General features: G+C 49.8%; 4 protein-coding genes, 1 long non-coding RNA gene and 1 other non-coding gene across 14 annotated transcripts; 4 read left to right on the forward strand and 2 right to left on the reverse strand.

Annotated features, from left to right (window-relative positions):
* The first annotated feature begins 6,989 nt into the window (after nucleotides 1-6,989).
* RNF34 (ring finger protein 34) lies at nucleotides 6,990-29,340 on the forward strand. 6 transcript variants are annotated; one of them, XM_054443918.2, is made up of 8 exons: nucleotides 7,027-7,718; nucleotides 8,948-8,992; nucleotides 9,648-9,713; nucleotides 21,186-21,404; nucleotides 22,534-22,941; nucleotides 25,260-25,352; nucleotides 25,595-25,796; nucleotides 28,379-29,340. In XM_054443918.2, the coding sequence occupies exons 3-8, from the start codon at nucleotides 9,705-9,707 to the stop codon at nucleotides 28,567-28,569; spliced, it is 1,122 nt and encodes a 373-aa protein (XP_054299893.1). In that variant the 5' UTR covers nucleotides 7,027-7,718; nucleotides 8,948-8,992; nucleotides 9,648-9,704; the 3' UTR covers nucleotides 28,570-29,340. The 6 variants fall into 6 exon arrangements, with proteins under 6 accessions (XP_054299899.1, XP_054299895.1, XP_054299893.1 ...); XM_054443919.2 differs by having other exon boundaries at nucleotides 7,030-7,144; XM_054443920.2 differs by lacking the exon at nucleotides 8,948-8,992 and having other exon boundaries at nucleotides 7,005-7,144.
* A 5,372-nt stretch (nucleotides 29,341-34,712) lies between these two features.
* Nucleotides 34,713-187,962, reverse strand: KDM2B (lysine demethylase 2B). Its single transcript, XM_054443917.2, is given in 24 exon segments — nucleotides 34,713-35,405; nucleotides 44,765-44,983; nucleotides 45,704-45,865; nucleotides 45,958-46,121; nucleotides 47,069-47,748; nucleotides 47,904-47,942; nucleotides 48,597-48,710; nucleotides 48,926-49,186; nucleotides 49,365-49,451; nucleotides 50,194-50,337; nucleotides 58,037-58,261; nucleotides 99,300-99,386; nucleotides 114,565-115,037; nucleotides 118,252-118,378; nucleotides 128,131-128,246; nucleotides 139,946-140,099; nucleotides 141,644-141,737; nucleotides 156,192-156,298; nucleotides 156,780-156,958; nucleotides 181,581-181,627; nucleotides 182,833-182,911; nucleotides 185,858-186,002; nucleotides 187,836-187,889; nucleotides 187,891-187,962. Coding segments are annotated over 24 exon segments (4,011 nt in total). The 3' UTR covers nucleotides 34,713-35,223.
* A 227-nt stretch (nucleotides 187,963-188,189) lies between these two features.
* On the forward strand, nucleotides 188,190-204,740 carry LOC129010111 (uncharacterized). Of its 2 annotated transcripts, none has more exons than XR_008492927.2 (4): nucleotides 188,190-188,313; nucleotides 199,793-199,915; nucleotides 200,396-200,510; nucleotides 202,861-204,740. It is a non-coding gene; the product is annotated as an uncharacterized LOC129010111 (long non-coding RNA). The 2 variants fall into 2 exon arrangements; XR_010122743.1 differs by having other exon boundaries at nucleotides 199,769-199,915; nucleotides 202,861-203,123.
* A 7,060-nt stretch (nucleotides 204,741-211,800) lies between these two features.
* On the forward strand, nucleotides 211,801-211,911 carry LOC129011028 (U6 spliceosomal RNA). Its single transcript, XR_008493164.1, has one exon. It is a non-coding gene; the product is annotated as a U6 spliceosomal RNA (small nuclear RNA).
* A 21,736-nt stretch (nucleotides 211,912-233,647) lies between these two features.
* Nucleotides 233,648-250,178, forward strand: LOC129010110 (calcium release-activated calcium channel protein 1). Its single transcript, XM_054443927.2, has 2 exons — nucleotides 233,648-234,203; nucleotides 249,184-250,178. Exons 1-2 carry the CDS (start codon nucleotides 233,904-233,906, stop codon nucleotides 249,784-249,786), a joined length of 903 nt encoding a protein of 300 aa, XP_054299902.1. The 5' UTR covers nucleotides 233,648-233,903; the 3' UTR covers nucleotides 249,787-250,178.
* Nucleotides 250,179-259,850: 9,672 nt separating this feature from the next.
* On the reverse strand, nucleotides 259,851-280,551 carry MORN3 (MORN repeat containing 3). 3 transcript variants are annotated; one of them, XM_063647133.1, is made up of 7 exons: nucleotides 280,486-280,551; nucleotides 277,234-277,407; nucleotides 267,361-267,518; nucleotides 262,417-262,576; nucleotides 261,221-261,405; nucleotides 260,875-260,955; nucleotides 259,851-260,108 (listed from the first exon to the last, which is right to left on the reverse strand). In XM_063647133.1, exons 2-6 carry the CDS (start codon nucleotides 277,376-277,378, stop codon nucleotides 260,881-260,883), a joined length of 723 nt encoding a protein of 240 aa, XP_063503203.1. In that variant the 5' UTR covers nucleotides 277,379-277,407; nucleotides 280,486-280,551; the 3' UTR covers nucleotides 259,851-260,108; nucleotides 260,875-260,880. The 3 variants fall into 3 exon arrangements, with proteins under 3 accessions (XP_063503203.1, XP_063503202.1, XP_063503201.1); XM_063647132.1 differs by having other exon boundaries at nucleotides 280,476-280,545; XM_063647131.1 differs by lacking the exon at nucleotides 280,486-280,551 and adding an exon at nucleotides 277,554-277,599.
* Between the last annotated feature and the right edge of the window lie 4,889 nt (nucleotides 280,552-285,440).

The raw sequence follows: 285,440 nt of genomic DNA on the forward strand, positions 1-285,440 counted from the left end.
TCATTGGGTGATTCCATTGTTAGGATAATAATAAAGCCTTCTACCCTATTGTCTTTTTTTTTGAGACGGAGTCTCCCTCTTGCCCAGGCTGGAGTGCAGTGGCGCGATCTCAGCTCACGCAAGCTCCACCTCCTGGGTTCACGCCATTCTCCTGCCTCAGCCTCCCGAGTAGCTGGGACTACAGGCGCCCACCACCATCCCCGGCTAATTTTTTTGTATTTTTAGTAGAGACGGGGTTTCACCGTGTTAGCCAGGATGGTCTTGATCTCCTGACCTCGTGACCCGCCAGTCTCGGCCTCCCAAAGTGCTGGGATTACAGACGTGAGCCACCGCGCCCCGCCAAAGACTCTAACATTTTTTTTTTTTTTTTTTTTTGAGAAGGAGTCTTGCTCTGTCGCCCAGGCTGGGGTGCAGTGGCGCGATCTCGGCTTACTGCAAGCTCTGCCTCCCGGGTTCACGCCATTCTCCTGCCTCAGCCTCCCGAGTAGCTGGGACTACAGGCGCCTGTCACCACACCCGGCTAATTTCTTTTTCGATTTTTAGTAGAGATGGGATTTCACCGTGCTGGCCAGGATGGTCTCAATCTCCTGACCTCGTGATCCACTCGCCTTGGCCTCCCAAAGTGCTAGGATTACAGGCGTGAGCCACTGCGCCTGGCCTACTGTCTTTTAAGTACACATAATGTTGAAAAAGATTATTCAGTAACTTACAAAAATTTAATTATTATTATTTTTTGAAACGGTCTCACTTTCTCACTCAGGTGGGAATGCAGTGGTGCAAACAGGGTTAACTGCAGTCTTAACCTACAGAGCTCAGGTGATCCTCCAACCTGAGTCTCTGGAGTAGCTGGGACTACAGGCTCCTGTCACCACGCCCAGTTAATTTTTTGTGTTTTTTGTAGAGCCCAGGCTGATCTTGAACTCCTCGGCCCAAGTTACCTGCCTGCCTTGGCCTCTCAAGTCATGAGTTACAGTCATGAGCCACTGCACCTGGACTTATTAGTTTTTTTTTGAGACAAGGTCTTGTTTTGTCGTCCAGGTTGGAGTGCAGTGACACAATCACGACTCACTGCAGCCTCACATTCCTGGGCTCAAGTAATCCTCCTGTCTCAGCCTCCTGAGTAGCTGGGACCAGAGCTGTGCACCACCACACCTGGATAATTTTTTATTTTTTGTAGAGACAGGGTTTCACTATGTTGCCCAGGCTGGTGTCCAACTCCTGGGCTCAAGCTGTTACCGAATGGAAAGTCTTGATTGCGAGTTGTCCAGGTTCTTGGCATGTTGAACAAAGAATTGAACAAAATGCACAAACAAAGCAACATAAGAATGAAGCAACAAAAGCACAGATTTATTGAAGTGAAAGTACACTCCACAGAGTGGGAGCGGACTCAAGCAAGCGGCTCAAGAGCCCCAGTTGCAATGTTGTTTAGGGTTTTTATTAAATTAAAAGAATTTCACAAAACCCCTAGGTACCCTTTAGAGGCTTCCAATTGGTTACACCCTATGCAAATGAAGGATTTGCCCACAACCAATCAAAGGCTGAAGTGAAGGCTTGGCCCTCTACCAATTAGAGGCATAACTGTTTGTGACCTAAGGGAGAGGGGATTTTGTAGAGGGAGGAGCCTCTGGCCCCTTATCACTTGGACATGGAGAGGTGGGGTTTTCCTTTTCGTCCAATTCCAAGAAGTTTGCTGCGGGTTGGCCTTAGGCTCCCTGTCTCCAGACCCTGTTGTCCTGCCTCAAAGTGGTCCTCCCACTTTGGCCTCCCAAAGTGCTGGGATTATAGATGTGAGCGACCATGCCCAACCTATTTATGTATTTGAGATAGGGTCTTACTCTGTCACCTAGGCTGGAGTGCAGTGATACGATCATGGCTCACTATAGCCTTGACCTCCCAGGCCCACATGATCCTCCCACCTCAGCCTCCCAAGTAGCTGGGACCACAGGTGCGTGCCACCATGCCCAGCTAATTTTTGTGTGTGTTTTTTGTAGAGATGGGGTCTCCCTATGTTGCCTAGGCTGGTCTCAGACTCCCAGGCTCAGCAAACCCCCTACTGGGCCTCTCAAGGTGTTGGGATTACAGGAATGAGCTGCCATGCCAGGCCTCAAAAATTTAGATAATGAAACTTTTGCTGCTTCTTGACATTGAGAGAGGTTTGAAATTATTTAATTGACTTTCAGCACATTGTGAATTCAATAAAATAATTTTTTGAGGTGTTAAACCACGCAGAAAATGGCCCCACTACATCCTAAGGATCCAATGCATCCTCAATTGCATTGAGTTGCAATAAATTATCCCATGTGTCTTGGCATTCCTACTTTTCGTCTCTGAAATACAGAGTATTTGGTTGTTATGATCATAACTTAACAGACAAAAATTTCCCGAACCACAATTGGTACAATTAGAACACAACTGAAAGAAGAGGGTCATTGGCTGGGCATGGTGGCTCACGCCTGTAATCCCAGGACTCTGGGAGGCTGAGACTGGCGGATCACGAGGTCAGGAGATCAAGACCATCCTGGCTAACACAGTGAAACCCTGTCTCTACTAAAAATACAAAAAATTAGCCCGGCGAGGTAGCGGGCACCTGTAGTTCCAGCTACCCAGGAGGCTGAGGCAGGAGAATGGCGTGAACCCGGGAGGTGGAGCTTGCAGTGAGCCAAGATCACGCCACTGCACTCCAGCCTGGGTGACAGAGGGAGACTCCATCTCAAAAAAAAAAAAAAAAAAAAAGAAGGGGGTCATTATATAAAATTTGAAACAAAGAAAAAACTATGATCACAAAATTCATCTCTTTCATTGAAAACAGAGTGATATTTAAGCACAAGTCTCTCTCAACTTCAGAAGGTCCCAACTTCAAGTAGTTAGGCATTGTAAACTCATGTGTAACCTATTTACTCCCTTATGATTTAAAAAAAAAAAAATCAGTTTCCTTCTCCACCTTCCAGAAAAAAAAGTATTCACTCAAACATTTATTGATGGGTGGGTGTGGTGGCTCACGCCTGTAATCCCAACATTTTGGGAGGCCAGAGTGGGCAGATCACTTGAGGTCAGGAGTTCGAGACCAGCCTGGCCAACATGGTGAAACCTCATCTCTTCTAAAAATACAAAAGTTACCCGGGTGTGTGGCACACGCCTGTCGTCCCAGATACTCGGGAGGCTGAGGCAGAAGAATCATTTGAACCTGGGAGGCAGAGCTTGCAGTGAGCAGAGATTGCACCACCACACTCCAGCCTGGGTGACAGAGGGAGACTCTCTCAAATACAACAACAACAACAACAACAACAAACCAAACACAATTTATTGGGAGCTTGCTTATGCTAGGTACAGATCTGTGTGCTGGGGACAAAATAAGACAAGTCTTCCCAAGTATTGCACTGTTTTAAATGTTCCCCTGATACTTAAGTTTCTCCCTACCCTTGGTTGTTTTCATTGTCCTTCTGTGGCCACTTTCCAGCTGCATTAACTCTTCTTTTTGTGTTGTTCCTCAATATTAACAGCTTTATTGAGACATAATTCACATACCATACAATACACCCGTTTAAATTATACAATTCAGTAGTTTTTAGTATACTCACAGAGCTCTACAACCATTCACATAGCTAATTTTAGAATATTTTCTTTTCCTTTTTTTTTGAGCAGGGTCTCGCTTTGTCACCCAGGCTAGAGTACAGTGGCTCACTGCAGCCTTGACCTCCTGGGCACAAGTGATCCTTCTACCTCAGCCTCCCGAGTAGCCGGGACTACAGGTGTGCACCACCATACCCAGTTAATTTTTGTTTTTATGTTTTGTAGAGATGGGATCGCCTTATGTTGGCCAGGCTGGTCTCAAACTCCCGGGTTCAGGTGATCCTCCCATCTCAGCCTCCCAAAGTGCTTAGATTACAGCCATGAGCCATCACACTCGGCCTAGAATGTTTTCTTTTTTTTTTTTTTTTGAGACGGAGTCTCGCTCTGTCGCCCAGGCTGGAGTGCAGTGGCGCGATTTCGGCTCACTGCAAGCTCCGCCTCCCGGGTTCACGCCATTCTCCTGCCTCAGCCTCCCGAGTAGCTGGGACTACAGGCGCCCGCCACCGCGCCCGGCTAATTTTTTGTAGTTTTTAGTAGAGATGGGGTTTCACCGTGGTCTGGATCTCCTGACCTGGTGATCCGCCCGCCTTGGCCTCCCAAAGTCCTGGGATTATAGGCGTGAGCCACCGCGCCCAGCCTCCTAGAATGTTTTCATTACCCCAAAAGAAACCTGTGTCTAGTAGCAGTCACTCCATTTCCCCCCTGCTCCTTCAGAGACCTTAATCACTACTCTACTTTCTATCTCTATGGATTGGCTTATTTTGGACATTTCCTGTAAATGGAATCATACAATATGTAATCTTTTTGTGTCTAGCTTTTTTCACTTAGCATGATTATTCTTTTCTTTTTTTTTTTTTTTTTTTTTTGAGACAGGGCCTTGCTCTGTCGCTCAGGCTGGAGTGCAGTAGTGCAATTTTGGCTCATCGCAGCCTCAACCTCCTGGGTTCGAGATTCTCCCACCTCTGGCTCCCGAGTAGCTGGGATTACAGGCGTGTGTCGCCACATCCGGCTATTTTTTTGTGTGTTTTTAGTAGAGACAGGGTTTCACCACGTTGGCCAGGCTGGTCTCAAACACCTGACCTCATGTGATCCACCTGCCTCGGCCTCCTGAAGTCTTGGGATTACAGGAGTGAGTCACTGCACCCAGCCAGCCGCATGATGTTTTCAAGGTTCATCCATGTTGCAATATGTATCAGTACTTCATTCCTTTTTTGGTCTAATAATATCCCACTGCATAGAGAGGCCATATTTCCTTTAACCATTTCTCAGATAATGGACATTTGGGTTGTTTTTACTTTTTGACTATTATGAGTAATGCTGCTAAGAACCATTAGCATGTACGTTTTTCTGTGGACCTAGGTTTTCATTTCTCTCGGGTATACACGTAGGAGTGGAATTGCTGGGTCTTATGGTAACTCTGTATGTTTTAACATTTTTGGGCCAGGCGCGGTGGCTCTCACGCCTGTAATCCCAGCACTGTGGGAGGCCGAGGCAGACGGATCACGAGGTGAGGAAATCGAGACCATCCTGGCTAACACGGTGAAACCTGTCTCTACTAAAAATACAAAAAATTAGCCGGGCGTGGTGGTGGGCGCCTGTAGTCCCAGCTACTCGGGAGGCTGAGGCAGAAGAATGGCGTGAACCCGGGAGATGGAGCTTGCAGTGAGCCGAAATCGCGCCACTGCACTCCAGCCTGGGCGACAGAGCGAGATTCCGTCTCAAAAAAAAAAAATTTTTTTTTGAAGAATTGTCAGACATTTTCATTACAGCTGCATCATTTTACATTCCCACCATTCACGTATGAAGATTCCAAATTCTCCACATCCTTACCATCTATTTTCCTTCTTTTTAACATTACCCATCCTTGTAGGCGCACAGCGGTATCCGTGGATTTGATTTGCATTTCCTTGATAGTTAATGATGTTGAGCATCTTTTCATGTGCTTATTAACTCTGGAGGTAGACCTGCCAGGCCTTTTCTAATGAGAGACAACCATGGCTTTGTACCCCAAGAACACTTTTATTGAGTTTCTTTGTGTCTAGATCATTAGGAGAATTAATTAATACTTTCTCTTCCAATGAAGCTCAGCTGCGTCCTGCATCGTGAATGAAAGGCTTTCTGTACATTTTTTCCAAAAAAGAAAACCTAGGACTATTCTGGATAAGAAGTGACATTATCTGAGCAGCACTTGAAGCAAGAGAAATACATACTCTGATGCATTATTTCAGTCTAAGGAAGTGGCCTGGCACGCACTCTCTCTCTCTCCGTGTGTTTTAATCTAATATAGCACAACTTGTCGAAGCAAATCTATAATGTATATAAACAACAGAACAGTCTTAGGGCCTCATGAAGAGCGAATTGACTTTTTTATGTTTAAAATCTTAAATATTGGTTAAGTTAGAGGTGAGATTAAAAAGTGTAGGAAAATCGGCTGGGCCCGGTGGCTAATCTCAGCACTCTGGAAGGCCGAGGTGGGCGGCTCACCTGAGGCCAGGAGTTCTAGACCAGCCTGGCCAACACAGTGAAAACCAGTCTCTACTAAAAACAGAAAAAATTAGCCGGGCGTGGGGGCGGGCGCCCGAAGTCCCAGCTACTAGGGAGGCTGAGGCAGGAGAATCCTTTGAACCCGGGAGACGGAGGTTGCAGTGAGCCGAGATCACACCATTGCACTCCAGCCTGGGCAAGAGCAAAACCTTGTCAAAAAAAAAAAAAAAAAAAGGTGTAGGAAAATAAACTGTCATCCAGTACAGCTGAAGAAATCGATACCTTAATTTACAACCTCAGTTTCTCTGTCCAAAGGCAATTCCAAGGCTCGAGCAAATTCTTTTATTGTGCTACGATTTTGGTTATTTTGAATACAGCTTTTCAAAGAGCACTGGGATTTGAGAGCCCTTGGTTTTCTAAGTGTTTTCAATAAGCCTTGTTTTTAAAGGCCGCGTCCTAGCGAGTGCAGCTGCCGCTCCTTACCGGACCCACGAGTGAGGAGCCCCGAGGTCATCACCGAGCGTGAACGCGGGAACGTCTGGGAAGGAAATCTGAGGCCCTGCTCTGACGGTCATAACAAAAGCCTTCGAGCCAACCGGCGTGTTCAAATTCACCACGGCCCTTCCCGCGCTCCCCTCCCCGGAAACTTGACCACCTAGCCCAGAAAGCCGCAGCAGCTTCCTCAGGGGACGCTGTCTCCCATTTCAAACACCCAACCGAGAAGACAGCACCGCAGCGCCCTGCCGCCACGCCCAGGTCCGCAGGTCTTCGCTAGGGGCGGAAAAAAATCCTCCCCCGCACTCCCAGCCAGGAGGAACGCCAGAGGCCCCGCCCCATCCCTGTCGCTTCATTGGCTCTGGTGACCGGCCCCCCGAAAGTCGGCTTCCTGTTGGTCGTCTTGGCCGCCGCTCTGCGCTTTCACCGGGGCACGAGGCGAGCGTGACCACGCCCCTTACGTCCGGACGCTCGGTCGCCTCCCGGGGCGCCGTAATCGCCGCCCAGAGGGAAAGAGGTCGGCAGGGCGAGGAGCTGCTATGGTGCTGAGTTTCCTGGTAGAGCCGGCCGAGCCGAGGCGGTCGCGGCCATGAAGGTGAGGGGCCGGTGGAGCCGGACAGACCCTCCTCGCCAATCCTATCCAGCCAGGGCACCTGAAGCGCCTCCTTTCTTTCCGCCTTAGCGGTTACCTAGTCGGCATCTCGGAGAGCTGCGCTGAGGGGGGTCGCTTGCCCGGCTTCAGGCGCCTCAACCGAGCCAGGGCAGGCTCTCGGACCCTCTCGAGCTCCTCCAGTGCCACCCCCGTCAGCGACCCGAGCGGTGGGGAGAAGCCGGACGCCCCTAGCGTTCGCGCCGGGTAGGCCCCTCTCTGCTCCAGGCCCTGTGCGCCTCCCCGGGGGCCTGAGGCAGAGCCGCCAGGGCTCGCCTCAGCCTCGGTCCCTTGGCGCGCGGCGTGCCCTCTCCCGCCCCGAGTCCTTGAACTAACCCAAGTGTTGGGGACATCGTGGGACCGAGGAGAACAGGAGGGGTGCAGGAGGTGGTGAGGCCGGGGCCAGGCTAACGGGTTAAAGAACTCTCAGGGTGGGGATGCCACGCGGAAGGGGTGCTTCGTAGGCTGCACGTCGGGGCCGCGACGTAGAGAAGGCTGGATGTGCCTCCATCGCCACTAGGTAAACGCAGCAAGGAATTTGGCAGCTTGAGTTCTCCAAGGTGGGAGTGAGAGCGTGGGAGCGTTACTGATGAGAAGTTGAAGAAAAGGGGGAAGGGGAGCGGGGTTTCCGGCCTACTTCTGAGAGATGATTCTCAGCCCGATCACTGAGAGTTCTAAAGAGCTCTGTGAACAGCAGTCAGTTCAGGGTATTGATTCATTTGCCGAACTCAAACCAAGTGGGATGAGTCATAAGGTAATGATAACTTTCAGACCCAGACGATTTCGTTAATCCCAGTGCAGAGGTGTGCTGGGGGTGGATAATCTAGCAGGTGAGCTGCTAGATTAACGCTGTCTCCATAAAGCGTCAAAGATTTACTATGGAAGATTGAAAAAGAGTGTCAGCTGGTCACAGAAATTCAGCACGTTTTGTTGAACGTTTTCTGTGCGTTAGTCAAGAGGGAGACATGGTGAAGAGAAGTAATTCAAAATACAGTCTCACCCCTTAGGAAGGAGTTTACCATTCAAAAGAAGAGTTATTTGCAAGTAACCATATTACAAGGCAGAAGGCTATAGGTATCAAAAAAAAAAAAAGAAAAAAAGCGGGGACAAAACAGGAGCAAGAAAGGATACTTCTGGCTACAGAAAGCAAGGAATATTTTTGGAATAGGTAACTTTGGAACTGTGCCTTGAAGTATGAGGATATTGTAAAAGCTTATTTTTAACTTTCCAGTTTATCTTATTCCAGCTTGAAATATCTATTAAAGTATCTAGAAGAAGCTATATTTCCTGAAAACCACTCTCTGCTGTGTTAAGATCCAAAAACAAAGCAGGGATCTTTATATATAATGCCTCTAAGAATCAGTATCTTTATTAATATTAAATATGTGGCCCATTAAGGAACTAGCTATCGAAGGAAAGAATTAGAGACAGGTCCAGTGTTGAAATTTTTAAACAAGTTATTTGAAAACAGACGTGTGCTTTGAATTGAAGTGGAAGGTACTACTTTCCAAGATGAAATTTTAGAAACAAAGTTTGGTGGCAATTGAAATTATAGAAAAGATATGTATTTTCAGAAGCAAAGTATGGACCTGAATAGACATCAGCCTGTGCAAGATGACAGTTATAAATGATGCTTTTGTTTTTGTGAAACTGGGTTTACACCATTTAGGATTTGGGCTGTTAAATGTTTATTTAACTTAATGTTGATTTATATTGAAATTGTTTAATTGTGGGTATGCTCATCTGTAGATTTCTGGGCAGAGACTGATTCCTGATGTCATGGAATACTAACATGTGAGTGTTCATGTAAGGAAATACTTCTTTCTGTGGAATTAAAATTACATTAAAAGCTAAGCAAGCATACCTGGCTGGGCGCAGTGGCTCACGCCTATAATCCCAGCACTTTGGGAGGCCAAGGCGGATGGATCACTTGAGGTCAGGAGTTCGAGACCAGCTTGGCCAACATAGCAAAACCCTGTCTCGATTAAAAATTATTTTAAAAAGAAAAAAAGGAAAAAAAAAAAGTTAAGCAGTTAAAAATAAACAAAAAAAGCTAAGCAATTATATGGATAAGTACATGGTCACTCAAACCTGGAACAGCTGGTTTTAGTATATGTACGGAATGGGTATTTACTTTTTCCCTTTGGTGGTTTGGTTTGGTTTGGTTTGGTTTAGAAACTGATGTTTTGAAATAGGTCTTACCTCTCAGACTCAAGTAACTTTTTAACCTTACAGTAACATCCAATCAACTTCCCATAAGGGATTAAAAAAAAAAATCCAAATTGGTGCCCTGTGTTAATTTGATTTAATCCTCTTTCCCATTTTTCCTTATTTATATTGATCTCACCATTAATTGTGCTAATCTGGGTTCTTCCAAGCTCAAAATGAGATATCAAGGAGAAAGTAATCTACTGAATGTAATTCCTTTTCCTTTTTTTTTCTCTGAAAGGTGGGGGAGTGGTGCTAAGGATCAAGTATACTGTTAAAAGAAAACAAAAACCCAAGCATGAGGAAGGTAACATTTATATCTATAGCACACGTTATTGTAATAATCTATCAGTTTGGCCAATGTCTTGTCTAAAAGTATTACATTTTAGAGTTCATCATCTGTTTTTGCAACCTGCTTAATGTCCAAATGGTATGACAGAAATAATTTAGGATGTAGAATTCCTTCCTTTGTGGTATATGGTCAGATATTTGGTCACTAAGAAAGAGTTAGGTCCCTGCATATTGTATTTCAGTTGAAGCAGCAGTTTTGATAAGAAATCCTTTCACATTCTAAGGAGCATATCTTTCTCAAATGGCTCTAAATAGGATAAAGAGGCTGGGCGTGGTGGCTCACGCCTGTAATCCCAGCACTTTGGGAGGCCGAGGTGGTCAGATCACAAAGTCAGGAGATTGAGACCATCCTGGCAAACACAGTGAAACCCTGTCTCTACTAAAAGTACAAAAAATTAGCCGGGTGTGGTGGTGGGTGCCTGTAGTCCCAGCTACTCTGGAGGCTGAGGCAGGAGAATGGCATGAACCCGGAGGCAGAGTTTGCAGTGAGCCGAGATTGCGCCACTGCACTCCAGCCTGGGCGACAGAGCGAGACTCCGTCTCAAAAAAAAAAAATAAAGATTTTGCTTTTTTATCAACTGTTTTTTCTGCTTTGCTTTTAGTTATGTAGGAAAGTTGAACCTAACCAAGATTAAACTGTAAAACTGATTATTTTATATTACCGTTGCTAAGATTTAATACATCTTTTTCCTGTCGTTTAACACAGGACATTGAGTTTTAGCAAATTGAAGGTTGTCCAGAGTTTAAAACAAACCCTGGACATATAGTGGGTGAGTTCTCTGAGGAAGCTTTCATTGATGGAAGAATAGTATCCCTCCTTGGTCCTTGTAGATTCATGTAGCATCCGAGACAATTATTTTTGAATTTAAAACTTCTAGGTTCATCCTTAAAATAACTGTGTAAATAATATATTTAACTTAGAGTTATGGCAAGCAAGGTAGACTCTTATGAGAAGAGTCTATGGCATTATTATTACCTTGCTATTTACCTAGTTTAATAAAAAGTGAATGACTTAGATCATTTAGTTTTCTGTTTCTTTTTTTTTTTTGAGACGGAGTCTCAGTCTGTCGCCAGGCTGGAGTGCAGTGGCACGATCTCAGCTCGCTGCAACCTCCGCCTCTCGGGTTCAAACAGTTCTCCTGCCTCAGCTTCCCAAGTAGCTGCCATGCCTGGCTAATTTTTTTTTTTTTTTTTCTATATTTAGTAGAGACGGAGTTTCACCATGTTGCCCAGGCTGGTCTCAAACTCCTGAGCTCAGGCAGTCTACCTGCCTCGGCCTCCCAAACTGCTAGGATTACAGGCTTGAGCCACCGCACCTGGCCTAGTTGTCTGTTTTCATACTCATAAACTTTCTTTTCGTTCTCTCCCCCTATACTTCTCTTGTCTCTGGCTGTCATTTAATCTTTTTTTTTTTTTTTTGAGATGGAGTCTCTCTCTGTTGCCCAGGCTGGAGTGCGGTGGCACCATCTCAGCTTACTGCAGTCTCCGCCTCAAGTGATTCTCCTGCCTCAGCCTCCTGTGTAGCTGGTACTACAGGTGTGCACCACCATGCCCAGCTAATTTTTTTGGTATTTTTAGTAGAGACCAGGTTTCACCATCTTGGTCTCGAACTCCTGACCTCAAGTGATTCTGGCCTCCTAAAAGTGCTGGGATTAGAGGTGTGAGCTACTGCGCCCAGCCTGTCATTTAATCTTCATGGAAACCACCATAGCTTTTCTGATTCTTCGTTCCAGTCTGGCTGGTTGATAATATATTTAATGGAATCATTAAAAGGGATCACATCCTGATGTAGTTTAGGGTTGAAAATTTGTGGTAAATTTGTGAATTCTTTAAATTGAGCATTTTGAAGTATTTTCTCCCCACAGGGATTCTGAAAGCATATTAGATTATATACACACAGAAGCAAAGACAGCTGAACCTTGAGGCCATTTGAAAATCCTGGCACTGTGCCAGAAAGAGAGCTGGGCTGCTGCTCTTGCAAAGAAACAGAACACCTTTTCTCTTGCTTTTGTTGACTGTAATGATGTTTCATGGGCTTATGTTGTTTGAACCTGACTGAGGAAACTGAGAGAGTCCTTATAACCTTATTGGCCAGAAACTGTCATTCCTACTCTTTTGCAGATTATTTAGGTTTGTATTCTTTCCCCTCCCATTTGCTTCCTCTCCTTTGCTCCTACAGAGGGGAGGGGGCTTCTAATTCATTTTTGGGGAGGGAACAGTATGGGAGAAACACTGTCAGTCTCTGCTACGGGAGGAAAAAGAGGGACTTGAATATTTAGGAGTTTCAGTGAAGGAACTGACGTGCTTGGCTCAGTACTTTCTGGGACCTTCTCATATTTGTCTTCCTGTAGTAAAGATGGAGTTCTGGTCTCCACTCAACTAGCTGGTAAGCTGCTCTTGATCAGCTGTATATTATCCAGACTTGTTGGCTGCAGAGCCAAGGTCCTGTTCTCCAGTTGATGCTATCAGTAAAAACAAACATTTTAATTTCCATTTGTCTTATTTCTTTTTTTTTTCTTTTTGAGACAGGGTCTTGCTCTGTCACCTAGGCTGGAGTGCAGTGGTGCAATCTCTGATTACCGCAACCTCCGCCTCCCAGGTTCAAGCAATTCTGCCTCACCCTTCTGAGTAGCTAGGATTACAGGCATCCACCACCATGCCTGGCTAATTTTTGTATTTTTAGTAGAGACGGGGTTTCACCATGTTGACCAGGCTGGTCTGGAACTCCTGACCTCAGATAATCCTCCTGCCTCGGCCTCCCAAAATGCTGGGTTCACAGGCATGAGCCACTGCACCCGGCCTCTTTTTTTTTTTTTTTTTTTCTTGAGACGGTGTCTTGCTCTGTCGCCCAGGCTGGAGTGCAGTGGCGCAATCTCGGCTCACTGCAAGCTCCGCCTCCCGGGTTCACGCCATTCTCCTGCCTCAGCCTCCAGAGTAGCTGGGACTACAGGCACCCGCCACCACGCTCAGCTAATTTTTTGTGTTTTTAGTAGAGACAGGGTTTCACCATGTTAGCCAGGATGGTCTCGATCTTCTGACCTTGTGATCTGCCCGCCTTGGCCTCCCAAAGTACTGGGATTACATGAGCCACCGCGCCCGGCCTGTCTTATTTCTTAATTAACTCCAAATTGGATGTGGAAAAAAGGTACTATTAACTGGCTCCCTAAAATCTTGGTGCACTGTCTTTGAAGAAAAGAGGAGAACTGGCATTGGATACCAGAATGACATGAGGCTATCTAGGTGTCTGAGGCAGTCCAGGCAGGTTTTAGAATTTAATTTCTTATTATGGAATGTGTTAAGTTTTTGTTGTTGTTGTTGTTTTCGAGACGGACTCTTGATCTGTCGCCCAGGCTGGAGTGCAGTGGCGTGATCTCAGCTCACTGCATCCTCCGCCTCCCAGTTCAAGTGATTCTTGTGCCTCAACCTCCCGAGTGGCTGGGACTACAGGCACCCGCCACCACGCCCAACTAATTTTTTGTATTTCAGTAGAGATGGGGTTTCACCATGTTGCCCACACTGGTCTCGAACTCCTGAGCTCAAGCAATCTGCCCACTTCAGCCTCCCAAAGTGCTAGGATTACAGGCATGAGCCACTGTGCCAGGCTAGGTGTTAAGTTTTTAAATATGATACCTGGTTTTTAACTGATATAAGCCAGGCAGACCATGGTCCTATGGTGGCTCTACTGAGAGCAGCTTTGGCTTAAGAGAGTGGGTAGGAAAGGGATTAGACTATCAAGAATAAGTCATTTATTTTTAGTAATCACTGATGGCTAGAAAATAAACTCCAAACACAGGTAAATTCTCTGAGCTTGGAGTTTTGTGCCAGGCATAGGCAGATAGTTGCCTCATTCTCTTATTCTCTATGTTGTTTTAAACTACATTCGTGGTCAAGAGAGGAAATTTAGCTGTCTTCACGATTATCGTTCTTTTTTTAAAATATAATTTCAACTTTTAGATTTGGGGGTACATGTACAGGTTTGTTATATGGGTATATTGAGTGATGCTAAAGTTTGGGGTACAGTTGGTCCCGTCAGCAGGTAGTGAACACAGTACCTGACAGTTAGTTTTTCACCCCTTGTTCCTTTCCTCCCTCCTTCCCCCTCCCTCCAGATTATTGTTCTTTCTAAACTGTTAGAAAAAGCGTTATACTTCTTAGATACCACTTGGATTCATGTGGTATAACCCATGGAGTTTTGCTGCCAACTAAGGTCCCCAAGTAGGTCATGAAAGCCCAGATCATGGCTTGCATTTTCAAAGTTCCAGGCTTTTCAGAGATCTGGCTTTGGGCTTTCTTCACGGAGGAGTAACTGTAGGGTTTTTTCCCCCAATGAACAAATAATGGATGGTGACCTTTCCATAAGGAAGGCACCACTTTGGAATTGAGGCCAGTGAATCGACTGCAAATTCAGAAGCCAAAGGGGTATGCCTAGTATACAACAACTCAATGAATTGACTGCAAATGCAGAAGCCAAAGGCGTATGTCTAGTATACAACAACTCAGTGAACTGACTGCAAATTCGGAAGCCCAAGGGCTACGCCTAGTATGCTGTCTTTCCAGGAATTGGGTTTTCTCAAAATCTAAGAAGAAATGGAGTGGTTTGTAGAAGATGCTTCAATCTTACTATCAGTATGGAAGCAATGAATGAATAAAAGAAAAAGGAATACAGGCTAATTTAACTGGAGGAAGATCTTAAAGTATAGGGAAGACAGAAATGGAACAGGAAAGAACATGAACTTAGGTCTCTAAAGCTTTTAAAAGGAGGGTGCAGAAGAGGGATCCTTGTTGGTTATGACCCTACTGGATATGGTAACTGGGTTCCAAGGAAATATAACAGAGGCAGAGTGTGAAGAGCTCAGAAAATAGATTGGCATATGTTCCCCCCATCCCTTGTCCCCCTCTCCACTGTAAGAGCTCAGATTCAATAAACCCTTGGGGAAATTGTCTTTTAAATAGTTCTCCAATTGCTTTTATAGGTTCTGTCAAGTCATAAGAGAAAATGTGGGCCAAGAGTGGTAGCTCATGCCTGTAATCCCAGTGATTCGGGAGGCTGAAGCAGAAGGATCCCTTGAGCCCTGGAGTTTGAGATCAGCTTGGGCAGCATATCGAGACCCCGTCTCTAAAAAAATAAAAATAAGTGGCCAGGTGCGGTGGCTCACGCCTGTAATCCCAACACTTTGGGAGGCTGAGGCAGGCAGATCACCTGACGTCAGGAGTTCGAGACCAGCCTGACCAACATGGAGAAACCCCGCCTCTACTAAAAATACAAAATTAGCCGGGCATGGTGGCACATGCCTGTAATCCCAGCTACTAGGGAGGCTGAGGCAGGAGAATTGCTTGAACCTGGGAGGTAGAGGTTGCGGTGAGCCAAGATCGTGCCATCGCACTCTAGCCTGGGCAACAAGAGCGAAACTCTGTCTCAAAAAAAAAAAAGAAAAGAAATTATGTTCATTTCAGCACTGGGATGCCAGGAAACACGGGGCTTAAAGGGGAGATGGAAATTAAAGTTTTCAAATATGCTGGATGGGGCTGGTGCGGTGGCTTATGCCTGTAATCCCAGCTCTTTGGGAGGCTGAGGCAGGCGGATCACGAGGTCAGGAGTTCGAGACCAGCCTGGACAACATGGTGAAACCCCGTCTCTACTAAAAATACAAAAATTAGCTGGGTGTGGTGGTGGGTGCCTGTAATCCCGGCTACTCGGGAGGCTGAAGCAGGAGAATTGCTTGAACCCGGGAGGCAGAGGTTGCAGTGAGCCGAGATTGCACCACTGCATTCCAGGCTGGGCAACAGAGCAAGATTCCGTCTCAAAACCACCAAAAAAAAAAAAAAAAAAAAAAGCTGGATGGGAAAGAAAAATACTTTAAATATACTAGTGACAGGGGCTTCCCCTGCTTCAAATTTCTGAACTTTCCAGAAGGCTGAAGTGTTGCAAATGCTCCTCTCAGAGATGATAACTATAAGTGGATTTGCCCTTCAATATGATGCTAAGGTTATTTTCTCATAGGGAGATAATGTTCTTATTGGAAGATTTTGCCCAAATTTAAGTTCAGAGATTCTAATGAGGCTGCAACCTGAATTTTTCAGGATTGCTTCTTTACCTTCTATTCCTGTAGTATTTGGCTGACAATAGCTAATATGTGTCTGAGTTGTACTGAATATTGGGTTATAGCAATATTTTTGCCTGGGACACTTTGGAGGTTGGCTTGGGCTTTTTTGTTTGTTTGTTTTTGAGAAAGGGTCTCACTCCGTCACTCAGGCTGGAATGCGGTGGCGTAAGCATAGCTCACCATAGTCTCGACCTCCCAGGCTCAAGAGATCCTTTTGCCTCAGCCTCTGAGTAGCTGGGAGCACAGGCACATGCCACCACACCTGGCTGATTTTATTTTTTGTAGGGATAGAGTCTCCCTATGTTGCCCAGGCTGGTCTTGACCTGGCCTCAAACAGTCCTCCCACCTTGGTCACCTAAAGTGCTGGGATTACAGGTGTGAGCCACCATTCCTGGCCTGTTTTTAGTTTTTTATTTTATAATGAGGGCTAAATTAAGTGTTTTTCCTCATTTTCTTTCTGGGGAACAAAGAGGAAATTCCCTTCCTTGTATAGAAACGTGAGGAATGGGACAAAATTGTCCCCCTCCAAAATTGGTATCTACACAGAGAATCCATCTGTTTTCCCAAAATAAGTCCTTCTATTCCCTTTACCAGAGCTGTGTAGTTGAAAAAAAATTTTTCAGCCTAGAATTTTAATGCTCATACTCATTAACATGGTTTGAAAAATTGTATCCTTCCCTAATTCATTGTAAAACTATCCCTGATACAAAGGTCATAATCTCTGACAGTGCTGCTTTTAAAAGGGAGTGTCATTTGAGATTTTTGGTTTTCTTTACCAAGAAAACATATTTTGAACTTTCTAAATAGCATGTAAAATTTTATATGTTACATTGCCTGTGAAGAGATAATAGGAATTTTTTACGCAGTTACTTGTCAGTCATACCATGGTGGAAAGAGGAGCAGGAGAAAAAGAAGCTTTTGTTCGTGAGGAACTTTCACTGTAGTCCAGAGGCAACATCAGACATGAATTAGAAGGGGGATAAAAGCTAAGAGAGCTGTTGGTTTAGTAGCTACATTAGTAGGAAGCTAAACTTTGTAAAACTGCACTTCTGTTAACCCTGGAATGAAGAGAAGTTTATCCTGGGAGTACTTTCTGCAGTTGAGGTATTTTTCCCCCAAAAAATGTAACATGCAAACTGAATTTTTTAGAACAAAGTTTTTCCAGTTTTAAGAGTGCATACTCTAAAGAACTGCGGATGAATCCTTTACTTAAAAGAACATTAACTTTATTATTATTAATTTTTTTGAGGTGGAGTCTTGCTCTGTCACCCAGGCTGGAGTGCAGTGGCGCAATCTTGGCTCACTGCAAACTCCGCCTCCTGGGTTCAAGCGATTCTCCTGCCTCAGCCTCCCGACTAGCTGGGACTACGGGCACGTGCCACCATGCCCAACTAATCTTTTTTTTTTTTTTTTTTGAGATGGAGTCCCGCTCTGTTGCCCAGGCTGGAGTACAGTAGCGCAATCTCGGCTCACTGCAAGCTCTGCCTCCCGGGTTCATGCCATTCTCCCACCTTAGCCTCCCGAGTAGCTGGGACTACAGGTGTCCGCCACCACGCCAGGCTAATTTTGTTTTTGTTTTTTTAGTAGAGATGGCGTTTCACCGTGTCAGCCAGGATGGTCTTGATCTCCTGACCTCATGATCTGCCCGCCTTGGCCTCCCAAACTGCTAGGATTACAGGCGTGAGCCACCACGCCTGGCCTAATTTTTGTGTTTTTAGTAGAGATGGGGTTTTGCCATGTTGGTCAGTCCAGTCTCGAACTCCTGACTTCATGTGATCCACCCGCCTTGGCCTCCCAAAGTGCTGAGATTACAGATGTGAGCCATTGTGCCTGGCTGAACACTAACTTTAAATTAACTCTTAGTAAATCTAGATTTTCCTGCCTTTTTTTTTTTTTTTTTTCTGAGACGGAGTCTTGCTGTGTCACCCAGGCTGGAGTGCAGTGGCGTGATCTTGGCTCACTGCAACCTCTGCCTCCTGGGTTCAAGTAATTCTCCTGCCTCAGCCTCCCGAGTAGCTGGGATTACAGGTGCCTGGGCACCGCGCCAGCTATTTTTGTATTTTTAGTAGAGACAGGGTTTCACTATGTTGGCCAGGCTGGTCTTGAACTCTTGACCTCATGATCTGCTCCCCCACCTCTGCCTCCCAAAGTGCTGGGATTACAGGCATGAGCCATCATGCTGAGCCTTTTTTTTTTTTTTTTTTTTTTCTCTTTTTTCGAGGCAGAGTCTCACTCTGTCACCCAAGCTGGAGTGCAATGGTGCGATCTAGGCTCAATGCAAGCTCCGCCTCCCAGGTTCAAGCGATTCTCCTGCCTCAGCCTTCCAAGTAGCTGGGATTACAGGCATCTGCCAATACGCCCAGCTAATTTTTTGTATTTTTAGTAGAGACGGCGTTTCGCCATGTTGTCCAGGCTGTTCTTGAACTCCTGACCTCAGGAGATCCACCTTCCTTGGCCTCCCAAAGTGCTGGGATTACAGGCATAAGCCACTGAGCCTGGCCAGATTTTCATGCTTTTAAGCACACCATGGCTGTAGAGTTTGAGGTATATAATCACTTAAAGGTATGGACTATTATAATTTTACCTGTCTTTTTTTTTTTTTTTTTTTTGAGACGGAGTTTTGCTCTTTTGCCCAAGCTGGAGTGCGGTGGCACAATCTCGGTTCACTGCAACCTCCGCCTCCTGGGTTCAAGCGATTCTCCTGCCTCAGCCACCTGAGTAGCTGGGATTACAGAAGCCTGCCACCATGCCCAGCTTTTGTTTTTTTTGAGATGGAGTCTCGCTCTGTTGCCCAGGCTGGAGTGCAGTGGTGCCATCTGGGCTCACTGCACGCTCCGCCTCCCGGGTTCACGCCATTCTCCTGCCTCAGGCTCCAGAGTAGCTGGGACTACAGGCACCCGCCAGCACGCCCAGCTAATTTTTTGTATTTTTAGTAGAGACAGGTTTCACCGTGTTGGCCAGGCTGGTCTTGAACTCCTGATCTCGTGATCCACCCGCCTCAGCCTCCCAAAGTGCTGGGATTACAGCTGTGAGCCACCGCGCCCGGCTTTACCTGACTTTTAAAGGCATCACTATTTCTTGAGAATTATAGGGTGTGAAGACTTATAATATTGAAATCCTTGGCTTTGATACTTCAGACTGTTTGAACCTCGTGTTGTGGTTTCTTCTTTACCTTCTCCTTTCTTTATAATACAGCCTTACTTTTGGGTAATAGCAGAAACAGCCATTATCCTTCTGTTGCATTCCAAATTGCCTTTTGCCTTTTAAGGTTGAGGGCTTTTTACTTGCTTTTTGTTTTAAGAGCTTGCTGGACAAACAGTAAATGTTTGACAGAATCAGATAATAAAATAAATGGAACTGTATTATTATGTGCTGCGATTTTAACTAATACCTCAGCTATCTCGACTTCCATTACCTATCACATTATCTAGATTCTAGAATATGCTTAAGAATTAGGACAAGGGCAAAAGCCTATTCGTTCTAAACACTATAGCTTTTATTTTAAGCATGGGAAAATGCCTTTGGCCCTCGCTGAAAATTTATTCTTTTATGTATACTTGTGACAAGCATGGTTATCAGGTTTCTGAGGCTGCAGTAAAAAAGGAGACAGGTTACTCTGGGCAGGTATAGTGATAGCCCTGGTGGCTCAAAGAGAGGGAAGAGACAAGAAAAAAACTGTAGAAAGCAATACATTAGTTCTGGGCCATTTAGTGGAGTAGCAAATAGCCCTTTATGCCTTGGAAGGTCATGATGGTTATCAAGTCATTAAAAATTATGTTTAGTATCTTCAGTTTGAAAAGGTAGAATAAAAAAATACTTTCCTGTTGTTGTTGTTGTTGTTTTTTTTTTTTTTTTTTTTGAGACGGACTCTCACTCTGTCGCCCAGCCTGGAGTGCAGTGGCGTGATCTCGGATCACGACAATCTCCGCCTCCCGAATTCAAGCGATTCTCGTGCCTTTGGCCCTCGCTGAAAGCTAGGAGGCTGGGCACGGTGGCTCATGCCTGTAATCCCAGCACTTTGGGAGGCCGAGGTGGGTGGATCACCTGAGGTCAGGAGTTCGAGACCAGCCATGGTCAACATGGTGAAACCCTGTGTCTACCAAAACTACAAAAAATTAGCTGGACATGGTGGCGGGTGCCTGTAATCCCAGCTGCTGGGGAGGCTGAGGCAGGAGAATTGCTTGAGCCCAGGAAGCGGAGGTTGCAGTGAGCCGAGATCACGCCATTGCACTCCAGCCTGGGCAACAAGAGCGAAGTTCCGTCTCAAGAAAAAAAAGAATTTGGAAAGTAGAGAAAATTTCAGAGAAAATAAATTACACATAATACATTAAAATCTATTCTGGTTTGTCTACAACTTTAGGTAAAAAAAAAATCTAGAGAGAGTTTCAGTTGGTGTTTTGATGTTTTCCAAGTCATTTAAAAAAATTATTTACATATGCTATAGTATATTATACCCAGTTACAAATGCAAAAACAGAGGTTTAAGGAAATGAAGTAATTTAAATTTATGGGCCTGGCATAGTGGCTCACACCTGTAATCTGAGCACTTCGGGAGGCCAAGGTGGGCAGATCACTTGAGGCCACGCGTTTGAGATCAGCCTGGACAACATGGTGAAACCCAATCTCTACTAAAAATAAATTAGCCGAGTGTGTGGCATGTGCTTGTAATCCTAGTTACTCGGGAGGCTGAGGCAGGAGAATCGCTTGAACCCAGGAGGTGGAGGTTGCAGTGAGCCGAGATTGCGCCACTGTACTCTAGCCTGGGTGACAGTGAGACCCTGTTTTTAAATAAATAAATTGATGTTATTTCTGTTAAATAATAGCTGAGAAAATCTGCCTTAAGACTGTAGAACTGTGATGTCTAGTGCAATGGCCACCAGCCTAATGTTGCCAGGTAAAATACAGGGTGCCTGAAAATTTGAATTTCAGATGAAAAACAAAGAATTTTTAGTATATGCATATCCCAAATATAGCACAGAACAGACTTTTGTCCGGTCCTTTTTTTTTTTTTTTTTTTTTTTTAAACATGCCTGTGTACATGTATCTGTTTTGGGTGGGTATGGAGGTTTTTTGTTTTGTAAAATTAGGATCATATTCTCTTTTCCTTAGTTTAACAAGAGATCATGGGTATTGGCAATGCCAGATATTCTTTGGAAATAGCAGAAAATTCTTTCCAAATGGCTGGAAATTTCAGTGCCCAGAGGAATATAGTAATCTCAAAGTTATTGAGGGCAAACTTACCTCTCCAGAATAGCATTCCCGGAGGATCCCAGAGAGCCCAGATTCCACTTAGCTTTCAACTGTGGGATTTGTGTTCCTTTTTAGGCGGGTGCCACGTCTATGTGGGCTTCGTGCTGTGGGCTGCTGAATGAAGTCATGGGAACTGGAGCTGTCAGGGGCCAGCAGTCAGGATTTGCAGGAGCCACCGGTCCATTCAGATTTACACCAAACCCTGAGTTTTCCACCTACCCACCAGCAGCTACGGAAGGGCCCAACATAGTTTGTAAAGCCTGTGGACTTTCGTTTTCAGTCTTTAGAAAGAAGGTGAGTTGGATGAAATGTTACATAACAAGACACATGGGTCAGAATTCTTGATTGTAGGTTATTTTGAATAGCTAGTGAATTTTCATGTCTGTTTATAAAAATATCAAAAGCTTAGTTCCATTAGCCATTTTCCATCTAGAAAAATACTTAATTCGAGGGATTATATTACTGCTCAAGTTGTATAGACATTGTTTCTTATGTTCAGACATCCTTTCTCCTGAACTTTGACCTGTTTGTATCATTTTATTTTCCATGATGATGTTTATTTCCTAAAGCAAGAAATGTATTAGTCTGTAGTTTTGTTCACAAATAATTTACTGTAACTATGATTCAGATTCAAGTTTCAAAAAAGTATCCCGTACCTTAACTTTCAAATGAATAAATGAATGCAATAAATTAACTACTCTTTAGAGATTCAACATAAAATACTTAGCTAACAGTTATTTTCACTAAGATAGAAAGTCATTCAGAGACCCATCATATTGGTAGGCCTCCTTGCTCTCTTTGATCATTAGTTTAGTCTTTTGAAATACTTAAGGAAAAAAAATGTTAGCTTGTGGGAACAATGCAGCGAGCAGAAACGACCACATCTTAGTGCCCTCTTTAAGCTTCTCTAGTGGCAAGGCTTTGATTGTGATTAGGCTGTGTAGTTTACAGATTACTGTATTAGTGGGTCCTGTATTTTCTTGGATTGACCTTGAGAGATCAGTTGCCTTTCTTTTTCCCCCTCAGTCTGTTATGCTTTTTGTCTTCTGCTCTTTAAATGGGGGAAATTGTTCATGTAGGAAAAGACCAGGAAGTGTGATTCTGCTTTCTGCTCTATGTGGTTCAAGCTCTGTTTTGTTAATTACATGTTTATACCAAGGGGTGGAAAGGTTTTAATTCATTAACACAAGAGTGCGTTTTTCTTAAAGTCCTATATTAGAACTTCTGCGAATCCAGACTGCCTTGGCAATGAATATTTTGATTTTCATGGCTTTTGAAACATGAAAATACCTCTGGAAATAGTCTGGTGCCTCTGGGGACTTCGCTAAGAACTAAAATTAAATTTTAATAGAAGGCAGAAAGAAAACTCATGTTTTCATAATGGTTTATATCTTGCTGTCATCAAATGCTTTTCTTTCTTCAGCATGTTTGCTGTGACTGCAAGAAGGATTTTTGCTCCGTTTGTTCAGTCTTACAAGAAAATCTCCGTAGATGTTCTACTTGTCACTTATTACAAGAGACAGCATTTCAGCGCCCTCAGTTAATGCGACTGAAGGTGAAGGACCTGCGGCAGTATCTCATTCTGAGAAATATACCCACAGATACTTGTCGTGAGAAAGAAGACTTGGTGGATCTAGTACTGTGCCATCATGGACTAGGCTCTGAGGATGACATGGACACAAGCAGTCTGAATTCTTCAAGGTCCCAGACTTCTAGCTTTTTTACACGTTCGTTTTTTTCAAACTATACAGCCCCCTCTGCTACTATGTCTTCGTTTCAGGGAGAGCTTATGGATGGAGACCAGACATCCAGATCTGGAGTGCCGGCACAGGTACGAGGGGTAACTAATTACACCCAGGGCCCAGCATGCTTACTCTTGGCCGTATATGGCGGGGCCTTTAGTGCTTGACGACTTCTGATAAACTTCAAGTCATGTGCTGGAGTGGAGCTTCCACACCCAGCTGAACTCTGCACTTAAAGGCTGTCCTGATGTATAGTGTCTGCTGAGGTACTAGGTGGCTCCAAAGTCTGCTGTCTGAAGGGTCCCAAAATAGCTCATCAGTCTCTTGGCCTTAGTTAATTTCTCTGTCTTATACAGTTAGACACTAACTGTTGAAGAAATGGCTGTGAAAAAGTAGCACATACACATTTGTAGTGTTATGTGTTAGTACAAGTGTTTCAGTGACCACAGAAAACAATCAGTAGTGTAAGTTAGCCTAATGCCCATTTGTCTTGCTACAGTGAAATTGTTCTAATTTAATGAAAGCGCCATCTGAATTAGTGAAAAACTGTAGTTATTTACTAATTGTAATTAATAATATTGTCCCAATGAGGTCCTTGGGCATCCTGATTGAATAACGTGTAAGGGCTTGTAATTAATATTTACTTGTACGTGAGTGATTCTAAACTGCTGAAAGAAATGTTTTGAACAAATTTTTTCACACTTAATTTTCTTCTCTGAAGAAGGGGATTATTAAAAGTAGAGGAAAGCTGCATGCGGTGGTGTGAGCCTTCAGTCTGATACTTGGGAGGCTGAGGCAGGAGGATTGCTTTAGTTCAGGAGTACAAGGCTGCAGGTGTACCATGATTGCAACTGTGAATAGCCACTATGTACCCCCAGCCTGGGCAACATAGCAAGACTTTTTTTTTTTTTTTTTTTTTTGGAGGCAGAGTCTCACTCTGTTGCCCAGGCTGGAGTGAAGTGGCGAGATCTTAGTTCACTGCAACCTCCGCCCCGCTGGGTTCAAGCAATTCTCCTGCCTCAGCCTTCCGAGTAGCTAGGATTACACCCAGTTAATTTTTGTATTTTTAGTAGAGATGGGGTTTCACCATGTTGGTCAGGCTGGTCTCGAATACCTGACCTCAGGTTATCTGCTTGCCTTGGCCTAAGTGCTAAGATTACAGGCATGAGCCAACCGCACCTGGCCGAGTGTCTTTTAATTAGTAAATGAATAAGTGCAGAGGGAAATTTTATCTAATTGCCTTCTAGATATAGTCCTGTGTCCTCTAATAATGTTTTGGTCAGTGATAGACCACATACACGGCAGTGGTTCTGTAAGATTATAATACCATATTTTTGTTGTACCTTTTTTATGTTTAGATACGTTTAGATACACAAATACTTATTACTGTGTTATAGCTGCCTACAGTATTCAGTACACTAATGTGATGTACGGCTTTGTAGCCAGCCATGCCCTATAGCCTAGGTGTGTAGCAGGCTGTGCCATCTAGGTTTGTGGAAGTACACTGTGATGTTCGCACAATGACAAAATCGCCTAAGGACACATTACTCAGAGTGTCTCCTAGTCGTCAAGCAACACATACTGTAGTCGTAAATTAGATAAGTCCAAGCCAGGAGTTTTATTATTCTCCCAAATGAGAATTGGCATATTTATGCTGCAAACATAAGGCACACCTGACTTACATACCCCTTTTGGGTATACACCACCATTTGGGTGGTGTGGATTGTTGGATGCTACAGTATGGTGCCTGGGAATCAGTAGGGTGGAATATTTGAAATTGGGAACTGACCTATTGTCAAATATAGTAAAAAGAAAATATGTGAAAGAAGGTACATAACCCAAACTGAAGAGATTTGTTTTTTCTAAAGTGTTCTGATTGAGAAATTTTAAAAACTAGAATTAGCCTCAGCCATCAGTGAAGTCTAGAAAGCCTTCGTTGGAATTAGATTGTCTAAGTAGCTGTGGTAGGACTGAGATCTTTCAAATCAGATGCCCCTGATGCTTGGGCTGACCCATCAGAGCTTTAGCTTTTTTCTGTCTGCATCTTACAGGCTCCAGTTAAACTAGCCATTTGCAGGTACTTTGATAATGACACAGTGCCGTCCCATATCCTTAATGGCTTTGGCATTCCATTATGGGACCTTCCTGAGAGAGTTAATACTCTGGTTAGATTTTATAACTTTACACACACACAGCAATTTGTGTTTGGAGCTAACTTTATGGAATGTAGGTTCTTCATGCAATTTGGTAGGGCCCAACTTTTTGGAAGGGTCAGCAGCATTCTGAATCCAAAGATGTGCATTATGCTGGCCTTCTGGTCATCATGGGGAGCATCGGTGACAAGGTTTTCTCTAGTGATAAATACGGATTGATTCCTGACCTAATCAGATACATTGTATAAGTGTAGGTACAAAGTGAAATCACTTCAGCAAACACAGAAGATGATGACGACGACGATGATGAAGATGATGATGATGAAGAAGAAAACGCGGAGGATCAGGTGAGGCCACCTATAAAATTTGGTTTCCCTGACATGTCAACCTGACAGGAAGGGACAGTGCCCTGCAGACTTTCTCTAGATTAGTATAGGATGTTTCTTCTGGTTTGAATGTAGGACAGTATACTGAAACACTTCTAGGACTGCTGAGATGGCTGGGAGAATATTCAGGGCCAGTGATGAGTTTAGAGTGAGGAGGGTCTGGACTTGTGGGACCAGGGCTAATGGATGCTCTGTGGTTTCAGAACCCCGGGCTCTCCAAGGAGAGAGTGAGAGCTTCGCTGTCTGACTTGTCAAGCCTTGATGATGTGGAAGGGATGAGCGTGCGCCAGCTGAAGGAAATTCTGGCTCGGAATTTTGTCAACTATTCTGGCTGTTGTGAAAAATGGGAACTGGTAGAGAAAGTAAACCGGTTATACAAAGAGAATGAAGAAAACCAAAAGTCCTGTAGGTTTATCTTTTCATTTTTTCCCTATAGTATTTTTCCTTAGGCTTTTAAAAACTGGGTTGTTTCTGTTACAATTAAGTCAAATTTATTTTTGAGAAAGCTGTGTACCATTTTACTGAGTATCAGTTAGTTACATGAACCTGTTTATAGATCTGGAAAGTAGTAACTTCATTATGTGATGTTCATTATGGCTGCGAGACCACCACTGCCAAGTGAGTTAGAAAATTATTCAGTTTGGTTTTTCTTACTATAATTATTTGTTACAACCCTAATTAAATGCCTCATCTCTGTAAAAATGCTTATTTTCTCACTAATGCCTTTGGCCGGCCAGTACCTTGGTTCTCTCAACTTTTAAATCTAACAGTAGGGGGAAAATTCCCTATAGCCCAGATGTTACATAGTTCTTAGCATCAACTATTTGTAGATTTCTGTGTAAGTCACAAAAAGCTGAGGTTAAGAACTTCTGAACTAGGCTGGGCGTGGTGGCTCACACCTGTAATTCTAGGACTTTGGGAGACTGAGGCGGGAAGATCACTTGAGCCCAGGAGTTTGAGACCAGCCTGGGCAACATAGAGAGATCCCATCTCTACAAAAAAAAAAAATCAAACCAAAAAAACCTGGTGTGGTGGCACCAACCTGGGGTCCCAGCTACTTGGGAGGCTGAGTGGGGAGGATTGCTTGAGCCTGTAGGAAGCCATGGTCATACCACTGCACTCCAGCCTAGGTGACTGAGCAAGACTGTCTCAAAAAAAAACCAAACAGAACAAAAACTTCTGAACTATACATTGATGAAATTTGGCACAGAAATTCTTCCTCAGTTGGTAACACGATCAAGCCACGGAACATTTATGGACAAGAAAAAATAATTCAGTTGTATTTATTTTTTTCTTTTTAATTGTAAAAAAAATATGTACTTAATATTTTTAAATTGAGACAGGGTCTCTCTATGTTGCCCAGACTAGTGCTGAACTAGGCATGGGCCACCATGCCTGGCCCTCTGGTGTTCAGACTAACAAATCTTATGTTCCTATCTAGCTTAAAGAGCCCTCCCATCATTAACTTTTATCATCTTGAGTTTTCTCCTTTAAAGCTGGTTATAATACAGCATTTGTTGATAACAGGTTTATGCCCAGAATATGCACAAAATATTTTGGCAATCCTACTTCAAAAATGATGTCACAATGGTAGATGCAGGAATCTTCGTCCTCAGAGCTTTCAGAGGTCGTAGGTTGCTGGCTGGGAAATGGTTTTCTGGCAGTGAGGGGAGAAGTCAGTTGACTTCATAAATGTAAATAGCAACTATGTATAGTGCACAACGATAATGCCACTCCCACCCTTAAGTACTTTGTGGTGTAGGATATAACATGGTTGTTATTATGACAGCATGGTTTCCAGTGTCTTTCTCCATTAACTCACTGCATAATCTAACCCTAGTTCAATCTCTGGCTTGGGTGGAACACACATTTTGTTTTGAGCACAGCTGGCATCTTTCCTAGCTTGACTGGCTCCAAGTCACTACCAAGATTGTTCCCATATCCCTGACAAGACACTGGCTCCTCTGCTTTCCTAAGTTCTAAAGAGTGGGAAGGAACCCTCCACACAGAAGGGGAGACCAAGGCCCACTCTGATTTCATCTTGAGTTGCCTAGTGCCTTCTCCATTGGCATATCTGCCGTCTCATCCCATAGATCCTTTCTCCCCAGGTCCACACCAGTAGTCGTGGGCCATGAACTAAGACCCCAGATCACAAGACTCTCTTCCCATGAATGGCAGTAAAACATTTCTCTTAAATCTAGAGACTACTGACCTTTCAAGCTTGAATTCCTGTTCTGTTCCAACTATTCATGATTCCCTTTGATCTCCTCTGACCTGTAGAAAGGGAAGCACCCAAATCCATAGCCCTATGGCCAAATCTCAGGCTGGGGTTAACTTTTTTAACTTATTCATCGTCTTTCTTATTCACAGACTGGATTTTCTCAGATGTAAAGGTGGGCCAAGAGCCAGGACGGCCCATCTCTTTCAAGTTAGACTTCAGCAGGGCCAGGAACACAGATGGCTTGAGTTGATTCTAAGGCTAGGGAAGGAAGGATGCACAATTATTCCTAACTTTCCTAAGAGGGGAGCTAAGGCTTCTTTTCCTACTGAGATGAGGCTCCAGAGACTGTGATGTTCCCAGGGATACAAAGCTGGGGCAACTGAGTTAAATTCCAATAGCATCCTGACTCCAAAGCCCATCTGCAGAAGACCAGCTGAGGGTTTCTTTTTCTAGTTACAGAAGTAATATATCCCTATCACAGATGTCTTGAATTAGACAAAGATATAAAATAGAAATACATAGCTAACATTTGTTGGGTACTTCAAGCATTTTATTCTTTACAAAACCCTGAGGTATAGCTTTTATCATTGCCATTTCTAGTGGAGAGAACCAAAGTGCAGAGAAGTTGGGATTATTTCTTGTACAACACTGGGGTGGCATTGGGTCTGCAGTGGTCATTCAGCAGGTGGCTGCTCAGCTTCGGACCGGGAGGGTGGCTGGCTGGCCATGCCCGAAGCCGAGGCCTTAGCTCTCTGTTGCCTTTCAGATGGCGAGCGGCTGCAGCTGCAGGATGAGGAAGACGACAGCCTGTGTCGCATTTGCATGGATGCCGTCATTGACTGTGTCCTACTGGAGTGTGGGCACATGGTTACCTGCACCAAGTGCGGCAAGCGCATGAGTGAGTGTCCCATCTGCCGGCAGTATGTGGTGCGAGCCGTGCACGTGTTCAAGTCTTGAAACAGGCTCCCCTCACCAGGACAGTCACCCCCAAACTTGACCCCAAACATTTCAATGCACAGAAGGGACTGGAAAGTTACTGTTCAAAGGCTGAAGCTATTTTTAAACATTATTTTCACTACTAAGTGGGGACAGAAAGATCCATCCTGAGTTGTGGAAACATTGGTCCATGCCGTGAGCCTGTCTGCCTGTGGACACGTGAGCTTCCCGGGCTCAGCTGGGCTTTATCACACATCCCATGAACACTCATTGAAGTCAGCCTGTTTGCGCCATGTGGGCATCAGCCACTGCTGTCTTGGGAGGACACTTATCCTGTTCTCTTATTTCCCCTTCATCCTATTTTTAACTTAAACTGCTCAGATGTTTGAAACTTCTGTCCTCTTTGGATGAGATCAGTGTCCACAAGTGGCCGACATGGAACATGCTGAGCAGTGGCTCCTCTGAATGTTCACTTTATTAGTCATGTATATTTTAAATGCTAACATTTGATGAATGTAAGTTTCCACATTGTTGCTGTTTCTGCATTTAAACATAATTGGGAACAACTGACATTCTCTAGTCGACTGCCAGGGCCTTAGACTCCACATGTCCATTTTTGTTCAGGTATAGCTTTTTATAGCAAGGGCTGCATCTAGCTTCTTTTATTAGAAGTGTGTGTGCTAAATTCCTTATTAATGTGTAATCAGTTTACACTGTTTTGTATAGTGAAGGTGTATTTTCAGTGCTACCCGCTAGCTGATTTTAACTTTAGGAATAAAATTACTTTTAAAAGCTTTTGTTTACATTGTCTTGGTCAGTTCCTACATCAGGTGACCTGGCCTAGCACCCCTCTTCAGAAGAGATGGTGGGAGCACCTTCAAAGATGTCACATGGGGGCCGGGTGCAGTGGCTCACGCCTGTAATCCTAGCACCTTGTGAGGTTGAGGCTGGAGGAATGCTTGAGCTCACGAGTTCGAGACTAGCTTGGACAACATGGCGAAACCCTGTCTTTGGAAAAAATTAGCCAGGCGTGGTAGTCCCAGCTACTCAGGAGGCTGAGGTAGGAGGATGGCTTGAGCCTTGGGTGTGGAGGTTACAGTGAGCCAAGATCACGCCACTGAAATCCAACTTGGGTAACAGAGCCAGACGTTGTCTCAAAAAAAAAGAAAAAAACAATGCCACATGAGCAACAGTGCTTACATTTCCTGCTTGCTTATCAGTAAGGTTAACTGCTGATGTGCTGTTTCTTGTGTCCAGGTATTGCGCTAGGTGCTGTAGTTGCCTCTGCAGTCCTCAAAGCAACCTTCTGAAATAAACATTGCTTTGCTTCTCTAACCTCTGAGAAGTTAGACTTGTCTAAAACCTCATGGTTAAAAAGTGGCTATGCAGAATTTGAACCTAGCTCTGATGCCAGAGTTACTCTTAACCCTTCCAGTACCACATAAGAAATGAGAAATTTGGGCCAGGTGTGGTGGCTCATGCCTGTAATCCTAGCACTCTGAGAGGCTGAGGCGGGTGGATCATGAGGTCAAGAGTTCAAGACCAGCCTGGCCAACATGGTGAAACCGTCTCTACTAAAAATACGAAAATTAGTTGGGCATGGTGGCGGGTGCCTGTAATCCCAACTACTCGGGAGGCTGAGGCAGGAGAATCGCTTGAAACCGGAAGGCAGAGGTTGCAGTGAGCCAAGATCGTGCCATTGCACTCCAGGCTGGGCGACAAGAACGAAACTCCATCTCAAAAAAAAAAAAAAAAAAAAAAGAACTTGAGATATTATGCAAAAATGTTGTGAAATCTCTTTTAGGTCCAACCTGACTTGACTCAGGATGGTTGAGTTGAGACCAACTGTGATTTCAGTGCAGCTGGGAGTGGCCACTTCTCAGAGTCTGTTATCTCCTGACTCTGCAGTGAGTAACACACATGGCCTTGGGTGCTCAGAATCTACTAGTCCATCAACAGAGCTGAAAATACCTGTGAACACCAGGAGGCAGATGCCCCTTGTGCTTTGGGCAGAAAGTTTGTGTGGCTAATAGTAAAGAAAAAATTTTTCTGCTTTTGAAGATCAAAGCATGTAAATCAAGGCCTCCCACTTGTTTGTCTGCAACCACAATTGGTAGTAACTGGCTTGAGCAGGTCATGGCTTCCCTTTAGAAGCAGCATAAGTTGCCAGAGTTTTGTGGGCACTTGTACTTTTTGTCTAATCTTTTCTTTTTTTTTTTTTTTTTGAGATGGAGTCTCGCTCTGTTGCCCAGGCCGGAGTGCAGTGGCGCGATCTCAGCTCACTGCAAGCTCCACCTCCTGGGTTCATGCCATTTTCCTGCCTCAGCCTCCTGAGTAGCTGGGACTACAGGCGCCCGCCACCACGCCTGGCTAATTTTTCTGTATATTTAGTAGAGATGGGGTTTCACTGTGTTAGCCAGGATGGTCTCGATCTCCTGACCTCATGATCCACCTGCCTCTGCCTCCCAAAGTAATCTTTTCATGAGACTCTGGAAATTTTAAGATTTCCTCCAAATTAGTAACTTGGTGGTGGCAAGTCTTTAAATCCAGGCCGTAGAAGCTAAGCAGTAGGTGCTGGTTTTGTCTAAACTGAAATTCAAAAATACAGATTTATACAGTCTTAGCTTAAAGCAGTTTAAAGTTTACTCTTAGATTTGTGTATTAAGTTTTAGTGGCTTCTTTACAGAAAGAGTACAAAATGCTTGGTGGATTTTTTAGATTGTAGTTTGAAGTAACCCTGGTTTATTAGCCAGAAAACATAAGTGTTTAGTGTAACAGGCTTGATACTTGGAAATTGGCTTGTGTGGCAGAGGGCAAGCATTTCCCCCTGGAATTTGAAGTTTTAAACTGGCATGCCTTTCTACCCTCCCCTCCCCCGCTTTTTTTTTTTTTTTTAAAGACAGAGTCTTGCTGTTGCCCACCCAGGCAGAGTACAGTGGCATGATCATAGCTCACTACAGTCTTAACTTCTGGGCTCAAGCAGTCCTCCCGCCTCAGCCTCCCCAGGAGCTGGCATATAATGCGTACCACCATGCCTGGATAATTTTTAAACAATTTTTTTTTTTTTTTTTTTGAGACAGAGTCTCGCTCTGTTGCCCAGGCTGAAGTTCAATGGTGCACTCTTGGCTTACCGCAACCTCCGCTTCCCAGGTTCAAGTGATTCTTCTGCCTTTTCCTGCTGAGTAGCTGGGATCACAGGTGCATACTACCACTCCCAGCTAATTTTGTATTTTTAATAGAGACAGGGTTTTACCATGTTGGCCAGGCTGGTCTCAAACTCCTGACCTTAGGTGATCTGCCTGCCTCGGCCTCTCAAAGTGCTGGGATTACAGATATGAGCCAATGCACCCAGCCCCATGCTGCTTTAAGTAAATTTTTTAAATAGGTCATGTCATATGGATAAGTCTGCAGTGGAATACAGTGAAGTCTCTTTATCCCATCTTCACAATATGAAAGGATGTCATTTGAGGTGCCATGGTGTCTTCCTTTGTAAACATCAGATTCCCTAGAGGAAGGGACAGAGCCTCTTTTCTAGGTTACTAAGCTGTGATTTGACACAGCAAACATTCCCTTGGGTTTATGGTCCTTTCATTACTTCATCAGACATGGCGTGTAGGCTCAGAGTAGTTGCTTGTAGCATTTAGCCTCGGCTGGCCTCATCTTTGGCTCATTTTAAAAATAAAAGAGGCTGGGGATGGTGGCTCATCCCTGTAATCCCAGCACTTTAGGAGGCTGAGACCAGCAGATCACCTGAGGTCAGGAGTTCGAGACCAGCCTGGCCAACATGGTGGGTGAAACCCCATCTCTACTAAAAATACAAAAATTAACTGGGCATGGTGGCAGGCACCTATAGTCCCAACTACTCGGGAGGCTGAGGCAGGAGAATTGCTTGAACCTGGGAGGCAGAGGTTGCAGTGAGCTGAGATCACACCACTGCACTCCAGCCTGGACAACAGCGGGACTCCGTCTCAAAATAAATAAAATAAAATAGGTCTGTACAGAGACCATGGATTTGTACTGAAGTACAATCTTACTGGTTGTTCAGTATTCTTGGAGGAGTTTATGGCCACTGTACTATACAGTGGCCTCTCCTGAAACTAGAGATCTGCTGTGTCTCTGCTGTATTGCACATCCATGTGGTGGCTCGGATCCCCAGCCCTAGCAGCCCCTCCCTAGCAGACCTGTGTGCTCCAGGAACCCTTAGAGGAGAAACAAACACTGCCTTCTAACCCTGAGCCCGACTTCCCTTAACCAGTACCGGTTGCAGCCACAAATCTGTCTTGGCTACAAATGAGTGACTACGGGAGCCGTTCACCAGAAAACAATGATTAACCTTAAAGCTATTCTTAAGGAAGAGGATGACTTTACTGGATATCAGGGTAGCTATAGTATTAATGTTTGGAGGTTTGGAGAACTCAGGCTGTCAAGAAAACAAGTGTTATCATTCATGAGGACACTGCATTTTAAACAATCAGGCTTACAAAAGAAAGTCACATTTTTATAAACCATGGAGTGAAGTGGATTCCTGAGTTAAATTCTGGGGTACAGTGGCTTCAAGTGTCTTTAGATTGAGTCAACAAGGGTCTGTGGATTTAAATTAACAGGAGACATGTATCTAGATGAGATCTTTCTCTCTTTTTTTGAAATGGAGTCTCGCTGTCGCCAGGCTGGAGTATAATGGCGCAATCTCAGCTCACTGCAACCTCCATGTCCTGGGTTCAAGCGATTCTCCTGTCTCAGCCTCCTGAGTAGCTGGGACTACAGGCATGCGCCACCACTCCCGGCTAATTTTTGTATTTTTAGTAGAGATGGGGTTTCACCATATTGTGGTCAGGCTGGTCTTGAACTCCTGACCTCAGGTGATCCCTCCCAAAGTGCTGGATCCACTCCACCTGTCCTTGTCTCATTTTAAAAGGGACAAATAGAAAACTCAGCCATCAGCAGGAAAGGCTTCTTCCACAGGGGCAACATCTCACATTGCTCCTATCAATCACTGAGGAAGGAGGTTAGTTACTTTCTCCATCTTCAGATTCACTAGTTTCTGTATGTGAATATGACATTGCCAGCAGGGTCCTGTCTTTAAAAAAAATTCTGTAATCTAAAATTACTTCTCACTGGTTTCTGCATCTGCCACTTGGGGAAGCCACCTCATGACCAAGTGTTTCCTACAGCTACCATGGCCCAAGGCTACCTGTACAGGATGCAGCCTCCTGCAGTTGCTCCCACTGTCTCCCAAATCTGGCGAACTTTTAGGCAACAGTAATGGCAAGTAGCTATGGAATTAATTTTGTGTGGTAAGAGACACACAGACAGATGAGCAACTCTTCTCCTTAAAGAAGTCTGTGTCTAATTCCTACGTGTGGCCATTGTCAGAACATAGCTCTTTCCCGTTACCTTTACTAGCTAGAAACAGCTTGCTTGCTTTCTGAAGAAAGAAAAACGACGCACCACAGGGTACATCAGATGAATCAGAAATTACATTGTTTGGACCTCAAAACAGTGTTTACTGACTCTGGGCTTAAACTTCTAGTCCACTCCTAGAACAAAAACCCTCAAAGTTCAAGAGTGGTTTTTTTTGTACAATTGTTTATACAAATTCAACAAAGGTAAAATCGCATCAGGGAAGGTCTAGGAAACACCACCTTACAACAATGGCACTTATAAATGCAGAACTTTACAACTAGGAAATAGCCATGTTACAAACCTAAATGAGAACTCAACTCACACTTCAGAGGAGAGAAGCAAAAGCAAAAGAAAGGCTATGTGGGAGCATTTATTCTACGTCTTGACTCACTGTATAAATTAGATCTATGTAAGTACAAGAGCTCATGCTGGAGCAGACCCTCCTGAGTGCAAAGGCTGAAGTCGAAATTTTAAAATTTGAGAAAAGTGAATTCTCTACAGAGGAAACTTGGCAGAGTATCTTACTTCGACTATAATTTACATTTATCCACAACATGCTCATGTAACTCTTGAGGTACAAAGCAGACTCTCAACTTCCAGTTAAACATGCTTTTAAGTGGAAGGTCTTAGCCTACTTTGTTAGATCTGGGCACATTTGTAGATGGGTTGTGTCGATGAAGTACACGTTAAATTCTCTCCTACCTTAAGGAAATCAGGGAAATTGGCAATCTCAAAACAATAAAAACACTGGTATGCATTCAAACCTTGCATAAATAACTTTTAAACAATTTGTACAAAAATAGTTCTGCATAATGTAAGATGTAACAAAACCAACCAAACAAAAAAAAGTGTCAAGACGGCAGCAGATGTGGTGTGTGGTCCACTTTATGTCAACACCCAAAACCTCGGTGTTGCAAGGAATGAAGTGTCCAAAACACCACTACCACTAACAGAAACTCCTAAGCTCATGCTTCAGTATGAGAATTTCTCCGAAGTCCACCCTCCTCTCCGACAGGAATGTCTTCTTGTAAAGGCCGCCTTAGAAATGGTCCAGAAAGCAGTGCAGTTACGATTTAGAAAGACCAAAGGAAAGTGTCGGCTCACTCATCCCCCAAATGGGTGGTTGAACAGCTTCTCCCTTGGAAAGACTTGCAAAATGGAATTGCGTTGTGGTCTGTTGTCCCACGTTCCAAATGGAAAATAAAAGCCCTCATTTTTGTAAAGTCTCTCCCCTCCCAGAGCCCACCCCTTATTTACATACTTGTCCTTGGACTAACTCAGTTTTTGCAGGAGTTTTTCTTCTACTTGCCCAAACTGGACACTCACAGACATCTCAGCTATGAACTGCTCACAGCCTTCCTTGGTGACTTGCTTGCAGTACCTCAGGTCAATATGACAGATGTTTCCACAGCGTTTGAAGAAGGACAGGCACTGATCAGTGACCTTATTGCAGTCTGCAGAGAAGAAACAGTAATGTGAGGTGTGAAGGCCAGGAGCCAGAAGGCCCCCCTGCCCCAACCCAGGCGCTCAGCAGTGGGGACAGGTCAGAGCTCTACATATTCCAGCCCCTGCTGTGCTGCACTAAATAAAATGTTATTTGCTTAAAATCTCCCTTCTTCAAACGGGGAAGGGTTTCACCCACCAGGTATAAAGGTTAATATATGCCTCAAAAGCATTCAGATAACCACGTGAAAATCACTTCTAATTTACCACACAGCTGCCTCTATACGTGCGTATGCTTATGTAAGTAGTTCTATGTGCCTTTACAATGATAGGCTCACACACCATGTCAAGTAGCTTGCTTTTCTCATCTAATATGTTGTTGATGAGTACTGTTCTATGTCTATTACTGTGCATTTATCTGCCTCCTCACTTCAGATAAATTCCCAGAGGGGCATCGCTGGGTCACAGAAAGAACATCCCTAAGGGCATCTTGGGATAATTTTTGCTTTTGCAGGCCCCAGTGCTTTGGAGCAATTCACAGCACGAGGGACAGCTGTTTGGTCCTAACCCCAGGACTGACCGTGTGCCAGCAGCCTAGGCACCAGACCAACATGCCCTTCTAGCAAAAGCAGAATTCAGACTTCATCACACCCTGATCTGCAGACACACCCTTTGTGCTTTTTTTTTTTTTTTTTTGAGACACAATCTCGCTTTTGTCACCAAGGCTGGAGTGCAATGGCGCAATCTCGGCTCACTGCAACCTCCACCTCCCAGGTTTAAGTGATTCCCCTGCCTCAGCCTCCTGAGTAGCTGGAATTACAGGCGTGTGCCACCATGCGTGACTTTTTTTTTTTTTTTTTTTTTTGTAAGTAGAAACTGGGTTCCACCATGTTGTCCAGGCTGGCCTCAAACTCCTGACCTCATGTGATCCGCCCGCCTCGGCCTCCCAAAGTGCTGGGATTACAGGCTTGAGCTACTGTGCCTGGCCTCAATGGTATTACATTTGTGACCTTTGCTAATCATCCTTAGTATCAACACTTTCATTTCTTTATTAAATTGAGTGGGAATAAAAATACTAAGGGCAAACCACAATCATGCATACAAAGTCTGTGCTATCTACGTGTTATCAAAATCCCTGCAGGCGAGGAGGTGGTGTAAAGTAGTAAAGTCAGAGCACCATATACGCCACCAAACTGACTTCCTTTATACAGCCAGTCCTTTCAGACAGTGGCCTCCACATCAGCACAGAATCTTCAAACAGATGCTCACCAATTCATGAACCTGGAGCAGTGGTGCTGGAAGGCTGTCTACATACACGTAGGCATTCACAAGTGAAGGCCCTGCTTTTAGACTGAAGATGGGAAAACGAGAGATGCTTCAACAGGTAACTCAGTTTTTCGTGGGGTTTTTTTTCTTTTTTCTTTTTTTTTTTTTTTTTGGAGACGGAGTTTTGCTCTTGTTGCCCAGGCTGGAATGCAGTGGCACGACCTCGGCTCACTGCAACCTCCCCTTCCCAGGTTCAAGCGATTCTCCTGCCTCAGCCTCCCAAGTAGCTGGGATTACAGGTGCCGTCCACCACGCCTGGCTAATTTTTTGTATTTTTAGTAGAGATGGGGTTTCACCATGTTGGCCAGGCTGGTCTTGAACTCCTGAACTCAGGTGATCCATCCAGCTCAGCCTCCTGAAGTGCTAGGATTACAGGTGTGAGCCACCGTGTCTGGCAATAACTCAGTTTTTCAAAGGGTATCCCTTAATCTTCTAATTAATCCCTCAAGTGGTTCCCCCTCAAATGGCTGACCCTCTTTATAATCTTACTGCAAAAGCCAATGATGAAGGAAGTTGTAGAATGTTATACAATTCCTTCGGGAAACTCATGATCCCCCAACTCAATACTTGATTCATTTTAAGTATAAAGAATGGGGATTTTACTAATATAAGCTTATTTTCATATACTTTTCATTTTTCCTTATTTACTATGACATGTTGACCAGTTAGATTTGAACTCCTGGTCTCAAGTGATCCTCCCCACCCAGCCTCCCAAACCACTGGGATATAGGTGTTGAGCCTGTCTGACCAGGATGGTTTTCATAGAGGATGTCCCACATTCACACTTGTCATCTTCAAGGTGTCATTTAGCTTGTTCCATATCTCCTGTTTTCCCTATAAACTGCAGATATCCCAGAGGCTTGTTTAGATTCAGGCTAGACATTTTCAGCAAGAAATCACCCTCAGAATCTTCCATCTTGACCCTGTTCCCAGCTCCCTATCTGCCTTCCAGAGCACTGTCTAGCTCATCCCCAGAATGCATCTCATTCCTTACTCAGATCTAGCTATGCTGTCCCCACTCCATCACCAGCTCAGGGATATTTTTCCCCTGCAATGTTTGCCTAGTTCCTGGCTAGAAGGGACTGACCCAAGTCCTGCTTCTCCCTTGACACCTTCACGCACCAGAGCAGGCAGCTCCCAGGCCAGAGAACTCTGCCATCTGGTCGGCACACTGCTGTGGCCTGTAGCTGTCAGACGGCTGAGGGGGCCTCAAGTGCATCCTGGCAGTTACTTGTCGGTGGTTAGGCAGCACTTGGTCTGAAGTGAGACCTGGAGGCCCAGCTGGCTCCTTTTCTGAGTTGTCTTTGGGTACTAATTTGGGCCCTCTTTGGAGGCTCATTCATGCCCAGCCAGCATTCTTCCTGGCTTGTGGTTCACATATTCCCCAAAACTGGAGCCCAAAGACGCTTCCAACAAAGAAGCTAGAAGGAAAAGACTTTCCTTTGGTCCCTCTGTGCGTTAGAGTTCACTGCAGCCTGGTTTCTCAGACCTTCCACAAGCAGGCTGACATGTTTCCTGCTGGCGCGTGGGGCCCGCCTGCCCGCCCGCCAGCCTGTGGAGGAACATCACTTTTGTTAGCATCCTCATCAGTTCTCCCTCCACCTTTAAACATTTTAGATCTGGAATCTCGCTGCTTTGCCCAGGCTGGTCTAGGACACCTGGGCTCAAGTGATCCTCCCACCTCAGCTTCCTGAGTAGCTGGGACTATAGGTGTGTGCCACCATGCCTAGCTTCAGGAATAAATTTAACCAAGGAAGAACTTGTACTTTAAAGACTATAAAGCATTGCTGAAAAAAACTAAATTAGATGTAAATAAATGGAAAGTCATCCTATGTTCATGGATTGGAAGACTTAATACTATTAAGATGTCAGCATTACCCACAGAAATCTACAGATTCAATGAAATTGCTATAAAATCCTAGTAGTAGTTTTTGCAGAAATAGAAAAATCTATTCTAAAATTCATGTGAATGCATGGGGCTGCAAGTTGTCCAAACAATCCAAAAAAAAGAACAAAGTTGAAGAACTTGAGCTAATCTGAAGCTGAGGTGGAAAACCACTTGAGCCCAGGAGTATGATTCCAGCCTGAGCAACACAGTGAGATCCCGTCTCCAAATAAAATAAAATACATAGGCCAGGCATGATGGCTCATGCCTGTAAGACCAGCACTTGGGAGGCTGAAGTGGGTGGATCACTTGAGCCTAGGAGTTCAAGACCAGCCTGAGCAACATAGCAAAAGACTGTCTCTATTAAAAAAAAAAAAAAAAAAAAAAACCACCAAAATTAGCCAAACATGGTGCCTCTAGTCCCAACTACACAGGAGGCTGAGGTGGGAGGATCACTTTTGCCTGGAAGGTGGAGGCTGCAGTGAGCCATGATCACATCAGTGCACTCTAGCCTGGATGACAGAGTATGCCCCGTCATTCATTCATTCATTCATAAATAAAGCACGTTACAGGCATAAGGATAGACATATAGACCAATGGAATAGAATCAAGAGCTCGGCCAGGCGTGGTGACTCACACCTGTAATCCCAGCACTTTGGGAGGCCGAGGTGGGCAGATCACCTGAGGTCAGGAGTTCGAGACCAGCCTGGCCAACATGGCATGGTGGCACACACCTGTACTCCCAGCTACACAGGAGGCTGAGGCAGGAGAATCACTTGAACCCAGGAGGTGGAGGTTGCAGTGAGCCAAGATCGTGCCACTGCACTGCACTCCAGGCTGGGCAACAGAGCGAGACTCTGTATCAAAAAAAAAAATCAGGAGCCCAAAACAAACCCTCAAATATATGGTGATTTTTGAAAAGGGTGCTGCCAACAGCATTCAATGAAGTAATAGATAATCTTTCCAATAAATGTTGCTGGGAAAATTGAATTTCGACATGCAAAAGAATAAGCTGGACCCGGCCGTACGCGATGGCTCATGCCTGTAATCCCAGCACTTTGGGAAGCCAAGGCAGGTGGATCACAAGGTCAGGAGTTCGAGACCAGCCTGGCCAATATGGTGAAACCTCGTCTCTACTAAAAATACAAAAATTAGCCAGGTGTGGTGGCACGTGCCTGTAGTCCCAGCTACTTGGGAGACTGAGGCAGGAGAATCATGTGAACCCAGGAGGCGGAAGCTGCAGTGAGCTGACATTGCACCACTGCACTCAAACCTGGGCGACAGAGCGAGACTTCGTCTTGAAAAAAGAAAAAGAAAAAACGGGGGAAATTTTTCATGACATTAGACTTTGCAAAGATTGATATGACACCAAAATCACAGCCAACAAAGGGGAAAAAAAAAAAGGCCAGGTGCAGTGGCTCATGCCTGTAATTCTAACATTTTGGGAGGCTGGGGCAGGAGGACTGCTTGAGCCCAGGGGTTTGAGACCAGTCTGGGCAACATAACGAGACCCTGTCTCTAAAACAGAAAAAAAGTCTGGAGATGGGTGTTGGTGACAGTTGCACAACATTGTGAATGTACTTAATGCCACTGAATCCTATGCCCAAAAATGGCTAAGGTGGTCCATTTTATATTATGTATTATTTTACTACAACATAATTATTTTTCTAATTTTGGAAGCTGGAGGAGAGGTAACAATTTAGGAGACTTGAGAAAGCTTAATTAACCCTAAAGTGGCTGAGGGGACAGCAGAAAAGAATGATTATTCTATAGAACACCTCCAGGGTGTTCAGTTGTGATTTCTCAGAAATTCCTCTTGCATTGGAAGTGACAGGTACTTTGGAAGTGGGGCTAAAGATGGTGTTAGTAACAGAAGCACTGGTTGAAAATCTATTCAAGGAGCAGTAAGATGTCCAGATTCCTTCCCCAGCAGAAGACTGGGGTTTTAGTCTCTGATGGGCTGGGCTCCAGTGGGCACAGAAAGTAGGGGTGCCCACTCAAAAGTGGGGGCTAAGGGAAAATTTACCTGCTGACTGTTGAGAACCTCCTTCCCCCATCAAGCCCCATACTTGACCATACCAATGGCAGTCCAGCCTACACCCTTAGGAGATCAAGGAGAGTCTTTCTGGCAATCCTGACCAGCTTAAGAGAAAGATGGAAAGATCTGATGTCCAGGTTTCACCAAATAAATGACACACAGAGAAAACCCTGTAAGTTTCGTCCATAGCAGACAAGCTCCAACCGCGTGCCCAGAGCTTCTGATCACCCTTGAGTGGAGGGACAAGCAAGCATCAGCACTCAAGCTGAGGAGAGCCTCTGCCGAAGGCCACTGACGGCATTTGAAGGGAGCAGTCAACGCAGAGAGAAGAAAATAAAACAATCATTCATATCCTCAGGTAGGAAAGTATCTGGCTACAAGAAACAACTGGCCATTCCACAAAAAGTTCAGAGAATACAGCTTGAAAATTAAACATATAGGTTGAACCATATGAAAATGCCAACATTTGACTACTTTTGACTTATAAAAACAGCAGTTTCATGTGGTTCAACTGCACAACGGCAGAAATGAAAAACTCAGTGTATAAGTTGTGGCCGGGCACGGTGGCTCAAGCCTGTAATCCCAGCACTTTGGGAGGCCAAGGCGGGCGGATCACAAGGTCAGGAGATCGAGACCATCCTGGCTAACATGATGAAACCCCATCTCTACTAAAAATACAAAAAATTAGCCGGGCGTGGTGGTGGGCACCTGTAGTCCCAGCTACTCGAGAGGCTGAGGCGGGAGAATGGCATGAACCTGGGAGGCGGAGCTTGTAGTGAGCCGAGATCGTGCCACTGCACTCCAGCCTGGACAACAGAGTGAGACTCCGTCTCAAAAAAAAAAAAAAAGGTTGTGTGATAAAGTAAGGGAAAACTCCCAGAAAATACAGCAAAAAGATATTGACATGGAAACAAGGAGGGAAGACAGGAATCAGAGGACTAGTCCAGAAAGAGGAAAACAGAAGGGGAAGAAGTTAAGAAGTTGTTTTTCTACAAGTGAAGAACACAGACGTCCAGACTGAAGGGCTTCTGTGAGTGTTCAGCATGGTAGGTGAAATGGACTCAAACCCAAGTTTGTCATCAAAAATTGCAGACAACTAGAGACGACTTTCTATTAACTTACAAGGAGAGAAAATAGATTCACTGACAGATGAAGAATCAAATGGTTTTGGACCTTGCCTCTGGAAGGCAGAAGATGGTGGAGCAAAACCTCCCACTTACTGTAGCAACAGGCTCCCAGACTAGGGTTCTATACCCAGCAGAACTAGCAACTAAATGGGAAGGTATATAATAAAAACAAATTCAGACACACAGGGTCTAGAAAATGTCTCTCACCAAATGTGAGAGTAAACCAAGAAAGAAGATATGAGATCAAGGAAGGAGGGTACCTAGGCCAAGACAGAGACCAAAGGAGTCCAGGATGGCAGCGGTGGGGCGGCCAGTCCCAGAGGAGAAAACGGAAAGGGAGGAAAAGAAGTCAGGAGGCAGCTCTCCTACAAAAACTGGTCAAGAGACTGATGAGCTGGGGGTGGGGAGGGGGAGAGCATTCAATTCTGTTGTACCATTTGCATAGAAACTAAGCAAACAAAATGAGGCAATTAATAAAAACATTGAGCAAGAAAGAAAATGTACTCAGAATACACTATTTGGCTCAACAGTGACTAACACTTAACATGGTCATAATAAGTGAAAGAATAGTGACACCCAAAAATTGGAAAAGATGGAAGGAGAAAAACGGGCGGGGAGTGGGAGGGAAGGATACAACAATAATAAATCCTCATGTTATATAATAGCAAGCTAATAAATATATAATGTCCACATGGGGAAAAAAAAAGAAATTGCAGTGTATGGGCTGCCAAAGCGAGCATTAGGCTTGCTATTTTGAAAAGCAGAGGTAAACACTGGAAGAAAGAATTCAAGAGTTTAAGGCGTTGCCTCAGGTAGTGAGGATGGGGTGAAGGGAAAGGCAGAGGACTGCCTTGAGCACCCAGTAAATTTTCCACGATGGAATTTGGCCAGAACAATAGCTAGAATTGCAACTTCCCTTGTCACGAGACCAGATCCTCCAGCCAAGTTTAAGGATCTTGAGGCATGTCAACTGTCATCTATTTTGTGGCACAGACTTTTTTCCCATCTCTGGTGCTTGCATCAGGACAAGCTTATTTTTCCAGTAACTCAACTAGTTACACCGATGAGATGGGAATTTTTTTTTTTTTTTTTTTTTTAAGAAAATCTAGAAGAGTCTAGGTGTAGAGATACGCCTTAGTATACTTCACAGCTCTTAACAAGAATGCAGGCCGGGCATGGTGGCTCACGCCTGTAATCCCAGCACTTTGGGAGGCAGAGGTGGGTGGATCACCTGAGGTCAGGAGTTCAAGGCCAGCCTGGCCAACATAGTGAAACCTCATCTCTACTAAAAATACAAAACTTAGCCAGGCGTGGTGGCAGGCGCCTGTAATCACAGCTACTCGGGAGACTGAGGCAGAAGAAGCACTTGAACCTGGGAGGCAGATGCTGGAGTGAGCCGAGATCGCACCATTGCACTCCAGCCTGGGCGACAGAGCAAGGCTCCGTCTCAAAAAAAAAAAAGAATGCAGAGAGCTGTATGCACTGAGATAAAAAGATGACCTCAATTTATCATGCTGGAAAAACAAAATGCAAAAGATGATTTGCATGCACACACAGCATGGCCCACATCGCAGGGGAGAGAATTCATACTGAGATCTCTGCTATGCATCCATAATAACTAAACCAGGATATAATGAAGAGATTTAATAAAATGCCAGCACTTAGAGTAGGACGACTCCCAGGCCCTCTCCAAAGAGCAGCTCCATCACCCATTCAAGCCCATGACCTGGCCCTTGAGCTGGAGAAGCCTCAATTCACTCTGGTTCTTTGCCTCCACGAGGTGGAACAGTCCCTGCCACCAAAACTTCATGAGGAGAAGGAATGGCTTCCTAGGTCCCAAATGATCTCATCCCATCCAAAGCTCCCATGCCCCTGCTATGAGGCATGGTTGCCAGATAGTTTATCAGGCATAAATGTGGGATGCAGAGGAGAAAACAACGTGTACGTCACCACTGCGCTGTGTCAAAAATGTAATTTGATGAGATGGGGATATCCTTAGTACTTGGTAATTTCTGAGGGTAAAAAAAAAAACCTGTGAAGTTTCTTTTTCTCTTTTTTTGCTCTCACCCAAACCCAACACCCCCCAATCCAGACCATCCTAAGCTACCAGACCAAAATCGGGTTAGTTGGGCGAAGAGCAGGCAGCAAACCAACTGCCGCCCCAAAGGCAAGTGCAGCAAGTGAAGATCCTGCCACCAGAGCGACAGACAGAGAACAATAATGGAACTCACTGTGGGTTTTTTTCTCTCCAACAACAGGCCCCTTGATAGCAGGGTCACAAGGGGTGCATGTAAGCAACGACAGCAAAGGCAGAAACCAAGCTCCCTCCTGCCCACCAGGGCCCTTGCCTCCCGGCCCCCACTGTCTCAACACCCTGGTTGTCAGGCACCAGCTCTTCTGCACCCCCTCGGGAAGCTGTCCCTTGTCCGTATTTTGGGTCAGGAACCACTGCTATGTGCTTGTGGCTGCTGCTAACTGGCACTATTTTGGGGTAGCAATTACTACAACTCCAACAGTAACTTTTTTTTTTTTTTTTGAGACAGTTTTGGTCTTGTCACGTAGGCTGGAGTGCAGTGGCGCCATCTTGGCTCACGGCGACCTGCACCTTCCAGTTTCAAGGGATTCTCCTGCCTCAGCCTCCCGAGTAGCTGGGATTACAGGCGCCGGCCACCACGCCCAGCTAATTTTTGTATTTTTTTTGTAAAGACGGGGTTTCACCATGTTGGCCAGGCTAGTCTCGAACTCCTGTCCTTATGATCCACCTGCCTTGGCCTCCCAATGTGCTGGGATTACAGGCGTGAGCCACTGCACCCGGCCAACAGTAACTCTTTGTTTAATGTGTTTCCCCCCTGGACTGGGCTGTCTGTCTCAGTAAACGAGACACCTAGCACTGTGACCACATAGTTGTGGACACATGAATTGTTTTCCACAAATGTGAACCTCCTGGCTCTCCCACGGAGTGTTGGGCAGACCCGATGGGGGCCCCTGACTCACCAGACAGGTTGATCTCGGTTAAGGAGTCTCGGGTGGTGGTGCCAACAGCAGTGAGCAGGTTGATGGACTGGTCGGTGACATGGTTACAGTAACTGAGGTGGAGCTTGGAGAGCAGGGGCATGTGGCGGATGATGAGCCGCAGGGAGGCATCTGTGATGTCCAGGCCTGCCAGTCGCAGCTCCACGATGTTCCGGAGCTTGCTCCGATTGTCCATCTGACCTGGTGCGGCAAGAAGGAGGGGGCAACCCGTTAATCTGACCGAGGAGGCCTGGTCACGCTGACGTGACACTCTAAAAGGCCCACCAGCCAGACAGAACACTCAGATTTCATTTAGTTATAAACTGCTTCCTCCCAAAATCAGAATTCCAACAGTTAAAAATCAGACTCCACATCAAAACTTAGATTTCCAGATTCTCTTGAAAAACTAGAAGACCTAGAAACACTAAGCCCACATTCCACCCAGTAGTCATCAGCCAACCAGTGCAGAGGCTGCGCAGCACCTCCGATCCCCGTGGCTTGGCGAGAAGCATGGACCTAGGCAGTCCAGCCCAGTCCAGGGGGAGGCGCCATCCTGGAAGCCCTTGCACAACCACACTGATCCCGATGGCAGTGGAGACTTGAAACCAACAAGGGGCAAGTCAACAGAAAAGCAGTGAGACGCACGCGGAGCCCCAGGAGCGAGTCAACAGGAAAGCAGTGAGACGCATGCGGAGCCCCAGGAGCGAGTCTCGCATGTGCACAGGAGCCCCTGCCTCCTCCCAGATCCCCTCTGTGCCTGAAGCAAAGTGAGAACACGGCAGCAGAGACTCATCCCTATGTCCTTTGGGGAACGGCTGGGGCCTGAGAAGGAGAACATGCTGAGGTCTGAGGGTAAAAGCAGATCCAACAGCCTAGCTCGCTCACCCTACCCCCACAGAAACCCCCAGCCTGACAACTCACCTGGCCTGTTGTCTGTGGGCGGGGACAGGAGATCCCGCATCTGGGCATCCTTTAGTCCCTCCACCCACTGGACATCCAGGGTCCGGAGCAGCGGACAACTGGAGCTGCAAAGGGCCGAGACCGCGATCCATGAGCAGCCTGACAGCACCAAGTCCCGGAGCCCTGGGGGGACGTAGAAAAGGGTGAAGGTCAGGGGATGCACCCCCAGCCCTCACTGCAGCAGACACACTCGGGGCCACCGGCCAAGGGCTCACCAGGCAGCCGGTTGATGAGCCAGCTCAGCTGCTTCTTGGAGATATTGGTCCAGCTGAGGTCGAGGGAGACAGGCTGTCGCCGGATGATGCCACTCAGCATCAGGGGTGTGATAGACTTGCAGTGGTTCAGGTCAATGCGGGTCCACAACCGCTTATCGCAGCACCTGGGGACCGGCCCGGTGGGGACACATCATCAGAGGTGGGGCTCCTCTGGGGAGCCCATGCACAGCTCTTAACTGTCCCCACCTAACAACCTCTGGGAGGCTCTGTAACTCAGCGCTCTAGACCCTTCTCTATGTGGCACCTGTCCTGCCCCGCCCCCACATGGGCACCTCCCATCTGCTCTGACAGCCATGGCCTCCGCTCTCCATCAAGTATGTATGTATGTATGTATGTATGTATGTATTTATTAAGACGGAGTCTTGCTCTGTTCCCAGGCTGGTGTGTAGTGGTGCAATCTCTGCTCACCACAACCTCGTCTCCCAGGTTCAAGCGATTCTCCTGCCTCAGCCTCCCGAGTAGCTGGGATTACAGGTGTGTGCCACCACACCCGGCTAATTTTTTTATTTTTAGTAGAAATGAGGTTTCACCATGTTGGCCAGGCTGGTCTTGAACTCCTGACTTCAAGTGATCCGCCCGCAAAGTGCTAGGATTACAGGCATGAGCCACTGCGCCCGGCCTCCATCAAGTATTTACCATGGGCTTTACAACGCCCTCTACCGGCCGTTCCTCCAAACAACCCCATGAAGCTGGCGTCATGCCCGTTCATCCAAGAGGGTAAGGCAGAGCTAAGGCCAGAAAGCTGGTAAATATCGGCTGGACTGAAGTTGCAACTGGCAGCCTTGCTGGAAACCTGGACTAACTCTCCGAAGCCAAGGACTCCACGTGGTCCTCACTTCACCCTCCAGGAAGCTAAATCAGGGAATAAACAGGGTCACCTCCTCTGACAAGACCAGAGGGGCCGCTGTAGCCAGCTGGAACGCTTTGCGGAGCACAATGAAGCCATACTGGGGCTTGGAAGGAAAGAGCATCGCCAGCGACTCCACGCACACGGGCCATCCCTGGTGCCGCCTGAACCTTAACCTAGAGCCCTACACAGGCCGCCGCTCACCAGCGGTTCCAGGTCCTGCAGACCCGCATGCACACACACAGGTCTTGGTGGCTGAGGTAGCTGAAGACGGCCATCCACACCTCCCTGTGCATGACGTGGGCTGCCCCATCGTCCAGGGGTAGCGAGTCAGGCGGGGGGCTGATGGGGGGTGGCCGGATCACATGGCGCTCCATCTGGATACACTTGGGCGGGGACACGGAGGGTGGGGGCCGGGAGATGACGCGGGGCGGGCTGCGCAGGCTGGGCCCCAGCTGGTGCCGCAGCTCTCGGGGGGTGCCGTTGAGCCCCTTGCTGAAGCGGTGGGGGCGCTCGCAGATGCCCGGGGGCCGCTTGGGCTCCTCGCCCTCGCTCTCAGGCTCCGACTTGATGGGCTGCTGGTTCTCGTTGGCCAGGCTGTTCTCCGTCCTCTGGATCTCGTGGTTGAGCTCCTTGCTTAGCTCCCTGCTCAGCTCCTTGTTGGGAAGCCGCCGCTTCCGGCGCATCTTCACCTTCTTCTTCTCCTCCGGGCCCTCGGCCCCTTCGGTGCTGGGTCCCGCGGTGGGGGAGCTGGAGCGGGAGTGGTCGCTCTCCCTAGTCTTGGGGGGCGCCTCGGGCAGATCGTCCTCGGGCTCCTGCTTGAAGCGCCGGAGGGGCTTGTTGGCCAGCGCCATGCGGTCCTCGGCGTTCTTCCAGGACCGCCGCTGAGGGCGAGAGCGGAGACAGGTCAGCCTCTGGGGCTCAGGGCTGCGCCCACCCAAGGCCTCCCGCCCCCCTGCCACGGGACTGTGGCCCAGGGAGCTGCGGTGCAGCTCTAACCGCTCAGGCCTGGGGCACAAGAGGGCGGGGAAGATGGTACCTTTTTCCTGAAAAGCTTATCTTCTTTGCCAGGTTTGAGCTGTCACGAAAAAGAAAGGACGCACAGCTTGCTCCCCGGGCTCGTGGGATTTGGTCCCCTCGACACCCTACCCCACCACGAGTCCACAAGTCTCCAGAGGAGGGGCTGGAGGGACGCCTTCCCCACAAATGGCATTTCCACGTCTGACCGACAGACGGGCGAGCCCTGCCTGCGGCTTTCAAGGAAGAAGCTGGAAGTAGGAGTACGGTTGAACTGTTGCCACCCAACTGACCTCCCACCCCACAGACCCGGAGATGTGCAGCCGCCCATTCAAATTAGCCTCGGCTCTGGGAGCCAGTTCTGGGGCATAGCCCTGTGGGAATCCCCGGCCCAGCAGGAATGGCTAGAGCTGGGAGAGACTCCTGGCGCCACCTTGTGGCTGGTGACAGCACAGCCCGTGGGTGGAGCAGGGCCACCAGGCTCCTCAGAGGTTCGTTCCCTGGACTCACAGCTTCCATCCCAACCAACAGAGGCTCTAGGCACAGACAGCTTCCCAGGCCCCAAGCCAGAACCACCAGCCAGAGATCTGGGGCCGGGACCTGGGAAGCCTCAGGAGAGGCAGCAGTGGGGTGGAGGACCAGCGGGGTGGGGTGGGGGACAGCCCGGGACTCGCCAGTCCCCAGGGCCTCAGGAGGGCGTGCGTCGTGGGAGCACCTGCTGCTGGAAGTAAGTGAGACTGGATCTCCACCAGGGGCTGAGGCTGCTGCCTAGAGGGGGCCTCGGCGAGAGGTGAGAGGAGGAACCGGGGGACGTTTGAAGCGATGAGGCCTAAAGGGGGGGGTGGGAAGAGGAGTGACTCGCTGGTTTTCCCCTCCTTTCTTTGGGGCAGGGCTCTCAGGACTTAGGTGACCTGCTCAGGGCAGCAAGAGGCCGGGATTACCCCAAGCTCTACCCGCTGCCCACCCCCTGCCCCATCCCTCCAACCCAGCACCCGGGACCAGCCAGACCAACCCCTTTGCCTCCCAGCCCCTCCTGGTCCGTACCCGCTTGCGCCCACTCAGCTCCTGGGGCTTCTCGTATTTCCGCTTCTTCCTCAGGTGCACGTCGTCAGACTTTCTGCGCAGGAGGCCGTCCGGCGGCACCTTCTTGGGGTGCTCATCCGACCTGCGCCGGGGCGCCTCCTCACACTCACTCCTCCGCTTGGCAGGTTCCTGCCCTTCCTTGTTGTCCCGGTTCATCTTCTGCTCCTTGAGCAGGGAGCCGGGCAGGTTGGAGGCGTACTTAAAGCCAGGGCCACGCTTTTGCTTGTAGGCCAAAAAGAGAGAAGGAACAGACCAACTGTATACCTTTGGACTTGCCCCTCCCTCCTCCCCAGGCCCACGGCAACCCACCTGCCTGACACTCCTGGGACAGGCTGGTCCCGGCCAGGCCCAGGCCCGCCCCTCTCCCGACTGACCCTGGGACTTGGAGCCCAGCACTCACTTTCCCGGTCTTGCCGGCGTGGTTACACTTCGGACACTCCCAGCAGTTTGGAAGCTCGTCGTTGACCACACCCTCTGACTCCTTAATCTGCGGGGAACACCAGGACTCAGAAGAGGGACGGGCGGAGAAGAGGGCCCACGGGCACAAGGCTCTGTGAGGCCACGTCTTCCAGAAGCAGCAGCACCCCCTCCCCAACGTCACGTCTATCCCGTTTCCAGCCAAAAGAAAACACAGCCGCAGAGGCTGGCAGAGACGGGCAGCTGTGGATCCAGGCCAGGGTTCAGAGGCTGAACCCCTTTGCTTCTCTGGGACCCTGGGCAAGACACTCCGTCTCTGTGGGCTGGTGCCCTCGGCCATAAAAGTTAGTGTGCCCATCTCACTGGGGGGGTATGACTCAGGTAAAGCCACCAGCTCAGCGCCTGGCATGCAGAAAGGACTTTGCAGAGGACTCTACTGGGTGTTGGGGGAAGGAGTGAAGTGTGGGGCCTTGTTCTCCCAAAAGCCTGGAGCCACCTGGAGGCGCTCCCTCTGGCCCAGCTACAAACAAGCAGCCTGTGTTTGCCATCCGCTGAGACTCTGGAAACCCTCTCTGGTTCTGACATCCTGGGAGGTGGGGGTGTGTTTATTCCTTTGATGACACTGGGTCTCTGAGGTACTCCAGGCCCTTCTTGCCCTGGGCTTATCCCTTGACACACAGGATCACCCTGACTCAGGGGTCCTCCAGGAATTCACTGCACGACCTGCATCCCACCATCTCACCAGCATCTCCAGCAACCCTACCTGCCTGCCCCAGAGCGTCAGCACCACCTGTCCCCACTGGGCCACTCACCTTAAGGCATCCAGGGTGGATGATTTCATTGCAGATGGAGCACTCCATGAGCATGAGGTTAAACTTGCCTTCCTCCTCTTCCACCGTGTCTTCCTTCCCCGCCTCGCCACACACAAGGCACACGGCAGTGTGGGGCAGCACTGGCTGAGGAGTCAGGGAGAACAAGACAAGTCATCGGGTGGGGAGTACGGACCCCCAGGGGGGCCAGGTCAAGGGCAATGAGCTGCTCCCCTTGGGCCTGCCAGGAGACCCCAGGAAAGTGGCCCAGGCACATTCGCTCACTCATTCATTGAAATACGTATCAGGCTACTACCTCCACATGCCAGATACTATTAATTGCTGGGGATACAGCAAGGAACAAGACAGCTCAAAATCTCTGCCATCCAGAGCTTACATTTTAGTGGAGGGAGGCAGACAAAATGGACAGAGCATGTTAGAGGCAGAGACATGGGGAAAAATTAGAGGGTTGGAGTGAGGGGCAGAAAGGGGGCTGATTTTAAATACGGAGGTCAGGGAAGGCCTCACATTCAGAAAAGCCCCAAAGGAGCAGGAGCATGAGCCCAGCCCAGATCCATGCAGATGAGATGAAGCTGCATCTCACCAGTGGGTATTCAAGGCACAGATCATGGACTGCGGGCTCCCAAGACCTTTACAGAAAGGTTAGGAGGTCAGAACTGTCTTCGGAATAACAGATGTTATTTGCCTTTTGCACAGTATTGATATTTGTACTGGCGGGTGAAACTCCTGGCCCCTCAGCACCAGGCAAGGCAAGGCCCCCAGCTCACCAGCAGCCATGGGGTGACTCGTGCCATATGCTTATTAAAAAGATCACCAGGCCAGGCACAGTGGCTCACGCCTGTAATCCCAGCACTTTGGGAGGCCGAGGAGGGCGGATCACAAGGTCAGGAGTTCGAGACCATCCTGGCTAACGCGGTGAAACCCCATCTCTACTACAAATACAAAAAGAAATTAGCCGGGCACGGTGGCGGGCGCCTGTAGTCCCAGCTACTCGGGAGACTGAGGCAGGAGAATGGCGTCAACCCAGGAGGCGGAGGTTGCAGTGAGCCGAGACCATGCCACTGCACTCCAGCCTGGGCGACAGAGCGAGACTCTGTCAAAAAAAAGATCACCAGTTTCATCTAAGAATATCTCTGATGAAACAGTAAAAATTACTTTATGAAAACCTTACCCTAGAGTACACATCCTTTTCACGTGCTTTGTGACAATAAGAAGTATGCGTAAAGTGCCTCGGCACACAGGTGACGCGTACCAAAGGAAAGACACTCGTGACTGAGCTGGGAGCTGAAGTGGCCACTTTCTCCACAGATTATTTTTACTTGAAGGAATGACTGATAGAAACCCCCTGGACATTGGTGTATTTTTGTGAAGATCAAAGAAGCGAGCTTGTCATTTCCAGAAAAATAACTGACAGCATTTGTTGCAAATGACAAAATTCAAGTTTCTGAATGAAAATTAGACTTTTGGAAAACTTATATGAACCACCATAACCCGCACAGCTTCCCAATACTGAGAGACTTTTCCGATGAGATCAGTAATCATATTAACAAACGTGATTTCTAAAATAATATTATGTGCCAATATTTGGAAAACCCGCCTAACTCAGGGAGCCAATATTTTCCAGATGACCAATACATGGTGTTACAACATCATGCCTGAGCAAATGAGCTACTCAAAGGGCAAGACAGGCTAATGACTTTCAATGTAACAGTGTGACAGCTCATTGATACAGTTTCAGACTCCACATTGTAACTAAACTTTAAAAAAAACTGTTGAGTTCTAGTTGAGTATCAGAGTATCCACAGTTATGGAAAAGGCTATTAAAATACTCCTCCCTTTTCCAAGTAGTATATATCTGTGTGAGGCCAAATTTTCCTCATACTCCCTCCAAAACAACATATCACAATAGACAAAACACAGAAGCAGGTATGAAAATTCCAGGTCTTTGTTTTTTTTTATTTTTTGAAACGGAGTCTTGCTCTGTCACCCAGGCTGGAGTGCAGTGGTGTGGTCTCGACTCACTGCAACCTCTGCCTCCTGGGTTCAAGCGATTTTCCTGCCTCAGCCTCCCAAGTAGCACAGGTGCCCGCCACCACACCCAGCTAATTTTTTATATTTTTAGTAGAGACGGGGGGGTTTCACCATGTTGGCCAGGCTGGTCTCGAACTCCTGACCTCATGATCCACCCACATTGGCCTCCCAAAGTGCCAGGATTACAGGTGTAAACCATCGCACCCGGCAATTCCAAGTCCTTTCTAATGAATCAGACATAAAAGAGATTTACAAAAATATAAAACAATGCCATTCTTCTTATTTTTGTTTTGGAAAATACAATTATTTCTCATAAAAATGTTATTTCTTTTTTCTTATTTATTTTTGAGATAGTGTCTTGCTCTGTCGCCCAGTCTGGAGTGCAGTGACGTGATCTCGGCTCACTGCAACCTCTGTCTGCCTCCTGGGTTCAAGCGATTCTCCCACCTCAGCCTCCTGAGTAGCTGGGACTACAGGCGTGCTGGGTAATTTTTGTATTTTTAGTAGAGATGGGGTTTCACCATGTTGGCCAGGCTGGTCTCAAACTCCTGACCTCGAGTGATCCTCCCACCTTAGCCTCCCAAAGTGCTGGGATTGCAGGCATTAGCTACCACGCCTGGCCAAAATATGTTATTTCTATTAACACGTCATGGGTTTTCTTGTTATTTTAAGATAAATTTAAAATCTAAAAAAAAATTTCTTGGCCAGGAGTGGTAGCACATGCCTGCAATCCCAGCACTTTGGGAGGCCAAAGCAGGCGGATTGCCTGAGCCCAGGAGTTTGAGACTAGCCTGGGCAACGTGGCAAAACCCTGTCTTTACAAAAAAATACAAATATTAGTTGAGCGTAATGGTGAATGCCTGTAGTCCCAGCTACTCGAGAGGCTGAGATGGGAGGACTGCTTGAGCCCAGGAGTTAGAGGCTGCAGTGAGCCACGAGCACACCACTGCACTCCAGCCTGGGCGACAAAGCAAGACTCTACCTCAAAAAAAAAAAAAAAAAAAAATCAGTTTTAATTTTTTTTTTTTTAGCTAAAGCCCTCTCACACCAAACTCAATTTAAATTTCTAATACAGTCAATATTAATAAATATATAGCCTACATAAAAGAAAAGCTCTTTAGGGTCCTCATAATTTTTAAGAGCATGAAGGGGTCCCTGAGACCACGAAGTGTGAGAACTTGATGCACCTGGCTGTGAGCTCCCTGAGGCCAGGGGGGGTTAGCCTCATCCCGCCTGGTGCACCTGCAGACAGAGGAAGCATGCAGCCCACCTTTATTATGCTGCTCAGAGGAGCTTCAAGCAGGCTGGGATATACATGCCATTGGTAAGTAAAAAAGACTTGATTAAATGGCGCAAATGTTTGAATTCTAATAAACAGGACACAGAAGGCAAGGCAGTCATCGTTCCTTCCACAAATACCAAATACACATCTGCCACGGCCTGAAACAAGGTCCTGGGGGACACAAGAGTGAGGGAGACGGCTGCTCCCCATGAGCTATTTGGGAAGACAAAGACATTAGTCACTGAAATCCAAAGAAAACATGGCAAAGTCATGTTCAAGAGTTCTCAGAGCAGCAGAGGCTGATTTCTGGAGGACTCGGAGGACAGGGTGGAGAGAAGCCAAGTGGGCAAGGCCGCGGGGCCTCAAGGTGAATGAGGACAGAGCAGCCTGCACAGAGCAGGCTGGGCCACAGGTGACGTCTAGGGACCAGACTGCAGCGGGGGGCACAGGGTGAAGCACGGCCCACACGGCAAGAAGAGGGTCTGTGGTGGGGTGGGGCAGATGGCAGAACTGACTCCGAGCCAGGTGGCAGGATGAGAGGCGGCACCAGAGGCAAATCTCCTGCAGGGGCTGGCAGGGGGCTTGGGGCACGGAGGGGGGGTAGACCGCAGGACACCAGCACGACACCGGCACGACACCAGCAGGGACATGGTGGAGAGGGGAGGCTACGGAGGCAGCCCCAGTGACGGAGCAAAGGGAGGGGCCAGAAGAGGAAGATAGGTGGGGCTGCGTATGTCACAGGTGGGTAACACGTGAGAAGTGCCCTGGCAGAGCAGAAGGGCTGGGAGAAGAGTAAGAAGGACCCCAAGGGTCAGGCCAAGCCTGCATCTGCCATCAGTTCCAGAAGCCATGTCAAGCTGAAGAGAGTAGGAAACGTAGAAAAATGGGGTTTCCTTCAACCAGCACGCACTGTGCCAGGCACCAGAGCTGCAAAGATAAGATGGCACCCGAGACAAGTTTCCTATAACTGGGCCCAGCACACGGGGGCTGGGAGAGAAAGTAATGCCAAAGAGAAAAAGACTGTCGTGGGTTCATTGCTGGCACACATTGAGTTTTAGGTGACACCGTTCTAAAAACCAACAGTTGCTATAGACAAGCTCTTTTAAATTCTATAGGATCCAATGGGTCACATGGACCCAGTCTCCAAAAAATGCACATCCATGCATGCACACAGACAAAAATGCATTTAATTTCAGGATGGCTCACAAATTCCCTGAAATCCATGGAAATGTCCTGGGGTTCAGGTACCAATTAAAAGCACAAGCAGTGAAACTAAACTTCTACAGCAAATGAAAGAATCGACAGAGTGAAAAGGCAATCTACAGGATGGGAGAAAATCCTTGTAAATCAGAGACCTGATAAGCGTTAATATCCAAAACATATCTAGAACTCCTCTAACTCAGCAACAAAAACCCCCAAAAGAAAACCGATTTAGGCCAGATGCACTGTAATCCCAGCACTTTGGGAGGCCAAGGCGGGAGGGTGATCACCTGAGGTCAGGGGTTTGAGACCAACCTAGCCAACAGAGTGAAACTCTGCCTCTACCAAAAATACAAAAATTAGCTGGGTGTGGAGGTACGTGCCTGTAACTCCAGCTACTTGGGAGGCTGAGGCAGGATAATTTCTTGAACCCAGGAGGCAGAAGTTGCAGCGAGCTGAGATTGCGCCACTGTACTCCAGCCTGGGCAAAAGAATGAGACTCTGTCTCAAAAAAAAAAAAAGAAAGAAAAAAAAGAAAATCAGTTTAAAAACGGGCTGAGGACTCAGACATTTCTCCAAAGAAGACAGACAAACAGCCAATAAGCACTTGAGAAGATGCTCAACATCACTAAGAATTAGGGAAAAGTAAATCAAAACTACAGTGAGATGTCACCTCATACACATTAGGATGGCTACTAAAAACAAACAAACTGAAAGCCCATAACATAACAGATGTTGGTGGGGATGTAGAGAAACAGGGACCTTTGCCAGGCGCGGTGGCTCATGCCTGTAATCCCAGCACTTTGGGAGGCCGAGGCGGGTGGATCACGAGGTCGGGAGATCGAGACCATCCTGGCTAACACGGTGAAACCCTGTCTCTACTAAAAATGCAAAAAATTAGCCAGGCGTGGTGGCGGGCACTGGTAGTCCCAGCTACTCCAGAGGCTGAGGCAGGAAAAATGGCGTGAACCCGGGGGGCGGAGCTTGCAGTGAGCCGAGATAGTGCCACTGCACTCCAGCCTGGGTGACAGAGCGAGACTCCGTCTCAAAAAAAAAAAAAGAGAGAAACAGGAACTTTCACGCACCCGTGGTGGGAATGTAAAACGGCACGGCCGCGGTGGCCAACAGTACAGAGGTTCCTCAAAAAGTTAAAAATAGAATCATCATATGACCCAGCAAGCCCACTTCTGGGCATGGAGTTGACCCTTACACAGCACAGGATTGAACTGCGTGGGTCCACTTATATGCCAATTTTATTTCAATAGAAGTTATACCTAGTGTGCCTGTGTCTCCTGCCCTCCCTTCTACCTCCTCCATCTCTTCTGCCTCTGCCACCTCTGTGACAGCAAGACCAACCCCTCCTCCTCTGCCTACACAATGTGAAGACGATGAGCATGAAGACCTTTGATGATCCACTTCCACTTAATGAATGATAAATATATTTTCCTTATGATCTTCTTAATATTTTCTTTTCTCTAGCTTATTTTATTGTGAGAATACAGTATATAATACACATAAAATATGTGTTAATGGACTGTTTTTGTTACTGGTAAGGCTTCTGATCAACAATAGGGCTAACAGTAGTTAAGTTTTAGGGGAGTCAAAAGTTACATGCAGATTTTCAACTGCACAGAGGTCAGATGGTGCCCCAACCCTTGTGTTGTTTAAGGGTCAATTGTATATCAAGAAGAATTCAAAACATGATCTCAAAGAGATATCTGCACACCCATATTCACTGCAGCACTATTCACAACAGGCAAGAGGTGAAAGCAATCCGTATGTCCATCAACAGATGAATGGATAAAGAAAATTTGAGCCAGGCGTGGTGGCTCACGCCTGTTAATCCCAGCACTCTTGGAGGCCGAGGTGGGCGGATCACTTGAGGTCAGGAGTTCGAGACCAGCCTGGCCAACATGATGAAGCCCCATCTGTACTAAAAATACAAAAATTAGCCAGATGTGGTGGCGGGTGCCTGTAATCCCAGCTACTTGGGAGACTGAGGCAGAAGAAACGGTTGAACCCAGGAGGCGGGGGTTGTTGTAAGCCAAGATTCCAATGCTGCACTCCAGCCTGGGCGACAGAGCAAGACTCCCATCTCAGAAAAAAAAAAGAAAATTTCGTACAAATACACAATAGAGTATTAATCGGCCATAAAAAAAAGGAAATTGTCATATGCTTCAACATGGATGAACCCTGAGGACATTATGCTCAGGGCTATAAACAAGCCAGTGCAATCACAGAAAGCCAATTACTGCATAATTCCACTTCTATGAGGTCCGGAGAGGAGTCAAGCTCTTAGAAACTGAAAGTGGAATGGTGGTTGCCCAGGCTGAGGGAGGGGAAAGGGGAGTAGATCTTCAGTGGGTATGGAGTTTCAGTTTTGCAAAATGAAAAAGTTCTAGGGATCAGCTTCCCAAAAACGTGCATATGGTAATACTACTGTACTGCATACTTAAAAATGATTAATGTATTTTTTACCACAATTTGAAAACACAAAACACAAGAAATATGCGTGGAAGGAGATGGCTGAGGTGTCTGGGCCTGCGGGGCCTCGGCAGCCAAGGAGGAAGGGCTCACCCTATGCCAGGCTGGGCCTGCAGATGAGCGCACCAGGGCCGAGGAATCCCGTCCCTCCAGCCGAGCCTGCTTTTCCACGGGGACTGGGAGATGACTCCTCCACAGGGAGGACCGCCGGCCCCCGGGGAGCAGCGCCCTGAGGAAGGCAGAGCATGTGGGTGTGTACAAGGGGATTCAAGGGCAAACCCCGCGACCTCGCCCCGTTGCGAAGTCCATGTCCACTGCCCTGTCTGGGGACGAGACCAGCGGTGCAGGGCCACTGCTGGAGCTGAGGCCAGGCGGTGTGGAGGGGCGGGCCAGGCTCTCCCGGGCGCGGCTCCTCAGTACCATAAATCACTCCTTGTTGGGGGCAGCCCCCTGAGATGAGGCGCTGACCTTCCACCCAGACTTCTGACTCTGAAGGCAGGGCCGGAAGGAAGGAAGGAAGGAAGGAAGGGCCCAGAACCGTCACCCAGAACCGTAATGTTGGCAACGGGGTCACAGACAGGACAGGCTGCCTGTCATCTTTAATGGCAGCAACTTCAAAGTACCTGGGCACCCTGGGAGGGAAGGAGCAGGAGGCCTGAGCCTGCGAAGCGACCAGCGCCTTCCCGTCCACAGGAAGAGCTCTCGGGGAGTTCACAGCCCCGGCTTCTCTGTGTGCGGAGGGGCGGCCAGGGCGAGCAGCCGTCAGACACGTGGACCGGCACGCTGGGGCCTGAATCGAGCGCAGGGCTGGGCGGGGGCCGCACTCACCGCGATGCACTGCCGCATGATGCAGCTCTGCTTCATGCGCCCGGGGCCCCCGAACTTCTTCATGTCCTTGCAGAAGTGGCACTCTCCGCACTCGGTCCGCAGGCAGGCCTCGCACTTGCGGCATCGCGTCCGGCGCCGCCGAGCTCCTGCGGTTGTCCGATTGGCGGCCAACTTCACCGCGGAGGCCGGGCCGAGCTTCCCCTTGGGCCGACCCACAGCCCGGTTCTGCAGGGGAACAGACAGGACTGGTCAGATGGGGAGGCTGCAGGCACGGCCAGACCCCCGGAAAGGGTGTTAGGGAGCAAACTGTGTACCCCAGAAAGACACGATGGGGGCTCTAAACCCCATTCCTCAGAGTGTGATCTTTATTTGGAGATGGGGGCTTTGCAGAGACCGTCAGGTTAAACGAGGTAATTCAGGTGAACGCTAATCCAGTATGACTGGTGTCCTTACGAAAGGGGGACTTTTGGACACAGAGACGGACACGCACGTAGAGAACGTGTGTGAAGACACAGGCCTTCCAGAGACTGGAGCCCTGTCTACAAGCCAAGAAGTTCCAAGGATGGCAGCACATACCAGGAGCTGGAGGCTCGGGGAAGGACCCTCCCCTAGAGCCCGCAGAGCCAGCCGGGCCCGCCAGCCCACACCTTGACTTCAGACTCCTGGCCTCCAGAACTGGGAGAGAAGAAAGGCCCGTTGTTTTAAGCCACCCGTTATGGCAGCTCTAGGAGAGGACGACAGAGGGCGCGTGCTTCTTGCTGCAGCACACGGCTCAGACCTTCCATGGCCGCACCCACAGGCTCGGACCCTGCCCACCTTTCCCACCTCCGTCTGCTCCCCAAGAAAGACCGCAAGGGGCCACACAATCGGTCTCTGCTCCCCCAGCCCGGAAGGCCAGCCCTATCCTCCCAAGCCACTTGGTTGATGCCCACTCATCCCGTCTGGTCCGTTTACAGGCTGCTTTCTTCTGGAAGCCCCTCCTGCCCACCTCCACTGGGTTCAGGGCCCCTGCGGGGGATCCTGTTAGAGCGCTCATGATAGTAATCATCTGTTCCTTCCCTTTGAGACGGGGCACAGGAGGGCACTCACCACAGGGGTCTCGTGTGCCACTGCACCTCTCTACGAGTCAGCCTGGCACGCAGAATGCACTCAACAAACCAGAGCTACCCCAGGAAGGATGGGATAGTAAACTTCAGGTCCCTGACTACTCAGATCTTCCCTAGATGGGCTCCAAATGCTCCCTTCCCTGGGACTCACAGAAGAGAGATAGTAGGTGGCCAGAGAGCTGGGCTAGTAGCTAAGCCAGGAAAATGGGACAGCCACAGCCCTTGCCCTCTGGTTCCCAGCCCCAGAGCCTCCTGCAGAACCAGGATCTATGGGGGAGCCCTAAGCTAGCTGCTGAGGACACTGTCCACGGAGGTCCCCTGTCCACCTGGGACCTGTAGTGGGAGGGACCAGGATGGGAGAGCTTTTCTTGTCTGTGGCATCTTTCTGGAGAGCCTGGGGTAGCTGAGAAATGGTGAAGTCCTGTCAGGGAGACACATGGTCACCCTGGAAACCAGCTGACCTAACGGCATCTAACGCCTAAAGCCCCTTTTCAGCTAACTGAACGCTCTTTGGTCCAGAGTCCCACCCTCTTCATTTCAGTGACTTGTCATACTTGAATCCCCAAACAAAACCCCATACTTTTGGGAGGACACAGACCCAGAAGAGCTGTTACTATTCATCCACTCCAATGGAGAAGAAGGTCCACATCACAGGGACCCCCTCCCACAACACACACAACTCCCTGCACCCTAGGGGCTTCCTAGAAACTTCCAACTGCATAGGAAGAAAAACAGCCCCCCTTTCTCCTCGAATACAGCCTCGCCACCATCAACTTTCTTCTCCAGTGCAGTGGTCCCTGTAGAAAGCCCGCAGCCTCACGTGCCACCCACTTTGCTGTCAACACCTAAGCAGATCCCTCCCTCCGATTCACCTTCCCGCAGCATTCAAGGAGCATCCAAGCCCCCATCAGCCCGAGTGGCCCCTCAGGAAGCACTGGAGCTCTGGGCCTCCATCCTGCTCAACCTGCTGTGAACCCCAAAGAGGAAAGGGAGGTGCTCCCCAGCTTTACCACCCTCATCTCCCACTGGTCTTCCCCAGCTGCTCAGGACCCTCAGTCATGCCTGCCCTCTGCTCTGGGGCAGCCCAGCAGGAGGCCTTGTCACAGGGAGGGCAAGCCCTGGACTGCAGGCCACCCACAGGCAAGCTGGCCACCACCAGTCACCTGGGTAAAGGGACCATCCAAAGCAGCAAAGGGCGCCAGGAACGGTCGCTCACGCCTGTAAGCCCAGCACATTGGGAGGCTGAGGTGGGAGGATCACTTGAGGTCAGGAGCTCAACACCAGCCTGGGCAACATAGTGAGACCTACGAAAAATTTTTAAAATTAGCCAGGCGTGGTGGTGTGCACCTGCAGACCCAGCTACTCAGGAGGATTGCTTGAGCCCAGGAGTTTGAGGTGGCAGTGAGCTGTGATCATCCACTGTACTCCAGCCTAGGAGACAGAGCAAGACCCTGTCTCAAAGAACAAAAAAGGAAGAAATTCATCCTTACAATGAGGGCCGGATGCCCCCAACATACTCGCATAGTCCCACTGCGATTAGCACTTTTCGGGGGCCAAGTCCACCACACACTGCACACGTCCATCCAAGTCAGGTCTGGCTGCCCACGTGAGAAGTAAAACAAGATCAGTTTTCAGAGCTTTCTGGATTTGAGAATGGCACAGAGCAGACTGTGAACCTGAAGGTGAGCAGCCGACAGAGGAGCCGACAGAGCAGCCAAGGCCAGGCGAGGCAGCGCTGACGACCGAGATGACAGCCATGCCGCATGAGGGTAGGGATTCCCTGAGCACCCCCATCTGCCGGCACCGTGGCCATCACTTTACTCATGATATTACCTAACTTTCCCAATAACAGCCCTGCAGAGGATGCCTTCATGTCCCCATTTTTCATATGAGGAAACTGAAGCCAGTAATTTGCCTGTGGTCATGGAACCAGCAGGATGCGTGTACTCCAGTGCTGTGCTCTGAACACACTAAACCACAGCAAATGCATGTGCGAAGTGCAGTGAGGGGCCCACAGACCCACCGGGATGGCCACATGCTCCTGGAAGGGCTTCCCAGCTAGTGCCACGATGCCTCAGTGCGAAGGGTGCCAACAAGAGGTGCAGAGAAGCACAGCTACTTCCAGAGAAGTGGAAACCCAAAAACGTTTCTCCCTGTCATCACAGCCCACAATAGCACTTTCTGATTCTACCCTCCAAAGGACAGGTGCCCTGTTACCAGCTCCCTCCTCAAATACCCGGAACACTGGCAACGCTGTGGGCGGCGTCTGAGGCCTCCAGTCAGGTGTGAAGTGGCCAGCGTGTGGGCCACCTCCCAGGATAAAACCAGATCCCCGGAGCTGGAGAGTCTAAAGACGAGCTTCTCTGGTGAAAAACTGAAAAAATTCCAGGAGTTCAAAGGAACGCCAGGTATCAGCAGCCACTGGGTGCCTCCGGCCTCCCTGCCCCGAGGACAGTGTGTGGGCAAGTAAAAACGTTGGGCCAATCCAGTCTGAGTCTCGAAGCTCCTATGTCACTGCAAAACAAGCCCATTTGCCTGCACCATCCAAAGCACCTTCTCATCCAGCCTATGGAAAACAACCTGCCTGGACCTCAACAGCAGTTGAGACATCTGGGAAAATCACAGAGCACATACCAGACAACATCCTGAAAGAAGAGGTGTGAGAAGCTGCAGTCTCTCCAGACCTTGATGAGGCCCTCTCTAGCTGCTGCCAAATCAGGCCAGGAAGGCTTCTGCTGCCGGCAGCGGCCCCTGCCTGGCTCGTCAAGAGTTGGTTCAGAGACAGAGCAACGCAGGATCCTAATGAAGCCCACTGAAAAACCCACAGGTAAGACAGACCTCAGAGGCCTCCATTAAAAAGTCCAACTGGGACTCTGCAGACCCAACCAGGAAACGTGATGGCAGAATACAGAAAACAGTGACACAAAAAGGGACAAATGGAATAAAAAGGAAGGTGAGTCTGCCAGAGCTCTCTCCTTTCGGCACACAGCTTTCTCTGTCCTGATATCTTTTGGGTGCTACCCAAAGTTTCAAACGCCAATTCTTTTCTTTTTTTTTTTTTGGAGATAGAGTCTCACTGTGTCACCCAGGCTGGAGTGCAGTGGCGTGATCTTGGCTCACTATAACCTCTGGCTCCCGGGTTCGAGCAATTCTTGTGCTTCAGCCTCCCAAATAGCTGGAATTACAGGTGTGCACCACCAAGCCCGGCTAAGTTTTGTATTTTTAGTAGAGACAGTGTTTCGTCATGTTGGCCAGGCTGGTCTCAAACTCCTGGCCTCAAGTGATTTGCCCGCCTCAGCCTCCCGAAGTGCTGAGGTTACAGGCATGAATCACTGTGCCTGGCCTCAAACACCAATTCTAACTTCCACTCTGTCCTACCCCTGTCCCAACAAAGGAAGTGACGGCATCCCCAGACATTCATTTACGAACCAGCATCCCCAACACCAAGGCCACTTGTTGATTTTATCAGCCCAGGAACCATAGCCCCAGCCCACTATGAAAGGTTAGGAAAATCTGGAACATGAACACACACACACACACAAATATCTTGGTATTCCTACACCTCTTCTCCATCAGCAACTCAAAAGCATTGTCCTTTAAGTGAATGCTATCAAGGTTTATTCATTCATCCCACCAATATTTGAGTTCCTCTGGTCTACCAGATATTATCCACCAGAAAACGCATGGGCAGAACCTCCTCAATCCCTCAGCTCTAAATTATAGGGAATAAAATTACTTGGATTAACCTAAATTAAAGGAAAGACATCCGTGTTCATGAATTGGAAGATTTAATATTGTTAAGATCGGTTATGCTCCCCAAAGTGATCAACAGACTCAATGCGACCCCAAGCAAAATCCCAATTGGGGCTGGGCACAGTGGCTCACCCCTGTAATCTCAGCACTTTGGGAGGCCAAGATAGGCAGATCGCTTGAGCCCAGGAGTTCAAAACCAGCCTGGCCAAGAAAGCAAGATTCCAAAAAAATAAAGACTAGCTGAGTGTGCTGTCACACACCTGTAGTCCGAGCTACTCAGGAGGCTGAAGCTGGAGAATCACTTGAGCGCAGGAAGCAGAAGTTGCACTGAGCTGAGATCAAGCCACTGCATCCAACCTGGATGACAGAGTAAGACCTTGTCTCAAAAACAAAATAAGAATTAAAAAAATAAAAACAAAACAAAAACCCAACTGACTTTTCTGCAGAAATTGACACACTATCCTAAAATTCATGAAAATGCAAGAGACCTGGAATGGCCAAAACAATCTTAAAAAAATAGGGGGATGGGGGGTGGGGGCGGTGACTCACGCCTATAATCCCAGCACTTTGGGAGGCCGAGGAGGCAGGTGGATCCTTTGAGGTCACAAGTTCAAGACCAGCCTGACCAACACGGTGAAACCCCATCCCTACTAAAAATACAAAATTAGCCAAGCGTGGTGGCACGTGCCTGTAATCCCAGCTACTTGGGAGGCTGAGGCAGGAGAATCACTTGAACCCAGGGCGTGGAGGTTACAGTGAGCCAAGATCATGACATTGCACTCCAGCCTGGGCAACAAGAGTGAAACTCCATCTAAAAAGGCTGGGCACGGTGGCTCACACCTGTAATCCCAGCACTTTGGGAGGCGGGGGTGGGCAGATCACAAGGTCAAGAGATTGAGACCATCCTGCTCAACCTGGTGAAACCCTGTCTCTACTAAAAATACAAAAATTAGCTGGGCGTGGTGGCACACGCCTGTAGTCCCAGCTACTCAGGAGGCTGAGGCAGAAGAATCACTTGAGCCTGGGAGGTGGAGGTTGTAGTGAGCCAAGATCACGCCACTGCACTCCAGCCTGGCAACAGAGTGAGACTCTGCCTCAAAAAAAAAAAAAAAAAAACACAAAAAACACACACTTTCTGATTTCAAAACTCACTACAAAGCTACAATAAACAAGACTGTGATGGTAGTGGCATAAAGACAGACCTATAGATCAATGGAACAGAATTGAGAGTCCAGAAATAAAGTCATATTTTGACCAAATGATTTTTAACAAGAATGCCAAGGCAATTCAGTTGGGTAAAGAATGGTCTTTTCAACGTATGGTGCTGGGACGAATAGCTATCCACACGCAAAAGAACAAAGATAGACCCCTACCTCACACCACATATACAAATTAACTCAAAAATGGATCAAAGACCTAAACACACAGCTAAAATTATAAACCTCTTAGAAGAAAACACAAGTATAAATCTTTATGACTTTGAATTAGGCAAGGGTTTCTCTGATATGATACCAAAAGCACAGGTGTCAAAAAAAAAAAAAGATAAATTAGACTTCATCGAAATTAAAAACTTTTGCTGGGCATGGTGGCTCACGCCTGTAATCCCAGCACTTTGGGAGGCCAAGGTGGGAGGATCACCTGAGGTTGGGAATTGGAGACCAGCCTCACAAGCATGGAGAAACCCCGTCTCTACTAAAAATACAAAATTACCCAGGTGTGGTTGCACATGCCTGTAATCCCAGCTACTCAGGAGGCTGAGGCAAGAGAATTGCTTGAACCCAGGAGGCAGAGGTTGCAGTGAGCCAAGATCACACCATTGCACTCCAGCCTGGGCAACAAGAGTGAAACTCCGTCTCAAAAAAAAAAAAAAAAAAAACTTTGGTGCTTCAAAGGGCACTATCATGTGCAAAGGCCCACAGAATGGGAGAAAATATTTGTAAATCATATATCTAGCAAGCAGTTAGTACTCAGAATATACAAAGAACTCCGACAACTCAATAATAAAGAGATGAATAGGTAATTTTTAAATGGACAAAGGATTTAAATAGCTGTTTCTCCAAAAAAGATCTACAAATGGCCAGTAAGCACATGAAAAGATGCTTAACATCACTAACTAATAGAGTATATAATTTGCACTGGAGGCACATTCATTAACCCCCTAATTCACACATCCACCAACCCAAGTGTTTCCTGGCTGTGAATTATGTATCTGATTTGATGCTAAGTGCTGGAACTACAGAAATGAGTAAAATGTGTTCCCTAGTCTGAAAGGCATTACACTCTGGAAGGAGAAAGACATGCAACCACATAAATGCAATGCAACATCACTATGATGACATTAAAAACTAACATCTAGGTTGAGGCAGGAAAATCACTTAAACTAGGAGGTGGAGGTTCCAGTAAGCCGAGATCGTGCCCCTGCACTCCAGTGGCAGAGCTGTTTTTGAGACAGGGTCTCGCTCTGTCGCCCAGGCTGGAGTGCAGTGGCGCGATCTCAGCTAACCGCAGCCTCGACTTCCCAGGGCTCAGGTGATCCTCCCACGTCAGCCTCCTTAGTAGCTGAGATACAGGCATGTGCCACCACACCAGCTAATTTTTCTTTTCTTTTTCTTTTTCTTTTTTTTGAGCTATGGAGTCCCACTATGTCACACAGGCTGGTCTCGACCTTCTGGGCTCAAGTGACCCGACCGACTCGGCCTCCCAAAGTGCTAGAATTACAGGTGTGAGCCATTGAACCTGGCCAAAAGGTAACATTTACTTAAGTGCTAGTCATTCATCAATATCTGTATCAACAATCTTTTTTGTTTTTCTGGTAGGGATGGGGTCTTGCTATGTAACCCAGGCTGGTCTTGGACTCCTAGCCTCAAGCAATCCTACCACCTCAGGCTCCCAAAGCTTTAGGATTACTAGCATGAGCCACCACACTCTGTATCAACAATCTATGAGGAAGGAATTACTATTATCTCCATCTACAAGTGAGGAAACTGAGGCATGGCACAGTTAAGCCATCCGCCCGATGTCATACTATCGAATGAGAAAGCTGAGATACAGACCCAGGCAGTGGCTCTAAAGCCTGGACCCTGGCATGCTAACCCAGAAGAGATGCCTCATATCATGGATAAGGGAGGCTGGAAAAAGCACCCCAGAACATAGGAGGTAGTGATTAAGGTGGGTCTTAGAGGGAGAACAGGACCCTGCGTGCCAGAGGTGGGAGTGGGGTTACGAAGTGGATATTCTAGGCAGAAGGAAGAGCAAGAGAGAGATGTGAAACTGCATGACACATTCAAGGAACTGCAAATAGCTCGACACAGCTGCTGGAAAACAGCTCTGAAGTGGCTGGAGCCTCATCCTGCAGGGCCTCATCTACCACAGTAGGGAACTGGACCCATCACAGTAAGTTAAAGGCTTCACAACATGACTATATTCTGGCAACAGTGAGGGGAGTGGATATTTTTGGGGCAGTGGGAAAGACAAAAGACAGGGAGATCAGCTGAAGATGATGAAGGCAGGAGCAGAAGGAATGGAAGGAATGAAGAGGAGGGGATGATTCAGGAGATGCTTTAGAAGCAGACCCAGTTTTAGAAGACCCGGTGATTGGCTGAACATGGGGTATGCAAGCAGACTTCTGGAGGACTCTGAGGTTTCCGACTTGAGCAACAGAAGAACAAGGGGGCTCGGGAGAGGGGAGGAAACAAGGACTGCTGTGGGCATGCGGAATCCAAGGGGCCCATGGGACATCCAAGGAAAGTGTCGCCCAGCAAGCAGGTGGAACCAGAGCTAAGGTACACACCTGGGAACCAACACTACATAGGTGCTCAAACTAGTTAAGTCCGTGAGGATGTCCAGGGGGAATGGAAGAATGAAAAGAGAATCTCCAACAGTCCCTTCAAGACTGAAAACATTCAAGGGACAGGTGAGGAAAACCAACCTGCTGAGAAATGGCCAGAAAGGCCAGACAAGCAGTAGGAGGCTGTGGCATCATGAGAGCCAGGGAAGTTTCAAGAAGGGAGCAGTTACGAGTTTCAACTGTCAAGAGAAGTGAGAAAAACAGTAAAATGTAGTTATATGTTTTTACAATAAGACAGTCCCAAGTTTTCTGCCAAAGTACTCCAAATAACATTACACGGACAGCCCCGCAAGGGAAGGCCACAGGCCCCCCAATTTCCTTGTGCATGCTAACGTTGCACTGTATCGCACGACACAGCCGTATTTATCTCAGTATTATTCCTGTCCTCAAATCTGCAAGCATAATGGACAGCCCAGGAAAAGCTGGATTTTGCCAGAGTGTTGCAGGCCCCTTAACACACGCCTGTAGACTCCAGGGAGGGCTCTGGGTTTTTTAATATAGAGAGAGTAACGAGCAAGAGACTAAAAACACAAGAACTACCAGAAAGCCCAGGGGATGGGAGGACCTTTGAAGAATCTGAGGAAAGCTAAAGACCTCTTCCTCCAAAAACGTATATAGGCACAAAGTAACAAAACTTTTGCATACATTTTCAAGAAGGCTCAGAGACCCCTGTCTTAAAATTTCACTTTTTTTTTTTTTTTTTGAGACGGAGTCTCGTACTGTTGCCTGGGCTAGAGTGCAGTGGCACAATCTCAGCTCATTGCAACCTCTGCTTCCCAGGTTCAAGCGATTCTCTTGCCTCAGCCTCCCTAGTAGCTGGGATTACAGGCATCCACCACCACGCCCAGCTAATTTTTTGTATTTTTAGTAGAGACGGGGTTTCACCATGTTGGCCAGGCTGGTCTTGAACTCCTGACCTTGAGATTTGCCTGCCTCAGCCTCCCAAAGTGCTGGAATTACAGGCGTGAGCCACCGCGCCTGGCCGGCAAAATTTCAGTTTAAGAAGCTATAGGCCAGGTGTGGTGGCTCACACCTGCAATCCTAGCAGTTTGGGAGGCTGAGGCAGCAGATCGTTTGAGCCCAGGAGTTTGAGCCCAGCCTGGGCAACATAGCAAAACCCCATCTGTACAAAAAATACAAAAATTAGCCAGGTGTGATGGCAGCTCTGCACTCCAGCCTGTGCAACAAAGTGAGACCCTGTCTCAGGAAAAAAAAAAAAAAAAAAAAAAAAAAAAAGAGGCCAGGTGTGGTGGCTGGCTCACGCCTGTAATCCCAGCACTTTGGGAGGCCAAGGCGGGCGGATCACAAGGTCAGGAGTTCGAGACCAGCCTGACCAACATGGTGAAACCACGTCTCTACTAAAAATACAAAAATTAGCTGGCCATGGTGGCGCGCACCTGTAGTCCTAGCCACTCAGGAGGCTGAGGCAGGAAAACCACTTGAACCCAGGAAGCAGAGATTGCAGTGAGCTGAGATCACATCACTGCACTCTAGCCTGGGCAACAGACTGAGACTCCGTCTCAAAAAAAAAAAAAAAAAAAAAAAAAAAAAAGCACTAAGACAAATACCTAATGCATGTGGGACTTAAAACCTAGATGATGGGTTGATAGGTGCAGCAAACCACCATGCCACACGTATACCTATATAACAAGCCTGCACGTTCTGCACATGTATCCCAAAACTTAAAGTAAAATAAAATAGCTATAATTGGTAACAATGGTTCTATGACCACAAAAATTTCTGAGAGATTTTCTTCTCCATAATTTCCTGATTTTTTTCAACAAGCTGTAGTCATTTTTATTTTTATTTAAAAAAATTTTTTTGAGAAAGGGTCTTACTCTGTCACCCAGGCTGGAATGCAATGGGGCCATCGCTACTCACTGCAGCTTCGAACTCCTGCGCTCAAGCAATTCTCCCACCTCAGCCTCCAAGTAGCTGGGACTACAGGTGCGCAACACCGTACCTGGCTAATTTTTGTACTTTTTTGTAGATGGGATTTCACCATGTTGCCCAGGCTGGTCCCAAACACCTGAGCTCAAGCCATCCACCTGCCTCAGCCTCCCATAAGTGCTGGGATAACCGGCATGAGCCACTGCACCCAGCCTGTAGTCATTTTTATAGAAAAAATAATAGAAGCTATTTTCACATCAAGAGAAAAAAAAAAAAACTGGCCAGGCGCAGTGGCTCATGCCTATAATCCCAACACTTTGGGAGGCCAAGACGGGAGGATCACTTGAGGCCAGAAGTTCAAGACCAGCCTGGGCAACATATCAAGACCCCATCTCTATATAAATAAAAAATAAAAAAATTAGTAGCTGAGTGTGGTGATGTGTGCCTGTAGTCCTGGCTACTCAGGAGGCTGAGGCAGGAGGATCGCTTGAGCCCAGGAGTTCAAGACTGCAATGAGTTATAATCATATCACTGTACTCCAGCCTGCGTGACAGAGCAAGACCCTGACTCAAAACAAAAAACAAGATGGAACAAGAATTCTCCTAAAAGCCCTCCTTTAGGAGACACCTCTTCAACTTGGAAAGCAAGCTGAAGAATTTTCTGGCACATTTTGTACTAGAGAAGCAAATGAAGTCTGTGGGAGAAGGTCCCGCCAAGGGTGCACACCAGCAAAGAGCACATAAGGGGTCTCCCGTCAACACGGCTCGCTCACCGCGGGCCCGTCCCCTGACTCCTGTCCCACAGGCTGTGACACTTGGGGAAACCCAGGCTGCTGAGGGAAGGCATGGGGCAGATAGGCCAGCGCAGCACGGCAGGTCTCAGGTGGGGATGAGAAGTGCACAGGCTCGGAAGGCAGAGCAGCCAAAACTCTGATGGGGTGGGCGTGAGGGCTACACCAACTACAGAGATGGACCCGGCAGCAGCAGCCTCCCACCAGGGCTTCCCTCCGACGGGTCCTTTCATCCAGCAGGTGGGCGAGTCTACTTGTTCATCCACACTCAGGACTTGGCAACCTCTCCTCATGAAGGATCTTCTCCTTTGGTGCCAAACCCATTCAGCAGGGTGGGGCAGAGGTAGAGAGAAACTTCGAGAAGAGCTGGGTCTGGAGCCCGCAAGCTGGAGACTCCAGAGACCCTCGCTGTGCTTTGGAAGATGCAAATGCTTTCGAAGTCCTCGGAGGAAGCCACTCTTCTCGGGCCCAGGCTGAGAAAACTGTTGAGGAAAGCATGCAGGGAGGCAAGGAGAGTGTCCCCCAACTGTGGGGTACCTTAGCTGACAAAAACCTTGTCTGTTGGGGCTGTGAGACAAGCCTGCCCCCGACTGCCCTGGCTCAGATGTCGTCTCCCTCAGTGCACCCTCCCTCAGCGCACCGAGTGGGGAAAAAAATCATCTTAAAGCGAACAATACAAACTCAAGTCGTTGCTAAGGACTCCACAAGTGCCACAATCGGCTTGACCAATGTGAGAAGGAGGAAGAAAAAAATTTGGCTACAGTGAATACAGGTCTGTTTGTTTTTTGAAACAGTCTCACTCTTGACGCCCAGGCTGGAGTGCAGTGGCACGATCTCGGCTCACTGCAACCGCAACCTCCGCCTCCTGGGTTCAAGTGATTCTCCTGCTTCAGCCTCCTGATTAGCTGGGATTAAAGGCACCGGCCACCACGCCCGGCTCACTTTTGTATTTTTAGTAGAGACAGGGTTTCACCATGTTGGCCAGGCTGCTCTCGAACTCCTAAGCTCAAGTGATCCACCTGCCTTGGCCTCCCAAAGTGCTGGGATTACAGGTGTGAGCCACTGCGCACGGCCTACAGGTCCTCTCTTAACAGAAGTTTCTCTCAGGAGTGGCAGGACTCGAAAACATGTTTTTAAGCCCAAAGACACAATAAGTCTTGCAGTGTCAAAGATTGTATCTACAGGCCATAGGGTGTGACCAAATTTAAAAAACAAACAAAAATCAGCTAACAGGAACCCCAATCCTGAAACACCAAAGCTCAGTGGCGACATCAAAGCCCAGCTGACAGAATACTGACATCCTACGAATGAATGACCAAATGCCCCAGAAATGGCAAACTGTCGCAGGATTAAGTAGACCCGAAACTGAAATGAAAACGTTCAAAGCAGGAATTGAAGTGTGATCTATGGAACAAGACTTTCAGAGCCATTCACATGTAGGGCTACTGACTTGATAAAAGTTCAAGCCAAAAGCACTTGAATCGTCCCTGGGTTAATCCAATCCAAAAGAGCCGTGAGATTCCGAACACCTCAAAACGCACACGTGCCTGAAAATTCTCCAACAAAGCTGAGAAAATAAAAATCAACTGCCTGTTAGGTAAAACCACTTAATGCTACGTATGATACGATTTAAGCGCAGCCTATAGAGCACTTCCTCAATTGCACCTAATGATGAAAAAAAAAAAAGTTACCACATTTTGGCTGGGTCATTCCACAACACCTTTATCTCACCAGGATTATAAATAAGCGTTTTATGCACCCAAGTCCGTCCAATGCCACATGCTAACTCAACCCATCCCATTCTTAACTCCTCGGACACGTCTACCTGGCCTGCGTCCTGTTCCAAGTATTATTTTGCAGATTATACTTCGTAAAACCTCAACTTTCTTCGTCTTCTTCCTATACACGAACCTTCCCGGAGTAAATTCACGCCGTAAACACACCCAGGGCTTTGTTTCACACACAGATTTCTCCCCCTGGTCCCGAGAGAGGTTGCTTTTCCTTCTGAATCCACCGAGGCCAACTCCTGCCATCTGGGGTCGCGGCTTCCTCCGCCGCCGCCGCCGCCGTGCGGATTCGCCCGGGTTCCGGGTGGCCCGCGCCGGCCCGCGGCTCGCACCCCTTCCTGTCTCCGTCTGCCCACGGCGGGCGGCGGGCGCGCGGCGCCCAGACAAAAGCTCGGGCCGTCGGGCCCACGGGCCCCGGGAGCGCTCCAGCCCCGAGGCCGAGGGTCCTGGCGCAACTTTGCGAACGCAGAAGCAGGAGGTGCCGGCGCCCGCGGGGTCCGGGTGCTCCCGGGGCGGCCGGCACGCGCGTGGGCCGCGGGCGAGGGCGCCGGGGGAGGGCGCGGCGCGCCCCGCGGCCGCCGGCAACTTGCCCCGGGCCGTGGCCGGCGCCCGGCAGGCCAGCCCGACGGCGAGGCCCGGCGGCCCACATTGTCCCCGCGGTGCCCGATGGCCCCCAGCGCGCTCGCTCGGCCGCACACGCCCCCTGCCCGGGCCGGCTGCGGGCCTGCCGCGCTCCTCTACGCCCCGCTCGGGCCCGGCCCCGGCCGCCCCGCCGGCAGCCGCAGCAAAACTTTCTCCTCATCGCGGCGGCGGCGGCGTCGCGGCCGCCCTCGGCGCGTCAGACAGGCGGTCGGGAGGTCGTGCGGCGGGTCCCTCCCTCAGCCCCACCCCGGGCCGCCGACCTGGTCCGGCTCCGATTCATAGTCGTCGTCCTCGGCGCTCACGGACATGGCCATGGCTCATGGTGGGCCCAGGCTCGCGCGCGCTGACATGGCTGGAGCGGCGCCGCCGCCGCCGCCCGCCCGGAGCAGGCTCGGCTCGCCCTGGCTCGGGCTCGGGCTCGGGCTCGGGCTCCCGCTGCCGCGAGGAGGGAGCCGCGCCGCGCGCCTCGCACGCCCGCGCGGGAGGGGGCGGGGAGGGGCCGGCGGGGGAGGGCCGGGGCTCTTATGCATATGTATAAGGCGAGCCAGGAAGGGGCTGGCCCCCCGGGCGGGCGGGCCAATGGCGCGGCCGCGGCGCTGGGGCCGCACACAAAGGGAGCCCGGCCTGCGGTGACACGGGGGCGGGCCAGCCGAGGGCGGCCCCTCGCGGCCGGAGCGCGGGGACTGGGGCTGCGTGGGGGCGTGCCCCGCGCCCCGCCCGGCCCGGCCTGGCCCGCGCGCCGCGGGATGCACATGGGTGGCTGCACGCCGCCACCGCTGCAACAGGAAATGCGCGCCTGGCCTGGGGTGGGGTCTTTTGTGTGGTCCCGTGGGGCGTCTCGCGGAAGCCCGGGGGCGCCCGGGCCGCGGGGGACGACTCTGCACCCGACGCCAGGAACGGGTCCCCAGGTCCCTTGCAGCAGGCACACGGTCTGCCGGGTTTGCACTCGCTCCAGGACCAGGACCTGAAGCGCACGAACCCGGGAACCCCCGACCCAGAGCCTGCAGGACCGCTGGCCTGGATAAGCTCTGAGGGCCCAGTCTTCCCCGACGCGGGCGGTTGGGCTGGGCCGGCCTCCTGGCGCTGCACCTCCGGCACTCGGGTTCGCCTTTGCAGGGTCAAGTATTGCAGGCGGGAGTTCCACTCGAGCCGCCTGACGGGGGCTGTCAGAACGTCCTGACTCTGCCCTGCGGTGGGCGCCCCGCTCCCTTGGACAGGTACCACCTTCTGAGTTGACCTCCGAAAGGTGGAGGACGTCGCAGGCCAGAACCCAGCTCTCCTAGGAGACTGGCTGCCGCTTAGGCTGGCTGGTGTGGGTTTCTGAATTCTTAAGCTGCAAAGGTTCCTAGTGCTCACTCCAGCTGCAGCCCACTCCTGAAGAAAAGTGTGGCTAGAAATCCGGATAGATCTTCATTCATTCAAAAAAAAGTCTATCGGGCACTTAAGCCAGCAGCCTCTCTGAAAGAGCTCATGACCATGAGCTAGAACGACCAAAGCTGTTATAAGCATCAAAACCATAGCTAAACACAAGCTAAGGAGGACTTGGCATACATATCATCCACCTGTCCAAGGTAACACTAAATATGCACACCTGTACCTGTTCAGTTTCTCCATCTACACAAGGGGAAGGATTTACCAAGGGATGGATAACCTTCTGTAAAAAAATCAGAGGCTTTCCCAAGAATAAGCCATGAAATCAGGTGATCAACTCTGCAATGGCCATCTGTTAGTCACGTCCAGGCCACTGGCCACGAAATCCAGTGAGAACAGAAGGGATGGGCAGGCTGGTCCTGGCCTGGCCTTTCAAAGAAGGCAGGCTGTGTGCCGGAGACCTTGTAAACAAAACTCAGGAGGCTTCTAGCAGAGTCGGCAAAAGTGAATAAGCAGGGATGTCAGTTTTACTGAGTGGATTTTAAAGTCTGAAATTTACACACCCACTATAGAAAAAATCCCAGTCGACTTGCTCTTTGCTGAAACGTATCTGTTCTGAGTTTCCTTCCTCACTCTCCTCTCTTTTTTTTTTGAGACAGTGTCTCACTCTGTCGCCCAGGCTGGAGTGCAGCGGATCTCGGCTCACTGCAACCTCCACCTCCTGGATTCAATCGATTCGTGTGCCTCAGCCTCCAGAGTAGCTGGGATTACAGGTGGGCGCTACCACGCCCAGCTAATTTTTGTATTTTTAGTAGAGAGGGGGGTCTCACCATGTTGGCCAGGCTGGTCTGGAGCTCCTGGCCTCAAGTGATCCACCCACCTCAGCCTCCCAAAGTGCTGGGATTACAGGCACGAGCCACCATGCCCGGCCATCACTCCCCTCATATTTTTCAGAATCTTCTCAAAGTTACAACAGAAACAACAAGCAAAAGAATACACTCTAACCCCCGCCACCCCACCCCGCATCACTCCATTCCCAAAGGTCTCAGCTTTTTAAAAGCTACCTTGATGGCTGGGCGCGGTGGCTCACACCTGTAATCCCAGCACTTTTGGGAGGCTGAGGAGGGTGAATCACCTGAGGTCAAGAGTTCAAGACCAGCCTGGCCAACATGGTGAAACCCTGTCTCTACTAAAAATACAAAAATTAGCTGGGTGTGGTGGTGCGCACCTGTAATCCCAGCTACTTGGGGGGGCTGAGGCAGGAGAATCGCTTGAACCTGGGAGGCAGAGGTTGCAGTGGGCCAAGATTGTGCCACTGCACTCCAGCCCGGGCGACAGAGCGAGACTCCATCTCAAAAAAAAAGGCTATCTTGTTGTCTGAAGTTTGTATCTGACCTCTTGCTGGCCACTCTACTCAGCAGGCAGCCTCTAAAGAAAGAGGAGGGGCTCATAACATGCCAATCATGCTTCCACTTCGTTGTGATTGGTCAAGCCTGCAGGGGTACAGAGCCACCCAAATAACATACTACATCAAGAGAAATGTCTAGGCCAGGCACGGTGGCTCACACCTGTAATCCCAGCACTTTGGGAGACTGAGGAGGGTGGATTGCTTGAGGTTAGGGGTTCAAAACTACCCTGGCCAACAGAATGAAGCCCCGTCTCTACTAAAAATACAAAAATTAACAGGTCATGGTAGCGCACACCTGTGATCCCAGCTGCTCAGGAGGCTGAGGCACAAGAATCGCTTGAACCCAGCAGGCAGAGGTTGCAGTGGGCCGAGATCATGCCACTGCCCTCCAGCCTGGGCAACAGAGTGATATTCTGTCTCAAAGAAAAAAAAAAGAGAGAGAGAGAGAGAGATGTCTGTAAGCAGGAATTCTTCTTGAAGGTTTTTCCCATTACCAATCAGGAGCAAAAGAATTATCTTGAGGTTGATTTCCTTTGAGGACTCTCAAAAGCTCACTTCTGAATTTAAGGAAGTAAAAAGACACCATTCTCAATTATCATGGCCCAAAGAGCAGAAAGGAAAAGTGCGGACAAACAAAAAGTTGCTGCTAAAACAAACTCTCTTCCTCCCTTTACATCATTTCAGAGATAGAAGGGGGTCTCTCCTGACCCCTTCACTTCACAGGTGAGGAAATGAAGGCCCAAAGAAAATTAGGAAGTGGCTTTCAAGACCAGAGTCTCTTACATAATACCATCCAGAGAAAGACCTCCCTCCAGGGGCCCAGGCAATAACAGCGCTTTAAGCATGTTCGAAGGGCCAGACCAGTGGTAAGTCTGCTGTAGACACGATCTCACTTATTCCTTTAAACAGCCCCATAAGGTGGGTACTTGACAGATGAGGAGACTGAGGCGCATTGCCGCGAGGAAGGGAAAGGACCTGGATCTGACCCCGTAGGCAATTGGAGCCTGTGCTCTTAACTGCACCGCTCCAATGCCTCACACCAGAGACAAGGGAGGAGGATGCCAAATGAGGCCAGTGACAAACTCAGGCTGAAGCAGAAGAAAATTAAGTGTCCCTTACTACATGCTATAAATTCTGTATTCTCAGTTCAAATCCAATTCCAAGGTGGGTAGGTATGGTTTGGATAGCCAGGTTGCTGTCTGATCTGGCAAGGGCCAACTGTGGAACCAGGAGGCCACGGTCAGGACATGATAACGTAGTGGGTTTCCTCCAAACCCATATTCTGTCTCAAAATATGTGAGACATATTTTGGTCTCGAAATATGTGAGACCTAGTGACTAGGAAGGCCACTGTCTTGACACCTCTTACAAATTCCTCTTTTGACACTTGCAAAATTCTTCTTCTCTATTTCCCTAAATCAAATTTCCTACAGTTAACTGGTGCACACAATTATCCAATATCTGTTTTGTATTAATAGTGTGCTGGACTATATATAAAATACAAATTATGCCAGCCCTTGCCCAACAGAATTGCCAACTTAAAATTTAGCATTTACACTGTGCTTTTGGGTGGCCCTCTCTCCCTCCGTCTGACCTCATCTTCTAGTGACCCTAAAAACTGAATCCTCTCCCAATTCCACTGGGCCAAGCCTTAACTTATATTCTTAGAAAGAGCTCCCCAAAGCTGATGCCACCCAGCCAGTTGGATCCAGAACTTTTACCATGTGATGTGGAAATAAACAAAAACAGATGGAAGCCGAGTCCTCCTCCATCACAATTGTCACTCACATCTCTGCTTTCTCTCTGGGTGTCGTGTACATTTCTGATCTGCCTATCAGAGAGTGAGAACCCAGAAATGACCCCTGGCTGCTGAGAGGTTTTGCCCAGACTCAGCCGTGTCAGGCAATGTGCGAAGGTGAAGAGAGGAGGGAAAACAGGAAGACTATGATGCTTGGAGTTAGTCACCAGCCTCTCCATGCCCACTTCTAGGAATGGGCATGGGGAGGGCAGACTGGGCAGCAGCTGTCCCTGTGGACTCTGGTTTACCTAAGCGGAGGGGCTCTCCAGCATGAAACCCCTTTCCTTGTGCCCATGTCACAAAGGCCACAGCTAAAGCTTGGGAACATCATTTTCCAGAGGCTCAGGGCAGAGAAACAGAACGGATCCTTTTAATGTCAAGACCAATGACAGGCTGGTACCCTCCTGGACCAATGGGCACCATCTGTAAACATGCCCCTAAGGAGGGAACAGAAGTGACCCACGCCTGTAATCCCAGGCTTTGGGCGTGGATCACTTGAGGTCAGGAGTTCGAGACCAACCTGGCCAACATGGTGAGACTCCGTCTCTATTAAAAATACAAAAAATTAGCCAGGCATGGTGACGTGTGCCTGTAATCCCAGCTACTCAGGAGGCTGGGGCAGGAGAATCGCTTGAGCCTGGGAGGCGGAGGTTTCAATGAGCCAAGATCATGCCACTGCACTCCACCCTGGGCAACAGAGCAACACCCTGTCTCAAAAAAAAAAGTAACAGATCAGGAGGCCTGCATAGGGTTGCTTCCTACACAAGTAATATACCTAACAAGCAATTGAGAATGCGCGCTTCAGTTATTTTACTATTATTTTACCATTTGTCTCTGCTCTTCAGGAGACTTGCCCCCCTTAACGGCAAAAGCAGAAGGTCTTTCGGAGAGTTATTTTTCTAACACAATGTAAATAAAAGGAACTTTCTAACCACTTAACATAGGATTCCAGGGCTACCTGGATAAAACTGTAATTCAAACAGTGACAGTAGGACAGACCAGGGGCTGCAGTGATTTCTCTTAAGGAAATTCCTAATGTTACTTAATTGCTTTTTATTTTTCCCCTGGAGAGTTGTTCCACAAGCATTTAAAAACCACATATATTCATCATACGAGTCCTCTAAATAGACTAAGCTTTCTGTTAAGTGAGAATTCTTCTCCTAATTATGTCTCCTTACGTTACCAAAAACCACCCAATAAATATTTACATTCACTGGAAGATGTGTGACTGTGCACAGGATTTTTAAAAATTAACTAATTTAACAGGTGACTGGCATTGATCTGAGACATGTTTTTCCACCACTCACCCCATTCCCAATGCCTTTGCTGACCTTAGAAAGTTACTTCCCCTCTCTATTCATTTCCCTTCCAAAATCCACGCGAAGGCTCAGCGAGGCAAATTGAACGACATAAGTGGGTTCACTTTATAAACCACCCCCACATAAAAACATGAGAAGCTAAATATATGTAAAATGCCAGCCTAATTCTGGCCTATAATCAAGGCTTTGTAATTTAATGATTTTTTTTTTATAACAAGATAAAATCTCCCTCTTGGTTTGCTTCCTAAACAGAGCACCAATCCCGTTGTCTAGCCCATCATCCTCCAAAAAAGGACCTTGGAGAAATAAGATCTAAAGTTCTGTGGACCATAGATTCTAAACAAAAGCCCAAATCCAAAGATTATTCAAAATGAGATGACAGGTTGGGTGCAGTGGCTCACGCCTGTAATCCCAGCTCCTTGGGAGGCCAAGACAGGCGGATCACTTGAGGTTAGGAGTTCGAGACCAGCCTGGTTGACATGGTGAAATCCCGTCTCTATTAAAACTACAAAAAATTAGCCGGGTGTGATGGCAGGCATCTGTAACCCCAGTTACTTGGGAGGCTGAGGCAGTAGAATCGCTTGAACCTGGGAGACAGAGGTTGCAGTGAGCCGAGATGGCACCACTGCACTCCACCTGGGTGACAATGAGACTCTGTCTTAAAAAAAAAAAAAAATCCAAATGAGGTGATAAAGAAGACAGTAAATGGCTGGGCTCGGGTGGCTCATGCCTATAATCTCACACTTTGGGAGGCCAAGGCAGGTGGATCACCTGAGGTCAGGAGTTCGAGACCAGCCTGGCCAACATGGAGAAACCCTGCCTCTACTAAAAATACAAAAGTCAGCCAGGCATGGTGGCGCACACCTGTAATCCCAGCTACTTGGGAGGCTGAGGCAGGAGTAACGCTTGAACCAGGGAGGCAGAGGTTGCAGTGAACGAAGATTAAGCCACTGCACTCCAGCCTGGATGACAAGAGCAAAACTCCCATCTCAAAAAAAAAAAAAAAAAAAAAAAAGAAGAGAGAGAGTAAAGAAGCCAAACTATGAATACAATTATGATCACTGTTCATAGCAGTTTTATTCACAATAGCCACAGGTAGAAACGATTCAACTATCCATTTGACTTATGAATAAACAAAATGAAGTCTATCCTTACGATGGAATTATGATTCAGCCATAAAAAGGAGTGAAGTACTAACACATACTCCAAGGGGAATGAGCCTGAAGAGCATGATGCTGAGTACAAGAAACCAGACACAGAAGTCCACATATTGTATGATGCCATTTATATGAAAAGTCCAGAATAGACAAATCCACAGAGACAGAAAGCAGATCAGTGGTTGCCAGGGACCAGGGGAGGGGGAGCAGGGAGTGACAGCTGATGGGTACGGGGTTTCCTGTTGAGGGTGATGAAAATATTTTGGAACTAAATAGAAGTGATGGTTGTACAACATTGTGAATGTGTTAAATGGCAATGAATTGTTCACTTTCAAATTTTCAGGTTAGGTACAGCCGGGCGCAGTGGCTCACACCTGTAATCCCAGCACTTTGGGAGGCCGAGGTGGGCAGATCACAAGGTCAGGAGATCAAGACCTGTGAAACCCCGTCTCCACTAAAAAATACAAAAAAATTAGCCGGGCGCGGTGGCGGGCGCCTGTAGTCCCAGCTACTCGGGAGGCTGAGGCAGGAGAATGGCGCGAACCCGGGGGGCGGAGCTTGCAGTGAGCAGAGATCTCGCCACTGCATTCTAGCCTGGGCAACAGAGAGAGACTCCGTCTCAAAAAAAAAAAAAGAAAAATTTAGGTTAGATAGATTTTACCTCAATAAAAAGCATATACAGTCATGCTCTTGCAGAAAAACGTTTTGGTCAATGACTGTGGTCCCATAAGATTATAATACCATATTTTTACTGTACCTTTTCTATGCTTAGATACAAAAATAGCTGGGCATGGTGGCTCACGCCTGTAATGCCAGCACTTTGGAAGGCTGAAGCGGGCGAATTCCTTGAACACAGGAGTTGGAGACCAACCTGGCAACATGGCAAAACCCTATCTCTACAAAAAATACAAACATTAGCTGGGCGTGGTGGTGCACATCTGCAGTCCCAGCAACTTGGGAAGCCGAGGAAGGAGGATCTCTTGAACCTGGGAGTTTGAGGCTGCATTGAGCCATGATCATGCCACTCACTGCTCTCCAGCCTGGGAGACAGAGCAAGACTCTGTCTCAAACAAACAGAAAACCAAAAATACCTACCATAGTGTTACAGTTGCCTACAGTATTCATACAGTAGCATGCTGTACAAGTTTGCAGGCCAGGAGCCACAGGCTTTACCATACAGCCCAGGTGTGTAGAGGGCTATGTCATCTAGGTTTGTATAAGGACATTCTATGACGAAATTGCCTAATGATGCATTCTTCAGAATGTATCCCTGTCATTAAACTACACATGACTCTGTGTATGTGTGTGTGTGTGTGTGTGTGTGTGTGTGTGTGTGTATTTCATCAGACATGTCTTCCCTAGGTTAGCTAATCTGGTCAAAAATGGACACACAAAAAAATTATACCAAAACTTGGAGGCCAGGTGTGGAGGCTCATACCTGTAATCCCAACACTTTGGGAGGCTGAAGCAGGAGGATTACTTGAGCCCAGAGAGCTTGAGACCAGCCTGGGCAACACACTGAGACCCTGTCTTTACAAAAAATACAAGAAAATTTAGCCAGGCAAGGTGGTATGCATTTTTAAGTCCCAGCTACTCAAGAGGCTGAGGTGGGAGGATCATTTGAGCCCAACAGGTTGCAGCTGCAGTGAGCCAAGATTGTGACTGCACTCAGGCCTGGGTGACAGAGACCCTGTCTCAAAAAACAAAACAAAACAAAACAAAAAACAGGCACAGTGGCTCATGACTGTAATCCTAGGACTTTGAGAGGCTAAGGCAGGAGGATCGCTTGAGCCCAAGAGTTTGAGACCAGCCTGGGCAACATGGCAAGACCCCATCTATAAAAAAAATTTTTTTTAGAAAGAAAAACTTGGAGATGAGGAGAAGACTAACCCCCCTGCCCCACTACCCCCACGTCTTTGAACAGAGGTTCTTTTCTCTCCAAGATTTGGGGCATCTCCCTATGGCTCTATCATCACTCAAGAGAGATTTTAGGCCAGGGGCAGTGGCTCACACCTATTATCCCAACACTTTGAGAGGGCAAAGTGGGAGGATTACTTGAGTCCAGGAGTTTGAGACCAGCCTGAGCAACAGAGTGAGACCCTGTGTCCAAAAAAAAAATGCCCGGCACGGTGGCTCATGCTTGTAATCCCAGCACTTTGGGAGGCCGAGGTGGGCAAATCACCTGAGGTCAGGACTTCGAGACCAGCCTGGCCAACATGGTGAAACCCTGTCTCTACTAAAAATACAAAAATTAGCTGGGTATGGTGGCAGGCACCTGTAATCCCAGCTACTCAGGAGGCTGAGGCAGGAGAGTCGCTCAAACCGGGAGGCGGAAGTCGCAGTGAGCCGAGATCATGCCATTGCACTCCAGCCTGAAGGACAAGGACGAGACTTCGTCTCAAAAAAAAAAAAAAAAAAAAAAAAAGCTCAGCATAGTAGTATGCCCCTGTAGTCCCAGCTATTTGGGAGGCTGAAGCGGGAGTACTGTTTGAGCTCAGGAGTCCCAGGCTGCAGTGAGCTATGATCACGCCACTGCACTCCACCCTGGGTGACCGAACAAGACAAGCGGCATCCAACAGGTAGTTTTTTGTTTTTTGTTTCTTTTTTAAAAACCCTGTCTCTTAAAAAAAAATTAAAAAGAGTGATTTTAGGTCCTATTCCTGAAAGGTAACATGGTTAGAAACTATAGGCCCTAAACCCCGGGATGTGTGAAAACTAACTGAAACAAAGAGATAGTTCAATCACCTCTTAAATGAGCTGCTAACAGTCACTGTGGGGGTCTGATGGGCTCCGATGACACTTTAATTCCAATACACATGGCTTTTCTCTCCCTCCTTCCTTCCCTCCCTCCTCCCTTTCCCTGGCTGCTGCCATGGGCCTCTCTCTTCAGTTACCATTCTTGTTCTTCATTTCATGGATTTTCATAGATCCATCAAGCCACTCAAAATAGAAAAAGCCTGATAAAATCTATTGTCACCATTTGAAACAGCCATTAACCAACTCCTTACTTTGAAAATCAACATTTAAAGGGCAAGAAGTGAAGCCCTCACACTGCCGGCTCAGGAGGAACTGTTTTTAGGGGTAGCCCCAGTTGACGAGGAAAAGCTCTGCCAAACAATGCCAGCTAATTCATAAGGAATGACATTCTTCAAAGATCATTTTTCATTTCCTGATGAAACAATTTTTTAATTTTAATCTTGTAGAGAGAGAGTCTCACTCTGTCACTCAGGCTGGAGTGCAGTGGTGCCAATGATAGCTGACTGCAGATTCAAACTCCTGGCCTCAAGCAATCCTCCCATCTCATCCTCCCAACTAGCTGGGACTACAGGCACAAGCCACCACACCAGGCTAATTTTTTTTTTATTTTTTGTAGAGGCATAGTCTCACCTTGGCTTCTAAAGATGCTTGCATTACAGGTATGAGCTACCATACCTGGCCTGGCCCTAGTTATTTTTATGTATGTATGTATGTATATATGTATTTATTTATTTTTAAGAGACAAAGTCTACTCTGTCACCCAGGCTGGAGTGCAGTGGCACAATCACAGTCCACTACACCCTCCAACTCCTGGGCTCAAGGGATCCTCCTTCCTTAGCCTCCTGAGGAGCTAGGACTACAGGTGCATGCCACCATGCCCAGCTAATTTTTTTATACATTTTTCTTCTTCTTCTTCTTCTTTTTTTTTTTTTGAGATGGAGTTTCGCTCTTGTCACTCAGGCTGGAGTGCGATAGCATGATCTCAGCTCACTGCAACTTCTGCCTCCCGGGTTCAAGCGACTCTCGTGTCTCAGCCTCCAGAGTAGCTGGGATTAAAGGTGCCTGCCACCACACCCAGCTAATTTTTATACTGTTAGTAGAGACAAGGTTTCACCATGTTGGCCAGGCTGGTCTCGAACTCTTGACCTCAGGTGATCCACCTGCCTCAGCCTCCCAAGGTGCTGGGATTACAGATGTGAGCCATCACACCCAGTCTTTTTTCTTATTTTAAAACTTTTTTTTAGCATTAAAAATTTTTTTTTATAGAGACGGGGGTCTCACTATGTTGCCCAGGCTGGTCTCGAACTCCTGAGCTCAAGGGATCCTCCCATCTCAGCCTCCCAAAGTGTTGGGATTACAGGCGTGAGCCACCTCGACTGGCCTTAAACTTTTTAAAAGTTCTGTAGAAACAGGTTCTCTCCATGTTGCCCAGGGTGGTCAACAAATAACCCTCCCGCCTTGGCCTCCCCTCCCAAAGTGCTGGGATTACAGGAATGAGCCACTGCGTCCAGCTTCCAATATTTTTTTTTCTTTTTATGTTCAGCAGTACATGTGCAGGTTTGTTATATAGATAAATGGTGTGTCGAAGGGGTCTGGTGTACAGATCATTTCGCCACTCTGGTAGTAAGCATAGCAATACCCAATAGTTAATGTTTTTTGATCCTCACCCTCTCCTTCCTACCTCCACCTTCAAGTAGATCCTAATTCTTTTTTTTTTTTTTTTTTTTTTTTGAGAGAGAGTCGTGCTCTGTCGCCCAGGCTGGAGTGCAGTGGTGCGATCTCGGCTCACTGCAACCTCCGCCTCCCAGGTTCACGCCATTCTCCTGCCTCAGCCTCCCGAGTAGCTGGGACTACAGGCGCCCGCCACTACGCCCGGATAACTTTTTGTATTTTTAGTAGAGACGGGGTTTCACCGTGTTAACCAGGATGGTCTCGATCTTCTGACCTCATGATCCGCCCGCCTCAGCCTCCCAAAGTGCTGGGATTACAGGAGTGAGCCACCGTGCCCGGCTGACCCCAATTATTTATACTGGGCTCAGGCTCTGTTTTTTTCTTTTTGAACACAGGGTCTCACTCTGTGGCCCAGGCTGGAATGCAGTGGCACGATCTCTGCTCACTGCAATCTCCGCTGCCCAGGCTCAAGCAATCCTCCCACCTCAGCCTCCCAAGCAGCTGGGACTACAGGCACGTACCACCACAACCGGCTAATTTTTGTTTGTGTGTGTGTGTGTGTGTGTGTGTGTATTTGTTTTGTAGAGACAGAGTTTTGTCATGTTGCCTAGGCTGTTCTCAAGCTCCTGGGCTCAACTGATCTTCCCGAAGATCAGAATCTCGGCCTCCCAAAGTGCTGAGATTAAGGTTTGAGCCACAACACTGGCCTCAGGCTGTGATCTTGAAGCTCAGGGGTAAAGGGAGTTTCCAATTTTTTTAATCTTTAAAATGGAAGTAATGAACTCCTATACCACAAGGAGGCGCTATAAATAAATTGGTAAACAGTGGAATGTCTGGTCTTTTATTTTAAGAGATGGGGTTTGGCCAGGCGCCGTGGCTCACGCCTGTAATCCCAGCCCTTGGGTGGCCGAGGCGGGCGGATCATGAGGTCAGAAGATCGAGACCATCCTGGCTAACATGGTGAAACCACCCCCCCCCCCCCCGTCTCTACTAAAAATACAAAAAATTAGCCGGGCATGGTGGTGGGCGCCTATAGTCCCAGCTACTCGGAAGGCTGAGGCAGGAGAATGGCATGAACCCGGGAGGCGGAGCTTGCAGTGAACCGAGATTGCGCCACTGCACTCCAGCCTAGGCGACAGAGCGAGACCCTGTCTCAAAAAAAAAAAGATGGGGATTACACTCTCTTTAAAAGAGGGGTTCACATGTGTCCCAGCTACTTGGAAAGCTACTTGGGCCCAGAAGTTCGAGGCTGCAGTGAGCATCATTGCACCGAAGCCTGGGCGACAAACTGTGACTCCATTTTTCTCTCTCTCTCCTTTTTTTTGAGACGGAGTCTTGCTCTGTTGCCCAGGCTGGAGTGCAATGGCGTCATCTTGGCTCACTGCAACCTCCGACTCCCAAGTTCAAGCAATTCTCCTGCCTCAGCCTCCCAAGTAGCTGGGATTACAGGCATGTGCCACCACACCCAGCTAATTTTTGTATTTTTAGTAGAGACAGGGTTTCACCATGTTGGCCAGGCTGGTCTTGAACTCCTGACCTCAAGTGATCCGCCAGCCTCGGCCTCCCAAAGTGCTGAGATTACAGGCATGAGCCACCATGCCCAGCTCTCTCTCTCTTTTAAAGAGACAGGGTCTTGTTGTTCTCACCCTGCCTAGAGTGCAATGGTGTGATCTTAGCTTAATGCAGCCTCTAACTCCTAGGCTCAAGCAGTCCTCTTGCCTCAGCCTCCCAAGTAGCTAGCACATCAGGTGTCGGCCACCACACCTGGCTCCTGATGACATTATTGATACAGGAAAGAATGATCAACAAGTGCTGAAACCATCCACAAATGGCCAGGGAGGCAGGCAAGGAGGGGGCCAAGGTACCACCACCCAGATTCTCTGGAGCAAGGAGAGAAGAATAACTGAATAATGGGATATCAGACTTCCATTGCCTTAACCAACGATTATATTTACTTTAACCAAGCCTTTAAAACTTATATCCAATTTACAGAAGTTGCAAGAACTAAAGAACAAGCTAAATGACACCACAAGCCACACCTGGACAAATGCATAGAGCGGGATATTCTATGGGACATGTGACTCTTTGTTTTCTACAAATCATGTCCTGAGAAAAGTCTGTATTAAAAGAGAGAATTAAGAACAGGTTCAGGCCAGGAACGGTGGCTTATGTCTGTAATCCCAGCACTTTGGGAGGTTGAGGCAGGAGGATCACTTGAGCTCTGGAGTTCAAGACCAGCCTGGGCAACATAATGAGACCCTGTCTCTACCAAAAAAAAAAAAAACCCCACAAAAAACTTAGCCAGGTGTGGTGGTGCACACCTGTAGTCCCAGCTACTCGGGAGGCTGAGGTGAGAGGATCACTTGAGCCCAGAAGGCAGGGTTGCAGTAAGCTAGTATCATGCTACTATAGTCCAGCTTGGGTAACAGAGCAGACTGTCTTCAAGAAAACCCAAAAAACAAAAAAACGGATACTCCTTCCCATGCTGGCCCCACACCCAGCCATCGCCTGTCATCTTGTCTCATAAACACTAGCAGAGAAAAAAGAGAATCTAAACGACAAGAAAAAAAAATGCTCTTCACAAGTGAGAGGTTTTTTTTTTTTTTTTTTTGAGATGGAGTCTTGCTCTGTCACCCAGACCGGAGTGCAGTGGTGTGATCTCGGCTCACTGCCACCTCCACCTCCTGGGTTCAAGCGATTCTCCTGCCTCAGCTTCCCAAGTAGCTGGGACTACAGATGCACCACCATGCCCGGCTAATTTTTTTTTTTGTATTTTCAGTAGAGACGGGGTTTCACCATGTTGGTCAGGCTGGTCTCGAATTCCAGACCTCAAATGATCCACCCGCCTCGGCCTCCCAAACTGTTGGGTGGTGTGAGCCACCGTGCCCAGCCGATGAGAGTACTTCTGATTCTCTTCATCCTGCTTTCCTGATGAGATGTTTCTGTTCGTTGGTGGAGGAGGTCAGTGATTTAGAGCAGGTTTGCACCTACTTTCTTTTTGTGTAATTAAGACTCCCCCCTTCATCCTTCCCAACTTTGTAACATGAAGCAAAAATAAGTGATGAAAATATTTCACCTGTCTAAACCCAACCTTGTCCCTTTTTCAATAGGTCACCTAAATTTGAGGGACAGATTATCTGACAACATCGTTTGGTTGAACATACATCCATCTTCCTAACAAAGCCAAATTCGAGAAAGAAGTCGGGGGGTGGGGGCGGGGAAGGACAACTTATTCCTAATGTCAATGATCAAATGTCCTCCTTTAATGTGGGAAATACACAAAGTCTAAAGGATAAGCCATTGTTCCAGAAATAAAACCATGGTAATGCCAAGCAATCAGTTATGGTACCTGCCTGGCTTTCTAATTACTCCAAAGGCCAGAGCCCTCAAGATCTCAATTGCTTTCCAAGAACTTATCTTAGGGTTTTTTTTTGTTTGTTTGTTTTTGTTTTTGTTTTTGTTTTTTGAGACAGAGTTTTGCTCTTGTTGCCCGGGCTGGAGCAGTGGTGCAATCTTGGCTCACCGCAACCTCTACCACCCAGGTTCAAGCGATTTTCCTGCCTCAGCCTCCCAAGTAGCTGGGATTACAGGTACCCGCCACCACATCCAGCTAATTTTTTGTATTTTTAGTAGAGATGCGGTTTCATCATGTTGGCCAGGCTGGTCTAGAACTCCTGACCTCAGGTGATCCACCCGCCTTGGCCTCCCAAAGTGCAGGGATTACAGGCGTGAGCCACCGCGCCCAGCCTATCTTAGGCATTAATAATGCAGCCAGCTGAGCAGGTTATCACACCAAAAAAGAAATCCTTGGCCAGTGACTTTAATACAGGTTATGTCAGCTGAACGTAGTCTTGAAGTTCCAATAAAATGGTTCTAAAACACACAGTGCTGAAAAATTCCAGGTGACGTAAGATCTTTCTAAGTCTAGTGGGACAAAAGGGGATGCCTAAATTTGTTTTTGTTCTTTTTGGTTTTTTTGTTGTTGTTGTTTTGAGACAGTCTTGCTCTATCTCCAGGCTGGATCGCCAGGTGCGATCTCGGCTCACTGCAATCTCCGCCTCCCGGGTTCAAGCAGTTCTCCTGCCTCAGCCTCCTGGGTAGCTGGGATTACAGGCGCCCGCCACCATGCCCAGCTAATTTTTTGTATTTTAGTAGAGACAGGTTTCACCATGTTGTCCAGGATGGTCTCAGTCTCCGGACCTCGTGATCCACCCGCTTCGGCCTCTCAAAGTGCTGGGATTACAGGCGTGAGCCACCGCACCCAGCCTTCTTAGTACTCTTCTAATGCATTCGTTTAACATCTGGTGGGGACTGGGACACAGGAGTTACATAAAGAACAAGTGAGTCACAAACAGGACTCAGAAGCATTTGGAGTACAGGTGAAAGACAACAAAGACATGAAACTAATAGAATACGGCCTCATCTTTCAGAAGCTCTGGGAAAATCTTGCTATTGACTTCATTCATTCAACAAGTATTTCCTGGGCCCTTGCAATCTAGGAGCAGTTTGCGTTGACAGGATGCAAAACTGGATAAGGAAAACGTTATTGGGCCAGGTGCAGTGGCTCACACTTGTAATGCCAGCACTTTGGGAGGCCAAGCAGGGCGGATCACCTGAGGTCAGGAGTTCAAGACCAGTCTGGCAGTGGTGAAATCCTGCCTCCACTAAAAATACAAAAATTACCTGGGCGTGGTAGTGGGCGCCTGTAATCCCAGCTACTCGGGAGGCTGAGGCAGGAGAATCGCTTGAACCCAGGAGGCAGAGGCTGCAGTGAGCCGGGATTGCGCCACTGCACTCCAGCCTGGGCAACAGAGCAAGACTCCATCTCAAAAAAAATAATAATAAAACATTATTAAGACAAGCTCCATGCAGTGAACCAAGATTGCGCCACTGCACTCCAGCCTGAGCAACAGTGCAAGACTCCGTCTCAAAAAAAAAAAAAATACACACACCAAAGACAAGCTCCAGTCTCAAGATGCTAGTGGAGGCTCCGTTCACATATGTCCAGTCAACCAAAATGCAGAGTAGGCCAGTATTAGGCCCTATGGCCAGGTGCAGTGGCTCACGCCTGTAACCCTAGCACTTTGGGAGGCTGAGGCAGGCGGATGTCTTGAGCCCAGGAGATCGAGACCAGCCTTGGCAGCATGGCAAGACCCCATCTCTACTAAAAAAAATACAAAAATTTAACTGGGCATGGTAGTGTGTATCTGTAGTCCCAGGTACCTGGGAGGTTGACGTGAGGATCCCTTGAGTCCGGGAGGCGGAGGTTGCCATGAGCCGAGATTGCACCACCACACTCCAGCCTGGGTGACAGAGTAAGACCCTATCTCAGAAAAAAAACAAAAACAACAAAAACAAACAAACAACAACAACACACACACACACACAAACAAACACAAAATGCAGAGTAGAATGCAGAAGTGCAGTGGGGAGAGAAGTGTGGAAGCGCATCAGCCAGGATCTTGGCAGGAATCGGATGGCACCAAGGCCCCCTCACACTGAGGCATTACGGAGAGTTTAGCAGAGGTTTGATTGACAAAACGTAAACAGGGCTAAGGGAAAACAGCCAGGCCTCGATGCAGCCAAGCCCAGGGACAGTGAAGAGCTGTTTCCTCCCCTCGGCCAATGGGCAAGGGGAGGGAACAGTGACCAGAAACAGAGAAAAGTTGAAGAAGGCCACACAATAGAGATGTGGTCTGCCATAGATGGAAACACTCAACCTGCAATGATCCCACAAGGAGGAAGCTGGAGAAATCAATACCCCGCCTCCCTCTCCTCCCACCTTCCCCTCTCCTGCAGGTGCTTCCCACAGGCTGAGCCCAACCAGAGGCCAGAGAGGCAAGGAAGCCCCTTGCAGCAGTCCATAAGGAGGGTGAGGCGGCTGGGGAGGGGCTAAGGTGCAATTGGAACACGTCAGCTCAGGAGGCTCCCTGGTGAGGAGGGAACTGGGTTGGGCTGGCATGCAGAGGATTTCTACATGGCAGAAATGGGGAAAAGGGCACTCCCAGAAGGGAAGAGTGTAAGCAAAGACAGAGGTGGACCGGTCCAAGGAAATCATGGAGGAATTTGGTTCCCCAGCAATGAAAGGAAGATGAGAGGAAGTCAGGAGAGTCTACGGCATAGCGACAGATGGCGACTTGGGCACTCAAGGCCAGGCTGACGAGCCAGGAGAGGCTTTTAACGAAGATGGAGGCCGGGCGTGGTGGCTCACGCCTGTAGTCCTAGCACTTTGGCAGGTCAAGGTGAGAGGATCACTTGGGCCCAGGAGGTCAAGACCAATCTGAGCAACACGGTGCGACCCCATCTCTACAAAAAACACAAAATTTAGCTGGGCAAGATGGTGCACACCTGTGGTCCCAGCTACTTGGGAGGCTGAGGTGGGAGGATCCCTTGAGGCTGCAGTGAGCCGTGATTGTGACACTGCACTCCAGCCTGGGCAACAGAGCAAGACCCTGCCTCAGAAAACAGAAAAAAAACTTTAAAAAATAAAAATAAATAAACAGGATGGAGAATCACTGAAGGATTGATAACAAGGGTTGGGGGCTGACTGTATACACCCCCAAAATTCATATGTTGAAGTCCGAGCCCCTAGCACCCATATGATTGTTGTCCTTATAAAATGAGGAAATCTGGGCACAGACCCTTACACAGGGAAGATGAGGTGAAGACCCAGGGAGACCACAGCCACCTACAAGCCAAGGAGAGAGGCCTGAAGCAGATCCTCCCACAGCTCCAGATGGAACCTGCCTGCTGACACCTTAACCTTGGACTCCTGGCCTCCAGAACTATGAGGCAGTGCGTTTCTGTCGTGATCCTTTGTTATGAAGCCCTAGTCGACTAATATACAAGGGAGTGCTGTGATGGAGTCTAAACTTCAGGAGGTTACTTTGACAGCTGCTAGACTACAAGGGACTGGAGCCTGGTGGCAAATGGGCGACACCGGTTTGAGGATGTTGAAAATCATTCTGTGATCGGGTTTCCAGAAAGAGGTGAGGACACTAACCCGAAGTCGCCCTGTAAATTCAACACCTGGGGGCCATCCCTGACACCTCCCCTCGAGCCAGCAGTAGAAGCATCCCATTGTCCTATCAGCGCTGCCTCCCAAATATATCTGGGATCCAGCCTCTTCATTGCCACGGTCACTACGCTAAACTGATCCACTGTTATGAGACCTTCAGCAACAGCCTCCTTGATGGCCTCACCCTCACCAAGTGTCCCGACTTCACACTATTCTGTCTTCAAAAACTTTCCGTTGCGGGGCAGTGCGAGGGGTGAATGGCGGGCGAGTGTTAAACAGGGCCAGGGTTCCGGGGCTTCTGTTTGGGGTGATGAAAGAGTCCTGGAGATGATGGGTGGTGATAGCTGCACAACATGTTGAATAATAATAATGCCACTCAACTACGCAGGTAAAAATAGTTGAAACGATAACTTTTTTTTTTTTTTTTTGAGATGGAGGCTTGCTTTGTCACCCAGGTTGGAGTGCAGTGGCGTGATCTCGGCTCACTGCAACCTCCACCTCCTGGGTTCATACAATTCTCCTGCCTCTGCCTCCTGAGTAGCTGGGATTACAGGCATGCACCACCACACCTGGCTAATTTTTGTATTTTTAGTACAGACAGGGTTTCACCATGTTTGCCAGGCTGGTCTCGAACTCCTGACCTCAAGTGATCCACCCACCTCAGCCTCCCAAAGTGCTGGAATTACAGATGTGGGGCACCATGCCCTGGCTGAAATGGTAACTTTTATGCAACATATATTTTACCACATTTTTTTTTTTTTTGAGACGGAGTCTTGCTCCTTTGCCAGGCTGGAGTTCAGTGGCATAATCTCGACTCACTGCAACCTCCACCTCCCGGGTTCAAGCTATGCTCCTGCCTCAGACTCCTGAGTAGCTGGGATTACAGGTGCCCGCCACCACGCCCGGCTAATTTTTGTATTTTTAGTAGACAGGGTTTCACCTTGTTCATCAGGCTGGTCTCAAACTCCTTTTTTTTTTTTTTTTTTTTTTCCAGTAGAAACGGGGTTTCATCATCTTGGCCAGGCTGGTCTTGAACTCCTGACCTTGTGATCCACTCGCCTTGGCCTCCCAACGTGCTGGGATTACAGGCATGAGCCACTGAGCCCGGCATTTTACCATAATTAATAAAAATCACTGACCAGGTGCAGTGGCTCACTCTTGTAATCCCCACACTTTGAAATACCAAGGCCGGCAGAGCACATGAAGTCGGGAGTTTGAGACCAGCCTGGCCAATATGGTGAAACCCTATCTCTACTAAAAATACAAAATTAGCCAGGAGTGGTGGCAGGTGCCTATAATCCCAGCTACTCGGGAGACTGAGGCAGGAGAATTACTTGAGCCCAGGAGGTGGAGGTTGGTACTGAGCCAAGACTGAGCCACTGCACTCCAGCCTGGGTGACACAGTGAGAATATGTCTCAAATAATAATAATAATAATCACAAAGCCAAGCATGGGGGTGCACACCTGTAGTCTCAGCTACTCGGGAGGCTGAGGTGGAATATCTCTTAAGCCCAGCAGTACGAGGCTACAGTGAACTATGATTGAGCCACTGCACTCAGCATGAGCAACATAGTGAGACTCCCCCCATACAAAAAATAAACAAAATCAGTTGGGTGTGGTGGTGCATGCCTGTGGTCCCAGCCACTCAGGAGGCTGAGGTGGGAGGATCGCTTGAGCCCGGGAGGTGGAGACTGCAGTGAGCTATGATCGCGCCACTTGTACTCCAGCCTGGGCAACAGAGCAAGACTTTGTGTCAAACAAAAAAGAAAGGAAAGAAACAAAAGGAGGAAAGAAAGAAAGAACGAAAGAACTGGGGCATCCTTTCGCCACCCATATTTTTCTCTCAACGGGATTTTTCTGCTGTTGATGTTGTATACAACATTATTTAGAAGCAGCAGAACATTCTCTGTGGGCATTCGTTGATTGGAGGTTTTTGTTGACCTCCCAAGAATTTGCCGGACTCCAGACTCCATGAATGACTCAGACGTCAGGAAGAACACGCTTGGGATTCCAGATCGGAGGCCCAGGTTTCTCTTCGCATGGTTCCCCTCACCAACCCTCCAAGGATCAACTTGATTCTCCTGCCTTTCTTTGCTCTCCTGGGACCCATATCCTGGCCCTGCGGCTTTTCCTCTTGGGGAGCTGCTCTCCCACAAGCCTTTCACCAGACCCGTCCTGCCCTCAGCACTGGACATCTGACACCCTTGGCCTTTGACACCCTCTCCTCCTATCCTGACCCAGTGGAGAACCCCATGGTCTCAGTGGCCTCAAACCCCCAGAGGCACATTCTCAGGCAAACCATCACTCCCCTCCAAAGAGCCTAGGACTCCTCCCTTCTAGGAGGAGGACAAAATTAAGAAGAAGCAGCTTTTTTTTTTTTTTTGAGATGGGGTCTTGCTCTGTCGCATGGTGTCGCGATCTCTGCTCACTGCAAGCTCCACCTCCCAGGTTCAAGTGATTGTCCTGCATCAGCCTCCTGAGTAGCTGGTATTATAGGCATGCGCCACCACGCCTGGCTAATTTTTTGTATTTTCAGTACAGATGGGGTTTCACCATGTTGGCCAGGCTAGTCTCGAACTCCTGACCTGAACTGACCCGCCCGCCTCGGCCTCCCAAAGTGCTGGGATTATAGGCATGAGCCATCATGCCTAGCTAAAGCAGCTTCTTAAACCAGTCCCCCACCCCCAAACCCCCAGGAAATGCCAGCCCATTTCAGCACAGCCATAACTATTGCAAAGAAATTAAGTCATTCAGGCCCTTACTTGAGATTAAGTTTTGCACAAGCAAATAATAATTTTGGGATGGGAAATGCCTCTAAACCATTCAGCCCCTTCCCCTGCTCCCTGCCGCTCCTCTTGTGTCCTCGATTTCTATCAAGAACATCAAAAGCCTTCTGGGTGGGCAGATTCAGGGTTACTTTTAAACCATAATTACGAAAAACTAGAATAGCAAACACTGATTGATGGCCCACACTAAAGGCATTTTACAGACAGCATCTCACCACAGCCCCGCAAGAAAGACGCTGTTAGCCCCTTTCACAGATAAGTAAACTGAGGCTGAGACTTGCCCAAGACGACACAGCTAGTCAGTGGCGAAGGAAGGAGTCCACCCACAGAGGCATCTGACCCCAAAAATGCATCTGAGTAGCGCAGAGAATGACCTGGGAAGCTTTTATTTATTCATTTTTATTTATGTATTGGTTTTTGTTTCCCAAGACAGAGTCTTGCTCTGTCGCCCAGGCTGGAGTGCAATGGCGCGATCTCAGCTCACTGCAACCTCTGCCTCCTGGGTTCAAGCAATTCTCCTGCCTGAGCCTCTTGAGTAGCTGGATTACAAGCATACACCACCATGCCGGATAATTTTGTATTTTTTAGTAGAGACAGGGTTTCTCCATGTTGGTCAGGCTGGTCTTGAACTCCTGACCTCAGGTGATCCACCTGCCTCAGCCTCCCAAAGTGCTGGGATTACAGGTGTGAGCCACCGCGCCTGGCCTTTTTTTTGGTATTTTTAGTAAAGATGGTGTTTCACCATGTTGGCCAGGCTGGTCTTGAACTCCTGACCTCAAGTGATCTGCTCGACTTGGCCTCCCAAAGGGCTGGGATTACAGGCATGAGCCACCGCGCCCGGCCGGGTTTTATTTTTTTATTTTTATTTTTATTTTATTATTTTTTTTGAGACAGAATCACACTCTGTCACCCAGGCTGGGGTGCAGTGGAGTGATCATAGGTCACTGCAGCCTGCAGCTCCTGGGCTTAAGTGATCCTCCAGCCTGGGCCTCCCAAAGTGCTGAGATTACAGGCGTGAGCCACCACACCTGCCCCTGAGAAGCTTTTATTTTTTAATGAGACCAAAACTCACTCTGTCACCCAGGCTGGGGTGCAGTGATGCAATCTCAGCTCACTGCAATCTCCGCCTCCCAGGTTCAAGTGATTCTCCTGCCTCAGCCTCCCAAGTATCTGGGACTACAGGCGCCTGCCACCATATCTGACTAATTTTTGTATTTTTAGTAGAGATGGGGTTTTACCATGTTAGTGAGGCTGGTCTCGAACTCCTGGCCTCAAGTGATTCACCCGCCTCCGCCTCCCGAAGTGCTGGCATTAGAGGCATTAGCCACCACACCTGGCCCTGAGCAGCTTTTAGAAAGTGCAGATCCCAGGCCCACCCCAAGCCTACTCAATGGCTACGTCAAGGGTGGGGGCCAGGAAGCTGTATTTTTTCACAAGTCCCCCAGGTGAAGCTGATGCCACCAGCCTGGGGACTGGTCCTCATTATAGCACATGGCCTTCCTGGGAAATTACAGGACCCTGAGTAGGTGGCAATACACGACAGCCATTATTGCCAGCCTCCTCCGCCTCAACCGCACAGCATCAGCTTCATGACTGCAGGCCAACAGGACTGAGAGCAGGGCAGGGACCCGCCGGAAGCACTCGGGGCCTCTCTCACTGAATCACGTGCCTCCCCTTCAGGGAAAGGCTGTGTGTCACTCCGGAGAGACCCTAGACGGAGTAGGCGTCTGGGATTGAACGGACCAACTTCGGAGGAAAGGGGAGAGAGACAAAGCAGAAGCAAAGGTCACAAGGCATCGAGGATGTGTTGCTTCCTCCTGTCGTTCCTGTGTGGCCCCAAAATGTCCCCGTAAGGAAGCTGATCCAACAGCTACTGATGAGGACTGTCTCCATGCCCCCATCAGGGTGCTTGTCCTCCACACTCCAGCCTCTCTGCTCCCATACTCCAGAAAAATTGCCAATAATTGAAATTCAAGTGGCAGCCTGGTTTGGCCACTAGAGATAATGGATGAAGAAGCTGGCAGGGTCCACAGCCTGGCTTGCTAGCCAGAAGCAGTCGTGGCTGGGTCCTCCATCCTTCCTCAGTTTCCTCCTTCAGGAATAAACCAGCAAGCCAGCCAGTAGCCATGTCTGGCAGCTGAGCCAGGGGTCAGCTCACTAATATGGCCGAGGTCAGAGGCTGGGCCTCAAATAAGCTCCGTTCCCTCACCCAGCCTGTAAGGTCACAGATGGGTCCCCACCATCCTGCCCGTTGGTCATAAAAGGAAGCAGCCGGAGTGTAGACAGATCAAAACAAATCCTACACCACTCGTGGAAACAGCCAATCGGGTGGATGGTGATGGATGGTGGCTCAGTAGCATCTTGGATATGAAGGACACCGCATCAGAAATGACCTCACAGCACCTAATCAGTTCCAGAAAAGGGCTTTGTTCTCCTGGAGGCAAGGTGGGAGATCAAAGCATTTCTTGCTAATCATCACTTAGCATTAATTACTTGTTAGGTAACCTGACCCAGATCAAATACCACTCCCTACCTCGCATCCTGAGGGCCTCAGTGAGCACCCTTGATCTTTCACCTCGACCTGCATCCAATGGGAACCCAGAGACCCCGGGCGGCCCAGGCAGTCAGTCGTTTAGTTACTTCTTCCTTTCCTGTTAACTTCTTAACCCCACCAGCCAGGAAATGCATAAACATAGCAGGGGCCTCCCTCCCGCCTCTCCCCACCACATATCACTGGTTCCTCAAAGTGCAATGACAGAAACCTGCACATCTGGGGTCCAATGCCTTCCTTCTCCTAAGGAAGTGGCCCGAGGGGCACTGCTGCACCTCTCCAACCTCTGTGCTTCCTCAACGGCACTGGGGCGATAACACCCTCCATCTCCCAGCCTCATGGGAAGGGTAAAGTCAAATAGACAAACTGCATCTGGAAGCTGCTGCGTATACTGGGGAGTGCCCAGGAGTTTCAGCTGAGCTGGTGGTCATTTATTTTCAGGGCTCGGTGGTGGGCCCGGGGTATTCATTCTTCTTCTGCTTCACACCATTTTGTAGCTCTGAAGTTATTTACTTCCTTATTTTTAAGGTACTTATTTATGACTGGGCATGGTGGCTCACGCCTTTAATCCCAGCACTTTGGGAGGCCAAGGTGGGCACATCACCCAAGGTCAGGAGTTCGAGATCAGCCTGACCAACATGGTGAAACCCCGTCTCTACTAAAAATACAAAAAATTTGCCGGGCGTGGTGGTGTGCTCCTGTAATCCCAGCTATCTGGGAGGCTGAGGCAAGAGCATCACTTGAACCCAGGAAGCAGAGGTGGCAGTGAGCCGAGATTGCACCACTGCACTCCAGCCTGGTGACAAGAGCAAGACTCCATCTCAAAAAAAAAAAAAAGTACACCTGAAGAAGATAGTCAAAGAATTATGCAGAAGAGCACTGCTCAATAGAAATAACAGAAGGTAAGCCAGGCACTATGGCTCACACCTGTAATCACAACACTTTGGGAGACCGAGGCAGATGGCTTGCTTGAGCTCAGGAGTTCAGCCTTGGCAACATGGCAAAACCTCATCTCTACCAAAAATATAAAAAACTAGCCAGGCGTGATGGCATGTGCCTGTGGTCCCAGCTACTTGGGAGGCTGAGGTGGGAGGATCGCTTGATCCAGGGAGGCAGAGGTTGCAGTGACCTATGATTGCACCACTGCACTCCAGCCTGGGCAACAGAGTTAAGACTCTGTCTAAATAAATAAATAAAAGAAATAGAAGGTGAGCCACATAGGTACTTTTGAGTTTTTTTGTTGCCACATTTGAAAAGGTAAAAAGAAACAGTGAAATTAATCGGAATAATCCATTTTGTTTCAACAATATATCAAAAATAAAGTCACTTCAACTAGAGTTGCCAGATTTAGCAAATAAAACTACAGTGCATCCCCAGGCTGAAGTGCAATGGCGCGATCTCAGCTCACTGCAACCTCCACCTCCCAGGTTCAAGCAATTCTTTTGCCTCAGCCTCCTGAGTAGCTGGGATTACAGGCGCGTGCCACCATGCCCAGTTAACTTTTGTATTTTTAGTAGAGACGGGGTTTCGCCATGTTGGCCAGGCTGGTCTCGAACTCCTGACCTCAGGTGATCTGCCCACCTTGGCCTCTCTAAGTGCTGGGATTACAGGCGAGAGCCACTGCACCAGGCCTGTAATAAGTGTTTGAAATTGACCAGCCTGCCCAACATGGCAAAACTCTGTCTCTACTAAAAATACAAAAAATTAGCTGGGCATGGTGGCGGGCGCCTGTAATCCCAGCTACTCGGGAGACTGAGGCAGGAGAATCGCTTGAACCCCGGAGGCGGAGGTTGCAGTGAGCCGAGATCACGCCACTGCACTCCAGCCTGGGTGACAAGAGCAAAACTCCACCTCAAAAAAAAAAAAAAAAGAAAAAGAAAAGTGTTTGCAATCTGTTACAGCATAGTTTTTTCTTTCTCCTTTTTTTTTTCTTGAGACAGGGTCTCATTCTGTTGCCCAGACTGAAGTGCAGTGGTGTAATCACAGCTCACTGCAGCCTCAAGCTCCTGGGCTCAGGCGATCCTCCTGCTTAAGCCTCCCAAATAGCTGGGACTACAGGCATGCACTATCATGCCTGGCTTTTCTTTTTTTTTTTTTTGGTAGAGATGAGGTCTCATTATGCTACCCAGGTTGATCTTGAACTCCTGGGCTCAGGTGATCCTCCCCCCTCAGCTTCTGGAGTAGCTGGAACAACAGGCATAAGCCACCATGCCTGGCTTCAGTGTTTTTTACAATAGCAAAAAAAAAAAAAAAAAAAAAAATCAGAAATTAACAAAATACCTCTTGGGGCTACTGAAGTCACAAATAATATTTAGAGGGAACTAACCTCGGGTCAGCCCTTGTCTGAAGGGTTTTGCATGCCTCATCTCATTTAGTTCTGACAACCACTGAAGAAAGTCTTGGTATAACCCATTTTTATAAACAAGGAAAGTAAGGCTCAGGACACTATGTAACTTGTCCAAGGAAGTGGTGAAGCTGCGTGGAGGCAGATGGATGGTACAGAGATGACCTGATACATATGTATCCCACCTAGGACCGCCTTTGGAAGGGAGCTCACCTAAACTGTTTTCTCTGGAGGGTGGACTGTGAGGTGAGCACTGGTTGAAAATTTGGCCTCTGCTGCCAAACTGACAGATCTTTGTGTACTTGGCTGTCCTAACGGGTGACTTGACCTTTTCAAGCCTCAGTTTCCTCATCTGTAAAAGGAGAGTCACAACTGTCTGCCCCACAGAGGTGCTGAAGCGTAAATAAGATAAGGGCTGTGGAGATCCAGACAACAAACTGCTCCTACAAAGTCCTCCACAATACAGCCATTATTCCTCTTCCTCATGTCCTGGTCCTTTCCCATTTGATTAGGCTTTTTTATTTTATTTTATTTTATTTTACTTTATTTTATTTTATTTTATTTTTTGAGCTACAGTCTCACTTTGTAGCCCAGACTGAAGTGCAATGGTGCAATCTCTGATCACTGCAACCTCTACCTCCCAGGTTCAAGTGGTTCTCCTGCCTCAGCCTCCCAAGTAGCTGGGACCACATGCGTGCACCGCCATGCTCGCATTTTTTGTATTTTTAGTAGAGACGGGGTTTTGCCATGTTGGCCAGGCTGGTCTTGAACTCCTGACCTCAGGTGATCCACCCGCCTCGACTTCCCAAAGTGCTGAGATTATGGGCGTGAGCCACCACGCTCGACCAATTAGACGTTTTTATGTTGAGCATCAATCAGTTTTACACACTGAGAAAAAGTTCCTTTCAAAGGAGGAGAACACAGCCCATGAAGCAATTAAAGGAAAAGGGAAAAGGAAGGGAAGAAGCAGGGGAGTGAGGGAAGGAGAGACAGAAAATCCACCTAACCACAGGGAAAGGCGAGGCGTCAGCACCCCCCAGTTTTCCAAGTGACCACCAGGCGGCACTGTTCGCAGTTCCCACAGCCAGGTAAAGCAACCCCCTTTTAAAAACAAAAACACGGAACAAATCACCAAAATCCTTCATCTTAACTGGGGTGCCTTCATCTCAGGAGGCCCCATAGCTACCCAGAAAGCCGCCGATGTTCACCCTGCAGGAGGTGGCAAGGAGGTGGGAAGCGGCCGCCCGCTGCAGGCAGGCTGTGTCTTACCTTTGGAGTCTTCTTTGGCCAAGTCACCACAGGGACCCCAGTGATGGCCAGACTAGGGTCATCATCCGCGTGTTCCTTCAGGACGTTCTGTGGCCAAACAAAGTACCCATATTAGCCCAGAGGGAAGGGGAGGTCTCTGAAGGGGGCTGAACGGCAGACATAGTCCAGCAAGGATCGCACTCCACAAAGTCAATGCCTGGCCATTGACTCCACCACCACCCACACATTCAATAGAAACCAAGTCACTAGGGTCCCCTGGGGCCCACGAAACATACAACATTCCCCTCTGCCCTCTACGGAATTTTTTTAACAAAGCAAATCACATACCTCCCTGTGACTTCCACGTATGTATCACCCATGATCACAGTTATGACACCTAGCACTTGTCCAGAGCATCGGGGACTCACACACAAACATTTTTTTTTTTTTTTTTTTGAGACAGAATCTTGCTCTGTCACCCAGGCTGGTGTGCAGTGGTACAATCATAGCTCACTACATCCTTGACCACCTGGCTCAAGTGATCCTCATGCCTTAGCCTCCTAAGTAGCTGAGACCACAGGCGCATGGCACCCTCCCTGGCTAAATTTTTTTTTTTTTTTTGAGACAAAGTCTTACTCTGTCACCCAGCCTGGAGTGCAGTGGTGCAATCTGGGCTCAAGCAACTTCTGCCTCCTGGGTTCAAGTGATTTCCCTGCCCCAGCCTCCCGAGTAGCTGTGAATACAGGTGTGCGCCACCACGAAGGGCTAATTTTTGTATTTTTAGTAGAGACAGGGTTTTGCCATGTTGGCCAGGCTGGTCTCCAACTCCTGACCTCAAGTGACGCACCTGCCTTGGCCTCCCAAAGTGCTGGGATTACAGGCGTGAGCCACCGCGCCCAGCCATAATTTTTAAAATTTTTTGTGCAGACAGGGTATATGCCATGTTGCCCAAGCTTGTCTCAAACTCCTGGCCTCGAGGAATCCTCCCTCCTCAGCCTACCAAAATGCTGGGATTACAGGGGTAAGCCACTGCACCTCATTTAATTCCTACCAAGCACTCTGGGAGGGCTGGGCGGTGGCACTACGGATCCTCTAATGTTCACAAATTTAACTACGTACTCAGCGAAGCAAACAAAACCAACCGCCAGACCTTGATGCCTTCATAGAGCCATGACTCCGTCCTTTAGTCAGCTTGCTACATGTACCCTAACCCTGCTGTGTGACGACGTGTAAATGTTTTTTGCAACATGGGCCCTAAATACAAGAAGATGCTTGATCTGGTCTGACCGAGGATGGAGTCATGTGGCCAAATGGTGGCAGAAAAATGGGCTGCATTGGACGGACTGCCAGGCTGCTTGGCGATCTCCCACGAGGCACACTGTGTTCACTCTCGGTGAGTAGTCTGAAGGTTCTTCAAAGGGAATTCTCACTCTGCCAGACTTTGGCGTTGTGTGGCTGGACTTCAGAACCTTATCCAGGTACAAAATGCTACCCAGCTGAATTATCTAACACCTAACTTACAGGGGAGGTTACCGAGGCTCAGAAAGGCTCACAGGACTTTAGTGCTGCCCCAGACTATGAAGACAGACCCCCGGAACCCCACTCTCTGGCACCAGACTTTCTGCCCCAGGACCACCCACATGGGTTTTTTTTTTGGCTACATCCACACATCCACAGCACCCCACAAAAAAATGTGTTTAAGCACACACAGACCTATCACTGGCCCATTCTGATCCTGCACCATGGATTGTTGAATTGTACAAAAACATTTTTTCCAGACATTTAAGAACAGAGTAAATCATACAAAAGCACTTACCAGGAAGAGCAGAAGCGCTCAGGAGACCAATGAAGGTAAAGATTATTTTAATTCACTTTTCCTAATTCACTTCACTAGAAATGACTCCAGCTTACTTCCAGTTTACTCTGCTTATTGTCCTTTTTTTTTTTTTTTTTTTTTTTTTTTGAGATAGGGTGTGACTCTGTTACCCAGGCTGGAGTGCAGAGGCACGATCTCAGCTCACCGTAGCCTCAAACTCCTAGGCTCAAGTGATCCTCCCACCTCAGCCTTCCCAGTAGCTGGGACTACAGGTGTGTACCACCAAGCCCAGCTAATAGTATTATTTGTACAGATGGGTTCTCACCATGTTGCACAGGCTGGTCTTGAATTTCTGGGCTCAAGCAAAACACCTGCCTCAGCCTCCCAAGGTGCTGGGATTGGGGGTGTGAGCCCCCCAAAGTGCTGGGATTGCAGGTGTGAGCCCCCCAAAGTGCTGGGATTGCAGGTGTGAGCCACTGCCGGCCTGTCGTACTTTCCTGATCATAATTTGCTTGCATGATTTTTCTTTTTTTACATGATTTTTCAAGATGTGGCTGTTAACCTGAAGAACTTCCTCCTTACCCCACAGGAAGCAGCAAACAGCACAGTGGTCAAGAATGTTGGCTCTAGAACTGGCTCCAGGGGTTCAAATCCCAGCCCCGGCACTTACAGCTTCCCCAAAGTCCCACAGTCAATGTCAATGATTTGTAAATGCTATTTATAAAGTGTCTTTATTCACTGCTATATCCCCAAAGCCTCACATAATGACTAACCTAGAGTAAGCTTCCAATAAACAAAGTTGGGTTTTGTTTGTTTGTTTGTTTTTTGAGATGGAGTGTTACTCTGTCGTCTAGGCTGGAGTGCAGTGGCACAATCTTGGTTCATGGCAACCTCTGCCTCCCAGGTTCAAGCGAATCTCCTGCCTCAGCCTCCCGAGTAGCTAGGATTACAGGCGTGCGCCACCACCCCTGGCTAATTTTTGTTATTTTTAGTAGAGACAGGGTTTCACCATGTTGGCCAGGCTGGTCTCAAACTCCTAGCCTCAAGTGATCCACCCGCCTCGGCCTCCCAAAGTGCTGGGATTACAGGCCTAAGCCACCGCACCTGACCCCAGAGTTTTTATAAAATAAAGCCACAAATACCAAAAGAGGGACAGTCTACAAAATGCCTGAACAGATCTCCTCAAAACTGACAAGGTCATCAAAACAAGGAAAGTCTAAGAAACTATGGCAGCTAAGAGAAGACTGATGAGACTAAATGTAATATTGTACCTTGGGTGGGATCCTAGAACAGAAAAAAAAGTAAAAATGGTCTAACTCTGCCCGGGCGCAGTGGCTCATGCCTGTAATCCCAGCACTTTGGGAGGCCAAGGCGGGTGGATCACTTGAGGCCAGGAGTTAGACCAGCCTGAGCAACATGGAGAAACCCCATCACTACTAAAACTACAAAAATTAGGCCAAGCACGGTGGCTCACGCCTGTAATCCCAGCACTTTGGGAGGCCGAGGTGGGCGGATCACAAGGTCAGGAGATCGAGACCATCCTGGCTAACACGATGAAACCCTGTCTCTACTAAAAATACAAAAAATTAGCCGGGCGTGGTGGTAGGTGCCTGTAGTCCCAGCTACTCGGGAGGCTGAGGCAGGAGAATGGCATGAACCCAGGAGGTGGAGCTTGTGGTGAGCAGAGATCGCGCTACTGCACTCCAGCCTGGGTGACAAAGCGAGACTCCGTCTCAAAAAAACAAAACAAAAAAAAATTAGCCGGATGTGGTGGTGTGTGCCTGTGGTCCCAGCTACCTGGGAGGCTGAGGTAGGAGGATCACTTGAACCCAGAAGGCAGAGGTTGTAGTGGGCCAAGACCGTGCCACTGCACTCCAGTCTGAGAAACAGAGTGAGACTTTGTCTCAAAATAAATAAATAAATAAAGTTTTTCCCTCTCTCTAAAAAATCATTAAGAACAAATGAGCTTTCCAGAAATACACTCAGGTTTAGCCAGAGACTTCCCATTCCCCGCTGCATGTGGGCCCCAAATGGCTGGGGGAGAAGACCGTCACTTCCACAGGACATTTCAGCCACTTAGTCCAATCCCAAACTCTAGGATTGGGTAACAAACTCAAGATGTAACCGGACTGGAGCAATAGGGAATGGTGAGGACTGTGACAAACTGGAGAACACATGGCCCATTTAAAAAGGGGCAAGGCTACCCAACTCCAGCTTACCTCCTGTGGGGATGAAAAGCCCACCAGATCTTTAATTTTTCAGAAGAAATCGAAGATGCAGAGTTTTATTTGAAATCTCTGCATTTTTAAATGTTGGCAACTAACTAAAACTTTAAAAAAACCCACTGTGAGTGAAACATCTGTGTGCTGGTTTGGCCCATGGGCCACCAATTTGCAAACATGGCTCTGCATATGACTGAAAGTAATGCCTACCCCCCTTTGTTTTCTTTGAGTTTCCTTCTTAAATGTCTTATGATTTCTTGTCATTTCAATATCAGATTGGAGTCTAACTCACAAGCATTGAGGTAGAGGCCTCTTTAGAGGGATATTTAGTCACAAAAAGTTATTACTGCAGTTCTAAGTACTAGACATAATTAACAAATTAATAATAATAAATAATACATTTTTAAAGACTCTTGAAAAAACAGAGAGTTGCCCAGGCTTGAGTGCTGCGGTGTGATCACAGCTCACCACAGCCTCGAACTCCTGGGCTCAAGCAATTCTCCCACCTCAGCCTCCCAAGTAGCTGGGACAAGAATGCACCACCATGACCGACTAATTTTTTAATTTTTTAGTAGAGACAGGTTCTTGCTATGTTGCCCAGGTTGGTCTTAAATTCCTACGGTCAACTGATCCTCTGGCCTCCTCAAGTGCTGGGATTACAGGTGTGAGCCACCACATCCAATCAATAAAATTTTTTTTTTTTTTTTTTTTTAGGCGGAATCTTGCTCTGTCGCCTGGGCTAGAGTGCAGTGGCGCAATCTTGGCTCACTGCAGCCTCTACCTACCCGGTTCCACCCATTCCCTGCCTCAGCCTCCTAGGGAGCTGGGATTACAGGCACACACCACCACGCCCAGCTAGTTTTTGTATTTTTTTTTTTTAGTAGAGACAGGTTTCACCCTGTTGGCCAGACTGGTCTTGAACTCCTGACCTCAGGCAATCCACCCACCTCGGCCTCCCAAAATGTTGGGATTACAGGTGTGAGCCACCACACCCAGCCAATAATTTTTTAAATTACAATTGTTCTTGGTAAGCCTGGGCAACATAGCGAGATCCCATCTCTACAAAAAAATTTGAAAATTAGCTGGGCATGGTGGTGTGCGCCTGTAGTCCCAGCTTCTTGGGGAGATTGAAGTAGGAGGATTGCTTGAGCCCAGGAGTTCGAGGCTGCAGTGAGCTATGATCACAAAACTACACTCCAACCTGGGCAAAAGAGGGAGACTCTGTCTCTAAATAATAATAATGGCCAGGTGCGGTGGCTCACGCCTGTAATTCCAGCACTTTGAGAGGCCAAGGTGGACAAATCACCTGAGGTCAGGAGTTCAGCCTGTCCAAATAGTGAAACCCCATCTCTATTAAAAATACAAAAAAATTAGCCAGGCATGGTGGCACACGTCTGTGGTCTCAGCTGCTCGGGAGACTGAGGCAGGAGAATCACTTGAACCCAGGAGGCAGAGGTTACAGTGAGCCAAGATCGCACCACTGCACTCTAGCCTGGGTGACAGAACGAGACTCCAACTCAAAAAAAAAATTAATTACTTAATAATAATTAAAAATAAAAAGAATTTACCCCAAGTGCCCTGAGCCCAGGATCTCACACTCATACCTCCCAAGTTTCCCTCTGTGTGTGGCCCCCTGCGGCCACCAGGGGGCGCCCTGGGCTCTGTCCCTCAGGGATGAATTTTCATTTGTGTGTGACAGGCTCCGGGAAAAGAAGATTATTCTAATTGGAGATTTCATCTCTGAGAAATAGGTTGTGCTGGAGGGAATCATGTCACTGGCTTCCCTAGGCCCTGCTTAAATTTATACACTCCCTGGGGCTCTCGGAAGCACAGATATAAGGAAGGCTGGGTGCCCTCACCAGCTCAGCCCCCTAAGGGTTACACCCTACACGCCCGTCCCCTCCGAAAGTCCAGCGCAGGTTTTCGAAGATCCAGCCGTGGGACCCTTTCTGCTGGAAACTGCCCCGTACTGGACCTGACGAGATAACCACAGACAACGGATGGCTGGGCCTGGGCGGCCCCTTATGCCAACTTCTCTCAAAGAGATAATTAGTTAACAATGGATTCGGGTCCCATTGCTTCCCAGGCTGGGGCTTTAATAATCAGAAACTCCCTCCGTGCCATGACTAAAAATATCCCACTGTGAAAATAAGGCAGGTATCAGGGAAGAATCGCCATCCACCGGCCGGCAAAGGGAGGTGCGGCTTGGGGAACTCCTGCTCTGGGGAACCAGCACCCTCGGGGTGCCCCCTTCTACGGGGAAAGAGACCCGCCAGGCGTCAACGCACCTGGGGTCTCTCAAGTACCCTCCCTCCATCCCAGCCCCACCGTCTGTGAAAACCCATCTGAAGTAGCTTGAACTGTGTCCCAAAAAATATGTGTTCAGGCCGGGCATAGTGGCTCCCGCCTGTAATCCCAGCACTTTGAGAGGCCGAGGCGGGAGGATCACTTGAGGCAACGAGTTCGAGACCAGCCTGGCCAACATGGTGAGACCCTGTCTCTACTGAAAATACAAAAATTAGCCAGGCATGGTGGCACGTGCCCGTAGTCCCAGGTACTCAGGAGGATGAGGCAGGATAATTTCTGGAACCCAGGAGGCGGGGATTGTGGTGAGGCGAGATCACGCCATTGAACTCCAGCCTGGGCAACAGAGCAAGATTCCGTCTCAAAAAAAAATTTTTTTTCAAGGTGAAATAATCCTGAATTTAGGGTAGATCCTAAACCCAATGTCAAGTGTCTTTTTAATAAGAGAGATTTGGACAGAGACACAAAGAAGAAATCTACAAGAAAATGAAGGCAGATGGGAGTGGTGGCACACGCCTGCAATCCCAGCTACTTGGGAGGCTGAGGCACGAGAATTGCTTGAACCCAGGAGGCGGATGTTGCAGCAAGCCAAGATCACATCACTGCACTCCATCCAGCCTGGGCCACAGAGCGAGACTCTGTCTTCAAAAAAATAAATAAAATAAATACAAACACCAAAAAAAAAAAAAAAAGAAAAGAAAATGAAGGCAGAGACTGGAGTGATGCAGCCACAGCCAGGGAATACCAAGAGCTGCCAGAAACCAGAGGAGGCCCAGAAGGATTCTCTTCTAGAGACTTTGGAGCGAGCACAGCCCCGCTGACTCTTTTATTTCTGACTTCTGGCCCCCCAGGACTATTAAATAACATACTTGGTTTGTTGTTGTTGTTGTTGTTGTTGTTTTGAGACAGAGTCTTGCTCTGTCGGCAGGCTGGAGTGTAGGGGCATAACCTCAGCTCATTGCAACCTCCGCCTCCCAGGTTCAAGCGACTCTCCTGCCTCAGCCTCCAGAGTAGCTGTGATTACAGGCTGCACCACCATGCCCTGCTAATTTTTTTGTATTTTTAGTAGAGATGGGGTTTCACCATGTTGGCCAGGCTGGTCTCGAACTCCTGACCTCATGATCCGCCCGCCTTGGCCTCCCAAAGTGCTGAGATTACAGGCGTGAGCCACTGTGCCTAGCTGAGAGTGTGATGATTTTAAAAAGCCAACTGCGCTGGTGATCTGGGCTTTACACCTCACTGTTCTACATGTCAGTAAGACCCAGGAGAGGCCGCATCAACGAACAGGTGTGTTCCAGGGTCGGGAACTGACGACCTCAAGACAAAAAAGCTGTGAACACCTTCCACGGTTATGGGTTTCACAGGCTCGCACATTTGACCCTGCGCCGGCCTGTGTTTTCCTTCTATGGTGTCTGAAATTTCTGGATCTAGTTTGCTAAGCTATTAAAGGCCCTGTGCTAAGGTGTCACCTCACGGAGTCCTTATGACCACGATGCTGTATTCCAAGTACTCCATTTTATTGCATTCCCCAAGAGCATGCGGCTGGTTAACAGATGGCACAGGGATTCGGTCTAATGCAGAACTTTGGGTCTTCAAAGAACACCTGGCCACACAGTGTTCACACCTGTAATCCCAGCACTTTGGGAGGCCGAGACAGGCAGATCGCTTGAGGCCAGGAGTTTGAGACCAGCCTGGCCAACATGGCGAAACCCCACCTCTACTAAAATACAAGAAATAGCTGGGCGTGGTGGCGCATGCCTGTAATCCCAGCTACTCGGGAGGCTGAGGCAGGAGAATCACTTGAACCCAGGAGGCGGAGGCTGCAATGAGCCAAGATCGCACCACTGCACTCCAGCCTGGGCGACAGAGAAAGACTCAGACTCAAAAAAAAAAAGGTATCACCTGGCTGGACGAGGTGGTTCACACCTATAATCCCAGCACTTTGAGAGGCTGAGGTAGATGGATTGCTTGAGCCCAGGAGTTCGAGACCAGCCTGGGCAACAGAGCAAGACCCCCATCTCTACCAAAAAAAAAAAAACTTAAATGAACTGAGCATGGTATCACATGCCTGTAGCCCCAGCTACCTCAATCACCTGAGCTAGGAGGTCGAGGCTATGGAGAGCTGTTATTGCGCCACTGCACTCCAGCCTCGGTGACAGAGAGCAAAAGACTCCGTCTTGGAAAATAAAATAAAATTTTTAAAAAAAATTTTTTTAAAGAGTTTTGCTCTTGTCACCCAGGCTAGGGTGCAATGGCGCAATCTCAGCTCACTGCAACCTCCACCTCCCAGGTTCAAGTGATTCTCCTGCCTCAGCCTCTCTAGTAGCTGGGCCTACAGACGTGCGCCATGATGCCCAACTAATTTTTGTATGTTTAGTAGAGACGGGGTTTTGCCATGTTGGCCAAGCTAGTCTCGAACTTCTGACCTCAGGTGATCCACCTGCCTTGGCCTCCCAAAGTGCTAGGATTACAGGCGTGAGTCACTGCGCCCGGGCTGTGGTGTTTTTTTTGTTTTTGTTTTTGTTTTTTTGAGACAGGGTCTCGCTCTGTCACCAAGGCTGGAGTACAGTGGTGCAATCACAGCTCACTGCAGCCTCAAACTCCTAGGCTCACTAAATCCTCCTGCATCAGCCTTTCAAGTAGCTGGGACTGCAAGCGCATGCCACTATACCTGGCTAATTTTTTGTTCCTTTTGTTTTGTTTTTGTAGAGTCGGGGTCTCACTGTGTTGCCCAGGGTGGCCTCAAACTCCTGAGCTCCAGCCACCCTCCCACTTTGGCCTCCCAAAGGGCTGGGATTACAGGTTGAGTCACTGTGCACAGCCTAAACAGCAATCTTTAACCTGGAGGGGGGATGAGGGGGCTGCTGAGAGGTGAGAAGGGGGAAGGAAAGAGAAAGGGCAGGGGAAGTGTGGGTAGCTGGCCAAAGCCAGTCTGGCTCACCCTTAGCTGCAACCTATGTTCATGGCTTCATTGTTCCTTAAAGTAATTCAGTGACACAGGTCCCTGCTGTTATGCCCATATCACAGTGAGGACACTGCAGTTTCACCCAAGGGTAAGCGCTTCAGAATGGCCATAAGAATCACAGAATCTGGTCCCCAGAAGGACAAAGCACATCCTCATTTTACATAGAGGTAAACAGAAAGGTGGACTGGCTTGCCCAAGGCCACAGAGCGAGTAGCTAAGAGCAGAAACCAAACTTGAACTTCAGGGTCTCCTGTGTCCTGAGTTCTTGTCCTTCCCATCTCATACAGGCCAATATCTTGGCACTTCCATCACAGTAAGTGTCTGTGTTTATTTATCATTTATGTTGAGACACGGTCTCTGTCTGATGCAATCACAACTCACTGTAGCCTCTACCTCCTGGGCCCAAGGGTCCTCCTGCCTCAGCCCTCTAACGCTGTACAGTCTCCCAGGTAGAGGTGCACGCCACTATATCTGGCTAATTTTTTATTTTTTGTAGACATAGGATCTTGCTATGCTGCCAAAGTCAGTCTCAAACTCCTGGGCTCAACCAATCCTCCTGCCTCGGTCTCCCAAAGTGCTGGCATTACAGGCATAAGCAATATAGCAAGACGTAGTCTCTACAAATAATGAAAAAATTAGCTGGGAGTAGTGGCATATGCCTGTAGTCCCAGCTACTTGGGAGGCTGAGATGGGAGGATTGCTTGAGCCTGGGGGGTTGAGGCTGCAGTGAGCTATAATTGTGCCACTGCACTCCCAGCTGAGGCCCCCATCTCAAAAAAAAAAAACCCCAAAACCTACATTACAATGAAATATCTAGAATAAGTAAATCCACAGGACAGAAAGCAGATTAGCAGTGAAGAGGGTACAGACGTGGCAGCTCTTAGGCACAGGATTGTCCGCAGTGATAAAAAGGTTCTGGAATAAGATAGTGGTGGTGGTTGCACACGATTGTGAATTGTGGCCGGGCCGGTGGCTCACGCCTGTAATCCCAGCACTTCAGCAGGCCAAGCCAAGATTACCTGAGGCCAAGAGTTGAAGAACAGCCTGGCCAACGTGATGAAACCCCATCTCTACTAAAAATATAAAAATTAGCCACCGGGCGTGGTGGCTCACGCCTGTAATCCCAGCACTTTGGGAGGCCGAGATGGGCAGATCATGAGGTCAGGAGATCGAGACCATCCTGGCTAACACGGTGAAACCCCATCTCTACTAAAAATACAAAAAAATTAGCCGGGCGTGGTGGCGGGTGCCTGTAGTCCCAGCTACTTGGGAGGCTGAGGCAGGAGAATGGCGTGAACCTGGGAGGGAGAGCTTGCAGTGAGCCGAGATCACGCCACTGCACTCCAGCCTGGGCGACAGAGCAAGACTCTGTCTCAAAAAAAAAAAAAAAAAAAAAAAAAAATCAGCCAGGTGTGGTGGCACATGCCTGTAATTCCAGCTACTTGGGAGGCTGAGGCACGAGAATCGCTTGAACCCAGGAGGCAGAGGTTGCAGTAAGCTGAGACCATATCACTGCACTCCAGCCTGGGCAACAGAGTGAGACTGTGTCTCAAAAAAAAAAAAAAAAAAATTGTGACTGTACCTAATGCCACTGATTTGGACACTTTAACATGGTTAAAATGGTAAATTCTGTTACGTGTGTCTTACCACAATTAAAAAAATACATCACACGAGGCTGTCCAACCACCTGAGCCCAGGGGCTCAAGATGAGCCTGGGCAACACAGCGAGACCTCTGTCTCTACAAAAAAAAAATATAAAAATTAGCCAGACGTGGTGGCACACATCTGTAGTCCCAGATACTGGAGAGGCTGAGGTGGGAGGATCATCTAAGCCCAGGAGGTCGAGGCTGCAGTAAGCTGTGATCATGCCACTGCACTCTAGCCTTGGTGACACAGTAAGACTCTGTCTCAAAATTTAAAAACAACAACAAAATCATACAAATGAAAGAACAAATGGGTTTTTAGTATAAGCCAAAACCTAGCCATCTAGGGACTGAGTTGAATTGGGGGCTGTCTCCAGTCACCAGGGCACTAGTTACCCTGAGCCACCACAAACAGCAGCCTCTGAGGTCCTAGGAGAGAGCCCATCTTTCTGGAATGCAAGCCAAAGATCCTAGCACGTCAGTCATCAAGGGGAAACCACCACAGCCCAGAAACACGAATCCCTCAATGGCAGTGGGGGAACTAGGCATCGGCTATGAATTGTCTCAGACCCACATTCCTGAGCTGTTTTTTATTTCTTGGCCAAAGCAAAAGAATCCCCAACAACAGAAAAGAGAGAACAAGGCGACGGAGCATACATCTGGGGAGAACAGGCTGCCCACCTTCTGTGGCAGCACTCCCACCCTGAAAGTCAGTCCTGGGTTCAAAATCGTTTTTTTGTTTGTTTTTTTATTTTTTTGAGATAGGGTCTTGTTCTGTGTCCCAGACTGGAGTGCAGTGGCACACTCATAGCTCACTGCAGCCTAGAACTCCTGGACTCAAGTGATCCTCCTGCCTAAGCCCCTTGAGCAGCTGGGGCTCAAGGTGGTGCGCACCACCACACCCGGCTAATTTTTGTTTTTGTACAGATGGCGTCTCACTATGTTGCCCAGGCTGGTCTCAAACTCCTGGGCTCGTGTGATCGGCCTTCCAAAATGTTAGGATTACAGGTGTGAGCCACTGCGCCAGGCCTCAAAATCTTTTCTGGGTCTCCAGGGAGAGTGAGGGGCTGATGCCTGTCAGACTAATCACAAACTCTCCTGTTCTGGAAGAGGTGATGGCACCCACGTCCCCCAGGCAAGCATCTGGCCACACAACATTTAGAGACACTAGCAGCGGTCCCAATTTTCATGGAACCCTCAGGAGGCCTGTCCACCTAATTTACAAGCTCTTCAGCCTGAAAAGAGCCTCATTAGACTAGGCTCAACTAAATATCTCTAAAGACAGGTAAGTTCTGGGGAGGCCGAGGCAGGCGGATCACAAGGTCAGGAAATCAAGACCATCCTGGCCAACACGGTGAAACCCCCATCTCTACCAAAAAAGATACAAAGACCAGGCGCGGTGGCTCACGCCTGTAATCCCAGCACTTTGGGAGGCCGAGGCAGGTGGATCACCTGACGTATGGAGTTCAAGACCAGCCTGACCAACATGAAGAAACCTCGTCTCTACTAAAAATACAAAATAGCCGGGTGTGGTGGCGCATGCCTGTAATCCCAGCTACTAGGGAGGCTGAGGCAGGAGAATCGCTTGAACCCCAGATGTGGAGGTTGTAGTGAGCCGAGATCGTGCCACTGCACTCCTGGCAATTGTTGCCTGGGCAACAAGAGTGAAACTCTGTCTCAAAAAAAAAAAATTAGCGTGGTGGCTAAAAAAACAGGGCGTGGTGGCGGGCGCCTGTAGTCCCAGCTACTCGGGAGGCTGAGGCAGGAGAATGGCGTGAACCCAGGGGGCGGAGCTTGCAGTAAGCCGAGATCGCGCCACTGCACTCCAGCCTGGGCAACAGAGCGAGATTCTGTCTCAAGAAAAAAAAAAAGACAGGTAAGTTCAATAAATGAGCTAAGTGACTAGGTTATACAAAAAAAGACAGTGTGGGCAACATGGTAGACCCCCATCTCTACAAATATTACAAAAAAATTAGCCAGGGGTTATGGCATGCCTATGGTCCCAGCTACTCGGGAGGCAGGGGTAGGAGAATCACTTGAACCCGGGAGGCAGAGGTTGCAGTGAACCAAGATCATGTCACTGCACTTCAGCCTGGGCGACAGAGCAAGACTCCGTCTCAAAAACAAAAAAAGTACTCCAAAGGGTTGTTGGAAGGTTTCAATGTGTTTCTACAAGGAAAACACCCCCAACAGCACCAAGTCATTGAGATGCCTCATTTCATATTATCACGAGCTGCCCGTGATTCCCCTGTGGGGAAGGAGGACATCTGGGCTGCGTGCACTTTCTCTAACCCCTACCCCAGGCCTCCTCTACATCATCAAAGGGTCTAGGGTAAGTCCAGCCTCAGGCCAATCAGGTAGGTAGAGGCAAGGGATAGGAGGAGCCAAGTTTCATCCCTAGGAGGACATCTGTTCCCAGAACCAGCAACACCACACAGAAATAGATCAGAGACACAAAGATGCTTTTAAAGGCAAAAATAGGCTAGGCCAGGCACAGTGGCTCATGCCTGTAATCCCAGCACCTTGGGAAGCTGAGGTGGGAGGATTGCTTGAGCTCAGTAGTTTGAGACCAGCCTGGGCAATGTGGTGAGACACCATCTCTACAAAAAAATTAAAAATTAGCCGAGCATGGTGGCATGCACCTGTAGTCCCAGCTACTTGGGAGGCTGAGGCAGGAGGATCACTTGAGCCTGGGAGGTCAAGGCTGCAGCGAGCCAAGCTCGCACCACTGCATTCCAGCCTGTGCAACAGAGTAACACCCTGTCTGTCTCAATAGTAAAAAAATAAAAATAAAAAAATAAAGTAAAAAAGACTTTCCAAAAGCATGGAAAGACATTTCTTCTTCAGATTAGTATGGTTGTTTTGGGTTTTTTTTAGGCAGGGTCTTGCTCTGTTGCCCAGGCTGGAGAGCAGTGGTGAGACCATGGCTCCCTACAGCAGTGACCTTCTGGGGTCAAGCAATCCTCTCTCCTCAGCCTCCCGAGTAGCTGGGACTACAGGCACAGGCCACTATGCCTGGCTAAATTTGTTATTTTTTGTAGAGATGGGGTCTCCCTATGTTGGCCAGGCTGGGCTCAAACTCCTGGCCTCAAATGATCCATCTGCCTCAGCCTCCCAAAGTGCTTGGATTAAGGCCTGAGCCACCATGCCTGGCCCGCACCCAGTGAATCTTAATATGTCTTTATCCCAGGCCCAACACAAGGTTTCCTAAGTGAATACAACGAACAAATGAACTACCAATCCTGAGTACTTTGCAGCCACCAAAGAAGAAACTTAAATTCAGTTTCCAACCCCAGGAGGGAGCTAGCTGGCTTCCCTTGAGAATCAGACATTGGAGAAGGACACCCATATGCCTCTGAGGCCTCAACCAAAAAGCCTTACTAATGCTGAGACAAGAGGCAGTTCCACGCAGCAGTAGACACACAGAAGCTCTGCAGTCACCCCCGGGTCCTCATTCCAGCTCCACCATCCACTTGCTCTGTGACCTCAGGCATGCCCCTTACCCTCTCTGAGCCTACTTCCTCATCCATTAAATGCACATCATAATGAAGACTTCCAAATTGCACGCAGTTACATAGTGCCTGCATTAGCTGGCCATGTCAAGGACTGTGGGGATGTACAACCTGCTCATGTGAAACTGAGTCATGCTCCAAGATGCTGGCCCAGGACAGCGAGGCTTTCTGACAAGGCTGGAGGGGTTCGTCTCTCGAGCCCAGTGACAGCAACTGCTGCACATGTCACACCTGCTGGTGGGGCCTCAGATTTCCAATAAGTGCTGAGAAGAAAACTCGTCAGCCACAGAGTGAGGTTTCAAAAGGGGGTCCTCTACAGCTCTTTTGTTTTTTTGAGACAGACTCTCGCTTTGTCGCCCAGGCTGGAGTGCAGTGGTGTGATCTCGGCTCACTGCAACCTCCACCTCCCAGGTTCAAGCAATTCTTCTGCCTCCGCCTCCCAAGTAGCTGGGACTACAGGCGAGCGCCACCACGCCTGGCTAATTTTCCCTTTTTTTTTTCAGTAGAGACGGGGTTTCACCATGTTGGCCAGGCTGGTCTTGAACTCATGACTTCAAGTGATCTGCCCACCTCAGCCTCCCAGTATTAGGATTACAGGTGTGAGCCACCCCCTCCACCATCTGCAGCTCTTAATGGTGGCCTCTGCTTGGACACACTACATAGGCTTTTGTGGACTGAGACCCCAGAAGCCCCCTCCCAGCGCCCACCCGAATGCTCAGAGCAATCTGCACAGGGCCGTCGTGAGCTGAGCTGCACCTGTCACACTGAACAGGACCTGCCCAGCCCTCCTCGGCTGCCCAGCCCCAGACGCCACTCCTGCCCACCTTCACACCCTCCAGGAGTGCCTGGGGGTCCTCGATGCCCTCGGGGACACACTTCTTGTTCTCCGGGAGGGATTCCAGTTTCTCCACCAGAGCTTTCAGGCCCTTCAGTTCAAACTCGGTGAGATGGGTCCATTTGGCAGAGACCTCCGTGGCGGGAGAGCCGGTGGGGGTCTTGGGGTAGTCTACGGGCAACGTAGTAGACTTCACACTCTCCTCCGACTCGTTAGACAAAGTCCTTTTGAGGAATCGCAGGGCAGGTGCTTTGGGCTTCTTCCCGAGGGACTCCTGGTCCTCGGAGGGTGTGCTGGTGGGTGAAGTGGAGCCATCGGTGGGCGGTTTGGGTACCCTGTCCCTGCCCTCGCCCTCCTCGTCCTTCTCCTCCTCCTCCTGAGGCTGCTGATCACAGGCCTCCTCCTCCATCTCCAGCCAGGAATCCGAAGAGAAGCCGTCTATGCTGGGCTTCCTCGGGGCATCTGTGGAGGCAGGGTCACAAGAAAGACCGAGATGACGCCTAACTCCCTGCCAAGGTCTTTGGAACCTCCACTCACCAAAAGTCCCCTGTACTCCAGAGATACAGCTTCTCTAACAATCATAACGGTCAGCGCCTCCGGCCTCTGGAAAGGCCGTGGGGGACGCAGGTTCAGATCCCCACCCTGCTGCTTCCCGGCTGTGTGCAACCACATGGGTTGCCCCGCCTCTCTGAACACTGGCACTTTATTTATTTATATAAAGACAGTCTTGCTCAGTTGCTGAGGCTGGACTGTAGTGGCATAATCTCAGCTCGCTGCAACCTCCGCCTCCCGGGTTCAAGTGATCCTCCTGCCGGTGCGCCCACCACACTCAGCTAGTTTTTTTTTAAGCTTTTTTTGTAGAGATGAGGTCTCACTATATTACCCAGGCTGGTATCTGGCACTTTACTTTTTAATGTCTAAAAATAAGTCGAGGCTGGGTGCAGTCGCTCACACCTGTAATCCCTACACTTTGGGTGGCCTAGGCGGGTGGACTGCTTGAGCCCAGGAGTTTGAGACCAGCCTGAGAAACAAAGCGAAACCCCATCTCTACAAAAAATACACAAATTAGCTGGGTGTGATGATGTGCACCTGTAGTCCCAGCTACTTGGGAGGCTGAGATGGGAGGATCACTTGAGCCTGGGAGGTGGAGGCTGCAGTAAGCCATGAATGCACCACTGCACTCCAACCTGGGCGACAGAGCAAGGCCCTGTCTCAAATAATAATAATAATAATAATAATACTAAAATAAAATAAAAATAAGTCTAAGAGAGCATCTATTATATGATTCAATTCATGTGAAATGTCCCAGGCAGGGGACTTCTATGGGGACAGAAAGTAGATGAGTAGCTGCCCAGGGCTAGGGAAGGGGCAGGGTGGGGAGATGAGACAACAGCTGAAGGGTATGAGTTTCTTTCTTTTCTTTTCTCTTTTCTTTTTTTTTTTTTTTTGTGAGACAGAGTCTCGCTCTGTCGCCCAGGCTGGAGTGCATTGGCATGATCTCAGCTCACTGCAACCTCCATCTCCTGGGTTCAAGGGATTCTCCTGCCTCAGCCTCCCGAGTAGCTGAGATTACAGGTGCACCACCACACCCGGCTAATTTTTGTGTTTTTTAGTAGAGACAGGATTTTACCATGTTGTCAGGTTGGTCTCGAACTCCTAACCTCAGGGATCCACCCGCCTCGGCCTCCCAGAGTGCTAGGAATTTTTTTTTTTTTTTTTTTTTGAGACAGTCTCACTTTGTTGGCCAGACTGGAGTGCAATGGCGCGATCTCGGCACACCGCAACCTCCGCCTCCCAGGTTCAAGCGATTCTCCTGCCTCAGCCTCCCGAATACCTGGGATTACAGGCATGTGCCACCACACTGGACTAATTTCATATTTTTAGTAGAGACGAGGTGTTACCATGTTGGCCAGGCTGATCTCGAACTCCTGACCTAAAGTGATCCACACGCCTCAGCCTCCCAAAGTACTGGGATTACAGGTGTGAGCCACCGCACCCAGTGGTGCTAGGATTACAGGCATGAGCCACTGTGCCCGGCCCTGGGTTTCCTTTTGCGGTGATGAAAATGTGAAATTGACTGCAGCAGTGGCTGCATGTATCTGTGAACAGACTAAAAACCACTGGATTCTACACCCCAAATGGTGAATTGTGTGATACGGGAACTATATCCCAATAGGGCTGCTTAAAAGGAAACATCCTTGGAAGGCCGTGGTGCGGAGTACACAGGTATCCCTGGGCACAGGCACTGGCACACAGCAGCTCTGGATGGAGGGGGTGTCTCCCTCACGTTGCCCCTTCTCATTGGCAGATGGACTGGGAGAGCCAGAGGGAAAACAGTGGCAGGAAAACGTAAGGAAGATGTGGGTACTGATTACCCAAGCACCACCTCGAGATTTCCTCCTGTGCCTGCGAACGGAATATTCTTCTTCTGCCCTAAATATCCAAGTGAGAGAACCAACCCTCAGCTTCCTGGCCTGGGGACTGCAGACACTCAGAAAGCCTCTCGCTCTCCCCAGCCTCTGTCCCCGGGGGATCGTGGAGTTGCTGCGATCACAGCAGCTCTCACGCTATTTCAGGATCATTTCCCTTCTCTCCTACCAGGCTGGGAGCTCCAGAAGGGCAGGTTGTAGTGTTTTGGGACTTTCCAACCCCCGAATAGCACATCATCAGGCGGGAATGAGGCTCGCGACAGACCTCACAGGCAAAGACTTCCCAGTGAAGGCCCCAGCAGAAACACTGGTTCCCCATCATACACCCAGCCTGGAACCCCTGAACGTCATGAAGGATGGGGCATAAGGGAAGAGATGGAAGAGGCTTACTGCAAAGGGGAAATAAAAAAAGAATCTAAAAATCCTAGAGGCTGCAGGAAAAACTGTGCAGACCCTCAGGGAGACAGACCAGTCTCATCTTTCTATCCCCTGGTTAAAAAAAAAAGATGCTGTGTCTGAGATGCTGCAGACTCTACATCATCCAGGAAAACCCCTGCACGACAACAGCTCAGACACAGCCGAGAGGAATCACGTTCTTCCTCTAGATTGCTGGTCGGGGCTTGCAGTCACAGCCAGATCCAACTTCAGGGCGGGCGTCTGTGAGTCAAGATTCAAGGGCAGAGCCGTATTGTGGGGGGGATGATGTCCCTTTAAGTACTGGCAGCAGGGCAGGGCACTGCAGCAGCTCCGAACACTCTCCTGCTCCTCCAGGCCCGCACCACCTGCCCTGGTCACCCCTCCTGCTGCCTCAAAGACAGCCTTGGGTTTTCGGAGACTGGCTGCATCTCACAGGACTGCTCTTACATAGATAAAAACCCAACCTCCAGTGCAGGAGGAAAAATCAGCTGGTGTCCACGGAAGAGCCAAAAGAACGAGGATTCTCTGCTCTGTGGGGTGATCCTGTTTTAGCAGCCAAGCTCCAGGCGGCTCCAACCTGCATCTGCACAGCCATGGGCTGGAGGCTACACACATGACTCTTTTGGGGATCCGAGTTCATTTTCTTGGACTCTGTATTCCAGGTGGGAAACTGACAAGAATGGCTTCCCCTGAGGGTTTCCTAGGATTCTGCCCAATACACTGATTCAACGAATCCCCAGAACGCAGGGAGTGTCTCCAGGCCCCACTGAGAAAATGATTTCTGCCCCAGCTGTGCAGCCAAGGCTGTGGGCTCCCTCCGGTTCACTCACCAATAAGCATCGACTCCCTCTGGTATTCCTGAGTGAGGTGGGAGCGCTGGGTCACACAGTACACGTATCTCTCCAGGACATACCAGCACATCTCATAGTAGAAGGGGTAACGGAATTTGGGCTGCACCTGAAAGCAAAGACGCAGGCAGGCAGAGGTCAGTTTCCAGAGGGCGAAGGGGGAAGGAGGGAGAGAAGTGCGGGGCAGGCTCCCTGCGGGTGAGGGTCACTGTCACCATCTTAGCGAGAGCATGGATGGTCGGGGGAGAAATGGTGGGGTGCTGGAAGGGAGATGCCGGCAGCATGCACAAATGAGGCGGAGGACGAGGCCCGCATGAGCGCCTCATCTCAAAGGTCCCTGAGCTCCACGCCCCAGAGGTTGGATGGGGGCCACTTGGTGCTCCTGTGAGATGCAGAAAAACAGAATTCTCCCCCGACCTGCCTGCAGAGTGTGGGGGACCTGCAGGTGGGAGCCGCTGCCTGATTCTAGCTACAACAGACATAGGTTCCTCCTTGTTTCTGAAAATTCCTGCACAGATTCTGCTGTTCCTCCCTCTTGCTTGAAAACCAGAAATCAACTTCCAAGCCTTATCCATTTGCAGACAGGTTATGGAGCCTCCTCCTGTTTGTTGGGAGGGAGGCCAGGCCAGCGGACCAATGAGAGTGAGGGGGTGTGGCCTCGCCTACCTCCAGGGGTGGGGCCTTGCAAGGGTCCACCTCCTGCTCCTCCCCACACCCGTCTGGCACGGCGCAGCCTGCATGGCCACAAGGGCTGCCTCTGACAGAGGTCCCAGGTATGACCTGAGACCAGCGTGATGCTGAGCTGAGGGAGACACATCGGGTCTGGAGCAGGAGATCCCTTTTGTCCCACCTCTGTCGCCCAGGCTGGAGTGCAGTGGCACGATCATAGCTCACTCAGCCTCGACCTCCTGGGCTCAAGCGACCCTCCTGCCTCAGCCCTGTGAGTAGCTGGGACTACAGGCGCGCACCACCACGCCTGGCTGGGTTTTTTTGTATTTTTTGTAGAGATGGGGTTTGCCATGTTGCTGGTTGGCTGTTTATCATAGAAGAGGAAGTAAAGGTGGAGACAGCTTTGTGTACTAGAACTGTCAAAAGGCCTGAGCCCCGGGAGATTCCACGGGGGGCAGTTCAGGGTCTGTACAGATGAGATATCACCGAAAGATGGGAAGGAAACAACGCCACTGATGGACCCAACACAAGGATGGAAAGAGGTCCCTGACACCCACACGGGGCCTCTTCTACAGAGGCCACACGATGGTCTCACGCCCACACTCACACCTTGCTCCCTGGCTCTCTTGCCAAGAGGGTGTCTGTGGGGAGAGCCCTCCTCCCCTCCCTGATCCTATGAGAACCCAGGGAGTTGGATGGTGAACAATTACACTCTCCCACCTTCTAATCACACTCCTCTGCCCCTAATATCTTCACTCCCCTAATAGCACTCTCCCATTCCCCCATTCACACTCTCCTAACCGCCATCACACTCCTCACCCTCCTATTCACACTCTCCACCCTCCTATTCACACTCCCCACCCGCCAATCACACTCCCCACACCCCTATCACACTCCCCACCCTCTAATCACACTCCCCATCCCCTCTAATCACATTCCCCATCCCTCTAATCACATGCCCCATCCCCTCTAATCACACTCCCCATCCCCTCTAATCACATTCCCCATCCCTCTAATCACATGCCCCATCCCCTCTAATCACACTCCCCACCCCCGCTAATCACACTCCCCATCCCCTCTAATCACATTCCCCACCCCCGCTAATCACACGCCCCATCCCCTCTAATCACACTCCCCACCCCCGCTAATCACACTCCCCATCCCCTCTAATCACATTCCCCACCCCTGCTAATCACACTCCCCATCCCCCTCTAATCACACTCCCCACCCCTGCTAATCACACTCCCCATCCCCCTCTAATCACACCCCCCACCCCCTAATCACACTCCCCACCCCCTAATCACACTCCCCATCCCCCTCTAATCACACTCCCCACCCCCGCTAATCACACTCCCCATCCCCCTCTAATCACACTCCCCACCCCCTAATCACATACCCCACCCCCACTAATCACACTCCCCACCCCCACTAATCACACTCCCTACCCCCAATCACATAACCCACCCCCGCTAATCACACTCCCCACCCCTAATCACACTCCCCACCCCCAATCACACTCCCCACTCCCGTTAATCACACTCCCCACCCCCGCTAATCACACTCCCCACCCCCTAATCACATACCCCACCCCCACTAATCACACTCCCTACCCCCAATCACATACCCCACCCCCGCTAATCACACTCCCCACCCCCAATCACACTCCCCACCCCCTAATCACACTCCCCATCCCCCCAATCACACTCCTCACCCCCAATCACACTCCAAACCCCCTCTAATTACACTCCCCACCCCCCTAATCACACTCCCCACCCCCTCTAATCACATTCCCCACCCCCTAATCACACTCCCCATCCCCCTAATCCCACTCCCCATCCCCTCTAATTACACTCCCCACCCCCTAATCATACTCTCCACCCCCTCTAATCACACTGCCCACCCCCTAATCACACTCCTCACCTCAATCACACTCCCTACCCCCTAATCATACTCCCCACCCCCTAATCACACTCCCCATCCCCCCAATCACACTCCCCACCCCCTAATCACACTCCACATCCCCTCTAATCACACTCCCCACCCCCAATCACACTCCCCACCCCCTCTAATCACACTCCCCACCCCTCTAATCACACTCCTCACCCCCAATCACACTCCCCACCCCCTCTAATCACACTCCCCACCCCCAATCACACTCCCCATCCCCCTGATCACACTCCCCACCCCCTCTAATCACACTCCTCACCCCCTCTAATCACACTCCCACCCCCATCACGCTCCTCACCCCAATAACACTCCCCACCCCTTAATCACACTCCCCACCCCCTCTAATCACACTCCCCATCCCCTCTAATCACACTCCCACCCCCATCACGCTCCTCACCCCAATCACACTCCCCACCCCCTAATCACACTCCCCACCCCCCTAATCACACTCCCCACCCCCTAATCATACTCCCCACCCCCCTAGTCACACTCCCCACCCCCTAATCACACTCCCCATCCCCCTAATCACACTCCCCACCCCCTCTAATCACACCCCCCCCAATCACACTCCCCACCCCTTAATCACACTCCCTGCCCCAATCACTCCCCACCCCCTCTAATCACACTCTCCACCCCCAACCACACTCTGCCACCCCCTAATCACACTCCCCGCCCCTCTAATCACACTCCCCACCCCCTCTAATCACACTCCCCACCCCCTCTAATCACACTCCCCATCCCCCTAATCACACTCCCCACCCCCTAATCATACTCCCCACCCCCCTAGTCACACTCCCCACCCCCTAATCACACTCCCCATCCCCCTAATCACACTCCCCACCCCCTCTAATCACACTCCCCCCCCAATCACACTCCCCACCCCCTAATCACACTCCCTGCCCCAATCACTCCCCACCCCCTCTAATCACACTCTCCACCCCCAACCACACTCTGCCACCCCCTAATCACACTCCCCGCCCCTCTAATCACACTCCCCACCCCCTCTAATCACACTCCCCACCCCCTCTAATCACACTCCCCATCCCCCCAATCACTCCTCACCCCCTCTAATCACACTCCCACCCCCATCACACTCCTCACCCCAATCACACTCCCCACCCCCTAATCACACTCCCCACCCCCTAATCACACTCCCCACCCCCCTAATCACACTCCCCATCCCCTCTAATCACATTCCCCACCCCAATCACACTCCCCATCCCCTAATCACACTCCCCGCCCCAATCACTCCCCACCCCCTCTAATCACACTCCCCACCCCCAACCACACTCTGCCACCCCCTAATCACACTCCCCGCCCCTCTAATCACACTCCCCACCCCCTCTAATCACACTCCCCACCCCCTCTAATCACTCCCCATCCCCCCAATCACTCCTCACCCCCTCTAATCACACTCCCACCCCCATCACACTCCTCACCCCAATCACACTCCCCACCCCCTAATCACACTCCCCACCCCCCTAATCACACTCCCCATCCCCTCTAATCACATTCCCCACCCCAATCACACTCCCCATCCCCTAATCACACTCCCCGCCCCAATCACTCCCCACCCCCTCTAATCACACTCCCCACCCCCAACCACACTCTGCCACCCCCTAATCACACTCCCCATCCCCTCTAATCACACTCCCCGCCCCAATCACTCCCCACTCCCTCTAATCACACTCCCCACCCCCTAATCACACTCCCCACCCCCCTAATCACACTCCCCACCCCCTAATCACACTCCCCACCCCCCCAACCACACTCTCCCACCCTCCCCGAATCACACTCCCCACCCCCACTGCCCTGCTCTCTGCTGACAATAAACAGGTGACATTCCCCATCTGAGACAAAGACAACTAGAAGCAGACCTCGGTTCTCCTTTTGCCCTAAAACGCTATTTTCCTGCATTTCTCAAAGTGCCCGTCTGGAAAAGGCCCAAATCCAGCGTCTCTGAGAGTCCTGGCTCTCACTCAGCTCCCGGCCTCGAGGCCTCCTCCCACTGCGGGGCCTCCTCTCTCCGCCTGCACACTGGGTGGTGGGTTCCGCCTGCCTCTGATGGATGGAATGCTTTGGAATGGGATCATGGCCACCACATGCTCTTCAGGCCCCGAGGGATGCACGGAGTGGGGACCATCATCTAGCGGTTTCCTTGGCTCCAGCTCCTTTCCTGAGAACCCCAGTTTCAGTGCTGGGAGAACAGTCATCTTTTCTCATAGTTACTAGATCGGTGCCCTCTGGAGTTTAAAAAAGAGGGGCTCCTAGGCATGAAGCAAACCTTGATTTCCTATGAAGAAGGGTTTAGGGGACCTCAGCCCCACCTCTATTCAAGAGAAAGGGACAAAAGATTTTGGAACGAATTACCAATACTTAAAAAGCAAGCTGAGGACGGACAGACCTCATCCACATTTCCTGACATGAGACTTGATTGGTAAAACTCTGAAGTCGGTTTTGACTTTTGAAATCTTTTTGACACCTTCCGAGCCACTCTGCTCGGACACCACGACCACCTGGGAATCTTTCTAAATTAGGGGAAAAAAATTGGGGGGGCTGCATTTCAGGAGGGAAAGATAAGTCTCCCTTCTTTGTTGCTGAACCCAAGGGAAACCAGCTGGGTGAAAACAAATGCTGATGAAGGAATTCAAATTTATTTTTTTATTTATTATTTTTTTTTCCAAGAGAGGACTGCGGGAAACAAAAATTTGCAAAGAATTGACTTACAAACAGGTTGTCGCCTTCCACCCTTCGCCTTCAAAAGGTTTCAGCCACATGCCTGGGGACATTAAACATACGGTTGCTCAACATTATTTGTTGACAGACTCGGAGCCTCACCAAATTGAGTTAACCAACGTCAGTCCAAAACAAAAGGCAAGGCAGTCACAAGGCATGCAGTGCTCCCAGCCTGCAGGTCATCCGTCTACCAGAGGACCTCAGGGCCCACTCAGCGGCACCTGGCCTCAGCCCTTCCTCGGAGGTCCAAGTCATCTTCAAGCTGAGTGACCTCAGGAGATGACAACAAAAGGATTCTCGGGTGTATCTAGAACTCCCAGGTCTCAAGGACTTGAAAAAGTCAAAATGTGAGAGTGGGTGGAAGAGTCCTACAATTTGTTTTTCTCCTGGAAAAAAAAAAAAAAAAAATCAATGGAAAAAAAAAAAAGTCCAATGGTGGGGGGAAGGGGAAAGGGAAGGTAAATTATTTGCAATTTCCAAATAGATTAAGTGGTTGTGAGGGAATGGGGCGTGTCAGCATTACCTTTTCTGGGAAGGCTGCTTTCACTAGAGCCATTGGGGGGGGGGAAGATAAATAAAAGATAAATATAAGAGAGATGGCAGTTTAATGATCATTTGGACCATACCTATTCCTTATCAACCTAACTGAAGTTAAAAGAATGTAGTGATGATCGAGATGTTGTCTTAAGTATCAAACGCACAACATATCCACTCGTTGCTGTCACTCTTCCATCACTCTTCACAGCTTCAGGATGAGGGGAAGGGGAGATTTCATCTACAAGGGTTGGGGAATGGAAATCCACCAGTCCCCAAACACCTGTATATGTTTGTGCCACCTCATGAGCAGTGACATTGCAGGATGGGGTCACCTATCATCTCGCCAGAAAAATTTAAATGGTGAGGGTAAGACACAGCTTCCTAGGGAACCCTGGGGTTCCCTAGTTTAGATAGGGGTCCCCACCTTGGGCCACAAAGGCAAATTCTTTTTCTTTTTTTTTTTTTTTTGAGATGGAGTCTCGCTCTGTCGCCCAGGCTGGAGTGCAGTGGCTCAATCCAAGCACACTGTGACCTCTGCCTCCTGGGTTCAAGCAATTCTCCTGCCTCAACCTCCCGATTAGCTGGGATTACAGGCATGCACCACCGCGCCTGGCTGATTTTTGTATTTTTTTAGTAGAGATGGGGTTTCACCATGTTGGCCAGGCCGGTCTCGAAATCCTGACCTCAGATCATCCGCCCTCCTTGGCCTCCCAAAGTGCTGAGATTACAGGCGTAAGCCACCGGCGCCCAGCCAGGCAAATTCTTTTTCTAAGACAAAGCCACACCATGGAGCTTGGAGACTGATGGTTCCCTCTGTCCCACCTCCTGCATTTGGTTTCCAGGCAAAGCCATGTTTTAGGACTCTTAAAACACTTTTTTTTTTTTTTTTTTTGAGATGGAGTTTTGCTCTTGTTGCCCAGGCTGGAGTGCAGTGGTGCAATCTCAGCTCACTGCAACCTTTGCCTCCCGGGTTCAAGCAATTCTCCTGCCTCGGCCTCCCGAGTAGCTGGGATTACAGGCACACACCACCACGCCTGGCTAATTTTTGTATTTTTGGTAGAGACGGGGTTTCACCATGTTGGTCAGGCTGGTCTTGAACTCCTGACCTCACATCATCTGCCCACCTTGGCCTCCCAAAGTGCTGGGATTACAGGCGTAAGCCACCATGCCCAGCCTTTAAAACACTATTTTTAAATGGCCATAACCTTCTTAAGAAAGCTCTCAGGGCTGTAAAGAATGAAGCTGTAGTGAGCTGACAAAGAGCCCTGGCATCTTATCTGGTTCCAGAATTCTCTCCCCAGTGCCTTTTGTCTGCCTTGGCTCCTAAGGCATAAACAATTGGGCCTCGTAGCCAAGCCCCTCTCCCAAGACCAGAAATCAAAGCAGATTAAACAGCCTGCCGCTGCTCCCAGCCCAGTCTGCCCCAAGCCCCCACTGCCAGCCTGCTTCGGTGAAACCAGATGGGGTGCCCACTCAGGGGAAGGGACAGTAGGCCCCGGTGGGGGAGGGGACCTGCCATTCTCAATGAGGACGTGATATTCCACATAAGCTCAGTGTGACGCTCAGGGGTCCGGCCAGCACCCTGCCAATCGTCGTGGGTTGGGGAGGGGATCTGGGCTCCTAAGGGAACCATGGGGCCCAAATCCACTGAGTTTACAATTGAATTCCCAGGGGGACGGGGTGGTTGTCCAGCAAGTTGCTACAGCCTTTAGAGATCCCAGCCTGACTCCGGCTTTCAGGAATTGCCTGGAAAGTCATGGGCCTGACTTCTACTAGATTTCTCCATCTCTATTCCACACATCTGCTCATGCACAAACTGGCCTGTACTCCAGGACAGGCCAAAGAACAGTTGGCCAGAGCCCCAGACAGCATTGACCCAGTCTGTGAGATGACCGCTTGTATCCAAACAGTGCCTTTCTCCTGAATGGCATGGGGCGGCTCCTCCAGACCAGGGCAGGGGCTGGCCTTCCCCAGGTGGGATGGGGATGGTGGGCTACAGAGAGGCGGGGGGAGAAAGTCCACAAAATGATGGTCTCCCATGGAGCCCCAGCCCAGGTCTCTGCAGATCTAGGCATCTCTGCAGATCTAGGCGTCACGTGTCAATCTGCACTGGTACACATGCCTCGCAACATCTGACCACCGAACACTGCTCCAGGTGGTCGCCAGGAAACCCCCAGACAAGGGCCCGCAATGCTGGGACTGTTCAATGTTCAGATACAAAGGCGGCAGCTAATATTTTGCTCATGTATGTGATTTTGTGCAAACCAAGGCTGAAAACAAGACCAGGAGAGACAGGGGCTTGGTAAAGAGCAGGTGCCCTTGTGAGACCTCTCCTTAGATCTATGCAGAGCAACACCTCACTGGGGCAAAAAGCCATCTCAGAGGCAAATCCCAAGAAGAAATGGTGTGGTCTGGCTACAGAATGGAATATTATTCAGCCATGAAAAAGAATGAAGCTCTGGCACACGCTACAATGTGGATGAACCTGGAAATCATTATACTACATGAAAGAAACCAGACACAAAAGGCCACATGTTGAGTGACTCCATTTACATCAAATTTCCAGAACAGGCAAATCCACAGAGACAGAAAATAGATTAGGGCTAGCCAGGGGAAAGGTGGGGAGACACAGGAAGTGACTGCTTGTGGGTACAAGGTTTCTTTTTGGGGTGATGAAAATGTTCTGGAATTAGTGGTAATGATGACACAAGCTTGTAAAGATACTAAAACCACTGAATTGTATACTTTGAATGGTACATTTTAGGGTATATGAATTATATCTCAATTTAAATAAAAGAAAATGAATATTTGAATAGCTGTGTTGAAACAGGAACAAGTAGAACAAGAAATGGGCCTTTTTGCCCTAAGTCTCTGGGTTTTTTTTGTTTGTTTTTTAGTATGAGACAGGTCTGGCTCTGTCGCCCAGGATGGAGTGCGGTGGCGTGATCTCGGTTCACTGCAACCTCTGCCTCCCAGGCTCAAACCACCCTCCCACCACAGCCTCCCAAGTAGCTGGGACTACAGGCGTACACCACCACGCCCAGCTTTTTTGTATTTTTGGTAAAGATAGGGTTTCATCATGTTGGCCAGGCTGGTCTCAAACTCCTGACCTCAAGTGATCCACCCACCTCGGCCTCCCAAAGTGCTAGGATTACAGGAGTGAGCCACCGCGCCCGGCCCCAAGTCTTCAGTTTTGGCCCAGTTTGGGACCTGCCTTACGTGCCTGGGGACATGTGATCAAGTCCTAGCACAAGAAAGGCCGTGGCAAGTTCAAGCCACTTGTCCTTTTCAGGGGACACTTGTGGAGCGAAGGACACACATCAGTTACCTAAGCCTCCGCCCTTGGTCGCAGGACATGGGGTGAGTGAGGGGAACTTGACGTCTGGGAAACTAGCACTGTCCGTCAAGAGCAGAGAAAAGCCTCGGCCCCAGGAAACTAGAGACGTCCCCAGCAGACATGGAGACTAGCTCAGAGACAGTACCCAGAGGGACTCAGGCACTGGCTTCCTCAGGGCCTCTCCTCAGTCAGATCTGGGGTCCCTGGGAGAACACATAGCCAAGACCTGACCTCAGACCAGGCCAGGCCCTTCCAAGGTCCACACCCATCCTCCAAACAACAGCGACCAAATCCCCCTAATCCCTCACACCACTTTCTCCACGTGAGAAGGAGGAAGAGGCAGGGTCCCTGAAATCTCAGGGTGCTTTCTCAGAGACACTTCCTCTTCCACCCAAGGGGGTTTTGGCTGCCCCCAACCTGGAGGTGAACAGAAACTCCAGGGCCTCCGGGTGGGGCTCCCACAGGCATTCCCCTGCCCCCTGCCCTGCAGAACCAGGACTGAAGCCAGCTTGAGAGAGGGTGCAGGGGGGAGAGGGGAACCGTGGAGGACTTCAGCATGACCTGTCCCACACACCGAGCACCGGCAGAGCTCAGGGGCCGGGCGCACATGCGAGGAGAGAAGGGAACCTCCTTACCCGTGTCCTGTCCTCGATCTCGTAGATCCGCAGCTGCATGGGCACGTTAAAGCTGTGCAGGATGTTTCCGCCGAACACCAAAGAGTCTACAGGGGTGTAGACAGCATGGATCCAACCTGGGGTGGAAAGGGCAAGGAGAAGATGAGCCGCTGGCCCCTGTGGGCTCCCACACCTCACAAGGCTGCAGGGAGGGAGAGCGAGCGTGCAGGAGGGCGCAGAGAGTGGAGAAGAGCAGCCAGGGCCTGGGGCAGCGGCGCCCAGCAATGCCTGCTGCAGAACGCCCAGGCCTGGGCTGCCAAGAGGACTCAGACCTGTAGCCTCGAGCAGCCACTGCCTGGCTCAAGTCACGAGCTGGGAAGCTGCAGATCAGCCCCCACTTCTTGAGGACTGTGATGACAAAAGCTTCCTCTGGGGACCTGGCTGCAATGGCCAGCAGAGAGGCAGGCCCTTTCCCCACCTCTACGCGGGCCATGGAGCCTCGCCTCCCCTCCCAGGTGGCACATGTGTCCAGAGTCTTTCCTCACCATCCCAGAGGGGTCACAAAGGATGGCTCAGAACCATGACGCAGGAGTGACGTCTTGCCAGAGCTGCAGGACCCAAGCACTTTCCTCCACCCAAGTCCATCTTCTTGTCATCAAACTCCGCCCAGGCCCCTTTCCATGTGGTCTCCTTGGTCACACAACGCCTGCATGTCCCCCTCAGCTCTGCCCTCCACTCTGCCCCACAGGCTGCTGGTAAGTCTCTCCTGCAGCTTCTCACAGCTGGGAGCCGCAGTTTTTCATCTCTCCCGGCTCCCAGCCTGGAGCCAGACACAGTCACCATCACAAGGGAAATGGAGGCAGGGTCAGGTGTAGTGGTGTGCACCTCTGTGATCCCAGCACTTTGGGAGGCTGAGGCGGGAAGATCGCTTGAGCTCAGGAGTTTGAGATCAGCCTGGACAATATAGTAATACCTCATCTCTAAAAAAAATTAAATAAATAGCAGGGCATGGTGGTGCACACCTGTGGTCCCAACTACTCAGGAGGCTGAGGTGGGAGGATCACTTGAGCTCCAGAGGTTGAGGCGTCAGTGAGCTGTGATCACACCCCTGCACTCCAGCCTGAGTAACAGAGATGACCATCTCAAAAAGAAAAAAAAAGAAAAAACGATAATAGAGGGCCTACCTTGTGCCAGGCAGAGTGGTCTAAGGGCTTTCCGGGCCTTAACTCATTAATTCTCATGAAATCCCTAAAAAGTATATACTATATTCGTGGCCGGGTGCGGTGGCTCATGCCTGTAATCCCAGCACTTTGGGAGGCCGAGGCGGGCAGATCACCTGAGGTCGGGAGTTCGAGACCAGCCTGACCAACATGGAGAAACCCTTTCTCTATTAAAAATAAAAAATCAGCCAGGCGTGTTGGTGCATGCCTGTAATCCCAGCTACTCAGGAGGCTGAGGCAGGGGAATCGCTTGAACCCAGGAGGCGAGGTTGCAGTGAGCCGAGATCGCGCCATTGCACTCCAGCCTGGGCAATAAGAGTGAAACTCTGTCTCAAAAAAAAAAAAAAAAAAAAAAGTATATACTATATTCAACCTCAATTTACAGATGAGGGCCAGGCACGGTGGCTCATGCCTATAATCCCAGCACTTTGGAAGACCGAGGCGGGAGGATCACCTGAGGTCAGGAGTTTGAGACCAGCCTGGCCAATATGGCGAAACCCTGTCTCCACTAAAAATACAAAAATTAGCCAGGCGTGGTGGCACATGCCTGTAGTCCCAGCTACTTGGGAGGCGGAGGCATGAGAATTGCTTGAACCCGGGAGGTGAAGGTTGCAGTGAGCCAAGATTGCGCCACTGCACTCCAGCCTGGGAGATAGAGCCAAAAACAACAACAAAAATTACGGATGAGGAAAGTGAGGCACAGAAAAATGAAGTCACCTATCAGGATTTTGAGCCCAGGAAGTTGGGCTCCGCATGGTCCATGAAGGCTGGGATAAAGCCCCTCATTCACTGGGACACACAGCTACTGCACTGCAATTCACAGTGGCCATACTGCAAGTGCTCAGGTGACATGTGTGTGGCTCCTGGCTGCCGGGTCACACAGCGTGGGGCAAGGGGATGAGCAGGAGGAGAATCAACCCCAATTCACAGATGCTGAAACTGAGGGCACAAAGGGGGAAGCCACTTGCTGAACGAGTCACAGCTGGCAAGCGACAGCAGCTCCGTTTTTAGCCACCACGCTGCACAGCTGCTGCTGCATCAAAGGTTCTGCACAGGCCTGCAAGTCCCGGGGGACAGGCTGGGAAATACAGAGGGGAGGCAAAAGGAGAAACGCAGAGAGAAATAAGGACAAGGGCGGGCAGAGGCGGAGCAACTCACAGTGAAGGACAGAGGAGGGTCGGCTGGGGGAAGGGTGCAGCAGAGGGAAGGGTGGCGGTGCCCCAAGACCCTGCACCTTGAAGGGCCTGGCCCTGGAGGCCGCTGTCCCCTCCTCTCCCGGCCATGCACTTTATTCTTTTGCTCTGAGGAAAATTACAGTGACTGCCTCTGCCCCCCAAGCCCGAGCGGTTCCAGTCTCTGTCCTCCAATGAAACACGCCAGCCCTGGATCATGGGTGGTCACCGCTGCTGGGAGCAACGCTCCTGCCTGGAAGACAGCACAGACTGCGAGGCCACTGCTGGCATCTACAGTGGACACTCAGCCGCTGGCCCTTCCCACCAGGGCAACGTGTGGAACAGAGCTGGCCATCCTCAGGGAAGAGCAAGGGAAAGCTCATCACCAGAGCCCAATGCTGCCGGGTACAGGCACGAGGGCTTTGCTTTAGGGAACCTCATTCTGTGCCTGGCTCCCCGGGTCTCTGGCGTGAGCCATGAAAGGCAGCTGCTCTGTGTGGTTGCAAGCAGCCGTCCAGCTCCCCAGCTTCCCACCCAACAACCTTCACCCTCCTCTGCACAGAAGCATGGCTGCCGCCCTGAAAGAGCCTCTGTCTCCACATCCGCTTCAGTCTCCTGCCTCTGCTGCCTGCAGGCTGACCTCAACATTTCCATGTTTCCACCAAGTGGAACCATGCTATTGAATGCTGTTATTGTCGCCATCCCCGTTATCCTAGCAACATTTCCTAAGATTGGGACTCGGGACCACCGGGTCATGCGATGCACAGGCAGGTGCATCTTATATGGCCCCACAAGCCCACCTCCCTCCCTGCAGAAAGCCCAAGTCCAGGGACTGGGGTTCCATCCTGTCCCCTCCACTCCCCTCCCTTCTGGGGAACTTGGTGAGGGAGTCCTGAATCCATATAAGCAATTGGCATTGGTATCTGTGGTCGTCTCAGTCGATCACAAGGGCTCTGGTAGAGGATGGTGCCCACGTGCATCTGGCTTTCCCAGCCCTGGACTCTCCCTGTTCTCCTGGCAGGTGCAGAGGCCAACGCACCTGACTTACATCTGTTGCCCTGACGCGTGAGGAAAGAAGAACACAGAGGAGAGCTGCTGCTGCAAGGAGGGGGCAGGGGATCTGCATGCCCAGACACTCAAGGGATTCTAGAAGCTTTTACCCACTCCCCTTCCCAGCCAGGGCCTCAAGGGTGGGTCAGGCAGCCACCCCCGGATTAGCCGCCACTGCGTCCCTCCCCCAGCTCTGCTCACATCTGCTTCATTACCCACACGCCTCCCTCAGGAAGGAGGCATGGAAATAACAGTGTTTGTGGGCCCCATCCGTACCCGCCCTCCGATGGCCTCTCGACAGCCCAGGAAGCATGAGAGCCGGTGTTCCCAGGCTGCTGCCTGGGCTAGGAACGCTGGCATCTGCCTCCTGCTTCCAGCCAGAGTCATCGACAATATGAAGGCAATAAACAAGGCTATTCAGGCCAAGCGACCAGGGACAGATGCAGTCATGGATGGGAAGCCAGTGATCCACAAAACAGCACATTCTCTGGGACCTGAGGGGGCCCAAGAAGGGCAGCGGGGGCACGTGGGGCTCACCCACAACCAAGACGCTCAGGACTCAGAATCCAAAGGCCCCACCCACATCTGCTTCCACCTCTGCGGCTTTGGCAGGAATAAAGCCAGAGGTCTCAGAACTGGGCAAGGGGCACCTCACAGACGCCCACAACCCAACCGGACCCTGGCTTCTCTCACCGACATCAGTGAACTCCCTGCGCCGGGCCAGGATCAGGAACGACCCTGTGGCTGCTGACATGAAGTAAGGATACTCTCCCTTCAAGGACCTCATAGTTGGGACCAGGGGCCAATTACTTCACGCCACCCCGTGTTTAAAAATGGGGATATTTCTTTTGTTGTTGTTTTGTTGGTTTTTCGTTTTTTTGAGACAGAGTCTTACTGTGTCACCCAGGCTGGAGTGCAGTGGTGCCATCTTGGCTCACTGAAACCTCCACCTCCCAGGTTCAAGCCATTCTCCTGCCTCAGCCTCCTGAGTAGCTGGAATCACAGGCACGGAAATTTTTAGTAGAGACGAGGTTTTACCATGTTGGCCAAGCCGGTCTCTAACTCCCAGCCTCAGGTGATACGCCCGCCTCAGCCTCCCAAAGTGCTAAGTGCTGGGATTACAGGCATGAGCCACCATGCCACGCCAGTACATTCCATATGACAATCTGAAATGCTGCCTTCCCCCTAGAAAAATAGGAAGGTCTGGATTCCCACCTGGCCCTAGCTGGCCTGGCTGAGCAGGTACTGCCCAGTTTCCCACGGCCCCAACCCGTCCAGTCCCCTTCCCTGCTTTAGACCCATTTGACAGATGGATCGTCTGAGGCCCAACCACGTGACACCATTAAGGAATTGCTTATCAGACTTGCTGGAGTGTAAGAAATACCTGGGGCTATCATGATATTTGGGTCTTCAGTGGTTCTTTCTAGAATGCAAGCATGGGAAATAACTTTAGGCCAGCCCAAGTCACAGATCCCTGGGTCTTCCCCAGCCACTGCCATCCCCACTTATATGACAAATAAGGTCCCCATACTGGCCTCTGCCACCTGGCTGGACATGCTGCACTCAGGAGGGAGGGGATCTGTCTTATGTCCCCTCCAAGGCCCCCTACATCATCTGGAACCAAGTGGGCCCTTAAGAAAGTTTGTTAAATGAAGCCAAGACTGGTAGCTCACACCTGTAATCCCAGCACTTTGGGAGGCCAAGGCAGGCGGATCACTTGAAATCAGGAGTTTGAGACCAGCCTAGCCAACATGATGAAACCCTGTCTCTACTAAAAATAGAAAAAATTAGCTGGGTGTGGTGGCACACACCTGTAATCCCAGCTACTCAGGAGGCTGAGGCAGGAGAATCACTTGAACCCAGGAGGCAGAAGTTGCAGTGAGCCAATATTGCGCCATTGACCTCCAGCCTGGGTGACAGAGCAAGACTCTGCCTCAGGGAAAAAAAAAAAGTTTGTTAAATGAGCAAATAGTTCTCACATAGTCAAGAGTCAAGAAGGAGGACCAGATCCCAAGTCTCCTGACTCCCAAGCTACTGGGGTGATCCCAAGTCTCCTGACTCCCAAGCTACTGGGGTCCAAGGTAGGTATACTTAGGAATATGTGTTTTCAAAGTAGGCACACCTGGGTTCTTGCTCTGACCTGGTCACTGTGAGATCTTGGGCCTTAGGTATTTGCTTTATTTGTTTAAAAAAAAAATGGTGTCACATGCCTGTAATCCCAGCTACTCTAGAGGCTGTGATAGGACGATTGTTTAAGCCCAGGAGGTCAAGGCAACGCTGCAATGAGCTGTGATCACAACATTGCACTCCAGTCTGGGCAAAAGAGCAAGACTATGTCTCTAAAACAAAATTTAAAAATTTTTTAAGCCGGGCGCAGTGGCTCACACCTGTACTCCCAGCACTTGGGGAGGCCGAGGCAGGCCTATCACCTGAGGTCAGGAGTTCAAGACCAGCCTGGGCAACATGGTGAAACCACGTCTCTACTAAAACTACAAAAATTAGCTGGGCGTGGTGGTGCTTGCTTGTAATCTCAGCTACTCAGGAGGCTGAGGCAGGAGAATCACTTGAACCCAGGAGGCGGAGGTTGCAGTGAGCCAAGATCGTGCCATTGCACTCCAGCCTCGGCAACAAGAGCAAAACTCTGTCTCAAAAATTAAATACTTTTTTTTTTTTTGAGACGGAGTCTCGCTCTGTCGCCCAGGCTGGAGTGCAGTGGCGTGATCTCGGCTCACTGCAAGCTCTGCCTCCTGTGTTCATGCCATTCTCCTGCCTCAGCCTCCTGAGTAGCTGATACTACGTAGGCACCTGCCACCACACCCGGATAATTTTTTTTTTTTTTTGTATTTTTAGTAGAGACAGGGTTTCACCGTGTTAGCCAGGATGGTCTCAATCTCCTGATCTGCCCACCTTGGCCTCCCAAAGTGCTGGGATTACTGGCGTGAGCCACTGCGCCCAGCCTAAAAATATATTTTTTTAAAAAAAGGTGGGGAGGCCGGGCACGGTGGCTCACACCTGTAATCCCAGCACTTTGGGAGGCCGAGGAGGGCGGATCACGAGGTCAGGAGATCGAGACCATCCTGGCTAACACGGTGAAACCCCATCTCTACTAAAAATACAAAAAAAGTTAGCCGGGCGTGGTGGCAGGTGCCTGTAGTCCCAGCTACTCGGGAGGCTGAAGCAGGAGAATGGCGTGAACCCGGGAGGCAGAGCTTGCAGTGAGCTGAGATCACGCCACTGCACTTCAGTCTGGGCAATAGAGCGAGACTCCATCTCAAAAAAAAAAAAGTGGGGAATATTAAATTTTTCCATAAATGTTTGCAGAGAAGATAAATAATGTATACAAAATGTTCACTGGATCAAGCCATGCTACTCCAGCCTGGGCAACAAAGTAAGACCCTGAGTCAATAAAATAAAATAAAATTTGTAAATGTTCATTGCTTATAATTGTTAAATATAGCTCACCTAGGCTGGCACAGCCAGAGTGGGGAGGCCGAGCCCGCAAATGTGGCCAGGATGCTCCCATAGGCCGGGTTGAGTTGGAGGAAAAAGACATCACCTGGTTCACCCCAGGTACTTAAAGTTTCCAACCTCCTATTCCCCGGGAGTGACTTCCACTTCCAGCTTTCCTTACTGATTATTAAAAGGCTAATACCTGGTGACCCCTAGGCACTGCTGACTGTGGCCTTGATGTCCTGACCCTGACGCTGTATTCTCACCTCCTCTGCCTCATCAAGGTATGGCCAGCTCGGCAGGGCAAGCTCAAACCCCTTTCTGCAGGTCATTCTACTCCTCAGTCACCTTCAACAGTCTTCCTCTTCCAGGCAGCTCTCCTAGGTTACCTAAGAATAAAGCCTGAAGAATAGCGCCATTTAAAATCTTCCTTGGCAGCCGGGCGCTGTGGCTTATGCCTGTAATCCCAGCACTTTGGGAGGCTGAGGCAGCAGGATCACTTGAGGCCAGGAATTTGAGACCAGGTTGATCAACATGGAAAAACCCCATCTCCACTAAAAATACAAAAATTAGCCGGGCCCGGTAGCGTACGCTTGTAATCCCAGCTACTCAGGAGGCTGAAGCATGAGAATTGCTTAAACTTTGGGAGGTGGAGGTTGCAGTGAGTCGAGATCATGCCCAGTGCACTCCAGTCTAGGCAACAGGGTAAGACTCTGTCCCAAAAAAATGAAAAAATAATAAATAAATAAATAAATAAGGTCTTCCTTGGATTCATAGCTGAATTCTATCAGACATTCAAAGATGACTTGGCAAGGCAGGCAGATCACCTGAGGTGAGGAGTTTGAGACCAGCCTGGGCAACATGGTGAAACCCTATCTCTACTAAAAATACAAAAATTAGCCAGGCGTGGTGGCACATGCCTGTAATCCCAGCTACTTGAGAGTCTCAGGCTGGAGAATCGCTTGAACCTGGGAGGCAGAGGTTACAGTGAGCCAAGATCGCGCCACTGCACTCCAGCTTGGGTGACAAGAGTGAAACTCTGTCTCAAAAAAACAAAACAAAACAAAGATGACTTGGTACCAATCCTGTTGACACTATTCCAAAAGACAGGGAAAGAGAGAATCCTCTCTGAATCATTCTATGAAGCCAGTATCACCCTAATACCCAAACCAGGAAAGGACATAACAAATAAAGAAAACTAAAGACCAATATCCCTGATTAACATAGATGCAAAAAACCTCAACAAAATACTAGCTAACTAAATGCAACAGCACATCAACAAGATAATCCCTCCATGATCGAGTGGGTTTCATACCAGGGATGGTTTAACATACACATGTCGATAAATGTGATACCCCACATAAACAGAATTAAAAATAAAAAAGTCACATGATCATCTGAATAGACACAGAAAAAGCATTTGACAAAATCCAGCATCCCTTTATGATGAAAGTCTTCCTAAACCATCAGCATCCTGTGAGCTTTCAGAGAACTGAAGACTCCATGAACCACGGACTGGGAGGCGTGAGGTCAGTGTGGCAGGAGGAGAGGTGCCTAAGGTTACACTGTGGCAATGAAAACTCAGGTCAGAGGTGGGAAATGCCAGAATTTGATTCTCTGCTTCAATACAGAAAAACTCCCATCCAAGGAGCTGCAAACCCTTCCTGGGTTTCCCAAGACTCTCTCCTCAAAGCCACAAATCAAGTACCACGAATCTCAGATGTGTGTCTGTATGTGGCTCAGAGGGTGTGAATGCTGGAAAGAATCCCCAGGCCTGGGGAGGACCTAAAATACTCATCTAGGGGCTGGGCGCGGTGGCTCATGTCTGTAATCCCAGCATTTTGGGAAGCTGAGGCGGGTGGATCACTTGAGCCTAGGAGTTCGAGACCTGCCTGGACAACATGGCAAAACCCCGTTGCTACTAAAAATACAAAAATTAGCCGGGCATGGTGGCATGTACCTGTAATCTCAGCTACTGGGGAGGCTGAGGCAGGAGAATCGCTTGAACCCGGGAGGCGGAGGTTGCAGTGAGCCAAGATTGCACCACCATGCTCCAGCCTGGCGACAGAGCAAGACTCCGTCTCAAAAAAAAAAAAAAAAAGGCCAGGCGCAGTGGCTCATGCCTGTAATCCCAGCACTTTGGGAGGCCAAGGTGGGCAGATCATGAGGACAGGAGATCAAGACCATCCTGGCTAACACAGTGAAAATGAGTCTCTACTAAAAACACAAAAAATTATCCAGGCATGGTGGCAGGTGCCTGTGGTCCCAGCTATTCGGGAAGCTGAGGCAGGAGAATGGCGTGAACCCGGGAGGCGGAGCTTGCAGTGAGCCAAGATCGCACCACTGCACTCCAGCCTGGGCGACAGAGCAAGATTCCATCTCAAAAAAAAAAAAAAAAAAAAAATACTAAGCTAGGTCAGTGGACCCCAGTCTCTGGTCCTTTAGTTTTCACTGGTTGGAAACAGAATGAGAAAAACTATCAAAGTTAAAGTACTATCCTTTATTCTGACATTTTATACTTGTAACTTTTTTAGTGTCAGAATAGACCATGGGGTTTGTTGATCTTAACACCCATCTTTAGCAAAATTACAAGTTGGCATCTCTGTATCTGTTCCTAAGTTTTTTTTCACTGGTCCATGAAATCAATGGCTGGGAACCGCTGAACTATGCTGCACCCTCCCTCCCACCCTACCCCACCCCTGTATCTCAGAGGGTGGCAAATTCCAACTGTCCCTTTTCTACTTCCCAAAACTCCAGGGAAAAAAATCCTGGTATCTCAATGCATGACCCTTCAGGCCAGAAGTCTTTGCCAGGACCTAACTGGACTCCTGCTTGCAGCAACTCAAATGCACATTTCCTCTTCCTGCCTTCAATAGACAGCCACGCCCACACCCCTGCTGCCACGGCTTCTCAAGACCTCCCTCAGCTTGCTTAAGTCACCAACATCAACACCCACGCCATCCCACACAGGGGAAAAGTGATGAGCCACCTCCCAGCTCTGCATAAGGCCTGGACAGAGAGACTTAAGGCCTGCTAGGCTCAGAGGATGGGGTTGGGAGGGAACTTGAGGGTCCCAGAGTTCAGCTCCACCCCACCCCCATTGTAGAGAGAGCTGAGGTGCAGAGACAGGAAGAGACCAGCTAACGTCGCAGAGTCAGCAGCAAGGCCAAGAGCCTTCCAGCCAGCCTTTGAATCGAGGGCCAATCCAGCAACACCTGCAGAGTGGATTGAGCACAGCTTAGAAGGAGGATACCACCTCCTTCCCGAGTCTCCACTACTCCACATCTGCCAGGGTGTCCCCCATAAACACTGACCACCAAGTGCAGTTCCCTTCCATCCCAAGCAGGGGTCGGTCCCTTCCCTGAGCCAAGCAGGTCTGAGGACAGACCTGGGGCCATGGTAACAAAGTCATCCCTACACTAAACCCTGCCACTTCCAAATCCCAAATCTCCCTAATAGGGAAGTCTCCAGTTTCTGCCCAACTTTCTAGAAGCACCCAGGTGTTGGAGGCCCCATCCCCATAGCAGGAACTGCTACTACAACCACCACTAGTGCTTGATGTCCAGACCTAAGACCAGTTTCTAGCCCAACTCTCAGAAACATCTTAGTGGCCTCAAAGGATACTCCTATCCTCTGGTCCAAGCTTCCACTCAGTTGTAGATTCTCTGCAAGCACCTTGAGTCATCCATATCTACTTTCTACTTGTATGCCTCCAGTGACAGGGAGCTCAATACCTAACAGAGCAAGTTATTCCAACACCACTCGGCTATACTCCTTTCAGGAGACAATCCTTCACCTGGCTGACTGCAGTTACCATATGCCTTCACTTCCTCATGTAAAGCAACCCAATTCCTCCTTCAAACGCATCTCACCTGATGTGGTTTCCAGACACACTCACACCCCACTTCAGGTTGATTTAACCTCCAAAGTACAATGACCAAGAGGAACAAAACCTCCTTCCTACAGGCTAGGTGCGGTGTGGCTCACATCTGTAATCCTAGCACTTTGGGAGGCCAAGGAGGGAGAACTCTTTGAGGCCCGGAGTTGGAGACCAGCCGGGACAACATGGCAAAACCCCATCTCTACTAAAAATACAAAAATTAGCTGGGCATGTTGGCACACGTCTGTAATCCCAGCTACTTGGGAGGCTGAGACTTGGGAGGCTGAGACTTGGGAGAACCCGGGAGGTGAAGGTTGCAGTGAACCAAGATCACGCCACTGCACCCTAGCCTGGGTGACAGAGCAAGACTATCTCAAAAAAAAAAAAAAAAAAAGCACAACTCCTATGTGTGGCCTGAACCCCTCCCTCTACACAGCAGGACTATCACCTCCCTCATCCTAGGTAGAATGCTTCCATTAATGCAACCTAAGAGATAATTCCCTGACACCTAGGTCATCAGCCACATCTACTAGTGACTGAGCCAGGAACCAGCCAAAAGCCCTTAGTCCATCTCCAGTGAACTGGAGGCAAGGAGATCTTAACTCACTCAGCCCTCATGACCACCCTGGGGAAATCTTAATCCCATTTTACAGATGGGAATACCGAGGCACGAAGAAGTGAAGTCACAGCCCCTAAGTGGCAGATCCAGAATTCCGCCTGAGGCCGTGCAAAGCCCTTCCCCAGACCCTGCCTCAGGGCAAACCCACCCCCATTACCCAACACACAATCTCCAGAGGAAGTCCTGCACAGGCATTTGAGTCTCCCCTGAGAGGGCCCAAGGCCTTCTCCAAGGGAGAGAGAATTCCAGCCCGTAGGTGGTAGATACAGGTGGGATGTGAGGGGAAAACTGCACGGCTTTTCCCTCCAGCCCACGGCTGGCTCCCCTCGGGGACTGCCAATGGCCTGTCAAACCCACCAGGCCCAGAGCAACCCTCAGGGGGCCTCAAACCCTGGCTCAGGCCGCAGGAGACTCAGGGAGTCCAGAAAGAGCCCCTGGAACCTACCAGAAGGGATGAAAAATGTGTAGCCCTGCTTCAGCTCAATTCTTTGGCATCGTTCCACACGGTCTCCCAGAAAGATGTCACTCTGTTTGCCTGACAGCACCCACTCCTCGTACAGCGCCAAATTGTGCAGCGTTGGAGGAATCAGCCAAAAAATCTTGGGAGAAAACACAGGCAGTCAGCTGGAGACCCAGGCCCAGACGAGACCCAGAGAGAGGGCCCCACCTGCCTGGGGGAAGGGGAGGGGGGCGAGACAAGCTGTGTGTGGGGTGGGGGGTGTGGAGAGATGGCAGATCCATCCCTCTGGACTCTCTGCAAGGCCAGGTCCATAGAGCCTCTGGAGAGGCAGGAAGGGCTGTGCCCACCTTCAGGGAACCTCCATTCCTGCTGAAATCCCAGGATGGGATTCCTTCCTGGACTGGGTGGGACATGCTTTCTCCCGAACCACAGGCTTGTCTAGGAGATGGGGGAAGGAGAGGAAGGGAATTTCCTAAGTTGTAAGATAAAATAGCCCAGTAAATAAACCCAGCTTGTGCATACTTTGGAGGAGGAGGAAAAACATCTGGAATCAAGTGGGTTGACTTCCTCCCAGAATTTCTTCCAACACGTTCAGTTAAAACAAACGCACATGCAGACCCAGCCAAGCAGGGTGGCACAGGCGTATTTTCAAGAAGCACCCACCTCCATCAAGGACACCCACATCCCCACGTGGACACGCAACAAAAGCAGACACAGGGAGCACCCTTAGCATTCTGTCCCCAGTGCAACATGTTCCTAGAGGCAGGTGGTGCTGGCAACTAGACTTTGAAGTGAAAAGGTCCCAGGGCAGGAGCTGAGATGACAGGCAGGGAAGATGAATGCTGGACGTTCTCGAGCCAAACTCAAGCTTCAAATCTGGCCCAAGGGGCTTAGAACACCAGACTGGGTGAGTGGAGCAGGCCTGCATGGGTGACTAGACGTGATGTAAAAGGGCTGAACTTGACCTTGCCCTCCAGAAGGAGGAGGTGGTTCTAGGGAAAGAAGCGACCCTGGGCCAGGAGCCATGGCCCACGCCTACAATCCCAGCACTTTGGAAGGCCAAGACGAGAGGATCACATGAGCCCAGGACTTTGAGAACAAGTCCCACCTACTCGGGAGCTGAGGTGGGAAGATCGCTTGAGCCCAGGAGGTGGAGGCTACAGTGAGCTGTGATTTCGCCACTGCACTCCACCCTGGGTGACAGAGCAAGACCCTTTCTCTTAAAAAAAATAATAATTAAAAAAAAAAAAAAGCTGGGCGCGGTGGCTCACGCCTGTAATCCCAGCACTTTGGGAGGCCAAGGCGGGCGGATCACGAGGTCAGGAGATCAAGACCATCCTGGCCAACACGGTGAAACGCCGTCTCTACTAAAAATACAAAAAATTAGCAGGGCGTGGTAGCAGGCACCTGTAGTCCCAGCTACTCAGGAGGCTGAGGCAGGAGAATGGCGTGAACCCAGGAGGCAGAGCTTGCAGTGAGCCGAGATTGCACCACTGCACTCCAGCCTGGGCGACAGAGCGAGACTCCATCTCAAAAAAAAAAAAAAAAAAAAGTAATCCTTAAAGTACTCCTGGGGCAGGGCTGGTTGGAGAAGGGAGGTGGGAGGAGGGGGAAAGGTAAGTGAGCCCCTCCCCACACAAACAGCTAGAGATGCATAGAAAGTTAAAGGCAACTGAAACTCACCTTCCCACCCCGGAAAACATGGTACCAAACGGAAGTGCCTCCAAAGTCGATGTGGAAGTCGGTGAAACAACCTTTCACGCTCATCAGACAGTACCTGCAGCACAGAGGCAGGGAGACAGAACACAAGTCAAGATCTAAATCACAAGACGTAAGCAAAGGACTTCAGAGGTCCTGAACTGGCGCCCTTTTATAAACGCTGACGCTGGGGAATTTTCTTTTTTTCTTCTTTAAAAATCCAAATGTAATCGGAGTTCCCCACGGGGGAAGCCCCTGTGATCAGGTGACAAATCTCAAGCACTGGTCGCCTACCTACCCCAGAGGCTGGGAGCGATATACTTGTTTTCAGGTTCTTGTGAGAAGTGGCAACCCACAGACCACTTTACAGGTTCCCAACTGGGTGGGTTTCTACCTTTACCCCACCTCTGCCCTCCCCCAGTTAGAGGCTTCCTCTCTGCTCCTTCACAGCTTGGATACCTGCAGTTCTCCCAAGCTGCCAGCCCCCTTTGTAGCAGCTGGGCCCCCTGGAATTCAGTTGTAAACCACCTGCACAGCTTGCCAATTACCAGTCCCCATTCATCTCCTCATTCATTCAACCAGAGGTCCAGCCCCAAGCCAGCTTTGGCCTTGAGAGAAATGCATAAGAATGCAGAAGACCCCTGCCCCTAACTATGCGACACTCCTAAAGAAGCAATGAACAGGGAAAGTTAAATGACCAAAAAAAAAAAACCACACACAAAAACCAAAAAAAACAAAACTGCAATTGATTGCCAAGTAAGCAATGCAGCTAGAAAAGTAAGGGGGGGTTCCAGCCCCAAAAGACCACGCGGTGTCTGGTCCCACGTATACAAAACGTGCAGAGTAGACAAATCTATAGAGACAGAAAGCAGACTAGTGGGTGTCAGGGGCTGGGGGGCAGGACAATGGGGAATGACTGCTAATGGGTACAGGGTTTCATTCTGGGGTGATGAAAATGTTCTAAAATTAACTGTGATTGCAAAACTCTGTGAACATACTAAAATCCGTTGAATTGTACACTTTTACATGGGTGAACGGTCTGTGAATTATGTCTCAGTAAGGCTGTTATAAACAAGTAAAGAATTTAAGAGAAATTAAATTGGGGGTGGTGGCCACGCACAGAGGAAGAGAAGGAGGAGGAAGAACTTGGACCTTGGAGGCTGGGGCGGGGGAGTGAATCCAGGGGAAGCAGGATGGCCAGCAGCCATCCCCTTCTCAGTGCTATGGAGGGCTGGAGAGCCCACCCTTCCTTGCAGAAACACCCAGGGCTCCCCTCCTCCCTCATCTGCTGCCCTCTTAGGAGTGGGGCAGAGCTTAAGGAGGAGGGGGCACAGAGAAGGCTTCCAAGTCCAGGCCTGGCACATGACGGTGCCAGGGACCCCTCCCTGCCACTTGCCCCTTCCCACAAGAGCCCCAGGTGGCACGGATGGGCAGCCTCCCCACCGCTCACGCCCATGCACCTTGGCACCTCCGGAGCCCGCAACACATGCTTACCCCACTGACCTCTTTTCCCCGCTGCACTTTGCCTTTCCATGGTTTGGGGAAGAGGGAAGGAATGGGGCGGGGACGGACAGGGAGGAGCCAGCAGCGCGCCGGCACGAGTGGAGATAATGCGGGGAGTGGGGCTGAGCTGGTTAGAAGGCGGAGGGCTCCTGGTGCCCCCTCCCTCTGGCTGCCTTTTGCACCTCGCTTTCAGGTGGACCGGGGGCTCAGCAGTATGCAGGCGGCGTGCCCGCGTCCCTCCTCCCCATAGGCTGGAAGGAGCCTTAACCATGTGTCTGCAGGAGGCTGACAAATCAGAAGGCCTTCCAGTACATCAGAGCCCCGCTGCCTAGCAACCCCATCGGAGGGGTGTAGTTGACAGCACAGGACGCAGGCTGTCACGAAGACAGGCGCGGGCTGCGGAGCTGGCAATGGGGTGGTCAAAGTCCCGAGTCTGGGCTCCACACCGTCCTCACCTGTAGGCCGGCTGGGCCCAGCGGGTTCCCCGCCTGACGGCCTGGGTGATCCACTTCTCTCCAAGGAAAGGGGGGATCCTGAAGCCCTCACCCACCCCACCCCCACGGACCACACTGGCCTCTTCTCTCTAAGCACCACTTCAAAATATTAGTCTTCATTTCCCTAAAACCATCTCTTCGTCTTGGGTTTTTTTTCTTTTTTCTTTTTTTAATCTAACCTTGGTTTCCACCCCCTCCAGGCCTCAGCTGAACACAGTCTAGGGAAAACAATCTAAGTATGTGCGGGGCGGAGCCCGGAGAACGTGCTTCTCCTGTCGGCAGCTGGATGCCCGCGGGTACCCACAGCAGAGAGGAGAGGACAGGAGCTTGCCTCTTGGGCTGTGGGCCCCAGGGCTGCCTGGCTAACCAGGTCACCCCCATCCTGCCATCCTCCAGCTCCCCGCAACCCCGACCTCCCCAGCACGTGCAGAAAAGAATAGCTGCAAGCTGGCTGCAGTGTGCAGGGAAAGTTCTCCAAGTTGAGTCTGTGTCTGATCTGCCCTCTGGGTCACCCTCCAGCATCCAGAGGCCCCTCGGGGGGCTGGGGCCGCCTCTTCCAGACCTGCCTCTCCTGGAGAGGCCCCTCCTCCCGGTGTCCCTCATTTCCTGGCCGCCAAGCCTGGCCGCCCCTCCCACTCCGCGATCGCAGGCATTAGGGGAGCCAGGGTGGCTGGGACAGCACGGCTTTGTCCGGCCCCTGCAGCGACAGGCCACCCCCGCTCCCGCCCCGCGCTGGCTCAGGGGCTCCCCCCTGGCTGGTTTGCTCGCTCGCTCTGGCGTGACGCCTTTGCACTGACCTCTGCAGCTTCCTCTTCCCAAGCACACCGCAGTCACATGGGCACCCCGGCTCGGTGCCACGGCCGCTAAGCTCTCCCCACGGCCAACCGGCTAGCCCGGCTTCCGCCTGGGCCTCGGCCGCCCCCGGCCGCCCCCAGCTCAGGTGGCTTCTGTGCAGCAAGGCACCCTCCAAGTTGGCGGCAGATCATCGGGAGCCCCCGAACCGAGCCCTTGGGGGTTCCCGCCTGCCACGGCCGGGCCAGCCGGGAAGGAGGGCGGCAGGAGGGTCGCTGCACCTGCAGCACCAACTTTGGGGCGCTGCCTGGGGGCTGCGGAGGCGGGGCGGCCCCGCCCCACCTTTTTCCCTCCAACTTGGCGTAACTCCCCTGGTGGCTCGGGAGGCGTCCCCGTGGGGAAAGGGCCGGGAGAGGCCCCGGAACGCTGACACCCGAGGGGCACGGGAGGTGCCAAGAGCGTGCCGCACACTCGCACCCGACCCCGGGAGACACAAAGAGCGGCTCCGCGACGCCGGCCCTGTAGCCCGCGGGCGGGAGGCCACCCACACCCGCCCCGCGCAGCGCCACAAAGGAGGGGGCGCCCGGGCAGCGCGGCCCGCGGTTACCCTCGGCGGCGGCGACGGCGGCTCCCGGGCGTCCCCTTCGGCTCCCGGGCGTCCCCTTCGGCTGCGGAGGCTCGACGCGCGCCCGGCCCGGCTCCCGGCGGCAACGCGAGCCGAGCCCCCTCCACGGCGCTGCCAGGCCCCGGCCGAGGACGCGGGGCCCCCGCTCGCTGCCTTCCTTCCGCGGGGAGCCCGGCGCTGCCTGCGCTCATGCCCGCGCTGAAACTGAACACCCGCGGCGCGGGGCCGCCAGGGAGGCGGAGGGAGGCCGCGGGGCGACCTGGAAGCAGCGCGGGCCGGCGCCAGGAGACGCCCCTCGCCCGGCCGGTGGGGGTGCAGGGCTGGCTCTCCCCACCCACTGCGCCCCGTGTTCCATAGCGGGTGACGGCCAGCAAAGCCACCTTCCTAAGATGTGCCCCTCCAGATACAGCCATAGAAAGGACCCGAGCTAGGGGCTGCGGGGAGAGTGGGATCCGGAGTATGGTAGCGCTGAGAAGGGGGAAGCCGCTCTAACACCAAAGCCCACGCGCTGTGTGACCTTAAGCAACTCACTTCCCTTCTCTGAAAAGCATCCTCACTGCTAGGCACTGAAGTTCAATTCTGCATTCTAAGATGTTCTTTTACCACCCCTTCCCCAGCCTGGTGGCTTAGTGACTGTGTACCCTACATCATAGCACGGTTGAGAGACTCCTTTGAGATAAATACATATTCACCGCATCATCCAAACTATGGTACCTGGATTACTTAATCCAAACTTCACAACAACCCTAAAAAGTCATTCCCAAGATTCTTCCTGTTTTCAGATAAGAACAGGGAGGCTTGTGACTCCAGCCTCGAGTTCGGGTCCAGCCTCCAGTTCGAGTCACCAGCCTATCAGAGGCAGTGCTCACCCAGGCAGCCTGTCTCCCAGTCCCTCAGCTTTCCCCTCATTGGTCTACCTGACACACCTCAACTCTAGGAGGAGTCCAGAGGTTACAGCCAAACCTCACCACTAACCTCCAGCTGCAGGTTATCCCGCTCAAATCAGAAGTCCCACACTCAAGGTCACCAGAGTCCTTCCTCCCACACTGTCCCACACCCTTCTCCCAAACCACGAGGGGGCTGGAAATGGTCCCATGGCCTCTGCAGGGGCAGATTCCAGCCTCTCCATTCTTTCTCCAAACCCCAGCCACCAGGACTACTGAGCAATATTAATTAACAGGTTCTAATTACCAAGTGCTAATAATAATAATAGCTGTTTACATGCGTGATCTCGTTTCACCCCTAAGACATCCAACATAATGGTGCGCGCCTGTAGTCCCAGCTACCAGGGAGGCTGGGGTGGGAGGATTGCTTCACCTCACGAGGTCAAGGCTGCCATGAATCATAACTGCGCCACTGCACTCCAGCCTGGGTGACATAGGAGACCCTCTCCCCAAAGAAGAAAAGAAAAGAAAAGAGAAAGAGAGGAAGAAAGGAAGAAAGGAAGAAGGAAAAAAGGAAAGAAGGAAAGAAGGAAAGAAGGAAAGAAGGAAAGAAGGAAAGAAAGAAAGAAAGAAAGAAAGAAAGAAAGAAAGAAAGAAAGAAAGAAAGGAAAGAAAGAAAAGAAAGAAAGAAAAAGAAAGAAAGAAAGACAGACAGAAAGAGAAAAAGAAAGAAAGAAAGAAAAAGAAGGAAAGAAAGAAAGATGTGGCATTAAATGAGCTACGAGAGGAGACAGTCCTGATGGCTGGACCAGGCTATCCACATGAGAGAATTGTATTTTTAGTCACAAATGCCTCAGCTCCTTGATGGCAGGGACCATATCCGATTCATCTGTGTAACCGTAGCACCCTGCAGCAACCCTATAATTACTTCACTGGGCTCTGTGACATTGGACTGATCTTCCCCCTTTCTGGAACTCAGAGTCCCACTAATCAGGGGCCTCTAACTGGTGTCTTCATGGGTCACACCAGGCCCCAGAAGCACTTGGTTTGGCCAGCAGTTTTTTTTTTTTCATTTTTAAAGGAATTTCTCAGTTATCCACAAGCCTCACCAGCCCCTAATGTGTTTGTTTGTTTGTTTGTTTGTTTGTTTGTTTTTTAAGACAGTTTTGCTCTTTTGCCCAAGCTGGAGTGGAGTGGCATGATATCAGCTCACTGCAACTTCCGTCTCCCGAGTTTAAGCGATTCTCATGCCTCAGCTTCCCAAGTAGCTGGGACTCCAGGTGCACACCACTACACCCGGCTGATTTTTGTATTTTTAGTACAGATGGGGTTTTGCTGTATTGGCCAGGCTGGTCTCGAACTCCTGGCCACAAACACTCCACCCACCTGGACCTCCTAAAGTGCTGAGATCACAGACATGAGCCACCGCACCTCACCTAACCCTACTACCTTGTACTCACTCATTACCTGCATTGAACCACTATGAACCTCAGTTTCCTTGTCTATAAAATGGGGATAGTAACCCCTGCCTCCATTATTGAGATATGCATGCCAAGTGTCTATCACGGTGCCTTGGTCCATACACACAGGAATGCTGGCTTTCTTTGTTCCTCTTTTAAAGGTAGAGCAGTTGAGAGAAAAAGCCAGGAATCCAAAGGCCTGGGGTCTAGTGCATGGCCCACAGCATCCTCCCTGTGCCAGGCCGGTTTCCCTATCTGACATATTACACAGGGATGATCATTTATAATGCCAGCAAACATGGCTGATGAGAGAGTAGGTCTTGAGGTTAAGGGTGAATGTGCAATGTAGACATAAAATCCCCATACAGATGTGAAGGAGGGTTAATTGAAAAGTAGAGGATGAGGGCCAGGTGCAGTGGCTCACACCTATAATCCCAGCATTTTGGGAGGCCGAGGCAGGCAGATCACTTGAGGTCAGGAGTTCAAGACCAGCCTGGCCAACACGGTGAAACCCTGTCTCTACTAAAAAAATACCAAAAAAATTAGCTAGGTGTGGTGTTGCATGACTGTAGTCCCAGCTAAATCAGGAGGCTGAGGCAGGAGAATCACTGGAACCCAGGAGGCAGAGGTTGCAGTGAGCCGAGATCGCACCACCTTCACTCCAGCCTGGGCAACAGAGCGAGACTCTGTCTCAAAAAAAAAAAAAGTAGAGGATGCCAGAATTCCAATGCAGCCACATGGACAAATATCTTGCCCACCTGTGAACACTCTTCCACAATCCACTGTGGGCTCTGTCTCCCCCACAGCATGGGAAGAAGGCAGGGCAGAGATGGTAGGATCCCTACATTGTAGAAGAAGAAACAGTCCCTTCAAGAGGATGGGCCAGGTGCGGTGGCTTGAGTTTGTAATCCCAGCACTTTGGGAGGCCGAGGCGGGTGGATCACCTGAGGTTGGGAGTTTGAGACCAGCCTGACCAACATGGAGAAACCCTGTCTCTACTAAAAATACAAAATTAGCCAGCCGTGGTGGCGCATGCCTGTAATCCCAGCTACTCAGGAGGCTGAGGCAGGAGAATCGCTTGAACCCAGGAGGCGGAGGTTGCGGTGAGCAGAGATCGCGCCATTGCACTCCAGCCTGGGCAACAAGAGTGAAACTCTGCTCAAAATAAATAAATAATTAAATAAGCCAGGGGGTAGTGGCATACACATGTAGTCCCAGCTACTCCAGAAGGAGGGAGGAGGATGCCTTGAGCCCAGGACTCTGAGGCTGCAATGAGCTATGATTGTGCCACTGCACTGAAGCCTTGGCAACAGAGACAGCCCCTGTCTCAGAAAAAAAAAAAAAGAAGGAGGGAGGGTAGGAGGGAGGGAGGGAGAGAGGGAGGGAAATTTTATTTATCAAGCAGAGTCCTATAGATAAAAGAGAAAAAAAAAGAAAGGCTTGCTGGAATGAGAGAGTAGCAGAAGCCCCAAAATGTACACAAAATGTGCCCCAAAATGTGCCCAGCCCAGTGCCTTTGTTTCCTCTTCTCTGTGTGTCAGGTTCTCACTCCCAGCAATTTCCCCAGTTCCTCCTGCCACCCCCAGAAAGTACACAGGGAAGAAAACGCACTCAACTATCAATTATCTGGGGGCCAAACCCATGCTTTATGTGGGGTCCCCATTTTGCTGGGCTTTTGAGCTCCTTTACTGCTTGTCAGACCACAACATATCTTCATTCCACCAAGAAACTTGATCTCTACAAACCTGTATTCTACAGGAGCAAAGGAGGGGAGGAGACTCACTAATCCATTTCTGGAATCTATCACAGAACCCAGCGGTGCTAAGTGAAAAAGGTGAGCCCATGTCATAGAACTAGGCAACTGTGGAGGCTTTGAAACATGTCTACAAATGCTTTGATACACCTCCCTTCAAGAGGTAGAGCTAAATTCTCCTCCCCTTGAGTATGAGCTGGACTTAGTGATTTACTTTTAATTAACAGAATATGACAGGAGCAAACAATATGTGACTTTCAAAATTAGGTCATAAACGGCACTGTGGCTTCCTCCTTGGTGTTTCTTGAAGCATGCACTACACTATGGGGAACCCACTGCCATATCATGAGGACACTCAAGCAGCCCTATGGAGAGCTATGCGTGGCAAAGAACTGAGGCCTCCTGCCAACAGCCATGGGGATGCGCCATCTTGGAAGTGGATCTTCCAGCCCATAGAGCCTTCAGCTGACCGCAGCCCAGGCCTACATCATTCCCCCCACCACGACATTTCTCACTATGTTGCCCAGGCTGCTCTTGAACTCCTGGGCTCAAGCGCTCCACCCTCCTTGGCCTCCCAAAGTGCTGTGATTACAACAGGCGTAAGCCACCACACACGGCCAAGGCCTACATCTTAACACAAGCTCATAAGAGACCCTGAGCCAGAACCACCCAGCTCAGTTGTTCCTGGATTCCTGAACCAAAGAAACTGTGAGATAATGTTTGATGTTTTAAGCTGCTAAAATTTTTCTTTAGCTCTGAAGTTTTAGAATAAATATACAGCAATAAGCAACTAATGCAGGAATACTCCCAAATAACAGTCACTATCTATATGGTTCTAAGGAATTTTCTAAGACAGATGGTTCTATACATCCAATGCATTTCTGCAGGGTACAGATGAAGAAAAAGGCCATTGGCAGAGATGCACCTTGTCTTCAGTATTCATTCAGCCCAATCCTTTTTCCTGCTTTGTGTTTCTCCATGACCATTAAACCTCCTAAATTATTCCCTCATTGGCTTTCCTGTCTCTTTTTTCCCACCACAATGTGTGCTCCACGAGAACGGGGACTTGGCTTTCTGCACTGAAGTCCACCCACTACTACATAGAATCACGTCTTGCACAGAAGATAACTAATAGATTAACATACTCCTTGCAAATCTTTTGTCTCTGTGAAGGTGCAACTACCCCCACTCCACTCCTATTACTCCTACCCGTTTTTAAGTATCTCAACTGAAAATCACTGAGGCCCGGCGCAGTGGGTCACGCCTGTAATCCCAGCACTTTGGGAGGCTGAGGCGGGTAGATCACTTGAGGTCAGGAGTTCAAGACCAGCCTGGCCAACGTGGCAAAACCCCTGTCTCTACTAAAAATATAAAAATTAGCTGGGTGTAATGGCAGGAGCCTGTAATCCCAGCTACTTGGGAGGCTGATGCAGGAGAATCGCTTGAACCCCAGAGGTGGAGGTTACAGTAAGCTGAGATCTCACCACTGCACTCCAGCCTGGGTGACAGAGTGAAACTCTTTCTCAAAAAAAAAAAGAAAAAAGAAAAAGAAAAGAAAAACACTGAGTCCTAAGCCAGCCAGGCATGGTGGCTCACACCCATATTTGTAACTATCTGGATCACTTGAGGCCAGGAGTTCAAGACCAGCCTGGGTAACACAGAGAGATCCCCCCGCTGCCATCTCTACAAATTAAAAAAAATTTTTTTTTAATTTTTAAAAAGATCAGCCAGGCCTGGTGGCTCATGCCTGTAATCCCAGCACTTTGGGAGGTCAAGGCGGGCAGATCACGAGGTCAGGAGATCGAGACCATCCTGGCCAACATGGTGAAACCCCATCTCTACTAAAAATACAAAAATTAGCTGGGCATGGTGGCGTGTGCCTGTAATCCCAGCTACTCAGGAGGCTGAGGGAATCACTTAACCAAGGAGTCGGAGGTTGCAGTGAGTTGAGATCATGCCACTGCATTCCAGCCTGGCGACAGAGTGAAACTCCGTCTAAAAAAAAAAAAACAACAAAATTAGGCCTGGAGTAGTGGCACACCCCACCTGTAATCCCAGCACTTTGGGAGACCAAGGTCGGTGGACCACTTGAGTCCAGGAGGTCAAGACCAGCCTGGGCCAACATGGCGAAACCCCATATCTAACAAAATTAGCCAGGTGTGGTGGTGTGTGCCTATGGTCCCAGCTGCTCGGGAGGCTGAGAAGGGAGGATTGCTTGAGCCTGGGAGGAGGAAGTTGCAGCGACCCACAATCACACCACTGCACTCCAGCCTGGGCAACAGAGAGAGACCCTGTCTCAAAAAAAAAAAAAAAAAAAGCCAGGTACACACCTATAGTCCTAACTACTTAGAAGGCTGAGGTAGGAGGATCACTCAGGAGGCTGAGGTAGGAGGAGTCCTGGGAGTTTGAGGCTACAGTAAGCTAGGACTGTACACTGCACTGCAGCCTGGGCAACAAAGCAAGACTCTGTCTCTAAAAAATAAAAAACAAATAAACAAAAAGTTTCCTGGCCGGGCATGGGGGCTCACACCTGTAATCCCTACACTTTGAGAAGCCAAGGCAGGTGATCACCTGAGGTCAGGAGCTCAAGACCAGCCAATATAAACATTAGCCGGGCGTGGTGGTGCACACCTGTAGTCCCAGCTACTCGGGAGGCTGAGGCAGGAGAAGCACTTGATCCTGGGAGGTGGAGGTTGCAGTGAGCTGAGATCATACCACTGCACTCCAGCCTGGGCAACACAGTGAGTCTCCGTCCCCAAAAAAAAACAGAAAAAAATCGGCCAGGTGTGGTGGCTCACGCCTGTAATCCCAGTACTTTGGGATGCCAAGGCGGGCAGATCACCTGAGGTCAGGAGTTCGAGACTGGCCTAGCCAACATGGTGAAACCCTGTCTCTACTAAAAATACAAAAATTAGCTGGGTGTGGTGGCGGGTGCCTGTAATCCCAGCTACTTGGGAGGCTGAGGCAGGAGAATTGTTTGAACCTGGGAGGTGGAGGTTGCAGTGAGCCGAGATCGTGCCATTGCACTCCAACCTGGGCGACAGAGTGAGACTCCCTCTAAAAAAATAAAAATTAAAAAAATAAAAATTCCTAAGCCCATCACCAAAAGTCCTGGAGCCGGGTGGGGGAAGCAGTCGTGTGTCTGTGTCACTTCTCTCTTCCCTACTGCAGTCCTTCCCTCAGGTGTGCTGACAGCCATCTCTACCCTCCAGGGCCTCCAGCATGAAAGCTCCATGATTTCTAGAAACAATGTCATTTTAATTAAATTCTACGGAACTGTTCTATGATCCCGGAGGACTTCATCGGGGTGGGATTTTTTTACCCTGCTTATTAACTGAAATCAGTATTCTTTTCAGCAAAACAAATAGACTATTTCCAAGATGACAATTTCCTTCCTAACGAGGTTCAAATCCTCTAACCAGTTCCCATGGCCACTGACGGGGTCCGTAGATGTATTTGCCACACAATTCGACCCCAAGACAAATGGTCCTAGAAAACTGGCAGTGTGTGCACAGTGACAGACAATGGTTTAAAAAAAAGAAAAAAAAACTGGGAGTGTGTGAGCCTAATTTTTTTTTTTTTTTGGTAATTAGATAGGATCCTAAATATATTAATAGAGCTTACTATTTAAAGGAATCTTTCAATAAAGTGCAGAATATGCTGAGTATCTCAGGAAGGCAAGGTAGGCATTAATTATGAAACTGAAATCTATGTCACCCAGTGCAGTCTCTTTTGCATTCCTATATCTATGTCCGATTGGACCCTCATCCCCTCCGCTCTCCCTGCCCGTCACTCCCAATTCCACACCATGCCGTGGCCTCCTCATGTTCATGTGCCCCCACGCCATCCAATCCCCATAGCAACAGGAGGACCTGCAGAATGCAAACCTGAACACATTTCTCTCTGCTCAAAATCTGGGAGAGGATTCCAGCTGTTCTTACCGGAAATGCAGACCCTCTGTTCTGCCTGGCCCACCCCACACCCACCCTGAATTCACTGTCTCTGTTCTAGCCCCACTGGTCTTCCTTCCACAGGTCCCCTGCCCCTCCCCACCATCCCAAGTCGACTACACACAGCCAGGAAAGCCCTCCCAGTCTTCTTCACCTAAGTAACCCTGCTCAGCCTTCAGACCCCAGCTCAGAACACCTTCCCCAACCACCTTGACTGGGCGAATCTCCTCCCCTAGTACCAGCTCTGGGGCACTGTGGGCCTCATTGCAGCTGCAAGTTCCCATCTATTTCTGTGATTACTGGATTTATATCTGTCTCCCCCATACACTGTGTATGCTCCAGGAGAGCAGGAACCTCTTTTGGTTTCCTCCCCACTGTAAACCACAGTACTCAGCACCAATCAAGGGCTCAAGACATAGGTGCTAAATGAATGAATGAATCAATCAACCAATCAATGAACCATCATCTCAATCAATCAATGAGCCATCATCTGCCTCTAACTAATAATTTCTGAGTCCCACAGCCTTTTTTCGGGGCCCTTTTCACTTCTCTCCCATCTCCTCTGTCATTTTTTTTTTTGCCTTTTTTTTTTTTTTGAGACGGAGTCTCGCTCTGTCACCCAGGCTGGAGTGCAGTGGTGCGATCTCGGCTCACTGCATGCTCCACCTCCCGGGTTCACGCCATTCTCCTGCCTCAGCCTCCCGAGTAGCTGGGACTACAGGCGCCTGCCACCACGCCCGGCTAATTTTTTGTTTTTGTTTTTGTTTGTTTGTTTGTTTGTTTAGTAGAGACGCAGTTTCACCATGTTAGCCAGGATGGTCTCGATCTCCTGACCTCATGATCTGCCCACCTCGACCTCCCAAAGTGCTGGGATTACAGGTGTGAGCCACCGCACCCGGCCTTTTTGTCTTTTTTTTTTTTTTTGAGACATGGTCTCGTTCTGTCACCCAGGCTAGAGTGCAGTGATGCCATCTCGGCTCACTGTAAGCTCCATCTCCCAGGTTCAAGCAAATCTTCTGCCTCCTGCAGTTGGGACTACAGGTACCCACCACCACGCCTGGCTAATTTATTTTTTTAGTAGAGATGGGGTTTCACCACGTTGGCCAAGCTGGTGTCAAACTCCTGACCCCAGGTGATCTGCCCCCTCTTGGCCTCGCAAAGTGCTGGGATTACAGGTGTGAGCCACCACACCTGGCCTCCTCTGTCATTTGAAGCTCAGGCAGAATGTCCTCTCCAAGAAGGGAATGTCCTCTCCAAGAAGGGGATGTCCCCTGATGACACCAGCCAAATGGGATTCCTCTAGTCCCTGTTCCCCTCCCAGGACTGGAGCCGCACCTCAGGCCCCTACGCGAGGCACAGCACGTTCTCCAGAGAGTAGGGGCCTGTAGTCTTGTTCCTGTTTTTACTTCCCCATCCCAGGACCTCCGTCAATTTTGCTGCGACTGAATCCAAACAGAATGGAATTGAAAACAAGCCCTGCTCCCTCCCCACCTCGAGCCCAGTCTCTGCCTTTGATGCAGCCCAGATCCAAGGCGTGGATGGAGCTTCAGCTTGAAGGGGAGGAAAACCGCCTACAAAGTAATTAAAGAAAGAGAGAGAGAGAACTTGAAAGCAAAACCTTGAGAAGCCCAAGGGCCAGGCATGCAGTCCGCACTCACTATGCACTGAATTAAGGGCTGAGTGAATGAAAAGTTCACAGCCTTGAAGCTCCTGGGGGCATTCCTGGCAGCAGGGCTGAGCAGACAGATGCTAACGGATTCAGGCCGCCAGCGCCAACTCTTCTAGGAAGCCCAGAGCAACGGCCCTGCCTGGGACAGCCTGGACAGCCTGTGTCTCCTTCCCCTTCCTTTTTTTTTTTTTGAGACAGAGTCTCACTCTGTCGCCAAGGCTGTAGTGCAATGGCTCGATCACTGCAACCTTCGCCTCCCAGGTTCAAGCGATTCTCCTGCCTCAGCCTTCTGAGTAGCTGGAATTACAGGCGTGCACCACCACACCTGGCCAATTTTTGTATTTTTAGTAGAGACGGAGTTTCACCATGTTGGTCTGGCTGGTGTCGAACTCCTGACCTCGTGATCCGCCCGCCTCGGCCTCCCAAAGTACTGGGATTACAGGTATGAGCCACCACGCCCGGCCTCTTTCCCCTTTTAGAGTTGGAAACAGAGCTGGAAGCCTCAAAGGTGACTTCCTCCTCCCAAAATTCTGTTACTCAAGTCCTTGAACATGGAGGGGCTCAAAGGTGCTACAGCCCGTGTTAAATAATCAGTCTCAGGACTTGCTGGTCACGCCACATGTTGTGATGTCTTTGCTATTAAACCGTGGTTGGCCGGGCGCTGTGACTCATGCTTGTACTCAGGAGACTGAGGCAGGAGAATTGCTTGAACCCAGGAGGCGGAGGTTGCAGTCAGCTGAGATCATGCCACTGCACTCCGGCCTGGGAGACAGAGCAAGACTCTGTCTCAGAAAAAAATAAAAATAAAAAAATAAACCACGGTTAACTTCTCCACCTAGTGCCAACCTCCTGCTCAGAGGGCACTGTCTAAGGTACATCAGGTGAGCAGGTGGCCCCTGGACTATGTTTGGGAAAGGTTATTTTGGGTACGAGCTTCAAGGTCTCAACACCAAGGAACAAAAGAACACCAGGTATTTCCCCATTGCTCACCAAAACCAAAGCATCCAATGTGGGCAGGTCCCCCAAAAATGCCCACTACCAGGACACAATGTCTCATGGGGGGAGTGCACAAAAGCATGCACAGTTATGCCCTTGCATACAGACACACACACCGATGCAGGGGCATCTGCCATCACTCCTCCTCAGATCACAGATCCCCAGGGGAGCTGGTCCCAGAGCAGACATCAGAGCCCCTGCAGCCAACCTGCACACGCGAAGGACCCCGTCCCTCCTGTTCCAGCTGTGCCCCCACGGGCACAGTCCTTCAGTTCTGAATGGGAGCGGTTGTGACGCTCCAGCCTTCATTGATGGCTAGAAGCCTCCTTCCCACCTCCCCACCTCCCCACCTCCCCAAGCCTGGGGGTCACCCCTGCCAGCTCTGGCCACCAGCCAAGCAGTCTTACTTCTTCACTTTCGGGTACTTCATCTCTGCAATGGCGTTCGTGGCTTCTGTCTGCTTCTCCTTCAGATGCTGGGGCCACATGTTGTCCACCCAGTCCACCAGGTCTACCTGAAAGCCAGACCAGTGTGAGCACTGCATTTCTCCACTGCCGAGCCAGACACAAATACCCCTTTTCCCTGGGGAGTCCTTGGGCCCCCCCCCCCCCCGCCACCATCCACTGTGGGCTCAATAGTCCCAACATGGAAGGAAGGAAGGGCAGGGATGACAGGACCCACACTTTGTAGAAGGGAAGGAGATGAAAGAGTCGCTCGGGGTCGGGCACGGTAGCTTACACCTCTAATCCAAGTGCTTTGGGAGGCTAAGGTGAGAGGGTCACTTGAACCCAGGAATTCAAGGCCAGCCTGGGCAACATAGCAAGATCCCTGTCTCTACAAACCACGTTACCAACCTTAGTCACCCCTATGCCTGCCAAGCCCAGCCAGCCACACCCACATGAGCCTTTTTGCAAGGCACAGCCCAGGTAGCAGGGGGACAGGGAAGGAGATGAGGTGGAAGGTATCTGGGGAGGGTACCTGGGCCCCAGACCTACCACAGTCGGACGCTTGACCAAGTGCTCCAGCTTGGTGTGGCTGAACTCTAGGCTGATGACGTTGTACAGCTTGTCCCGCTGGGCCTCGGGCGTCTCGTAGTAACGCACAAACTGGGACATGCTCATCTCCGTGCCCTTCTGGGTGTTCACATCCATCACGTCCACAAGCCGCCGGCTCCCTGGGGGCAGAAGCCACACGCTGGTTGTTCCTGCCGGCTTACGGCTCCAGATCCTACATGGGAGCCCCTCGCTAAACAAAAGCTGCTCCTCCACGGTTCCCCACAGTCCTCACCTCTCTTCCTTGTCTGTTCAATTACCTCACCCCGTCGGCTTTCCTTCCTGGATCTGTCTCCCACCCACCTGCTTCCCTGCACCACCATGGCCTCCATGCCAGTCTACGATGACCTCAAAAGCTACCTAAAGGGGCCCAGGCAGCCGGGCATGGTGGCTCAAGGCTGTAATCCCAGCACTTTGGGAGGCCAAGGTGGAAGGATCACCTGAGGTCAGGAGTTTGAGACCAGCCTGGCCAACATGGTGAAACCCTGAATCTACTAAAAATACAAAGATGGCCAGGCATGGTGGCTCATGCCTGTAATCCCAGCACTTTGGGAGGCCGAGGAGGGCGGATCACCTGAGGTCAGGAGTTCGAGACCAGCCTGGCCAACATAGTGAAACCCCAGTTCTACTAAAAATATAAAAAATAGCCAGGCGTAGTGGCTCACTCCTATAGTGCCAGCTACTCAGGAAACTGACACAAGAGGATAGCTTGAACCCGGGAGGCAGAGGTTCCAGTGAGCTGAGATGGTGCCACTAAACTCCAGCCTGGGCAACAGAGTAAAACTTTGTCCCAAAAAAAAAAAAAAAAAAAGAAAGAAAGAAAGAAAAGGAAATAAATATATAAACAAGAAAATCCCAAGAAGCCAGTGACCACCTTTCTTCACAGCCACCTCAACAGGTTACAGGTTAAACCAGCCAAAGGCTACCATATGATGACAGCCCAAGGGCCAAATCCAGCCTACGGCCTATCCTTGCGTGACCCAGAAGTTAAGAAGTTTTTAACTTTCTTTTTTATTCTGTTGCCCAGACTGAGATCATGCAGTGGCACAATCTCAGCTCACTGCAACCTCCACCTCCTGGGTTCAAGCAATTCTCATGCCTCAGCCTCCCGAATAGATGGGATTAGAGGCATGTGCTACCACATCTTGCTAAGTTTTATATTTTTAGTAGAGATGGGGTTTCGCCATGTTGGTCAGGCTGGTCTTGAACTCCTGACCTCAAGGGATCCGCCCACCTCAGCCTCCCAAAGTACTGGGATTACAGGCATGAGCCACCACAACTGGCCTAGATTTTTTTTTCCCCTACAAGAGCCATAAGTTTTGAGGGGTTTTCCATTTTTTTTTAATGGAGGGGGAAAAATCAAAAGAAGAATACTATTTTGTGATATGAAAACTATATGAAACCCAAATTCTCAGGTCCATTTACAAAGTTTTCCTGGTGCACAGCCACGGCCATCAGTTCACATATTGTATAGGGCTGGCTCCATGCTACAATGGCAGAGCTAAGTAGTTGCAACACAGACCAAATGGCCTGAAAACCCTAAGTATTTACTCTCTGGCACTTAACAGAGAAAGTTTGCTGGCCCTTGAACTAGACAGAACTCTCATGGAACTTAGATGTTGATATGGGTAATAGTCTCATCCCGTTCACTGAACCTGCCCTCTAACAGGCCCATGGTCAATATTTGTTGAATAAATAAACATAGCCTTTCATGTGGTTGGAACTGAAAAATAAAAGTAACCCTGTGTAATCCCAGCACTTAGAAAAGCAGAGGTGGAAGGATGGTGCTTAAGCCTGGGAGTTTGAGACCAGCCTGGGGAACATAGCAAGATTCCATTCTTTTTTTTTTTTTTTTTTTTTTTGAGACAGGGTCTCACTCTGTCACCCAGGCTGGAGTGCTATGGCACAATCATGGCTCACTGCAGCCTCAACCTCCCTGGCTCAAGGGATCCTCCAGCCTCAGCCTCCCGAATCACTGGGACTACAGGGGTGCACCACTACATCCAACTAGGTTTTTATTTTTTGTAGAGACAGGGTTTTGGTTTTCTTTGTTTGGTTGGTTGGTTTTTGAGACGAAGTCTCGCTCTGTCGCCCAGGTTGGCGTATAGTGGCACAATCTCAGCTCACTGCAACCTCCACCAGCTGGGTTCAAGTGATTCTCCTGCCTCAGCCTCCCGAGTAGCTGGAATTATGGGCATGCACTACCGCGCCTGGCTCATTTTTGTATTTTTAGTAGAGACGGAGTTTCGCCATATTGGCCAGGCTGGTCTTGAACTCCTGACCTCAGGTGATCCGCCTGCCTGAGCCTCCCAAAGTGCTGGAATTACAGGTGTGAGTCACCGCGCCCAGCACGACAGGGTTTCATTAAGTTGCCCAGGCTGGGAGACCACATTCTCCACAAAAAGGAAACAAAAAAAGAAAGTAACACCTTAAGTATGTAAGAGAACTTGGGTATTTCTGTCTTTTGGGTTCAAGATCTAAATTTCACAGCAACCTGGAAAAGCAAGGTGAGACAGTCTGTTTTACAAATGGGGAGACCAAGGTCCAGAGACACAGCAACTGGCTCAAGCTCCCCAGAGCAGACTCTTTCTACCAATTACAACCATTACCATTTACTATGCGTGTCAGCACAGGCGGGTTCTCTACAGATGTTATCTTGTGTTAGGTTCATCGTGGTCACAGCTCTGTGAAGCAGAACTTCCATTTAATGGAAGAGAAGCTGAGACTTGGACAACTAACTCGCCCAGGAATGCCCAATTCGTGAGCGGCAGAGCGGTATTTGAATCCTATTCATTCTAATGCCTAAGCCCAGGTTCCTCTCCCATCCCCCGAATACTGAATCTTGATCACATGCTAAGGTTGAAAAATGGCCCCAGACCTGGCCAAGTGCAGTGGCTCATGCCTGTAATCCCAGCACTTTTGGAGGCCGAGATGGGTGGATCACCTGAGGTCAGGAGTTCAAGACCAGCCTGGTCAACATGGCAAAACCCTATCTCTACTAAAAATACAAAAATTAGCCAAGTGTGGTGGCACATGTCTGTAATCCCAGCTACTTGGGAGGCTGAGGTAGGAGAATTGCTGGAACCCAGGAGGTGGAGGTTGCAGTGAGCTGAGGTCGTGCCATTGCACTCTAGCCTGGGTGACATGGTGAGACTCTGTCTTAATTAAAAAAAAAAAAAAAAAAAAAAAGATTCCAGACCACACCAGTGGCCAGGTCCCTCCCCATGGACCCTAGGAAGCAGTGGATCCAGGGGGAAACAGCTTTTGTTTTGGCGTCTGGAGTGCAAATCCACCAGGGGGCATCCCTGTTCTTCGCTGGATATTCCGGCCTTGATCTTGGCAAGTCTAGCTCCTTCCTTACCCAGGTGCCTGGAATACGTGGGTGCCACTCAGATTTTCCAGGAGGCCCACCTGGCAGAAACCCTGCTATCAGAACCCCAGTACCAGCTGGGCACGGTGGCTCATGCCTGTAATCCCAGCACTTTGGGAGGCCGAGGCGGGCGGATCATGAGGTCAGGAGATAGAGACCGTCTTGGCTAACACAGTGAAACCCCAAGAATACTAAAAATACAAAAAATTAGCCGGGTGTGGTGGTGGGCGCCTGTAGTCCCAGCTACTTGGGAGGCTGAGGCAGGAGAATGGCGTGAACCCAGGAGGCAGGGGAGGCGGGGTTGCAGTGAGCCGAGATTGCGCCACTGCACTACAGCCTGGGCGACAGAGCAAGACTCTGTCTCAAAAAAAAAAAAAAAAAAAGAAAGAACCCCGGTACCCTCCCCACTCTTGCTCTCTGGCCAGCCTCCCACCTCCACACACCCCTCCTCCCTAATCTTGCTCAAGGTCATGTCTGCAAAGCTCCCTGTGCAAAGGGGTCTGCTGGGCAGGTAGCAAATAGGATAAAGAGCACTAAAATCACGACCCCAGAGTCCTGCAAGTCAGCACTGAAGGCCAAGCTCAGCTATCCCTACCCACACACTGTTAAAATTTAGAGGGTTCAGTTCCCAACGGAGCCTCCAGCCTGTGCCTCGGGCTCTTGGCTTCTCTGGGAATCAGTTTCTTCTTCATCTATAACATGGGGAACAAATAGCCAGCCCAGGAGCTGTCCTGGGACGTAACTGAGTTCATGCACTTCACACTCACGTGGAGCACCTACAGGTAGGTAGTGTTACCGAGTCGGTCAGTTTCATCTGTAACTAGAGGTGGAGAAGGTGAGGAGCTGGGAAGTTTAGGGACTTGCCCAGCGTCACAGCCAGTTAAATTGTTGCTGGCCAGTCCCAGTGAACAGACTGCTTAGGACCCTACAACATATTCAAGATGCAAATGGGTGTGGGGTTCTTCTGGGGAATGATGAAAAAGTTCTAAAACTGACTTTCATAATGGTTGCACAACTCTGTGAATATACTAAAAACAAGTGAATTGTGGCCGGCCTCGGTGGCTCACACCTATAATCCCAACACTTTGGGAGACAGAGCTGGAAGGAGCGCTTGGCCCTAGAAGTTTGAAACCAGCCTGGGTAATATAGTGACACCCCAGACACACACACACACACACACACACACACACACACACACACACGCCAAGCATGGTGACACACACACACACACACACACACACACACACGCCAAGCATGGTGACCCACACCGGTGGTCCCAGCTACTCCAAAGGCTGAAGTGGGAGGACTGCTTGAGCGTCAGGAGGTTGAGGCTCCAGTGAGCCATGATCCTGCCACTGCACTCCAGCTTGGGCAACAGAGCCAGACCCCGTCTCCAAAAAAAAAAAAACTAGGGGGGAAATGAATTGTATGGTCTGTGACTTATATTTCAATGAAACTTTTTACTTTTTTAAAAAGGAGAGTCTCAGAGATGGCAAGTAATCTGGGAGTGTTTCCAAATAAATGTATACCTTGTATATATCAGGATACTTGCCCTTTGTAACATACTTTTTTTTTTTTTTTTTTTTGAGACAAAGTCTCTCTTTTGTCCCCCAGGCTGGAGTGCGATGGCCCGATCTCGGCTCACTGCAACCTCTGCCTCCCAGGTTCAAGCGATTCTCCTGCCTCAGCCCCCCGAGTAGCTGGGATTACAGGCGCCTGCTACCACGCCCGGCTAATTTTTGTATTTTCAGTAGAGACGGGGTTTTACCATGTTGGCCAGGCTGGTCTAGAACTCCTGACCTCAGGTGATCCACCTGCCTCGACCTCCCAAAGTGCTGGGATTACAGGTGTGAGCCACCGCACCCGGCCTGTAACATACTTTAAATAACACTTTTATACTCTCATTTAATCCCAGGTATATATACCTCTCTCACATGTACACAGGTATTAATCCACAAGTTATTATTTTCAATCTTAGTCCAAATGTGGACCAGAAAAAACAAAAGAACATCTGGATCTGGGACTCATGCGGCACTCAAATATTTGATGAATGCAAGAGTAGGCTGGGTGTGGTGACTCACACCTGTAACCCCAACACTTTGGGAAGCTGAGGCAGTAGGATCACTTGAGCCCAAGAGTTCGAGACCAGCCTGGACAACATGTCAAGACCCCATCTCTACAAAATATTTAAAAATTATCTGTGCATGTTGGCAGACACCAGTAGTCCCAGCTACTTGGGAGGAACACTTGAGCCTGGAAGGCAGAGGCTACAGTGAGCAATGGCTGTGCCACTGCACTCCAGCCTAGGTGACAGAGTGAGACTCTATCTTAAAAAATAAAAAAGTTAAAAAAAGAGTAGATAGCAATCCTATTTTATAAAAAATGGATACCAATTTAAAATAATGTTTAATCATATCATTTAGTTATGAGGATATAGTAATTTACAAAATTATACCTTAAGACCCTGAAAATGTTATTTATTTTGCATGTGTCAAAGTATCAAAAAAGAAAGAATAACTAGTCTGGGGTAATTTTTTTTTTCTTTTGAGACAGAGTCTCGCTCTGTCTCCCAGGCTGGAGTGCAGTGGCACGATCTCAGCACACTGCAACCTCCACCTCCCTGGTTCAAGCAATTCTTGTGCCTAAACCACCAAAGTAGCTGGGATTACAGGCATGGGCCACCATACCCGGCTAATATTTGTATTTTTTGTAGGGGCAGGGTTTCGCCATATTGCCCAGGCTGGTGTCAAACTCCTGGGCTCAAGTCATCTGCCCACCTAGGCCTCCCAAAATGTCTGAGATTATAGGCGTGAGCCACCACGCCTGGCCAAAATTTTTTATGAGAATATAAATAAGTAAGTGATATAGTTTGGATATTTGTCCCCCAAATCTCAAATCTCATGTTGGAACATGAATATCTCTCAAATATCTCCAATGTTAGAGGTAGGAATTGGTACATGGTGTTTGGGACATGAGGGTGGATCCTCCATGAATGCCTTGGTACCCTCCTTGCGTAAAGAGTGAATTCCCACTCTATTAGTTCCCATGAGACCGAATTGGGTTTTTGTTTTGTTTTTTGTTTGTTTTTTGGTTTTTTTTGAGACAGAGTCTCACTCTGTCGCCTAGGCTGGAGTACAGTGGCACGATCTTGGCTCACTGCAACCTCTGCCTCCCAAGTTCAAGAGATCCTCCTGCCTCAGCCTTCCGAGTAGCTGGGACTACAAGCATGCACCACCACGCCTGGCTAATTTTTTGTATTTTAGTAGAGATGGGGTTTCACCATGTTGGCCAGGGCTGGTCTTGAACTCCTGACCTTGTGATCCTCCCTCCTCGGCCTCCCAAAATGCTGGGATTACAGGGGTGAGCCACTGTACCCGGCCTGTTTTTTGTTTTTTGAGACAAAGCCTCACTCTGCTCATTAGGCTGGAGTGCAGTGGCTTGAACACGGCTCACTGTAGCCTCAAACTCCTGGGCTCAAGTGATCCTCCTACCTCAGCCTCCCAAATAGCTGGGGCTACAGGCTGGATTATTTAGAAGCATTTGGCACCTCCCTCCTCTCGCTCTTGCTCCCTCTGTGGCCATGTGACACACCAGCTCACCCTCCCCTTCCATCATGACTGGAAGCTTCCTGAAGTCCTCACCAGAAGCAGATGCTGGCTCCATGCTTCCCGTACAGCCTGCAGACCTGAGTCAAATAAACCTTTCTTTATAAATAATCCAACCCAGCTGGGCACCGTGGCTCAAGCCTGTAATCCCAGCACTTTGGGAGGCCGAGGCAAGTGGATCACTTGAGGTCAAGAGTTTGAGACTAACCTGGACAACATGGTGAAACCCTGTCTCTATTAAAAATACAAAAATTGAGCCAGGCCTGGTTATGCACACCTGTAATCCCAGCTACTCAGGAGGCTCACTTGAACCCAGGAACCACCTGTAATCCCAGCTACTCAGGAGAATCACTTGAACCCAGGAAGCGGAGGTTGCAGTGAGCTGAGATGGTGTCACTGCACTCCAACCTGGGCGACAGAGTGAGACTCTGTCCTTAAAACAAGAAAATCCAACCTCAGGCATTCCTTTATAGCAGCACAAAGTGAACTAAGACAGTAAATAAATAAAAATGTAATTTAAAAAAAAAAAAAGGTTGTAGGATTAACTAAAATTATGACCCAGATCGAACAGTAGATGCAGGGAAGGCACTAACCAGAAATCAGCGCCCTCCCCTCCTCGGCCTACCCAGTTCCCTGTAATTTGCTAACGGTTTTGGCTACCCACGTACCTCGAGGGGTACTGTGAGTTGAACTGCATTCCCCCAAAATATATGTTCAATCCCTAATATCTGTGATACAGGGTCTTTGCTGATGTGATCAAGCTAAAATGAGATCGTATGGGATTAGGGTGGGCCTAATAAGACAAGGGAAATTTTTTTTTTTTTTTTTTTTTGAGACAGAGTCTCACTCTGTCCCCAGGATGGAGTTCAGTGGCGCAATCTCAGCTCATTGCAACCTCTGCCTCCCGGGTTCAAGCGATTCTCCTGCCTCAACCTCCCGATTAGCTGGGATTACAGGCGCCCACCACCACTTCCGGCTAATGTTTTTGTATTTTTAGTAGAGACGGGGTTTCACCGTGTTGCCCAGGCTGGTCTTGAACTCCTGACCTCAGGTGATCCACCCACCTCGGCCTCCCAAAGTGCTGGGATTACAGGCGTGAGCCACCGTGCCCAGCCATGACAAAGGAAATGTGGACACAGACACACAGAAGGAAGACAGCCACATGAAGATGGAGGCAGAGATCAGAGTGACGCAGCTACAAGCTAAGGCGCACTAAGCACTGCCGGCTGCAACCAGAAGCCAGGGAAGGCAAGGAAGGACCTGCCTCTAGAGACTTCAGGGGGGAATGTAGCCCTACAGACACCTTAATTTTGGACTTCTAGCCTGCAGAAGTGTGAGAGAATAAACTTCTGTGGTTTTAAGCCACCCACTTTGTGGTACTTTGTTATGACAGCCTAGGAAACTAATCGAAGGGTTAGTGAGAGAATGACTGGGTATACCTACATGGCTCCATAAACGTGACATATTTACACAGGGGAGGGCTGGTCCCTCCCCTTGCCTCCCCTCCCAGAGCCTGGTACAAGCGGATCACGGGGCCAACACCTTCCATAACGAAATCACAGTTTACCTAGTAGCTTCACAAACAGAAAGGTGTCACCCACTGATGACCTCATACTACTTCATCCTAAATACTGTATTTCTTGGTTACTTGTTTCTTGTCTTTCCATCCTGCTGCTCTGTGAGTGCCGTGAGGGCAGGAGGCTTGCCTGTCTTGATCGCTACTCTATTCCAGATTTCTAGAACAGAGACTGGTGCAGACTAGGAGCTCACTCTTTGTCGAATGAGAAATTAGTGCTGTTATTTATTTTTATGTTCTGTGTGGCATCTGACACATGACTTCACAGACAAATGGCAGGTGAACTAAAGAACTGACCTGGGGGTGGTTCTGGGTGGGCATGTGTAACAAAAAGATGAACCCCCACCTGGAATCACCTGGTAGGTCCTGAGCAGCCCTGGGACAGCACAGCTCAACACAGAAGGACAGACGTGTGGAGAAGGCCTGTGTTTCCTTTTCTTTTTCTTTTTTTTTTTTTTTTTTTTTTGAGACAGAGTCTCACTCTGTTGCCCAGGCTAGAGTACAGTGGTGCGATCTTGGCTCACTGCAGCCTCCGCCTCTTGGGTTCAAGCGATTTTCCTGCCTCAGCCTCCCAAGTAGCTGGGACTACAGGCGCATGCCACCATGCCCAGCTAATTTTTGTATTTTTTGTAGAGACGGGGTTTCACCATGTTGGCCAAGATGGTCTCAAACTCCTGAGCTCAAGTGATCTGCCTGCCTCGGCCTCCCAAAATGCTGGGATTACAGGCGTGAGCCACTGCACCCAGCCTAATTTTTTATTTTTAGTAGAGATGGGGTTTAGCCATGTTAGCCAGGATGGTCTCGAACTCCTGACCTCAAGTGATTTGCCCACCTCAGCCTCTCAAAGTGCTGGGATTACAGGCATGCACCATGGCACCCAGCCTCCTTTTCTGAGCAATAACCACGCCTCCCACTGCCATCACCACCCTCCCCAGCACCTCCTAGGCACCCTCTTGGCCTCTGCTACTTTGCAGCTTTTCACATCACAGATGCCACTTGGGACCAGGGTTCAAGACTCCCAGTCAGGCCAGGGCCAAGCCAGGGTCCCCGCTGACTACACCTCAGCCTGCCCCGCCCTCTGATGCAAGGGAGTCAGGACTTAAGGGACTGGCTTAACTCAGCTGTATGCCTGCCTCAGACCAGGGAAGGGCTGTGGGGAGCAGCTGGGGCTGAAGTCAGAGAGGGAAGAGTATAGGGAAGAGGCCCGGGCAGGCCAAGTGACCGTCTTAGGAGCAGAAGGTCGGGAGGCTTGGTTCTAAGAAGAGCTTCCTTGGTGTGCCGGGAGCTCCGACCAGCTCCCCAGGTGTCCTGGAAGCCACAGTCTATGGGAGGGGTGGGAGGGGAAGTGGTGGGAGGAAGAAGGAAAGTCGGTTCTGTTGGGCACCTGGGCTTCAAGGACCTCCCCTCCCCCAGGGAAACAGAAATGGACAGGTCACCTGTTCATGCCACACAGCTGGGCTCCAGCCCCCACGGGGCAGCAGGAAACACAGACATGATAGAACACTACCCAGAGAGGCAGGGTGATAGCAACAGAGTGGACCAGGGAGGCAGAAGATGTAGGGAGAATCCAGAGAGTGAAAGAGACTTAAAATGCAGCTCAACCAGGCCAGGTGCAGTGGCTCATGCCTGTAATCCCAGCACTTTGGGAGGCCGAGGCAGGAGGATCACCTGAGGTCGGGAGTTCAAGACCAGCCTGACCAACATGGAGAAACTCCGTCTCTACTAAAAAAAAAAAACACAAAATTAGTCAAGCATGGTGGCGCATGCCTGTAATCCCAGCTACTTGGAAGGCTGAGGCAGAAGAACTGCTTAAACCTGGGAGGCAGCGGTTGAGGTGAGCCGAGATTGTGCCATTGCACTCCAGCCTGGGCAACAAGAGCAAAACTCCATCTCAAAAAAAAAAAAAAAAAACGAGTAACATCTATGATATATATATGAAACAAGTAGAAATTTGATCACTGAAAATGGGTATTTAATAATTTTAAGCAGTTACTGTGTTTATATATGTTTTTATTTAGGAGATATCTCGCTCTATCACCCAGGCTGGAGTGCAATGGTGCCATCATGGTTCCCTGCAGCCTCGACCTGTTGGGCTCAAGCGATTCTCCCACCTCAGCTTCCCAAAGAGGCTGGGACTACAGGCATGAGTCACCATGCCTGGCTTTATTTTCTTTGGTAGAGACAGCGTTTCGCTCTGTTACCCAGGCTGGTCTCAAACTCCTGGCCTCAAGTGATCCTACTGCCTCAGCCTCCCAAAGCACTGGGATGACAGGCATGAGCCACCTCACCCAGCCTGGACTGACCCATTTCCAGAACTCAGTTGCCTTGTGTGTAGAGGCAGGAAGAAACAGACTTTATACTTTTTCTTTCCTTCACCACAGAACCCTTTCTTCAAACAGAAGCTTTGATGACAGCCAAATACACATAAATAAAAACAAAACAAGCAGCTCAGGCTGATGCAGGAGGTGGATGGGGGGTGCTCAGAATTCAGACCTAGATTCCTGGGGTTTCCCTTTGAAATTCACTGGGTTGGGGCATTTTTGGGTCCTTTCCCAGGGGCGAGGCACTGAGTTTTAGTTCCTGAATACTCCGATCACTTCCCTTAAATGTATAAAGTGGGCAGGGGCAGGGGCAGTGGGGGCAGAGGAAGAGACGGGGGCCGCCAGTCCCTTTTGGCCTGAGCTGAGAGATGAAGAATGAGCCCTCCAGCTTCCCGGTCTGATCTGTCACAGGAGCAAAGGGAACCAGGCATACAGGCTGAGTCTCTAAGCAAGAGGTTCGGCACCGGGGAGGAGGCGGGTGGCCCAAAGGGATGGAGGGGACAGATAAGTGCCAAGAATGGAATGCAGTCCTCCCAGCCTTTAGGAGCAGCCATCCCTAGAGCAGCTGACAGGGACAAGCGGCCCTTCGGACCCGCGAGGGATCCACACTACTGGGGCTCTCGGGTTCCTGAAGTCAGTGGGTTATAGGAGAAATTTTCCACATGGGGCAGTGCCTGGAGTTCCTAGGCAGGCCAGCAGCCTCCCTCCCTCCGCCGCCCACCCATCCCAGGCTCATCGGTGCTCTGGCTCCCGGGCTGCACACACATCCAACAGGTTCCAGCTGCGGAAATTAGTCCATGGCCCCGTGGCCCCTGCTTTGAAGGCTCCATCCGTCAGCTCCGAAAGCCTCGGGCTCAGGGCCAGGACGAGGCTGCTGAAAGTCATCTTGAAGGCTAATGTGAAACATACACAGGCGCGACCCCAAACTCCCCAGAGCCCTGCTCTTCTGAGAGCGCATAGAACTCTTCCACATCACAGTTCTGGAACCTTCTCCAGCATCCTCACATTTCTGGACTGGTTTTGTATTTTGTTCCTCATCCATGTCACAGAGGTAGCACTGATTAGAAAGAGCACTGGTTACAGATTCAAATCCGACTCTGCTCTACTGTTTTGAAACAGCAGTGAGGCCTGAGTTCAAGTGATACGCCCGCCTCGGCCTCCCAAAGTGCTGGGGTTACAGGGGTGCACCACTGCGCCTGGCCCCTCTCCCTGCATTTCTATCTGTCCTGGCAATTGGATGCCTCCCCTACCTGCCACTCTGGCCTCGACCTCTCTCATGAGATCCAACTCAATGTGCCCGGAACCACACCCATCTATGCCCACCCCCCAAGTTGCTTTTCTTCTGGGGGTCTATTGGAAGCATTGTGTTCTCCCAGTCACTGAAATTCAAACCCACATGTGACTCTGATGTGCCAAGTACTATCTGAGCAACTCAAAAATAGTTTGTCTCCAGGCCTCAGTTTTTCCCATTTGTGAAATGGGAAAGCAGGACTGGAAGAACTCTAAGACTCCTTCCTGAGCTTAAATGGAAAAAGTCTATGATTTTAAACCAACTTTAGGCCGGGAGCAGTGGCTCACGCCTGTAATCCCAACACTTTGGGAGGCTGAGGTGGGCGGATCACCTGAGGTCAGGAGTTCGAGACCAGCCTGGCCAACACGGTGAAACCCCATCTCTACAAAAAGTACAAAAATTAGCTGGGCATAGTTGCACGAGCCTATAATCCCAACTACTCAGGAGGCTGAGGCAGGAGAAGCTTGAACCTGGGCGGCAGAGGTTGCAGCGAGCCGAGATCAAGCCACTGCACTCCAACCTGGGTGACTTTTTTCCATGACTCTGTCTTGGGGAAAAAAAGACTTTAAAAAGGTCTGGCCGACACAGTAGCTCACGCCTGTAATCCCAGCACTTTGGGAGGCCAAGGCGGACAGATCACCTGAGGTCAGGAGTTTGAGACCAGCCTGACCAACGTGGCGAAACCCCATCTCTACTAAAAACACAAAAAATTAGCCAGGCATGGTGGTGCGAGCCTGTAATCCCAGCTACTCAGGAGGCTGAGCAAGGAGAATCGCTTGAACCTGGGAGGCGGAGGTTACAGTGAGCTGAGATGGGGCCACTGTACTCCAGCCTGAGCAACAGAGTGAGACTCTGTCTCAAAAAAAAAGTCTGGGGACAAGTCAGCCAGCTTTGATTTCCGAGGGGTGAGAACTTAGTTTTTCTCCAAAACACAGTCCATCAAGGGCAAGATCCACAGCTCCTGACTAAGCACCAGGCCAGACACAATACAGACACCCAGTAAATCTGTAAGGGAAGAAAGTGTGGAGGAGGAGGAGGAGGGGGAGGAAGAGAAGGAGGAGGAAGAGAGTGGGGGAAGAGGAGAGGGAAGAGATAACATGGGATTTGAAGACACCCAGGGCCAGGTGCAGTCCTGGCTCCACGGCCTACCAGCTGTGAGGTTCGATCCCTCCAAGCCTCAGATGCCCCACCTGGAAAAATGAATACCTAAGTCATATGACTACTGAGGAGAACAAAGTGAATCCCTGTGGCACATATGCGATAAAAGATAGGTGACTATTAGTATAATTGCATGAATACCGAATGAAATCATTTGTCATGAAGATTCAAGAAAAGGGCCAAAGAAAGCATCAGTTGGCTTGGATTCTCTCATTAGAGAGAAATCCTATAAAGACATAATATATGGGCCCTGGTGCAATGGCTCTCGCCTGTAATCCCAGCTACTTGGAAGGCTAAGGTGGGTGGATCGCTTAGGCCCGTGAGTTTGCGAGCAGCCTGGGCAACATAGCGAGACTCATCTCTACGAAAAATAAAAAATAACAACAATTAGCTGTGCATGCCCATAGTCCCAGCTACTAGGGAGGCTGAGGCAGCAAGATCACTTGAACCCAGGAGGTCAAGTCTGCAGTGAGCTGTGGTTGTGCCACTGATGCTGTCTCAAAAAAAAAAAAAAAAGAGGGCCGGGCTCGATGGCTCACGCCTGTAATCCCAGCACTTTGAGAGGCCGGAATGGGTGGATCACCTGAGCCCAGGAGTTCGAGACCAGCCTGGCCAACACGGTGAAACCCCATCTCCACTAAAATTACAAAAATTAGCCGGGCGTGGCGGCGGCTGCCCATACTCCTGGCTACTCGGGAGGCTGAGGCACGAGAACTGCTTGAACTCAGGAGGCGGAGGTTACAGTGACCCAAGATTGCACCACTGCACTCCAGCCTGGGTGAAAGAGTGAGATTCTGACAAAAAAAGCCAAAACAAAACAAAACAAAAGGCCAGGCACAGTGGCTCACACCTGTAATCCCAGCACTTTGGGAGGCTGAGGCAGGAGGATCACCTGAGGTCAGGAGTTTGAGACCAGCCTGGCCAACGTGGTGAAACTCTGTCTCTACTAAAAATACAAAAAGTAGCGAATCCCAGCTACTTGGGAGGCTGAGGCAGGAGAATCACTTGAACCTGGGAGGCAGAGGTTGCAGTGAGCCCAGATCACACCACTGCACTCCATACTTGGCAACAGAGTGAGACTCTGTCTCAAAAAAAAAAAAAGTTTAAAAAAAGACAAACTTAGGCAACATAAGGAAATCCTGCCTCTACAAAACATTTAAAAATGATCTGGGCATGGTGGTGCACCTGTAGTCCTAGCTACTTGGGAGGTTGAGGTGGGAGAATCACATGAGACCAGGAGGTTGATGCGGCAGTGAGCTGTAATTACACAACTGGACTCCAGCCTCGGCAACAGAGCAGAACCCCCCACAACAAAGAGTATACTGTCTAGGTCCCAACCAGTGCAACAAAACAAGGAAATATATTAAAAGGCATAAAGAGGTCAGGTACTGTGGCTCACGCCTATAATCTCAGCACTTTGGGAGGCCGAAGCAGGTGGATCAAGAGGTCAGGAAATCGAGACCATCCTGGCTAACACGGTGAAACCCCATCTCTACTAAAAATACAAAAAAATTAGCCGGGCGTGGTGGCGGGCGCCTGTAGTCCCAGCTACTTGGGAGGCTGAGGCAGGAAAATGGCGTGAACCCGGGAGGCAGAGCTTGCAGTGAGCCGAGATGGCGCCACTGCACTCCAGCCTGGGCGACAGAGCGAGACTCCGTCTCAACAAAAATAAATAAATAAAATAAAATAAATAAAAGGCATAAAGATTGGAAAGAAGAAACAAAACTGCTATTGTTAATAGATGGTATAATTGCTTAACTTAAAATAGCAAACCCCCAAAAATCAAATACCTAGGAATAAACCTAAGAAGATATGCAAGTCTTCTACAAAAACCCTACAAATCAATGGAACAATATGGTATGTTCACTGAATAGAAAACTCCGTATGATAAAAACTTCCCCAGTTGATCCACAGAATCAACAAGATTCCAATCAAAATTACAGCAACCTTTAAAGAAATATGGACAAGGTGATTTTAAGATTCATATGGAAACACAAAGGGTCACAAGACAAAGCAATCTTTTTTTTTTCTTTTTTCTTTTTCTTATTTTTTTGAGACAGGATCCCTCTCTGTCTCCCAGGCTTGAGTACAGTGGCGCGATCTCGGCTCACTGCAGCCTCCGCCTCTGGAGTTCAAGCAATTCTCCTGCCTCAGCTGGGTAGGAGAGTAGCTGGGATTGCAGGTGCACACCACCACACCCAGCTAATTTTTGTGTTTTTTTCTAAAGAGGGGTTTCATCATGTTGCCCAGGCTGGTCTCAAACTCCTAGACTCAAGCGATCCTCCCTCGTAGGTCTCCGAAAGTGCTGATATTACAGGCTTAAGCCACCACGCCCGGCCTGAAAAGGAAATCTTGGAAAAGAACAAAGCTGAAGAACTTATCACATAGTGAGTCGTATCATAAAGCTAGTTAAGACAGTGTGGCACTGGCTTCATAATAGACATACCAGCCAGGAACTGACCCACACAAATGGAGTCACCTCATTTATGACAAAACAAGATTTCATTGCCAATACGGAAAGGTTTTTTTTTTTTTTTTTTTAAGACAGAGCTTCATTCTTGTTGCCCAGGCTGGAATGCAATGGCGCAATCTCGGCAGACCGCAACCTCCACCTCCTGGGTTCAAGCAATTCTCCTGCCTCAGCCTCCCGAGTAGCTGGGATTACAGGCACCTGCCACCACACCTGGCTTATTTTTTGTATTTTTAGTAGAGACGGGGTTTCAATATGTTGGCCAGGCTGGTCTCAAACTCCTGACCTCAGGTGATCTGCCCACCTTGGCCTCCTAAAGTGCTGGGATTACAGGTGTGAGCCACCATGCCCAGCCCAGGATTTTTTTTTTTTTTAAATAATAATAGTGCTGGGTCAACTGGACATCCATATGGTAAAAAAGGGGAGACCTTGACCTCATCTTCCACCAAACAGAAAAATCTATTCCAGATGAACTATAGATCAAAATATGATCGTTCAAACAATAAGGCTTTCTGAGAAAAATGTGAGAATCTTCATGACCTTAGAGTAGGCAAAATTTTCTTAAGCAAGATACAAAAAGAATTAATGCAACAAGCAGAGCTAAACAGTCTGTGTTAAAATTAAGAACTTCTAGGCCAGGCGTGGTGGCTCACACCTGTAATCCCAATACTGTGGGAGGCTGAGGCGGGAGAATTACAAGGTCAGGAGTTCAAGACCAGCCTGGCCAACATGGTGAAACTCCGTCTCTACTCAAAATACAAAAATTGGCTGGGCTCAGTGGCTCACACCTGTAATCCCAGTACTCTGGGAAGCTGAGGCAGGCAGATCACCTGAGGCCAGGAGTTCAAGACCATCCTGGCCAACATGGTAAAACCCTGTCTCTACTAAAAATATAAAAATTAGCTGGGCATGGTGGCGGGCGCCTGTAATCCCAGCTACTCGGGAGGCTGAGGCAGGAGAATCGCTTGAACCGGGAGGCGGAGGTTGCAGTGAGCCGAGATCGCGCCATTGTACTCTAGCCTGGGCGACAAGAACGAAATTCCATCTCAAAAATAAATAAATAAATAAAAATTAGCCGGGCATGGTGGCGGGCATCTGTAATCCCAGCTATTCAGGAAGCTGAGGCAGGAGAATCGCTTGAATCCAGGAGGCAGAGGTTGCAGTGAGCCAGTATCACGCCACTGCACTCCAGCCTGGGCTACAGAGCAAGACTCTGTCCTGAAACAAACAAACAAACAAACAAAACAAAACTTCTGCTCATTCAAAGACACCTTTTTAGGAATGTGAAAAGACAAGCCACAAAGTGGGAGTTTTTTTTTTTTTTTTTTTTGAGACGGAGTCTTGTTCTGTCACCCAGTCTGGAGGGCAGTGGCACAATCTCAGCTCACTGCAACCTCAGCCTCCCAGGTTCAGGTGATTCTCCTGCCTCAGCCTCCTAAGTAGCTGGGATTACAGGTGTGAGCCACCACACCCTGCCTCTCATTTTTGTATTTTTAGTAGAGATGAGGTTTTACCATGTTGGCCAGGCTGGTCTCAAACTCCTGACCTCTGGTAATCCGCCCACCTCAGTCTCCCAAAGTGCTGGGATTACTGGCATGAGCCACCACCCCCCACCTGGGAATATATATCCGACAAAATACTCACATCCAGAATATATAAAGAACTCTAATGTTATAGTCTGAATTGTGTCTACCTATAAAATGTATATATTAATATGTTGAAGTCCTCACCCCCAGCACCTCAGAATGTAACCATATTTGGAGATAGGGTCTTTAAAAAGGTAATTAAGTGAAAATGACGTCGTTAGGGTGAGCCCTCATCTAATATGACTGGTGTCCTTATAAGAAGAGTTTAGGGGCTGGGCACCGTGGCTCACGCATGCAACTGCAGCACTTCGCGATGGCGAGGCGGGAGGATCACTTGAGCCCAGGAGTCTGAGAACAGCCTGGGCAACAAAGCGAGACCCGTCTCTACAAAAAACAAGAGTTTAGGACAGACATGCAAAGGGAAAACCACATGAGGGCAGGCAGAAGACAGCCAACTACAAGCCAAGAAGAGAAACCTTCAAAGAAACCACAGCTGCTGCCACTTTGATCTCGGATTCCTTGCCTCCAGAATTGTAAGAAAATATATTTCTTTTTTTTCTTGTCTTTTTTTTTTTTTTAGACAGAGTCTCACTCTATCACCCAGGCTGGAGTATAGTGGTGCAATCTCGGCTCACTGTAACCTCCACCTCCCGGGTTCAAGCCATTCTCCGGGTTCAAGCAATTCTCCTGCCTCAGCCTCAGGAGTAGCTGGGATTACAGCTGTGCACCACCATGCCCGGCTAATTTTTGTATTTTTAGTAGACACTGAGTTTCGCCATGTTGGCCAGGCTGATCTAGAACTTCTGACCTCAGGTGATCCACCCACCTCAGCCTCCCAAAGTCCTGAGATTATAGGCGTGAGCCACTGCGCCCAGCCTAAGAAAATAAATTGTTGAAGGCCCCATCTGTGGTACTTTCTTATGGCAGCCCAAGCAAACAAATACACCTTACAATTAATAAAAGACAACCCTTTGAAATAATGGAGAAAAGACCTGATGAGACATTTCAGAAAATATCCAATCATGAAACAAAGGCCAGGTGCAGTGGCTCGCACCTGTAACCCCAGTCCTTTGGGAGGTCGAAACAGGAGAATTGCTTGGGCCCAGAAGTTTGAGACTAGCCTGGGCAACATGATGAAATCTCATCTCTACGAAAAATACAAAAGCGTGGTGGCGGGCGCCTCTAATCCCAGCTACTCGGGAGGCTGAGGCAGGAGAAACGCTTGAACCCAGGAGGTGGAGGTTGCAGTGAGCCAAGATGGTGCCACTGCACTTCAGCCTGGGCAACAAGAGCGAAACTCCATCTCAAAAAAACAAAGAAACAAAAACACACACACACATACACACAAAAAAAGAAAAGAAATCTACAACTACACACAACAAACAATATGGACGAATTGTATATACACAAAGCTGAGCAAAAGAGGCCAAAAACTAAAGAAGACATCCTCCACGATTTCACTGGCACAAAATGTGAAAACAGGCGAAATTCATCCATGGGGCTAGAAGTCAGGTTCACTAGCAGTGGAGGGTGGAGACTACATGGGCAGACGCAGGGGATTCTGGGTACTGGTTACCCTGATGTGTTCAGTTTCTTAAAATTAATCGAGCTACGTGGTTACCATATGTGCACTTTTCTGTATGTATATTATACTTCAATGAATGGGGTTTTTTTAAGGGTACAGTGTTACAGAAATGGAAACTGCCTTTTTGTAAAAAAAAAAAAAAAAAAAAAAGCTTGGAGCTAGGAACAGACTGCTGATGGAGAAAAGCCCAATTTTAGGACATTAGAGAAGAGTCTGCAGCCCCAAGTTGTGGCCTGAACACCTGGTAGTGCACAAATCCCTTTCTCAAACGGCCACATCCCATGGTGCAGCGCCCAGGGCAAGGTAAGACGCTGGAAGACAAAGGCTGCAAGACACAGGCTGCGACCCCGCAATGACTGGGAGGGCTGGCCCAGCCTTCCCCACACACTGCCCTCCGAAGCAGACTCTCACGTCTGTTAGGGCTGTGTTTATGTCACCCAGCAACCCTGGAGAATCACTGCTTCCCCACTTTCAGTCCACGTGGTTCTGCGGGCTGACCCCAGCCAGCAGCTCCAGTCTGGCTCAAGGCTGTGGTAAGACTGTCAGAGCCAATCCAGAGGCATTTAAGGGAATGACTGAGGTTTTGGGAAGGACCCTGAGCTGGCAGGATAGACGCCTGAAGCTGCTGTGGGCCCCTTCTTCACCCACCCTCCCTATCCTCCCATGGGGAGAAGCCTGCCAAGAATGAAGCAGAAAGAGGGAGTCGAAGTGGGAAGCAGAAAGGAGAAACAGACTCAACTTCTCAAGATCCCGGAGCATCCAGACATAGATGTCCCCGGAGGTTACATGCTGAACTTACGACCTGAGTCTATGAATTTCTTTTTGCTTAGGACAGATAGAGTTACATTTGTCACTTAGGTCACTTATAACAAATGTGCCCTATCACCACTCTCTGGAAGCCTGTGTGCAGCTCAGAGACCGAAATGGGCATAATAATTCCCCAGGCCAACTGCAGTCAGCGGCCTCCCTCAGAGTTCAGAGCAGCTGTCCCTCTGCAAAGCACTTGAACATTCATCGCTCCATTTGATCATCACAGAAATACCAAGGGAGAGGGGGCTGGATGACTGTTCCTGCTTTCTTTTTTCTTTTCTTTCTTTTTTTTTTTGAGACAGGATCTCACTCTGTTGCCCTGACAGAGTGTAGTGGAGTGCGGTGGCGTGATCTTGGCTCACTACAGCCTCAAACTCCTAGGCTCAAGTGATCTGTCCCACCTCAGCCTCCTGAGGAGCTGGGACTACTGAGGCATGCCAGCAAGCCCAGCTCATTTTTGTGTTTTGGGTTTTTTGGGTTTTTTTGTTTTTTGTTGTTGTTTTTTTTTTTGAGACAGAGTATCGCTCTTGTTGCCCAGGCTGGAGTGCAATGGCCAATCTCTGCTCACTGCAACCTCTGCCTCCAGGGTTCAGGCAATTCTCCTGCCTCAGCACCCCAAGTAGCTGGGATTACAGGCGCCCACCACCATGCCTGGCTGATTTTTTTGTATTTTTAGTAGAGACAGGGTTTCACCATGTTGGCCAGGCTGGTCTCAAACTCCTGACCTCAGGTGATCCACCTGCCGCAGCCTCCGAAAGTGCTGGGATTACAAGCGTGAGCCACTGCGCCTGGCCATTTTTGTGTTTTTTGTAGAGACGAGGTTTTGCCATGCTCCCCAGGCTGGTCTTGAACTCCTGGCCACAATCGATCCTCCTACCTTGGCCTCCCAAAGTGCTGGAACTACAGGCGTGAGCCACCGCACCCAGCCTGCATATCTTTAACATGCTTTTGGGTCAATTATTCTGGCTGGATTATCTGACACATCTGACACACTGGCCGGCTGCTTTCATCCTCCACACAGACACCAGAGTTGGCTTCTATAAAACTTCAATCAAATGACCTCACTGCACAGCCACTAGCATGGCTATCGTCAAAGAGACAGACAATAATAAGTGTTAACAAGGATGTAGGGAAACCAGAACCCCTACACACTGCTTATGGGAGTGTAAAATGACACAGCTGCTTTGGTAAACAGTCTGGCAGTTCCTCAGTAAGTTAAACACAGTTACCATATGATCCAGCAATTCCACTCCTAAAGATATACCCAAGATAAGTGAAAATGCATGTTCAACAAAAACCTGTATGTGAATATTCGTAACAGCCAAAAAGTAGAAACAACCAAAATGTCCATCAACAAACGTGGTCCAAAAACAAATGTTTTTGGATAAACAAAATGTAGTCTATCCATGCAATGGAATATTATTCAGCCAAGAAAGAGAGTGAAGTATTGCCTCATGCTGCAACATGGATTGCCTTGAGAACATGACACCAAGTGAAAGGAGCCAGACACAAAGGATTGTGTGTTCTATGATTCCACTTGAATGAAATGTCCAGAATCAGCAACTTCATAGAGACACAAGGCAGATTAGCAGTCATGCTAATCTAACAGCGATGGGGGAATTGATACAGGGTTTCTTTTGGGGGTGACAGAAATATTCTGGAATTTATTGGGGATGGTTATACAGCATTGTGAATATATTAAAACCAGTGACTTGTGCCTTTTCTTTTTTTGGGAAAGAGTCTCACTCCGTCACCCAGGCTGGAGTGCAGTGGTGCAATCTCAGCTCACTGCAACCTCTGCCTCCCAGGTTCAAGTGATTCTCCTGCCTCAGCCTCCCGAGTAGCTGGGATGACAGGAATGTGCCACCACACCTGGTGAATTTTTGTATTTTTAGCAGAGATGGGGTTTCACCATGTTGGCCAGGCTGGTCTTGACTTGAGGCCAGGACCTCAAGTGATCTGCCCACCTCGACTTCCCAAAGCGCTGGGATTATAGGCGTGAGCCACCACGCCTATTTTAAAATGGTTAAGCGGCAACTTTTATAGTATGTGAATATTATCTCAATTTTTTTTTTTTTTTTTTGAGACAGTGTCTCACTGTGTCGCCTGGGCTGGAGTGCAGTGGCGTGATCTTGGCTCACTACAACCTCTGCCTCCTGGGTTCAAGCGATTCTCCTGCCTCAGCCTCCCGAGTAGCTGGGATTACAGCCACCCGCCACTACACCCAGCTAATTTTTTGTATTCTTAGTGGAGACGGAGTTTCACCATGTTGGCCAGGCTGGTCTCAAACTCCTGACCTTGTGATTCGCCTGCGTCGGCCTCCCAAAGTGCTGGGATTTCAGGCATGAGCCACAGCACCCGGCCACTCATCTCAATTTTTTAAATGTGGCCAGGTGCATGGTTCAAGACCAGCCTGGGCAATGTAGTAGCAAGACCCCATCTCTACAAAAATAAGTAAATAACTAACTGGGTGTGGTGGTACACACCTGTGGTCCCAGCTATTCTCCAGGCTAAGGTCGGAGGATCGCTTAGGCCCAGGAGTTGCAGGCTGTAGTCAGTCATAATCACGCCGCTGCACCCTAGCTTGGACAAAAGCACGAGACTGGTCTCTAAAACATATAAATAAAATTAAATAAAAATGTTTCAAACCCATCCCAAGAAAACAATCACATCACAGAGATACTCCCTTCACCCCACTTTAAAGCTGCCCAGTGGCTTCCCAACACACTAGAAGTCAAACCCAAATTCCCTACAGGAACCTGGGAGGCCCTCACATCCCAGCTCCATGGCCTCTGCCACCTCTTCTGCCGCTTTCTCACTCACTCACTCAGTTCCGCACTCCAAGTTTATCCCCCCACTTCCCTTCTGCCCTTGCTCTTCCCTCAGCCTAGAATGTCTTTTCCCACAGCTGATTCTTATCAGTCAGGTCTCTGTTCAAATGCCCCCTTCATCCCAGAGAGGCCCTCCCTGACCACCCTGTCTAAAAGGAAGCCCTACCACGTGCCATGCCATTATTCTGTTTATTTTTACATAGCCCTGTCGCCATCAGAAAAGACATTTCATTTTATCATTATTATTTATTTTAGAGATAGGATCTTGCTCTGTTTCCCAGGCTGGAGGGAAGTGATGCAATCATGGCCTGCAGGCGCGAACTCCTGGGCTCAAGTGATCCTCACGCCACAGCCTCCCAAGTAGCTACAACTACAGGCACACACCACCACACCAGGTTAAAATTTTTTTTTTTTTTTTTTTTTTTTTTTTTGGAGATGGAGTCTCATTCCGTCGCCCAGGCTGAAGTGCAGTGGCACGATCTCAGCTCACCACAACCTCTGCCTCCTGGGTTCAAGCTATTCTCCTGCCTCAGCCTCCCAAGTAGCTGGGACTACAGGCGCCTGCCACTATGCCCGGCTAATTTTTGTATTTTTAGTAGAGACGGGGTGTCACCATGTTGGCCAGGCTGGTCTCGAAATCTTGACCTTGTGATCCTCCCGCCTCAGTCTCCCAAAGTGCTGGGATTACAGGTATGAGCCACTGTGCCCGGCCTAATTTTTTTTTTTTTTTTAGAGATGGGGTCTCACTAAGTGTTGCCCAGGCTGGTCTCAAACTCCTGGCCTCAAGCAATCCTCTCGCCTCAGCCTCCCAAAGTGCTAGGATTACACGCATGAGCCACTGTGCCCAGCCAGATATATCATTGTAAACACTGTTTACTTTTTTTTTTTTTTTTGAGACAGGGTCTCACTCTGTTACCTAGGCTGGAGTGCAGTGGCACGATCTCAGCTCGCTGCAGCCTCCGCCTCCTGGACTGAAGTGATCCTCTCACCTCAGCCTCCAGAGTAGCTGGGACTACAGGTATGCACCACCACACCCAGCTAATTTTTTGTAGAGACAGGGTTTCACCATGTTGCCCAGGCTGGTCTCAAATTCTTGGGCTCAAGCAATCTGCCTGTCTCGGCCTTCCAAAGTGCTGGGATTACAAGCATGAGCCACCACCCTCGACCTACTGTTTACTTCTTTTTTTTTTTTTTGAGACGGAGTCTCGCTCTGTTGCCCAGGCTGGAGTGCAGTGGCGCCATCTCTGCTCACTGCAAGCTCTGCCACCTCCCGGGTTCACGCCATTCTCCTGCCTCAGCCTCCCGAGTAGCTGGGACTACAGGCACCCGCCACCACGCCTGGCTAATTTTTTGTATTTTTAGTAGAGACGGGGTTTCACTGTGTTAGCCAGGATGGTCTCGATCTCCTGACCTCATGATCCACCCGCCTCGGCCTCCCAAAGTGCTGGGATTACAGGTGTGAGCCACTGCACCCGGCCACTGTTTACTTCTTGACTGCCTCTTGTACCCACCAAGAGGGCAGGGAACTTTTCCATCCGTTTGCAACTCTGACCTTGCCTACCAAGTAGCTAAAAAGTGTTTTTCTGGAAAGAATAGATTGGTTGAACAACTGCCTGTAAGATCTGAAATGCCACCTACTAACTGGCCGAGTGTCCAGAGTACTAAGTCATCAGCCACCTGCAGGTGCTCAGGGAGCTCATGTGCATTTGCTGAGCTCACAGTTCCAAGCCCTGCCCCAGGCCTGTCTAGAACCCCAAGGAAGCAGGAGGAACAGCCCCTCCCCTCGAAAGCCTGAAAGCCTATGAGGGATCATAAAGCACCCAGTGTTTACCCGGCAACCCACAAACAAATGCAGAGGAGAGATCTCAGATTGCGTCGCTGACACCCAGGCTGGAGACAGCGTCCAATTGGGCCTCATAAAACTGTGTACCGGCAAATGCCCTCTGATACAGCTTCTTAAGACTTTGCAACCCTACCTGTTCTCCAGAATGAAACGGTTGCAGCTCACACCTGCTCCTGTCTCCTCCCGTGGGGACTTTGTTTTCAGAGGCAGTTAAAAGTCTAAATGGGCAGGTGGTGACCGCCTCTTTCCCCTTCCCTACTTCAGCATGTCTGAGCCACACACACAGCAAGCGACTTACCCACTAGGAGTTTGACGTCTCGGACTGTGAAATCAGGGTCAGGCATCCTGGGGAAAGAGGAGCACAGACCTTTGGTGAGAGGCCAGAAACAACAGAGCTAGACTCTACCCTGGGCCCAGGGGCAAGCCATTTTTCCAAGAGAGGTCCTTTCCCCTCAGTTTGGGAACTCAAAATGAGAACATCCAGAGGGAGAGAAGTAGACAAGTTGATGCCTCCAGGGAGGGTCACCCCAGAACCACTGAGGCCCTTCCCTACCCCAAGAGGCAACTCAAACCTGAACCTCAGCAGAGGGTGGGACATCCACTGTTCATCCCATTTTCCCAGGGAAGCTGGAAGTGTGGGGTCAAAGGTAAGGGCCAGAGCTAGACATTCAAATGCCTGCTTTCTTTTAGGGTGGGTAGCCCTCTCTATGTCTCTTTCTCCCTCTAGAAAATACTCTCCATAAGGAGTTTTATACAAAGTGGGACGGACCCCTTTAAGTTCAGAGGGAAAAAAAGACACGCATTGTACTAGTTCCAGGGATGTGGTAATATGGGCTACAATTCACTATTAATTAACAATGATGCCCAAGGTTTAAATCCTACTCATAGCAATGGACTCTTGAGCAAGTCTGGGAGCAGATGCTGGAGAGAGGCTGCCTGGGACGACACCCCAAGCCTCCTCCCCTACCCCTGCCCAAGGACCACAAACCTGTTCTTCCAGCCTGCCTCCCAGACCTCTCCCCTCACCTGGAGCTCTGACAGATCTCAGTGAATGAAAACAGACATAGTGGAGGGGCAGGCTGCAGGGCAGGCAAAGAAAGGGGAGACATTGGCACCCCAGGAAACACACGTAGTGGGAATCTGCGTAAGAAACATGTATCTAGGTGCCCTAGATCTGGGCTTAGAGGCTGGCTAGTCTCTTTGCAGCTCAGGCTCTGCCTCAGTCTCCTGATCTGGAGCAAGGGGAAGGAGGAGAGGTACAATTCTCTGTAGGAGGTCACTGAGTGTAACTGGGATGGGTCAGGGAAAAAAGTCAACACTGCTTAATTACCCTATGTCCTCTCTCTGCCCAAAGTCCCTGCAAAAGACCAGTCTTTGGAGAGTGTTTCCCCTTTGTCAGGCCTTGAACAAGGAGATGCTGTTCCCAGATCATGAAAAAAGATCCTTCTCAGTGATGAGAGGTGGGAAGAGGGTGGAAGAAATCCATCCCAAGCTATAAAGTATGTTAGGGAGGAAGACGGGGGAAGGAGCGATTAGTTTCAGCAACTTACTTAATTCCCAGTCCATCCTTTTCTCGAAATATCAGGGGAACCCTGAGAGCTTCTCTCTGTACGTACTCATAGTTGAAATCTGTTTGGATATTTGAATTAAAACAAGTTGGTTAAGTCACGAAGGAGCAAATGAACCGGGATCTGTTGGTTAGGGGAAGAAAACTGATTGACGAAGGGGCAGGGGGTCCAGGAGATGCAGGCACCAGCTGTACAGCAAAAGCTCCTTGGAAAATGATCGGGAAATGGATTAGGCAAAGCCCAAGAGAAGCCATGCCAACGATCAGCTCCTCTGCCTACTCAGTCAGTCATTCTCGGCATGCCCCACCGGTCCAAACTTGTCAATGAACAGCTCAAGGCCAGCGAGGGTTGGGGAGGAAGACTCAAAAGAGCCCCGCACAAAAAGCGCCCCAGCCATTGCTGAGAAAGAGGGATAGACAGAGACACGCATCCCAAGCCGCGCTCGGAAAGTAAAGGGACTGCAAAATTGAAGAATGCCACCTGGGAGGATCTGAAGGCCCAGAGAGGAGGCTGGGAGGAGGCCCCTCATTGTAGCTGAGCATCAGTGAAAATCTTATTGTAATATCCTGCATAGTGAAGGGGAGGGGGAAAAAGCCGGTTTCCCTGGAAACTGTGTATTTGGTGCCAAAATAACTAGGGAACTGGGCACAGCTTTGTTGTCTTAAGAGTGAAATTCTGCTGTAGCCATCACAGTCCTTGCTTCAGCTGGATAACCGGGAGGGAGGCTCCCCAGGGGAAGGCTGTGTAAAGGGGGCATAGCAAGACCCAAGGAAAATTCACAGGCTCGCTCTCTGTCTGGGGTTTTTCTAGTACAGTCCCCAAATCCTTACCCAAAGTCCTGGAGGATGAAGGAGGCCTCTAATTTCTTTCCTTCCCCAATTCTGAAACCAGTGAATCTGACCCAGCCATACACCCCTGAATATGAAGGTGATGGGGCTTGAGATAAATTCTCACGTCCCCCAAATCCTCAGGTAACTAAAGTAATCCGCAAGGTAAGAAGGCCTCTCCGACCATCAGAAGGCAGACAGAAGAGGCCTCAGGCCACTGAAGCTGCTAGCCCAGGGAAACAGTTCACAGGGCAGCCTTGGGGGAGGAAGAGGCCAAGACAACTCCCCACCGAAGAGAGACAGAGAACAAAACCCAAAGCCGGGGAAAGCCCTGACCTCAGCAGCTCAGATCCCCAGGGGCTCACAGTGAATGGGGATTCCTAAGGATTTAAAGGAAGAGAAGTTTAAGAAGCTTCTATTTTGAATCCAGGCTAAGGGCTCCTGTTTCTAAGCTCCTCCCTCAAGTTTTGGGGCCAGATCTGAATTAAAGAGCAAAGCCCTGAGCCCTCCCCTTTGAAAGAAGCCGGGACAGCAGATCTAAGGATACACTTTAGCTCTCCCTGGCTGGAATACCGGCCCTCTAGACCCACCCACCCTAGGCACCCCATCCCCCAGGGTCAGCTTCAACTTCCTCAAATCAGCCTGAGAAAAAGCTCTGAAATCCTGGGCTGAGAATTCCTCCCAAATGACTAGGAAGAGTTTGCATATTGTTTGCACATAGGATCCGCCAAACGACTCAACTCGGTAAAAATGGGGGAAGAAAGGAGAGGAATTAAAATTCCACTTATGCAGAGAAAATTTAAATCCGCTGGGACTAGCACCCTACTCTAGGACCAGGCAGGCTGGGAGAAATTTCTTCTTCCCTCCCCCAACAAATACCCCTCACCACCGGAGCCCAGCGCCCCAGGAGGCGATGGGCACAAAAGAGAAATCGCAAAACTGCAAAGCTGGGAGTCTCTTCTCAGAGCTAACCCCACAACCACAGCCACTCAACCAGAACCTGGAGGAGGGAAGGAGGCACTCCAGGTTATCAGCTCACTGAGGGATGGAAAGGTTTTCCAAGGGGCGTGGGGGGAACAAAATAGAAACTTTGTAACTTAAAAGAAATTGAAATATCTGAAAGGGAAAAAGGAGTGAAGGGCCTGGGAAGGCTAGGTAGGGCGTGTTCAAAACCCCAATCCCGCAGGCAATGCTAGGTTCCTCAACCAGGAGCCACACTGGCTGCAGGCTGGGAAGGCCAGGGCTCTGGAGGGCTCAGAGGCAACCCAGGGCGTCACCTTAACATCTGGAGGGTGACCCCCACCACCCTCCTAGTAGGAGAGCCAGGGAGAAACCCAGGCCCGTGAAGGTCTCCAAAACCCTGGAGGCGTCCCCAAATTCCGCTCTAAATTGGGTGGGCCCACAAGGAACAGAGCTCTCCAAGTCTCAGGCCTGGGAGGAGACCCATTTCTTCACTTCAAACTGCCAGGGGACAGGGATCTCCCCCAGAAGCCTGAAGGGAAGTCACCCCCTAACCCCAATTCCTGGCTTCAACCTGTCAAGTCTGTAGCGCTAGACAGCTCGGGCCCAGGTAGGGGTTCAGGTCAACAGCTTCAGGGCTCATGGGGTCCCTGATCCAATCTGGCAGAGCCCATGGGGGAATGCGGCTCTGCGGACCCCAGGCCTAAGGGGGCATCGTCCCAAACACCCGACGCGCCCCCATCACCAGTTCCTCACTGGCAGGCCCCGAGCGGGAACGGGATTGGGAAGGCTTCAGGCCTGGGGGGCCTCACCCCGATGCCCCAGGGGCGCCCTGAACCCAGTTCCAGCCAGGCGGCGGCACCTCAGGCAGCGCAGGGAGCGCGACCAGCTCGGGGAGGGGGAAGACGCGGCGCTCCCGCCCTCCTTCGGTCCGCCTGTCCATCCCCAGGTCCCTCTGTCCGCCGGCCCCCTGGCTCTGCCCACCCTGGGGCTGGTGGTGGGCGCGGGCCGGGCCTAGGCCCATGCCCGGCCCCCCTTACTGCCTGCCCTCCTCCCTCACCACCCCACCCCACCCCCCCCAGTGCTCGGCCTCGTTTCGTCACCGGATCCCCTGGAATGGGGGACGCGGGCGCGAAATACGAACCCAGCCACCGGCAGCTCCCTCCCCACGTGCGCTCGGCCCGCAGCGCAGAGGGCGGCCCGGGGAGGGGGCGCCTCACCTTTGCCCTCCATGGCGTGCACAAAGTCCCCCTGGTACAGCTGGCTGCGAAGCTTCTCCTCCAGGCTGAAGCCGCGGACGCTGACGATCTCCTCCACGTCCGACAAGTCCTCGTTCTCGTCGTATCGCTGGCGGTCAATCGGGCGCTGCGAGGACCCAAACCAGAGAGCCCGGGACATTATTGTGGGGGCTGGAGGTCGACTCTCAACCTGGGCCCAGCACTAACAGGTGCAGCAGCCGAGCGCCCCCTGCACCCCACCATTGCAACCCAAGCAACTTTGCGCAATTGCCAAAGATGCTGAAAAGCAGGACAAGGAGAGGGGCCCGCACCCCGAGGGTCCAGCTGCGCTCTACACGGGGTACTCCCCTCCGGTGTCTTCGGAAGCCACTGAAGGGACATCTGGGGGCCCTCCCCTGCCCCCCGCCCCCGAAATGTGTTGGGCTTTGCCCACTCGGCCGGGAGCCTGGTTATGTAACCCGCGAAGGGGGCTCCGGACACGGGCTGGCGGGGCAAATGTAGGCCCCAGGAGGAGCCGCTGCGGCGCCCGGCTCGGCGGTAACAGCAGCCCCAGCGGCCGCGGCGGCAGAGCCGGGAAGCCGGAACCGGGGGCCGGCGGCATTTCTAAAGCTGGAGCCGCCCCCGAGCTACCGGGGAAGCTGGAAAGCTGAAATGGAAGGGCTGAGACCCCAGCCGCCCCCGCCGCCCGCCCGCCAGTGCAAGAAGAGGAGGTGGGGGGAGGAGGATCGGGGCTTGGAAGGGGGAGAGGCAGACGGCCCGCCACAAAGCTCGTATCGGAGACCCCAAAACGCACCAGCAGCTGCCTCATCTCCCCACAAGCGCGCGCGCACACTCACTTCCTAAGGAGACTCCCCCACCACTCCCCGCATCCCCCTGCCTCCTCCCTCCACCGCCCAGCGCCCGGCCCCGCAGCCCCCCAGATTCCGGGCGAACCCCGAGCCCGCTCAGCACCCCCTCCACGCCTTTCCCCGATACCACCTCCCCACTTAAGTGTCTGAGACTCTAAGCCTCACAAGGGGCTGGAGGAGTAAGCAGCTTGCTTCCTTTTGCATGCAATTTATTATATTTTTTTCCCGGTCCTCTTGCAAAATACAGAAAAGGAAAGAAAAGGCAGCGAGAAACAACCAAAAAAAAAAAAGATCTATCATATGCCAGATACAGATTTGGAAAAAAAAAAAAAAAAAGCTACACACCAATCTTCTTCCAGAGTCTTTCTCTGCCTCCATTTTTTTAGGAGAGTTCACCAATTAATTGTCAACACTCCTGCCCCCTGCATTTTGGCCGAGGGGGGAAGGAGGGAAGACCAAAGAAAACAAACCAAAAAATAAATAAATAAAGCAAGCCAGAGCCGAGATCTACAAAGTTTTGCACCAACACTTAGGCAGATCCGTTTGCAAAGTCCTAGGAAACCATTTTCAGCAGTTGTGGGGGGGGGGGAGGCGTCGACGTCATAATCCCCGGAACGTAAACATTGTTGCCGATCGCGCTCGGAGCCCGCGGCCGGGCTAGTTGGGGGGGCTCTCGGCCCGGGCTTGGGGGGGTGGGGGCGGCGGCCCGAGGAGGTGTGGGGCGGGGAGGGAGCCCGGGAGGCACCGGGCGCCGTTAGCGCCGTGGCATCGCTGTTTTGTTGTTGGGTCACGAGTGCGCCTCTGCACGCAGGCGCCGCCGCCGCCCGGGAGTTGTGTGCAGAGCTGACTTTTGGAGGGCCGAGTTGCAGGCGGCGGGCGCATCCCGGAGATGGCGGGGCAGGGAGGGAGGGAAGGAGGAGGGGGCGGGGAGGGAGGTGCAGATTTGCACGGCTGGCCTCAGCGGGAGGCGCGGAAATGCAAGCCGAGCATGCTGGCGTGAAAGCCCCCGGGGCCTGGCACCCCCAAAAACGACCCCCCACCTCCGTTCCTGCCCTCACTGTCCAGGGCTACCCCTCTTCCTTTTCTTTCATCCACCCCTCCCCCAACATTACCTGTATGGCCGACTCAAATTCAAAGCATTTTGTATATATAACTGTTTTCTTTTTTTTGCTTTTCTGCTGCATGTCTTTTTCGTGGGGGGTGATCCTCTGCATATCCCCCCATTTGCGGACCTGCCATGAGGAGGAGGCATTTGGGGGGCTCAGAAGGAAATTAGCTCGGCTCCATACCTATAAGGACTGCCTAACTTTTAAACTCCCGGCACTCAAAGATGTGGACACACACACGTACAGGAAATACAGCCAGACCAGAGCCTTTGCAGCCCGCAGCTGACCGGAAGACGTTGCCTTTCATTCATTCATTCTGCTCGCCTCTGTGGACTCCTTTACTAGGCGACCAGCCCTGAAACAGAAGTTGGACATTTTTTAAAGGTTCTTGCGCTCGGCAAGGGGAGCAGATAGATGCTCAGGAGCGGAAGACGAAGAGAATTGGATCTGGCGCCTCCTAACGCAGCCCGCACAGGAGCGAAGGGTAAGCCCTTGTTGGTCGTTTATAGAAGAAAAGTCGGTGGAAAGGTGCATGGTGCTCTGGGATGTGTGGGGGGAACTCTGGTGCCCCTTGATGAATCCTACAGGGCTTCTTAGCGGAGGTATCCGCACCCTTCGTACATACATAGGTGTCATTAGGCCCCTGTCCACTTACTAGTGTTTTTGACTACCCCAGCACTGGTCCTGGGTTGTCTTGTCCTCCCATCACGAGCAACAGTCAGGTCGACTTGGCTTGAGAAAAGCTGACCCTAAACATTCCTCCAGCCCCAGCTGCGGCGCCCTGCTAGGCCTGATCTTGGGGGTAAAGATGCTGATAAAATGACATGGCAAGAGGGAGACGATCAAGGGACATTGTAGATAGCAGGCTTTGAGCCTGACATTTTATTTCTGCCATAATCCTGTGGGATACTTGGAGCTGGTCATTTTGCAGACGGGGAAACTGAAGCTCAGAGAAATTATGAATCTGAATGATTGCTGTGCTCTCATATGGTCCCCAGGCTATCAGACAGACCTGTGGGGAGGACGTGCTTCCCCACCGGGAGATAGGATGTCACTATCAGCATCGTATTGGCCGTCCTAAGAGACAGCTTCCCCATCACTCACCTTAGAAGTTTCCTGTCCTATCTGACTGTAGTCTTTCCCACCCACCCCCAAAGGCTACTCTTTGAAGTTTGTTTTCATTCATGTTCACTAGCTGTAAAAATCTTTTAAGCAAGAATGAGGCTGGGAAACATCAAAATTTGTTTCCAAACTGAAATCGCCCACATGGGCTGCTGCATGCAATCAGTAGCCCTTCGTGTGAGTGCTGCCGGTTCTGCCTTCAGTCCGTCCAGAACCATGGACCATTTTATTTGTTCCTGTCTTTCTCACAAGAACCCTTTAAGGGAAATCGTCTTGTTCGTTCCCATTTTGCAAAAGAGGAAATTAGGACTAAGAAAAGCAAAGCCACTCACCCAGGATCACATAGCGCGTATGTGCCGCTGCCAGGGCTCACACTGGAGCCTGGCTTGGCCATCACGTGCTCTTTTTTTTTTTTTAGTAACTTACCAGCCTCACTACTGCCCCATAATGAAATAAACATGTTCAAAGGAGGCTGCATGGGCTGGAGAGTGATGCAAAGTGAATTAAGTGAAATAAAGCAAAAAATATATAATAGAATGCTTGATCTAATTAATTCTTTTTTCTCCCTGAGGCCCTTCTTTCTCTCCAAGTGGCCTCATGGTGGCCCCAAAAGCTGGCATCAGAAAAAGGTCCAATGGCAGCCACCTTAGTGTAAAAACAGTTAAGTCCATCTATCACCTCCATGAGGAGTTCCTGGCCTGTCAGAGTGGGAAGGGGCTGGGTAGTCACCTAATTTAATCCCCTCCCTTTACAAACCTCGAGGAAACCGCAAACACGAGAAAAGAATGGGCCAGCCGGGGGTTTGTTCCCCTTGGCCTCCCCCAGAATGCCTGCCCTGCTGCCGGGTCCTAAGTGGCCACTCAATAAATGTTGGGCCCTTGATGAATCACCTTCCCCCTCGATATTTGCATTTTCTCTTTATCAGTAATTGGCAGATGAAAGGCTTTGTCCTCCAGTTGAAAGAATTCCAAGCATTTGCTCAAAGTGGGGGAGGAGGTTATTTTGGACCAAAGGGGGAAGGGCCAAGACCCTGGAGCTCCCAGTGTTGACTAATTGTCCCAGAGAAGTGGAGATTAGGTGAGGGAAGAGAGAAGGTGAAGGTGCTTACCCCAGAGATGTACTTTTTCTTGCAGGAAAACACCAGGCCGGTTGTATTGGAAACATAATAATAATGATTTCCTGGACCCTCCTGCTCGATCTTACAAAAGGCCCAGTCAAATCCTGCCTGACTTACCCCCATTCATTCTTCCTTCATGGAAGGTTGATTGAGCAACTCTGTGCCCAAAGACAGAGAGGCTAGAGAAAAGAAGATGCAGCGTGGGGCATGCAGATTGGGGCAAACTCGAGGCTGGGTAGGACGATGGACCTGCAGCTTCCCAAGGAAAGGGTGGACACTGGATGTAGCTCTCAGAAACCAGAATCTTGATAAGAAATTGAAGTTGTTCTCATATTCATATATGATTATCATAGCTCCTGATTTTTCTTTTCTTTTTTTTTTTTTTTTTTTTGAGAGAGAGTCTTGCTCTGTTGCCCAGGTTGGAGTGCAGTGACATAATCTCAGCTCACTGCAACCTCCACCTCCTGGACTCAAGCAATGCTCCCACCTTAGCCTTCCAAGTAGCTGAGACTACAGGAGTGCACCACCATGCCCAGCTAATTTTTGTATTTTTGGTAGAGACAGGGTTTTGCCATGTTGCCCAGGCTGGTCTCCAACTCCTAGGCTCAAGTGTTCCTCCCGCCTCGGCCTCCCAAAGTGCTGAGATTACAGCCGTGAGCCACCACACCTGGCCCTGTTTTGTTTTAATTTAAGGATATCTAATCATTCCACATCAGCATATATAGTTTCCTTATTCTTTTTAATGATTTCATAGCATTTCATTGGGCAGATAAATGGTGCAAGAATGATTTAATTAGTTCCCTAACTTTTAGATGGTTTTCAATCTTTTTCTATTGCAAACAGAGCTACAAGGGATTGCAGCTTTGTGCTTGAGTCTGTCAGTAGAATATATATCTGAAAGTGATCATTCACGTCTCAGGATTCCTACCCTATCACCAATTATTTGTCCTTAAGAAGTTTATTTGTAAGATCTGAGCAGGTGGGACAACCTCATATCCAACTGGTATCCCCAGGAGTCTACGCAGTGCCATGCCCTTGGCAGGCACTCAGAGAGAGTGGTTTAAGGGCTAACACTGCAAGCATTCACACTGTAACCAGATGGCCTCTTCTAGGAAACCTTTGCTGATATCCTTGGCCCCCTTTCCCCATGGACCCTTCATTCATTCCACAAATGTTTGTGGAAGGTTGATTAGGGGGACCCTGTATCAAATCAGCCTCTTAGGTATATATAGCCTGGTAGGTGAGTTAAAACAAATTCTGGAAAGCACTCTAAGGCTGCACTGTCTGATGGGATACACTAGCTACATATAGCTACTTAAATTTAATTAAAATAAAATGTAAAATTCAGCTGCTTAACCCAGTACCTACATTTGAAGGGGCTAGAAGTGACAGCACTGAATGGTGCAGATACAGAATATCCCTATCATTGGCCGGGCACAGTGGGTCACGCCTGTAATCCCAGCACTTTGGGAGGCTGAGGCAGGTGGATCACCTGAGGTCAGGAGTTCAAGACCAGCCTGGCCAACATGATGAAACCCTCGTCTCTATTAAAAATACAAAAATTAGACAAGCGTGGTGGTGCGCACCTGTAATCCCAGCAACTCAGGAGGCTGAGGCAGGAGAATTGCTTGAACCCAGGAGGCAGAGGTTACAATGAGCTGAGATTGCACCACTGCACTCAAGCCTGGGCGACAGAGGGGGATTCTGTCTCAAAAAAAAAAAAGAATATCTTGAATATCTCTATCATCTTCTATGGGACAGCCCTGAAGGGAGGCTTAGCATAGTGGGCAACCCTGTGGGCTCTGGATTCCTATAAGCTCTGAGTTCGAATCCTATCGTTATTTCCTAGCTATAAAATTTGGCCAAGCAAGTTAACCTGTCTTTGAGCCTCAGCCATAAAGGTGGAGAATTACAGCCCCTTATGGAGATTTGGCAAGGATTCAAAGGTACTGCAAATGTGAGGGGCTTTGCACAAAGTCATAGTAATATTATCAAAAATCGGGAGTGAAGCCAGGCGCAGTGGCTCATGCCTACAATCCCAGCACTTTGGGAGGCCAAGGCAGACAGATCACCTGAGTCAGGAGTTCGAGACCAGCTTGGGCAACATGATAAAACCCCGTCTCTACTAAAGATACAAAAATTAGCTGGGCGTGGTGGCGTGCGCCTGTAGTCCTAGCTACCCAGGAGGCTGAGGCACAAGAACCGCTTGAACCCAGGAGGCAGAGGTTGCAGTGAGCCAAGATCATGTCACTGTACTCCAGCCTGGGTGACATCCCAAGACTCCGTCTCCAAACCAGTCTCCAAACCAAAACGAAAACAAAACAAGATGCAGAATACTAATAATACTAAGTTGTGCTGACCATGTAAGTAAACCAAAAGGGATATATCTGTATCTACATGCTTTTTTTTTTTTTTTTTTGAGACAGAGTCTTGCTATAACACCCAGGCTGGAGTACAATGGCGCAATCTCGGCTCACTGCAACCTCTGCCTCCTGGGTTCAAGCAATTCTCCTGCCTCAGCCTCCCAAGTAGCTAGGACTACAGGTGTGTACCACCACGCCCGGCTGATTTTTGTGTTTTTAGTAGAGACAGGGTTTCACCATACTGGCCAGGCGGGTCTCAAACTCCTGACCTCAGGTGATCCACCCATCGGCCTCCCAGACTGCTGGGACTACAAGCGTGAGCCACTGCGCTCGACCCATACCTCCTCTAGTATGCGCAGAATTTCCTTTGGAAAGATCAAAAAGTGAGAAAAAGAACTGGGAAAAGAGAAGAAAGCCTATTTTTTGGTAAAGTGATATTTTTACCACATATGTACATGAATGGTGCCTGATTTTCAACCTTATTGACTTAATCTCATTTTAGATGCTGTAGTACCTCTTGAATTTTGTACTGCACAGATGTATTACCTACTCAAAAATAATTCCATTTTATTCTTTTTTTAAGTCTATAAGATTCAAAATCAGGCAAACCTAAACCAAAACTAAATATTCTTTTTTTTTTTTTTGAGACAGGGTCTTGCTCTGTCACCCAGGCTCTGGTGTGCAGTGGTGCAATCACAGCTCACTGTAGCCTCCACCTCCCGCGCTCAGGCAATGCTCCCATCTCAGACTCCCGAGTAGCTGGGACTTGTAGGCATGCAAGACCAGGCCCAGCTAATTTTGGTATTTTTTGTAGGGACACTGTTTTGCCATGTTACCCAGGCTGTTCTCAAACTCCTGAGCTCAAGTGATCCGCCCCTCAGCCTCCCAAATTGGGGGATTACAGGCTAAATATTCTTTAGATATAGATACTTAAGTCGCAAAACAGGAATAAAAGCAAGGAATGATTAACACAAAATGCTGCAAAAGACCATTCAGGAAAGGAGTATGAACAGAGATACTAGTGACTTTCTGTTTCTTAATCCACCTGCTGGGCATCTGAGACTGTTCCTTAAAGTATAGTTAAATATTTTTCAGATTCTATTGTATTTATGAAATATTCCATAATTTTTTCTTTTTCTTTTTTGAGACGGAGTCTTGCTCTGTCGCCCAGGCTGGAGTGCAGTGGCATGATCTCAGCTCACTGCAACCTCTGCCTCCCTGGTTCAAGTGATTCTCCTGCCTCAGCCTCCTGAGTAGCTGGGACTACAGGCAAATGCCGCCACACCCAGCTAATTTCTGTATTTTTTGTAGAGACGAGGTTTTGTCATGTTGGCCAGGCTGGTCTCGAACTTCTGAGCTCAGGTGATCTGCCCGCCTCAGCCTCCCAAAGTGCTGGGATTACAGGTGTGAGGCACTGCGCCCAGCCTTATTTTCTTGTATTATTGTATCACAGAAATATATACACCAGCCAGGTGCTGTGGCTCACGCCTGTAATCCCACCACTTTGGAAGGCCAAGGTAGGCAGATCATTTGAGGTCAGGAGTTGGAGACCAGCCTGGCCAACATGGTGAAACCCTGTCTCTACTAAAAATACAAAAATTAGCCGGGCGTGGCGACATGCGCCTGTAATCCCACCTACTCGGGAGGCTGAGGCAGGAGAATTGCTTAAACCCGGGAGGCAGAGATTGCAGTGAGCCAAAATCATGCCACTGCACTCCAGCATGGGTGACTGAGCAAGTCTCCATCTCAAAAAATAAAGAAAGAAAGAAATATACACACCGTCTCTCATCTTGCCTTTCACTGACTATAATCTTGGACCCCTTTCCATGTGCTATCTGTAGAACTGCCATTCTAAAGTATTATTTAGGCTGGGCGCGGTGGCTCATGCCTGTAATCCCAACACTGGGAGGCTGAGGCAGGCGGATCACCTGAGGTCAGGAGTTGGAGACCAGCCTGGCCAACATGGTGAAACCCCGTCTCACTAAAAATACCAAAAATTTGCTGGGCATGGTGGCGTGTGCCTGTAATCCCAGCTACTCAGGAGGTTAAGACAGGAGAAATGCTGGAACCCGGGAGTCAGAGGTTGCAGTGATCCGAGATCGCACCATTGCACCCTAGGGGCCTAGGCAACAAGAGCAAAACTTCGTCTCAAAAAAAAAAAAGAAAAGAAAAAGAAAAAAAGTATTATTTAAGTGTTACATAAATCTGAGTGTTGTGATAGAAAATTCAATTGGTTTTAAAAAGTCACAGAATAAAGTGTATATTATGACCCATTTATGTCAAAACAAGCTATTTATAGTAATATTTGTATATATGTATATGTGTGCCCCCCCCCAGAAAAAAAAAAGATAAGAAAGGCTTGGAGACTGGGCGCGGTAGCTCACTCCTGTAATCCTAGCACTTTGGGAGGCCAAGGCAGGTGGATCACCTGAGGTCAAGAGTTAGAGACCAGTCTGGCCAACATAGCAAAACCCCGTCTCTACTAAAAATACAAAAATTAGCTGGGTGTGGTGGCGCTCGCCTGTAATCCCAGCTACTTGAGAGGCTGAGGAAGGAGAATCGCCTGAACCCGGGAGGTAGAAGTTGCAGTGAGCCGAGATCATGCCACTGCACTTCAGCCTGCCCATCGGGAGCAAGACTCCATCTCAAAAAGAAAAAAAAAAAAAGAAAGGCTTGGAATTGCGCGGCAAACCATTACCTTTGATTCCCTCACAGGAGGGGAGAAAATTTTAAGGGGGTTATATTTATATATTATTTGCGTCTTTAACAACCATTTTGACCTTTTACATTTGTCAAATATTTCAAACATAATGAAAGGTATATAAAATAAATAAAGAGGGCCTAGCACGGTGGTTCACGCGTGTAATCCTAACATTTTGGGAGGCTCAGGCAGGCAGATCACCTGAGGTCAGGGGTTCAAGACCAGCCTGGCCACCATGGCAAAGCCCTGTCTCTACTAAAAATACACAAATTGGCCGGGTGTGGTTACATCTGTAATCCCAGCACACCTGTAATCCCAGCTACTCAGGAGGCTGAGGCAGGAGAATTGCTTGAACTCAGGAAGCAGAGGTTGCAGTGACCCGAGATGGTGCCACTGCACTTCAGCCTGGGCAACAGAGTGAGACTCCCTCTCAAAAAAAAAATATATATTAATTAAATTAAATAAATAAAGACTTGTGTATCCAGCATCCAGTGTTGGCAAATGTTAGAGATTTGCCATATTTGTATGAGTTTTGCAATTTAAAACAAATATTCTTTTTTTTTTTTTTTTTTAAGACGGAGACTCACTGTCGCCCAGGTTGGAGTACAGTGGCACAATCCCGGCTCACTGCAACCTCCGCCTCCCGGCTTCAAGCGATTCTCCTGCCTCAGCCTCCTCCTGCCTCAGCCTCTGGAGTAGCTGGGATTACAGGTGTGCGCCACCACGCCCAGCTAATTTTGTATATTTAGTAGAGATGGGGTTTCACCACGTTAGCCAGGCTGATCTCGAACTCCTGACCTCAGGTAATCCGCCTGCCTCTGTCTCCCAAAGTGCTGGGATTACAGGCGTGAGTCACTGCGCCCGGCCCCTAAAACAAATATTCTTATTTGTTTTAATCTGGGAGGATAACAGATCATACTATTTCTGTTAAAGTGATTGGGGTCTCCAGGCCGGGCGCGGTGGCTCACACCTGTAATCCCAGCACTTTGGGAGGCCAAGGCAGGTGGATCACCTGAGGTCAGGAGTTCAAGACCAGCCTGGCCAACATGGTGAAACCCTGTCTGTACTAAAAAAAATACAAAAAAATTAGCTCGGCATGGTGGCGGGCACCTGTAATCCCAGCTATTTCAGGAGGCTGAGACAGGAGAGCCCCGTGAACCTGGGAGGTGGAGGTTGCAGTGAGCCGAGATTCTACCACTGTACTCCAGCCTGGGGTCTCCAAAGACCTTTTCTTTTTATTCCTCAGTCTTTTGTAGATTGAGTAAAAAGACTAAGGAAGACCAAAATGTATGCATATAGACTGTCAGGCCTTGGCCATTTGGGGAAGACTTCAGTTTCTCTCTAGAATTCTTCATTTTATTTATTTATTTAGAGACGGAGTCTTGCTCTGTCACCCAGGCTGGAGTGCAATGCCACAATCTCAGCTCACTGCAACCTCCACCTGCCGGGTACAAGCTATTCTCCTGTCTCAGCCTCCCGAGTAGCTGAGATTACAGGTGCCCACCACCATGCCTGGCTAATTTTTGTGTTTTTAGTAGAGGCGGGGTTTCACCATGTTGGCCAGGCTGCTCTGGAACTCCAGACCTCAGGTGATCCACCCGCCTCGGCCTCCCAAAGTGCTGGGACTACAGGCGTGTGCCACTGCGCCCAGCGAATTCTTCATTTTATAATCTGTCTCTTCCACTGTGAGGGTTGAAAGGAACACTGGATGTAACAGGTGAGTTAATTAAGGGGTTAATGCCAGGAAGAGTCATAAAAGTTCAAAGATTCTTTAAAAAACTTGTCTTTTTGGGGCGGGCGCGGTGGCCCATGCCTGTAATCCCAGCACTTTGGGAGGCCGAGGCGGGTGGATCACCTGAGGTCAGAAGTTTGAGACCAGCCTGGCCAACATGGTGAAACCCCCTCTACTAAAAATACAAAAATTAACCGGGCGTGGTGGCGCGTGACTGTAATCACAGCTACTAGCGGGGCTGAGGCAGGAGGATTGCTTGTACCCGAGAGGCGGAGGTTGTGGTGAGCCGATATCGCGCCACTGCACTCCAGCCTGGGCAACAGAGCGAGACTCTGTCTCAAAAAACAGAAAAAAAAAAAAAAAAAAAAAAAAAAAAAAAAAAATTGCCTCTTTGGATTGATGGACAATTATGTTAACCAATGGAAATAAAAATCTAAGCATTACTTCATCATGCTCAATTGTGATTGGTTGACCATCCCCGAGGGAGGGCTCAGAGGGCTGGCAGTTAACCCTTTCAGGGAAAATCAGGCCTTTTGCATTTATTTTATTTGAAAGTTGAAGTAGCAACAGATGAAAAGCCTACAAAAGTCCCCGGACTTTCAAATACCACCTTTCAGTCTTAGCCCAGAAAGCAGGATTTCGCCCCACAAAGGAATAGTCAAGGACAAATTTCCTGGAGAAAAGTTTTGAACTTTTAGAACAGGGAATCCGCTGACCTTGCTGAGTAAGTGAGAAGGTTTATTCACTTTTTGTGCTGTTGGAACAGAGACCAGTGTTGGAGATGATTCCATTAATCTTGCGAAGTGATCAGTCACTGGGAGGATTGAATTGCATTTCCTGCCTAAAGATGTAGAGACAGATGACCTTTGCTGCAGCCCTCAGACCCCCCAGTTCACAGCTGGGGAGAGGATGTGTCAGCGTTTACTTTAAGGTCTCACCCTGCCTTTTGTTCAAAATTCAGACTCTTTTGTGTTTAGGCTGCTGCTGGGGTTTTTGTAGTTGTTGATGCTGCTTTTTTTTTTTTTATAACCGCCCACATCCTGCAACTTCTGAGAAACAAACTCTCTATTTGGTAGAAGATAAAATCTGGAGGTGCCTCGGAGAGGGAACCAGAATAGATAGGGAATTCTGAGAGGCCATTGGGCCTTTAGGCTTTAATTACTGCCCCTACCCCTTCCTGGACTCCCTAAATGCTGCAGGCTGAACTGGATGGAGCCAAAAGTCCAGCAAAATGAATAACAATGCTTCGTGTTTATATGGCTCTACTACAAGAAAGCTTTTACACACATTACCTCATGGAAGAGGCACTGCTAAAGCAGAAGTATTTACATAAGTGAACATTCGCAGTTCCTAAATGTAGTCAGCCGCATGACCTTAGACAAAGTGCCCAAACTTGAGTCTCAGTTTTCTCATCTGTAAAATGGGGTCACATGAAAGTTACCAGAGGAGGCCGGTCCCGGTGGCTCACGCCTGTAATCCCAGCACTTTGGGAGGCTGAGGCGGGTGGATCACGAGGTCAGGAGATGGAGACCATCCTGGCGAACACGGTGAAACCCCATCTCTACAAAAAATTAGCCGGACGTGGTGGCCGGCACCTGTAGTCCCAGCTACTCAGGAGGCTGAGGCAGGAGAATGGCGTGAACCCGGGAGGCGGAGCTTGCAGTGAGCCGAGATCGCGCCACTGCACTCCAGCCTGGGTGACAGAGCGAGACTCCATCTCAAAAAAAAAAAAAAAAAAGTTACCAGAGGGTCAAGGCGCAGTGGCTCACACCTGTAATCCCAGCACTTTGGGAGACCGAGGCAGGCAGATCCCCTGAAGTCAGGAGTTTGAGACCAACTTGGCCAACATGGGGAAACCCCATCTCTACTAAAAATATAAAATTTAGCTGGGCATGGTGGCTCATGCCTGCAATCCCAGCTACTTGGGAGGCTGAGGCAAGAGAAATGCTTGAACCTGGGAGGCGGAGGTTGCAGAGCCTAGATTGTGCCACTGCACTCCAGCCTGGGTGACAGAGCAAGACTACGTCTCAAAAAAAGAAAGAAAGAAAGAAAGAAAAATAGGCCGAGCGAGGTGTCTCATGTCTGTAATTCCAGCACTTTGGGAAGCCAAGGCAGGCGGATCACCTGAGGTTGGGAGTTCAAGACCAGCCTGACCAACATGGAGAAACCCCGTCTTTACTGAAAATACAAAATTAGCCGGGCATGGTGGCACATGCCTGCAATCCCAGCTACTTGGGAGGCTGAGGCAGGAGAATCGCTTGAACCCGGGAGGTGAAGGTTGCGGTGAGCCAAAATCGCACCATTACACTCCAGCCTGAGGAACAAGAGCAAAACTCCATCTCAAAAAATAATAATAATAAAAAAATAAAGTTACCCAACAATTGAATGAGCCAATGTTCTATAACAGGACTCAATAAATGGTGTGTCTTAATTAAAGTGAGGTTGACCTCCTGGGCTCCAGAACGATGACAGCTAGCTGTGGGTTGGGCAAATTTAGCTTTTCCCCAAGGGGAACGCCTTGGGGAAGGCTGCCTGGAATGGATGGATTGAGACCCCTTGCTTGTACATCCTGTCCCTCACCAGACTCCAAAGCCTGACCATGCTGAACTATTCTGAGTTCTTTGACTAAACCTGCTCTTTCCTCCTCTAGACCTTTGCATATGCCAATCTATTCCCCCAGCCCTTCTTCCCTCCTGTTTTTCCTGGAATCTGCTTTGCTCTCTCTCTTTCCTGCCCCCTCCCAGTAATTACCACATCATCTTATTGTTGCCTGTGCCCTCACCAGACTGTAAGCCCTAGGAGGGCAGTACCTGGTCTGTCTCATTCATAGATATAGCTCTAGCAAAATGCCTGCATGTCCTCTAAAAATACTTGTGTTTTTTATTATTATTTTATTTTTTTGAGACGGAGTCTCACTCTGTCGCCTAGGATGGAGTGCAGTGGCGCGACCTCGGCTCACTGCAACCTCTGCCTTGCCTCTGGAGTTCAAGCGATCCTCCTGCCTCAGCTTCCCAAATAGCTGGTATTACAGGCACCCGCCACCATACCCAGGTAATATTTGTATTTTTAGTAGAGACGAGGTTTTGCCGTGTTGGCCAGGCTGGAAAACATACTTGTTGAATGGAAACCCAGCACCCCAATTCCTCCTCCCCAAGTCCCAAAACTACTCACCCTTCTGGAAATCTCAAATAACCGCTGAAATTTTCTGTTTTCCTGGATAACCAAATTCTAACACCCTTTACAGATGGTGTCCATAGCCTTTAACCCTCCTTGAAATGACATTCATTAATCCCACAACTATGTATTGAGTGCCTCCTTGATTCACATACAAAGCAACCTTAGGCAGGCACTGTGGCTCATACCTGTAATCCCAACAATTTGGGAGGTCAAAGCGGGTGGATCCCCTGAGCCCAGGAGTTAGAGACCAGCCTGGGCAACATGGTGAAACCCCATATCTACAAAACAAAAACAAAACACAGCAGCCTTGATAGGAAACTCTCGTCTTCATCCCGCGGCACCTATTCATGGCAGAGAGTACGACGATCCCCCTGGTGCGGCTGAGATGCTCTGAAATGAAGACGTTGGCTCTTATCCCCAGCCTGAAGAGAGAAAATTCAGAGATGGCTCCCTTACAGATTGAAAGCAGGTGAGTTTACCTCTACTGTCACGCAAAACTCTTTCTCATTCAGAACACCTGTCACAACTAGTAGACTACTCACGTGTCCACAGTCTAACGCCACTCACTTAATAAAAGGAAAATTCCCCGTCTAATCCCGGCACTATGGGAGGCCAAGGCTGGAGGCTCACTTGAGAGCCCAGAAGTTTGAGACCAGCCTAGGCAACATAATTAGGCCCTGTCTCTGTTAAAAAAAAAAAAAAAAAAAGGAAAAGTCTCTTGAGGAGACCAACCTTGTTCGTCCTCTTCACTGTTTATTTTATTTACTTATTTATTTATTTTGAGACGGAGTCTCGTTCTGTCGCCCAGGCTGGAGTGCATTGGCACCAATCTCGGCTCACTGCAAGCTCCGCCTCCCGGGTTCACGCCATTCTCCTGCCTCAGCCTCCCCAGTAGCTGGGACCACAGGTGCCCACCACCACGCCCGGCTAATTTTTTGTATTTTTAGTACAGACAGGGTTTCACCGTGTTAGCCAGTATGGTCTCGATCTCCTGACCTCGTGATCCACCCTCCTCGGCCTCCCAAAGTGCTGGGATTACAGGTGTGAGCCACCGCGCCCGGCCTCTTCACTGTTTATTTTCAGGTCCTAGGACCCAGCTCATAAAACATACTCAACAAATGTTTTGTTGAATTAATGAATGAATTCCTCAACCTCCAAAACTATGTATATTTTCAGCTTGATCAACTAATCCTTAAAGTGTACCTCTTTGAACAAGATACCGGCTGGGTGCGGTGGCTCATGCCTGTAATCCCAGCACTTTGGGAGGCCAAGGCAGGCAGATCACCTGAAGTCAGGAGTTTGAGACCAGCCTTGCTAACATGGTGAAACTCTATCTCTACTAAAAATACAAAAATTAGCAGGGCGTTGTGGTGGGCACCTGTATCCCAGCTACTCAGGAGGCCGAGGCAGGAGAATTGCTTGAACCCGGAAGGTCAAGGTTGCAGTGAGCCGAGATGGCGCCACTGCACTCCAGCCTGGCTGACAGAGTGAAACTGTGTCTCAAAAAAAAAAGTCCTGGCACACTGGCTTATGCCTGTAATCCTAGCACTTTGGGAGGCCAAGACGAGCAGATTGCCTGAACTCAGGAGTTTGAGACCAGCATGGGTAACATGGTGAAACCCCGTCTCTATTAAAACAAAAAAATTAGCCAGGGGTCGCAGTGTGCGCCTGTAGTTCCAGCTACTCGGAAGGTTGAAGCAGAATTGCTTGAACCCAACAGGCGGAGGTGCAGTGAGCTGGGATCATGCCACTGCACTCCAGCCTGGGTGACAGAGGCAAGACTCCGTCTCCAAAAAAAAAAAAAAAAAAAAAAAAGATACCAAGTCTCTTAGAGGTATAAAAAATAAGTTGGTATGCCTTCGCGAGGTGGGAACACCTTTCTAGCTCCAAAGTCCAGACCCTTACCCACTCTATTCCACACTGCCACCCTTGTTCATGACACCTGTTGCACAGAAACTGAGTCATGGGGACCAGCCATCATTGCTCACAGCTGAGGCCTAAAAACGCGTACCCTGCGTCCTCCACCGCCACCACCCAGCAGTCTGGGAGGCACCCCAAGCTCATGATGCCGGGTAGAGGAGGGGCCGCTGTTTGCATGTGACGCTAGCTTCCTCACTGCTAGGCTATGGCTATTTATTTATTTATTTATTTATTTATTTATTGAGACGGAGTCTTGCTCTGTCGCCCAGGCTCGAGTACAGTGGCGCCATCTCGGCTCACTGCAAGCTCCGCCTCCCGGGTTCACGCCATTCTCCTGCCTCAGCCTCCCGAGTAGCTAGGACTACAGGCGCCCGCCACCACGCCCGGCTAATTTTTTGTATTTTTAATAGATACGGGGTTTCACCGTGCTAGCCAGGATGATCTCGATCTCCTGACCTCGTGATCCGCCCGCCTAGGCCTCCCAAAGTGCTGGGATTACAGGCGTGAGCCACCGCGCCGGGCGGCTGTGGCTAATTATAGGTAACTAGCGTCGTTAGGTCTCCCTACCTGAAGGCCTAAAGGCTGGAGATAAGAGGGCTGAAGAGGAGTAGAGCCAGGACTGGTGGGCCTGGGAGCCACCAATAGTCCCAGAAGATCCTAGGGGCGCTTTGCCTTCCGCTCCTGATGTCTGGAATCGATTCATCAGCCTGAGCTTCGACTCCAGCCTCTGCATCTGCTTCTCCCAAGGTGATTCCTCAATGTCTGCCCTGGGCACCTCATGGATGCATCACAAGGGCTTTAGGGAGTCCTCTGCTCACAGGGATTGACCTACCCGCTTGCCAGGTCTCAAGCTCTTGAGAGAAAGCCTGATGCTCTTTTTGTGTTCACCTCCATCCTAGACACTGGGTAGGAACACAGCCAAGAGCGATTGCAGGATGGGTCCTTCCAGGACACTGACGTCTCCGCTTGTGCACTGTGAGTCCCTGGACGAGTTACTCCACCTCTCTGAACCTCCTCCTCACTTGCATAATGGGAAAAATAATGGACATAGGAAGATGAAACAAGACCTTGGAGACCGCATTTACCATCTTATTTTCCTTGTTCCTTTTTCTTTTCTTTTTTTGTTTTTGTTTGTTTGTTTGTTTGTTTTTTGGAGACAGGGTCTCACTCTGTCGCCCAGGCTGGGGTGCAATGGCGCGATCTCGGCTCACTGCAACCTCTGCCTCCTGGGTTCAAGGGATCCTCCCACCTCAGCCTCCCGGGTAGCTGGCACCACAGACACACGCCACCATGCCTGGCTAAATTTTTTTGTATTTTTAGTAGAAGTGGGGTTTTGTCATGTTGGCCAGGCTGTTCTCGAACTCCTGGCCTCAAGTGATCCGTCCACCTCGGCCTCCCAAAGTGCTGGGATTACAGGCATGAATCACCGAGCCCGGCCCCTTGTTCCCTGTTCTGTTTTCCTTTTCACTCTTATCACTGATCACCATCGATCATATTATCTACATATCTACATATCTATTAGATTGGCGCAAAAGTAATTGCTGTTTTTGCCATTACCTTCAATGGCATTACTTTCAGTGGCAAAAACTGCAATTACTTTTGCGCCAGCCTAATATATTGAGACAGGGTCTCTGTCTGTCACCCAGGCTGCTGGAGGGCAGTGGCACAATCACAGCTCACTGCCACGTCCAACTCCTGGGTTCAAGTGATCCTCCCGCCTCAGTCTCCCGATTACCTGGGACTACAGGCATGCACCACCACACCCAGCCGGTGTTTTTGTTTGTTTGTTTGTTTGTTTGTTTTTGAAACAGAGTTTTGCTTTTGCCCCCCAGGCTAGAGTGTAATGGCATGATCTTGGTTCACTGCAACCTCTGCCTCCGGGGTTCAAGCGATTCTCCTGTCTCAGCCTCCCAAGTAGCTGGGATTACAGGCGCCTACCACCACACCTGGCTAATTTTGGGTTTTGTGGGTTTTGTGTGTGTGTGTGTGTGTGTGTGTGTGTGTGTGTGTGTGAGTCTGGCTCTGTCACCTAGGCTGCTGGAGTGCAATGGTGCAATCTTCGGCTCACTGCAACCTCTGCCTCCTGGGTTCAAGCAATTCTCCTGCCTCAGCCTACTGAGTAGCTGGGATTACAGGTGCCCGCCACCACGCCCAGCTAATTTTTGTATTTTCAGTAGAGACACCATTTCACCATGTTGGACAGGCTGGTCTCGAACTACTGACCTCAGGTGATCCACCTGCCTCAGCCTCCCAAAGTGCTGGGACTACACGCGTGAGCCACCACGCCTGGCCCAAGTTTTTTTGTTTTTTTTTTTTTAATTTTGTAGAGACAGGGTCTCACTATGTTGCCGAGGCTAGTCTGGAACTCCTGATCTCAAGCAATCCTCCCTCTCTGGCTCCGAAAGTGCGGGGATAATAGGCGTGAACCACTGTGCACAGCCCATATTTTATATTCTACTTTACTGAGTTTCTTTAGTTTTTACTCCTCCCACTAGGATGTCTGTTTTGTTTACCTGCATATCTCCAGCCCCTAGAACAGAACTTGGTTCATGGTGGGTTCAGTAACTATTTGAATTAAATGAATAGACGGACGTAAAATGGTTAGTATTGCGGTGCCCAGTAATGGTAGGTATCAAACTTAGTCTCTGGACTCCAACACAAAGCAGTGTAATTTAAGATGGGCACAGTGGGCTGGGCGCGGTGGCTCATGCCTGTAATCCCAGCACTTTGGGAGGCCGAGGCGGGTGGATCACCAGGGGTCAGGAGTTCGAGACAGGCCTGGCCAACATGGCGAAACCTCGTCTCTACTAAAAATACACAAAATTAGCTGGGTGTGGTGGTAGGCGCCTGTAATCCCAGCTACTTGGGAGGCTGAGGCAGGAGAATTGCTTCCACCTGGGAGGTGGAGGTTGCAGTGAGCCAAGATCACACCACTGCACTCCAGCCTGGGCGACAGAACAAGACTCCATCTCAAAAAAAAAAAAAAAAGATGGGCACAGTGGCTCACACCACGCTGGGAGGCCGAGGTGGGTGGATCACCCGAGGTCAGGAGTTCGAGACCAGCCTGGCCAACATGGTGAAAAAACCCATCTCTACTAAAAATACAAAAATTAGCCGGGTATGGTGGCACACGCCTATAGTCCCAGCTACTTGGGAGGCTGAAGCAGGAGAATCACTTGAACCTGGGAGGCAGAGATTGCAGTAAGCCAAATGTGGCCACTGCACTCCAGCCAGGGTGACAGAGCCAGACTCCATCTCAAAAAAATAAAGAACGAAAGAAAGAGAGCAGTGTAATTGGAGCAGGGAAAATGCAGCATTGTAATAGGAGGTACAGGTTAGGAGCTCTGGCTGAGAAATCCTGTCTGTACCATGTACCAGCTGTGTGACCTGGAACAGATGAATGAATTCACCTTCCTGAGGCTCAGTCTCCTCATCTGTCAAATGGAGGTGATACAGGACCTCCTGGGAAGGATGTGAGCACGCAGGACATGGTAAATGAAAAGCACTTAGCAGAGTGTCTGGTGCATAATAAGTGCTCAGAAAACACTGGCCCACACTGTTCATTATAGTAATACTCAGATGAGGGGGACCTCTGAGTCAATTAAACAGTTTCTAAGCACTTAAAATATGTCACGGACCAGCGAGTCCAGTTAACATTTATTGACCTAAATCTGTGAACTCCTTAAGGGAAGGGACTGTGTCTACATTGTCATGATCCCGGCCCCAGAAGATGCTAATTAATGTGAAAACATGCTGGAAAAGTTACATACTGAACTCAAATATGAGTTAGAATACAGAATAGCTATTAGAGTAAAAACACCCATTGCCTAACATGTGCCAGGCTTGCTGTTGGGTGTTGGAGAAAGGGCAGTGAGCTTAAACAAACACGGGAACTTACAGCTTAGCAGGGGAGACAGACTTTGTTCCAAGAGTTGCACAGATAGAGAGGAAACTCTGAAGTTGATAAATATCACAAAGAAGACACATGTGGTGCTGTGAGTTCCATAACATGGAAGAAGGGAGGGTTGACCTGGTCTCGGATTGGGGAGGGAGTGATGCCTAGAGCTGAGCTCTGAAGAAAAGGTCTTTGCTAGGCTGAGTGTTGGGGAAGTGCTCTCAGCAGATGAAATGGCAGATAGAATAGGCCTTCTGACTGAGGTGCACATGTGCTAAAGGGCCCAAAAGAAGGCCCATATGACCCAAGTGTAGTGAGCTGAGGGTGCGATTGGGGGTGAAATAAACTACAAAAATTAGTAGACACTTTGGGAACTAGCTGGGCAATGTCTAGTAAAGCTGAAGGTTTGTGTAACCTATGATGCAGCCGCTCCACAGCTGACATTGTTGACAGAAATGCAGGAGTGCACTGGGAAGCGTGAGCAAGGATGATGGCCCCAGCAGCATTGTATGTCATCAGAAAAAACTGGAAACAGTCTGGGCGCGGTGGCTTATGCCTGTAATCCCAGCACTTTGGGAGGCCAAGGCAGGCAGATCACCTGAGGTCAGGAGTTTGAGACCAGCCTGGCCAACACAGTGAGACCCCCATCTCTACTAAAAATGCAAAAATTAGCCAGGCGTGGTGGCACATGCCTGTAATCCAGCTACTCAGGAGGCTGATCAGGAGAACTGCTTGAACCCGGGAGGCGGAGGTTGCAGCGAGCCAGGATCGTACCACTGCACTCCAGCCTGGGGCGACAGAGCAAGACTTTGTCTCAAAAAAAAAAAAAGAAGACAGGTTCAGGCCTGGTGTGGTAGCTCACGTTTGTAATGCCAACACTTTAGGAGGCCAAGACAGGAGAATCGCTTTAGTCCAGGAGTTTGACACCAGCCTGGGCAACTTAGTGAGACTCTGTCTCTGCAAAAAAAATTTAAAAGTATGGGCGCGGTGGCTCATGCCTGTAATCCCAGCATTTTGGGAGGCCGAGGCAGGTAGATCACCTGAGGTCAGGAGTTCGAGACCAGCCTGGCCAACATGGCGAAACCCCATCTCTACTAAAAATACAAAAATTTGCTGGGCGTGGTGGTGTGTGCCTGTAATCCCAGCTATTCAGGAGGCTAAGGCAGGAGAATCACTTGAACCTGGGAGGCGGAGGTTGCAGTGAGCCCAGATTGCACCATTGCACTCCAGCCTGGGCAACAAGAGCGAAACTCCATCTCAAAAAGAAAAATGAAAAAAATTAGCTGGGTGTGGTGGTACACTCCTGTGGTACCAGTTTCTCTGGAAGCTAAGGTGGGAGGATCACTTGAGCCCAGAAGGTCAAGGCTGCAGTGAGCCATGATTGCAACACTGCACTCCAGCCTGGGCAACAGAGTAAGACTCTGTCTCCACAAAAAAAAAAAAAAAAGTCTGGGCACAGGGTGGTTCACGCCTGTATTCCCAGCACTTTCGGAGGCCCAGGCGGGTGGATCACTTGAGGTCAGGAGTTCAAGACCAGCCCGGACAACAGGCTGTATTTTGTATTTTTTCTATTAAAAATACAAAAATTAGCTCGGCATGGTGGCGTGTGCCTGTAATTCCAGCTACTTGGGAGGCTGAGGCAGAATTACTTAAACCTGGGAGGTGGAGGTTGCAGTGAGCTGAGATCGCGCCACTGCACTCCAGCCTGGGCGACAGCGAGACTCCATCTCAAAAAAAAATAAAAAATAAAAAATACAGGCAGGTTCTTGCAACATGTATTTCCTGCATGCCAGACCTTGTGTTAGTCCTTCCTTCATGCATTCAACATGTATTAAACACCTACTGTGTGCCAGGCCTGATGCCTGTAATTTATTCATACATTATTTATTCAATCCAAGCAGGATGTATGCAGTGCTTATGAAATGGTAAGCTCCGAGCTTGTCATTCAATGCAATGTATGTTTATCAAGCAGCTACTGCATACAGCTGTCCCAATCAGTGCCTGGGTACACAGTAGTTCAATAAATGCCTGAATGAATGAACGCCCTCAAGGAGCCCCCCGTCTTCCTGCTAACATGGCCTGTAAATAAATAACTCTAACACACAAAGATAAGGCTAGAAGGTGGGTGTGTTTAGAGTGCAGAGGGCCTCTTACCATCTGTACTGCCAGGTACCTTTCTCAGGGCCATATCTTCTCACCTGGGAACCAGCTCTTTGAAGGTGAGGCCAGGCTGGCCCCTAGCTCACCTGCCTGTCCATCCCCGGGCACCCATGGAGGACTTTGCCTGCAGCCCCCACTCAATCAATGCCTGCTGTCTAATTGCGGCCGCTTCCGTCACCGCAGTTGTTCCTTCCTTCATACACCAGGCAAGAGGGCAGCAGCTGGGTTCTAACCCTGGAGCTCTGGCAGAGGGCCTGCACTTCTGACAGGTGCCCTCCCTCAGATTTGGCCTGACTTTTCCAGCTATGAAATGAAAGATTTGATTCTCCTCCTCCTTGACTTCTTAACCCCTTGCCTGGACTCCTATAATGGCAAGTTAATTTTGAAAAATTATAGAGGTAATCCATGATCTAATTTTGCAAAAACCCAGACAATGCATAGAAATCACTGAAGATGGGCCAGGCGTGGTGGCTCACGCCTGTAATCCCAGCACTTTGGAAGGCCAAGGCGGGCGGATCACCTGAGGTCAGGAGTTCGAGACCAGCCTGGCCAACATGGCGAAACTCCATCTTCACTAAAAATACAAAAATTAGCCAGGTATGGTGGCGCATGCTAGTAATCCCAGCTACTCAGGAGGCTGAAGCAGGAGAATCGCTTGAACCCAGGAAGCGGAGGTTGCAGTGAGCCGAGATCGTGCCATTGCACTCCAGCCTGGGCAACAGAGTGAGACTTCATCTCTAAAAAAAATAAATAAATAAATAAAAGAAATCATTGAAAACTCAAATCTTCACTAGAGTCACAAAGCTTTGCACGATCCAACACTTTCCTTCCCTCCTTCTTTTTTTTCATTTGTTTATTTATTTATTTATTTTTTTTTTTTTTTGAGATGGAGTTTCGCTCTTGTTGCCCAGGCTGGAGTACAATGGCATGATCTCAGCTCACTGCAACCTCCACCTCCTGGGTTCAAGTGATTCTCCTGCCTCAGCCTCCCAAGTAGCTGGGATTACAGGCATAAGCCACCACACCTGGCCAATTTTTTGCATTTTTAGTAGAGATGGGGTTTCTCCATATTGGTCAGGCTGGTCTTGAACTCCCAACCTCAGGTGATCTGCCCACCTTGGCCTCCGAAAGTGCTGGGATTACAGACATGAGCTACCGCGCCCAGCCTCCTCCTTCTTTTTAACTGTGGTAAAATATATTTTGCAGGGTTTTTTTGTGGTTGTTGTTTGTTCGTTTGTTTGTTTTTGAGATGGAGTCTCGCTCTGTCGCCCAGGCTGAAGTGCAATGACACCATCTCGGGTCACTGCAACCTCACCTCCCTGGTTCAAGCCATTCTCCTGCCTCAGCCTCAGAGTAGCTGGGACTATAGGCATGCACCACCACACCCGGCTAATTGTTTTCTGTTTTTTGTAGAGACAAGGTTTTTCCATGTTGTCCAGGCTGGTCTCTAACTCCTAGGCTCAAGAGATCTGCCCACCTCAGCCTCCCAAGGTGCTGGGATTATAGGCTTGAGCAACCATGCCTGGCCTCCTTTTTTTGTGGAGGAGACGGGATCTTGCTGTGTTGCCTAAGCTGGAGTGCAGTAGTGCAATCATAGCTCACTGCAGCCTCATCCTCCTGGGCTTAAGCAATCCTCTTGTCTCAGGCTCTCGAGTAGCTGGGACTATAGGTGGACACCACCACACCCAGCTAATTTTTAATTTTTTTATAGAGATGGGGTTCTCACTATGTTGCCCAGGCTGGTCTCAAACTCCTGTCTCAAGTGCTCCACCTACCTCCTCAAAGTGCTGGGATTACAGGGCAGGAGCCACTGCGTCTGACTCTACATTACCTTTTATTGTGGTCTTATCATCAGTTAGTTTAGAACATTTACAAGATGAACTTTAATAATGTATTGATTATTTTGGCAAGAAAATGGCTAATAATATTTGCCATAGTAAGACTGAGTCATTAGATTACTTTCTGGAGTTACTTACTGCCAAGCAAAGTAATAAAGACTGTTCCACTGTGGGAAAGTGTGAAAATAAATAACATTAAGCGATTCTGAGCTTAAAAATAGGAAATAAACTTATATGTATGGTTTTAAAAATAATAATATAGGGGCCGGGCCCGGTGGCTCATGCCTGTAATCCCAGCACTTTGGGAGGCCGAGGCAGGTGGATCACAAGGTCAGGAGATCGAGACCATCCTGGCCAACATGGTGAAACCTCGTCTCTACTAAAAATACAAAACTTAGCCAGGCATGGTGGCACGCACCTGTAATCCCAGCTACTTGGGAGGCTGAGACAGGAGAATCGCTTGAACCCAGGAGGTTTGCAGTGAGCCAAGATTGCACCACTGCACTCCAGCTTGGGCGACAGAGGGAGACTCCGTCTCAAAATATATATATATATACACACACACACACACACACACACACTATTATTACTATCGACTTAAGAGAGAAAACATTAAGTTTCATAGCAGTGCTATTGACAACAGCCACAAAGGTGGAAATGAACCAAATGTCCATCAGTAGATAAATGGAAAAATAAAACATGGTATATGGAATATAATATAATATGGAATATGATTCAGACTTAAAAACAAAGGAAATTCTGACACATGCTGCAACAAGATAAACCTTGAAGACATTATGCTAAGTGAAATAAGCCAGACATGAATGGACAAATATGGTATGATTCCATTAATATGAAGTACCTACAGTATTTCAATTCACGGAGACAGGAAACAGAACGATGGGCCCAAGGGCTGGGCGTGGAGGCTTATGCCCGTAATCCCAGCACTTTGGGAGGCCGAGACGGGTGGATCACCTGAGGTCTGGAGCTCGAGACCGGCCTGACCAACATGGAGAAACTCTGTCTCATGGCCGGGCACGGTGGCTCATGCCTGTAATCCCAGCACTTTGGGAGGCCGAGGTGGGCTGATCACCTGAGGTCGGGACTTCGAGACCAGCCTGACCAGCATGGAGAAACCCCGTCTCTACTAAAAATACAAAGTTAGCCGGGCGTGGTGGCACATGCCTGTAATCCTAGCTACTAGGGAGGCTGAGGCAGGAGAGTCACTTGAACCTGGGAGGCGGAGGTTGCGGTGAGCCGAGATCACGCCATTGCACTCCAGCCTGGGCAACAAGAGTGAAACTCCGTCTCAAAATAAAAAAGAAAGAAAAAGAAACCCCATCTCTACTAAAAATACAAAATTAGCTGGGCATGGTGGCACACGCCTGTAATCCCAGTTACTGGGGAGGCTAAGGTAGGAGAATTGCTTGAACCCAGGTGGCGGAGGTTACGATGAGCCAAGATTGTGCCATTACACTCCAGCCTGGACAACAAGAGCGAAACTCCATCTCAAAAAAAAAAAAAAAGTCAGGCATGGTGGCACGTGGCTGTAATCCCAGATACTTGGGAGGGTGAGACAGATGAATCACTTGAACTTGGGAGGCGGAGGTTGCAGTGAGTCGAGATTGAGCCACTGCACATCAGCCTGGGCGACAGAGTGAAACTCTATCTCAAAAAAAAAAAAAAAGAAAAAAAAGACAGAAAGAAAATAGAATAGATATAATGGTGGTGGCCGGGGCTGGATGGAGGGGGGATATTCTGGAGAGTTAGGTTTAGTGGGGACAGAATTTTTGTTTGAGAGGATGAAAAAGTTCTAGACGTGGATGGTGGTGATGGTTGTACAACAGTGTGAATATGCTTAATGTCATGGAGCTGTACACTTAAAAATTGTTACAATGATAAATTTTATGTTACATATATTTTGTCACAATTAAAAAAAAGCAGCAGTACTCACTCACTTTGGCAGCACGTATACTGAAATTGGAACTGCACATAGCACTTTAGCATGGCTCTTGCGCAAGAATGACAAGCAAATTCAAGAGTCTGAGACATTCCATGTTAAAACAGCAGCAACAGAAGCCCAGCAATCCCAGTGTCTCTTTGAAATTCTCCATGGCATGGGCTCACACCTGTAATCCCAGCACTTTGGGAGGCCAAGGTGGGTGGATCACGAGGTCAGGAGATTGAGACCATCCTAGCTAACATGATGAAACCCCGTCTCTACTAAAAATACAAAAAAAAATTAGCCGGATGTGGTGGCAGGCGCCTGTAGTCCCAGCTACTCAGGAAGCTGAGGCAGGGGAATGGCATGAACCCGGGAGGCAGAGCTTGCAGTGAGCCAAGATGGCGCCACTGCACTCCAGCCTGGGCAACAGAGCGAGACCCCATTTCAAAAAAAAAAAAAGAAATTCTCCATGGACCCATCCCAGTCTCTTCCTCCTAACCCCCTGAAAGTACCACTATATTTTTGTATTTATCACTTATTGTACCATTGCAGAGTTTCTTTGTTTGTTTGTTTATTTGTTTGTTTTTGAGATGGAGTCTTGCTCTGTCACCCAGGCTGGAGTGCAGTGGCACCATCTCAGCTCACTGCAACCTCCACCTCCCGGGTTCGAGCCATTCTCCTGCCTCAGCCTCCTGAGTAGCTGGGATTACAGGCACGCACCACCACGCCCGGCTAATTTTTGTATTTTTAGTAGAGACAGGGTTTCACCATTTTGGCCAGGCTGGTCTTGAACTCCTGACCTCATGATCCACCCGCCTTGGCTTCCCAAAGTGCTGGGATTACAGGTGTGAGCCACCATGCCTGGCCATTATCAATTAAATATTTTTAAACCAAAAAAGAAGAAATGGCTGGGTGCATTGGCTCACACCTGTAATCCCAGCACTTTAGGAGGCAGACGCAGGGAGATATTTTGAGGCCAGGAGTTCAAGACCAGCCTGGGCAACATGGCGAAACCCTGTCTCTACAAAAAATAAAAATAAAAAATTGGCCAGGCATGCTGGCTTGCACCTGTGGTCCTAGCTACTTGGGAAGCTAAGGAAGGAGGATCCCTTGAGCCTAGGAGTTTGAGGTTGCAGTGAGCTGTGATTGCACCAGTGCACTCCAGCCTGGGTGAGAGAGGGAGACCCCCATCTCTAAAAATAAAAAGGAAATAAGTGAATGATTCAAAACAAAAAGAACATGCCAAAGAAAACAATATATATAAAAACTAGGCCAGCGCACAGTGGCTCACGCCTGTGATCCCAGCACTTTGGGAGGCTGAGGCGAGCTGTCAGGAGTTTGGGACCAGCCGGGCTAACATGGCAAAACCCCATCTCTACTAAAAAACACAAAAATTAGGTGGGTGTGGTGGTGCACAGCTGTAATGCCAGCTACTCGGGAGGCTGAGGCAGGAGAATCCCTTGAACCTGGGAGGAGGGGATTGCAGTGAGCCAAGACTGCGTTACGGCACTCCAGGGTGGGTGACAGAGTGGGACTCTGTCTCGGGGAAAAAAAAAAAAAAAAGGCCAGGCGTGGTGGCTCATGTCTATAATCCCAGCACTTTGGGAGGCCGAGGCGGGTGGATCACGAGGTCAGGAGTTCAAGACCAGCCTGGCCAAGATGGTGAAACCCCATCTCTACTAAAAAATACAAAAATAAGCCAGGCATGGTGGTGGGCACCTGTAATTCCAGCTACTCGGGAGGCTGAGGCAGGAGAGTAGCTCGAACCCGAGAGGCGGAGGTTGCCGTGAGCCGAGATCGTGCCATTGCACTCCAGCCTGGGACAGAGCAAGACTCTGTCTCAAAAAAAAAAAAAAAATTTTTAATTGATAAATTAAATTGTATATATTCAAGATGTACAGTGTGATGAGTTGAAATCCATTGTGTCCTGATTACCATGGTCATATTGATTAACGCATATCCATCACTCCCCATAGTTTCCATTGTACTTTGTCCTGTCTTTGAATTTTATGTAAATAGACTTGATAGTATACACATGCAATGGTCCAAATGTTAGTGTCCCCCCAAAATTCATGTATTGGAACCTAATACCCAATGTGATAGTATTAAGAGGTAGGTCCTTTGGGAGGTGATTAAGTTATATGGTTCTGCATGTGTGAAGGGATTAGTGCCCTCATAAAAGCAGCTCGAGGGTGCTATGTGCTGTGGCTCATGCCTGTAGTCCCAGAACTTTGGGAGGCTGAGGCACACAGATTGCTTGAGCCCAGGAGTTCAAGACTGGCCTGGGCAAACATGCGGAGACCCCATCTCACTACAAAATATTAGCCAGTTGTGGTGGTGCATTCCTGTGGTCCCAGCTACACGGGATGCTGAGGTGGAAGGATCACCTGAGCCTGGGAGAATGAGGCTGCAGTGAGCTGTGATTGTACCACTACACTTCAGCCTGGGTGACAGAGTGAGATCCTGTCTCAACAACAAACAATAACAACCAAATAAATAAAAGAGGTCCCCAGCCTGGCCAACATGGCGAAACCCTGTGTCTACTAAAAATACAAAAATGTGCTAGGTGTGGTGGTGCATGCCTGTGATCCCCAAGGGAGGAGAATCACTTAAACCCAGAAGCTGGAGCTTGCAGTGAGCTGAGATCATGCCATTGCACTCCAGCTTGGACGACAGAGCTGACCTTGTCTGGAAAAGAAAAAAAGAGACCCAAGTGGAGAAGCTAGCCCCTTTCCACCATGGAAGATACAGCAACAGGGTGCCATTTTTGAAATAAACTAAGTCCTCACCAGAGACCAAGTCTGCTGGTGACTTGACCTTGAACTTCCCAGCCCCCAGAACTGTGACCAATACATTTCTGTTGTTTTATTTATTTATTTATTTTATTTTATTTGAGACAGAGTTTCATTCTCTCGCCCAGGCTGGAGTGCAGTGGCTTGATCTCAGCTCATTGCAACCTCTGCCTCCCAGGTTCAAGCAATTTTTCTGTCCCAGCTTCCCAAGTAGCTGGGATTACAGGTGCCCACCACCATGTCCAGCTAATTTTTTGTATTTTTAGTAGAGACAGGGTTTCAACATTTTGGACAGGCTGGTCTTGAACTCCTGACCTCAGGTGATCCACCCACCTCGGTCTCCCAAAGTGCTGGGATTACAAGCGTGAGCCACCATGCCCGGCCTAGTTTTATTATTTGTAGAGATGGGGTCTGGCCATGTTACCCAGGCTGATCTGGAACTCCTGGGCTCAAGTGATCCTCCTGACTTGGCCTCCAAATGTCCTGGGATTATAGGCACCTGGCTTGAAATTTTTGTTTGTTTGTTTTGTTTTGTTTTGAGACAGGGGCTTACTCTGTCGCCCAGGCTGGAGTGCAGTGGTGCGATCTCCACCCACTGCAACCTCTGCCTCCCAGGTTTAAGCAATTCTGATGCCTCAGCCTCCTGAGTAGTTGGGATTACAATCGTGTGTCACAACACCCTGCCTGGCTAATTTTTGTATTTTTGGTAGAGATGGGGTTTCACCATGTTGGCCAGGCTGGTCTTGAACTCCTAACCTCAGGTGATCCACCCGCCTTGGCCTCCCAAAGTGCTGACATTACAAACGTGAGCCACCACGCTGGAGAGAGAGGCAGGAACTAGATCACATCAGTCTTTCCCATGCTGGGGAAGGCGCTTGGATTTCATCCTAACTCAGATTCTCAGATGCACGGTCACTGGAGGGCTGTACACAGTGTGGCAGGCTGAGTAAATGCCCCCCAGGGATGTCCATGTCTTACTCTCTGGCACCTGTGAATATGTGACCGTATATGGATGAAGGGACTTTGCGGATGTGATGGAGTGAAGGATTTTAAGATTGATCCCGGATTACCTGGGTGGGCCCAGTGTAACCACAGGTGTCCTCAGGAGAAGTAGAGGAGGTCGGAGAAGCTATGTGACAATGGAAGCAGAGTCTGGAGAGATGTGACCTGCTTTAGAAAAAGAAGGGGCTGCACACTAAGGAATGTAGGCAGCCAGCAGAAGGGAAAAAGCAAGAAATTGATTTTCCCATTATTTCATTGGAGCCTCCAAAGGAACCAGCCCTGCTGTCACCTTAATTTTGGCCCCTGATGATTCATTTTGAACTTCTGACCTCTAGAACCGTAAGATAATGAATTTGTGTGTGTGTGTGTGTGTTTTGAGACAGTCTCACTCTGTCGCCCAGGCTGGAGTGCAATGGTGTGATCTCGGCTCACTGCAACCTCCGCCTCCCGGGTTCAAGCAATTTTCCTGCCTCAGCCTCCTGAGTAGCTGGGATTACAGGCACCCGCCACCACACCTGGTTAATTTTTGCCTTTTTTTTTTTTTTTTTTTTTTTTTTTGGAGACAAAGTCTTGCTCTTGTCCCCCAGGCTGGAGTGTGATGGCGCAATCTCGGCTCACTGCAACCTCTGCGTCCTGGGTTCAAGTGATTCTCATGCCTCAGCCACCTGAGTAGCTGGGATTACAGGCGCCTGCCACCATGCCCGGCTAATTTTTGAGTTTTTAGTAGAGATGGGGTTTCACCATGTTGGCCAGGCTGGTCTCAAACTCTTGACCTCAGGTGATCCACCCACCTCGGCTTCCCAAAATGCTGGGATTACAGGCGTGAACCACCGCGCCCGGCCAATTTATGGTAATTTCTTACAGCAGCAATGGGAAACTAATATAAGCAGGGAAAGGACATGATCAGATTTATGTTTCAAATACTATTTCTTGTTGCTATTACAGAATGGGCTTTAGCGGGATCGGCAGAAGCAGAGAGCCCGGGTGGGTAACTGCAGACGTGTGGGTGGGCAACAATGGCAGCCCGGATGTGGTGGAAGGGGTGCTGCTGGACGGAAGAGCTCAGATCTCAAGAAAATGCTAGGGGAGGCCGGGCGCGGTGGCTCACGCCTGTAATCCCAGCACTTTGGGAGGCCGAGGCGGGTGGATCACGAGGTCAGGAGATCGAGACCATCCCGGCTAACACGGTGAAACCCCGTCTCTACTAAAAAGTACAAAAAAAATTAGCCGGGCGTGGTGGCGGGCGCCTGTAGTCCCACCTACTCATGAGGCTGAGGCAGGAGAATAGCGTGAACCCGGGAGGCGGAGCTTGCAGTGAGCTGAGATCGCGCCACTGCACTCCAGCCTGGGCGACGGAGCGAGACTCCATCTCAAAAAAAAAAAAAAAAAAAGAAAAAGAAAAAGAAAAAGAAAATGCTAGGGGCTAGAATTGACTGGGTTTATTGATGAATTGGATATTGTGGGTTAGGGTGCAGTCTAGGAAAGTGACTGCAGCGTGACTCCTGGGGTGATCAGAACAACAATTTCTCCACCTTCTCTGGGGCCTCACAGAACCACACTGCGTTTGACAGGCTGTTCCCAGGATGCGGGTGTTTTTATGTGATTAGGCTGGAACTGTTCTCTGGGAAATAAATGCCCTCAGTCTAAAGGGCTTTTACGAGCCAGGGCAGGGGATTAAAGGCGGCCGGGCTGTGGAGAAATCCCAGAGTTAGGAGACAGCTGAGCATGGAGACTTTTAATCTAAACCTTAAACGTTTTTATTTTCCACTCCTTGAACTCAGGGTGTCACTTTAAATACATGTTTGGCAACATCAGCTGTTCTATTTTTCTTTTTAATTATACAAAGCGAGATCCTGGAAATGGCTCAGCCCCAGGCGGGGGGAGGCAAGGGAAGTCTGGCAACGGTGGGAGGCAGAGAAAGCAACTAAAAATCTAGTGGATTTGAAATCCTTTTGAGGGAGCGCAGAGGCCAAACTTCGAGCCGCCCTGAACTTGGTAAGAGCTGCCCTGACTCAGGATTTCTAAAAGGAGACCGACAGACTCACCAGCTTAGAATGGAGAGAGGACAGATGGACACGTCTCCAAGACAAAAATATCACCAGCCCTAGCACTGTTCCTGTACCTCGAATTTATTCCCAGGCCCTATCCTGTTAGCTCAGCTCTTTTCATTTCTTTTCTTCTTTCTCTTTCTTTCTTTTCTTTCTTTCCCTTTCTTCTTTCTCTTTCTGTCTTTCTTTCTCTTTTTCTCTTTTGTTTTTTTTTTTCATCTTTCTCTCTCTCTCTTTTTTTTTTATTAGAAGCAGGGTTTTACTATGCTGCCCAGGCTGATCTTGAACTCCTGGGCTCAAGCAATCCTCCCGCCTCAGCCTCCCAAAGTGCTGGGATTACAGGTGTGAGCCACTGCGCCTGGCCCTGTTACCTCCTTTCATCCTGAGCAGAAAACAGTTAACTAGGTTGTTCATGACATCTATGGGGTACTCCCTACTGTGTGCCAGCTGCTGGGCTCACCTGCTTACACACGTTACACTGTTGTAGGCAGTCAGCTATTCTATAAGTAGGTGCTATCATTATCCCCGTTTTCTAGATGGGGAATCTGGAATCTCCAGAGAGAACAGATGGAACCCCCACACCCCAGTGTTGGGCCTAAACTTCTTTGCCCTCGGACCCCTCCCTTGCCTTTCTCTTGCCTTGCTCCAGATCACAGGGTGGCCAACCTGTGGCAGGGTGGCTTCCTGCACAGATGGACCAACTGTAGGCAGTGCCAGGAGCCTGGTGGGTGGGAGGAGCCTGGTAGTGGGAGGAGCCAGGTGGTGGGAGGAGCCTGGTGGGTGGGAGGAGCCAGGTGGTGGGAGGAGCCTGGTGGTGGGAGGAGCCTGGTGTTGGGAGGAGGGGAATCCCGGGTGTTCCTACCCCTCTGCCTCAGGTGGGATCTCCAGCTCCACCTTCCACCAGACCGGCCCACTGTGGCTCTGGCTTCTGCCTGGGGACTCCAATCCCTCTTGGGTACCAGAAACACCACCCCCTGCCTCTGTCCCTCCAACCCCAGGGCGATGGCAGTCCTCCTGCTGGGGCTAACCTGGGGGCTGCCCCTCCCCTGCCTGCCTTTTCCCGTAAGTCTTCCATTACCCCTGGAGCAATTCTCAGGATAAATGCTCTTAGTGTGGTAACTGTTTGTCCTGGTCAGATTCTCACAGATATACTACCTTGCTAAAGACTCACAGATCAGTCAATTCATTCAATCTGGAAGGCAGCAATCCTCTTTCTCTGAGCACAGCACATCCCACGAGAGGGAAGGTTGGAGCCACCATTTACTGAGCGCTGTGCTAATTGCCAGACAACTGTTCTTTCGTGGAACACTCATAACAACCTCTTTGCCAAGTCCCATTAATATTCCCCTTTCACAGATGGGGCTCAGAGAGGCTGGGGTGCTTGCCCAAAGTGGCACAGTTACAAACTGACAAAACTGGGATTCAAATCCAAGAGTGCCTAGCTCCAAACTCTGCATGATGATCTAATCTCATCTGAACACACTTACGGCCCCATTAGAATTCAACTTCCTTGGCTGGCTGAAGACCCCACCCCAAATCACTCCAGCCTCCTTGTATTCTTTTCTTCCTTTTTTTTTTTTTTTTTTTTTTTTGAGACGGAGTCTTACTCTGTTGCCCAGGCTGGAGTGCAGTGGCGCGATCTTGGCTCACTGCAAGCTTTGCCTCCCAGGTTCACGCCATTCTCCTGCTTCAGACTCCCGAGTAGCTGGGACTACAGGCGCCCGCCACCACGCCCAGCTAATTTTTTGTATTTTTAGTGGAGACAGGGTTTCACCGTGTTAGCCAGGATGGTCTCGATCTCCTGGTCTCGTGATCCGCCTGCGTTGGCCTCCCAAAGTGCTGGGACTACACGCGTGAGCCACCGCTCCTGGCCTGTTTTTTTTTTTTTTTTTTTTGAGACAGAGTCTCGCTCTGTCACCCAGGCTGGAGTACAATGGCCTGATCTCAGCTCACTGCAACCTCCACCTCCTGGGTTCAAACGATTCTCCCACCTCAGCCTCCCGAGTAGCTGGGACTACAGGCATACACCACTATTCCCAGCTAACTTTTGTATTTTTTAGTAGAGACAGGGTTTCACCATGTTGCCCAGGCTGGTCTCCTGACCTCAGGTGATCCGCCCACCTCGGCCTCCCAAAGTGCTGGGATTACAGGCATGAGCCACCATGCCCAGCCCCCCAAAAAAATTTTTTTAAGTCCCACAAACTGGGTGGCTTAGGACAGAAACTTATTGTCTCACAGTTCTGGAGGCCAGAGGTCCAAAATCAAGATGTCAGCAAGGCCATGGTCCCTCAGAAGGAACCAGAGAAGGACGTGCCCCAGGCCCTGCTGCTCGAGCTACCTGGTTTATGGACGGCCGTCTTCTCCTTGTGTCCCTTCATGTGGTCTTCCCTCCGTGCATGTCTGTCTGCGTCTAAATTTCCTCCTTTGTTTTTGTCTTTTTTTCTTTTTCAGACAGAGTTTCGCTCTTGTTGCCCAGGCTGGCGGGCAGTGATGCGATCTTGGCTCACTACAACCTCTTCCTCCCGGGTTCAAGCCATTCTCCTGCCTTAGCCTCCTGAGTAACTGGGATTACAGGCACATGCCACCACGCCCAGCTAATTTTGTATTTTTAGTAGAGATGGGGTTTCTCCATGTTGGTCAGGCTGGTCTCCAACTCCTGACCTCAGGTGATCCGCCCGCTTCGGCCTCCCAAAATGCTGGGATTACAGGCGTGAGCCACGGTGCCTGGCTGTTTTTGTCTTTTTTGAGACAGGGTCTCACACTGTTGCCAAGGCTGGAGTGCAGTGCCACGCTCACAGCTCAGTGCAGCTTTGATCTCATGGGATCAAGCAATGTTCCTGCCTCAGCCTCACTAGTAGTGGGAACCCCAGACAAGAGCCACTGCTCCTTGCAAATTCACATTTCCCCTTTTTATAAGGATATCAGTAATATTGGAAGAGGGTGTATGAGTCTGTTCTCTCATTGCTATAAAGAAATACCAAGCTGGGCATGGTGACTCACACCTGTAATTCCAGCACTTTGGGAGGCCGAGGCAGGTGGATCACCTCAGGTCAGGAGTTCGGGACCAGTCTAGCCAAAATGGGGAAACCCTGTCTTTACTAAAACTACAAAACATTAGCCGGACGTTGTGGCAGGCGCCTATAATCCCAGCTACTCGGGAGGCTGAGGCAGGAGAATTGCTTGAACCCGGGAGGTGGAGGTTGCAGTGAGCCGAAATCGCACCACTGCACTCCAGCCTGGGCAACAAGCGCAAAATTCCATCTCAGAGAAAAAAAAAAAAGAAAAGAAAAGAAATACCTGAGGCTGAGCACCATGGTTCACGCCTGTAATCCCAGCATTTTGGGAGGCCGAGGCAGACAGATCATTTGAGGCCAGGAGTTTGAGACCAGCCTGGCCAACATGGTGAAACCCCCTCTCTCCTAAAAATACAAAAATTAGCCGGGAGTGGTTTGCACGCCTGTATTCCCAGCTACTCGGGAGGCTGAGGTAGAAGAATTGCTTGAACCAGGGAGGCGGAGGTTGCAGTGAGCCAAGACGGAGCCACTGCACTCCAGCCTGGATGACAGAGCAAGACTCCATCTCAAAAAAAAGAAATACCTAGGCCGGGCACAGTGACTCACGCCTGTAATCCCAGCACTTTGGGAGGCTGAGGCAGGTGGATCACAAGGTCAGCAGTTCAACCTGCCCGTCCAAGATGGTGAATCTGCATCTCTACCAAAAATACAAAAATTAGCTGGGCGTGGTGGTGGGCACCTGTAATCCCAGCTACTCAGGAGGCTGAGGCAGATAATTGCTTGAACCCGGAGGCGGAAGTTGCAGTGAGCCGAGATTGCGCCACTGCACTCCAGCCTGGGCAACAGAGTGAGACTCTGTCTCAAAAAAAAAAAAGAAAAGAAAAGAAAAAGAAATACCTAAGACTGAGTAATTTATAAAGAAAAGAAGATTAATACAAAAAAATCAGCTGGGCGTGGTGGCGGGCGCCTGTAGTCCCAGCTACTCAGGAGGCTGAAGCAGGAGAATGGCGTGAACCCGGGAGGCGGAGCTTGCAGTGAGCCGAGATCGCGCGAAAAGAGGATTAATTGGCTCTTGGATCCGAAGGTTGTGCAGGAAACATTGCAGCATCTGCTTCTGGGGAGGCCTCAGGAAACTTCCAATCATGGTGAAAGGCAAAGGAGGAACCAGCCCTTCACATGGCCGGAGCAGGAGGAAGAGAGGGGCGGGGAGGTGCTATACACTTTTAAACAACCAGATCTCACTCACTATCATAGCACCAAGAGGATGGGGCTAAACCATCCATGAGAAACTGGCCCCGTGATCCAATCACCTCTCACTAGGCTCCATCTCCAACACTGGGGATTACAATCGAACATGAGATTTGGGTGGGGACACAGATCCAAACGAAATAAGTGCCCACCCTATGACCTCATTTTAACTTGATTACCTCTGTAAAGACTGTATTTCCAAATGAGGTCACATTCTTCTTCTTTTTTTTTTTTTTTTAGAGAGTTTCACTCTTTCGCCCAGGCTGGAGTGCAATGGCGCAATCTCGGCTGACTGCAACCTCCGCCTTCCAGTGTCAAGAGATTCTCCTGCCTCAGCCTCCCAAGTAGCTGGGATTACAACAGGCGCTTGCCACCACACCCAGCTAATTTTTGTATTTTTAGTAGAGATCGGGTTTCACCATGTTGGCCAGGCTGGCCTCCAACTCCTGACCTCGTGATCCACCCTCCTCGGCCTCCCAAAGTGCTGGGATTACAGATGTGAGCCACCGTGCCTGGCCACATTCTTCTTTTTTTGAGACCGAGTCTCACTCTGTCACCCAGGCTGGAGTGTAGTGGCGTGATCCCGGCTCACTGCAAGCTCTGCCTTCCAGGTTCATGCCATTCTCCTGCCTCAGCCTCCCGAGTAGCTGGGACTACAAGCACCCACCACCATGCCCGGCTAATTTTTTGTATTTTTTTTAGTAGAGACAGGGGTTTCACCATATTAGCCAGGATGGTCTCAATCTCCTGACCTCGTGATCCGCCCGCCTCGGCCTCCCAAAGTGCTGGGATTACAGGCGTGAGCCACCGTGCCCAGCCAGCACATTCTTCTTTTTGAGGTGGAGTTTCACTCTTGTCAGCCAGGCTGGAGTGCAATGGCGCAATCTTGGCTCACTGCAACCTCCACCTCCCGGGTTGAAGTGATTCTCCTGCCTCAGCCTCCCAAGTAGCTGTGATTACAGGCAGCTGCCACCACACCTGGCTACTTTTTGTATTTTCAGTAGAGATGGGGTTTCACCATGTTTGCCAGGCTGGTCTTGAACTCCTGACCTCAGGTGATCCGCCTGCCTCAGCCTCCCAAGGCGTTGAAATTACAGGCATGAGCCACTGCGCCCGGCCCCAAATGAGGTCACATTCTGAGTTACTGAGGTTTAGGACTGCAATGTCTTTTTTGGGGGGACACAGTTTAACCTGTAAGAGTCCTCCCTGATCTCATGTGTCTGATCTCTGCAGTGTGGCCTGGTAGGGCCTGCTTTGCTAATAGAGGATGTCAGATCATCCAGGAAAATGATCCTGCTGACGCCCACCAAGTTAAGGGATATAGTGATTCTCCAAGGCATATGTGCATTGACAAAATTTACCCCAACATTCTGTACAGCAAATTCAGTTTTGAAAAAGGAGAACTAGACTAGGCGTGGTGGCTCATGTCTGTAATCCAGCACTTTGGGAGGCTGAGGTGGGTGGATCACCTGAGGTCAGGAGTTCAAGACCAGCCTGACCAACATGTAGAAACCTCGTCTCTACTAAAAATGCAAAAATTACCTGGGTGGGGTGGTGCATGCCTGTAATCCCAGCTACTCGGGAGGCTAAGGCAGGAGAATCGCTTGAATCCAGGAGGCGGAGGTTGCAGTGAGCTGAGATCATGCCATTGCACTCCAGCCTGGGCAACAAGAGCGAAACTCCGTCTCAAAAAAAAAAAAAAAGAAAGAAAGAAAAGAAAAGAAAAGAAAAAGGAGAACTAGGCTGGGTGGGTTAGCTCACGCCTGTAATCCCAGCATTCTGGGAGGCCACGGCAGGAGGATTGCTTGTGTCCAGGAGTTTTGAGACTGGCCTAGGCAACATATTAGATCCCATCTTTATAAATAATAAAAAATTAGCCAGGTGCAGTGGTGTGTGCATGGAGTCTCAGCTGCTTGGCAGGCTGAGGTGGGAGGGCCACTTGAACCCAGGAGGTCAAGTCTGCAGTGAGCCATAATCGTGCTTCTGGGCTCCAGTCTGGGCAACAGAATGAAACTTCATCTCAAAAGAACAACAAAAAGGAAGCTGGTCACAGTGGCTCTAGCCTTTAATCCCAGCACTTTGGGAGGCTGAGGCAAGCGGATCGCTTGAGCCCAGGAGTTCAAGACCAGCCTGGGCAACGTGGCAAGACCCCCCCGTCTCTACAAAAAAAAAAAAAAAACACCCCACAAAAATTAGCCAGATGTGGTGATGCAGGCCTGCAGCCCTAGCTACTTGGGAGGCTGAGCTGAGAGGATCACTTGCACCCAGGAGGCAGAGGTTATAGTGAGCTGAGATTGTGCCACTGCACTCCAGTCTGGGCAAGAGAGCGAGACCCCTGTGAAAAAAAAGAAGGAAGGAAGGAAGGGAGGAAGGGAGGGAGGGAACAAGTTGAAGGTCTTACCTCTACCTGACTTTAAGACTTATTTTGAGGCCAGGCGTGGTGACTCATGTCTGTAATCTCAGCAGTTTGGGAGGCTGAGGTGGGTGAATAACCTGAGGTCAGGAGTTCCAGACCAGCCTGGCCAACACGGCGAATCCCTGTCTCTACTAAAAATACAAAAATTAGCTGGATGTGGCAGCAGGCACCTGTAATCCTAGCTACTCGGGAGGCTGAAGCAGGAGAATCGCTTGAACCTGGGAGGCCGAGGTTGCAGTGAGCCCAGAACGTGCCACTGCACTCCAGCCTGGGCAATAGAGTGAGACTCCGTCTTAAAAAAGAGACTTTTTTTTTTTTGAGACAGGGTCTTGCTCTGTCACCCAGGCTGGAGTGCAATGGCCCCGTCTCGGCTCACTGCAACCTCTGCCTCCCAGGTTCAAGCGATTCTCCTGCCTCAGCCTCCCAAGTAGCTGGGACTACAGGTGCGTGCCGCCACATCCGGCTAATTTTTGTATGTTTAGTAGAGACAGGGTTTCACTGCGTTGACCAGGCTGGTCTCAAACTCCTGACCTCGTGATCCACCTGCCTCGGCCTCCCAAAGTGCTGGGATTACAGGCGTGAACCACCATGCCCGGCTGAGACTTTTTTTTTTAATTTTGAGGAATTCATGGGTTTTTTTTCCCCCAAGACTTATTTTACTTTTTTTTATTTATTATTTTATTTACTTTATTTTTTTGAGATGGAGTCTCACTCTGTCACCCAGGCCAGAGTGCAGTGGCATGATCTCAGCTCACTACAAGCTCTGCCTCCCAGGTTCATGCCATTCTCCTGCCTCAGCCTCCCGAGTAGCTGGGATTACAGGCGCCTGCCACCACGCCTGGCTAATTTTTTGTATTTTTAGTAGAGACGAGCTTTCACCGTGTTAGCCAGGATGGTCTCGATCTCCTGACCTTGTGATCAGCCCTCCTTGGCCTCCCAAAGTGCTGGGATTACAGGCGTGAACCACTGTGTCTGGCCAATTTATTTACTTTTGAGACAGAGTCTTACTCTGTCGCCCAGTATGGAGTGCAGTGGCGCAACCTCAGCTCACTGCTACCTCCGTCTCCCGGGTTCAAGGGTTCTCCTGCCTTAGCCTCCCAAATAGCTGGGACTACAGGCGCGGGCCACCATGCCCAGCTAATTTTTGTATTTTTAGTAGAGACGAGGTTTCACCATGTTGGCCAGACTGGTCTCAAACTCCTGATCTCAAGTGATCCGCCCACCTTGGCCCTCCCAAAGTACTGGGATTACAGGTGTGAGCCACCACGCCCTGCCCTCAAGATTTATTTTAAACCTAGAGTAATCAACACAGTATCTATTGGCATGAGAGCAGACAAATAGATCCACAGACTAGAATAGAGAGTTCAGAAACAGACTCTCATGTATAGTAGTCACATGATTTTTGACAAAAATGTCCATGCATTTCAGTGGGGAAATCTTGCTTCACTCAAAAATCTGTAGTTGATTGATGGGCTATAGACTCAGCTACTTGAGAAGCTGAGGCAGGAGTGAAAATCACTTGAGTCCATGAATTTGAGGCTGTAGTGTGCAATAATCACACCTATGAAGAGCCACTGCACTCCAGCCTGGGCAATAGAGCAAGACCTTGTCTCTAAGAAAAAAAAATAAAAATAGAAAAAAATCAGTATGACACGGATCACAGACCTAAACATACAAGCAAAAACGCTTTTTTTTTGGCGGGGTGGGTGGAGGGTAGAGACAGGGTCCCACTATGTTGCCCAAGCTGGTCTCAAACCTCCTGGCCTCAAGTGATCCTCTCGACTTGGCCTCCCCAGGTGCTGAGATTATAGGTATGAGCCACCATGCGTGGCCTAAAACTTTTAAAATAAAACACAGGTTAATATCTTCATGACCTTGTGGTTGGCAAAGATTTCTTTTTTTTTTTTTAAGATAGAGTCTTACTGTATGGCCCAGGTTGGAGTGTAATGGTGTGATCTCGGCTCACTGCAACCTCCGCCTCTCGGGTTCAAGTGATTCTTGTGCCTCAGCCTCTTGAATAGCTGGGATTACAGGCATGTGCCACCACGCCTGGATAATTTTTGTATTTTTAGTAGAGATGCAGTTTCACCGTGTTGGCCAGGCTGGTCTCGAACTCCTGACCTCAGGTGATCCGTCCACCTCAGCCTCTCAAAATGCTGGGATTACAGGCGTGAGTCACCGCGTCATCAGCAAAGATTTCTTATCCAGGCCAGAAAAAGTTCTCACTTTTAAAGGCATGGGCACAAACACAGACCCAACGAAGACTTCTGACCAGTGAGGGGATAGGAGTGGAGGGATGAAGAATGAGCACTATAAGCCCAGAAACTGGGGAGCAAGGAGACAGAGTTCACACTCCCCTGGCATAGTCTAAGCTCCAGACTCAGAGAACCATTTTGAGACCAACACCAGGGCTCACCAACCCAACCCCATTCTGCATTTTGTAACCAGCCCCCTGACAGTGTCTCACTTGGTTTCCAGCCTCCTTCACCCCAATTCTTTGACCATGAAAACCTTCAAGATCACTCACAAAAGCTGCCTCCCAGATGTCTTGTGGAGCTGGCACCAGGGCTGGCTGGCAGAGGGATTTCATGCATTCTGAGTCAGGACACAAGGAAGGACTGACAGGGAAGCTGCCCCCAGCTCCATACAAGGACAACTTTTGAAGTATCAGAAAACCAATCAGACATGCTCAACTTCTAGAAGGAGTGAGCTTCCCATCGCCAGGGGTATGAAAACATTGTTCTAGCTGGGCTTGGTGGTGCATGCCTGTCAAGCCCAGGAGTCCAAATGCAGCCTGGGTAACACAATGAGACCCCTGTCTCCCCACCACCAAAAAAAAAAAAAAAAACCGTGGGGAAAAGTTAGTAACCATGGACCCCTCTAGGATCCTGGGGCAGGAGGCAGGGATGGTCCAGACAACCCACCCAAGTTTTTATTACTTCTGATCCGTGCAGATGGGGAAATTCAAACCACACAGAATATTAGGAGATGGGTGAGGAGCGTGACATACGAGCTGGGGAAAGGAAACCCTTCCCACCCCAAAGCCCCCCTCTGAGTCACCACTCCCAGATCCTTTTGTTCCTCTAAAATCAGCAAATCTCTCCTCCCAGCTTCCGGCCTCTTCCCCCTCCAGACCTCAGGCCCTCTTAGCTGCTAAATGTTGTGTGTTCCTAGTCCTGAACTGGGGGTTTCTGGGAACCAAGGACATTGCATTATTTTGTTCATTGAACCTGTTTCCATTGGCAGTAGCCAGTGGGAGGCCCTGTGGTGATAGCGACATGATTGATTGATTGATTGATTTTTTGAGACTGAGTCTCCCTCTGTCGCCCAGGCTGGAGTTCAGTGGCAGGATCTCTGCTCACTGCAACTTTCACCTCCTGGGTTCAAGCAATTCTTCTGCCTCAGCCTCCGGAGTAGCTGGGATTACAGGCCCAGCCACCACACCCAACTAATTTTTTCTTTTTTGGGATGGAGTCTAGCTCTGTCACCCAGGCTGGAGTGCAGTGGTGTGATCTCGGCTCATTGCAACCTCTGCCTCCCGGCTTCAAGCTGAAATGGGTGGATCACTTGAGGTCAGGAGTTCGAGACCAGACTGGCCAACATAGTGAAACTCTGACTCTACTAAAAATACAAAAAATTAGCTGGGTGTGGTGATGGGCACCTGTAATCCCAGTTATTTAGGAGGCTGAGCCAGAATAATCGGTTGAACCCAGGAGGTGGAGGTTGCAGTGAGCCGAAATCGAGCCATTGCACTCCAGCCTGGGGGACAGAGAGAGACTCTGTCCTAAAATAATAATAAAATAAAATTTTCCTGCCTCAGCTTCCCAAGTAGCTGGGACTACAGGTATGCGCCCCCACGCCTGACTAATTTTTGTATTTTTAGTAGAGACGGGGTTTCACCATGTTGGCCAGACTGGTCTCAAACTCCCGACCTCGTGATGTGCCCGCCTTGGCCTCCTAAAGTGCTGGAATTACAGGAGTGAGCCACTGCGCCGGGCTAATTTTTTCTTATTTTGACACAGGGTCTTACTCTGTCATCCAGGCTATAGTGCAGTGGCGTGATCTCTGCTCACTCCAACCTCCGCCTGCCGGATTCAAGCACTTCTTCTGCCTCAGCCTCCCAAGTAGCTGGGATTATAGGCATGCACCACCAAGCCTGGATAATTTTTGTATTTTCAGAAGAGATGGGCTTTTACCATGTTGACCAGGCTGGTCTTGAACTCCTGACCTCAGGTGATCCACCTGCCTCAGCCTCCGAAACTGCTGGAATTACAGGCGTGAGCCACCGTGCCCGGCCTAATTTTTGTATTTTTAATGGAGACGGAGTTTCGCCATGTTGGCCAGGCTGGTCTCAAACTCCTGACCTTAAGTGATCTACCGCCTCAGCCTCCCAAAGTGTTGGAATTATAAGCATGAGCCACCACACCCGGCCCATGATTCATGTATTTATTTAGTTGTTTTTTCTTTGAGACAGGATCTTGCTGTATTGCCTAGGTTGGAGGACAGTGGTGTGATCACCGCAGCTGCATTCCAAGAAACTGGGAGTACAGGCTCACGCCACCACACCTGGCTTATTTATTTATTTATTGAGACAGAGTATTGCTTTTATTGCCCAGGCTGGAGTGCAATGGCGTAATCTTGTCTCATCACAACCTCTGCCTCCTGGGTTCAGGCGATTCCCCTGCCTTAGCCTCCCAAGTAGCTGGGATTACAGGCATGCGCCACCACACCAGCTAATTTTTGTATTTTTAGTAGAGACGAGGTTTCTCCATGTTGGTCAGGCTGGTCTTGAACTCCTGTCCTCTCAGGTGATCCGCCCACCTCAGCCTCCCAAAGTGCTGGGATTACAGGCGTGAGCCACTGCACCCAGTCTTATTTATTTATTTATTTGGAGACAGAGTCTCACTCTGTTGCCCAGGCTGGAGTGTAGTGGCACCATCTTGGCTCACTGCAAGCTCCGCCTCCCGGGTTCACGCCATTCTCCTGCCTCAGCCTCCCAAGTAGTTGGGACTACAGGTGCCCGCCACCACGCCTGGCTAATTTTTTTGTATTTTTAGTAGAGACGGGGTTTCACCGTGTTAGCCAGGATGGTCTCGATCTCCTGACCTCCCAATCCGCCCGTTTCAGCCTCCCAAAGTGCTGGGATTATAGGCTTGAGCCACCGCGCCTGGCCCTTTTTTTTAAGTAGAGATGTGCTACTGCACTCCAGCCTGGGTGACTATTGAGACCCTGTCTCAATAAATAAATAAATAAATAAGGCGAGGCGCAGTGGCTCACATCTGTAATCCCAGCACTCTGGGAGGCTGAGGCAGGCAGATCATCTGAGTTCAGGAGTTCGAGACTAGCCTGGTCAACATGGTGAAACCCTGTCTCTACTCAAAATATAAAAAATTAGCTGGGTGTGCTGGTGGGCACCTGTAATCCTAATTACTGAGGAGGCTGAGGCAGAAGAATCGCTTGAACCTAGGAGTTGGAGGTTGCAGTGAGCTGAGATTGAGCCACTACACTCTAGCCTGGGGGACAGAGCGAGACTCTGTCTTAAAAATAATAAAAATAAAAATAAAATAAAATGTTTAAATACACTGGGCACAGTGGCTTACACCTGTAATCCCAGCACTTTGGGAGGCTGAGATGGGTGGATAACTTGAGGTCAGGAGTTCGAGACCAGACTGGCCAACATGGTGAAACCCTGACTCTACTAAAAATACAAAAAATTAGCTGGGTGTGGTGATGGGCACCTGTAATCCCAGTTATTTAGGAGGCTGAGCCAGAATAATTGGTTGAACCCAGGAGGTGGAGGCTGCAGTGAGCCGAGATCGAGCCACTGCACTCCAGCCTGGGGGACAGAGAGAGACTCTGTCCTAAAATAATAATAAAATAAAATAAAATGTTTGAATAGGCTGGACACAGTGGCTCATGCCTGTAATTCCAGAACTTTGGGAGGCCCAGATGGGAGGATCCCTTGAGCCCAGGAGTTTGAGACCAGCATGCTCAACATGGAGAGACGCTGTCACTGTTTTTTTTTATTGGAGACGGAGTCTCCCTCTGTCGCCCAGGCTGGAGTGCAGCAGCGTGATCTCAGCTCACTGCAACCTCCGCCTCCTGCGTTCAAGCAATTATCCTACCTCAGCTTCCCCAGTTGCTAGAATTATAGGCGTGCCCCATCATACCTGGCTAATTTTTTTTGTATTTTTAGTAGAGATGGGGGTTTCACCATGTTGGCCAGGCTGGTCTCGAACTCCTGACCTCAGGTGATCCACCCGCTTGGGCCTCCCAAAGTGTTGGGATAACAGGTGTGAGCCACCGCGCCTGGCCACACTTTTTTTTTTTAATGCTTAAACAAACAGATGAACAGGTCAACTAAATAAGCTAGATGATTTCAGATGCTGTAGTGATTACAGCTATAAAGGGAAGAAATCAGGATGAGGTGACAGATTGTGACACCGGAGCTACTTCAATAGAGGGAAGGTCTCTCAGGAGGTGCTATTTGAGCTGAGACACAAATGTTGAGTGAAAGGGGTAAGAAGTACAAAGGCGGGCCAGGCGTGGTGGTTCACGCCTGTAATCCCAGCACTTTGGGAGGCTGAGGCGGGCAGATCACCAGGTCAAAAGATCGAGACCATCCTGGTCCATATGGTGAAACCCCGTCTCTACTAAAAATACAAAAAATAGCTGGGCGTGGTGGCGCGCGCCTGTAGTCCCAGCTACTCGGCAGGCTGAAGCAGGAGGATTGCTTGAACCCGGGAGGCGGAGGTTGCAGTGAGCCGAGATCGCGCCACTGCACTCCAGCTTGGTGACAGAGTGAGACTCCGTCTCCAAAAAAAAAAAAAAAAAAAAAATTGCAAAGGCCACCAGGGAAACAAGGCCAGTAGGGTGAGATTTCAAATTCCAAATTCCCCAATTTTTTTTTTTTTTGAGACAGACTCTCGCTCTGTCGCTCAGGCTGGAGTGCAGTGGCGCAATCTCGGCTCCCTGCAAGCTCCACCTCCCGAGTTCAAGCGATTCTCCTGCCTCAGCCTCCCTAGTAACTGGGATTACAGGCATACACCACCACACCTGACTAATTTTTTTAGTAGAGACGGGGTTTCACCATGTTGGCTAGGCTGGTCTGGAACTCCTGACCTTGTGATCTGCCCACCTCGGCCTCCCAAAGTGTTGGGATTATAGGCGTGAGCCACCGCACCCGGCCCCCATCTTTATTTTAAAAAAGCCAAGAAAAGGACAAAAAACCAAACACCGCATGTTCTCACTCATAGGTGGGAATTGAACAATGAGAACACATGGACACAGGAAGGGGAACATCACACTCCGGGGACTGTTGTGGGGTGGGGGGCGGTGGGAGGGATAGCATTAGGAGGTATACCTAATGCTAAATGACGAGTTAATGGGTGCAGCACACTAACATGGCACACGTATACATATGTAACAAACCTGCACATTGTGCACATGTGCCCTAAAACTTAAAGTATAATAATAATAAAATTAAAAAAAAAAAAAAAAAAGCCAAGAAAGGGCTCCGTGGGAACCAGAGACTTCTTGGGGGCAGAGGTTTTCATCCCACAACGGTTGGGTGGGGGCGCGCCCTCTAGTGGTGACAAGAGTTACGTTTCACCTCGCCAACCTGCAATATCACATGCTTGTCACTCATTGCTGTCTCTCCCATAGTTATTCATTCAACAAAAAATTATTGAGGACCGATTGTATGCCGAGGAATATTCTAGATGCTGAGGGTAGAGCTGTGAAGCTGATAGTAAAGGTCCCTGCCCCGGAGTTTACCTCCTAGGAGACATTCCCTAGCACGGTCCTGCATACACCCCCACCTCACCTCTGCTCCCCAAAATTGGCCTTCCAACGCTCCAACAGCCAAATATCCCTGCTTCAAGGTCTTGGCATGAGCAGTTCCCTCGCCGCCCTGGAAAGCTAGATCCTGTCTGTTTGCATGGCCGGCTCTGGTCTCAGCGTAAATGTGACCTAAGTCAGAAAGGTGTGACCTTACTTATTTCCTGCCTCTCTCCACACTCCACTAAAATATAATATTCGGGCCGGGCGTGGAGGTTCACGCCTGTAATCGCAGCACTTTGTGAGGCCGAGGCGGGCGGATCACCTGAGGTCAGGAGTTCGAGGCTAGCCTGGCCAACATAGCAAAACCCCGTCTCTACTAAAAATACAAAAATTAGCCAGGTGTGGTGGCGGGCGCCTGTAATCCCAGCTACGCAGCAGGCTGAGGCAGGAGAATCGCTTGAAACGGGAGGTAGAGGTTGCAGTGAGCCAAGATCGCGCCATTGCACTCCAGCCTGGGCGACAAGAGCAAAACTGTCTCAAAAAAAAAAAAAAAAAAAAAATATATATATATATATACACACACACACATATATATACACACACATATATACGTGTATATATATACACACACATATATACGTATATATGTGTATATATATACACACACATATATACGTATATATGTGTATATATATATAAAATATTCAATGAAGGTCATCATTTTCCTGGAATCCCTCAGCGTAGCACTTAATAGTTGCTCAGAAGACACTTGCTGAATAGGTTTGAAGATTCACTGGTTTAAAAAATATCAGGTGGCCGGGCACGGTGGCTCACGCTTGTAATCCCAGCACTCTGGGAGGCCAAGGCGGGCGGATCACAAGGTCAGGAGTTTGAGACCAGCCTGGCCAATATGGTGAAACCCCATCTCTACTAAAAATACAAAAATTAGCAGGTCATGGTGGCGGGCGCCTGTAATCCTAGCTACTCGGGAGGCTGAGGCAGGAGAATTGCTTGAACCCAGTAATAAAAAAATAATAAATCAGGAACCGGTCACCTCAATACGTATCAGATGCTGGTGAACACAGGTGGACAAAGTGGTCAACAGACAAATTTTGTCCGTCTCGTTCACCACCCTACCCAGCTTCAGCACCTAGACCAGTGTTGGCACCCAGTGGGCGCCAAATAAACACTGCTTGAACTCTAGACCTCAGCCACTCTTTTTCCTACAGACCTTGAGCCACCTTGTTCCAAAGGGGATATGGGCCTCAGGAGGCGCCCAGAGGTGACCTCAGGCGGCCCGACCCAGGAGTCCAAGCTCCGGGAGCAGGGCCAAGGGAGCAGCTGCGGAGAGGGGCGGTGCCAGGAGCCGGAGCGGGCAGCCGGGAGCTTTCAGGAAGAGGTGCGGGCGGCGGCGCGCCAAGGACCGTGGGCGGTGCCGTCGGAGCGGGTGGGTCACGTGACACCCACAACAACGCCCACGTCTTGATGGGCGGGGCACAGGTGGGCGGAGAGCATGCAAAACAGCCCAGGGCGGCGGCCAATCGCGGCGCGCGCCGGGGGTCCAGGCCCCGGGGATCCGAGACGCCGCCCGCGCGCAGTCTCTGGTCGCTGCCGCCCGGGGGCTTTTGCTAGCGGCGTCGCGGGCCTGCGTGCTGGGGCAGCGGGCGCTTCTTCGACCTCGTCCTCCTAGTCCTGTGCGGCCGGCCGGGTGAGGCCGGGCCCGCGTAGGGGGCAGTCGGCGGCTGCCTCCGGCGGTGGTGCCTCGCGGCGCCCGGGCCGGCCGCGCCTCGGCGGCGTGCTCCATGCATCCGGAGCCCGCCCCGCCCCCGAGCCGCAGCAGCCCCGAGCTTCCCCCAAGCGGCGGTAGCACCACCAGCGGCAGCCGCCGGAGCCGCCGCCGCAGCGGGGACGGGGAGCCCCCGGGGGCCCCGCCGCCGCCGCCCGCCGTCACCTACCCGGACTGGATCGGCCAGAGTTACTCCGAGGTGATGAGCCTCAACGAGCACTCCATGCAGGCGCTGTCCTGGCGCAAGCTCTACTTGAGCCGCGCCAAGCTCAAAGCCTCCAGCCGGACCTCGGCTCTGCTCTCCGGCTTCGCCATGGTGAGCTCGGGCCGCCCTGCCCTCCCCCCTCTGCTGTCCCGGCTGCTCCCGCCCGCAGCCCCGACGGGGCCCGCTGGGGAGCGGGCTGGGCGGGCCGGGCGGGCCAGAGTGAGGGGAAGAGCTGGGAGAAGCCGTGGTGAGCGCTGCGTGGGGTCAGAGGTGCTGGACGTGAGCACTGGTGGGCGCCGAGTACTCCGATCTGGGGTGGTGACAAGCCATATCGGAGTCCGGGCTCGGGGGGCTTGGGTGCCTCCACATGGCCATGCCTGCCCCAGCAGGAGTGGTAGATGCATCCCGAAGTTAGCTCTGTAAGAAGCCCGCCCCACGTGCGTTCAAGGGGGAAAGGAGGGACTCAGAAGCTCTAACCCAGCTGGGGGCGTCAGGAGGTGGGGATAAGGAAAAAGACCTTGAGCTGTCTTGTGCCCCCGCAGCCGAGGCCGGAAGGTGTTAGCCGTGTTCTTTTATCAGCTCGTATAGGGGATTTCCTGACACCCCTTTTCCACCGCATTTTCCTAGAGCCTCAGCCTGGGGGTTTGACAACCAGTCCCCACCCTCAGTTTTTTCTCCAGAAACTTGCCACTGAGTCACTGCGTGTGAGGGAGGAGGGAGGGACGTGTTCCCGTTGAATGGGCTCATTATTTTTTATTTTTTCGAAGACGGAGTCTCGCTCTGTCGCCCAGGCTGGAGTGCAGTGGTGCAATCTCGGCTCACTGAAACTTCCACCTCCTGGGTTCAAGCGATTCTCATGCCTCAGCCTCCCGAGTAGCTGGGATTACAGGCGCGCACCACCACGCCCGGCTAATTTTTGTGTTCTTAGTAGAGACGGGGTTTCACCCTGTTGGCCAGGCTGATCTTTAACTCTCGACCTTGTGATCTGCCCAAGCTCGGCCTCCCAAAGTGCTGGGATTACAGGCGTTAGCCACCACGCCCGGCCCAATGGGCTCTTTCTTGATCTCGGGGATAGGCAGGCTTTCCTTTCCCCACCATCCCAAAGAGCTGGAGTGCAAAGTCTCTGAGGTGTGGGGTGGGTGAGGCTGCGGATGGGCCTGAGAAGTGGCTCTGGGGATACCCTCAGGCTTGGCATATTGAAGTTTCTCCGTCGCAGGGGACTACATAATGACTACATAATAACTACATTATTACCACTTTCGGTGGTATCAGCCTGCCATGAATGGACTCTGCTCCCCGTCCCTCAGTTCTGTAGACCAGAGCACTCCTGCCCCCGCCACCAGTAAGCTAAGCCCTTGGCCTTGAGGGAGGGAGTGGCTGCACCCTTCGTGTTTTCTTGGGAAGGGAGTGTGTCTGAAACTCTCCCTGCTTTGCCTTGCAGCAGAGCCTGAATTTTTTAAGGCCCAGAGCATGCTGGGCCACAGTGGAAAGGCCGGGAGACGGGGAGTGGGAAGCAGCCCTCCCTGCTCAGTTACTTGCTGCCTGTGTGACCTCAAGCAACTCACTCTCCCTGTCTGGGCCTCAATTCCTGAATCGATCAAAGAAGGCTGCTACTCAAAAGTTTCTCTGACTTTGAGAATAAAATTGAGGGAGCCCCTGAGAGGAGATCAGGGAGTGTGTTTGCATAAACAGACGGCACTCTCATTTTTAGTTTAGATAGGACGGACTTCTGCTCTGTTAGTTTCAAATCCTAAGAGACCAGATTCTGCCTCCTGCCTGAAGAATCTCTGAAAGCAGCAGCTGGCATTTACTAAACACTCACTCAGTGCTAGGTGCCTTAACTCCTGGGCTTACTCCTCAACAACCCTCTGTGGTGATTTAGTCAAAGGGCTTTCCCAAGACTGCACAGCCAGTCCGGTGGAGCAGGATTTGAACCCGGGTCTGCTGGTGTTCAGAACTTGCTCAGGCACTTGTACCCATTGCGGTGTATAGGAACTCTGATTGATGTCCAGTCAGGGATGTGTTAGGACAGGCCTAGGAAATGAGAAATAGGGCAAGAGTTTCTTTTTTTTTTTTTTTTTTTTTTTTTTGAGATGGAGTCTTGCTCTGTCGCCCAGGCTGGAGTGCAGTGGCGCGATCTTGGCTCACTGCAAGCTCTGACTCCTGGGTTCACGCCATTCTCCTGCCTCAGCCTCCCGAGTAGCTGGGACTACAGGCGCCCACCACCACGCCCGGCTAACTTTTTTTGTATTTTTTTAGTAGAGACGGGATTTCACCATGTTAGCCAGGATGGTCTCAATCTCCTGACCTCATGATCCACCTGCCTCGGCCTCCCAAAGTGCTGGGATTACAGGCGTGAGCCACCGCGCCCGGCCGCAAATAAGTTTCTTTTAAGCCAAAGAAAGTTCCATAATTGGTGGGGAGGGAGCTACCAGTTGTCAGCTTTTCCCTGCAGCACTTGGGGTTTAAGATAATGGTTCCCCCTTTTCTTGTGGTCATGAGTTTATAGCTGCCCCAGGCTCCTTCTCACTCCTGAGGGGTGAGATCCAGATGAATGACACTTTCCTGCCTTCTCAAGTCCCCTCTTCTTTTGAAGACAGGCCTCATGGTCAAATGTCACCTCTTTCTCTTGCTAAAAACAGTGTGGGGAAGTCAGGAGACTGGGGCAGCCAGTGGCATGGAGTGGGCCTTGGCCCACCCAGTCTGTCTCTTGGGGACTTTTATTTTCCCCTGCCTGGGTGGAGAAGGCTTCCTGGCTCTGCTGATGGAATCCCCAAAGTTCTGCAGGCAGGGAAGGACCGAATCCCATGATACTCTCCATTCTGCAGTTACAAGAAGGTAACTGCATGTGCCATGAAGTTGGAAATCTATAGGAGGGATGAGATTGGGTGCAGGGTCTGACCATGCCCCACTCCCACTTAGACACCCAGCCTGTAAGTGAGCTTCGGAGAGGAGAGGGTGCCAGCAGCCCCAACGCCATGGTAACAGAGTGACAAGTTTCCTGGATTACTCTTCCTTGGCTTATGAGTCAGCACAACAAACTTCCTGCCCCCAGAGGGCTTCCTTCCCAGAGACCTGGAAAGTCAGAGGAGCTGACTTGACCTTTGATTGCCAAGGGATGGGGTCACCAGGTGAGACTGAGGGAGTGTCTCTCACAAACCCTGGAGGGGATTGAGAGGTTCCCCACTTCATGGGTAGAAGAGCCTGGGCAGGTGGCCGGGAAGTGTTGGGGATGGCCAGTGGGTGACCTCAGGCAAGAGGCTTTACTTCTTTGAAGCCAGTTTTCTTTTCTTTTCTTTTCTTTTTTTTGAGATGGAGTTTCCTCTTTGTTGCCCAGGCTGGAGTGCAGTAGCGCGATCTCGGCTCACTGCAACCTCCGCCTCCTGGGTTCAAGCGATTCTCCTGCCTCAGCCTCCTGAGTAGCTGGGATTACAGGCACACACCACCTCACCCGGCTAATTTTTGTATTTTTAGTAGAGACGGGGTTTCACCATGTTGGCCAGGGTGGTCTCAAACTCCTGACCTCAGGTGATCCACCCGCCTCGGCCTCCCAAAGTGCTGGGATTACAGGTGTGAGCCACCACCCCCGGCCGAAGCCAGTTTTTTAATGTGTACGGAGATGGCAGGTATCCTGCTGTCCCATGGACTCGTATGAAGGTTCCTTATGAGGCTAGACTGGGCCCATGAAACACTGAGGAATTTTCAGGGTCTGATGATGCACACCTTGCCTGGACCCTCTCTGATCTGCAGATGAGATTCTTGCTCCACACGGCATTTCTAGGAACAGCAGGCCTCAGGCGCACCATCCTCTAAACTCTAGTGAGAGATACAAAGCAAGGGGGCCTGGATATAGCATAGCATCAGCATCCCGTAGAGCTCCTTAAGCCCAGAGTACTCTTGTGGGCTTTGATTCAGGCCCTCTGTGCTTCAGTTTATACTTCATTGAGAGGCAGCCAGCCTCAGCCTGACCCCGTCCCCTGCAGGACTGGCGAGCATATGTGGTGATCTAGTCTGCTGGGGAAGGCAGGCTGTAACATTAGCCTAAGCAGAAGATAATTGGGAAGGTCAGTCTGCTGCCGTAAACAAAATGCTTTCCATGACCTGGGATCAATTATTTTTGGATTATCTGCCTCCTCAGTTCTCTGCCCGCCAGCACCCTTTTGTTCCCAAGTTCTAGAGCTGGTTCAGAAGTTGCCTGTAATTTCTATGAAAATGAGTTGGAAGGAACGACTCAAGTCATAAGACACTGAGCCTCTGTGACATATTCAGAGTTCAGGGACAATGTAAATGAGCAAGAAATTGCTATTACTATTCCGAGTACTGATCACTGATAGTAATTATTATTGCTATTGTTGATTGGGCTCTTGCAATAGGCTAGACGGTGCCCGATGTAGCATCTGGTGTGATCGTCCTATAACCAGGTGAGTATAGGTGGTGGTCATTGAGAGGAAAGACTTGCACATGGTCACCTGGCTGGGAAGCTGCAGAGCCCTGTGGCTGTGTGTAGCGCCATTGCTGTGGGAGAGAAAGCATCAGAGAGTGTAGGGGAACAAAGCTGAGAAGCTCAAGCAGGGTAAGGTCAGAACAGACACTTGAGCAAGACAACATGGTTCAAATCCCAGCTCTACCTCTTATAAGGGCAAGACCTTAGGCAAGTCATTTAACCTTTCTGGGCCTCAGTTTCTTCATCTTTAAAATGGAGTACGGCCAGGCGCATTGGCTCACGCTTGTAATCCCAGCACTTTGGGAGTCCGAAGTGGGCAAATCACCTGAGGTCAGAAGTTCAAAACCAGCCTGGCCAACATGGTGAAACCCCATCTCTACTAAAAATACAAAAATTAGCCAGGTGTGGTTGTGCATGCCTGTAATTCCAGCTACTCGGGAGGCTGAGGCAGAAGAATTGCTTGAACCTGGGAGGCGGAGGTTGCAACAAGCAGAGATCGCATCACTGCACTCCACCCTGGGCAACAGAGTGAGACTCCATCTCAAAAAAAAAAAAAAAAAAATTTGTGAAGCACTTACAGTATCTGACCCGAGTATCCCAGAAACTTGCTTACCCTTTTTTTCATTGTGTTAGGGCTGCTAAGGGTTAACTGAGAAGAATCTGGTTCTTGCCGAGCCTTGAGTGTGGTGGAGTTAGGACTTGAGAAAGCCTTCAAGTCAAAGGAAATGGCAGGAACAGTTAAAGATGAGAAATTACAGGGCCTAGGGGAAAGGTACAGGGGCTGTAGGTTGAGGGTCTTCAGGAAGTAGTAGAGAACGGTGAATTTAGCCAGGCAAGATGATGGAGGGCCTTGATTGGGTGGGAAATTTGAACTCTTGGATAGGCAGCAGGGAGCCATTGAAGGTTTTAGACAGGAGTTACGTGATGAATTCTATGATGCTGGTGGGGGTGGTTGTGATTACTGTTTACTGAAACCCTGTTGTGCCAGGCATGAGCCTGAACGCTTTTCTTTTATTCTTACTGAATCCTCAGTATAGCTCTTAAAAGTATGTACTGTAAACAGGAAAACTAAGGCTCCTAGAGGTTAAGATTCTCCAGCTAGTAGAATTCCAGCTCTGGTCTGTCTGGCTGGGAGCCATTTCCACTTTACCACCCTCTCGTTTCCACCACCCATGCAAGTTGTTAACTGGGCTTTTGAGATCTTCCAGACGTGAGATTCTTCGTGCTGGATTTGCACGCTGGGCTATGGAGAAATGGAATTATGCTGTGTCCCCCAAGGGGAGGGTGCTTCCTGCCCAGCAGAGAAGACATTTGTAAAATTTCACAAGTGCCTGTGGCATATTTTTGGAATTCTGACCAAGAGCAGTGTTGAGCCCCACTGACTGCCGGGTCCCTGGCTAATGAAGGATAACTCTGAGTAGGTTTCTAAGACAGCCCTAAGGTAATCAATGTGGGGTGGGGGTGAAGGGTAGAGTTCCTGTAGAGAAATAAAACTGAATATAAAGTTTAAACATAGACAGCAGGCCAGGTGCAGTGGCTCACGCCTGTAATCCCAGTACTTTGAGAGGCCAAGGTAGGAGGGTAGCTGGAGCCTAGGAGTTGGAGACTAGCCTGGGCAACATAGGGAGACCCCATCTGTACAAATAATAAAAAAAAATTAGCCAGGTATTGTGGCAGATGCCTGTGGTCCCAAGTACTTGGGAGGCTGAGGCAGGAGGATCACTCGAGCCCAGAAGGTCAAGGCTGCAGTGAGCTGTAATGGTGCCACTGCACTCCAGTCTGGGTGACAGAGTGAGACTGTATCTCAAAAACAAACAAATAAATAAAATAAACATAGACAGCAGATTTCTCTCTGATGGGGTTTCTAAGGGTTCTTTAATATGATCTCTGGAAGGAACATCTCAGACTGCTAAGACCACAGACTTTTCTTTAGACGATTATCTTGTGGGACTATTATTTGATAGCCCTCTTTGGGGATCATTGATGTCACCCAGGGGTCAGCTGGCTTTTTGTGTAAAGAAGCCACCGGGTCTCAGTGGTAACTGCTCAACTCTGCCATTGTAGCTGGAAAGCAGCACAGATAATAGGTGAGTGAATGGGCATGGCTGTGTGCCAATAAAACTTCATTTACAAAAACTACTGTGTAGGCTCTAGTTTGCTGACCTCTGATCTAAGCCAATCTTTTTTTCTGGGGTGGGGTGCGGGGGGGCACTGAGTTTTGCTCTTGTTGCCCAGGTTGGAGGAGTAGAATGGTGCAATCTCAGCTCACTGCAACCTCTGCCTCCCGGGTTCAAGCGATTCTCCAGCCTCAGCCTCCCGAGTAGCTGGGATTACAGGCATGTACCACCACGCCCGGCTAATTTTGTATTTTTAGTAGAGACGGGGTTTCTCCGTGTTGGTCAGGCTGGTCTCGAACTCCTGACCTCAGGTGACCCTCCCGCCTCTTGCCTCCCGAAGTGCTGGGATTACAGGCATGAGCCACCGTGCCTGGCCCAATTTTTTTTTTTTTTGAGACAGGGTTTCGCTTTTTGTTGCCCAGGCTGGAATGCAATGGTGCAATCTCGGCTCACCACAACCCCCACCTCCTGGGTTCAAGGGATTCTCCTGCCTCAGCCTCCCAAATAGCTGGAATTACAGGCTTGCACTACCACGTCTAGCTAATTTTGTATTTTTAGTAGAGATGGGGTTTCTCCATGTTGGTCAGGCTGGTCTCATCCGACCTCAGGTGATCCGTGCAGCTCGGCCTCCCAAAGTGCTGGGGTTACAGGTGTGAGCCACCGCGCCTGACCCCGTCTCCAAACTTTTGAGCTTATACCCTTATCAAAAAATATTTATGGCTGGGCACGATGGCTCACACCTGTAATCCCAGCACTTTGGGAGGTCGAGGTGGGTGGATCACGAGGTCAGGAGATCGAGACCATCCTGGCTAACATGGTGAAACCCCGTCTCTACTAAAAAATACAAAAAATTAGCCAAGCGTGGTGGTGGGTGCCTGTAGTCCCAGCTACTTGGGAGGCTGAGGCAGGAGAATGGCGTGAACCTGGGAGGCGGATCTTGCAGTGAGCCGAGATTGCATCACGCCACTGCACTCCAGCCTGGGCGACAGAGTGAGACTCCGTCTCAAAAAAAAAAAAAAAAAACCAGGCGTGGTGATGATGTGTGCCTGTAGTCCGTTTGGGATGCTGAGATGGATCACTGAACCCGAGGGGTTGAGGCTGCAGTGAGCTGTGATCACCCAACTGCACCTCAGCCTGCCTGGGCAACAGAATGAGACCCTGCCTCAAAAAAAGAATTAGCCAGTTAAAGAGAAAGTCTGGGTCTGTGCCCCGCTGACCCTGTATGCAAATTCAGCCTATTCATGGCTTGTAACAAATTTACTAAGTTGCAACCAACACATTTTGTTGTTTCTTTCTTTTGATAACTTTGGTACCAAGCTCCTAGTCCTTTTTAGAATGAGATAAGGGTGAAATGAAACAAAGTCGCAGCACACATTGCATCTTGCAAGACCTTATTGATGTGCTGTAAGGCTAAATGTTGATTGGTGAAACTTTTGTTTCTGTTATAAACGCATGTGGGTCTATTTATAGAAACATTTGGAGTCCTGGACTGTCATGGTCAAGACTTTGTAAACCACTGCACACTAGGCCTCAATACCCTCTTAAGAGATGATTTGTATTTGAGGTGCGGCCGGCAGGCTCAGACAGCTCCGGGTGACCCTGCGTGGTTGCGGCTTAGAGGGCCTCATGTTCCAGGCTGCAGCCACCCACCCTCCTAAACGGGTGGACAAGAAAAGAACTAGGCCAGGGGAAGGAAGGCTGTGGGAGCTGAGGTCAGGCCCAGCATGGGAGGGCTGCTTCAGAGGGCCTGGACTTGCAGGCGCCAGGTGCCCAGGGTCTCCATGGAGTCCAGCAGGAGCCAGGAGAGATAGCTGGCAGTCAGGCGAGGTGGGCTGACGCCTGGTACGGTCTGCCAGGGCCAGCCAGGCCTTGCCCTTCGCAGAATTATGTACCCCTCTTCTTGGCCCTTGCTAAGGTTTGGCATCTCTAGCCAAAACCCTATTGGGGGGATCCATGGACCAGTGTGAGGTGGAGCTGGTGGTCTTTTGCCTTTCCTATCCCTTACAGGGCTCGCCTCGCCAGGTTCAGGCGGCCAGTGGCTGGCTGGGGGCTGTTTATTTTGGGCTGACGGGCTATATTTACCTTGTGAAGCTGCGTGCGATCTGATCTGATCCAATCTTGCTGGGGCTCAGCTGGGGCCCTGGCAGTCAGCTGCCAGATCTGTAGGGCCCCTGGCCCTCCCCGTCCCCACCCAAGGGGAGATTTCCAGAGCAGGAAGTATCCTGGAAAAAGTGGTGGCATTTATTCCTGTGAATTTTTCATCAAGCTCCGTGACACATGCCAACCGTTCCTTTCTTCTCACTTTGAATCATTCTTTTACTCAGCCCCCTGAACCCTGTGGCATTGAACTTGGTTCCAAGTGTGGGCACATACAGCCTGCCTATGTGGACGGAGTTCCAGGAATCGTAGGGTCTGGTGAGGGTAATGGGGTTTCTTCCGGAGCAGGGCAGCAGGCCCTTTCCTCTTCCTTGGAGAGCCCAGCCTCTCCCTTCTCCCCAGCCCAAGACCTCAGGGAGGGCTGGCGAGTGTGGGTGTCCCCGGGCCGTGTGCGTCCCAACAGCTGCACTGCTTTCTGGCCCTGGAGCCTGTGTGTGTGACAAATGGTGTGGAATGTGGTGGTCTCTGTCCTGTGGAGGTGGCCATCAGGCCAGGTGTGGCGTGGGGTACACATCCTTGTGGCTGAGGTTTGGAGCTGGGGCTGCCTCTAAATATAGCAAGCGAGGCCCAGAGTTGGGGTTGGAAGGTGGGTATGTGGGGTCCCTGTCTCCAGTCTGAGCTGAGGGTATCCAGGCACTATTTCTCTTCCATCCACTTCAAGCTCTGTTTTTCTCCTTTTTTCTTTTCTTTTCTTTTTTTTAGAGATAGAGTCTTGCTCTGTTGCCCAGGTTGTAGTGCAGTGATGCGATCATAGTTCACTGCAGCCTCGAACTCCTGGGCTCAAGGGATCCTCCTGCCTTAGCCTCTCAACTAGCTGGGACTGGCCGGGTGCGGTGGCTCACACCTGTAATCCCAGCACTTTGTGAGGCTGAGGTGGGGAGATCATCTGAGGTCGGGAGTTCAAGACCAGCCTGACCAACAATTTGAAACCCCGTCTCTACTAAAAATACAAAAGTTAGCTGGGCATAGTGGCGGGCGCCTGTAATCCCAGCTACTCAGGAGGCTGAGGCAGGCGAATCGCTTGAACCCGGGAGGGGGAGGTTGCAGTGAGCCAAATTGTGCCAGTGCATTCCAGCCTGGGTGACAGAGTGAGACTCCATCTCAAAAAACAAAAAGTAGCTACAGGCATGCCCCACTATATCCAGCTAATTGTGTGTGTGTGTGTGTGTGTGTGTGTGTGTGTGTGTGTGAGAGAGACACAGGGTCTCACTTTGTTGCCCAGGCTGGAGTGCAGTAGCGCAATCACGGCTCATTGTAGCCTCAACTTCCTGGGCTTAAGGGATTCTCTCACCTCAGCCTCCTGAGTAGCTAGGACTACAGGTATACTCACTACACCCAGCTAATTTTTTGATTTTGTAGAGATGAGGTCTCACTGTGTTGCCCAAGGAGATCTCAAATTCCTGGCCTCAAGTGATCCTCCTACATCAGCTCCCTAAATTGCTGGATTACAGGTGTGTGCCTGCTTTATGTGTTTTTCTTTCTTTTTTTTTTTTTTTTAGACAGAGTTTCGCTCTTGTTGCCCAGACTGGAGTGCAATCGCGATCTTGGTTCACTGCAACCTCCACCTCCTGGGTTCAAGCGATTCTCCTGCCTCAGCCTCCTGAGCAGCTGGGACTACAGGCACGCATTACCATGCTCAGCTAATTTTTGTATTTTTAGTAGAGACGGGGTTTCACCACGTTGGCCAGGCTGGTCTCAAGCTCTTGACCTCGTGATCCACCCACCTTGGCCTCCCAAAGTGCTGAGATTGCAGACGTGAGCCACCACGCCCAGCCCTGTGTTTTTCTTTTTAACCAAGATTTCTTTAGCTGCTGTAGCTGGCCCTATGCTAAACATCTACATATGAAAACTACATTGAATGTCAACCACCATGTGAGGGAGGCGCTCCTTTGCCCCCTTCATACCCGGGCTGTGGAGCCAAGTGGACTTGGTTTTGAATCCAGCAGTGGAGTAACCCTTTGGACAGCTGACATCACCTTTCTGAATCTCAGTTTCCTCGTTTGTAAAAGAAGAATAATGGTATTAGTAACTTGTGGGATTCTCTCTTTTTTTTTTTTTTTTTGAGACAGACCATGCTCTGTCACCAAGGCTGGAGTGCAGTGGCGCTATCTTGGTTCACTGCAACCTCTGCCTCCCGGGTTCAAGCGATTCTCCTGCCTCAGCCTCCCAATTAGCTGGGATTACAGGTGCCTGCCACCACACCCCAGCTAATTTTTTTTTTTTGAGATGGAGTCTCACTCTGTTGCCCACACTGGAGTGTAGTGGCACGATTTCGGCTCACTGCAGCCTCCATCTCCAGGTTCAAGCGATTCTCTTACCTCAGCCTCCCAATTTTCTGGGATTACAGGTGTGTGCCACCACATTCAGCTAATTTTTTTGTATTTTTAGTAGAGGCGGGGTTTCACCATGTTGGCTAGGCTGATCTTGAACTCCTAACCTCAAGTTATCCTCCTGCTTCGGCCTCCCAGAGTGCTGGGATTACAGGCATGAGCCATCACATCTGGCCCATGCCTGACTAATTTTTGTATTTTTAGTAGAGACAGGGTTTCACCATGTTGGCCAGGCTGGTCTCGAACTCCTGGCCTCAAGTGATCCGCCTTCCTCAGCTTCCCAATGTGCTGGGATTACAGGCATGAGCCACCGCCCCTGTCAGCCTCTATTTTATAGATGTGCAAGCTGTGGCACAGAGAGGTTGAGATCCTTATGCAAGGTCAACAGCTTTGTAAGTGGAGGAGCCAGTTTGCAGCCAGCTGTGTGGTTTGTTCTGCGGTCCTGACTGCATAGAGGGGCAGAGACACTACCTCGGGGGTCGCTGGGGCACAGGTGAGGCGCCAAGTAGGGAGCAGAATGGGACTGTAGACCTGTGTACAGGCTCCCCATACACACCCCAGCGGCCAGCTCGGGGCCTGAGCCACCTAAAGGCTCCAGACATTTCCAGTGAGTGGATCAGTAGCAGTGGACCTGGGGCAGCTCAGCAATGGCCGCTGCTGCTTGTCCTGTCTTGGGTTTCAGGTTCCGGGGTGGCAGGCCAGAGCAGGAAGAGGAAGTGCTGGGGGTGGGGAGGTGGCAGAAGACACTGGCTGCTGGACGGGGCTCCCCTCTTCCAGGTGTGGGCAGGCCTGGGGGCAGAGACAAGGGAGCTGCAGGATGTGGCCCTCCATCTGCCGTGCCCTGGTGACCTACCCCACGTCTTGTGTCCAGCACCCACATGTGCTGAGACACCCTCACCCGCATGGACTCAGAATTCTCAGGGCTGGCTTTCGGCCACCAAAAATCTTCAACACGGTAGAAATCCTGATGGCACTGCCCCAAATTTATATGAGCTTGAAATGTTTTGTAAACGCCTGGACTGAAAAGTACATACCGCCATCCACTGTGGGCGTTCTTAGACAAAAGCCTGTGAATCCTGTTGAAATTGTCAGAACAGTCCTGTGAATAAATGATACTTGGCTGTTTTAAGGAGAGTGTCCACCATCTTCAGATTCTCAGAGATGTCCGACCCCAAGTCAGATCCAGATTGTGACCTTCATCTCGCTGCATCCCCTTTTTTTATGGGTGTTGAGGAGGGTCTTGGCCAAGGTTACCGGTAAACAGGCAGTTATGGAGCTGGAACATGGGTTTGCCAGTTTGGCCTGGCGTTCTTTCTGCCTGAGCGTGCCCCTCTGCAGGAGGGTAGAAGCCCCAGGAGGATGTTGTAAAGAGACTGTGGGGTGGGGATGAGGTTCCTAAACCAGGTAATAATAAAGCTCACTTTTATTGAGGGTTTGTTGTGTGCGGGACACTACCTGTTTTACATAGATTGACTCTCTTAATCCTCACAGGAAGCCTTCGAGGCTTGTCCCATTATTCCCATTTTACAGATGTGGAAACAGAGGCACAGAAAGTTGAAAGCTTGCCAGAGTCGTACAGCCTAATCAAGGGCAGGGGAGTCAGGGCTCAAGCAAGGCAGACTGTAAAAGGAGAGCGGTGGGGAAGGAAGGAGCCCACACCCCTACCTAGGGCAGGAAGGGTGAGGACAGGAATTCCCTGCCTGCTGGGGGCCAGGCTGGTGTACGGCTAATGGAGAAACTTCAACATTAGGCTTCCCACTCTGAGCCTGCCACATACATAGCAAACACCTTATAAAGAGTCACTGTCCTTGATGGAATGACTGCCATAGGTATCCGCCGTCTCCCTACCCCTGTCCCTCCAGCCCTCATGGGTTGACCGTGGTTGTGTGCCCACTGCCCGCTGCTCCCGGCCCAGATCTGATGAGCTGGCTCCTTTGCATTGGGGTGACTTGCAAGGCCCAGGTGAGGAGCAGCGGGTGTCTGGCCCGGAGCATGCCCCTGGTGACCTCGGGTCCACAGGTCTCCAGGAACTGGGGGCAGCTGGTGCGTCAGCCCTGGGGCTGGGGAGGAGACAGCCCCAGGGTGTACTGGCCACCCAGCCTGCACCAGGGCTGGGCCCATCGTTTCTGGGAAGTCTGCTCTGTATGTCAGGTCGTGCACTGTGTTCTCAGAAGGGCCTGGATGTGCCCTGGGAGGGCAGCCACCACCCCTCTGCATGTCCCCAGAGCAGGGCATGAAGGAGAAGCCTCTGCTTGGGTGTGAGGATGTGGGGCCAGCAGGAATGGTGGCTGGTGATTGCTTTTTTTAATGCTTTTATTTTAACCATAGTAAAATACGCATAACAAAATTTATTTTGACCACTGATAGTGGTTGGTATTAATTTTAATTTTTTAATTATTATTATTATTATTTTTGAGTTAGAGTCTCACTCTGTTGCCCAGGCTGGAGTGCAGTGGCACGATCTCAGCTCACTGCAACCTCCGCCGCCCGGGTTCAAGTGATTCTCCTGCCTCAGCCTCCCAAGTAGCTGGGATTACAGGCGTGTGCCACCACGCTCAGCTAATTTTTGTATTTTTAGTAGAGATGGGGTTTCACCACGTTGGCCAGGCTGGTCTCCCAACTCCTGACCTCAGGTGATCCACCCACCTCAACTTCCCAAAGTGCTGGGATTACAGGCATGAGCCACTGGGCCCGGCCTGATTTTATTTTTTTTAGAGACAAGGTCTTGCTCTGGTGCCCAGACTGGAGGGCCGTGGGGCAGTCATAGCTCACCACCACCTCAAACTCCTGGGCTCCAGCGATCCTTCCCCGCCAGACTCCCAAGTAGCTAGAACTACAGGTGTGCACCACCACCCCCAGCTAATTAAACAAATTTTTTTTATAGAGGTGGGGTTTCTCTGTGTTGCCTGGCTGCTCTCGAACTCCTGGCCTCAAGCAGTCCTCCCACCGCAGCCTCCACAAGTATTGAGATTACAGGCGTGAGCCACTGTGCCTGTCCTGCGGCTGGTTTCTAATACCTGGCCAGGTGGTAATAGCAGTGTTTTGGGAGGTGGTTACCATGTGCCAGCTCTCATTTAATTGTGAAAATAATTCTATGAATTGACTGAGTGTGGTGGCTCACCCCTGTAATCCCAACACTTTGGGAGGCTGAGGCAGACAGGTGGGTCACCTGAGGTTGGGAGTTCGAGACCAGCCTGGCCAACATGGTGAAACCCCGTCTCTACCAAAAGTACAAAAAATTAGCAAGGTGTGGTGTAGTCCCAGGTACTCAGGAAGCTGAGGCAGGAGGATCACTTGAACCCGGGAGTGGAGGTTGCAGTCAGCCAAGATTGCACCACTGGGCTCCAGCCTGGGCAAAAGAGCACGACTCTGTCTGGAAAAAAAAAAAAAATCCTATGAACTACTATTATGTCCCTATTTTACAGATAAGAAAGTCGAGGCTCAGGCCGGGCGCGGTGGCTCACACCTGTAATCCCAGCACTTTGGGAGGCCAAGGCGGGCAGATCACGAGGTCAGAAGATCGAGACCATCCTGGCTAACATGGTGAAACCCCGTCTCTACTAAAAATACAAAAAATTAGCCGGGCATGGTGGCAGGCACCTGTAGTCCCGGCTACTCGGGAGGCTGAGGCAGGAGAATGGCGTGAACCTGGGAGGCGGAGCTTGCAGTGAGCCGAGATCGTGACACTGCACTCCAGCCTGGAAACAGTGGGACTCGGTCTCAAAAAAAAAAAAAAGAAAAGAAAAGAAAGTCGAGGCTCAGAGAGGTTAAGTGACTTTCCCAGGGTTGCACAATTGGTGAGTGCCAGGGCTGAGATTCAGATCCAGGCAGCCTTGACTCTTGCTTTCTGTAGGACTTTCTGCCACTCTCATCCACGAGTGGATAGGCCTTACTATCCCCATTGTAGACATATGAAAACTGAGGCTGGGAGAGGCCAAGTGACTGGCCAGGGTCCCAGAGCCTGACAGGAGGAGAGCTAGGACTGAAGAGTAGCAGTGTGGGCCGGGACCGCTGCCACTCATCCTGCCTGTCCCCCCCAACAGGTGGCGATGGTGGAGGTGCAGCTGGACGCTGACCACGACTACCCGCCGGGGCTGCTCATCGCCTTCAGCGCCTGCACCACAGTGCTGGTGGCTGTGCACCTGTTTGCGCTCATGATCAGCACCTGCATCCTGCCCAACATCGAGGCGGTGAGCAACGTGCACAATCTCAACTCGGTCAAGGAGTCCCCCCACGAGCGCATGCACCGCCACATCGAGCTGGCCTGGGCCTTCTCCACCGTCATCGGCACGCTGCTCTTCCTGGCCGAGGTCGTCCTGCTCTGCTGGGTCAAGTTCTTGCCCCTCAAGAAGCAGCCAGGCCAGCCAAGGCCCACCAGCAAGCCCCCCACCGGTGGCGCAGCAGCCAACGTCAGCACCAGCGGCATCACCCCGGGCCAGGCAGCCGCCATCGCCTCGACCACCATCATGGTGCCCTTCGGCCTGATCTTTATCGTCTTTGCCGTCCACTTCTACCGCTCACTGGTCAGCCATAAGACGGACCGACAGTTCCAGGAGCTCAACGAGCTGGCGGAGTTTGCCCGTTTACAGGACCAGCTGGACCACAGAGGGGACCACCCCCTGACGCCCGGCAGCCACTATGCCTAGGCCCATGTGGTCTGGGCCCTTCCAGTGCTTTGGCCTTATGCCCTTCCCCATGACCTTGTCCTGCCCCAGCCTCACGGACAGCCTGTGCAGGGGGCTGGGCTTCAGCAAGGGGCAGAGCGTGGAGGGAAGAGGCTTTTTATAAGAGAAATTTCTGCACTTTGAAACTGTCCTCTAAGAGAATAAGCATTTCCTGTTCTTCCAGCTCCAGGTCCACCTGTTAGGAGGCGGTGGGGGGCCAAAGTGGGGCCACACACTTGCTGTGTCCCGTCTCCTCCCCTGTGCCAGTGCCACCTGGGTGCCTCCTCCTGTCCTGTCCTGTCTCAACCTCCCTCCCGTCCAGCGTTGAGTGTGTACGTGTGTGTGACACATAAATATACTCATAAGGACACCTCCTTCCCGTGTCTTGTATTTGTTGGGCCTGGTCTACTGCTCACCCTGGTCAGGTGAGCCTCTACGAAAACTTAAAACAAATTTTAAGCCAGGTATGGTGGCACATACCCGTGGTCTCAGCTATTCAGGAGGCCAAGGCAGGAGGATCTCTTGAGCCCAGGAGTTTGAGATCCCATCTCAAACAAAAAATACAAAAATTAGCCAGCCACAGCGCCTGCAGTTCCAGCTCCTTTGAGAGACTGAGGCAGGAAGATTGCCTAAGCCCAGGAGGCCAAGTCTGCAGTGAGCTATGGTAACACCACTGCACTCCAACCTGGGCAACAGAGGGGGACTTTGTCTCTAAAAAAATAGAAAAATTTGCCCGGCACGGTGGCTCACGCCTGTAATCCTAGCCCTTTGGAAGGCCAAGGCGGGCAGATCACTTGAGGTCGGGAGTTCGAGACCAGCCTGACCAACATGGAGAAACCCCGTCTGTACTAAAAATACAAAATTAGCTGGGTTTGGTGGCGCATGCTTGTAATCCTAGCTACTCGGGAGGCTGAGGCAGGAGAATGGCTTGAACCCAGGAGGCAGAGGTTGCAGTGAGCTGAGATCATGCCATTGCACTCCAGCCTGGGCAACAACAGTGAAACTCCGTCTCAAAAACAAAAAAAAGAAAAGAAAAATTCAACATTTTATTTTGAGAAATTTCAAACCTACAAAAAGTTGCAGAAAGTGTCTATCTGAAATACATATTCAGTCTTTTCTTTAGAAGTCTTTTTTTTTTTTTTTTTTGGAAATAGAGCCTCACTCTGTCACCCAGGCTGGAGTGCAGTGGCGTGATCTGTAAAATCACCGTGAGCACTGACTTAGCACATACTGGACAGTTGCTCCTAGGAGAAATACAAGGTTGCATTCCTGTGAGCTTTGGTCATGATATTTTCATCAGCTGATCAATATGTAATCTTGTTTTATGTGTATTTCTGTTTAAAGATTCATATATATGTGTGTATATATATACATATATATATATATATATATGGTTGAGTTGTTACCATTGAACTCACAGCCCACAGGACTAGAACACATGCCTAAATAAAGTTTATCTAACATACTTGTTTTCTCCATATGTGTATCCATCATAACCTTCTTGCACTGAGGAATATTAGACAATAAATATATATATGTATATTAGACAATATATATATGTATATATGTGGACATATATTTTTTGAGACAGAGTTTTGCTCTTGTTGCCCAGGCTGGAGTGCAATGGCACGATCTCTGCTCACTGCAACCTCCACCTTCTGGTTTCTTTTTTTTGTTTGAAACAAAGTCTTACTTTGTTGCGCAGGCTCCAGTGCAGTGGCACAATCTCGGCTCACTACAGCCTTTGCCTTCCAGGTTCAAGTGATTCTCCTGCCTCAGCCTCTTGAGTAGCTGGGATTATAGGCATGCACCACCATGCCCAGCTGATTTTTGTGTTTTTAGTAGAGACGGGGTTTTACCATGTTGGCCAGGCTGGTCTCGAACTCCTGACCTCAAGCAATCCACCCGCCTGGGCCTCCCAAAGTGCTAGGATTACAGGCGTGAGCCACCGTGCCCAGCCCGCCTTCTGGTTTCCAGCGATTCTCGTGCCTCAGCCTCCTGAATACTTGGGATTACAGGCACCGGCTACCACACCCGGCTAATTTTTTTGTATTGTTAGTAGAGACAGGGTTTTGCTGTGTGGGCCAGGCTGGTCTGGAACTCCTGACCCCGTGATCCACCCACCTTGGCCTCCCAAAGTGCTGGGATTACAGGCGTGAGCCACTGCATCCGGCCTATTATTATATATATATTTTTTGAAACAGTCTCACTCCATCCTCCAGGCTGGAGTGCAGTGGCACAATCTCTGTTCACATGCAACTTCGCTTCCTAGGTTCAAGTGATTCTTCTGCCTCAGCCTCCCAAGTAGCTAGAATCACAGGAGCGTGCCACCACACCCAGCAAATTTTTGTATTTTTAGTAGACAGGGGATTTCACGAAGTTGGCCAGGCTGGTCTCGAACTCCTGACCTCAACGTTATCTGCCCACCTCAGCCTCCCAAAGTGCTGGGATTACAGACATGAGCCACTGCTCCCTGCCTATTTTATTTTAGAGACAGGATTTCCCTGTGTCACCCAGGCTGGAGTACAGTGGCATGACCATAGCTCACTGTAACCACCAACTCCTGAGCTGAAGTGATCCTCCCTGCGGTGAGCTCTGGTCACTCCACCTCCCGAGTAGCTAGGACCACAGGCACATACCACCATGCCCAGCTATTTTTTTTTTTTTTTTTTTTGAGACGGAGTTTCACTCTTGTTGCCCAGGCTGGAGTGCGATGGTGCGATCTCAGCTCACAGCAATCTCCACCTCCTGGGTTCAAGCCATTCTCCTGCCTCAGCCTCCTGAGTAGCTGGGATTACAGGCATGCAACACCATGCCCAGCTAATTTTGTATTTTTAGTAGAGATGGGGTTTCTCCATGTTGGTCAGGCTGGTCTCGAACTCTGGACCTCAGGTGATCCGCCCACCTCGGCCTCCCAAAGTGCTGGGATTACAGGTGTGAGCCACCGCGCCCGGCGTTTTTTTTGTTTTGTTTTTTTTTTTGAGATAGAGTTTTACTCTTGTTGCCTAGGCTAGAGTGCAATGGTGCGATCTCGGCTCACTGCAACTTCCACTTCTTGGGTTCAAATGATTCTCCTGCCTTAGCCTCCTGGGTAGCTGGGATTACAGGCGTCTGCCAGCACACCCAGCTAATTTTTTTTTGTAGTTTTAGTAGAGATGGGGTTTCAACATGTTGGGCAGGCTGGTCTCAAACTCCCGACCTCAGGTGATCCACTGCCTCGGCCTCCCAAAGTACTGGTATTACAGGCGTGAGGCACCGTGCCCAGCCATGCCCAGCTAATTTTTCTAAAAAATTTTGTCGAGATGGGGTCTCGCCATGTTGCCCAAGCTGGTCTTGAACTCCTGAGCTCAAGTGATCCTCTCAGCCACCAAAAGCAGTGGGTTTGTAGGCATGAGCCACTGCACCCAGCTGGGAACCATTATAAATGGGAAAATCACCAACAAGAAGCATAAAAATGTGGAAAATGTGACACTAAGTAGACCGTGAAAAGGACACTTGTTTGCAGTATGAGAGCTGAGACAAGAAAGCAGAGTGTCCTCGTGCTCGACCTTAGCAAGCTGGCAAAGTCACAGACACTGACTGAAGACTGAGGAGGGACTGTGTCTATCTTCCCCCTGAGGCATGTGCTGTAGTTACGCATATGGTCCTTCATGCCTAAATAATTCCTCCTAAAACTAAGGACATTTCCCTACATGATGACAATCCAGTGATCAAATCCAGGCAATTATCAGATACAACATTCCTGTTCAGTTTCCCAAATGTCCCAGTAATGTCCCTTCTAGCAATGTTTTTTCCTCTTGAGGATTGTGTGTCACAATGAGATACCACTTCCTAGTCTCATTTATTATTTTTATTTTATTATTATTTTTTTGAGACAGAGTCTCACTCTGTCGCCCAGGCTGGAGTGCAGTGGCATGATCTTGGCTCACTGCAAACTCCGCCTCCCAGGTTCAAGTGATTCTTCTGCCTCAGCCGCCCGAGTAGCTGGGATTACAGGTGCCTGCCACCATGCCCGGCTAATTTTTGTATTTTTAGTAGAGAAGGTATTTCACCATGTTGGCTAGGCTGGTCTCAAACTCCCAGTCTCAAGTGATCCCCTTGCCTTGGCCTTTCAAAATATTAGGATTACAGGCGTGAGCCACCGCGCCCAGCCTTAGTCTCCTTTAATTTGGAACAATTCCTCAGCCTTTTGTTTGTTTGTTTGTTTGTGTTTGAGACAGGGACTTGCTATGTCACCCAGTCTGGAGGGCAGCCTCAACCTCCTAGTCTCAAGCAATCCTTCCACCTCAGCCTCCTGAGTAGCTGGGAATACAGGCATATGCCACTACACCTGGATAATGTTTGTATTTTTTATAGAAACAGGGCCTCTCTCTTGCCCAGGCTGGTCTTGAACTCCTGGCTTCAAGGGATCCTCCCATCTTGGCCTCCCAAAGTGCCGAGATTGCAGTTGTGAGCCACAGCACCCAGGCTAGCGTTTGTCTTTAAAATTTGTTTTGGCTGGGCTCAGTGGCTCACGCCTGTAATCCCAGAACTTTGGGAGGCCGAGGCAGGCAGATCACGAGGTCAGGAAATCCAGACCATCCTGGCTAACACGGTGAAACCCCGTCTTTACTAAAAAATACAAAAAGTTAGCTGGGCATGGTGGCGGGTGTCTGTAGTCCCAGCTGCTCGGGAGGCTGAGGCAGGAGAATGGCGTGAACCCGGGAGGCGGAGCTTGCAGTGAGCCGAGATCATGCCACTGCACTCCAGCCTGGGCGACAGAGAGAGACTCCATCTCAAAAAAAAAAAAAAAAAAAAAAAGGAATACAAAAATTAGCTGGTCGTGGTGGCGTGTGCGTGTAATCCCAGCTACTCGGGAGACAGAGGCAGGAGAATCGCTTGAACCCGGGAGGTGGAGGTTGCAGTGAGCCGAGAGTGTGCCACTGCACTCCAGCCTGCTCGACAGAGCAAGACTCTGCCGCGAAGAAGAGAAAAAATCATTATGTGCAGTTGCTATTCTATGCACTATGCATGAACTCATTTAACCCTCAGCACCCTTATATGGTGGGTACTATTATCTCGATTTTGCAGAAGGTAAAATTCATGCCTGTGGAAGTTAAGTGAATTGCCAGGATTTGAACCTGAATCGTCTGGCTCAGAGCCTAGGCCCTCACAAAGATAATACCTGGGCTGATTCTGGCTTTGCTTGAAATGGGGGGCCGGGCGTGGTGGCTCACACCTGTAATCCCAGCACTATGGGAGGCTGAGGCAGCTGTATCACCTGAAGTCAGCAGTGTTTGAGACCAGCTTGACCAACATGGTGAAACCCCATCTCTACTAAAAATACAAAAATTAGCCAGGCGTGGTGGTGCGCACCTGTAATCCAGCTACTCGGGAGGCTGAGGCAGGAGAATCATTTGAACCTGGGAGGCGGAGGTTGCAGTGAGCCGAGATCACGGCATTGCACTCCAGCCTGCGCAACAAGAGCAAAACTTGGTCTCAAATAAATACATACATACATACATACATACATACATACATACATACATTAAAGAACTGTTGGAAGCCCTAGCTGCATGGGGCCACCCTGTTATAGAGCAACAATGAGCAGCAGCTGCACTGCAGCTACACTCTCCCCAGGGCCTATTTTTTCCACAGTCCCCAGCACTCCCTCTTGTCTCACACCAGGCCACCTTCAGTCATGTGACTTTCTTGGCCTCATTAGGCCTTTAAGTTTGAGATTTCTGTCTGTCCCAAACATCTAATACATAAAGTAGTTATGCTCACACCTGTAATCCCAGCACTTTAGGAGGATGAGGCAGGTAGATGACTTGAACCCAAGAGTTTGAGACCAGCCTGGGCAACATGGCGAGACCCTATCTCTACACAAAATACAAAAATCAGTTGGGCATGGTGGCACGCACCTGTAATCCTCGCTACTTGGGAGACTGAGGCTGGAAGATCGCTTGAGTCTGGGAAGTAGAGGGTGCAGTGAGCCTTGATTGTGCTACTGGACTTCAGCCTGAGCGAGAGACCCTGTCTCAAAAAAGAGAAATTTAAACCAAGTTTTTAATTAGTTTTATAAAAGAATGTAGTCTGGCTGAAGTGAAATGTGGGTGGAGCATCAGCAGGCCTGATATTTCTCTTTCTCCTATCATTGTTGTCCCAGGTGCTTCACAGAACCCCAAGACTCTGGAGAAACACAATTTGGAAAGTGTGGTCAGAAGTTCTTGTCCTGTGCGGACTGGGACACAGTGAACGGCAGCTTCGTAGCCTGGGTGGGGAAGGGGACCCTCCTTTTCCCTCCAGCAGCATCCGCAGTCCTGTGTCACATGCTCCGGGATCCACACTTCTTTTTTGTTTGTGTTTGTTTTGTTTTGTTTTGAGACGGAGTCTCATTCTGTCAACTAGACTGGAATACAGTGGCGAAATCTCGGCTCACTGCAACCTCCGCCTCCTGGGTTCAAATGATCCTCCTGCCTCAGCCTCCCAAGTAGCTGGGATTATAGGTGCACACTAGCACGCCTGGCTAATTTTTTTTTTTTTTTTTTTTTTTTTTTTACGCCTGGCTAATTTTTGTATTTTTTGGTACAGATGGAGGTTTCACCATGTTGGCCAGGCTAGTCTTGAACTCCTGGCCTCATGTGATCCACCCGCTTCAGCCTCCCAGTGTTGGGACTACAGGCGTGAGCCACCACGCCTGGCCTAATCCACACTTCTGAAGGGTATCAAGTAGGATGGGGGAGGGACCTCTGTGAACCCCCACTGCTCCCCAGAGAAGTCCTAGACTTTTTTTTTTTTTTTTTTTTTTTGAGACCAAGTCTCACTCTGTTGCCCAAGCTGGAGTGCAGTGGCGCGATTTCGGCTCACTGCAACCTCTGCCTCCCGGGTTCATGGGATTCTCCTGCCTCGGCCTCCTGAGTAGCTGGGACTACGGGCATGAGCCACCACGCCTGGCTAATTTTTGTATTTTTAGCAGAGATGGGCTTTCACCACACTGGCCAGGCTGGTTTCCAACTCCTGACCTCAGGTGATCACCTGCCTCGGCCTCCCAAAGTGCTGTGATTACAGGCGTGAGCTACCGCACCCGGCCGTCCTGGACATCTTTACGTATTCCCCTAAGACAGCTACCTCCCTACTTCTGCAGGGATGCAAGATCCAGCTGGAATCATTTCTGGGCTAGGCTCCTGTTGTCTTGGGTTCTCGTTCCTAAACTGGCCGGGACTCAAGACTCATCAGCCTGGCTTGTCAAATGCAGGTTTCGAAGCCCTTGGAGGATTCTGATTTAAGTAGGTCTGGGTGTGTCTTTGGAATCTATTTCTAACAAGCACCCCAGGTGCTCTCACACCCAGGCAACTTAGACAAACACTCCTAGTTAGGAGCACAGTCTCTTTAACTTCATTTTTATTTACATTTTGAATACATAATACATTCACATGGTTCCAAACACAACAGAGAAAAGTTGTTCTTCAGCTCCTGTTCCCAAGTCCCCAATTCTCCCCAGAGACAACCATCTTTGCCAGTTTATTGTGTTCAAATCTAGCAACATTTTATACATAAACAAGCACACCCTCTTCCCACATTTTTTTTTTTTTTTTTTTTTTTTTGAGATGGATTCTCGCTCTGTTGCCCAGGCTGGAGAGCAGTGGCACGATCTCAGCTTGGCATGATCTTGGCTCACCACTACCTCCGCTTCCTGGGTTCAAGTGATTCTCCTGCCTCAGCCTCCTGAGTAGCTGGGATTACAGATGCACTCCACCACACCGAGCTAATTTTTGTATTTTTAGTAGAGACAGGGTTTCACCAAGTTGGTCAGGCTGGTCTCGAACTCCTGACCTCTTGATCCGCCTGCCTCGGCCTCCCAAAGTGCTAGGATTACAGGCATGAGCCACCATGCCCGGCCCCCACTTTTTCTTTAAAAATGGTAATCCTTTATATACACTCTTCTGCACATTAAGAGCAGCTAGACCTAAGTTTAAGCACAGTACTAGCTTGATGACTTGTGATCCTCCCTGAACCTCAGTTTCCTCCTCTAAAATGGCAGTAATAGCAAGACACCTCACTGTTGTCGGGGAGTCCCAGGAGAGAATGCTTGCTTTGAAGCTGTCAGCACAGGGCCTTGAATAGAGTGAGTGCTCCATATCTGGAAGTTATGATTAAGCCCAGGGTGGCCAGGCGGGGCTTCCCAATGCCAGAGGTACAGACTGAGAACCAACCACACCCTTGGTGAGGCCACCCTACTTATGACTTAGGGGGCAGAGAGAACCTCAGTGAGGTCAGTGGTGTTTATTGAGGCTTTACTATGTGCTATGTGCCTCTTACTGAGGTCTTAGCTAGAATCATGGTATTTCAGGGTTTCTCAACATTTTTTTTTTTTTTTTTTTGAGATGGTGTCTCACTCTGTCGCCCAGGCTGGAGTGCAATGGCGCAATCTCGGCTCACTGCAACCTTTGCCACCCAGGTTCAAGCGATTCTCCTGCCTCAGCCTCCTGAGTAGTTGGGATTACAGGTGCTGAATTTTTTTTTTTTTTTTTGTAGCATGGTGATATTGCACCATGCTTAACCGCGTCCCTGGTCTTTACTCACTCAATGCCAATAGCCTTCTTCCTGCCTGTTGTGACATCAAAAATGTCATACATTGCCAAATGTCTCCAAGAAAGAGTGGGGCTAAGGGAGGACAAAATCCTACCCACAGTTTAAAACCACCGCCTTATCTCATCCTCACAGTAACCCCAGGTGGGAAGCACCGTTAATGCCTCATATTGCAAGTGTGGAGACCAACAGAACAGAGTTTGGGTCACATTCCCAAGAACACACAGCTCCGAGATTCACGCCCAGGCAGTGTGACTCCAGAGCTCACCTGCCCATTACGCAAGAGAACATCTGATCTCTCAAGAATGTTGCCCCTGCTTGGCCGGGAGTGGTGGCTCACACCTGTAATCCCAGCACTTTGGGAGGCTGAGGCGGGCAGATCACGAGGTCAGGAGATCGAGACCATCCTGGCCAACATGGTGATACCCTGTCTCTACTAAAAATACAAAAAATTAGCCAGCCTTGGTGGCAGTTGTCTGTAATCCCAGCTACTCGGGAGGCTGAGGCAGGATCATCGCTTGAACCAGGGAGGCGGAGGTTGCAGAGAGCCGAGATTGTGCCACTGCACTCCAGCCTGGGTGACAGAGCGAGACTCTGTCTCCAAAAAAAAAAAAAAAAAAAAAAAAGGCCAGGCTCGGTGGCTGACACCTGTAATCCCAGCACTTTAGGAGGCTGAGTGGGGCAGATCACGAGGTCAGGAGTTCAAGACCAGCCTGACCAACATGGTGATACCCCATCTCTACTAAAACTACAAAAATTAGCTGGGCGTGGTGGCATGCACCTGTAATCCCAGCTACTCAGGAGGCTGAGGTAGGAGAATCACTTGAACATGGGAGGCAGAGGTTGCAGTGAGCTGAGATCGTGCCACTGCATTCCAGCCTGGGCGATAGAGGGAGATTACGTCTCAAAAAAAAAAAAAAAAAAAAAAAAAAAAAATCACCTGGGGAATTTTCTGAAAGCTTAGGCCTCACCCCAGATGAATTAGATGTGAACCTGTGAATCTCTGGGCATGGGACCTGGGCTTCCACAGCTTTGCAAAGTTTCCATGGGATTTCAAGGTTGAGAGCCCTGTGTTAGGCTGAGAAGTGGAAATTTTATAATCTCAAATCTTGGCAGCCAGTGTGGCAGGATGCAGGCCTTCTCTCTGGGTCATCTGGGTTATCTCACAGGGGACCTGCCATTTCTTTCTCTTTTTCTTTTCCTTTCTTTCATATTAAAAAATTTTTTTTTGTAGAGTCAGGGTCTTGCTATGTTGCCCAGGCTGGTCTTGAACTCCTGGCCTCAAGCAGTCCTCTTACCTTGGCCTCCCAAGTTCTGGGATTACAGGAATGAGCCACTGCACCCGGCCTAAGATCTGCCCTTACTCCCCCAAGCTAAGCCCAGGCAGCCCAGCCAAGGCAGGTCTTCCCAATTCTAAAACTGAAAGCCCTGCTGAGCCCCCTCGAGTGCCCCATCCTTATCCCATAGGCCCAGGCTTATACCACTTGGTTATTCTTTATTCTCATGCACTCCAGGATGAGATCAGAGAATGAAGAGGGTCCCGAGGACAGCCTGGGAGAGAAGCACCGGCCTTCCTATTGGCAAGGAATGACCCAGTGCTGGGGTGAGTGAGGGGCCCTCTGAGGGTGCCAGGGGCATGCCTGGAGCTGCTGCTGACTCCTCCAGCCAGAGCCGCACTGGTCTGAGCGATCAGGTGACACAGGCTTGAATTTCTCCTGAAGCGTTTGTGTTCTCTGCAGGGGAGAGGGGGATGGTGGAGCTGGCATTTGAAAGACGCTGTACCAATGTCCTCTCCTCAAACCCACACATCGTGCCCAGGAGGGCTTGGACTGGACAAGACCCCACTGGACAGATGTGTAAATGGAGGCTGAAGGCCAACTGCCTTACTCAAGGGTGTTCAGAAGTCAGGAGACCACCTCCTTTCAACCCCGTGCCCAGCCAAGTTGTATGGCCCAGGGTGCAAATAGAAGGTTTCGGGCAGGACTGGAATGCACTGGTCTTCAGTGAAATGGTTTGTTTGTTTGTTTGTTTTTTGAGACAGAGTCTCACCCAGACTGGAGTGCAGTGGCACAGTCTCAGCTCACTGCTACCTCCGCCTCCCGGGTTCAAGCAATTCTCTGCCTTAGCCTCCTGAGTAGCTGGAATTACAGGTGCCCGCCCCCACGCCCGGCTAATTTTTGTGTTTTTAGTACAGATGGGGTTTCACCATCTTGGCCAAGCTAGTCTTGAACTCCTGACCTCGTGATCCACCCATCTCGGCCTCCCAAAGTGCTGGGATTAAAGGCAAGAGCCACCACGGCCAGTCAAAAGGGGTTTTGAAGAGGAAGAGTCAAAAAGGACACCTGGGACTGTAGGAGGCAAGAAGCCTGCCCTCTCTGGTCTTGCTCCCCCACTCCCCCACCCCAAGCCCTTTGGAGACCCCAGGAGATCTGTGCATTGTTCCGGGCCCTGGAGCAGCCTCAGCCACGTCAGCACTTGGCAGGCATGCCCACCCCTCACCTGGCATCAATCTCCTTCCTCTGTCTTCCTGAACGTGGCCAACGCTTCTGCCAGCACACCATCAGGGTCTAGGATTTTGACCTGGAGGGAAATACCAAGAAGTCGGTTTGGAGAGCATGGAGGACCCAGGCTGCCAGCCTTGACTGGTGCTACCTGCCCTGTGGGGTGCTGCCAGCCTCATCAGGAGCCACCTCCCTTGCTAGGGATGCCCTGACTGAAAACAAAACCTTGTCTGTTCCCTGTCTGGGCTGGGCTGGGCCTGGCAGTCTGGCCTGGGCATGGCTGGGGATTCTGGCTTCTGTCTCTGTCTGGGTGTGGCCACAGGGCCCTGGTGAGGGCTGCCCACCTCAGGAATGGGGAACTGAGTGGGCTCAGGGGCCTCGTCACGGCCATAGTCGATCATCGTCCCGCATTTGGCCATATTGTCCACCCAGAAGCCTTCAAACAGCTGGCCATGGTCCAGATGGAAGAAACGCCCTGCCCCGTTCTTCATGCCTCTCTCCCAGCAGCCCTCGTAGCGGTTCCCGTTCTCTGGGGGAAAGGACAGGGAGGTGTGGTGCAGGGTACATCAAACTAAGCTAGACCCCCAGGAGTTGCTCTTCCAGAGCTCAGTGCAAATCTCAACACATTGGGAGGCCAAGATGGTAGGCTCATAAGCTCAGGAGATCAAGACCAGCCTGAGCAACATAGTGAGACCCCATCTCTGCAACAATAATTTTTTTTTAATTAGCTGGGCATAGTGGTGTGCACCTATAGTCCCAGCTACTTGGGAGGCTGAGGTGGGAGGATGGCTTGAGCTCAAGAAGTTGAGGCTGCAGTGAGCTGAGATTGCCCCACAGCACTCCAGCCTGGGTGACAACCTCCGCTTCCCAAGTTCAAGCGATTCTCCTGCCTCAGCCTCCTGAGTAGCTGGGATTACATGTGCGTGCCACCACACGCAGCTACTTTTTGTATTTTTAGTAGAGACGGGGTTTCTCCATGTTGGTCAGGCTGATCTCAAACTCCTGCCTCATGATCCACCTGCCTCTGCCTCCCAAAGTGCTGGGATTACAGGCATGAGCCACCGCGCCTGGCCTTTTTTTAAAAATTGAGATATAAGTTCCTATAACATAAGTTGACCATTTCGAAGTGTATAGTTCAGTGGTATTTAGTACATTCACAATGCTGTGCAACCATTACCTCTATCTAGTTTCAAAACGTTTTAATCACCTGAAAAGGAAACCCTGTGCCCATTAAGCAGCCATTCCCCACACCCACTAATGTCACCACCCCCATAGTCCTAGGCAACCCTTAGTCTACTTTCTGTCTCTGTGGAGTTGTGTGTTCTAAAAATTTCTTATAAATAGCATCATATATATGTGACCTTTTGTGACTGAGGGGAGGGATAGGGTCCTCTTCCTCTCTTGTCCCACATTGACACAACGGCCAGTGTGGGACAAGACTGTGGGGTGTGGCCTGTCTCTGTGGGACCAGATGGGCGTGGCCAGCTCGCTGCCAGGGGCGTGGCCGGGTGGGCGGGGCCGGCGGGGGCGGGGCACTCACTCAGGCGCAGCATGCCCTCCCCGTTGGGCTTGTCGTTCTCCCACTGTCCCTCGTAGATGTCGCCGTTGCTGTAGTACATGCGGCCCCACCCGCTGCGCTGGCTGCCACACCACTCACCCTCATAATACTCCTTGGGTCCGAAAAACTGGATCCCATAACCCTGAAAGTACGAAGACGCTACTACTCAGGGCGCCCCCCAACACCAGGAAAGCCCACCGTCTTCCCAGGCACCCCTAGAGCCACACACCCCAGCTTCTTCCTTCTTCCTCAGCCCTGCGTCCAAGCGGAGGGTCGTGTCTTAGCGGAGGATCCTGTCTTTTTTTTTTTTTCAAGACAGAGCTCCACTCTGTCACCCAGGCTGGAGTACAGTGGTGTGATCTCGGCTCATTGTAACCTCCGTCCCTCGGGTTCAAGTGATTCTCCTGCCTCAGCCTCCCGAGCAGCTGGGATTACAGACACACACCACTATGCCCTGCCAATTTTTGTATTTTTAGGAGAGACAGGGTTTCACCATGTTGGTCAGGCTGGTCTTGAACTCCTGACTTCAAGTGATCCGCCCGCCTCAGCCTCCCAAAGTGCTGGGATTACAGGTGTGAGCCACAGTGCCCGCCGATAATGTCTTGAAGGATCTCCCCATGCTCTGTTTCTCTCTGTCCCTCTGCTGCCGCCTCCATGTAGCCGGTCATTAAACTCCCTCCTTACTGACCCACCCTCTCCTCTCTCATCCCCACCCCCCCATGCACCATTCAGCCCCTACAGCGGCAGAGGATTCTTTAAATCGCCCATCTAGGCTGGGCGCTGTGGCTCACCGGCTCCCTTTAGGAGGCTGAGGTGGGTGGATCACTTGAGGTCAGGAGTTTGAGACCAGCCTGGCCAACATGGTGAAACCCCATCTCTACTAAAAATACAAAAAATTAGCTGGGCGTGATGGCGGCGCCTGTGATCCCAGTTACTCGGGAGGCTGAGGCAGGAGAATCACTTGAACCTGGGAGGTGGAGGTTGCAGTGAGCTGAGAACGCACAGTAGCCTAGGTGATGGGGTGAGACGCTGTCTCAAAAAAAAAAAAAAATCGCCCATCTGATCATGCTCGCCCCACTCCCACTCTTATTTTGACCCAGAAAAATGAACATAAACACCATACTTAGCCTGGCATGGTGGCTTACGCCTGTAATCCCAGCACTTTGGGAGGCCGAGGCAGGTGGATCACCTGAGGTCAGGAGTTTTAGACCAGCCTGACCAACATGGCAAAACCCTGTCTCTATTAAAAATACAAAAAATTAGCTGAGTGTGGTGGCGGGCACCTGTAATACTAGCTGCTTGGGAGGCTGAGGCAGAAGAATTGCTTGAACCCAGGAGTCGGAGGTTGCAGTGAGCCCAGATCACGCCATTGCACTCCCGCCTGGGCAACAGAGCAAGACTGTCTCAAAAAACAAAAAACAAAAAACAAAAAACAAAAAAACCCCACCACACTTAGGCTGGGCACTGTGGCTCACGCTTGTAATCCCAGCACTTTGGGAGGCCGAGGCAGGCGGATCACGAGGTCAGGAGATCGAGACCATCCTGGCTAACATGGTGAAAACCTGTCTCTACTAAAAATACAAAAAATTAGCCGGGTGTGGTGGTGGGTGCCCGCAGTCCCAGCTACTCGGGAGGCTGAGGCAGGAGAAGGGCGTGAACCAGGAGGTGGAGTTTGCAGTGAGCCAAGATCGCGCCACTGCACTCCAGCCTGGGCAACAGAGAGAGACTCCATCTCAAAAAAAAAAAAAAAAACAAAAAACACCACACTTAGTGTCCAACCACAGGGAAACAAGGTCTGTTTGCGGATCACACCCGAGGAGGTTGGGTTGAGAAGCCAAGTCTACTCCTCAAAATCCTGATTTCCCACATATCCCTGAGGGCCCCTGCAACTCTTCTCCTCACTCCTGCTCCAGGGCAGACACACTCTGCTGTTTTACATCTCCTTCCCTTTGCTATTTTTTTGCCTCCCATCTTTCTCCCTTTTTTTTCTTCCTGGCTAACTCCTAGCATCTTTTAGTGTCACCTCCTACAGGAAGGCTGCCCTGAATTCCCTCTTTTTGAAACAAGTCTTGCTCTGTTGTCCAGGCTGGAGTGTAGTGGCACCACTACAGCTCACTATAGCCTCAGCCTCCTGAGATCAAGCAATCCTCCTGCCTCAGCCTTTTGAAAAGCTGGGACTACAGATGTGCACCACAACATCCAGCTAATTATTATTATTATATAGTTTTATTTATTTATTTATTTAGAGATGGAGTCTCACTCTGTTGCCCAGGCTGAAGTGCAGTGGCACGATCTCGGTTCACTGCCACCGCTGCCTCCTGGCTTCAAGCGATTCTAATGTCTCCGTCTCCCTAGCTGGGACTACAGGTACACACCACTATGCCTGGCTAATTTTTTTTGTATTTTTATTTAGTAGAGACGGGGGTTTCACCATGTTCGCCAGGCTAGTCTCGAACTCCTGACCGCAAGTGACACACCCCCGTCAGCCTCCCAAATTGCTGGGATTACAGGCGTGAGCCATTGTGCCTAGGCTTCTGCTCTGAATTCTCTAGGCTGGGCTTAAAGACCTTCCTCTGGGCACCCTGTGAAAACATCCCTCCTAATACCATATTCTATGTAAATTGGTTATTCGGGGTTTTCTCTTCCTACTTGCCAATAAACAATTTGGGAGCAGAGAACATGAAACCCTGGGCTCTACAACTTGCTAGCTGTGTGACTCCAGGCAAGACTGAAACTGCCTTTGCAAAATTATGACTGAGACAGTGAAAGAGATTTAACTTAACCGACTCCATCTTGCTTCTAACCTCTAAGCTGTCCATGTCCATTCCTGGGCTTAAGCTGAACTAACTTTGGGAGAAAATTAGTTTATAGTTTATAGTTTAAACAAATACAGTAACAGCCCTTTCCCGAAGACCTCCTTCTTGCCTGGGGACTAGATTGCCTTTGTAGGATTAACATTAGCTACGAGATTATAAATTATGGTTTAGGAGTCAAGCAGCTGGAAGCTACAAGATTCTGACCCTCCCTAAACTGCTCCTAAGATCAGTGCTTAAGATATTTTGCAGACCTTGCACTTGATGGATCAGCTGGCACTACCCAAATCAATAAACTGATTTATGTGATCTTGTGGCCCCCCACCCAGGAACTGACTCAGGGCAAGAAGACAGCTTTGACTCCCTATGATTTCATCTCTGACCAATCAGCATGCCTGGCTCACTGTCTTTCCCCCACCCACCAAGTTATCCTTAAAAACTCTGCAGCCAGAATGTTCAGGGAGACTGATTTGAGTAATAATACAACTCAGGGCCAGGCGCGGTGGCTCATACCTGTAATCTTAGCACTTTGGGAGGCCCAGGCTGGCGGATCACCTGAGGTCGGAAGTTCGAGACCAGCCTGGCCAATATGGAGAAACTCTGTCTCTACTAAAAATACAAAATTAGCAATGTGTGGTGCCACATGCCTGTAATCCGAGCTACTTGGGAGACTGAGGCAGGAGAATCGCTTGAATCCGGGAGGCGGAGGTTGCGGTGAGCTGAGATCACGCCATTGCACTCCAGCCTGGCAACAAGAGCGAAACTCCATCTCAAAAAATAAATTAATTAATTAATAATAATAATAATAATACAACTCAGGTCTCCCACACAGCCAGTTCTGTGTTAATTACTCTTTCTCTATTGCAATTCCCCTGTCTTGATGAATCAGCTCTGTCTAGGGAGCAAGAGGACAGCTTTGACTCCCTATGATTTTATCTCTGACCAATCAGCACTCCTGGTTCACTGTCTTTCCCCCACCCACCAAGTTATCCTTAAAAACTCTGCTGCTGGAATGTTCGGGGAGACTGATTTGAGTAATAATACAACTCAAGGCCAGGCACCGGCAAGGTGAACCCCTTGGGCAGTTACAAGACACCTCATCTCTTCGAGCTTGTTTGCTTATCAATAAAATGAGCATGAAGATGATGATGATGATGAGCTGTTGCTGTGAGAGTTAACTGAATATTAAATGTGTTTCAGGCCGGGCGCGGTGGCTCCAGCCTGTAATCCCAGCACTTTGGAAGGCCGAGGCAGGCGGATCACGAGGTCAGGAGATCGAGACCATCCTGACTAACACGGTGAAACCCCGTCTTTACTGAAAATACAAAAAATTCGCCGGGCGCGGTGGCGGGCGCCTGTAGTTCCAGCTACTCGGGAGGCTGAGACAGGAGAATGGCGTGAACCCGGGAGGCGGAGCTTGCAGTGAGCCAAGATGGCGCCACTGTACTCCAGCCTGGGTGACAGAGCGAGACTCCGTCTCAAAAAAAAAAAAAAGTTTTAAATATGTGTTTCAGGCTCACAATAGCAGTTGCTCAGTTGCAATACTGTTTATTATTAGTGTCTCTGGGACTGATGGTGAGGATTCCTCCACACTTGTGGGAGTAGGTGGAGGGAACCTGTGCCCAAGCTTGGGTGTTTCCGGGCTGAGCACGCGCCTCTGGCTGGCTTCTGTCCCCCGGGACCCTCCTCTCCTGTCCGCTGCCCTCTTGCTCCCACTTTTCCTACCTCCCTTTTATTCACGCCCAGCAGAAAGGGGATTCTCAGAAAGTGATACCTGGGGAAAAGAAAGCCAGGAAACGAGGGGGAAGAGGGTGGAGGCGACTTCGTCCTCACAAGCCTGGCTGGCTCCTCGCAACCACAGGGTTTCGTGGGCTCCTCCCTGGCCTCTGTTGCTTCCTGTTTCCTGGGTTTTGTTCTGAGAAACTTTGCAATTCCCCCACCCCTTCCTTCTCCCACGTGCAGCACAACCTTGTTCTCCTCCCTGTAGACCTCCCCTCTCTTTTCTCCCAGGCCTCTCTCGGCTCCCCCTACACACACACACACACACACACACACACACACACACACATACACACATACACACACACTCAGCCTGGCTGGCAGCCCTGCTCACCGATTTCTTATCCCCTTTCCACCAGCCTGAGTAGACTCTCCTGCACTTTCCTGTCTGTTGGTCAGGAAGGCTGAGGGTGCCGTAGCCGTCTCGCTTCCCAAACTTCCAGTCCCCTTCATAGATGGCTCCGTTCTTCTTCCAGACCTGTGTTCCTTTCCCTGGTGACACACAGATGGGCAATACTGCAGACATGGCCCCCGGGGGGTGGGGGTGGTGTGCCTGCCTGAGCCTCAGGAGCCGCCAATTAGAGGAATCTTGAGAGCTGGGACAGGCTCTGCACATCATCCTAAACACCCAGTACCCAGGAGAAGGCCAGGAAAGTTCCATTTCTTTTTTTTTTTTTTTTTTTTTTTGAGACAGTGTCTCACTCTGTCGCCCAGGCTGGAGTGCAGTGGCGCGATCTCAGCTCACTGCAACCTCTGCCTCCCGGGTTCAAGAGATACTCCTGCCTCAGCCTCCAGAGTAGCTAGGACTACAGGTGTGCGCCAACACACTTAGCTAATTTTGTGTTTTAGTAAAGATGGGGTTCTATGTTGGCCAGGCAGGTCTGAAACTCCTGACCTCAAGTGGTATGCCCACCTCGGTCTCCCAAAGTGCTGGGATTAGAGGCGTGAGCCACTGCGTCCGGCCAGAGGTAATTTTCTTATTTGTTGATTAGTGTCACATGTCTTTTCCAGGAGAATGTGAGCTGCAGGAGGGCACAGACTTTGGTCTGTTTTGTTCACTGCACTGAAAAACTGTGCCTGGAGGCTGGGTGCAGTGGCTCGAGCCTGTAATCCCAGCACTTTGGGAGGCTGAGGTGGGTGGATCACCTGAGGTCAGGAGTTCGAGACCAGCCTGTCCAACATGGCAAAAACCTGTGTCTACTGAAAATACAAAAATTAGCCAGGCGTGGTGGCAGGCGCCTGTAATCCCAGCTACTCAGGAAGCTGAGGCATGAGAACCTCTTGAACCTGGGAGGCGCGGGTTGCAGTGAGCCGAGATGGTGTCATTTCACTCCAGCCTGGGAGACAAGAGCGAAACTCCATCTCAAAATAAAACAAACAAACAAACAAACTGTTCCTGGCATGTTGTAGGTGACTAATACCTGTTAATTTACTTTTTTCTCTTTTTTTTCTTTTTGAGACCGAGTCTTGCTCTGTCGCCCAGGCTGAAGTGCAGTGTTGCGATCTCGGCTCACTGCAACCTCCACCTCTCAGGTACAAGCAATTCTTCCGCCTCAGCCCCCAAGTAGCTGGGATTACAGGAATGCGCCACCACGCCTGGCTCATTTTGTATTTTCAGTAGAGACGGGGTCTCTCCATATTGGTCAGGCTGGTCTCGAACTCCCAAACTTAGGTGATCTGCCCACCTCGGCTTCCCAAAGTGTTAGGATTACAGGCGTGAGCCACCGCGCCTGGCCTTTTTCTTTTTTCTTTTTTTAGACAGGATCTGGCTGTGTCGCCTATGCTGAGGTGCACAGCTCGCTGCAGCCTCAACCACTCAGGCTCAAATGATCCTTCTGCCTCAGCCTCCTGAGTAGCTGAGACCACAGGTGCATGCCACTACACCTGGCTAAATTTTTAAAAAATTTTTTATAGAGGCAGAGTCTCTCTATGTTGCCCAGGCTGGTCTCAAACTACTGGGCTCAAGCAATCCTCCTGCCTAGGCTTCCCAAAGTATTGGGATTACAGGCATGAGGCACCACACCAGGCATTTCTTTCTTTTTAGAGATGTGGTCTTGCTATGTTGCCCAGGCTGGTCTTGAACTCTTGAGCTAAAGAGATTCTTCCTTCTCAGCCTCTCGAAGAGCTGGGAATACAAGCACACACCACTACACCTACACCGAGCTTAATACATATTTAACAAAACGATGAATAAAATATTTGTGGAGTACCTATATTGGCCAATTCATGTCTGGGTCCTTGGTAACCCAGAAACAAATTCAACATTATCCCTCTGAGCTTTGTGACCTTGACCAAGTAAGTTCATTCTTTGGGTCTCTCTGAGCCTCAGATACCTCAGCTGTAAAATGGGTATAAGAATATCTTATGGGGAGCTGGGCGCGGTGGCTCATGCCTGTAATCCCAGCACTTTGGGAGGCCGAGGCTGGTGGATCACCTGAGGTCAGGAGTTCGAGACCAGCCTGGCCAACATAGTGAAACCCCGTCTCTACTAAAAATACAAAAAATTAGCTGGGCCTGGTGGTGGGTGCCTGTAATCCAAGCTACTTGGGAGGCTGAGGCGGGAGAATTGCTTGAACCAGGGAGGCGGAGGTTGCAGTGAGCTGAGGCGAGATCGCACCATTGCACTCCAGCCTGGGCAACAAGAGTGAAATTCTCTCTCTCTCTAAAAAAAAAAAAAAGAATATCTTATGGGGGCTGGGAGCAATGGCTCATGCCTGTAATCCCAGCACTTTGGGAGGCCGAGGTGAGCTGATCACTTGAGGTCAGGAGTTCGAGACCAGCCTGGCCAACATAGTGAAACCTGGTCTCTACTAAAAATACAAAAATTAGCTGAGCATGGTGGTACTTGCCTGTAATCCCAGCTACTCTGGAGGCTGAGGCAGAAGAATCACTTGAATCTGGGAGGTGGAGGTTGCAGTGAGCTGAGATGGCGCCACTGCACTCCAGCTCGGGTGACAGAGTGAGACTGTGAAAGAAAGAGAGAAAGAGAGAGAGGGAGAGATGGAGACAGGGAGGGAGGGAGGAAGGAAGGAAGGAAAGAAGGAAGGAAGGAAGGGAAGGAAGAAAGAAAGAAAAGAAAACGTGCCATTTGTGACAACATGGATGAATCTGGAGGACATTACGCCAAGTGAAATAAGCCAAGCAGAGAAAGACAAATACTGCATGATTTTACTTATATGTGGAATCTAAAAAAGTCAAACTCATAGAAACAGTAAAATAGCAGTTAGCAGGGGCTGGTGGGGTGGGGAAAATGTGGAGATGTTCTGTCAAAGGGTGCATACTTTTTGTTATAAGATGTACAAGATTTGGAGACCTAAGGTTGGGCATGGTGGCTCACTCCTATAATCCCAGCAATTTGGGAGGCTGAGGCAGGTGAATCACTTGAGGCTAGAAGTTAAAGACTAGCCTGGGCAACATGGTTAAGCCCTGTCTCTACTAAATATACACAAATTAGCCTGGTGTGATGGCACATGCGTATAATCCCAGCTACTCAGGAGGTTGAGGTAGGAGAATTGCTTGAACTTCAGAGGCAGAGGTTGCAGTGAGTGAGATTGCGCCACTGCACTCCAGCCTGGATGACAGAGCAAGACTCTGTCTCAAAACAAACAGGTCGGGTGTGGTGGCTCGTGTCTGTAATCCCAGCACTTTGGGAGGCCGAGGCAGGCGGATCATGAGGTCAGGAGATCAAGACCATCCTGGCCAACATGGTGAAACCCCGTCTCTACTAAAAATACAAAAGTTAGCTGGGCATGGTAGTGTGCACCTGTAGTCCCAGCTACTTGGGAGGCTGGAGGCAAGAGAATCGTTTGAACCCGGGAGGCGGAGGTTGCAGTGATCCGAGATCACACCACTGCCCTCCAGCCTGGCAACAGAGCGGGACTCCATCTCAAAAAGATAAAATAAAACAAAACAAACAAAGATCTGGAGACCTGGTGTACAGCATCATTCTATATTAGTACCGTATTGGTGTATTGGATACTGTACTTGAAATTTGCTAAGAGAATAGATCTTAATTGTTCTCACCACACACAAACAAAATGGTAATAATGTGAGGAGATGGATATGCTAATTACTTTGATTGTATTAATCATTTCGAAATGTAGACTTTTTTTTTTTTTTTTTGAGACAGAGTTTCATTCTTGTTGCTCAGGCTGGAGTGCAACGGTGCAATCTCGGCTCACTGCAACCTCCGCCTCCTGGGTTCAAGCGATTCTCCTGCCTCAGCCTCCTGAGTAGCTGGGATTACAGGCATGCGCCACCACGTCTGGCTAATTTTGTGTTTTTAGTAGAGACGGTGTTTCTCCATGTTGGCCAGGCTGGTCTCCAACTGACGACACAAAGGAGATCCACCCACCTCAGCCTCCCAAAGTGCTGGGATTACAGGCGTGAGCCACTGCGCCCGGACTTCGAAATGCAGACTTTTAAGAAAACATCTTACTACACATCTTAAGTATATACAATTTTTCTTTGTCAATCATACCGCAATAAAGCTGAGGGAGAAAAGATTCAATTTGTGGGTAATTACGGGACCATTCTAATTTTCTGAAAAGAAAAACAGTATCTCATGGGGTTGTTTCTTATCACTAGATTCCAGGATATGTGTACAGCACTTAGAGCCTACAAATAGGAAATACGATGTCAATGTTAGCCTTTGTTGTTTTTTTTATTTTTTTATTTTTTTTCTCTCTCAAATCATGGGAGCCTTTGTTATTATTTTTGCCCTTGGGGAGCCCATGGTCTGGTAGGGCCCATCCACATTGTAGGGGCTGTTGGGTTGTTTGCGCTTGTCCTGCCCCTCACTTCCTCCTGGTTTTATTTCCTTTGGGGACACCACTCTCCCACTCTAAATCCCCAAGGTTTGGGTGGGCTGACCCCGCCCCCTGGCAGGCCTAGCCAATCAGTGTATTCTACCCACCAGGCTGCTGTGATTGGGTCAGTGCAGGCCACCTGACCCAAGTTGGTCCAATGAAACTCCGTATAAGTCCATTTGGGCCACCACACCCACCCGGGCCTGCAATGGGAGGAAGCTGACTTAAGAAGGAACCCAACACAGAGGAAAGCAGAATGGAGACATGGAGGGAGACGCCAAGTTCCAGTGACATTAAGCCCCTGAATCCCACCATGGCTGAACTTGCATTGCTGAAGTTGAATTTTTGCCTCTTGCAAATGAAACAGGCCTGATGAATACCCACATAGTTCAATTTCAATATACGAAGGTAGGCACTGAGATTTCAATATCAGAAGAAGGGCACTTGGTCAAATCTGGGGACTCAGAGACTTCCTGGAGGGGGTGACGTTGGGGCCAGGAAGGGCAGTCCAGGCACAGGGAACTGCATGAGTAAAGGCAAAGAGGTTTGAAAATGATGGTTGCAGCCGGGTGAGGTGGCTCACGCCTGTAATCGCAGCACTTTGGGAGGCCAAGGCGGGCGGATCACTTGAGATCGTGAGTTCGAGACCAGCCTGGCCAACATGGCGAAATCCCGTCTCTACTGAAGATACAAAAATTAACCAGGCATGGTGGCAGGTGCCTGTAATCACAGCTACTTGGGAGGCAGGAGAATCGCTTGAACCCAGGAGCAACAGAGTGATTGGCTAGCCAATACACTGATTGGCTAGGCCTGTCAGGGGGCAGAGTCAGCCCACCCAAACCTTGGGAATTTAGAGTGGGAGAGGGGTGTCCCCAAAGGAAATAAAACCGGGAGGAAATGAGGGACAGGACAGGCGAAAACAACCCAACAGCCCCTACAAAAAAAAAAAAAAAAAAAGACACTGATGGGTGCTCATGACTATGCCTTCCGTGGGTGGCTTCAGTCTCTCCTACCGCAGGCAAATGCAGGAGACACATGGGAATCAATAGGTTGGGAATTAGAGGGGAAAGGTGCTTTTTCTCTGCTAGTCCATTTTGAAAAATCTCATCTCAATTTTTTGATTTGCCCAGTTGGATTACGTGCTCATTTCTGTGACCAAGGTAGCAGGGGCATGTTATTAGAAGAAGGTGAAGGGTGAGAACAGGAGGCATCCAATAGTCGAGTTAGGGGTTGATGCACACAGTATACGGCCTATGCTGGGGAAAATCCCTAGCCTAACAGTATTGGAGTACCTAGTATAGAAGTCCTGAGACCTGGTTTGAAGACCTCGCATTTTCTTTTTCTTTCCTTTTTTTTTTTTTGAGATGGAGTCTCGCTCTGTCACCCAGGCTGGAGTGCAGTGGCGCGATCTCGGCTCACTGCAAGCTCCGCCTCCCAGGTTCACGCCATTCTCCTGCCTCAGCCTCCTCAGTAGCTGGGACTACAGGCCCCTGCCACCACGCCCGGCTAATTTTTTGGATTAGAAAACGCGAGGTCTTGGCCGGGCGCGGTGGCTCACGCCTGTAATCCCAGCACTTTGGGAGGCTGAGGCGGGCAGATCACGAGGTCAGGAGTTCGAGGCCAGCCTAACCAACATGGTGAAACCTCGTCTCTACTAAAAATACAAAAATTAGCTGGGCGTGGTGGTGTGCACCTGTAATCCCAGCTACTCAGGAGGCTGAGGCAGGATAATCGCTTGAACCTGGGAGGCAGAGGTTGCAGTGAGCCGAGATCACACCATTGCACTCCAGCCTGGGCGACAGAATGAGACTCTGTCTCAAAAAAAAAAAAAAAAAAAAGACCTGGCATTTTCTGTTACTGTTTGGGTGACTGAATCAGTTGAGGGTTCAGGGTCCAGATGACCCAACAGAAACCATACTGCACTGTCTTCTGCAGTGCAGTGATGCCGGTTGTCGGAACACTGAAGACCCTAGGACAGTTTGAAATGCTAGTTATTTCAAATAGAGAAAATTTAATACAGGGGATGGAAGAGCTGAGAGTCTGCACAGGACACAGTGAGGCAAACCAAATCTTATCAAGTAGGAAAATAAGGGGAAAAGGCTGGGCATGATGGCTCACACTTGTAATCCCAGAACTTTGGGAGGCTGAGGTGGGCAGATCACTTGAGGTCATGAATTCAAAACCAGCCTGGCCAACATGGTGAATCCTTGTCTCATTTTTTTTTTTTTGTCTTTTTTTTTCTTCCTTTTTGTGGAGAACGGGGTCTCCCTATATTGCCCAAGCAGGTCTCGACCTCCTGGGCTCAAGCTATCCTCCCGCCTCTGCCTCCCTGAGAGCTGGGATTACAGGCGTGAGCTACCGCGCCTGGCAAGTGAATCCCCATCTCTACCAGAAAATACAAAAATTAGCTGGGCATGGTGGTGTGTGCCTTTAGTCCCAGCTACTGGGGAGGCTGAGGCACAAGAATCTCTTGAACCCGGGAAGTGGAGGTTTCAGTGAGCCGAAATCGCAGCACTGCACTCCATCCTGGGCGACGGAGCACAACTCTGTCTCAAACAAGACAAAACTATATCAGGAAGTGAGGAGGATTCCTCCATCCTGTCACTAAGATGCTGGCAGCCATGTGTATCATGCAGAGGTACACTTGCAGGAGGAGAGAAAAAAGGCCAGCCAGGGAGAAGCAGATAGATGGAGAAGTTGTCCTAAGCCTTCCCTGAGGATGGCTCCATTCCTGCCTTTCTAATAATTTGCTTTTATGGGGTGCTTCGTTCTCCTGCTGGATGTCTCTCACCTGGATGTCTGCAAGGGCCTCTGAGGGGTCTTCCTGCCCCCACCTCATTCACAACGAAATAGCCAGCATGGGTGTTACAGGACATGAATCAGATCATGTCATTCCTCTGCTCTAAACCCTCCCTGTGTCACAGAGTCAAATCCAAAGTTCTTACCATGGCTGACAGGGTCCTATATGATCTGACTACCCTTCTTTAGCCCACAACCTCTTTTTTTCTTTTTTCTTTTTCTTTTTTTTTTTTTTTTGAGATGGAGATTCGTTCTTGGAAACTCCCAGGCTGGAGTGCAATGGTGCGATCTCAGCTCACTGTAACCTCCTCCTCCCAGGTTCAAGCAATTCTCTTGTCTCAGCCTCCCAAGTAGCTGGGATTACAGGTGCCTGCCATCATGTCTGGTCTAATTTTTGTATTTTTAGTAGAGATGGGGTTTCACCATGTTGGCTAGGCTGGTATTGAACTCCTGACCTCAGGCGATCTGCCTGTCTTGGCCTCCCAAAGTGCTGGGATTTCAGGCATAAGCAACCACGCCAGGACTGTTTTTCTTGAGGCAGAGTCTTGCTCTGGCACCCAGGCTGGAGTGCAGTGGCATGATATTGGCTCACTGTAACCTCCACCTCCTGGGTTCAAGCAATTCTCCTGCCTCAGCCTCCCTAGTGGCTGGGATTACAGGCGTTCACCACTCGACCCAGCTAATTTTTTGTATTTTTAGTAGAGATGGGGTTTCGCCATGTTGGCCAGGCTGGTGTTGAACTCCTGACCTCAAGTGATCTGCCCGCCTCGGCCTCTCAAAGTGTTGGGATTACAGGCGTGAGCCGCCATACCTGGCCTGCAACCTCTCTGACCTCCTCCTCTTCCTCACTCTGTTTCACCCACACCGTCTTCCTGGCTGTTCCTTGAACACCCCAGGTATGTTCTCTGCTCCAGCTGGTCCTGCCACCTTCTATGCTAGTCCCTGCAAACATCCACTCAGTTACTCCCTCTCCTCCAAGTTCTTTTTTTTTTTTTTTTTTTTTTTGCAGACAGAGTCTCGCTCTGTCTCCCAGGCTGGAGTGCAGTGGCGTAATCTCGGCTCACTGCAAGCTCCGCCTCCTGGGTTCACGCCATTCTCCTGCCTCAGCCTCCAGAGTAGCTGGGACTACAGGCGCCCGCTACCACGCCAGCTAATTTTTTGTCTTTTTAATAGAGACACGGTTTCACCGTGTTAGCCAGGATGGTCTCAATCTCCTGACCTCGTGATCCGCCCGCCTCGGCTTCCCAAAGTACTGGGATTACAGCCGTGATCCACCACACCCGGCCCCACCTGGCCCATTTTTGTATTTTTTTAGTAGAGATGGGATTTCGCCATATTGGCCAAGGTGGTCTCGAACTCCTGATCTCAGGTGATCTGCCTGCCTCGGCCTCCCAAAGTGCTGGGATTACAGATGTGAGCCACCGCACCCAGCCTGGAACTGGGATCCTAACCCAGGTTTATTTGACTCCAAAGCACTTAACCCAGCAAGGCAAGAGAGCAGGGTGGTTAAGAGCACAGAATCGGGTTGGGAGCAGTGGCTCACGCCTGTAATCTCAGCACTTTGGGAGGCCGAGGCGGGTGGATCACTTGAGGTCGGGAGTTCAAGACCAGCCTGATCAACACGGAGAAACCCTGTCTTACTAAAAATACAAAATTAGCCGGGCGTGGTGGCACATGCCTGTAATTCCAGCTACTCTGGAGGCTGAAGCAGGAGAATCGCTTGAACTCCAGAGGTAGAGGTTGTGGTGAGCCAAGATCGCACCATTGCACTCCAGCCTGGGCAACAAGAGTGAAATTCCGTCTAACAAAAAAAAAGAGCACAGAATCTAGCCAGGCACAGTGACTCCCACTTGTAATCCCAGCAATTCAGGAGGCTGGGACAGGAGGATTGCTTGAGCCCAGGATCTCGAGGCTGCAGTGAGCTATGAAGGCACCACTGCACTCCAGCCTGTTTTTTTGAGACAGAGCAAGACCTTGTCCCCTCAAAAAAAAAGAGTACAGAGTCTGGAATTGCAAGACTGGAGTGAGCAGCAGTGCCACATTTTAAAATAAAAGCTCTTTTTTCTTTATTTTTTCCCCCAGTCAGGATTTAGTTTGTATTGATAGGACCCCTTTGGCCCCTGCTGGTCAGACCTGGAGCCCCGGCTCCTCCTTGGGGGATGGAGTAGGGGGTCCTCCCTTGTGCCTGGCGCTCAGCCTTCTGCAGAGCATCACAGCTGAATGCAAAGCCCAGAACCCCGCTGCAAGCTGGTTTCGGGGGGGTGGCTTTTCTTGTTGCCAGCTAGCCCAGTGCTTAACCCAAGTCTCAGAAGGCAGGAACTGAGCCCCCTAGGTCCCAGAGCCCCAGGGGCAGGCCAGTTTCTCAAGACCCTCTGTCCACTGCTGGTCCTGAGACCCTCACTCAGTTGAAGTCAGGGCTGAGTTTGTTCAGAAGCCCCAGCATGTGGAGGCCCCCAGCTGGCCTGGGCCAGCACTCACCCCGGGGGAGCCTTGGGGACACATCTCATGTCCCCAGTGAGCTCTGCACGCTGCCTTCCTGGCCCTGTTGCCCACTGTGGCTCCGACCCCACTCCAGCTGCCCGTCCCGGAGTCCCACTCACCGTGTTTCACGTTGTCCTTCCACTCGCCCACATAGTAGTCGCCATTCACAGCGTATACCTGGCGCCGCAGGCCGTTCTTGTGGGCCTTCCGGTCCCACCCCTTCCACAGGGACTCCGACTTTTTCGGGCACTTAGAGACTGGCATGGTGGCTGCTTCTGCAAGGCTGGAGGGTGCTGGAAAAGGGTTAGGAACATCTGGGGCTTCAGCACGCCCCGTGTGATGCCGGGATCCTGAGCTCAAGTGGGGAGAGTCATGTGTGTTCTGAGTCCCTGGGGCAGGTGAACAGCCCTTGGTGGGGATCCTTTAGTGCTGGACTGACCTTTGGCTGGCCCCTCCCTTGCCTCTCCTGGGGCCCCCTCCCAGGGGGTCTGATGGCACAATCACTTGGGAATCTAGGGAAACCAGTAGAGCAGGAGGGTTTGTGATGGCATCAGGGAGAAGCTGCCCCCAGGGAGGGGGTGGCGGTCATACATACATATATATATTTTTTTATGTCTTCTAAATATTTATATTTATTTATTTATTTAGAGATGGAATCTTGCTTTGTTGCCCAGGCTGGAGTGCAGTGGCACCATCTCGGCTCACTACAACCTCTGCCTCCTGGGTTCAAGTGATTCTCGTGTCTCAGCCTCCTAAGTAGCTGGTATTACAGGCGCCCACCACCATGCCTGGCTAATTTTTGTATTTTTAGTAGAGACGGGGTTTCACCATGTTGGCCAGGTTGGTCTCGATTTCCTGATCTCAAATGATCCACCCACCTCAGCCTCTGCAAGTGCTGGGATTACAGGCATGAGCCACTGAGCCAAATATGAATCCAAAATATAAACCCAAAATATGGGTTACATATTTTGACAATCACACCTAGAAGTAGGGAAAAATAATTCCAGGCAAAGAAAATAGGCAGAGCAAAAGCTGGGAGTGGGGAAACAATCTCAGGTCCTAAATTCTATGCCGTTGGGATTTTTTCCCCTCGCATTTCCAAATATCACATGTACTATTGTTAATCTTTATATGTAAATTAACTCACTTGGCAGAGGTTGCAGTAAGCCGAGATCATGCCACTGCACGCCAGCTTGGATGACAGAGTGAGAACTTTTCTCAAGAAGAAAATAAAAATAAGTTAACTCACTTTAAAAAAATCAATACATATATTGAAAAAAGGAGGGCCAGGTGCAGTGGCTCATGCCTGTAATCCCAGCACTTTGGGAGGCCGAGGCGGGTGGATCACCTGAGTTCAGGAGTTCAAGACCAGCCTGGTCAACATGGTGAACCCTCGTCTCTGCTAAAAATACAAAAATTAGCTGGGCCTGGTGGTACGTGCCTGTAATCCCAGCTACTCAAGAGGCTGAGGCAGGAGAACAGCTTGAATCCGGGAGGCGGAGGTTGCAGTGAGCCGAGATTGCACCATTGCACTCCAGGTTGGGAGACAGAGTGAGACTCAGTCTTAAAAAAATAATAATAAAATAGGCCGGGCGCAGTCGCTCACGCCTGTAATCCCCGGCACTTTGGGAGGCCAAGGTGGATGGATCACCCGAGGTCAGGAGTTCAACACCAGCCTGGCCAACATGGCGAAACCCTGTCTGTACTAAAAATACAAAAATTAGCTGGGTGTGGTGGCAGGCGCCTGTAATCCCGGCTACTCGGGAGGCTGAGGCAGGAGAATCGCTTGAACCAGGGAGGAGGAGGCTGCAGTGAGCAGACATTGCACCACTGCACTCCAGCCTGGGCGAGACAGAGTGAGACTCTGTCTCAAAAAAAAAAAAAAAAAGGCTGGGCGCAGTGGCTCACGCCTGTAATCCCAGCCTTTGGGAGGCCAAGGCGGGTGGATCACGAGGTCAGGAGATTGAGACCATCCTGGCTAACATGGTGAAACCCCATCTCTACTAAAAATACAAAAGATTAGCTGGGCGTGGTGGCGGGCGCCTGTAGTCCCAGCTACTCGGGAGGCTGAGGCAGGAGAATGGCATGACCCGGGAGGCGGAGCTTGCAGTGAGCCGAGATTGTGCCACTGCACTCTAGCCTGGGCGACAGCAAGACTCCGTCTCAAAAAAAAAAAAAAAGAAAAGAAAAGAAGCAGAATGGAGACTTTATGTATCATTATTATAAATAGAAAACCAGTAGCAGGTAGCCTAACGCAACAATAAATGTAAAAATAAAAACATTGAAAGAACCAATTTAAGTCTTAGCTAGATGCTATGGCTTAGAGTTGGCTGAGCTCCAAGGTCTCTGTTAAAAATAGGAATTAGCAAGGCCTGGTGCGGTGGCACACGCCTGTAATCCCAGCACTTTGGGAGGCCGAAGTGGGCAGATCACGAGGTCGGGAGTTCGAGACCAGCCTGGCCAGCATGGTGAAACCCTGTCTCTACTACTAAAAATACAAAAATTAGCCGGGCTTGTTTGCCAAGGCCTGTAATCCCAGCTACTGGGGAGGCTGAGGCAGGAGAATCACTTGAAACCGGAAGGCGGATGTTGCAGTGAGAGCTGAGATCCGCCACTACACTCAGCCTGGGCGAAAAGTGAAACTTCGTCTCAAAAAAAAAAACAAAAAGATTAGCAAATGTTAAAAGAGGTGTTAATGCCATGTAATCACCAGACTGACTCCTCTTGGCTTACTCAGAATTGCAAGAGAACCCAGACTCTAATAACTTTCTTATGATGTCATTGGGTGTTACTTCACACCTCATCAGTGTAACCTAAAATCACCCTCCATCCCAGAGTTTAGGGAACATAGGTTCTACTCCGGAGGAGGCTGTAGTCTTAACACCTGAGCTGTTGACAGGAAATGAAAGTCGGCCCAGGTTGCTTTGGTGCTGAGTAACAAAGACCAGCCTGGCGGCATGGGGGCTGCCGCCTGCAATCCCAGCACGTTGGGAAGCTGATGCGGAAGGATCACATGAGTCCAAGAGTTGTAGACCAGCCTGGGCAACCATAGTGAGACCTTATCTCTACAAAAAATAATTAAAAAAAAAAAAAATTAGCTGGGCATGGTGGCGCAGGCCTGTAGTCCCAGCTGCGCGGGAGGCTGAGGTGGGAAGATGCCTTGATCTTAGGAGGTCGGGACTGCAGTGAGCTATCATCCGGCGCCACTGCATTCCAGCCTAGGCGACAGAGGGAGACCCTGTCTCAAGGGAAAAAAACAAAACAAAACAAAAAACCCACAGTGGAAGAGGGAGGAGCCGGGAACCAGACGGCTTGGGGTCAGTCAGGAGTCCTGGGCCTGCCCCACCTGCGCCCGGCTCACCTGCGCTCACCTGCGGGATCGCGGCATCCAGCCTCAATGTCCGTCAGCTGCGCGCACCACGGGCCCGGCCGGGGTCGCTATGGCAACGCGCCGCCCCAGCCTACCAACCAGGCAATGCCCGCCCCTTCCTGCCGAGACCCGGTAGCGGCAAAATTTGATCGGCAAACTTACGTCACACTGTTGTTTTGTTTGTTTTGGTTTTTGAGATGGAGTCTCACTCTGTCGCCCAGGCTGGAGTGCAGTGGCGCGATCTCGGCTCACTGCAACCTCCGCCTCCCGGGTTCAAGCCATTCTCCCTGCTTCAGCCTCCCAAGTAACTGTGGTTATAGGCGCCCGCCACCACGCCCAGCTAATTTTTTGTATTTTTAGTAGACACGGGGTTTGGCTAGGCTGGTCTTGAACTCCTAACCTCAAGTGATCCGCCCACCTCGCCTCCCAAAGTGCTGGGATTAGAGGCGTGAGCCACTGTGCCTGGCCGTCACGCTGGTCCTTAGCCTTGTAGGGGTCTGGACTGCTCTGAGCGTCTAATGGGAGCCCTAGAGACCCCCCGGCCCCTGAAGGGTGCCTACTCATTACCCTACACAAGTCGGCTTCAGTCACTCTCGGCTCACACCCTCCAGGGGCTCCCCTGGTCACTCAGGGTAAAAGCCACAGCCCTTCCAGTGGCCTTCAAGGCCCTGGTGATCTGCTCGCCCCTCCCCTTTCCACTCACACCTTGCCCCCCCACTCCTGGCAGCCCGTCTCTGCTCCAGCCACACACTTGCTTCATTGCTGTTCCTGGAAAATACTGGGCATGTTCTGGCCTCGGGGCCTTTGCCTCTTTTGTGCCTGCTGCCAGGACATCTGTTCCTCCGGAAAGCAGCCTGGATCATTCCCTTCTCTCCTTCATGGTTTTATTCAAAAATCACCTTCTCAATGAGGAGTTCCTGGAATCACCCTATTTAAAGTTAGAATTTCCATATACACTTGCCAACCCCCTCATTTCTGTTTTATGTCCTCCTTAGCACTTAGCACCACCACACGTACACCCCTTATTTATTGTCTGTCTCTTGAAAGACAAACATTTTTTTTCTTCCAACTTCTATTTTCAATAAAAATTTCAAACACAGAAAAAAAAAATAACTACAATGAACACCTGTTACTGCCTCTGCCTATATTTAACAATTACTGGCATTTTGCCCTATTTGAAAACAGAAAAGTTTTTGTGCTTTCTCACTGCCATCTCTGTAGGACCTAGAGGTGTGCCAGACACACAAAGTTGTTCAATAAATATTTGTTGGATCAATGAATGAATGAATGATGTGCTTTGGGGGACTCCTGCTGCGGGAGTTGGTGGTCCTCAGGTTAAGGATTCCTTCTAGAAAGGAGTCAGAGTCTCAGCCGGGTGTGGTGGCTCATGCCTGTAATCCCAGCACTTTGGGAGGCCAAGGTGGGTGGATCAGTTGAGATCAGGAGTTCAAGACCAGCCTGGCCAACATGGTGAAACCCCGTCTCTACTAAAAATACAAAAGTTAGCTGAGCATGGTGGCCCACACCTGTAATCCCAGCTATTCGGGAGGCTGAGGCAGGAGAATTGCTTGAACCCTGGAGGAGGAGGCTGCAGTGAGCCAAGATCACTTTGGGCAAAAGAGTGAGACCCTGTCAAAAAAAAAAAAGAAGTAAGAGAGAGATAGAGGAAAGAGAGGAAGAAAGAGACAGAGGCCAGGTGCAGTGGCTCACGCCTGTAATCCCAGCACTTTGGGAGGCCGAGGAGGGAGGATCACGAGGTCAGGAGATTGAGACCATCCTGGCTAACACGGTGAAACCCCGTCTCTACTAAAAATACAAAAAATTAGCCGGGCGTGGTGGCGGGCACCTGTAGTCCCAGATACTCGGGAGGCTGAGGCAGGAGAATGGCATGAACCTGGGAGGCAGAGCTTGCAGTGAGCCAAGATTGCGCTACTGCCCTCCAGCCTGGGTGACAGAGCAAAGAGTCTGTCTCAAAAAAAAAAAAAAGAAAGAAAGAAAGAGAGAAGGAAAGAAGAAAGAAGGAAAAAAAGAGAAAGAAAGAATGAAGAGAGAAAAAGCGAGAGAGAGAAAGAAAGAAAAAGAAGGAAAGAGAGAGAGAGAGAGAGAAAGAAAGGGAAAGGGAAAGGGAAACCAGAGTCTCCAGGCATGGTTGTGGAAATGATACTTTGCTGTGGAGTGCCCAGCTTGCCTCATCTGCTTCCCAAGCTGTGTGCCCACAGGGCTGTGTCCTGGAAGGACCACTTTTTCTACTTGGCACAAGGTACCGTCCAGGCTAGAGACAACCCTGAGAGGACCTGCTCTTCTGGGGTGGGGATCCCTCTGCTGTACAGAAGCAGCTCTGTCTGCTGCAGACCATTCTGTCTACGCTATCCCAGGCTGCAACCCCAACACTGAGCACAGGCCCAGTGCACAGGTGCACAGCACACACTTGGCAAATCTCTGTGGAATAGAGAAATGGGTAGATATCCTGTCATCTGCCCCTTTGTCCTCAGATCCGTTCTTTTTATTTTTTTTATTATTATTTTTTGAGACAGAGTCTTGCTCTGTTACCCAGGCTGGAGTGCAGTCGCACGATCTCGGCTCACTGCAGCCTCCGCCTCATGGGTTCAAGCGATTCTCCCACCTCAGCCTCCAGAGTAGCTGGGATTACAGATGCCGGCCACCATGTCCGGCTAAGTTTTGTATTTTCAGTAGAGGCGGGGTTTCACCACGTTGACCAGGCTGGTCTCCAACTCCTGAACTTAGGTGATCATCCAGCCTCGGCCTCCCAAAGTGCTGGGATTATAGGCAGGAGCCACTGCACCCGGCCTCATTATTTTTATTTTTTATATTTTATTTTATTTTACTTATTTATTTATTTTGAGACGGAGTCTCGCTCTGTCTCCCAGGCTGGAGTGCAGTGGCGCAATCTCGGCTCACTGCAAGCTCCACCTCCCGGGTTCACGCCATTCTTTTGCCTCAGCCTCCCAAGTAGCTGGGTCTACAGGCGCCCGCCACCACGCCCGGCTAATTTTTTGTATTTTTAGTAGAGACGGGGTTTCACCGTGTTAGCCAGGATGGTCTCAATCTCCTGACCTCGTGATCCTCCCGCCTCGGCCTCCCAAAGTGCTGGGATTACAGGCGTGAGCCACTACGCCAAGCCTTATTTTTTATTTATTTATTTATTTATTTTTATTTTTTGAGAGAGAGTATCATTTTGTCACCCAGGCTGGAGTGTAGTGGCATGATCTCCGCTTACTGCAACCTCTGCCTCCCGGGTTCAAGTGATTCTCCTGCCTCAGCCTCCCAAGTAGCTGGGATTACAGGTATGCACCACCATGCCCGGCTAATTTTTGTATTTTTTGTAGAGACAGGGTTTCACCATGTTGGCCAGGCTGGTCTTGAACTCCTGACCTCAGGTGAGCCACCCACCTTGGCCTCCCAAAGTGCTGGGATTACAGGCATGAGCCACTGTGCCCGGCCTTTTTATTTTTATGCTCTGTACCCAGGCTAGAGTGCAGCAGCGCAATCAGAGCTCACTGCAGCCTTGAACTCCTGGGCTCAAGAGATTCTCTTGCCTCAGCCTCCTCAGTAGCTGGGACTGCAGGGACACACCACCACACTTTGCTACTTTTTTCTCTTTTTTTGAGACAGAGGTTTCGCTATGTTGCCTATGCCGGTCTCGAACTCCTGGCCTCAAGTCTCCTCCCCGCCTTAGCCTCTCAAAGTGCTAGGATTACAAGTGCCAGCCACCACACCAGGCAGATCCATTATTTGCCCTTCTCCTGCTGTGCTTTATTTGGCAGGGATGCTGCCTCCTGCCTCTGGGCAATGACTTTCCCGCAGTGACTTCTGGCTGCATTCAGCCAATGGCAGATGCTGGGGTCTGTCCCTCTTTCTCTGCTTCAGGGAGTGTCTCTGGCAGAATGTGCACCTGGTTTCACCTCTTGCTGCCCAGGTCTGGCCTGTGGGCTCTGTGAGCACTTCTTCCCTTCGCCTCTCCGGCCCTAGGTATCATCTTTTCTCCTGCTGCTCTTTCTATCCATCCAACACTGTTATCACTATGAAGAAATTCCTTTGGTGGAACTACCTGGCATGTGATTTGGGTTTTCTACGAAGATTCTGACTGCTAGAGTAGTGTGGTCAGGTGACCCGTAACACCAAAAATATATGTCCCTGGTGAGATTGCTGCCCAGTTGGTGCAGGTGACCTGAGACTGCAGCCAACACTGCTGGTGCCCACCTTGGTCCCTTTAGGTCCTTCCTACCAGTTCTGTGTGCTGACCCCAGATTTCTTTTTCTTTCTTTCTTTTTTTTTTTTTTTTTTTGAGATGGAGTCTCATTCTGTCGCCCTGGCTGGAGTACAATGGCACGATCTCAGCTCACTGCAACCTCTGCCTCCTGGGTTCAAGTGATTCTTGTGCCTCAGCCTCCTGAGTAACTGGGATTACAGGCGCTCACCACCACGCCTGGGTCATTTTTGTATTTTTAGTATAGACGGGGTTTCACCATGTTGGCCAGGCTGGTCTCAAACTCCTGACCTCAGGTGATCCACCCGCCTCTGCCTCCCACAGTCCTGGGATTACAGGTGTGATCCACTGTGCCTGGCCTGACCCGCTGGTTTCTAAGTACTTTCGTTCTTTCACCTCCAGTTCTTCAGAGGACGGTACCTGAGTTACTGAAGCCACTTCACCTGTTTGGGCAGAGAGCTGGGAGTGCCCAGAGCTGACACCCTCCAGGTGACCCACAGGTAACGGCTGACCCACGCTGGAGTGTAGGAGCCTTGCTTCAAGACCACACAGACTTTGAGGTGATGTTTTTTCCTTTTTTTCTTTTTGGTGATTTCTTATTTTGGTAATATATACATAACATTAAAGTTACCATTTTATTGTCCCAACTACAAACTTATATTTTAAATATATTTAAGTGCACACTTTAGGGGCATTAAGTACATTGACATTGTTCTACAACCATCACC

Source organism: Pongo pygmaeus, chromosome 10, assembly GCF_028885625.2.
Source record: "Pongo pygmaeus isolate AG05252 chromosome 10, NHGRI_mPonPyg2-v2.0_pri, whole genome shotgun sequence".
NCBI classification, from domain to species: domain Eukaryota; kingdom Metazoa; phylum Chordata; class Mammalia; order Primates; family Hominidae; genus Pongo; species Pongo pygmaeus.

What these genes read in the sequence shown, in the direction of transcription:
- RNF34 (XM_054443920.2), top strand. An exon ending in TTTCAGTCTTTAGAAAGAAG is followed by an intron (nt 21,405 to 22,533) that starts GTGAGTTGGATG and finishes TTCTTTCTTCAG; the next exon opens with CATGTTTGCTGTGACTGCAA. An exon ending in TGAAGAAAACCAAAAGTCCT is followed by an intron (nt 25,797 to 28,378) that starts GTAGGTTTATCT and finishes GTTGCCTTTCAG; the next exon opens with ATGGCGAGCGGCTGCAGCTG.
- LOC129010110 (XM_054443927.2), top strand. Translation starts at nt 233,904, where the DNA reads ATGCATCCGGAGCCCGCCCCGCCCCCGAGCCGCAGCAGCCCCGAGCTT. An exon ending in TGCTCTCCGGCTTCGCCATG is followed by an intron (nt 234,204 to 249,183) that starts GTGAGCTCGGGC and finishes CCCCCCCAACAG; the next exon opens with GTGGCGATGGTGGAGGTGCA.
- MORN3 (XM_063647133.1), bottom strand. Translation starts at nt 277,378, where the DNA reads ATGCCAGTCTCTAAGTGCCCGAAAAAGTCGGAGTCCCTGTGGAAGGGG. An exon ending in GGAGGGCATGCTGCGCCTGA is followed by an intron (nt 261,406 to 262,416) that starts GTGAGTGCCCCG and finishes CCTTTCCCCCAG; the next exon opens with AGAACGGGAACCGCTACGAG. An exon ending in CTCAGTTCCCCATTCCTGAG is followed by an intron (nt 260,956 to 261,220) that starts GTGGGCAGCCCT and finishes ATTTCCCTCCAG; the next exon opens with GTCAAAATCCTAGACCCTGA.